This window comes from Scomber scombrus, chromosome 21 (genome assembly GCF_963691925.1).
Source record: "Scomber scombrus chromosome 21, fScoSco1.1, whole genome shotgun sequence".
Lineage (NCBI taxonomy): Eukaryota > Metazoa > Chordata > Actinopteri > Scombriformes > Scombridae > Scomber > Scomber scombrus.
In genome coordinates, this window is record NC_084990.1 from 12,350,327 (window position 1) to 12,585,817 (window position 235,491).

The 235,491-nt window shown below is 40.7% G+C and overlaps 18 protein-coding genes across 27 annotated transcripts; 9 read left to right on the forward strand and 9 right to left on the reverse strand.

Moving 5' to 3' along the window:
- Positions 1-4,244: 4,244 nt before the first annotated feature.
- On the forward strand, positions 4,245-34,566 carry taok2b (TAO kinase 2b). Of its 2 annotated transcripts, XM_062441996.1 has the most exons (21): positions 4,245-4,778; positions 8,350-8,490; positions 10,164-10,235; positions 10,320-10,421; positions 11,270-11,315; positions 11,449-11,545; positions 11,850-11,963; positions 13,136-13,227; positions 13,391-13,484; positions 14,282-14,363; positions 15,989-16,156; positions 16,742-16,948; positions 17,512-17,587; positions 17,630-17,753; positions 17,849-18,026; positions 18,132-18,260; positions 19,143-19,346; positions 20,129-20,368; positions 25,470-25,682; positions 32,367-32,549; positions 33,608-34,566. In XM_062441996.1, the coding sequence occupies exons 2-21, from the start codon at positions 8,359-8,361 to the stop codon at positions 34,547-34,549; spliced, it is 3,495 nt and encodes a 1,164-aa protein (XP_062297980.1). In that variant the 5' UTR covers positions 4,245-4,778; positions 8,350-8,358; the 3' UTR covers positions 34,550-34,566. The 2 variants fall into 2 exon arrangements, with proteins under 2 accessions (XP_062297980.1, XP_062297979.1); XM_062441995.1 differs by lacking the exons at positions 25,470-25,682; positions 32,367-32,549; positions 33,608-34,566 and having other exon boundaries at positions 17,512-17,753; positions 20,129-24,066.
- A 3,723-nt stretch (positions 34,567-38,289) lies between these two features.
- On the forward strand, positions 38,290-44,917 carry mazb (MYC-associated zinc finger protein b (purine-binding transcription factor)). Of its 3 annotated transcripts, none has more exons than XM_062442007.1 (7): positions 38,290-39,384; positions 39,551-39,701; positions 40,901-41,007; positions 41,917-42,164; positions 42,455-42,518; positions 42,977-43,148; positions 43,364-44,917. In XM_062442007.1, exons 1-7 carry the CDS (start codon positions 39,343-39,345, stop codon positions 43,705-43,707), a joined length of 1,128 nt encoding a protein of 375 aa, XP_062297991.1. In that variant the 5' UTR covers positions 38,290-39,342; the 3' UTR covers positions 43,708-44,917. The 3 variants fall into 3 exon arrangements, with proteins under 3 accessions (XP_062297991.1, XP_062297992.1, XP_062297993.1); XM_062442008.1 differs by having other exon boundaries at positions 38,291-39,375; XM_062442009.1 differs by lacking the exons at positions 38,290-39,384; positions 39,551-39,701; positions 40,901-41,007 and adding an exon at positions 41,022-41,331.
- A 3,024-nt stretch (positions 44,918-47,941) lies between these two features.
- Positions 47,942-54,974, forward strand: tlcd3bb (TLC domain containing 3Bb). 2 transcript variants are annotated; one of them, XR_009927619.1, is made up of 7 exons: positions 47,942-48,523; positions 49,740-49,942; positions 50,157-50,240; positions 50,721-50,946; positions 51,568-51,884; positions 52,630-52,739; positions 52,891-52,921. XR_009927619.1 is itself a non-coding variant. In XM_062442013.1 (7 exons), the coding sequence occupies exons 2-7, from the start codon at positions 49,818-49,820 to the stop codon at positions 53,156-53,158; spliced, it is 909 nt and encodes a 302-aa protein (XP_062297997.1). In that variant the 5' UTR covers positions 47,942-48,523; positions 49,740-49,817; the 3' UTR covers positions 53,159-54,974. The 2 variants fall into 2 exon arrangements, 1 of the variants encoding a protein (XP_062297997.1); XM_062442013.1 differs by having other exon boundaries at positions 51,568-51,663; positions 52,891-54,974.
- Positions 54,975-56,151: 1,177 nt separating this feature from the next.
- Positions 56,152-58,306, reverse strand: pagr1 (PAXIP1 associated glutamate-rich protein 1). The gene is made up of 4 exons (XM_062442014.1): positions 58,138-58,306; positions 56,862-57,195; positions 56,671-56,759; positions 56,152-56,526 (listed from the first exon to the last, which is right to left on the reverse strand). Exons 1-4 carry the CDS (start codon positions 58,304-58,306, stop codon positions 56,291-56,293), a joined length of 828 nt encoding a protein of 275 aa, XP_062297998.1. The 3' UTR covers positions 56,152-56,290.
- kif22 (kinesin family member 22) lies at positions 58,222-68,824 on the forward strand. 3 transcript variants are annotated; one of them, XM_062442012.1, is made up of 13 exons: positions 58,222-58,351; positions 61,005-61,219; positions 61,947-62,074; positions 62,337-62,488; positions 63,424-63,633; positions 64,205-64,595; positions 65,100-65,220; positions 65,425-65,545; positions 66,051-66,231; positions 66,854-66,933; positions 67,480-67,680; positions 67,827-67,886; positions 68,611-68,824. In XM_062442012.1, the coding sequence occupies exons 2-13, from the start codon at positions 61,032-61,034 to the stop codon at positions 68,638-68,640; spliced, it is 1,863 nt and encodes a 620-aa protein (XP_062297996.1). In that variant the 5' UTR covers positions 58,222-58,351; positions 61,005-61,031; the 3' UTR covers positions 68,641-68,824. The 3 variants fall into 3 exon arrangements, with proteins under 3 accessions (XP_062297996.1, XP_062297994.1, XP_062297995.1); XM_062442010.1 differs by lacking the exon at positions 58,222-58,351 and adding an exon at positions 60,195-60,713; XM_062442011.1 differs by lacking the exon at positions 58,222-58,351 and adding an exon at positions 60,727-60,905.
- Positions 68,825-70,219: 1,395 nt separating this feature from the next.
- prrt2 (proline-rich transmembrane protein 2) lies at positions 70,220-72,578 on the forward strand. The gene is made up of 4 exons (XM_062443225.1): positions 70,220-70,445; positions 70,675-70,970; positions 71,056-71,185; positions 72,463-72,578. The coding sequence occupies exons 1-4, from the start codon at positions 70,220-70,222 to the stop codon at positions 72,576-72,578; spliced, it is 768 nt and encodes a 255-aa protein (XP_062299209.1).
- A 9,296-nt stretch (positions 72,579-81,874) lies between these two features.
- On the reverse strand, positions 81,875-104,797 carry LOC134003593 (double C2-like domain-containing protein alpha). Its single transcript, XM_062442835.1, has 10 exons — positions 104,445-104,797; positions 101,599-101,678; positions 100,387-100,461; positions 100,026-100,135; positions 95,250-95,376; positions 92,726-92,785; positions 88,131-88,330; positions 84,097-84,178; positions 83,690-83,786; positions 81,875-82,011 (listed from the first exon to the last, which is right to left on the reverse strand). The coding sequence occupies exons 1-10, from the start codon at positions 104,791-104,793 to the stop codon at positions 81,875-81,877; spliced, it is 1,317 nt and encodes a 438-aa protein (XP_062298819.1). The 5' UTR covers positions 104,794-104,797.
- A 30,673-nt stretch (positions 104,798-135,470) lies between these two features.
- On the reverse strand, positions 135,471-146,317 carry LOC134002975 (uncharacterized). The gene is made up of 5 exons (XM_062442049.1): positions 146,041-146,317; positions 144,787-144,875; positions 137,416-137,460; positions 137,193-137,231; positions 135,471-137,070 (listed from the first exon to the last, which is right to left on the reverse strand). Exons 3-5 carry the CDS (start codon positions 137,453-137,455, stop codon positions 136,454-136,456), a joined length of 696 nt encoding a protein of 231 aa, XP_062298033.1. The 5' UTR covers positions 137,456-137,460; positions 144,787-144,875; positions 146,041-146,317; the 3' UTR covers positions 135,471-136,453.
- Positions 146,318-146,408: 91 nt separating this feature from the next.
- adprh (ADP-ribosylarginine hydrolase) lies at positions 146,409-154,192 on the forward strand. Its single transcript, XM_062442048.1, has 8 exons — positions 146,409-146,713; positions 147,594-147,711; positions 147,903-148,011; positions 148,383-148,481; positions 148,568-148,673; positions 150,819-151,085; positions 152,122-152,336; positions 153,466-154,192. The coding sequence occupies exons 1-8, from the start codon at positions 146,706-146,708 to the stop codon at positions 153,612-153,614; spliced, it is 1,071 nt and encodes a 356-aa protein (XP_062298032.1). The 5' UTR covers positions 146,409-146,705; the 3' UTR covers positions 153,615-154,192.
- Positions 154,193-154,215: 23 nt separating this feature from the next.
- On the reverse strand, positions 154,216-165,496 carry LOC134002973 (ataxin-2-like protein). Of its 3 annotated transcripts, none has more exons than XM_062442047.1 (23): positions 164,859-165,496; positions 163,774-163,813; positions 163,375-163,431; positions 162,934-163,005; positions 162,567-162,726; positions 161,990-162,111; positions 161,699-161,790; positions 160,742-160,990; positions 159,576-160,027; positions 159,405-159,491; positions 159,203-159,316; positions 158,944-159,021; positions 158,705-158,766; positions 157,957-158,309; positions 157,798-157,867; positions 157,504-157,635; positions 156,743-156,806; positions 156,370-156,551; positions 156,052-156,193; positions 155,850-155,959; positions 155,304-155,483; positions 155,039-155,207; positions 154,216-154,839 (listed from the first exon to the last, which is right to left on the reverse strand). In XM_062442047.1, the coding sequence occupies exons 1-23, from the start codon at positions 164,981-164,983 to the stop codon at positions 154,802-154,804; spliced, it is 3,150 nt and encodes a 1,049-aa protein (XP_062298031.1). In that variant the 5' UTR covers positions 164,984-165,496; the 3' UTR covers positions 154,216-154,801. The 3 variants fall into 3 exon arrangements, with proteins under 3 accessions (XP_062298031.1, XP_062298029.1, XP_062298030.1); XM_062442046.1 differs by having other exon boundaries at positions 154,218-154,936; positions 164,859-165,494; XM_062442045.1 differs by having other exon boundaries at positions 154,216-155,207.
- Positions 165,497-167,258: 1,762 nt separating this feature from the next.
- Positions 167,259-172,760, forward strand: mto1 (mitochondrial tRNA translation optimization 1). Its single transcript, XM_062443250.1, has 13 exons — positions 167,259-167,383; positions 168,065-168,267; positions 168,408-168,607; positions 168,703-168,820; positions 169,059-169,357; positions 169,477-169,589; positions 169,690-169,880; positions 170,082-170,212; positions 171,183-171,387; positions 171,490-171,661; positions 171,810-171,919; positions 172,183-172,340; positions 172,481-172,760. The coding sequence occupies exons 2-13, from the start codon at positions 168,078-168,080 to the stop codon at positions 172,637-172,639; spliced, it is 2,046 nt and encodes a 681-aa protein (XP_062299234.1). The 5' UTR covers positions 167,259-167,383; positions 168,065-168,077; the 3' UTR covers positions 172,640-172,760.
- On the reverse strand, positions 172,703-178,947 carry LOC134003895 (tectonic-3-like). The gene is made up of 14 exons (XM_062443251.1): positions 178,476-178,947; positions 177,851-177,965; positions 177,670-177,767; positions 177,468-177,580; positions 176,620-176,728; positions 176,218-176,330; positions 176,066-176,104; positions 175,178-175,252; positions 174,965-175,084; positions 174,793-174,891; positions 174,577-174,680; positions 173,523-173,670; positions 173,211-173,345; positions 172,703-173,099 (listed from the first exon to the last, which is right to left on the reverse strand). The coding sequence occupies exons 1-14, from the start codon at positions 178,789-178,791 to the stop codon at positions 172,854-172,856; spliced, it is 1,830 nt and encodes a 609-aa protein (XP_062299235.1). The 5' UTR covers positions 178,792-178,947; the 3' UTR covers positions 172,703-172,853.
- Positions 178,948-180,086: 1,139 nt separating this feature from the next.
- On the reverse strand, positions 180,087-195,498 carry LOC134003908 (uncharacterized). The gene is made up of 2 exons (XM_062443267.1): positions 194,041-195,498; positions 180,087-180,657 (listed from the first exon to the last, which is right to left on the reverse strand). Exons 1-2 carry the CDS (start codon positions 194,281-194,283, stop codon positions 180,370-180,372), a joined length of 531 nt encoding a protein of 176 aa, XP_062299251.1. The 5' UTR covers positions 194,284-195,498; the 3' UTR covers positions 180,087-180,369.
- On the forward strand, positions 191,483-198,712 carry sult1st6 (sulfotransferase family 1, cytosolic sulfotransferase 6). 2 transcript variants are annotated; one of them, XM_062443262.1, is made up of 8 exons: positions 191,483-191,608; positions 192,283-192,792; positions 193,295-193,423; positions 195,516-195,613; positions 195,788-195,914; positions 197,765-197,859; positions 197,954-198,134; positions 198,477-198,712. In XM_062443262.1, exons 2-8 carry the CDS (start codon positions 192,615-192,617, stop codon positions 198,587-198,589), a joined length of 921 nt encoding a protein of 306 aa, XP_062299246.1. In that variant the 5' UTR covers positions 191,483-191,608; positions 192,283-192,614; the 3' UTR covers positions 198,590-198,712. The 2 variants fall into 2 exon arrangements, with proteins under 2 accessions (XP_062299246.1, XP_062299247.1); XM_062443263.1 differs by having other exon boundaries at positions 191,571-191,612.
- A 427-nt stretch (positions 198,713-199,139) lies between these two features.
- atp2a1l (ATPase sarcoplasmic/endoplasmic reticulum Ca2+ transporting 1, like) lies at positions 199,140-210,369 on the reverse strand. The gene is made up of 24 exons (XM_062443249.1): positions 210,125-210,369; positions 209,161-209,178; positions 208,666-208,748; positions 207,578-207,682; positions 206,406-206,544; positions 205,501-205,581; positions 205,311-205,396; positions 204,901-205,198; positions 204,623-204,789; positions 204,407-204,495; positions 204,198-204,300; positions 203,935-204,066; positions 203,720-203,836; positions 203,412-203,630; positions 203,185-203,296; positions 202,602-202,825; positions 202,290-202,510; positions 201,942-202,144; positions 201,739-201,824; positions 201,521-201,654; positions 201,069-201,186; positions 200,790-200,907; positions 200,420-200,464; positions 199,140-199,453 (listed from the first exon to the last, which is right to left on the reverse strand). Exons 1-23 carry the CDS (start codon positions 210,240-210,242, stop codon positions 200,460-200,462), a joined length of 2,976 nt encoding a protein of 991 aa, XP_062299233.1. The 5' UTR covers positions 210,243-210,369; the 3' UTR covers positions 199,140-199,453; positions 200,420-200,459.
- Positions 210,370-218,155: 7,786 nt separating this feature from the next.
- On the reverse strand, positions 218,156-225,301 carry LOC134003903 (serine/threonine-protein phosphatase alpha-2 isoform-like). Its single transcript, XM_062443261.1, has 7 exons — positions 224,922-225,301; positions 222,963-223,094; positions 222,051-222,281; positions 221,241-221,345; positions 220,030-220,253; positions 219,146-219,280; positions 218,156-219,015 (listed from the first exon to the last, which is right to left on the reverse strand). Exons 1-7 carry the CDS (start codon positions 224,974-224,976, stop codon positions 218,920-218,922), a joined length of 978 nt encoding a protein of 325 aa, XP_062299245.1. The 5' UTR covers positions 224,977-225,301; the 3' UTR covers positions 218,156-218,919.
- A 332-nt stretch (positions 225,302-225,633) lies between these two features.
- Positions 225,634-232,589, forward strand: pelo (pelota mRNA surveillance and ribosome rescue factor). Its single transcript, XM_062443256.1, has 13 exons — positions 225,634-225,837; positions 226,368-226,460; positions 227,734-227,884; positions 228,327-228,417; positions 229,419-229,582; positions 229,834-229,894; positions 230,175-230,336; positions 230,417-230,463; positions 230,571-230,644; positions 230,746-230,817; positions 231,018-231,092; positions 231,222-231,253; positions 232,063-232,589. Exons 1-13 carry the CDS (start codon positions 225,797-225,799, stop codon positions 232,155-232,157), a joined length of 1,158 nt encoding a protein of 385 aa, XP_062299240.1. The 5' UTR covers positions 225,634-225,796; the 3' UTR covers positions 232,158-232,589.
- A 419-nt stretch (positions 232,590-233,008) lies between these two features.
- paqr4b (progestin and adipoQ receptor family member IVb) lies at positions 233,009-235,261 on the reverse strand. The gene is made up of 3 exons (XM_062443266.1): positions 235,096-235,261; positions 233,896-234,114; positions 233,009-233,442 (listed from the first exon to the last, which is right to left on the reverse strand). The coding sequence occupies exons 1-3, from the start codon at positions 235,259-235,261 to the stop codon at positions 233,009-233,011; spliced, it is 819 nt and encodes a 272-aa protein (XP_062299250.1).
- Between the last annotated feature and the right edge of the window lie 230 nt (positions 235,262-235,491).

Below are 235,491 nucleotides of genomic sequence, written 5' to 3' on the forward strand. Positions count from 1 at the left end.
AAAAGCAGAAAAAGTGGCAACATTTTTCAATTTGAGGAACTGAAACCTTTTGCTTGACAGATTATTTAAATAACTAATTATCAAAATAGATGTCAGTTACATTTCTGTCACTCAGTTCTTTGTTTAAGCACCAAAAAGCACAACATCTTGCAGAATTAATGTCATTTATCAATTTTTACACCAAAATCAATTTTGTGTTGCATTTCATCTTGCCATCTAGTTAGTTTTTGCTTTCAAACAACATCTAAAATCTCTATGTCTTGTCCAGAATTTTCTCACTTTCTGCATCACCTGACAACTACTTTATAAATGCAAAAATGCCCCACATAAAATATTTTTTGACCAACCATATAAAATAACCAACATGTTTTACTTTCACACTTCCTGAAATGTCAGATGTTCCACTTCAGAAGTAAATTTTCCTAAAGATTATATAAAAAAATCTTTAAAGTCTTGATAAAAATTCCACTTAATGTATCTTTTTATAGAGGCACATATGCAAGAGAAATACAAGCATATGTTTTGACAATATATTTACCCATAAAACGGATGTGTTTCTTGCAGCAGGCAACAGTTATATCCTGTTAAAGGTTTCTGGATGAGGAAACTCTTATAGATTCTTACAGGGTCAACTTAATGACACCTACTGGGAAAAGCAAGAGTGTACTTGAGCATACTGTTACAGTTAAAATAATATTGAGAATTGAAATTGAACACTCCAAATAGAAAATCAGATAAAAAGTAACCCTACAAAAGTGTCCTTATTGTTATCAAAGGCATGACAATAAAAACATATCTTGGATGTATTAAAGAGTCACAGGCCGATTACAGCTAATATCCCAGTGTGTGATAATCTGCATGAGTATTGGTTACATTTGTCTGGAAAAAAAAGGATTATAGCTTCCATGAAATAACCTGATGACAACGTCCGGGATTAAGCCTCGGGTGGGTCAATCTATACACTGTAGGTCCTGCAATAAGGATGTAAATGTGAAGTCTGAATTAACTGGCTGAACTGAAACACTTAAGCGCTCGGGTCATGATAGTATGATGATTGTCGTCTGCTCTGAACTTTTCCCCTCTGCCTGTTATGTAAATTCATCAAAAATCTGTTTGCATAAGAAGCATAATCCGCTAGGCTAGGCAATGTGAACTTGTAACAATTTTATTATCCTTTTTTTCCTTCCCATTTGTAAAAGGATAAAGATTCTATTTTTTATTTTCTTCAACAAGTTCAACATTAACCGAGGATGATGCAGAAAGGTGCAGAGGAAACATGTTGCCATCTTTTCGTTGTATCATCATTGTTATGTGTGTGTGGCGCATCAGCTAAAAGTGCACACCATAGAGATTACACTGAGTGGATTATAAGAGCAAAGGCCGGGCCAAACAAGACATATGTGCGATTGTGATGCCATGTATGTGTGTGTGCCACCAAACCAACCTGACATGAAGGCATAAAACAACTTCAAAAATCCATTTACATTATAAGCATATGGCAAAATAAGAACAGTAGGGTTGCAACTCATTTTCATTATGGATTATTCTGCAGATTAGTTTTTGTTCTGGGCTTTAAAATGTCAGAAATAGTGATAACATTTTCCATAAAAATGTCCCATAGGCCAAGATGATGTTTTTTAATGTCTTTTTTTGTCCAACCAACAGTCCATAATCCAAATATCTTCCATTTTCTAAGCTGGTAAACAGCAGCAAATCCTGCAGCTGCAACAGTTGCTGTTATTTTAGGTTTGTTATTATTTTCTGAGGCATCATGAAATAGTTAACATAGCCTTTTTATTTCTGAGCAAGGATTACATGATAATCTGTCATCCCAAACATCATTAAAACAGATGGGTGCCTGCCTGGTATGAGTTGTATGAGTTTATATTTGTTAAGATATTTTCCATTACTTCCACTACACAAATGATACATTTCTTTATCTGACAGCTTCAGTGACTTGTTATTTTGCAGATGCAGTTTTTACATACAAAACATATGACCATCATATCAAACATGATGCCAAACCACCCAACAGAATATAAATCAGTTAAATAGCTCACATGTGGCCGGTTTTCTCCTTGAGTATTTCTATTCAAGTCAAAAGTTAAGTGAAAATGACATACAATGAAACAAAGCATGGATAGCTATAGTGATAAACAGCTTTCTGTCAAATTGTACTCTGCTAAAGATATGGCCTTAACTTTTTGAACGAATATGCACATATATTCATCGCAAAGTTTAACTGTTGGACACAAAATGTTTCCTACATCACTGTGAAATGTATTCTCAGTGTTTGTGCACTGGAGGCTTCAAGTTTCCACATCATACCCGTCTAAATAGGATATTGGACCAGGATTGTCTTTCAAACTACTTGTGGTGTTAACAATCATGCTCTTAGGCCCACTCATAAAGAATGGATTGTCAATTAGTATTTATATAGTATATTATAGTATTTTATTTTATTTTATCACTGTCACCCTAACAGTGGTACTTTTTTCCACTGTACTGCTGTGTCAATTTGAATTTCTCCCAAGGGGATCAATAAAGATACATCTTATCTTATCTTGTCTTATCTTATTTTATCTTATTTTATCTTATCTTATTTTATCTTGTCTTATCTTATCTTATCTTATCTTATCTTGTCTTATCTTAATGTGAAAACAGCCTTTTAGTGTCAGACTGTGCACATACATCATTCTGCACAGTGAAGCTCAAACATCCAACTGTAGGAACAATAAGGAAAACATATTCACATTATATTAACATGGTACACTTGCTCTCTTTATAAGAGAAGACAAGCTGAATATAGTATATTTTTGTGTGGCATTTGCTTGGAAATAGTCTACTCAGATTAATATGATTGACCCATTTGTGTTGTCTTATTCTTAAAATCACATGCTCAGCTCGTAGTTTCCACTCTCCACATTGCATCTACATTGTTAATTAGTTGTGGGATTTATTAGTCTTAAAACAATTTGAATCTGCTGTTTCAGTGACAAAGTGTTTTTACTTTTGGGAATGTGTTTGGTTTGTTCTTTTGAAGTCTGGCCTTACTGATCTGTTTTCCAGTATGTGGCACTGTTCCACTGAACGAGGCGGTGAAGATGCTCCAGCTGGACGTTGGCCCTGGCAGGCTAGTCTGCAACTCTGCACATACATCATTCTGCACAGTGAACCTCAAACATTTAACTGTGGGAATAATAAACTCAACACATTTTTAGTGCAGGGGGACTTTTTTTTCTCTCTCCACTTTATTGAGTGCATGAATGAACATGAGGTGCATTTTTGGGAAAAATGCTAGGGAGGTTCACAAACAACACACAGGAAATAGAAAGAAAATTAAATAAATGATCATATAAATAATAAAGAATAAAAATCATAATGAAATACAATAAATATAATAGCAGAAAAATAGACAAAACAAAACTCAACCCAATAACGTTTTTTTTAACAGCCTTCTTATTAGATTTATTTCTGTAAGTACTGCACATATTCTTTATTAACTGAGAAGAGTTTTTTTATTGGAAAATTACACTCATAAAAAAATATGAAATATTTACCTTAGCTGAGATACGGGTTGAGGTTAAGATAACTTTGCAAAGTATGAAAATTGCAAAAAACCTTATTCAAAATGCTCAATAAAAGACACTGCTAAAGACACTTATTTTTGCTCGACATTCACAGTCAAGGCTTCTGATCTTCCTGTGGACGTCCAACTTAAGATAATTGATTTGAAGGACAAATTTGCCTCGGTCAGCTTGGACACATTTTTATCAGACCTATCTCTTATTAGGGTAACCCCAAATCTACAAAACCTGGCTGCAAAAATGTGTGCACGTTTGGGACGACTTATCTTTGTGAACAAGCTTTTTAAGTGATGAGCATCAATGAAACAAAACTGTGTTACAGATTGACACATAATATTGTTGAATTTGCACACATTTTTTTTAATGAAGACATATCAGGCTGTTAATCTGTTTTGTGAATAGATGGTTTGTTATAGTAAAGTTATAATATAGTATGTTATGTATTATTTGTAGGTTATTATGCAATGATTTTACTGGTCTTGAATATTATTCATAATCTTTTATTGTACGTATTTCAGTTTGTTGGGGTTTTCTGTTGTATTATTATTATTTTCTGCAGCAGTACTGTGAGCAGCGTGGCGCGCTGTTGATGTTCGCCTGCCCATTTTTGAAGCGTCGAAGAAGAGCATTTCCGTTTTCCTTTCGGCTCCCCGCCCCGCTCCGCCATGATGAAGTCCTGAACAAAAAAACGGACGAGAGTCGAGCAAAAATGGGGGATAAGATGAACTGGAGATGAAATACGCCGACAACACTAACGTAATGACAGCGCAAAGTGGAGCACGGAGCGGACCAGTTGAGATTAATGAACCAGTTCCCTGCTGAAAACGTCGCAAGCAGCTCCTGGCGTGACGTTATTTAGTTAGCGGTGTTGCTAACAGCAGCTAAAGCCAGCCTGTGGGTTTCTGTGGGAGACTCTCTGCTGGCTGGCTGGCAGGCAGGCGGCAGTCAGCTAGCTGTCACTTTAATTGACTGGCACTTTACTCGTGTCATGTCGTGCAGACGTGCAAGCTGTCCAATCTAACCGGGAGCGTCAGGATGGAGAGGAGTCCGAGTAAAAACATCGACAGACACAATGTGGTTTGTTCGTGTTGAATAGACACCAGAGCCGAGGAAAGAGGAGTGAGACCAATAATTTCCAGCCAGGCCAGTCAGCTAGCTCTAAGCTAGCTACAGTGGATCCCAAAAGCCACGGTAAGACATGTTATAAATCATTCAGTGTGCTAAAGCAGACGAGTGCGCCTCTCTTATCCTCATCTGCAGGCGAAAGCACAGCTGCAATAATGGACTGCATCATTGCAGATGTTGGAGAGGTTGACATTGTCATTGGCCTGCACCCTGAACCCCCAGCCAGCCTTGGGAGTTGTTGTTGACTACTGTTGAATGCATTTCTTTGGTGAGCCAGAGCAAAGATTAGCCTAATTGACCAGCCAAGTGCAAAAGCAATCCAGCTTGCTCAGCTGAGATGCACACTGTATATAATACTCGCAGAAAAACACACATCTAGACAAGATTCAGCTTCCCCCCAGCTTTTATTCACATGCACATGCACAGCAGCACAGCAACATCGAAGGCAGTGAAATGTGGCTTCTTTTAGCTCCAGATCCAATCACAGTAGAGTGTATAGTAAGAGAAAAAGATTACAATTAAAATATGTACAGTACACATCATATACCACATTATGTACCAATATAAATTAAATAGCACATTGGTAAAAACTGTAAATATTACTCCTCTGTCTCACCAGCTAAAGACAATATGCATTTTTTTTTGTCTTATTGTGTCCTGCAAAATATAGAGAGATAATATATTGGCGAAAACTACATAACTGCACTGTTTGTTGCTTGTTTTGAGTATGGCGTGAATCAGGTCCCTGTAATAAGTGGATTGAAAGCTTGCTTTAGGCTTGGTTGCGATATTTAAAGAACTTCTCATTTTTCAAAGGGAACCACATTGCTTCCTCTTTAAAAAGCAGTAAAACTGGCCATGAAAGAAGTGCTTCATCTCATCCATTAAGGACATGAATGCCAAACTGTGTAGATACAGGCCTCTTTAAGATATGAAGCATGTGTTGCATTTCTACATTAACCCATTTTATTCAAAATTCCAATGACTCCATGATGTACTGATATCACCTGCCAGGCTGGTCAGTGCATCACAGAAATAAGCATGTTACTACTACTCTGCAGTACAGCTACACTTACAACCTTTCAGTATGTATGATGAATATACTTATATTTTGGAGTAGTTTGAGTATCTGTTTCCTCCTTTAAAATGGGAGGCTATGATGGTAATCTACTCAATTTAACTAACATATATATTTTGATTGCAAATGAATATTTTCTTAATGTTGCTGATTGGATCTGCATTTAAAATAATATAAAATGGGGTTTAAAAATCTCTGTCTATGACTAAAATTGGATGTTTTCCATACAGGCCTTTGATGATAGCACACATATTGTGGTCTTCACAAGACAATAATTTGATAATCCCAAATAATGTCTGTGCTGTATTTAATTAGGATTTTTAATGGGAATGAAATGGAAAGTGTCATAAACCACTTTAGAAACAAAATATAGAAACAAATCTTAGTTGTCTCACGGAATGGATCATATGTCTCAACCTTGTACGCCGCAAAACAAAACACTGCATGAAACCATTAAAGCCACAGCTGTGATGCAGGTTATATGTTCTTTCTGCAGAGATGATCTCTAGTCAGTCAGTCAGTCATTTTATAAATATGCTGGCTCTACTAATTTGAAGGAAGATCTGATTACAGATGTGTACTTTGCAAGTGTATCATGTTAGAAAATAACAGACCAGATGTGACATTAAGTGGATAGTAAATATTAAATAATCCTCACTGGGTGGGGAACATCATTATTTAGATATTAGATTGAGTGATGAGCCTGATATGAGTTTCCACTAACCGCAAATTTGTCAAAGTAGTATTTAAGTATTTAAGTTAGGCTTCATTTCTCCATCCTATTACAAACGCCATTCATCGTTTTTCTGCTCAACTTGTTTGCAGTTTACTTTTATGTTGTGAATTTGTCCTGCTGTTTTCTGCTGCTTTTCACAGGGAAGTCTGTCTTTATGTCTGTAGTGCTGGATTCATGATTTCTCCTGATGACAACGGTCTAAAGTTTCATCTACACATTTCTTATGAACTGAACAATGTTTTGTTTTATCATCAACACGGACTGCAGCTAACAATTATTTTGATTATACTAATCTGCTGATTATTTTCTCAATCAGTTAATAATTTAGTCTATAAAACTCAGACAACTGTGAAAAATCTTCATCACAGTTTCTAAAACCCCAAAATATTCCATTTACTGTAATGAAAACAACATGAAAAGCAGAGAAGCACCACAATCTGACATTAGATAACTTGGAGCCATCACATGTTTCGTGTTTTGCTTGAAAAAATGACCAATTGCCAATTAATCAACTTTATCATCAACATAAAAAAAAACCTGAATATTTTGGGGTTTTGGATTATTGGCCAGACAAAGAAAGATATTTGAAGAAAATCATCTTTGTGAGAAATACAACTTTTTTTTTTTTTTTTACTATTTACTGTCATTTTATAGACAATTGATTGATCAATAAAATAATGGTCAGTTCAGACAATCATGACAAAAATCGTTAGTTGCAGCCCTAATGATGATGTAAAGAGTTTGTGGGGAATTTTGAAATCTTACTTTAAAATGAGGAAGATGAAAGAAAGCATCAAAAAGAAGAATTACGGGAGGAAAGAAAGCTACAGAAAAAATGTTATTCAAAAGCAGCTCCTCCTTTTCATTTTATTTTCCATCTTATGTTACATTCATGTTTTCTACATGCTTTTATGTCCTTTTCATGTGAAGCTCTTGGTGCATGTAACAGCTTTAGTTTTAAAGCACTTTGAGCTGCATTTCTTGTATGAAAGCTGCCATACAAATGAAGTTATTCTTATTCTTATTAGGAGCTATAGAAGAAGTATATACTGTATCTGGTTGACCTTTTTAGATTTAGAGAAGTTATTTTTTGCTGGTATTCTTCTTCCGGCCTATATGTCTGTTAGAGAGACAGATGGATGGATGGATGGATGAATGGGTGGGTGGATGGATGGATGAATGGGTGGGTGGGTGGGTGGCCATTTGAAGCTGATATTTTCCATCTACATCTGCCAAATACATTTGCATTTTTTGTGTTCTTACAGTTTAAATGCCTTAAATGTCTTTTTACACATGAACCGAAGTTGTTGGACGGTATGGGCTGGAAAAGCGAGCACTGCATTGAGCTGCAGATCAATGTGTTGATTTCTGGTGAGATCAGCACTACAAGCAGCCCTCTGACATTACAGCGAGTAACTCTGTTAAATATCTAAATAATATATCAGGGATGTTAGAAAAGTCTTCTCTGATTTGTCAGAGAGATGCCGGGCCTGCGCTATGTGACAGACTAGACCAGTGGTCTCCAACCCTGCTCCTGGAGAGCTACTGCCCTGCATGTTTTAGGTATCTCCTCACTCTAACACACCTGATTCTAATAATCAACTCGTTATCAAGCCCTTTGACGAGCCTCAGCTGCTTGATAACGAGTTAGAGTGAGGAGATACCTAAAACATGCAGGGCAGTAGCTCTCCAGGAGCAGGGTTGGAGACCACTGGACTAGACCATATTTCCTGGGCAGCTCGTGTTTCCAGCACAACATGAACGTTGGTAATCCTTCCAAATAACAGGCGCTCACACAGTGTGTCCCTTTCCCTGTTCTCCAGGCGCTGGCCATGCCGTCGAGTGTGCGGGCCGGGAGCCTGAAGGACCCGGAGGTGGCTGAGCTGTTCTGCAGGGAGGATCCTGAGAAGCTCTTCACAGACCTGAGGGAGATTGGACATGGGAGCTTCGGAGCAGTCTACTTTGTGAGTCTTTCTCCTTGGTCTTAGCCTCTAACTTAAATTAAGATACTGGTTGTCTCCTGTTGGTCTGAATTATATGTCTTTCATCAACATTTGAAAATTAAAATGTTAATATTTATCATTGAAATTTGGTGACTGAGAAATGCTGATAATAATACATGTTAATATGTATGTGGATGTGTAATTATGGGCTAACTGAAAGGTCTGTCAACTATGTCTTAATACACCACCACAGACTGTACGGGCTGTAACTACTGCAGCAGCAGACCAATCACACGTTGCATTAAACTTAAGGACTCTTGTGATGTTTGGCTGCAAGCAAAACCAAATAAATAGTCACTTTTTCTAAATCTGGACACTAAAAGAATAAAAGGCAGGTGTTATTTGACTGGAGAGGTTTCAATACTACTTGGTGTTGAGTTATTTTGCTCAATACCTGTATTGATACCGAGCCCTATTGACTGATTATTAACTCTGCTGAAAATGTGTTCTTGAATTCTGGAGTAAGTAATAGATAATGGTTGTTGTTCAGTGACATACATTTGCACACAAGCTCTTGAAAATGATCTGTTCAGAAAGATTTTCTCTGAATTTTGGTGCTTTGTACTCGTTGGTAATTTCAGATTTTTACTGTATTGATTTTCGTTCATATTCCACAGCACCGCTCCTCGAGGGGCTGCTGTAAGGCAAACACTCAGGCTTAACCTTGTTCAGCTGCTCTAAGACTGAATTGTTTTTTTTTAAATTTGGCTTAATTCATGAAACACATAATGCAAATAAAGTGAATGAAACTAATAATATAAATTTGGTGCTAAACTGATTTGTCTGTTCCTCTATATATCTTGTCAAATCTGTTGATTTACACTGTTGACTGACACAATATGACACAAGTTGATATTTTATAGACAAAAAAATCAACAGATCTGATTAATTGAAAACATAATCAATGATGTAAATAGTTGTTTATTGCAGCCCTGATCATGATGATAGTTGTAGCAGCTATAATGCTATCAGATTTATGTCACAATACTCTTCTGATGTGGGAAAAACATCTTCAGTATAATGAATGTCACTTTCTACAAGAAAAAGCTGCCGTTTCACATTTAATATGAGATCCCATCAATGAAATGTGCTCGCTGTAGTAAGTATAGCCAGAGTCAAGGTAAGCACAGCAAAGGGAAAAAGCCTGACAAATGAGGGAAAGAGTGATGATGTGTCTGATGGACAGGAGGGAAGATGATGATGATGATGATGATGATGATGATGATGATGATGGTGATGATGGTGGTACCACCAATAAGAACACAAGGTGGATTAACCCATCAGCTGAGGAGGAAATATGGCAGGAAAGAGGAAGAAACATGGACAAAGGACAACTCACAAGTGGTGGATGAAAAGCCCTGTTTAATGAAGGGTGAACAGGAGCTAGTCATGGTTGAAGGGACTGGAGGAGGGCAGGAGCGGAAGGAGGCTCAGCACAAATCTTTGTTTATGTAACAGTGATACGTAATGTTAAAATGGCTGATAAAGCTCAGTTCCACAAGGATCTTTTGAAAAGATGTGGCATTGGATAGCGGTCAGTGATACTTAAACTTAACCGGAATGGTTTTTTTCAGTAGTGCAAATAATAGTATAATAAATGTAATCATCTGTTCTCTTCAACTTGTCCACATTAGGCCCACGACATCCGCACCAATGAAGTGGTGGCCATCAAGAAGATGTCCTATAGTGGCAAACAGTCCAATGAGGTAGGAGCTGGCACCTTTTTAATGCCTCGTCTATTGATCGTCATGTTTGTTCATTAATCATTGCGAACCCTGCTTGTGTTTCAGAAATGGCAGGATATCATCAAGGAAGTGAAGTTCCTCCAGAAACTGCGCCACCCCAACACTGTCGAGTACCATGGCTGCTACCTGAGAGAGCACACGGCATGGGTGAGAGTGTTTCCAGACATGGTTCACATCCTAAATGGATTGTGCAGTAAACATCTGCAGCAGCTATGCAGGCTATTTATGTCACATTTGCAAAAAAAATGCATTGTTCTGTAAGCAAAGAAGATGCTTCTCATTGTGTTGATGTTGCTACTTTGTTCCTAATAGTACACTTTCTTTTTTAAGTCTTAACTAGGAGTGTACTTCCGTACTTAATCCTCCTTGTCCGCTGTGGACGCAGGCTACAATAAGCTCCCTCTATCAACTGTTAGGCAACCAGTTAAGTTAATCATGGCTAGCTTGTTCATCACGTCCCTGTGTCGGGTCATTTTTAGTCCACCAGGTTTTCTTCTGTCTGCAGGCGTCCATCTCAGCATGAGCACATTCAAACTATGTGCATTACTTGTTTGAAAGGATTCATGATAAGATGGACAGACCAGAGCTTGCATTCACACTACAATGACTACAGTGATCTCTCCAATCAGTGTGTTTTAAGTGTTTATACCAGTACATACAGTATTTTTATTGATGACAGATGACGCTAACAGGACATATATTTATCTAGTCATGTTGATCAGCTCGTAGTTTGTGGAGGACTGCTGCAGACTCCCAGAGATGCTCCGCTGCATCTTGGAGAACATGAGAACACTTTTCTGTGCTGCACCTCTTTTTGAAAAGTTTTCACACTTACATAAATGTACTGAACTCTCAGGGAGAACTGCCTCTGGTCCCAAAAAAATTGTTTCTCCATTCGGGTCGAGTGTGAAAAAGTCCTTAACGGTGTGTGTGCTCTTGGGTTAGGGTTCCCTAAAATAGCATGCAGCTGAACACTCACTGTATCTCTCTCCTAGCTGGTGATGGAGTACTGCTTGGGCTCAGCTTCTGACCTTTTAGAAGGTAAGCATTCATCAAAATTAGACATGTTTAAATAAGAAACACCAGTGAGTTACCTGTCTTGATCATTTGTTTACGTAGATGTTGTCATCTAACACCCAACGCCTGACGTCCTCTCATATCTGTTTTCACCCAGTCCACAAGAAACCCCTCCAGGAAGTGGAAATAGCTGCCATAACCCATGGTGCATTGCAGGGACTGGTGTATCTTCACTCTCACAACATGATTCACAGGTAACCGCCCCCCCCCCATTCCTTATCTCGCTTTCTGTTCGACTCTCCTCCCCCACACTTCAGACAACAGAAAAAATGAATACAGTGGAGAAAAGCACAAACTGTGCTGCTGAAGATACAGTAAGCTTATGCAATGATGTTTGTGCTCACTTACTGTGCAGCAACACATTTAGAGTTCATCTTGCTGCTCCCAGGCCTCTAACAATACATTTATCTCAACTTGTTTATGCCATCCTCACAATATTCCTGACTTGTCATTTTTCTCTCATCTGATTCTAATCGGACTTCTCACTGTCTCTCTCAGGGATGTGAAGGCAGGAAACATCTTACTAACAGAGCCAGGCCAGGTCAAACTGGGAGACTTTGGCTCTGCCTCCATTGTTGCACCAGCCAACTCCTTCGTGGGAACGCCTTATTGGTAAGACATCAATGTTTTCAACCATGACAGGATCATCATCCTCATAAGATTAAGACCCATGAATCCATAGGTATTACACCAAACTGTGATGCCTACTTCCTATCTGTTATTCATCCGCTACAAATAAAAAACTTAATCAGTACATAATTATATATTCATAAGATGCACCAAAACCATTTTAAAGTATAATCTGACTGTATATATCATGGTATTCTTAAGCTAGGAGCTTTTTTAATTCACATTGAAAGGAAAAACAGCTCAACAGTTTTTTTTTTCTTCATATTTCTTAGTTTAAAACATCTTTTATTTCCATTGTATTTCCTCATAATTTTTATCAATACCTTTACTCCCCAGGAAAACCATGTTATTGATTACCTTTTAAAAACGAATCACAAATCCTGTCATAACATTAATGGTATGAGAGTATGAAGCGGGGTTTTTTGCCAAGATTTAGCAATTTTGACCACTGAGACGTTTGCTAGCACCCCAACATATTGCAGGTAAATGTTTATGATGCTCAAAGCATCTAAAAAAGTTCAAATCAATGTACTCTTGACGTGGGATAATCCATATACCTTGTTATGAAACGCCTCTTCGATCAGCATCATCACATGAGGCTCCTTAACCAGAATTCAGAGGGTTCCTGAAGAGCCAGCTGCTGACTAAATATCAAACTACTTGCCTCTGTGTGTCCGAGCTTAATTTATTTTCACCCATGTGAGGTGAAAGAAGAAGAGAATCAAATTCATTTAAAGCATGCAGAGTGGAGTTCAAGTTATAACTGGATAGACCTGCAGGTTACCTGAGCATTTCATTTAATTTAATAGAACCCAAAGTAACGTTTCAATTGACACACTGATATTTATTTACAAATATAGAAAACAGAAAAATCTTCAGCAAATCCTCTCATGGTTGAAGCTGGAACCAGTAAATGTTCATTATTTTACTGCCAACCAGCTAATAATTTCAGCATCCCTCTGATGATGTCAGGTGTGGGACTATCAGCAGCTGCAGGTTGCTGTTGTACATGAGGCAGCCAACCCTCGTAACATTCACGACTATTCATGCAGCTTAGACGTTGGAAATGAGCCAGAGGTGGTGTTCTCTGTTGGTCCTGCATCAAAGGAAAGGAGCTTGAAATGGCTGAATGCTTTGTTGTTTCCTCTGTGCAGGATGGCCCCCGAGGTGATCCTGGCCATGGACGAGGGCCAGTACGACGGGAAGGTGGATGTGTGGTCACTTGGCATTACCTGCATAGAGCTGGGTAAGATATGGTGGTAAAAATGCTCCACAAGTGCGTTTTCGTGTTCACAAAGCTGAAAGAATCCAACCCCTTTGTTTGCTCTCCCTCTTCTCCTTCTTCTTTTTTTTCTTGCTCTTTATCTGACACTCTCTGTCACGCTATGTTGTGGTTCGTCACTGTCTAGCGGAAAGGAAGCCTCCTCTGTTCAACATGAATGCTATGAGTGCCTTATACCACATCGCCCAGAATGAGAGCCCTGTGTTGCAGTCTAATCACTGGTGAGAGATACTTGCTAAACGCTTTTTTTTCTAATAAGACTTTTGTTGGACTCTGATTTTGCAGTTTAGTTTCTCTTCAGATTTTTGTGTAGCTTTAGAATGTTGTTTTTTCTTATAAAAGTGCTTATTATACCACTGAGTCTCTCTCTATGTAATGTTTGTGAAAGAATAGAGAACTGATTTTATGATTTTTACATACTATTACCAAGGAGTTTACGTGGCGTGACACGTGAATTTTGTGTTTTTACTAAAAAATGTGGCTTTCAAATTCAGAAACTCTGGGAAATTAAGATAAGGGTTTGCAGCCGTATATTGAATCAAGAAGCAGGGTTCAAAATTAACTTTTTTTCCACCAACCAAATGGCTAGTGAATAGATTACCACTGTTTCTTTGGCTAGTGAGGAAAGACAATATGCCACCCACTTGCATTCGGCTGGTGGTCTGTGCTAATTTTGAGGCCTGTTAAGAAGGCCATGCCGAATAGTAACAACATTGGTTTTATAATTTCAGTTAATTATAAATAAAAGCCACAACACTTCCTGGTTGCACTAATGTTTTGTACCACTGTTATCTAGTACACCCTGAATTAGAGTAGGCAGTGCTGAAGGGTCTTAAGTTGAGCTAAATGCTTTGACATCCTGTAATAAACTACAACAGCAGTAAAATGTAATATTCTATCATGAAACAGTCATGAGAAGATAAAAAAACAAACAAATTAATACTATAATCTTTGTTGCAAGTGAACAGCCCTGACAGTATCAGTGACGCCTTTATAAAGACATTTTTATCATTTTCAGGTCGGATTATTTCCGCAATTTTGTGGACTCCTGTTTGCAGAAGATCGCCCAGGACAGACCTACCTCTGATGTGCTGCTCAAGGTACAAGCACGTCTAAGGAAATGTTTGATGTTGTAGATTGTAAGAGAAGAGTTGTGAAATTAGTTTAAAATGCTCATATATATATATATATATTCTATATATATATATATATTCTATATATATATATATATATATTCTATATATATATATATATATATATTCTATATATATATATATATATATATTCTATATATATATATATATATATATATATATATATATATATATATATATATATATATATATATATATATATATATATATATATATATATATATATATATATATATATACAATTTATATATATATATAGAATATATATATATATATATATATATATATATATATATATATTCTATATATATATATATATATATATATATATATTCTATATATATATATATATATTCTATATATATATATATATTCTATATATATATTCTATATATATATATATATATATATATATATATATATATATATATATATATATATATATATATATATATATATATATATATATATATATATATATATATATATATATATATATATTCTATATATATATATATATATATATATATATTCTATATATATATATATATATATTCTATATATATATATATATATATATATATATATTCTATATATATATATATATATATATATATTCTATATATATATATAAATTGTATGTTCTAATAAGATCATATAATGTAGATTTATTGTTGGGCACAAACAGTGTTCTCATATGTGGGTTTGAGCCCATGATTTTTATGTAATTACAATTTACACGGCTGCACACACAGTCATGTATTGTCGTATAGTTTTCATTACCTATAATCACATTCAAACATTTTCAAACACAAAATTGAATTCCGTTTCATACACCAGATGTTCTAAATTAAATCAGTTTTTAAATCAGGAGCTCCCTTTTCTCACCAGCTACAATCAGCTGTTGGATGTTTGAATCCTCTATAAAGTCTCTGTTTATATTTTTCTTTTGGCTCAAACACACGGGCATAACAAGCAGATCAGCTGGTTGTTGTTGGGGGAAACAAATAATTTTCCTGCACTTAAACTTTAAAGCAGCTTTTCCTGCTTTGATACAGGAAATTAGTCAGTGGTGGTGTGTGAGTAATAAACAGTCATCATCATCATCAGCAAGCAGCTTTTCAAAGTCAAACAAGGCAAATGATTCAGTCACTGCTATGATTTGTCACTTTGTATTTGAAAAGCCAGGATAAGCATCTGAAGCTACCAATAATCACCATATGCATCATGGGAACTAAAGGCTCTAATATATTCTGCTTTTGAAAGTAAAAACACAAATAAAGATATTTGTATTATCTTACCGAGGTCTGATTTGTAAAGCCAGCTACTGTAGTGGTCTTTAGTGTGTTTTTGTTGTGCTTCCCTGCAGCTGAGTTCACATCAGACCAGGGACACCTCTATCATCTCAACCAAATACAAAATTCTTAATAAACCTCAACTCCCATGTAGGTTTCATGATTGTTAATGTTAACATACAGGGACATTGAGCTCAGACTTTCACAGTCTTGTCATGATTTAATTGTTCACTCTCTCTTTCTCTTCTCCTTCTCTTAACCAATCCATCCTCCCAGCACCATTTCCTATGCAGAGAGCGTCCCGTGACAGCTGTGATGGATCTCATTGCACGAACCAAGGACGCTGTCCGTGAGCTGGACAACCTTCAGTATCGAAAGATGAAGAAAATCCTCTTCCATGAGGCCCACAACGGTCCCGCACCAGAAGGAGGCGATGAGGAAGAGGTAAGAATGGAACGGAGGAGGAGGAGGAAGAAGAAGACGCTAACGGAGCCGCAGGGAGACATGATCAAAGACATCAAAGTTGTGCAATGTGTCGCCATCTATTGCATTTCCTGCAACAAGACACAAGCATGAAACAAGAAACATTTTGCATCAATGAAATCAAATGTATATAGTTGTGCTTTTATCATTACTCAACACTTTTCTTGTAGAAGTGAAATTAGAAATTGAGGAAAACCTTCAGCAGCTCAGCACTTATCAGATTCTATAATGGAAAAAACAGCTGGTATTTTCATCCATCCTGCCTTTGTATTGTATTTCTTGATATATATTGTGAATGTGGGACCTCTTCCTCTTCATACAAAGGGCTTTGTTCCCATCAACAACTAATACCAGTTGGCTGTTCCTCCCCAAAAGGAAATGAAGGAATGTAGGGAATGTTTGGCTGAGTGTACAGTATGTCTGCTTAGAGAGATGTTTTGTACTTGCAAACTGAACTAAAAGACATTAAACCCTCAATCACCATATTTCTCTATAACTGTTTAAACCATTTGACTTACATGCCCTTTTTTCTTTCTTCTCAACCAGGATGTGGAGCAGTATATGTTGCGCACAGGCACAGTCAACAGCATGGAAAGCTCCCACTCTCTGCCATCCATGTCAATCAGCGCCAGCTCCCAGAGCAGCTCGGTCAACAGCCTGGCAGACGGCTCTGACGACAGCGGGGAGATGGCAATGATGCAGGAGGGAGAGCACACCGTCACCTCCAACAGCTCCGTCCTGCACAAGCCCCTGGTCAGTCCAGATGTTAAACTGTCTCACCCAGACACCTCTTTGACACTTCCAGCTTTATTTCCCAAAGACTTATATGCGCTACCTTCTGACTGGAGGAACTTAATGGAGATATTATTATGTTAATAAATGTAATGATGTCTGCGTCCTTTGTTTCAGTGTGCTGTAGCTTTAATCTTTTCTCTTTATTTTAAGCCGTTTTTACAACTTAATTAAATTGTGAAGTTATTTTACTACATATTGGCTGCAGGTGGTCCACAGGGGGTCCAAGTGGTTTTGTCATTGTCAGAACAGCTCTAAACATGCACATCTGTGCCACCTATAGGAAAAGCAAAGTAATAGCAGCAGCAGTTTAGACTTGCAGATGAGCAGTAGACATTAGTGTTGCCACCTGCAGAGTAACAGAAAATCACCATAAAGCATGTTAACTCACATACACCACAGCTGACAGAAGTGTCATAACTTCATTTTTTGTACTTTATGAGTGTGTTTGAAGCAAAACTTTGCTAGTTAGTTATCTGAAAAATCTCATTCTTTCTTCTATTTCTCCTCCACTTTTTCTACAGAGCCATGACAACATCTATGATGACCCCTATCAGCCAGAGGTCGACTTACAACGGGAAGCCTCATCCGCTGGTGGCGGTGGCGGTGGAGGTGGTGGTGGTGGAGGAGGAGGTGGAGGAGGAGGAGGAGGAGGGAGGCGGCGTCGAGGCCGAGACCACTTTGCTACTATCAGGACCGCCTCGCTCGTCACTCGTCAGATCCAGGAACATGAGCAGGGCTCGGCCCTAAGAGAACAAATGTCTGGGTGAGACTACAATGCCACTTTATGTTCAGAGTCAGAAGAAATCGCTTTGCCAGTGTCTTCATTCTGTTAACATTCTGCCCTGCGTGTCTTCACAGGTATAAGCGCATGCGGCGGCAGCACCAGAAGCAGCTGATGGGTCTGGAGAACAAGCTCAAGTCAGAGATGGACGAGCACCAGCTGAGACTGGACAAAGAGCTGGAGAATCAGAGGAACAGCTTCTCTATGGAGGGAGAAAAGCTCAATAAGAAGCACCAGGCTATCCTGGAGAAGGAGGTGAGCAGTTGGAGGAAGAATGAGGAGTACGAGGTATGAATGAAAAAGAAATATGGATATTAAACAGGAATATATGTGAAATGTGTCTTTTGTTTTTCTTTCCAGACTAAAGCAGTCCTGACTGAAGAGAAGAAGTTCCAGCAGCACATACTGGCCCAGCAAAAGAAGGAGTTGACCAGTCTGCTGGAGTCCCAGAAACGACAGTATCGACAGCGCAAAGAGCAGCTCAAAGAGGTGCTTCTATGCTCCTGGTTTCCATCTCTGCTGTATTACTCTTAACAGTGTTGCTCTTTTAGCTTGATGTAATATCAGTAGGGATGCACCGAAATGAAAATTCTTGGCCGAAACCGAAAACCGAAAATGAGGAAACCAAGACCGAAAACCGAAACACCGAAAGAAATTATTATGCCAATTATTAGTACCATTGCATTTATGGATATGACTGTGTACTAACCTCACTAAAATCAAGGCATTGCAATTCAAAGAATAAATCAATTACAAAAGTATGATAATATTTATTTAGTAATGACATTACAACAATGCACAATATAAAATTAAATTAAGTTAAAAATAACACTTAGTGTTACACTTGGTGGAGGGTTGCGATTGGTATCGGTCTAATAAGCAGCAACACAGAGCTATAAGCACGCTTTACACTCACACGCGCTGCATTTATAGTCACACAAACACACACACCGTCTACTGTGCTGTGCGCTTCTCCGTCTCTAAGCGGGTTCTCTGCATCCATCGCGGCCCGGATCATTTCTCGTGCGCGCTGCTTTAATCCCACATCCAAGTAATGATCTTTATAACGCGGATCAAGTACAGTCGCAATGAAGTGCAGAGGATCCAAATAGATCTCAGTGAAACGTGTGCTCACAGACTCTAAGAGTGTACTACACTTTAGTGCTGCAATTAAAGGAATAACGTCTGCTACAGATGCATCAGAGGAGCTGATCTCTTTAGTTAGCTGTTTCGGCCGTGTTGTTTCGGTGATAAAAGTATTTCGGCCATTTTTGGCCGAATATTTTCGGTGGCCGAATTTTCGGTGCATCCCTATATATCAGTTCATCTAATATTACTGTGCATATATTTTCACATTTCCTCTCACTCAAGGAACTGAATGAGAACCAGTCAACGCCAAAGCGGGAGAAACAGGAGTGGTTGGTGCACCAGAAGGAGTGTCTGCAGCAGCTGCAGGCGGAGGAAGAGTCAGGCCTGCTGCGGAGGCAGAGGCAGTATTACGAGCTGCAGTGTCGCCAGTACAAGAGGAAGATGTTGCTGGCACGCCACAACCTGGAGCAGGATCTGCTCCGAGAGGTATCATTCTTTTATGTTGATGGATATATCTGCATTGGATCATCAGATTGATTTTCCTAAAATGCATTTTAAGCAGCCAAAAGGTCAATAGGAATCAATGAAGCTGGGCTCAATGTTGTACAGTACATAAAAATGTGTAGCCAAACTTCTGGGGGCCACTCTATGTCAAGTTTCCATCTTTATGATGTAAACCATAGAGAGTCTTAAGTAATTTGAGTAATGTTTATTTATTTTAGCAATGTGGAGTTTGACATGTGATAGGCAATTTGATAGGCCTCACACTTTTGGTCTCAGAGTTAATAATATTATCACATTAAAATACAGATCTATGTCCCTGTTATATGAGTAAGACCTGCTTCATTTTGTCATAAATACTGAATGTTTTTATTTATAGCTGTGCTGCCTGCGTCATCAGAAGGATACAGATTCGGTCAGTTTGGTGATCCCTGATTTTTTTTTTTTCTGTAGCGTCACCACAAGGTTGACATAAAATTTGGTTCAGAAATTCTTTCATTCTTCTTTTTGGGAACTGCAAAAAATGATTAACATCTTTCAATTTAATGCACTCTAATGCAACAACACTGCTAACTACATCCTCAAAAATGACCACAGACTTTATTAACTCTTCTTTTTATTTTTTGGCTGGCACTCATGTACAGTCTGTGTGGGAAAACCTCACATTTATATTTAAGTTATATTAGTTCTGTGATATGTTTCCTGTCCTCACATTATTACGGCATGCTTTCTGCCTCTTTCTCATTTGCTTTTCTTTTCTAAACCAGGAACTGAACAAGAAGCAGACTCTGAAGGACTTGGAGTGTGCCATGCTGCTGCGCCACCACGAGTCCACTCAGGAGCTGGAGTTCCGCCAGCTAGGTTTGGTGCAGCACACGCGGGCTGAGCTGATCCGCACGCAGCACCAGACAGAGCTCACCAACCAGATGGAGTATAACAAGAGGCGTGAGCAGGAGCTGCGTCAGAAACATGCCGTGGAGGTCCGCCAACAGCCTAAGAGCCTCAAAGTGAGTGAGAGCACCAGCACCCAGAGTCAGGGGTCTCCTGAAGAGGGAGAGAGCCAGACAACAGAGGGGCCGAATGCCGGCTGGGTGGGAGACACAGGGGTGCTAGGAGAAGAGTTGGAGGATGAGGTGGACGGCGAATTAGAAGAGCAGAGGAAGGCTAAAGAGATATTTGCGGATGAGCTTGATAGAGGAGCAGAAGTTTTAGAAAAGGAAGAGGGTGTGAGTGTCCCAGCGGATGAGAGGAAAGATGAGGAAGATGAGGTTGATAGTAAACTGAAGGGAAAAGATGACAGGGAAGATGAGCAGTGGAAAATCAGGGAAGGGGGGACAGAGGTTAGGGAAGTAGAGGGAGTTCAGTGGGAGTACGATGATGATCACGGTAAAACTGAACAGCTAGACACCGATGATGAAGAAGAAGAGGGCAGGGGTATCGCCGACGGCTGCCCGTCAGAGCTCTTCTCCTCTCTGTCTCCAGAAAAAAGACGACACCGCGAGCGAGACATCGATGAGTTGTCTGAGTTTTACTTCCCTGAGGCTCCCGAGGAGCTGGATGCCATACCTGCCCCACCGACACCGACCCCTCCCCCTCCCCAAACGTCTTTCCCGTCACTCTTCTCTCACGCCATCTGCCTCCTCCTTTCCCTCTCAGCTGCTGCTCAGCCCTCCAACTTCACTTTGCTGCTGCTCTGCATCTTCCTCCTCTCCCTCCGTCGCTCACCTCCCCTGCCCTCAGTGGCTTCTGTCGTTCTCTCTGCTGAACTCGCCCTCTTGGCGCTCTTCTTCTCCTACCTCTTCCTCCGCTCTTGCTGCTCTCTGTCGCTCTCCACCTACCTGTCGCTCAGCCTCTGGGCCAGCTGCCTCTTCAGTCTGGGACTCTCCCTCAGTCTGGGGATTTATTATATCCCCATGATTTTGATCTCAGCTTCTTTCCTCAGCTCTCCCTCCCTCTTCCTCTCCCTGTATTTGGTTGTGGTGCTGATAGTCAGGCCGGCCCGTGACTTCCTCCAGCTCGCACCCCGCAAAGTCAACCGTCTGTGCATGCGCTTCCTTTTCCGCCTGCCCCGACCGCTCTTTGCCATGTGCCAGTCAGTCCTGGGTGGTATGGCTGAGCGTAACCTTTATGAGATGTTTCCCAAGGCAGGGCGCAACTGGGGTGTACGCCAGTCCAAAATCCCTGTGGCCCTTAAGAGCTTGCCTTTAGAGCATCAGGCTCGCTGCCATTACGTCTCCCCCCTTGCCAAGGGCCTCCTCTGGGTGAGGCGTTTCAGTCGACGCCCCCTTGGGGTCCTGGCAGACCTGGCTAACACCATCGTATTAAAACTAGCTAGACAGGTGGTAAAAAAGCTGCCCCCCAGTGCCCGAATCAAACTAAGAACTCTGGGCCTCTTGAAGAAGGAGATTCCGAGCAGGCTGCCCCGACTGCTGCCGAGGGAGGTAAGAGAGAGGAGGCAGAGGGAGAGGAGGAGGAGAGAGAGGGAGAGGCAGAGGAGGGAAGAGAGGGAGAGGATGTTTCGTGAAGAGGGGAGGTGGGAGTGCGGTTTGAGGCGAACTTCATCTGGAAGGTTTGTCAGGGGGAAAATTCGGCCATGGAGATAGTAAGAGTGTGAGACAAATTGAAAGAGTGAGAAAAGTGTGCTGGCGGTTTGTGTGTGAGCGAGCGAAATCACTCTCACACTTTGTTCCATTTGTCAACCATTTGTTTGTGTGTCTGTTTGATTTGGGCCCACGTGTCTCGTGTTATATAATTCCCAAACTGGTTTTTGGTCACATTTTTTGAAGATGAGGCGTATTTTTCCCTGCACACGTACCTCTGTACATGTGTGTGCGCTGGCTGAAAGTGATTTTGGCTGTTGAAGCTTTTCCAAAAAATACTGTTGAATCAGTGGGAGTCTGCAGATGTAAACATGCAGCTGAACCCACGGTTACTGTACCAAACCCAGTGAAGCTTTAACATTTTATTATTGTGCTTTTTGTAAAAGTTCCTTAAAGTTTCTTTAATTTTATTATTTTACTCTTAATTTGTAAGACAAATATTTTTTATGGTTATTTTTGAGACCATGTTTGTGCAATCGTTTTTGTTTTTTCTGTTCTTATTTCATAGGGTGCACTGTGATATCAGTGCTGAGAACAAATATTACAGTGTTGTGTAGTTTCACGGCTATAATTTCACTCCCCAATGTTCAATACTGTGAAAAAACCCAATAATTTCACTAACATCACCCTGAACACTAGCTTTCAGTCAGTTCAAAAGTGCAATAAGCAGCTGTGCATAAATATTTGGGACCATTTTAGGACTTGCAATATTGGTTAGTAAAGCTTTCTATGTTTAGAAGTGGGAGTTGAAAAAAAGGCCTTACTTTATAGGACTCAAATGAATAAAGTTTGGGACCATTTAGGTCGAACATGAAGCCTATCCAGATAAACTTATGATACCTGCTGTAAATGTTCCCTTTTTTACATACAGCTGGGAAAATCATTTTCATAATCTAGCTAGAAAAAACTATTTTTATCGCACTTTATGCGATAATTTAGTTATGATTTACAATGTAAACATTTAGATATTTTCCTATTAATGATCATATAAATCTACAGCCAGTTAAGTGCCTAGTTACAACAACCTTTTGCACAAATGTTAGTAATCAGTTGTGTTGTGACATTTATAGTAGAAACATTAGAAAACAGGATATGCTTTGAATAGTAAAAGTATAATATAATAAACCTATTTAATATTTCATAGTAATTTATATGAAGCCATAAAGACAATCTTTTGAGACAATTCTAAAATGCATAAAGTCCAAAGATTGACAAAACTACTGAATGTGAAAGTTAAGATTTGAACGGAAGATTCACAATCAAATGAAGAAAATACAGCTTTAATAGGGGAAGTCTGTTTAATTTTGCACTGTCACAAAGAGACAACCATAAATATGGGAGAACAGATCAGTCGGGACCAAAATATAAAAGAAACTTGACATTTCATAGATGCAGGTTGAGAACTGCAGTATCTCAAGTTGTTGCAGATTAAATGACTGAAAACAAACATAAATGAGGTCAAATGAAGGTAAAGATTGCAGCTGTGACCTGCGTAGATTTAAAAATGAGTAAATCTGTGAGGGAAGTCTGGTTAAACTGAATGCTGATTATACATAAAGAGCCCTGCATGTCACAGAAGGACATTTGAGCCATCAACGTTAAAGAGGATTACAGAGAGGGCTGAGATGCAGTGAGAGGAGAGGAAAACACAATCCTTACTGTATTTTTGACCCAGGGGGAGAGTAGAGCACTGCTTTTTAAAAATGTTTTTATTGTGACTTGCATTTGGGAAGTTTAGCTTTAAAAGAAACATTTCACAACATTTATTGTTTTATTTGAATGTAACTTATTTGCCAATGATTTACATTTGTGTTGCAGTTATTTCCTGTTCCTCTGTGTATGTTTACATGTTTGTATTCTGTTGTTGTTTTTTTTGACACCGTCTTGAGTGTTTCCACAGAGTTATATCACTTCGAGTTTTATATTTAATTTATGCAGTATTTATAAGAGTAGTACTGCATTCTGTTTGGTGGCCATTTTGTTGTCCTTTTATTCTCATTTTAGCTGCATGAGTGTTGCCATACTGTACGGCTGCGTGCTCCACAAGCATAGAAACATACTTTGTCTTACTTCCAGATATTTCTCTACACAGAAATAAATTCTTTTGTGTTAAAATCATTGTCTTGTTTGTTTTTATGATTTCAGTTTCCATTATTACCATGTCTTCATTTGTTTACTTTCTCCCCAGTTTATTTATTTACAGAAAGTCTTACAGTGTTGTAGAGAAAATCCATTCAGAAAATCCTCTATTTCATCATCATTCCTCCTGCGTCATCACAGTTTTTTGTCTGTCGTGCCCCTCCCTCGTCTAACATCCACCAGAAGTAAAGCCGGCTGCTCCTGTGAATTTGTTTGGCGCTACGGTGCATTTGAATATCTGAGGTGGAAGCACGTATTAGGGTGTGAACTGATGGGTTTGTAGTGTTTCACAGGCCTCACAGGTGGGCTGGGTTATTTAAATCCTGCTTCTATTCACCAAATCATAAGCTTAATGTTGAGTTCATTAAAATAAGAAAAAGGAATATTTGATCATCCCTGCATTTTCCTATCGGCGCAAGTTTTTGTTTCAAGCTTTTTAAAGTTGAAAAGTTTACTCCTCATTACACAGAACTGTTTGGATTTGTTTAAAGAAAAGTACTTAAAATGTGCAAAATCAGTATCAGTAATGCTTGTTAAACAGAACTCTTATTTCAGAAGTTATCACCTGATCAATGCTTTTTTTAAAAAATGCTTTAAAATCATCCTCTTAAATTTGAAGTCAAAGTTTGAGTCAAAAGTAGTACTTTTGACTCAAAGTTTGAGTCAAAAGTAGTTGCATGACCTCCTATATGTTATATATCAACTCGTGAATCTATACACTTAAAAAATTGTCTTTAAGGGACTTTTTAAAAAATAAATTGCATTGCAATAAAATCAATAATTGGGATTTTACTGCAGAGTTAAAAACACTTGTTACAGAAATCGACAATAATCAGACACATTGAATCATCAGACATTTTAGAATTGGTTCCAATTCAATTAAAATTGATTTTAATTGAATTAAAATCAAGTACTAGGTATGATTTATTAGGCATGGATACTAAGATCCTGTGAATTACATGATTTTCAGAACTAATAAGTAGAGCTAAATTATAAATAGAAACACCGAAGCATTATTGTTGCAACTTAAAGCTTTATACTCTGTAAAATGTGCCACAAGGCAATACAAATATGCATTTTAAACAAAATGATTTGTGTATAAAGAAGTGAAATTATACTGATTAAAATCACAACTAACAAAACTGATAACGGATCATTACAACATTTCTAAAAACAATGTTAATTAATTACATTTAATATTGAATTTACTATCATTTGTTTAAGTTTGAGTCATTACTATAAAATGCACGATGTGTAAAAAGTCAGCTTTTTCTTGATTTTCATTCTTCAGCACATCCATCACCACATTCACATATTCAACCACCGGAGCTCTTTAGCCCAGCTGGTTCATCTCTTCTCTCTCCTCCAGTCCAAAGAGCTACAGATTAAGCGTCAGTTCCAGGACACCTGTAAGATCCAAACCCGTCAGTACAAGGCTCTGCGCAACCACCTGCTGGAGAACACGCCAAAGTCGGACCACAAGGCCGTGCTGAAGAGACTGAAGGATGAGCAGACTCGTAAGCTGGCCATCCTGGCAGAGCAGTATGACCACTCCATCAATGATATGCTGTCAACACAGGCTGTGAGTAAGGCAAGGAGAAGTCGTTCACTTCACACTCGCACCACACCACCACTGACCGCCGTGCCTGGCCCGGAGTCCTCCTGCCTGCCCACCAACCAGCCACCTCCTGGTCCCTCAGTGTTAATGTCCACCTTCACCCACATTTCCCAGTTTTGACCAAAGTCCTCTTCCAAAACACCCCTTTCCCCTTAAACCTGGGAGAAATGATCATTATTTGATCTGAAGAAGAAAAACTAAGCAGTGATGACAGCTTTGATAAAAATCAACATCTTAGTTGAGATCTGTTAAAATACCAAAAAGAAAGAAACCATGTTTATACTGCCCTCGCAAGGAGAAGTCCAATTCCACTGCTAGACAGTTAGCGAACAGATTATTGCAGTCCTCCAATAACCACAAGGCTTAACTTTTCTTGAAGGTTTATTAAGGAGCCACAATTATTTCTAACTGTAAAACTGTAAAAACACAAAATACAAACATAAATCAATATTTAAGCAGTACTGTCACACTATCACACAACACAGTGTACATAACATAAAACATGCTGCATCACAGTGAGCTAGCTACTACTACTACAGCTATGCTAGCAATCAATTAAGCCATTACTTAAACAAAACATAGATAAAACGAATGCAAAGCAAATATATAATAACTATACCATTGAACAATGCATAAATGAATAATACTTACGGACAAATAGTGTCCAAGGCAACAATTGTAAATTATAACAACAGGAGTAGCAGCAGGCACATGTGCTCTCTGTCTTAGCTTGTTATAAACTAAAGGAAATTCCCTGCTCTGCAACTGCTGCCACCAAAACAACCAAAAGGGGGCACTGAAGCGCATGAAAATATGCCAATCGCCAAACAAAAGGCAGAACACTCCCCGCCTGGCACAATACAATTGTACCACTAAAAGACAATAAATCAGATACAACTTAAAAATGGAAAATTGTCCATTTTCTATTGTCTGTCAGACAAAAGAACAACCATATCTGAGATTGGTCTCAGAAACACTTTTACAGTCCCTTCTTTGGCTGTCTTTACTTCTGCTTTGCGAACCTTGTCATCATTGCTGAGATATATCTTAATAACAAGTCCTACAGGCCAGTCGTTTCTGTGAGCTTGGTTATCCTTGAGCAAAACAACATCTCCAGCTTTAATGTTGGGCTTGTCGACTGTCCATTTTCTTCGATTTTGAAGAGTGGCAAGGTATTCCACTCTCCACCTCTTCCAGAAAGTGTCTGCAAGACACTGAACCTGTTTCCATTGTTTTGTGTGAAGCTCAGCCGGGTCAAAGGTGCCAGAAGGTGCTGACAAAGCACTTGTCTTCTGAGTCAAGATCATCGCTGGTGTGAGAACAGTAGGAATGTCAGGGTCGGTATACAATGGCACCAACGGCCTTGCATGTGGACTTTGTTTTGGCAATGCTTGCTTCATTTCAAAACATTTATATTCTTCATGGAAGATCTCATGCTGCACAGTAAGAAGAATCACAGATTTTGCTCTGAGAAGCTCACTTACAGTGCTCGATTCACGGTAACACTTCCATCCACAGCATTTGCTTTGATCAGAGGTTTTCTTAAATGATGCTGCAACACGGATTAGTGATGCTATGGTGCGACACAAGGTCATCCAGCGAGAAAACCTTTCAAATCGATGTGACTTTAACTGAGACTCAGAGGTATTAGTAACCAGAGATGTGACATCCGGCCGTATCTCTTCATCCTTTTCTGGGTCTACCAGAGAGAAGATGTCTGACTGTGATGGCTTTGGGTTGACTTGTGTCAAGAATGATGGTCCAGAAACCCAGTTTGTGTGTTGAAGTTGGGAAGCTTGAATGGGCCTTGTCGCATGATCTGCTGGATTGTTCTCCGATACAGCCATTTTCTGCATGAAGTCAATGTACTGACGCTTCATGATAAGTTTTCTGTCCAGTGTTCTCCTGAGAGAGAGTAAACGTTTCACTGCTTGGTCTCGGTTGCTTGGAAGTCTCTGTCTGGGGGAGCGAAATGGTAACGGTGCCACCCAGCTATTTCCCTCATCCTGATAAACCTCTCTCTCCATTATATCAAGAAAAACTTGATCATCTATTGAGAGCGCTGGCTTGTCATCATCCCTCGTCCTCTTGAAGACTGCCGATCCCAGCTTCTCTACGTTACCTGTGTAGTACTCTTCCTCCGAACAGAAAGAGGGAGAACAGCTGAGATGGGATGGGATGTAATTGAGATTCTCCTTCACCAGGATTTTATTTGGACATGGGCTGAGGAGGGATGTACGACCACTACTGAGCATATGCGTTTTCAGCACATTAACAGTTGTTGGTTTATGAGTTGCTCCCAAGCAGGCTTCACCCACGATGACCCACCCCAGATCTAAACGCTGTGCATAAGGAGCACTGTTAGGTCCATTTATCTGCTCCCTCACCTTGTGTAGTTGCAGTATATCTCGACCCAAGAGCAGGAGGATAGGAGCCTCTGAATCCACAGGTGGAATCTTGTCTGCAACTCGTTGTAGGTGTGGGTGATGACGTGCCACCGCAGGAGATGGAATCTCTCCATGGTCATCAGGAATCATGTCACATTCAATTAAGTTTGGAAGAGGAAGTCGTATTTTGCCATCTTGAGATTCAATCATGAAGTTGGTAGCTCTTCGGCCCATAGCTACAGTTACACCAGAGCATGTTTTTAGAGTGTATGGGTCTGCTGAGGTTGTGATGTTAAAAAGATGGAAAAACTCTGATTTGGCAAGTGACTTATTACTCTGCTCATCAAGCACTGCATACATTTTCTCTGCTTTCTCTCTTTTCCCTGCAGGATACACTATCACAGGGCTGATTTTGGAGCATGAGCATGGGCTCTCTGCATTACCACAAATCTCAGTGCATTTGGATGTAACTGGAGTGACTTGATGTTCACTCACCTCCCCGCCATCGTCTGTTTCGGCTTCACTGGTTTCTTTTGGATTAGGAGGAGGGCCAGGATGTAGTGCTGAAATGTGTCTTTCACTGCCACACTCAAAACACTTAACTGTCTCTCTGCAATTTTTTGCCACATGCTGAGTTGAACCACAGCACCTGTAACAAATCCAATTCTCCTTCAGGAATAACTTCCTCTCTTCAACAGGTTTTGCCCTGAAACTCCGACATCTTTTCAATGGATGGGGCTTTTAATGTATGGGGCATTGCTTATCAGGACTTTCTACTTTCCTTCCAGAAGAGTTATCGTGGATAGTCAAGGACTCTTGTGGAACATCTGTTCTGTGGACATTTACAGAATCTCCGTAGCTGCTTTTCATATATTTCTCAGGTCTTGAGCTCTGGTTGCTAGGGGATGTAAAAGCAAAACTGGGGTCATTTCTCACTTTTGCCTTCTGTCTTACAAACCTGGAGAAAAAACTGAAAGGGGGGAATGCAACTCCATATTCCTCCTTGTACTTGGATCCTGCAGCAATCCATTTCTCTTGTAGACCGTAAGGTAGCTTGTCCACAATGGGATTTACTCCACGAGCTGTGTCCATGTAAGACAAGCCTGGCAGATATCCACCGTCTTTGGCACACTCTATCTCCTGAAGAACATCACCCAACTCTCTTAGCTTGACATTATCTTTGTTGGTCAGTTTAGGAAAATCCTCCACCTTTTTTAGGAGTGCATGTTCAACTACCTCTGGTGACCCATAACATTCTTCTAGTCGTTGCCAGATTAAGTGGAGAGCTGCTGTAGGGTTGAACACATGCACAGAGCGAATTCTTTTCGCCTGCTCTGAAGACTGTGGACCAAGCCATTTTATCATTAAATCTAGTTCTTCTCTGGGTGAAAGGTTGAGGTCTTGAGTAGCACTTTGAAATGATGCTTTCCATGACCAGTAATTCTCGGGATAGTCATCAAATCTGATAAGACCTGCACTCAACATTTCCCGTCGAATGAGGTACCTTGTTATGTCCTGCACACCTTGAGGCTCGGATGTGGATTCTCTTAGAGGGTAAAAAGACTGTCCTGTAGGTCCTGGGGAATACGTTTTACCTTGTAATTCCTCCCTTTGTGGTTCTTGTTTGACATTAGGTTGTCTTTTATCATCACCTCTGCTTTTCTCACCATGTTGAGTAGCTGTTTCATTTGTGGCCACTTTACATTGCTCAAGCGCCCTCTTCTGGCTGCCCTGAGGAACAACCTTGACTGGGATTTCACCAGAATATTCCTCTGAATGCTGCTGGACATATTCTGAGGTACGCTGGGCTGAACTGATACGTAACTCCAATAAGCTTTGATTCAGTTCACCCACACTACATTTGTCATCTTCGTCATAAACAGCAGCTTCAGCTGTGGCAGCAGCAAGAAGTTTTTGACTTTGTAAAACATGAAGACTTGCTTCAAGGTCGGCTTTCTGTTTCATGATGCTTGCCTCCTTTTCTGCATAATCAAGCTGAGCACGGGCAGCCTCTACTCTGGCACGAGCTTTCAATGCTGAAGAACTGGATGAGGAAGATCTACTTGACAGCCTTGATGACTGTGAACGTACTGACTTTGGAAGGGCATCAGCACATTGAGTAGCTTCTTGCTGCTTCCCCACTCCCTGATCCTGTGGCTGAGGAGCTGGCTGATACTCTTTGCCTGACCGTAGACTCATCGTTGCTGCTTGCTGTATTATCTTGTTTAATTGCGCCCGCTGTGCCGTTGTCCTTTTACTATACTGCCCTCGCAAGGAGAAGTCCAATTCCACTGCTAGACAGTTAGCGAACAGATTATTGCAGTCCTCCAATAACCACAAGGCTTAACTTTTCTTGAAGGTTTATTAAGGAGCCACAATTATTTCTAACTGTAAAACTGTAAAAACACAAAATACAAACATAAATCAATATTTAAGCAGTACTGTCACACTATCACACAACACAGTGTACATAACATAAAACATGCTGCATCACAGTGAGCTAGCTACTACTACTACTGCTATGCTATCAATCAATTAAGCCATTACTTAAACAAAACATAGATAAAACGAATGCAAAGCAAATATATAATAACTATACCATTGAACAATGCATAAATGAATAATACTTACGGACAAATAGTGTCCAAGGAAACAATTGTAAATTATAACAACAGGAGTAGCAGCAGGCACATGTGCTCTCTGTCTTAGCTTGTTATAAACTAAAGGAAATTCCCTGCTCTGCAACTGCTGCCACCAAAACAACCAAAAGGGGGCACTGAAGCGCATGAAAATATGCCAATCGCCAAACAAAAGGCAGAACAATATCTGAGGTTCATAAGACTACAAACAGTCTCTTTTATCTTTTAATAGCACAAAGATTATCTCTCAAATTATTGATGTCATGTCACACGACCTACAGTTTGTTTATTTGTCACAGTTTCATAAGAAGGTGGCCGCAACCTAAGATGAGCCTAATTTTTTTCCTTTTAGGGACTGTACACACATTATTAGCAGGGGAGGTGGTGTCACAAAAAGGAGAGTTACTTTTTATTTTTTATTTTTGTGTAAGACACAACAGAGCAGCAAAAAAGACTGTTAAGAGTAGAAAACAAGTGCTGTTAAAGAGAATTGAATGTTTGACAGCGATAATAACTAAGCAAAAAGTTATTATCGCTGGGGGTTTTACACTCTACATGACCAATGTAAAGATGGATTGTAGTTTACAGTTTAGCAGGTGTAAAGCTTCCTAACAGCACACACATTTGTTATGTTTCTCATAATTTTGGCAATTGCTAATGATTCCATTTCTAATGTACAATCTGAGCAATGTAAAACATATTAAGCTTGAAATTAGAGTTTTGTTTTTAACTAGCCAACCAGCCTCCAATCATTTCCATATAGTCCCTGAGGCTGAAAATCATCCCCATTAACACGTGATTCATACATACACACACAAATCCCAGGCTTTTAAATGAATGAATTATAGTAGGAAGAGGCTAGGACATAACAAAATCTCTTGTTCCCTTCAATGACATAACGCCCTGTGCTACTTTAATTACCACACATGGTAGCGTGCTACGTAAGCCTGGTAAGCCAAATCCCTGTTGCCCTTGTTTGCCCGCACATCTACTCATGCTGCAGTTAAAGTCTCTTTGGGAAGGTTTCCCAGGTACTGATTAAACTTCTAAAGTCCAGAGGCCAAAGAAAAAATAATAGAAATAACATTTAAATGAAGAATGGCTTTTGAAATAAGATTTAATCTGTTCCCTGTGTGTGATAAGTGTTAAGACATTTATCACACACACACACACGCACACAGGTCAAAGAGTAGTTTAACTGCTATGCAACGTTATGCAATATTACATTGATTTATCCAGACTTATTCAATATATCTTAGTTATTTGTTTCTCTCATATCCTGTTGTACCATTTACAGAATATGCACTAAAGCTGACAATTTTGCACACAAGTTTATTTTTCACTTAACTTAATCTTCTGGAATATAACATACAATAAAAGCAGGCACAGGCTGATCAAACTTTCATTATCCAGACAAAACACTGCACCCTGATTTAACCAAACTCTGACCAGTCTGCAGCTCTCCGTCCTGATCCTCACCCTCTCTCTCTTTTCTTTGTCAAACTCTCCAAACTTCTCCTCTTCTGTCTTTGTCAACACAACAGCAGAAATTCCAGCCTACTGTATACATTTGTGCCACATTTATTTTTGAATCATACTTCCTCCTTTTTTCCATCTCTTAGCTGCGGTTGGATGAGACCCAGGAAGCGGAGTACAAGGTGTTGCGGATGCAGCTGCAGCAGGAGCTGGAGTTGCTCAACGCCTATCAGAGCAAGATCAAGATCCACACCGACACACAGCATGAGAGGGAGGTCAAGGATCTGGAGCAGAGGGTGTCCATCCGCCGTGCCCTGCTGGAGCAGAGGGTTAGAGTCCTTTGGCAATCGCCTCTATAAAAGCAAATCTCTTGTAGGGTGTACTGAAAGCATTTGGTGAGTTTTAAGAATCCATTTAAGCTTACAAAGAAGCAAAATAAAGAAATCATTTTCAAAGCAAGGTAGCAGTCAACGAACTTTTTGCTGTCCGAGGCCACTAGATGTTGATCCTTCAGCAATTTATTTTAAATTTCTTCATGACCTGCTGCTACTTCGCTGATAATTTGCAGTAGTTGACTAAAACAAAAAATCACTAGGTCCACTCAGTAGCTTATGATCATATTACTTGATCTTCATCAGCAGATGGCATTGCACTTACAGGCCTTCTCGTCCATGTTAGCTTAAAAGGAACACATGCTTGTTGCATTTTGCTGTCATTTATATACTGTTATAATGTTGAATGTCTGTTACACATGGTCAAAAGTCCTAAACCTGAGGTGAACATATGTAATAATGCTCTCTGCAAGTCAAAAGCCCAGAATTCAGCCTACTCTGAACACTTCATTTACAATGTTACCTCTACTTCCCCGTTGACATCAGCTGACATCAGATTGTTCGTGCATGATTTACTGCAAATCATGCAAACCATTGGTGACCCAGAATATATAAATATGGACCTGTAAATGTGCTTATGCCTTCATTGTAAGTTGGACCTGAAAGTTCATCATCTATCTCGGAGACAACCGCTAGCAATGGGATTCCAAAACAAGTTCCGCTCTAGCTCTGAACTAGAGTGAACTTTCAATTTCATGATTTACAGTCAATTAAACGAGTTACTGAATGAGTTTGTAACCTCGTTTGAAGGTTTAAAGAATACTGACCACAATGGATTTAAATGTAAAATGTTTTTTAATGGGTTGTCATAGTTGTTTCGTGGATAAGACATTTAGTGCAGAAACCGCAACATCCTCAGGGCCTTTGTTGTTCATCATCCCTTCCTCTCTCCCAATATTTCCTTTCCAACATTTGATTATATACTACCGTTGAAACACAGAAATTCCCAAAACTAAAAAGATGTGTTTTAATGTGAATTATTGTGTTTGTCCTAGATTGAAGAGGAGATGCTGTCCCTGCAGAACGAGCGCTCAGAACGCATCCGCACCCTCCTGGAGCGGCAGGCCAGCGAGATTGAGTCCTTTGACTCGGAGAGCATGCGTCTTGGCTTCAGCAACATGGCGCTGACAGGCATCCCCAGTGAGGCCTACCCTAAGCAGGGCTACTCCAACGCCCCACCCTCCAGTTCCCGCTCTGCCGGTCACTGGAGCCACGGCATCCACCCACAGAACGTCCCGTCGCAGCCACACTCCCGCCGCAGCCACAACAGCAGCAGCAGCAGTGGCATCAGTAGTGGCAGTGGGGCAGGGGAGCGCAGGAGTGACTCCTCCACTTCCTCCCACGCCCTGGGATTGGCCCTGGGGCTGGGGCGGGACGGGAGGGAGGTGCACCACTCGTCCCGCTCTTCCGCCTCCTCTTCCTCCTCCTCCTCGTCCTCGTCTTCCTCCCACCACCAACGCCACCACCTGCCCCACAACTACCACCACCAGAGCACGCCGCAGCTCTACCGCGAGCGGGAGAGGGATAGAGATAGGGAGCGGGAGAAGGAGAGGGAGCGGGAGTGGGCTGGAGTGCGAGGCTCCGGCGGCGACCTGGCCCACCCACACCCCCTGCCCTTCTCCCATCACCTGCCCTCTCGCTCCTCCTCTCAGTCCCTGGCCATGCTACCTCCCCCACCCCCTGCCCCTCCCACTATCTCTGGCCCATCCTCCTCTTCCTCCTCCTCATCCTCTTCGCAGGGCGGGATATACGGTGGAAGCGGGCTGGCTGTGCGTGGTGCCCCGAGCCTGATGGCCCTGAGAAACAGCCCCCAGCCTCTGAGGAGGACGGCGTCCGGCGGGGGGCCCGGGGGGGCCGGAGGCAGCGACGGTGTCCTGAGCCGAAGCACCTCTGTCACTTCACACATCTCTAACGGCTCCCACCTCTCCTACTCTTAGATGGCAGGAGGAATAGAGCGGACTGGGTGGTAGCAGGAGGGGTGGGAGTGTTTTAGGAAGGTAGCTATCACAGGTTGCATCTCAATTCTCTCAGCTTGTCACCTTTCCTTGTGTCCTTTCTTGGACTGATAATGATCTCAACTCTCAGAGTAGCTGAAATGCAGGGGATTTAGGGATATCACCCTTTCCTCTTAATGCGCAGAAAGTCAGATATCAGTCGACATCAAAGGCAAAGAGAGGACAAACTGACACATTATTGAGTTGCACCCTGCTTCTTTAGACTCAGGGTGGGTAGAGAGGTTTTCTCCCATTCTCACAGGTATAAAATAGGAGGGAGGAATGTAACCACCTGTAATACCACTGGATTAAGGTGAGCTTAGATTTAAAAAAGGAAGAGCTTTGTGTTTAATGTTTTATCTTTGTTACCGCTTGTATAAAAGTGAGATAGGAAGCGTGAAAGGGAGGGACATTTTGCCTTTTTTTCCTCCGGCAACCATGTCTTCTTCTATGATGTTCTATGCTGGAATGGAGAAAGAGAGAGGATAGGGGGAGGAAAAAAGGAAAATTCCGTTTTTTTGCATTGTGTATGTACTTGTATGTAGTCTGTACTGTCCAGATATATCTAGCAAGCACTCGTAACTTGGGCCCAAGAGAGGGAAAAGAGGGGGAAGAATCACAAAAGATGGTTTACTTTAGTCTCTGGCCTGCCGGAACACTTTTTATTGATTTACAACTGATATTTGTTGATGTTTTGTTGATATTTTTTTGTATTAAGTGTATGAAAAAAACCAACACAAAAACAAGTTGCTTGGAGTGTCACCAATGCCTTTAAGGGGTTCTTAAAGGGATGTCGTGCCATCAAATACTTTTTAATTTGATGACTGCAAGATAATTTAAACCAAGTATGAATACACAGAATGTTTGTAAAGACGAGAGACTCTGTTCGGAAATGCAGCTGGGATGAGGAAACACATTATTTGAGTGGACGTGTACAAATCAAAAAAAAAAAAAAAAAAAAGCTTTCTGGCATCCATGACATATTGAGTATCTAAACAACATAGGTGTCTACGGGAGTCACTCCAATGCATGAGATAGAAGCATTTGTAAACATGACCAAACACATTTGAAATGTACCGTACCTGTCCAAGTTTCACTGGCATCTAAGGTCACTCGTCCCACGTTTTTGATCTTTATTGTACATATTTATGGGAATATTAAAAACAAAACGAGTCATTGGTTTTATAGAGTAACAAAGATAACGATAGTAATTTTGATATATTCAAATGAGTATTGAATTCAAGATTTAGAGCAACAACTCCGACTGCATTTTCTATAGGTGTCAATATTACCATAACTAATCCTGATGTAATTGTTGTTGTAATCATGTTCACATTTTTCTTGCGAGAAGGAAGAAAAGGGCCCACTTTTGACCGCGGGAAAGGGGGAGGGAGGGTTGGCAAGCTGTAAAAAAAAAAAGAAAAGGAAAAAAAAAGAATTGTTAATGATTTATGTATGTGTGTGTCGAGTGGTAAAGTCTAGTTATATTGCCACTTTATTTTATTTTTTAGACAACAAAATAATTGAATTTTAAAAGACACTTCTAAAACAGCAACACCCCACTGAAGAGGGAAGGGGGGGAAACAAAGAAAAAACACTGATTCATGTGAACTCTGACCTCCACCTCTGGACTCGTATTGTAGAAAAAAAAAAGAAAAAAAAACTTTGATTTTTAAAATTGGCCACTGGAATGTAAATGCTGTTTTTTTTTTTTTTCCTTTTTACTTCTTTGTTTTCAGTTCAGGAATATGTTTCCACAAAGAAAAACAAACAAACAAAAAAGAAGCGAGACGCGCACAATCCTGATAATCGTACTGCTGATGGTGTGCCACAAGCTGGAGGTGTGTGATGAAACACAAGAAGAAGAAGTAGAAGAAGAAGTAAGAGGATAGGCCTCGACTGAGCTGCTGTGATCGTGCACCCTCTTGTGCCGGCACAGCAGCAGTGACCGGAGCAGCCCGTCCTCACAGACTGAGAGACCAATCAGTGTTTCATGAGCATTGGTGCACATGTTGCTGCTGAGGCCCAAAGCTTCTGTCTCCCTTCTTGTGGGCTGTCGATTACTTGAAGGAGATCAGACTGGACTTTTTTTTCTGGTTGTTGTTGTTGTTGTTTTTATTATTTTACTAAAAAGGAAAAAAAAAAAAAGAAAAACGATAATCACCCTGCTGTTTGTATGACTCAGAAACACCAGCTCAAGCCAATTCCCTGTATAACCTACTACTTTATGCTTGGTTGGAATCTCAGTGCATGCATAAAACTCCTTATATAAACTATGACTGGTGGGTTTCGGGACGGGCCTCACCATGGCAACATGCTCGTTTTGTGTTGGGGAAATCAGTGTGGTAGTATTTGTAGACGGGTCATTGTCAGTGTCAGAGGTCAGCGAAGATCGAGGGAGTCTCAATCCCTGCATCATGCCCGGATGAAGAATGAAGAAGAAGAAGAAGAAGAAGAACAAGAAGAAGAAGAAGAAGAACAAGAACAAGAAGAAGAAGAAGAAGAAGAAGAAGCAAAACAGGCCCATCAGTGTTTTGCAGAGTTTTTTGTGGTGGTGGGTGGAAGGGTGTGGGGTGGGGTGTTGAAATCCTTATTAAATATTCAAATCAAGCAATTACAAGCTTGAGGAGGAGACGGACGAAGGGTCTTAACACATGTATTTGAAAAGAAATGGGGTGCTTTAAAAAGTAATTTAAAAAAAGATAATAAATTGATATTAACACATTAACTCGTCTTGATGTGATGTACTTTACTCAGATGTCATTTTTTATCATTTATATGATGTTTATTATCGACAGAAAAACTAGTTTGATTTCGTCATTTTGGAGCAAAAATTGACATAATGCCAAACATTTTCTTGTTTCATTCTCTCAAATCAGGCAATTTGCTGCTTTTTAAAAAATATATATTTATCATCCTAAATTTTGTTTTTGGACTATAGATTGGAAAAAATAAGACTTTTACATTTTTTGGCTTTAAGGGGCATTTTTTATTCTATTCGTTGATATTTCACAAAATGATAAATTGTAGGAATGATCTACAGATTCCCAAAGACCAAAGTGACACATTAAAATGTCTTTATTTGTCTGACAAATAGTCATAAACCCGAAAATATTCAGTTTATAATTATAGAATACTTACAAATATTCACCACGAGAAGCTGGAAACAGTACATTTTATGTATTTTTGCTGTAAAATAAGTATTTATATGATTAATTGAATATGAAAAAAGCTGCCAATTAATTTTAAGTCAATTGACTCATCAATTAATTGACATTAATTCTCACAACTTGGAGGTATTAATAGGTTAAAAACACTAGTATATATATATATATATATATATATATATATATATATATATATATATATATATATATATATATATATATATATATATATATATATTATAATGTGTTTGGGTCTGTCATAGGTTAGTTGTGGTTACAGCTAGTATTAGAGAAAATATTCAGGAATTGAATGTAAGTCTAAAAAGTGAGCTAGGTTTGTTTGAATTTACATGTTTGTTGTTTGTTTTTAAAACGGCACATATGCAATGCCAACAACTGTTCTCATCTATTTCTCATGTGCATCCTGAGCTGCTATCCGTCCTGTGTACTATATCTGACTCTGACATCATGATTAGAGGCTGACAGGGAGGATCTGTGCGCACTGCCCTTTAAGAATCGTCTGTCATTTCTCCGTTAATAGAAAGTCATTCTGGCTGTTTTATGCGGTGCAGGAGATCTGTTCCAGCTGGCCTGGAGAGAAAAGGGGGGAAAAAACACATTCACATACACACACTGCGTTTTGCATTTTTTGTCGGCCGAAACGCCCAGGAAGGAAGGGGAGAGGATAGGCTCCGCCGAGGGAGACGGAAATGAGAGGGGGGTGTCCAAAGAGGAAACCCTATCCCTTTAAGAGCAAGTGGGACATAGCGGTGCGAGAAAAGGAGAGGAGGGGGAGAAGAAAGAGGAATTAAAAAAGAAAAGGAAGAAAGAGACAGGGAGGGAGGAGGGAGAGCGGGCGATAAAAAAAGAAAGATGACATCCTCGCAGCTGAGCGGCCGAGGTGGAGCGATAGGCTGCGGCCCGGCGAGAGCGCCGCTCGCCGGGGTCAGGGCTTGAATCCAACAACGAGGCTTCGACAAACACCCGATTGGCCTATTGGGGGAAATCGGAAAAATAGATTCACAAATTAAAAACAAAGCATGACCTGCTGGGCTATCAGATACGCGTATTATAACCCATATTTGTTCTGGTGCGTAAAAACGCATTTATTTCACGTAGAATGGTGAATGTTTATTGCTAAAGTGTAATACTGTAATATGCGTTTTTTTGAGGTTTTTAAAAAAAAAAGCAGTTTGTTGTGTGATGTTGGGTTTTAGTTAGATGAGTGTTTAAGTAATTAAACTTAGAAACCAAAGTCAAAGAGAAACAGGCCATTATTGGAGCTGGCCTGCTCCACTCCTGCCTGTGTGCCGCAGCCTGCGTTAGTCAACAGCTGCGTGCATTTTAATTGACAGCATTATGCTACCTCAATGAGAAGAAAAAAAGCGTTTTTGCAGCCGACTTTGTTCGCGTTTTTTTCAAGAATATCCAGACGCCCGTCGTTTCTGCTGCAGGACAGGCGACTGTGTGCGCCTCGATCATCGGTGTTCCGATCCAAACCATGCAAAGGTTGCTCTCCTCGATCTCAATCAGCAGCTGACTTTATAATCTCCATCGTTGTGGTGCAAAATGGATGCTGCTTGGAGCAATTTTCTCTTCCAGGTAGGCTTGGTGAGCAGCCCCTTATTTTCTGCCCTCATATTAACTGCGCGCATTGTCTCACACACACAGGCCTCTCATGTGTGTCCAGTCACACCTTGTGTTACAACGTTGCACCTCAAGATAATGCTGTGACTTGTGTTTACATTTGGTGATGGCCTTCTACTTGCTTCTCCAGAATACTCCCACCCAAAACCAAGTGGAGGGGAGCCTCCAATCAGAGCTCATGCCAGTGCATACGAGTTCTCCCCAAACCCCACCCACAGAGCACATAGCACAGCCTCCTTCAACTGTGGACACTGCTGCTCTCAGTGAGGAACCCCTGCCTGGTGAGAGACACTGCACTGCACTCATCACACTCACCTGTGGAGGTGATTAAATAACACATAGCTCTAATTTAGATGATCCAGTGACCTACACTGAACTCAGTCAGGTGATACTAACCAAGTGGAAACTTGGATGTTTTGGGTCATTTGCAAATGTAACAATTGTTCAACAGCATCTCAACATCGCTGAGCAGTTACATCTTTAATAAATAAGGTGTAATTACCTTTTATTAGTCCTTAATCATGATAATGTGACCAGTTTTCTTTCGCCACAATCAGAACTCACTTTTTAAGTGATTTAAAAAACAAAGTTACATATAACATCATTAACTCAACCAAACTGGTTGATCCATGCTGCCTAGTGGAGCTATATTCAGGATAAAATCTGATTAGTCAATAAAATAATCAACAGGAAATAAATGAGCAACAATTTTAATAATCAATCAATTGATTTGAATAATTTTTAAAATAAAAATGTCAAAAGTTTTTTATTGCTTTCAGCCTCTTAGATGTGAATATTAGCTGGTTTTCTCAGCCTTTGACGACAATGAACTGAATATATTTGGGTTTGTAAGGGTTTTTCAGACAAAAGCAGCAAAATGAAGAAGACGCCCCCTTATCCTCTAGGAAATTATAATGGACATTTGTCACTTTTTACATTTTATAAACCAAAATCCATAGATGAATCATGAAAATAATCTTCAGATAAACCAATAATGAGAATAATCATTAGTTGCAGCCCTCCTTGTGTTTATGTCTGATTATTTAGCGATTCATTAGTTAGTGCTTAATCTATTAAATGTTCAAAAAAAGTTCCACATCTGCAAATTGCTTGTTTTGTCTGACTGAAAGATATTTGATTCACAGTGATACAAAGCAGGCAGAAGCAGCAACTTTTTGAGAAGCTGAACACAGTAAATCGTTGGTATTTTTGCTTGATAATTGTTAATCAGAAATGCTGAAATAATTGTATGTTGATCAACTAATCTTTCACCAAAAACAAGTTGACTGGTAGAAAGATCTCTTGACCATCTCAGACAAGTACCAATAACCGAATGACCAAATATTTAGTATGTAAACCTCTTTTTGTAATCATGTGTCATATTATAAGTTCTTATTATAAAACGATGTATTTAACATGACCTAGGTTGAGACTAAAATTTCTCTCTCTCTGTCTGTTCTCCTGCCTCGCTCTGGTCCAGTGAAGCCAGTGTCTCGGCCGGCCCGCGTGCCCCACATCTGTGCCATCTGCAACAAGCAGTTCAAGAACAACTACAACCTGCGGCGGCACCAGTCGGTCCACACTGGGGTACGCATGAAGGACAGGGCCAGAGAGCAGGCGGAGGGGGCAAAGGAGGGAGCAGCCGGCCAGGTGGCGATGGCGGTGGCGGCCCCGTCGGTGATGGCGGTGGGGGCTGGAGGGAGGGTGGAGAGGCCCACAGTTCCCCTCTCCCTGCTACACCTCTCTGCACCTCCCCCTCTCGCCCCTCCCGGCGTGCTGGCGGGGGCCCAGCAGCCTCACCTGGGTAGTCAGGATGGTGAAGGGGTAGCCATGCCAAACGTAATGGCGAGTGTTAACCCCCATGCTCCGCCTCCTGCTGCTGTCGTCATGGCCACAGGGGCGACAGTACAGGTGGGTCAGGGCCGTGTGGAGATGGCTGTCGTCAACCCCAAACCTTCAAGCATGTTGTTTCTTAAGCTGCCTGGCCACAGGGATGGTTGAGCCATCTTCTTTTACTGTTTGGGACTAAGAAGCAGTTACTGTACATCACCTGCTTCCTATTTGTGTTAAATGACTAAATGTCCATGTACAGTCGTCATCTCAGGGACCAGTTAAATTCATCCCAGTGTTTGGCGCTGGTCCCCCTGACTTAAGTTTGAGAAACACGTGCTAGAAGCCCCCCCCCACGCTCCCCTGCATGTTCTCTGTAACACAAGCACTGCAAGAGCAGTTAAAAACTTTAGTGCAAAGTAGTTCATCTAACATGCAAAAAAAACTATTAGAGATATTTGGCAACAAGGGACGAAATGCAACTTTGTGGTACAAATCACGTATTTAATTGGTAAAAATGTTTGTGTGGTTATGGCATGTTTTCAACAAAAGATTCTGAGATAGTCGTCGATGAGTGTCGTCCCTCTGTGTGTGTGATCCCGTGTTGAAACTAATTCCCGTCTAAACTCTGTAGTGTGTTTTATCCGCTCGTCTGTTTTTCCTCAGCGGCCCGCGAACCCCAACCCAAACCCGGTGAGGAAGAACCACGCCTGCGAGACGTGCGGGAAGGCCTTCCGCGATGTCTACCATCTCAACCGCCACCGCCTATCCCACTCAGACGAGAAGCCGTTCTCCTGTCCCATCTGCCAGCAGCGCTTCAAGAGGAAGGACCGCATGAGCCACCACGTGCGATCCCACCAGGGCGGTGTGGAGAAACCCTACGTCTGCCCCCACTGTGGCAAGGCTTTCTCAAGGTGATGCTACGGAAAGGTTTAACCCTTTATTACTGTCATAACATAAGTGCTGCCACGTTCCCAACAATCAGACAGCGGCTTTTAATGAACAGTTGACATCGTTTTGTGTGTGAAAGCTTAAAGCATTGCCTGGTCTCAAGTCAAGTCACAATGAGGCTTTTTACAATCTGTACAGCAATACAACATCCTCTATCCTTAGACCCTCGATTCACACAAGGAAAAACTCTCTAAAATCTATGCATTTATGCTGTACTTATTTTCTAATATGTTTATTCTCTTTCTTTCCCAAGACCTGACCATCTCAACAGTCACGTCAGACAGGTGCACTCCTCGGAGCGACCCTTTAAATGCCCGGTACCTCATGTTTACTCTGTGTAATATCTTCACTTAGCAGCTCCGCACAGCTTCTGTTTTCAGTCCATTCATGTTAACAATGACCATGTTTACATGCACACAGTGTTCCCGATGACTCAAGGTTACCATCTTATACATTACGGTACTCATATCTGTATATTCACCTGCTTCAGGCAAATATCTGTTCACATGAATAAATGAACAGCAAGGATATTACCATAGAAACTGATATGGATAATAAAGTACATGGAGGCATCTTGTTCTTATTATGTTGACATGATTTAACAAAGCCTGATATTTGTCATATTGTAGCCATTACAAGATAAATATGACATTTATCTAATACAATTTTTAGCTTTTCAAACTGTAAAAGTTAAAGAACACATACAGTACACGTGCAGAGGATTTTTGTTTTATACATTTCTCCATAATCACACATTGATTCCCTCTTCTTTCAGACCTGTGAGTCCAGCTTTGCTACGAAGGATCGTTTGCGTGCGCACATGATTCGCCATGAGGAAAAGGTCCCGTGTCACATCTGTGGCAAGCTCCTGTCAGCTGCTTACATCACAGATCACATGAGGGTGCACAACCAGTCGCAACACCATGCCTGCCACCTCTGTAACCGCAGTGAGTACTGATGCTTTGCTTTACTAGTTTACATTGAATGCATATACAGCATATGATGAACTCAGAACGCATTGTGATCAGAATGTGATATCATATTAGTTTGAATCTTGCATTGTTTTAGGGCTGAATGAACATATGTTATGAAATCTCTCGCTCAAATAACTCAAGTGTCATTTGCACTCTTTTTTTCTTCCTGCCCTCCTTTCATCCATCAGGTTTCACCACACTGACGTACCTCCGTGTCCACGCCCAGAAGCACCACGGCCAGGAGTGGAAGGACAGCCCGGGAGGTTTTGGCGGCACAGCCTCCGGTGGCATACTCGTCTGCCACTTATGCGGCGTCCACTGCAAGACACCTACCCAGCTCCAGGGGCACATGGGCACCCACACCAACAGTCAGGGTGCCCCGAACCCCGTCACCTCTAACGTGGGTGCCAGCAGCTCTGTCTCCCTTAGCAACATGGTGACAGCGCCCACTGTCTACGTCGCCGGTAATACGGTGGTGGACCTACTTGTCACAGACTGCTCTAGCATCGCAGCGCCACAGTCCCACAGTTAGCATAAGAGAGCTCAGCAATAATAACCTCAGTCCCTTAACAGAGGGCAAGGTTAGAGAAGGTTGAAGGTACGTGTAGATGCTGCTCTGGTTTCAGTTTTCAGTTATGTTAGGATTGGTGGTGGTGGTGGTTGGGGGGGAGGGGGGGGGGGTTAACACCAGTCAGCACTCAAGGGCAGTTATCACCTCAGAGCTACAGAGCTGGAGCATTAGAGAAGAAAAAAAAGGAGAAAAAGGAAGTGCAATGACTTGATGCTTGGTGACATTCAAGTCATGGAAAGAGGGGCTACTGTGGCTGCAGCAGGTTCATTTGACGCTAGCGACAAATGGATGTGTCGTCTCAATATTCCTGAACGCTCTTGCGCATTTAAGACTCTAATGAAACTGTGGTATTGTGAGCATCTACTGTATTACTCTCCCCTCTCTGCCCTATCTCTCTACCCCTCCCCTTTTCCCTGGCATTGGCTGCTCTCTGCAAGTGCACCAAGTACTGTATATCTCACACCAGCTCTGATCTTACCTCCATTTTGCAGCTCACTTACTAAGAATCCTAATGGCTTGCGTTAAGAAGTAGTAAGGTTGAGAATAACTCTCTTAGAAAACCTAACAAAGGGGGTATAAAAACTAAAATACATTAGAAGGGACGTTGTGTGTTTGGGTGTGCGCAAGTCAGGGCTTCTTTAGCATGTTAGCTTGTTTGTTCACAAAGGTAAAATCAACATTTGATTTTGCAAGGCTGTAATGCTAGATTATTACGTTTTTAGAGGGCTGTTTCTAGATCAGGATGGACGTATGGAGTTGTGGGATGTACTTGTTCATTTATTTCCTAAAAGGTACAGAGATAAGATAAGGATAGAGTTGTGTTCAGGAGTGTCAAGCACCTTAAAAATGTTTGATTCAGTGAGGATCAAAATGGAAATCAAAATGGGTTTGAAATTTCTTGGATTTTCTTGCTCTGGGTCTGGCCATTTAAAAAAAAACACACACAAAAAAAACAACATACAGATAACAGCTAATCAACACTTCAGCTTCTGACATGGCGATTCTTGCACCTGAAAAACTACCTTTTGCATGAAAACAAGCTAGCTCAGTCATGCTTATTGTTAGGGAGCTGTCACGTCAAAAGAAACTTTAAGCGGTTCCACTTAAGTTAGTTGGCTGTAAACGATAATATTTATAAAAGTGTTGATTTTATTCAAAGAAAAAAAAAGAATTTAACATTGTTGGCCATTCATTTGATTGTAACTGTCATTGCCATAGTCCTTTTTTGTTTTTCTCTACGTACCAGTCCAATGAGTGAGACTTATGCATTAGATTTAGTCATTTAACAATCTGTATAGCACATAAAATGTTCTGAACGCAAGTCATTATCGTTCTACATTTATCACGTGAAGAATGGTCACTTGTCCGTTGGATATTTTTGGTTGCTTTGAGTTATATTGTGAGTGACGTGGTGTCGAAAGGGCTTATCATGTCATAAGTCGGGCTAATAAGTACAATAAGAGATTGACTGCACCACTTAGTATGCTGTAAAACAAATCTGTACTGGAGTGCTTTTTCGGTTTTGTGTTAATATGTTACCTTGAAATCTGTAGAGTTGTTTCTTTCTTCCTTTTGTTTTTCTTTTTTTTCCGTTGGAAATGTGTTCTTCCTGTTGAGAAAAAGTAGTGATTATTAAAAGTTAATTTTAAGTTTCCTCCATTACACTAAGAAAAAAATAATACCTCTCTACTCTAGGATTCTGTACAGCTCTTGTGATACATCTTAATGCCTTATCGTACTCAACTGCATTTTAATTCTTTTATGATGAAATATTTCAAATCTTAGTCATGGATTCATTAACAATATTAATGGGATGTATTTATATTTATATTTTTATATTTCTCAACAGTATGCATGTCCAAAAGGTTGTTAAAGCAACAAAAAAAAAAAAAAAAAATCAATGATGCTTACTACAGTCATAAATATTATGTTATTTTGTAGATGAAGTAGAGATCATGTTATTATTTTGTAATTTGGACAATTTAAAGTAAAATGGGTAAACAGGAATTGTGTCATGTGCTGATTTGTTCACTTACATTTGCCCCTTAGCTTCATTATTGACACGTCCACAGCTCCAGGTGATTGGTATGGACACCGACAGTTGTTTGTTCAGGATGTAATGTTGCCCGGCCAGATGTTTGACCTGCATGTAGTGATTCGGTTATACATGTCATTTTTGTCTCAAGTGCCCTCTGGACTGGACAAAAGATGAAAACCAAATCAATCCTTAAACACATAATGCAACTTCACATCAAGAAAAATTCAGACACAGCTGAAAGAGAAGTAACTAGAAAGTTTTCTAACAATTAAACAAGGTTTAAGGTTTTAATGTCAGCCTGAGAAAAAAATCAGATCCTGCAGTCAACACTTTTGATAAATGTATTCAATAGCTGGTAAATTAATTGAATACTTATGTTTCCGTCAAGAAATGCCTGAAATTTTATTTAAATCCAATGAAATATTCAGTAATTTTACCATGTATTAACAGTGTGCAGGATCAGCTTTTTCTTATGTTGACTCATTACCTATTCCGCTTAAAGCAACCGTCTGCATATAGGTGTTCAAAGATCACTTCTCCTTTATGTTTCCGAGTGTTTAACAATCATACAAGGAAAAACTAATTCTCTCTAACAACAGTAGCCTAAATACTGAAATAGAGTAGAAACACATGATAAGTGTTAGGTAACGAGCACAACTCTTACTGTCTTTCCTTGACAGATGAATTATCTTGTTCTCATTATATAAGACATTTAAACATAAAAGGTTCAGCCATATTTTCTACAGATTATTGAAAGTAATGTTTGGAAATACTAAATAGGGAACACAAGTCATGGGGTGGACTAAACCCCAGCAGGGCAGATTGTTCCTTTTACATCGACACTCCATCTTTTAGGGACAAAATGTTCTTTTCAGTTGTGGTAAACATCTTTCATAAGTCTTGTAATTTATTGCAAATGTGTCATTCATTCGATCTTACAGTCCAAAGACAAGGCTGCTCCTTTTTTCACCCCCTGAGCTGCATGTCTGGTGACCAAAACTGGAAAATTGTACTTAATTAATTTGTCTTACTGAAATGTAGTTTGACTTCTATACTGCACTCACTGAATTTTAAATGACGTCATTAAAAGTTAATAATTTTTTTAGGAAGTTAATCAACATTGCTGAGCAGTCATAAATGGACCAATGTCGAAACCTTGGCTTTGTTTCAATATATCTTTTTTATTAGTGCTACATCTCTTCAATATATAACTTAAAAGGGTATATCTCACACTATGAAGCTCACTCACTTACTCAAGTTTATGTAGGCCTACTTCTTTTTCTACTTTTGCTTTTTCAAAAAAAAATCTTTTGCATGCACTCATTTATGTTCTTACTACTTCCCTGCGCAAGGTTTGAATAAACTACTAAATATGAACATATATGCTCCACAAAAGGAGATCCATGTTCTATTTTTAAGATGCAAAATAATTAAACCATTTTCACAAACTAACTAGCTCAGGCACTGAAATGTGCAATACATTTCATTCGTTACTGAATATTTGAACAGGCTGTATATACTGAACATAACCAGCTACTATATGTATATAAAGTAACGTCTTTTTTAAACCATTTAATATTTATCTCAGCACTCTTTACATCCCGTTTATAGTTGATGTAAATGGTTACACCTGTAGTCATTCCTTGTGTATATTTCTGCTGATTTTATTTTGTGTTAGTACATTGAGAGCCACTAAACTGGAGTCAAATCCCTTTTATGTGTAAACATAGGCTACTTGACCAATAAAGATGATTCTGATTCTGAAAACAGGAAAGTTACAGTGCAAACAGTTACTCCTGTCATGTCTTAAGCTTCAAAGGACAAAACTGGGTAATCACTGCAAAGCATGGTCAGTGTTGCATTGATTGGTCTGTAATTTGAAATCCGCCGATCATGTCAAGATTTGCAAGACAGCAATATATCCGCACCATGATCCCACTAGTATCTCTGATAAGGGCTGATAATTGGTCACTATATGTGCAAATGTTGCTCCATTCAAAGGTCAAATGAGCAATCTATCAAAGATAACCACCCTTTTAAGTCTTCACAAGCACAAATACATGAATGATTAGGCAACTATCTAGCTGTGTTTAGTTCTTGAAACAGCAATCATTTTCTAATAAAATACATATATGCGATATCCATTTGCTTGCATGAGTGAATATTGCAAAGTATGAATGCAGCTGGAATAGATGGCCTCCATTCAACGTTTCCCTGCATGGAAAATAAGCAGGAAAAAAATCCAATTTACAAAATGCAGTGCAGTGACTGGTGCAAATTTCTCGTCATGACACTAGCTGCTGCCTGGACCTGTAGGAAGTAGCTGGCGCAGCAGTGCACAGTGTTGAGTCAATGTTGCATCTGCGAGGCTGAAGCATCTCTGCTGTAGCGAGACAGATGCGATGACATAGCAGCTGGCCGGCTCCTGCTAACACTACCTTCACTCCCCGGATCAGTTATTGTCTTGTCGTCGGCTTACCGCGTTTATAGTTATACGGCTGCTTATAAGCTGGGTACATCGCAATTTAGTCACAAATGCTTTTTTTGAGCTGCCCTCACACAGATTTCGATCTAAGTTTCTGCAAGCTAGCGTTAGCTCGCTGCTGCTCCCCTCCAGACATTGAAGTGGCCCCATAAACATGCGGATCATCGAGGCGGAGACCCCCGGGACACCTCTCTACGCTTCCTGCAGGACACCAGCTTCAACCAGCCGCTGACTGGACTTCGCAAAGTCTCTGTGTAAATGTTATTTTCAGATTATTATTTTTGCCCTTCGTTTTGTTCTACTAAACATTGTGTAAACTCTACAAATGTGTTAGCCCGGTGAGTTAGCAACGGGTGTCGGGTTTAGTTGCTAACTGTGCTACAAACAAATAACAAGCTGCCAAAACAGGCGAACGACATCGTAACGTTGTCGTGAATGATTGGCAAAACACGGACAATGGGACTTTGAGTAATGAGCTGTGGTATATTGTGTGTCATTGCTGTGCTAGCTGTCTTTATTTCACTGTGGTCCAGACGACACGGCTGCTAACTAAAAGCTAACCCGGCGGTGACTCCCAGAGATAAGCTAGCATCTCTAGCGTCATTGTTAAGGGCGCAGACAGCTGCTCATGCTCACTAAGGCGAGGGGTTATATTTAATGTTAGCAGTCTTGTCTCTGTTCACTTAAAGGCTTCCTGTGTGTGTTTTTTGAACCTGTTAACAAGGTGACTACCTGGTTACCTGCAAGCAACCTACTGTCACTGTTGGCTCAACTAGTTAGCTCTAAATTAGCGTGAATTTGACATTACGGATTTAACGTTTGCACAAACTTTAGCCCGCGTTAATGGTTGACAGTTGTAGTCAGTGTAGTCTGTATGTTAACCATGTCTATTTGGTGCCTGCCAAAGCGTTTACCACTAGCAGGTAACATCAGCCTACCGGTGTCGCCAGGAGCTATGAGCCGCCAACAGCAAACCTCTCTTATATTGATATTAGCAGGATTTTTTTTTTTTTAAATAGCGCAATGCGTATTTTTTCCTAATGGACTTCAACTTTTTAATGAGTCAGCTAGTCTAGTGTAAGCAAACTGCAAAACCGCATGTAGCTACCACATGGTTGCCCCCAGGAATAAATGGGAACGTGAATAAGGCTTACAGCATGCTGCACAAAGGGGCCTCCTATCTGATATTCTGCACCCTGTATTCAGCATTTATGTGGTCTCCCTCTGCCTTTGATCCCATACACTGTCCTCTTTCACCTTTTTTCCCCACATTGTGTGTGGACTGTTTGATACCCCCCTCCCTCCATCTTTATTGTGATCGTTGCAAGCCTTTAAACAGGCCACATATGTTGGACTTTGACGGTGTTATCTTTAGCAAATGCAGCTAAATACATAAACATAGGAGTTGCTACAGATGGGATCAATATTAACTGTTTATTCACTGTTTTGATTTGTGTGTGTGTTTTTCAGAGAGGGGAAAGAGCGACAAATCTCAAGGACCAGATTGCCCGCTGAACTTTTTGCCTCTCAGACACATTGCAAGGGACCATGCTGACCATCCTAGCTGCTGGGTCTGTGTTCTTTCCAGGCCTTTTTCTTCTGTCCAAACAATGCCTCAAGTCCATCCCAGCACTGAGGTGGAGCGAAGGAGATGCAGTCATCGTATCTGCCAGGTCGGGCCTTATTAAACTTGGTTTTTGGTTTCTGTTTGGTCTGTCATGTGAACACCTTTTGGATACAAAGATATTGTGCGCCCTCCAGAAAATTCTAGTACTTTTAATGGTGCTACTGTCTTACTGTGTGTTACCTATACAGTCGAAAGCCTTTCATCACATTAGCTTATGAGACTGCGTCAGCCTCTGTTTACTTTCCACTCTCTGTTCCCAGGTTGGTGTCGTCAGTTCAGGCAGTCATGGCTTCTTCAGCTGGCTACATTATTGCTTCTTCCTGCGATGACATCCTCGAGGACCAGTGAGTCAAGAAATACTCATCAGAATATTTTTTATCTCGTGTGATTAGCCAATACTGTCTTGATGTTACAGACATCTTAACACAGTGTACTGGATATTTTAACCCCAACTAATTAAATGTAAACCAGAAATTAAGCTTCCACTCACTGCCTTGATACTTCGACACAAATGTCAGGTGCTGTGCAAGTGTGTATGAACAGCTTTTATTAAAGCTGTTCCTGTAGGGTTTTCTTTTTATAAAACGCTGCAAGCATTTATTAATCTTTTTAAATAGCTCTAAATTCAGGTGAGATTGTTTCCATTGAGATATTTCTACAAAAGGGGAGAAATGCTGTTCTTTTCTTTACTTTTGATAGTCACTACACTGGCTATTATAGATTTATCATATTTAGTTTTCTCAACAGAAAAAAACATATCAAAAAGTTTGTTTGTGGTCATCCTTTCTGTATTTAATAACCAGCTTCTCTTCCTCTGCACACAGGCACTGGCTGACCAGCTCTTACATCATGTTTGCCGTTCCCTACTTTGTGTATGACATCTACGCCATGTTCATGTGCTACTGGTACAAGCTACGGGTCAAAGGGCACGAGGAGGCCTCGGCAGCACCCAAGCACATGGGCACAGCGCTGATCAGCTACTTGCGCCGCGAGTTCCTCATGGTGCTGCACCACGTTGTCATGGTCACCGTCTGCTTCCCTGTTTCTGTGGTAACTGTCACACATTGCTCTTTTTGTTGAGCTAAGATTGGACTCAGATTAGGGCAAAACACTGCTTTATGTAATAGTCACTGTTATATTTTTGTTGTGTTTAAAGGGACAATGTGTTCATGAGGGAGTTGTACCAGTTTTTTCCCCTTTTTTCTCATGATGAGACAAACTAAATAATCATATTTATATCTCAATGTGCAGCATGAAGGTATATTAAGCTATGCAATTAACCTTGCCTGAAAGCCTCTTTTTAGAAGCAAGGAAATTAACTTTATTTTAAACTGAGAGTGAAACTTCATACACTGTGTGTGAAGTTTAGTGTACATGTTTTGCAAGTATACGCAAAGTCTTAAAAAGTATAGTTGGGATTATTATTTCCAAAATAACTGTATAGCTATTTATCTGCGGTGTCAGTGCATTATAGCTGTATGTGCATGGAAAGTTGGAAACAGCAAGTGGATCAGAAAGCCTGATATAACTTCCACATCAAACCAAAAGTTTGTCTGACTCTGAGCAGGAATTTAGCTTTTGAAATCCTTTATTTGTTGACTCCAGCTAGATTTACAGTGCAGTAATTGTTTTCTAGACAAATAATCAACCTGTTTTTTTTTCTCTCTGCAGTTTTGGCGACAAGGAAAGGGAGATTATTTCCAGGGTATAATGTTCATGGCTGAGCTCAGCACTCCATCTGTCTGCTTAGGAAAAATACTCATCCAGGTGAGAACCTCTATTCACCCTCAAAGAAGATTTGTGTGCGTTGTTGCATGTGCACGTGTCACACTAAAGTTCTTCTGCGCTCTTCACTTCCTTTTTTTCTCCCCCCACTTTTCATTCCATGGAGAATACATTTCCGGTCATTCCCAGCACGCAGCTTGTTCTCGCACATCGGCTCCCGTCGACTGTGTCTTAACATGAACAGAAGCATCAGTCGTTAATTGGTAACCGTTTGCTTGAATACACATTGTAGGAGCTGCATCCCCCCACGCCTACAACCATATTTGTTTTAGGTCTGTGTGAATGTGCACATAACGCATTCCCTCCATTGCTTTCTGCCTGTCCCCCCATCTGAGGCTCCCACAGCTGTTAGCCTCTGAATATAGACCCTAGTATTTAGACTGGATGTTCAGCAGATACAATATCAGCTTGTCCCTCCACCCTCTATCACTCAGCACCCCTGCCCCTCCCGTCCCTGACAACAGTGCATGTGGTAAACATCAGCGGGCTAAAAGCTGTGGCCCTCTTTTACCTATAGAATAAAAACAACTGAGTTATATGATATGAAACAAGTGAATGGGTAAGAGGCAAACCCTTTCAGGGAAACGCTTGTAAGCTCCTCCTCAGTGTTATCTCACTAAAGCAGGTTGACAGTTCAGATAAAGGTTCATACAGCCTGTAAGAAAATGAGACACACACACTCTGTCCCACTGCCTCCTGTAGAAATCAAGCAGTGTCCAACCAGCAGCATGGCTCTCCATCGCCACTTGTTCAGTTCATGCAGATAGTAATAATAAATATAACAGTATTAACGGTATAACAATGGCAAACAAGATTAACCCCGTCAGCTTTCACCCAACTGTACTGCTTGCTTTTCTTCTCCCCTCTCTTTCTTTCTCTCTCTCTCTCTCTCTCTCTCTCTCTCTCTCTCTCGACCTCTCCCTCTGTTTTTTTTCTCCCCGCTCACAGTACAAACAGCAACACACTCTCCTGCACAAAGTGAATGGGGCTCTTATGCTGATCACTTTTTTCATCTGTCGAGTCCTCCTCTTCCCTTACCTCTACTACGCCTATGGAAGGTATGTCTTTCTTTTCCCATCTCTGTTTTTCTCATGTTCTGAAGTCTTGCTGAGCTTGGGCCGGTAACTTGTGCTGCCACGTGATGAAATAAGGTCCTGAACTTGTGTTTACAATGCTACAATCTTTTATGTCTGCTTCGTTTCGATCCAGGTACGCGTCCATTCCGTTCCACATGGTTCCCCTGTCGGTGCCCTGGCAATGTAACCTCGGAGCCGCTCTGCTCATGGCTCCCCAACTCTATTGGTTCTCCCTAATTTGCAGGGGTGCCCTACGACTATTCACAGGCTCCTCCCGATCTCAGAGGCCATGCACGCCCTCATCGGCCGCCAAGGAGCGTCAGACGGATGACAACGCGCTGCCCCAGCCCTCCAACGGCTACAGCACGCGCTCCACAGAGCCCGAGCTGGCCACTCACTGAGAGGAGTGGTGGGGAAGGGTGGGGAGGGAAGGAAGGCGAATGTACCAATGAGTATGTAAACGGAAAGGAAAGTTATGAGGGAAAAGTGGAACTCGTAGCGAAATGAAGAAAGCTACAAACGATGGCCTCAAATAGCGCTTAAGTCTTTGGGGCCAGCAGTCAAACTCTTCACAGCTAAAAACGATTTGCTTGCTGGCCTTCAAGCACTTTAGCTTCTCAGTTTGTAGGACACAAGACGAGTGTTAGAGCACTCAGTATTTAAAGATGTCATCGGGCACTGTGACAGATAGAAACATGCACTGACCTGAGAGGAATTTGCCTGGATGTATAGCAAGCATAGGTGGCCATTTCCCTCATGTAGATCAAATGATGTCCTCTCTGCCTCGTGATTATAGGAAGAGCAGGATAATAGGAATGTATTATATTGTATGTTAGTACATTTGCTGTAGATGAAAGGCCTAATTCAGTTTAGTAATGACGAAGCCTTCAAAAAAGAAAAAAATCCCGGCTAAGCAGTATTTTGACTTGTTAGTGTTTATTATCTGTATCCTCTATGTAGTCACTGTCACTCTAACAAAATGTAACCAACCTGCAGACTGACTCATCTTTTAGAAGGGAGATAATCTCATTAGACTGTATTCTGCTGCCTTATCCCTTTTCCCCATTCTTTGCAGTTTCTTTCAGCTTTTATTTTTTATCCTGTGAGGAGAATGAAAAGGCTTTCCTCAGACAGCAAAATGTGACGGGTGTACATAGCCGATGTAAAATTGTCCTTATTTCCATGTCAGTATTAGGTCAGTGTTGATTTTTGTTCTTTTTTCCTCATTTCTGCAACTAATGTTTCTACAAACGTTTTGAACAATGACATTTCAGCATTAACACAAAACATTTCACCGTTTTCCAGCTAAGTGTATGCAAACTCCCCCACCCCACACCCCCTTAAACGTTACGGCAGTGCTCCTCATTTCAGTGTAGATATGACTTCATTCCATTTACTGGTATCACAGTGTTTTTTGCATACAAGGAAGTGATGCACCGTAGCGGTCACTTTTAAAACTGAATTTACATGTGTTTTGTTTTTTAGTTTGGTGCAGATTTAAATCTCAAAATATCCATTTGATTGGCTGGTATATTTCACTGAAGGATCTATGAGGCTTGAGTATTTTTTGTTTTTTAACATCGTTAGGGGATTTGCAATGTTTGAAGGGAAACAAAAGACAGTATTGTAGGGAAGCATTCCCCTGTGATTGACATGCAGCACATTTTTCCATGGCAAATTAGTTTCATTTGTCTCATTAATTGTTTTTAACCATAACTTGAGTCTATTGGTTAAGTATTTTACATTGTATGAATTGTTCATTGAGCCATTAATTTAAGCCGCTGGTTCTATGAACCTTCAGTGAACAAACTGGCTTGTTTTTATCATTTTATGTTTGTTTTGAAAGCAGCTACACTGTCCTGGAAATGGGTCAAGGTAAAAAAACAAATAAAACAAAAGCTCAGAAACCATCCAGTCAGGGCAGCGAGTGTCAAAAACATCTGGACAACTGTGGGCATGTTGAACACAATATCCATTTCCCTGCTCCGTGAACTCATAAGGTACTGCTTCTTGACAATACAAAAAACATTTCAACCGATGTACTGTATATTCCACAAAAATGCTCGTTATTTATTTGTAAGTATTTATTTATTTATTTATTTGGTTTGTGGTTTTGAATGCATATTTATGCATACATATTATACTCTATGCTTCTGAGCCTCATGTGAAGGCTGTATTGTTACTCAAACTTAGCTAAAATATACTTCTCTGTCCTGAGCCTGTCTTGAGTGTGTGTGTGTGCGTGTGTTTTTTTTTTTTTTTTTTGTCTTAAGTTTCATAAATGTTGGAAATTATGTTTCATTAAAAATGCCTCTTATCCATCCGAAACTCAATTCAAATTGAGCCACTAGAGGGAGCTGGAGTTAATGATTATAAATGTTGAATCTTACATTTCAGGCATTGGGGAGAGGACTTGTCTCTGCTCCTGTAGTGCATTAGCTGCAAATTGAAAAGGCTTTTAACTGGAATTCTTATTAAGGAAGTTTAACATATTGTTAAAAAAAGAAAATGGACAAAAGTTGGCCCAAGGAACACCATTCCTGCCCACTTGGGGTTGCAAAAAAATTATTCTACATATATGAGACGATATAAAGTTGTCTACTATCAAGATTGTACCGTACCATTCATAGTGCAGTTAATCCTTTAATATCCCTAGCTATATTAGGCCATTGTTGGCAAAACTACATACAATGAACAGTACTTCTTTAAAAGTTTTTTAAATGAACTTTTTGCACCAGTGTAAGGATTTAAGTTTATTCATCAGGGTATTTAATTCATTGCATTAGCTAAAAAGTTATTCCTGTCTTGATATTATACACATGAAGCTTTAGTATACCATTATATACACCAACCAAAAACTTTATTGGGAACATCTGCTCAATCTAATGCAATCAAATACAGTAGCTCCTAATGTTTGCTCCTATTTTGCCTCCTTTTCAATATATTGCATTTCTGTACACAACGTAAAAAATAAACCCTTCCCTACAATAACATAAACAGAAAATATACACGTTTTGTAAAAGATTAATTTATAGTAGAGCCATTGTATTTGATTTCACAGATGTATGGATATCTTTGTTTTAAATACAGAAGCAGCCAAAAGTTTGAACATACTTTCTTATTCAAGCGTGTCAAAACTTTTGACTGGTACTGTGTATCAGTGGTTCTCAAACTTTTCATGTCAAGAATCCCTAAAACTGACACCAACTAGACCACAGACCCTAATTTGATCAGATTTGTGCTTGTAAATGTTTGGGTTACTTATGGATGGAATTAAAGTGAAAAAAATGAATCCCCTTTTCGCTTTGGACCCCACTTTGAGAACCACTTATGTGCACAGAGGATTCATCCATACTGCACTCTTACTACACACCAACAGCAAAAATCAGTCCTCCAGGGTTAAAATGTTTATTGCCATCATACAAAACACACATAGAAAACATACAAAACTCGTTACATAAAAAATTCAAGTTTTGAGAAAGCGTCGGAAAGCTCTTTTTGCCTCTGGGCAAGTCCTCATTTCTTTTAATACTTCAGTATCTCCTCTGTCTTGGGGAGAAGATAGTATTGGGGTTGCTGTCTCGTTCCCTCTCCTTCTCCCGCTCCTTCTGACTGTTAGGAGACAGGGCCTCCTCCAGCTTCTTCTCGCTCTTGAAGAGATCTCGCCCTGTGCGCATGATGTGCTCCTCAATTTTGCGGTGTCGCTTCATGTCCGAGAGTACTTTATCCAGCCGGGCTTCCCGTTTGACAGAAGCGCGAGCCGAGGATCCTGTGAGAGAGAAGGGAAAACTCATTACACAAAAACCACCACACAATCAGGTTTTGTTGATAAAAGATGAAAACCAATGATTTAATTTAGCTTGTGAAGTGAGTCAGCCAATTTCAAAACTCAAGTCTCAGTAGTTGAACACACCTGGTGTTCTGCGTCTGTTGATGAAGGAATTTTTTGGAGTGGCTTGCGTTTGCTCCTCATCAAAGTCAAACTCAGTTGGAGATAGAGGCCTGCAAGAAAAAGACAAAAGTCATGAGTGTTAAACTTTTCATATCCAGAACACAAACCAAAATCTTAGGGATGTAATGACTGAAAGATATCGTAATACTGACTTGTGCTCCCTGTCCTTCCTCTCCCTTTCCTCCGTCTCATCGTCCTCGTCATCTCTTTCGGGTGAGGGGGTATGTTCAGGTGTGGGCGGCCTCCTTGGAAGGGGCAAAAAGTTCAATTCCAGCATCTCCCCTTTAGCAAGGATCTCATATAGTCTTTTGATCTCAGCAGGAGGAGGCATCCAGTTTTTGGGGTCCTCCATTTCTTCGTCGCTGTATGCCAGCTCCCATTCGCCGTCCACTTCTGTTGCCTGCTTTCCCTCCTCGCAGCCGATAACCGCATCCGCCTTAGGTTCCTCTTTGTGTTCATCTCCTTCCACTGCATCTGTGTCTCCATCTGAAAACATGGAAAGAAGATGTCAGTTTAACAAAAGCTATCGAGCAATAGAAAGAAGGAAAATAAGAATAAACTTATTTTATTACACATTATAAAGAATTATAACACTCCAATGGGCTGGGCGATATGGATTAAATCAAATGTCACAATATTTTTCACCAAATACCTCAATATCAATATTGTAGGGATGACTATTGGTGCTTTCACAAAATATTTACATAATGAGATTTTTGATAAATATTTATCAGTAATATGGATGTAATAACTAAGTAGGTACAGCTAGATCAGTCTGGCAAATTCAGAGAATTACATTATTTTACTGTAATGCAGTCTTTAAAACCAGGTAAGACAACACTTATGCCACATCACAATATACTATATATACACTAGTATATATGTAAATGTATACACACAGACACACAATTGTATACAGATCAAGTAATGTCTTAACAATTTGGACATTTATTTAAACCATTAAGCTACAAAACTAAATCATCATATCATCACAGGAAATCCAGACCATCTTCTCTGTAAGGAATGTGACATCCTCCCATCTGGTCAGATATGCAGGTTTTTGAAAGTTAGTTGCAACAGGTTCCAGTTTTCAAATATCCCTAGATGATTTTAATTTTAATAAGCCATAAAATGCCTATCAGTTCCCTGCACAGCTTAGAGCTCGATACTTGCCCTATTCCTGATGTTGCAGCTTTTCTGGATTTATCAGGTAAACCTTTTGTTGTGTACTGCATTGCATATGTACTGGCCCTCTTCATTTCTTCAGTTGTATTTAATATGTTCATGTGTTACACATTTATACTTCCTTGCTGCAAAAACAATCATTTTATGAGACGATGAAGATCTGAACTGATCATTTTCATGCAGTTGTGCCCTGTTTTTACCTTTGGGTTTTTTTTGTCTATCTATGCATCTTTATGGAGTTACCTTTGTCCTCCTTGTTTGCTGATTCTTCCTCAGTTTCAGCTGTCATCTCAGTGTCCTGTATTTCTGTGTTGCCCTCTTCCTCAGTGCCAGCAGCAGGTTTTTCTGTGTCCTTCACACCCAGAGCCTCTATGCCCTCTCTCAGGGTCGAGTCAGTGGCTTCAGTCTGCATCCTCCCTCCTGCGTTTGTAGCAACAGATCTTCTACAAATAAACATGTATGAACAATTAAAAACACTAAGAGGTCATTGAGAGAGATAGCCAAGGCTAACGTCATGCCTATAACTTTTAACAGGAAGTCTCAGTAAATGTCAAGTGAATTAAACTGATAAAGCAAACAACATGAAGGAAAACACAATATAATCCTTGACCAAACTAGCTGGCTAACATCAGGCCTAGCCGTAAACTCTTTCTAAACAGCAAATTGCAATGAATATACGTAAGTAAATTGTCATTACCGAATATCCGGTTTATCCACACAAGGATAAGTGTTGCTATAGCTAAATGTTAGCTCAAATTATCCTCCCCGCTGGATAAAATCACCGAAACTCTCCATGAGGCTTGCTAGGGATAATAAACGGTTATGCAGAGACGTAAACATAGCGCCATTTTGGACTCAGCGCGCCGTGTGACGATCTGCTCGTCTGCTCGGGTCTCATTTCCGCTGATTTAAACAACATGTGGATAATCCATCGATAACGCCGCTAATCTTTTTATTTATTTATTTAGTTTAATTATTTATTGAACAGAATATTCAATGGAAAAGACAAAAAATACACAAGCAACTGATAATTCCAGTTCATAAATAAAAAATAAATAAAAAGAGATGTAAAGAAGATAAAATAATTTCGATAGAAATAAAGGAAAATAAATAAAAAGCAAAGGTATAAGTGACAGACGTCTTCAATTAAAATTTCTGAATAGATTTTGATAACAGATGTACTTTTCTTATTTTTTATACAATGTAAAGCCTCAAAATAATATTTATTTCAATTAAAAATAACTTTTATTTTTTTATATTTTTATAATGTTACAAATATTGATAATTATGATACACCAAACAGGAAATAACATTTGTTTGTCAATACAAATCTTGTGTCAAGTTTTAGTAAAAAGAAAAAAAACCTCTCTAAATCTTTCCAAAATACAACACAAAATTAGCAATTACAAAATAAATGAATAACATCCTCTTTTCAGTTTTGCTAAAAGAAAATTTGTCATCTGTTTCTAAAAATCTAGAGAGGTAGCCTAAACATTTGTTGGATAGATGTTGTGTAGTATTTTTAGATGAATGTTCTCTAATTGTGTCTGATATTAAACACTTTTAAAGGAACAAGCCACACTCTATGCCAATTTATGTCTTTAAAGTGAGAATCCCAGAATAATTTCCATGTGGTGTTCCTTTCATAGTGTTGTAAAAACATGTTTTGATATGTTGTTGGCAGTGTTGGGGAGTAGGCCTAACTAGTTTCACGTAATGGAGTTACGTAATTTAATTACAAAATAAATGTGACTGTAAACAGTTACTATGTGTAATTAAATTAGTTATTTATGAAAATGTTGATGATTACAAAGGGGGTTACACCTGCAAAAAATGAAGTGTTTTTCGCTCTTTTTTAATATTTAACTTGTTACTAAATATATAGCTATAGGCTATTGCTGTTTTAATGATTTGAATATCAATATTATTTTTATATTTTGTAAATTAATAATGACTTGGGCTTATTTGGAGTAGGCTACACATGGGCTTAGATGGTGTCATGGTACGCCCATGCCAGACTTTTGACTTTTTTTTATCATATATCTTTATTTTATATTCCAAAATCTACATGAAATAATGAATAGGCCTACATTTTCAAATGAGAGATAAATCTGGCTTTATAAGAAATGATCTCCCTTATAAATCATGCCAGTATCCATGAAAAACACCTGAACTTAGATTTTGGTGGGTTTAATGGGTACACTTTGAAAACATTCGTTGGTCAAAAAGTAACCGAATGTAATAAGTGACATTACTTTAAGTAATTAAAATTGCTACATTACTTATTTCATTTTAAATAAGGTAACAAGTAATTTGTAACCTATTACATTTCCAAAGTAAGCTTCCCAACCCTGTTTGTTGTTACTTTTATTACTCAGACTCAATGCCATCATTTATTTAAAGCGTCCATTGAGAACTAGGCAGCAGTGTCGTCATGACGTTCAGCACGTCTTCCTGCGCGGTACGTACGTTGCTGACTGAGCGGATTTTAATACACAATTCTTTTCCCCCCATTATTCACGATAATGATTTATTTTATTAAAAGTGTACACACATGTTTATACACAATAATGTTGACTATTACATAAGCAGGCTACACATTTTAAATAAGGGCTTTAGACGGTAAATAGGCGCCAGCTTGTGCTCGCCTTGTGATTGGTGGATGGTCGTTTCCGGTTGCGGCGCTACTATTTGAAAAGTTTCAGTTAGAAAAAAAGGTCTGGTCGCCATTGTTTAAAGATTTACCTCTGCAATGTCGCTAAAGGTGATATTTGATAAATAACAAGAGTTTCTGTAGCAGGAGTCCACACATAATAAAGGTAAGCGATAACGAAACATTTGGTTATAACCTCGGTAAAAGAGTAACTTTAACTTGGCTGTTCCTTTAAGAATCAGTAAGGAAACGGTTGCTAGCTCGCTAACGTTATCAGTCGATTGAAACAACCGGTTATATTTTTGTTGTGGTTATCATCGTAATACTTTATTTAAATGAAATCACAATTTAACGACAAGTAAGCCACTTTGTTATTAATACGCATATTGAATCTACCATTTCACCCAGATTAAAAATCAGTGTATACGTGGCTAACTTGGCTCATGTTGTTGTGCAGGCCTTTCGCTGTTTTGAGAGCTCAAACATGGCCCAGCGAGTAGGGCTATCAGATGGAGGGAGCAAGAAGACGTCCAGGGTTCGGGTTGCTGTTCGTCTACGACCCTACATGGGCAAAGAAGATGAGAAAGGCGAGGGATCGTGTGTGAAAGGCCTGGACTCCCAGAACCTGGAGATAATCAACTGGAGAAATGCTACAGAGACCGTAAAATACCAGTCAGTGTCATCAGTACAACTACACTCCTTTCTTAAAGTTCATCAGTATAGTTTTAATAATTGTCCAGCAATAATTTACATGTCTGTCCATCCTGGGAGATGGATCCCTCATTTACGGTCCTTCCTGGGGTTTCTTAAACATGTTTAAAAGTTTTTAGGGAATTTTTTCCTTATTTGAAGATGCTTTGTACCAGGTTTAGCTACTAGCTAAAACAGAGTAAAGCCTAACATCGCCACTACAGATAAGCCAACTTACTATTCATACACACAAACGCACACACACGCACAAAAGACCCTGTAAAGACATCTGGGTCAAATGTGTGATATTAGGCTACACAATTACAATCAAAGCCTCAACCTAACTGAACCAACGCTCCATTCGCATAACAACTTTGGGAATGGAGTACTCTTTTTTTGTTCATTTATTTCATGTTTTTGAGTTTTCTTTCACTGAGCTGGTGTGTGCTTGGGTAGCCAGCAGATGGTGGAACAGCATCATAACAGGTCGTGGCCTTTGAGCAGTAGGCCAGGATTTGGTAGCTGGTGCTAAAATCAATTCTCTCTCGCAACACTCCCGCTAGCAACCTCTGGGCTTTCTGGGACTTCACTGGGAGAGATACAAACTGGTGTCTGCCATCCTCTTCCTACACTGTTCCCAATTTTGTGATTTTGGGCTACAAAAATTCAATTGACTTCATTTCTAATAGTGTCATGTATGTTTTTTCAGTTTTGATGCTTTTCACGGTGAGCAAACAACACAGCAAGAGGTTTTCCTCTCATCAGTGAAGCCTGTTCTACCGCACATACTGAATGGACAAAATGCCAGCGTCTTTGCTTACGGACCAACAGGAGCTGGTATGTTGCAGTACTGCATATGCTAACTTGTACTTTTGTTTAATTGGTTGCATATTAAAGACCCTAGTTATGGCATACCCAGTCTTACACATTTCTCTTAATTGTGTAAATGACTATGATTATAAACAGTGGGATTTGTGTGATTGTTGAAATGTAAACATATAACCCACAGGAGTTTTAGTTCTTGAGATCTAAACCTTACAGGTCCAGGTTTGTATTTACTGTGTGTGTGTGTTTGTAATCACCACAACCTTTTTTCTAGGCAAGACACACACCATGTTGGGCAGCTCAGAGCAGGCAGGCGTGATCCCCCGAGCTGTTCGTGAGGTCTTCGATCTGGTCAGAGCTAGGGATGAAGAGGAGGGATGGGACTACAGTATTGGCATGTCTTATTTGGAAATTTACAATGAGAAGGTATGATATTTTGATTTTTGGCTATTACCGTTTGACCAAGACAGTTATTTAATGCTTTCTGTATAATTTGACATTTTTGCATTCATATTCCAACTAGGGTATTGGCTTACATATGCAATTGTTGAGACATCTCTGCAGCATATATAAGCATTTTGTCTTTTTAGTATGAAACAGGACATTTCATGTTCAATGAAAGGTTCAGTGTCTAGAATTTTTTAGTGGCAGCTAGCAGAACAGATGTGTGGCAGAAATTGAATCAAATTAAGTATGTTTTAATTGGTATCCCCTGAAAAAGTGTGTGAAATTAACTTATTCACTGATCTGCTAAGGGGACTGGTGCTACTCAAATGTAAAGAATATAATTTGCAACTATTCTTAAAGAACCTGTGTGGTCTTTTTTTTTATTATTATTATTTTTTTTATAAATAATAGTTGCAAATTATATTTATTATTATTTTTCTGTCAGTAGCTGTTGTACATTTCCAGTGTCAAATTTGTGATATTAGGCTACACAATTACAATAAAAGCCTCAACCAAACTGAACCAACGCTCCAGTCGCATAACAACTTTGGGAGTGGAGTTCTCTTTTTGTTCATTTATTTCATGTTTCTGAGTTTTCTTTCACTGAGCTGGTGTGTGCATGGGTAGCTAGCAGATGGTGGAACAGCATCATAACAGGTCGTGGCCTTTGAGCAGTAGGCCAGGATTTGGTAGCTGGTGCTAAAATCAATTCTCTCTCGCAACACTCCCGCTAGCAACCTCTGCGCTTTCTGGGACTTCACTGGGAGAGATACAAACTGGAGTCTGCCATCCTCTTTCTACACTGTTCCCAATTTTGTCCATATTCAGTATCTTTCAATAGTTGGCAAAATGTTACATTATGTTTGACAGACACTGTGCAATCCATCATTGTCTCCTTTCTTTCTCTCATTCAGGTGCTTGATCTTCTATCGCCAAACTCCCATGACCTGCCAATCCGAGAGGACAAGGATAAGAACATCCTTATCCCCGGCCTCACTCACACAACCATCTCGTCATTCTCAGATTTTGACAAACACTTTGTCCCTGCCAGTCTCAATCGTACTACAGCCTCAACCAAACTGAACCAGCGCTCCAGCCGCAGCCATGCTATACTCCTCATCAAGGTTTGATATGTAATCTGAACAACTTTGGGAATGGAGTGCTTCTTTTGTTCATTTATTTCATGTTTTTGAGTTTTCATTCACTGAGCTGGTGTGTGCATGGGTAGCTAGCAGATGGTGGAACAGCATCATAACAGGTCGTGGCCTTTGAGCAGTAGGCCAGGATTTGGTAGCTGGTGCTAAAATCAATTCTCTCTCGCAACACTCCCGCTAGCAAACTCCGGGCTTTCTGGGACTTCACTGGGAGAGATACAAATTGGTGTCTGCCATCCTGTTTCTACATTGTTTCTAAAGCTGCAACTAACAATTATTTTCATTGTCAATTCATTTTTCTTTTTTTTCTCAACTAAATTATTAGTTTTTCGTCTTTTAAAATGTCAATTGTTATTTTCTTTTTTGTTTGTTAAACATTCAGTTTACTCAAGACTAAAGAAACAAAAGATTAACTTTCAAGAAATTGCAACCAGAGAATTTTTACCTTTTTTGTTTCTCTTTCGTTCTCCTTCCCCTGTATTTCCTGTCCGACTTTGGTGTCTTTGCCCCTTTTCAAATCTGGACCTTTTTCATACTCTAGGTTGTGCGGACGCGACGCGCTCTGCCCAACCGACAACAGATAGGCAAACTGTATTTGGTAGACCTGGCAGGCTCTGAGGACAACCGCCGCACCGGGAACCAGGGCATCCGCCTGAAAGAAAGCGGCGCCATCAACCTTTCTCTCTTCACTCTCAGCAAAGTGGTGGACTCTCTTAACTCCGGCACCGCCATCCGTGTGCCATACAGAGACAGTAAACTCACACGGTTGCTACAGGACTCTCTGGGTGGCTCCGCACACTCTGTCATGATCACCAATATTGCACCAGAGTACAAATACTATTTTGATACATTTACCGCACTCAACTTTGCCGCCAAATCCAAGCTGATTGTGAACAAGCCCTTCACCCGAGAAACTGTGGCTGTGATGCCAGGTGAGTTAAGAGAGGTGTGCTGTAAGATCTACAGTTAACAATGAATCAGATTTGTTTTACAGGTGGACATATTCTTTCATTTTTGAAAGTGAGTGAGGAAAAACTCTCACTTTTTCCTTCACAGGGTTTGCAAATGTAGAAAGAAATTGAATAGGCAGATAAGAGGAAACTGACTCTTTGATCAAAGGCCAATAGGGGGCACCCGTGTCATGTCCCAGAGTGTGATGACTAGGAGTAAACAGCCAGCTGTTTCTGTGCATGCTGGGTATAATCTCTTATATTTTGTTATTTTCTAACACCACTGTTTTTGATGCATTGTCTGAAACACATTCCTGATGGTTAGATTTTGCTCCTCTTTTGGATTGAATTCAGGCACTGCAATGCAGCCTCAACTGATGCTGTGCCATTTTTGAATTGCTTTGCACTCCAGAGAAGCTCACAAACACTGTTGCTTGAGTGCTCTGAATACCAAGCTTCTAATTTCCCTTATGCCTTCGTCTCCAGTGAAGCGGTCTAGAGAGGGCCATGAGGCAGGGGGGTCTGGTACTGAGCCACATAAGAAGAAGCAGAAGGAGGACAAGAAAGCGGAACAGGATGGTTCCTCACCCTCTACTCATTTGCACAGGTTAAAGACCACACCCATGCAGACCTATTGATTAATTGTTTCACTAAGTAGATGTAGGAACTGCAATGTTTGTGAAGAAAATGTATTTGCATCTGCCAGAAGCTACCAAATGAAATTCAGTTTCCTCTGCTGTTCCCCGACCATTAAGATAGAACTTCAACTACAACAATCTGTTTCTTGATCTTTTTTTCTTGTCTCCTTCAGTCGTTCAGAACCATCAGTGTTGGACAGACTAATCGCTCTGGAGAAACAGATGATGAGCTGCAAGGACAAAGACAGAATTAGCATGCTGAAAGATATGGCCCAGTATCGCAAGGAGATCCAGGTGAAAACACATGCCTACATCAGAGCTAGAGTTTCTTCATCTCAGTTACTGATAGAATCACAATCGATAATTGTTTTGTCTGTAAGATGTCAGAATATAGTTGGGAAAATTAGGATTGGCAAGAGTCAAAAGTTACGTTTGTAAGTCACATTTTATCTGAACAACAGTCCAAAGATATTCAGTTTACAATAATGTAGTACAAAGAAAAGCTTTAAATCATCCCACATGAGAAGCTCAATGCAGCAGATTTTGGCATATTTGATTTTTTAAAAAGATGAAAAAAATAGTGATAAATAGTTAATGTTTTAATGTGTTTTATCGAGCAATTGTTGCAGCTTTATTACATAATCCATTGATATGCGTGTCTGGTTCAACCATCTGTATCTCCTGTTTGTCTGAGTAGTTCTGCAGATGCTGATGCTGTCAGATCTTTGTACTGATCTTTTTCTTCTTTATGGATATTTGTTAGCCAACTTTCACGCTGTTATTTTTTTCAACTTCACAGGACCTCAAAGAGAAGCAGAGGGAGTTTGAGAACAAGGCCAAGCTGTTAAATCGGCTGGCGGGAGAAAAGTCCGGTACCAGTCAAACACCCAACTTCAAGAACAACATAGCTCCTCTGGAAAGAAAGCAGTCGACTGCCACAAAAGCTAAAAAGCAGCAGGCTGTGGTCCAACCCCTCCAAGGTCAGTTTGGAAGTACATGTATTACAGTAATAGCCTAAATTTAGGTTATAGATGAAAATGAGTGCAGGGTTGGGATTTAAACTGACACTGTCTAATCCTAAAAGCAGAAAATCACCATGTTGAGACTACAGAAAGAATATATTACTGTCACTATTTAACTTCCTATTTGATACTCATTGACTAAGGAAATGCTATGTAAAAGTATTACCTTGACTTTTTTTTTGTGTGTCTGTCATTTGTTGTTTACGCCTCACTAAAGAGTAGTCACTCACTAATTCAGTCATGTTGAATCACTGGAGATATCTATGAGCTGCAATGTGATACAAGAGCTCTGTCTACAATATAGGAGCCAGAAAATGTATCCAATGACGATGAGGAGGAATTATTTTTACACCCCTCAGCAGCTCGGAGAGTTAGCCAGACAGCTTTCCGTAATACCTGTGTCATGACTTTGTCTCTAAAATAGCACCATACTGATGCGTCCCAAACAAAACAGACTGGTGACGATTTCAGAGCAAAATCTCAGTGTTTCCCCCCCCCCCCTTCCTCTGTGTGAATATGTGCTTTGTTAATTTAATTCATTTAACAACAATTTAATGTTTGTTTGTTTTTTCCCAAACAGTGACGCAGCAGGTTGTAGTCGTCAAGAAACAGTCCGTCTGCGTCAAGAAGAAGGAGAGCAAGCTTCCAGACCAGGTTGAGGTCAGCATCAGAGTCTCGGCTGTGCTGAGCTCGACACATCTGCAGAGTTGCAAGCATCAGATACAAGCTGACGTAGCACATTAGCTTCCAATTTGTTTTTTGACTTGACAGACACTGCAAGACCTCAAATTTATTGGGTCAAAATTAACCTCTTTCTAATATGGGTAAATATGTCATGCATATGACTGAAAATACATTTTTAATCTTAACTGCACGCTATATTTTTGGGGCTGCAACTGATTATTTTTATTAATAATTCTGTCAATTATTAATGTTTTTGTCTATAAAATGTTGGAAAATTCTTGAAATGCACAATCATGACAATTTCCCTTAATTTAAAGTGACGTCTTCAAACAAGAGTCCAAAATTATTTTCACATTGGAAACAGAAAAGCAGAAAATTGTCACATTGTAGAAACTGGAAACAGAAAATAATTTGCTTGAAAATATACTCAAATCATGACTTAAATATCAAAACAGTTGCACATTGATTTTATTTAAATCAACTAATCATTTCTTCTGTACTGTATTTATTTGTCTCTCTCAGCCTCCAGATGGTAAAGAGAACATGATGCAGGATAGCTGGGAGTCCCAGATTGACACATCAGTGCTGGAGCATTCCAGGCAGAAGATCCTGCAGATCCTCAACAGCGGCTCACTCAAAGAGCTGAAAGGCCTGCAGCAGATTGGGGTCAAGAAGGCCAAACTCATCCTGGGCTGGAGGGAGATCCATGGCGACTTCACAAAGGTTGGTAGAGAACATAAAACCCACACCTAGTTTTATTGTCTAACTCAACCATCAGAAACACCTGACTTGTGGTTTTCTGACACATTTGATAGCTTTAGATTTTAATGAATCTATGTTGACTTAATGTGATATTTGTTGTTTTGCAGGTGGAAGATCTGACTAAAGTTGAGGGTATGACAGAAAAGAGATTTTCCACCTTCATGAAGGTAAGTCCTCAGTAAAATGGCAATGTTTTTCCACCACTTTGATTCAGGCTGAAATTTCTCAACTATATGGCGACATTTATTGCATCCATGAAATGTATTTAGTTGATCCCAATGAATTTGGTCTTCTAGCATCACCATGAGTTGTTTTTTAGTTAAACGTCTTAAATCAATTTCATACCAAGCTCCCTGAACAGCGCTGGGCTTTGAGACTGTGCAATTATGTCTCAAGATGGGCCAAAAAATACTTTTTTCCCTGCCCATAGTCTTACATTGTGAAAGAAACCTATCCTGTAAATCATTAGATACATATTTTTGCATCACAACCCCACGAAATGACTCAGAATTTCATCTATCCACTCTGATTATATTATATAAGTCTAGAGGAGCTGCTCAGTTGAATTACCCCATTCAAGTTAGATGAAGGCTAAACCTGAAGGTATTGTTCTCGGCAGATAGGAGTCTTTATTCAGTCCATAAGAGCGTACACAGTGTTTTTCTATCTGAATATTTCTTCACAGTAGGAAGTGGCAGTCCAATTCTTCAGTTTATTACAAAATACCTACCACTAAAACACATTTTGTCTTTAGTGCTAATTAGCAAACGTCTTCATGCTAAACTGAGATGGTCAACATTAAAGATAACTGCTGAACAGCATGTTGGATGTAAATGATGATCTTGCTTTCATTCAGTGCTAATATATATTTCTTTCTTTTTCTCTTTTCAGGCAAACATCCTGAGCAACATGGGAAAATAATCTCCTTTCCCCTCTAAATCATACCTATATCTAATGTGTATATATTTCCTATCTAAGAAGCTTTATTCTCCTTTTTCTTTTTTTTTGCTTTGTTTTGATTTTGCTTCATGATTTTTATTGTTTTTTGTAGTTACCACTGTGCTCCAGCTGATGGCGCACCACTGTTTTTTTTTTTTTTTTTAAATAAAAGACACTCGTGTCACTGAACGTTTGTGTTTATTTCATGAGGATAAATAAAACTGATAGCCACTTTCACATATGAATCGGATGTCACACCACACTGACTGATCTCAGGTTATTAACCACTGTCTCTTTGAGCGGTTATCGCATATTTCTGTTTTAAAGGCCTAATCGGGCTCATTTATGAACTGCCACCTTTGAGATAAAAACAGGAAGACACCTTTTTATTCTGATGCTGCATCAGTGAATACATATTCAGTGTGGGGAGGTGGTATGAGGAGAGGAGGATGCTACCCGTCCAGCTCCCTCCTCTTCTTCCTCCCACAGCACGTAGTCTGGCAGATTTCACTTTTCATTTCACACACACCCCTCCTCCTGCCATCCAGGAGACTCCCCATCCCAACACTGCACTGGAAAAGGCGCTACTCCCACCCTTCTGCACCTCCGCTGCTCACATGTGATAAAAGGATATTATCCGATTTTAGACAAAACTGCATGTTTGCAACCAGATTGTGGCTGCAGGAGCGATGTTTATTCGCGTTTGATGTCGATATATTTTTGTTCCTTCACCTGAGATCACCGCGATGTTAAAAGCAGAGACGCTCCCGCTGGATTAAAAAGGTCAGTTTGATTTATTTTTACTGCCACCTTTTTTTTTTCCTTCTCCCTCTCCCTGTAGTGTTGATTGATTAAAAGAACTGAAGTGGTTGTCATTCAAAATCGCATGTCTGCTTTAAATGCGAGAATCCAATGAAGCGGCATGTGTTTGTTTTTCTGCTTATCGTTGCAATTTATCCACTGAATTCAAATCAGCTAATTAACGAGCAGCACTCATATATCCGACTACCCCCCCCCCCCCCCCCCCCCCCTTTGTTTTTATCCTTTTGACTGCTCTGCTCTATTGTTCTGCGCCTACCAACCGGCCCGTTAACGCTTGTGTACACATGATGAAATAATGGTATGTACACACCTGCACGGAGACTATGGCTGCTACCATCCTTTCAAAGGAACCTGCCTCCATCTGCCATGCCTTTGTACTCCTCGTGTCATTGTGACCTGCTTTCTCTCATTTGAGGAAGCACATCTGCTGTTTAAATAAGATCTCTGAGCACAGTTGAGGCCTGATATCCAGTGGATCATGATCTGTTTACCTTGAGCCTGTTAACTGTTCAATGTGGCTTTAAGAGTGATTGAGCCTTGTTTATTTACTATTAAGAGGGGGAAATGAGGATGTCAAAGTGGATTATAAAGAGGATTTGAGCTACACATTTTGAATTGGCTCAAAATGGGTGGGAGAGAGCAGCCTCTGTTTACAAATCCATTTTCTGGCCCTCAGGTGTAACAATAGGAAACACATACAGGACCGGACCACAAGCAGAGGCTTCATTTTGCTGTCAGCATGGCTGGGAACATGATGCCAGCTCCCGCCATTTGGCCCGGGGAGGAACAACCATCACTGCTGGATCAGGAGGGTTCTCTGTCAAGCCAAGCCCCCCTCACTGTGCCATGCCCCGAAGTCAGAGGTGAACAACTCATCCACAGCAGCAGCCCGGCCAACACAAGGCCCCCCCGCAGCAAATCCAAAGGGGAGCTAGTCATAGTCATCAACGAGAAACTGAAGAACAGTAAGTGACTGAGTTTGACCTTGTATTAAAGCAGCGGATGGTTGGCGGAGAGGGAGAGAGGGAGGGATGGAGAGATGGAGGGGGAGGGGGTGACACAGATGCTTTGTCAGCTTGCTTAGGCAAAGTCAACTTCCAGCTCACTAAAAAAGACCACACGCACACACACATCTGTTTACTTCTTCCAGTGTTTCAAACATTTGCTCGCCCCTTTTTCCACCCTCATGTGTAGGTAACGGGATCCACTCAGCGCCCATAGACAGCACCTCTCCTGTCATCTCCTCTCCACCCAGAAGACAACACTCCATCTCCTACCCCCATCACGGCAAGACCAGGAAGGGCAGCAGGGCGAGCTCCATCGGCTACACAGCCTTCTCGCCCAGGCCGTCGATCTCTCGCCACTCCAGCATCGCCACCAACCCGCCCTTGGACCGGACCAAGGTGAAAGACTACCTCCTCCTGTCCGTGCTGGCCTGCTTCTGCCCCGTCTGGCCCATCAACATCGTGGGATTTGTCTACTCGATCATGGTGAGAGGCAGATCTTTTTATCCGAAACTCTTACATGTATGTGCACGACATCAAAGCTAACAGATGGTTTGATCTCCTCCCACAGTCCAAGAACAGTCTCGAGCAGGGAAACCTGGATGGCGCAGTGCGTCTGGGACGTGTGGCCAAGATGCTCTCCGTGGTGTCACTAGTAGGAGGGACGGTCATTATCATCGCTTGCATTGTCAACCTGGCCAGTGAGTGTCCCAAATCTGACCTATAACCCATAACCTCACCTTTTTACCCCGTGTGTATTTGTGCACAGACGATCCGTTCCCCTTGAACTCCTCCATTTTTGCCTGTGAATACTGAATTGACAACTAAGGATTCTCTGGATTCCTACAGAGACCCTGGCCCACCAAAAAAACCCTGCTCTTTAACCCATCAGGATATAACAGTTTAGCTCTGTTCGCACAATCGGACTGACTGTAGTATTATTATTTTTACCATGTTTTTTCACAATATTTCACTAGCTACAAACCCTTCACGAGTCTTCTCACACTGCGGCACTGTAGGAACTATGTCAACGCTACGCAAAGATCAGAACATATTAATCACATTTGCATCAGATTCAATTTTCTGTCTCCATTTGCACGGGTGGCCTCCAGCTGTAACTGACTGCATGCCAGAGAGCTGCGTGTGTTTCTGTAGAGTGATATATGGTCTGTCTGTTGTATACCTTGCACTGTTTGCTTGTACAAAATGACAAGTCTTGTTGTGCTTGTACCATATATGTATACCATGTAGGTCGGTATGTTTGTTGAGTTGTTGACGTGCTCAAGAGACAAATATCTGTACATTTATTGTACCTGGCAAATAAAAACGGATTCTGATAACAGATCAGTGATGATTTCCGTGACTTGTAAAGAATGGAGCTAAGTGATACTTAGCGTTTTCGCTACAAGCAATACTTATCTGTGCTGCTTTTGAATGCACACAGTGGCAGCCTGTTGGGTATCATTAAGCCAAGAGATGTCCTAATTAACTTAATGTCTGGAAGAGCAATTGAACGCACAACTTGAGTTTAAGGGCTCTGGGACTCAGCAACCCTTGTTTTTCTCATTATATAACTGTCTTATGTGGTTTGTGAAAGTTTATACATCCATATTACGTTGCAGAATATATAGCTCTTCAACTAATATACTTCCTCTTCTTTTTTTAGTAAATGTGAAAACCTGAGTTTCATCCCAGGATGAAACTGGATAAGGCAACTGACCGTCTGGCCCGTACCTGCACCACCGTCTTTACCGCCTAGTCATTACCTGGATGTTTGACAAAAATGCACCCGATATTCAGTGCTTACTTATATTTCTGTAATCTATATAAATCCCTTTTTGCTAATGGAAGAAAATAAAATATGCAAATACAGCTGCTCTGAGTCGAGGGGGGGGGGGTTGTCCGTCTAAAGTTAGATGGAGAAGGGAGTAGACAGTAACACTAATCAGTCCCTTCGTATTCTGGTCAACATACTCAGAGCGATACTCGGGGGAAAAGACACGACTCCTCAAGAATGCTAGTCACTCGCAGAACCGACTGAGACAAGGTGGACTAGAAAACTGGGAGACCAGTGGAGGTGGTTACGGAACGTGAGACAGGAAGGATTGCCTCCCAGCTTCAGCGCCACATGCAAGTCCCAACAAAATGCCCATCCATCCAAAAAGTCCATTGTTCACCGCACCGACGACAGGATGCATCAGAGTTTCAGTTTGCTGTTAAATCCCCTCGGACACGCGGAGAGGCTCTGGGATTAGTGTTGCAGAAATTCATCTGTTTCCCTCACGGACAAGAAACACTTTCAATCACTACATGTCCTTGTTTCAGACTCTCTCTGTGATTCTTATGACTCCCGCCATACATCTTGTGTTAGAGAGTTGAGCGTACGGGTGGCAAAAGAGGCTTACCAAGAAGGACTAGCTATGGGTGCTAAAATGGAAAGGATTATGGAAAGTCTTGCACAGGCGGCACACTTTATCACTGCAAGGAAAAAGAAATGTGCCAAAAAAAAAATGTAGAGGGAAAGTTTCTTGCTTTGTGAAGTCCCAACTGATGGCAGAATTGTTGCAGAGAGGAACATCAAACGTGTTTTTAACCTCCTGCAACCTCAAACCCTTTCAACACCACTAACCACTGTGAGACAGGGAAAAAAGGGTTCATGTTCACAAGAAAGAAACAGCAAGATACTAAAAACATTCATTTTACAGTGAAGCTAATTATGCTACGTCATTGATAATCTTTTGATAATGTTTGTAAAAGAGCATTTTGGAGAAAAAAAAAGAAATTTTGAACCACTAATTTCATAAATGTGATGCTGCTTGAAGTTCTGTGCCACAGCTGACAGATGGTGGTAGTATCGTATTCATATGGGCATCACTATTTGGTTAACAAATTAAATAGCTTGTGATTGCAGTCTGAGTTGCGTACTTGCAACCCACAGGTCCTGTCAAACCAGACTGATTCCTTTTAAAGATGTATTCAAGTAACAGTTGATTCTTACCTTACAAATCTTACACTCCCATTTTGTTGTCACATAGAGTCAGATGCTGTCTTTTGCTGGATTATTTGTAAAAACTGGTTTATGGGTGTGAAATATGAGTAGCAGCGTTGGTAGCTTTACTGTTCAAAACTCATTTCTAAATCTGGTTTATTATTGTATCCTCAGCTAACCTCTAATCTTTACCCGTGAGTCGCACTGTGATCTGAAACTACTTGTTTTTTATATAAAACTCTCCTTTATTTACTGTATGCTGGATTTCAAAATGTGTACAGAAATGGCTCAAACTTCTGAGCCTCATCAGTCCACTCCTGCAGCCAGTTTTTCTGTAATGATTATTAATATGGCATTTTCCCTCTGTTACTACTTAATATGTAAATTTAATTGTAATCACCAGTTGGTGTGCTCTGCTGATATAAACCTCAATATTGTGATAATTCTCTAGTTATGAGTTAGCTTTAAGTAGTCATGATCTATCGGAGGCACAGAAGCTGTCGACTTGCCATTGTATTACCACCACGCTACTATAATCTTTGTGGTTATTGGCATGCTGTGGCATTTTTATTCATGTATGACAATGATAGAAGTTGAAAATGACAAGATTATCTGGCACTTGGAATATTATATTTCTGCAGCACATTCATAATAAAGACACAATGCATGTGAAAGTGTTTTCAGTGTTGTTTTGAAAAGTTAAAAAGCAGCAGGAGAGGAGATTAAAGCAATAGTGTTTTTGTGTGAGGGGGAGAATGAATGATGTAAATGAGAGATGTTCAGAGAGCTTTAGCCATCGAGGAGATTGTTTTTTTTGCAATTTAACAGATGAGAGCAGGGGGAAAAATGGAAGTATTAATGTAGTTCTCCATACTTTGATGGCCTGTAAGCTGCAGGGATGGAAAGAGCCTGCTGTTGTCAGGGAGTACAGAGGAGACAGCAGGAAGAGCATAAATGCTGAAGGGAGCGGCCCGCAGCCAAGGAAACACACTGTAGGAGGTTATAATGAGAGCTAAACCTCAGATGACTTCAGAGGAATCAAAGCAAAACATCACTCATTATTTTCTTTTTGGAGTTTTTAACCTCTTAGTGGTTGCACAAACTTGTATAACAAGAACAGTGATTTTGCAAAACAGCTTTTTTTAAATGAAGAATAAGAAACATCTGTTTTAAAAAGTGGATTCTTGCATCCAAATTGGCCATTTAAAAGCTGTGCTGTACTAACAACAACAACAGCCAACAGTTACATAAGCAATATCATACCAGTCACTTCAACTGCAGCTGTAACACTTAATCCATAAATTGATTAGTTGATGGTAAGAAAATGATTATGACTATTTTGATCATCAATTTTCAGTCATTTTCAAGAAAAACATGGCAACAATTACAAAGTCCCAGCTTCCCAAATATGAAAATGTGCACTCACTCACCTTACATTACAATAAATGTAATACTGGACTTATTGATTAGAAAAAATAAGCTATTTGCAGATGTAAACTCAGCCTATAGGAAGTTGTGATGGGCACCTTTCAAAGTTTTCTGATGTTTTAAAGACCAAATGATTCATCGATTCATTGAGAAAATAATTGTCAGGTTAATTAATAATGATAGAAATCTTTAGTTTCAGTATTTTTGGCGTCACAGAAATCATGACTGCAGTATGATTAGAGTTATTGAAAAGATCTGAGGAATCTAAGAGGGTAATACATTTTTTAAAAACTTTCATATTTAATGTATTTAATTTATAATATTTGATATTGAATTTAACATTAATGGCTTTTGTAATGTATTACCCTCTGAGTGCCTCATATCTTTTTCAATAAACTAGGGTTAGGGTTATTGTAGAGCAGCAGATGAATACCTTTATACACCCAAACATCACTCCATAAAATTGCAATATTATTTGCTTGTTTAAATATGTTCCATTGAAATATATGAAGAGAAGCTGTGAAGTGACTGCTCTGTTGCAATAATGAACACAGGAAATAATGGTGAATAAAGCACTATTGTAAATGGCTATATTCAGCATATAAATATAACTATGTCACAATTTTCCTTAAAAAAAAAGAGAAAGAAAGTCTTTGCATGGGAGCATCCAGAGTTTGCAGGAGGGGAAACCTACTGCATTAGCAAAAAAATCCAAAAGCGCTCACAACATCTGAGACCAGCAGAAATCTCCCTGACCAATGTTAACATTTTTGACAGCGGGAGATATTTTTCTTTATACTCAGCTAATTTAACAGTAGGTATACAGTAAAGTGAGGTTCGCAATGGGATCAGTATACCAGCCAGAGTCACATCCAGATGAAGTAAGTGGGTCAGGGATTATCCAGCTGGGTCACATAAACACAGAGGATGTGAGTCAGCTTGGCAGTGTTCGGATGCATCATGATCATCCTGTCAGTGTGCATAGGAAATCACAGCATAATGAGATATACTGACCCGTGGCGATGCTCTTCTATTAGCGCCTGATTAATTTGCAAAGAGAACTGAGGCTGAAAAAAAATCTGTGTGAATTAACGCGTCTGGTTATTGCAGCAGCTGTTGTGGGGTTTCCAGCTGTTTTTGAGGGTCAAAAGGTGAAAAAAAATGAAAGTTGATTTTAAAAAATTGAATCACATGCTTGGGGTAGTTTACACATCAAACAATCAGTCTGTGTTATTGACTCACTTTTCTCAAACTCCATCCTGTTACAGCCGCCTGCGGTTAACAGTCGAGAGAGTTTCACAGCTGCTGTCAACACAACGATTTAACCAGTCAACTTTCCATGATGGCAGATTTTTTTAAAATGACAATTACTTTATCTAAAAATGGATGATTGTCTTAACTGTGTAGCTAAATTAACAATTTAACCTTTTCACAGCAGACTTTCTGACTTGTCATAGCAGGAGACAGGTTTTACTGATAGTTTTAATCACAGCTTTCCCCCTTTTATGTGCTTCAGTGACAACTCACACTGAGCCAGCGTGCATCATTAGCTTTATTATTTATTCATGTGTTTTAAAAAGTCTTTGTATTGTTTTTGAGTTTCGGATTTTAAATGAACTATTATGACTTTGCAGTGTACATGAAGAGAGGTTATCATCACATTTCTCTCATTCAGATATTTTCAAACATTATTCACATTTGGGTTTTCTTCTCTACTGACAATCAATAATTAATGCAGCCTGTCATCAGTGAATAATTTGCTGTAAAGCGCCATATGTTTGGCATCTTCAGAGGCTTATTAATTGCAACAAGGTTCAAAGTCAGTCTGACCAAAAGGTCCATTTAGCAGCTTTTCTGCAGTCGTGGAAAGTGACTTGAGTACAGTTTGGAAGTGATTGTATTTTACATGAATATTGTATATATTGTATTTTACAGGAATATTACACTTTGACACCTTTTCAAGGAAAATATTCTCTTTTTTCTCAACAGCTATAATTATGTGTCAATTTAAGATTGATTTTAGAAGATACAGTACACTGCCTTGTGATTAAAACAACAGTGTGTAGTTGTGGTTCCCTGTCAAGTTCAATTGTGTGTGAGTTGTTTGCAGTTTCACCAAAGACACATTTCCCCTCTAAACTGGTTTCATCTAAATAATGATCAAAGGCACAAAAACGTATAACTCTCCAATGAATCAGTCACAGGGGACATTTGCCTGCAGAACAAGGATTTGAACGTGTGGTGCTTTAAAAACAGTTTTTTTCAGTCACTTTGGTACATTTCTTGAATTATCCATAATATTTGCAAAACATTATGTGAATTTCTTTAAACAATTCATACAAACAGCACCACACAATGGATTACCTGCAAAAGCCTGTAACTCGCTCAAAACCCTCCAGTATATGTCTGTTTTGCATCTTTTCTTCATACAGCCTCACTCCTCCCCTGCTTGTAGCTCTGCTGTTGACCGTGTTCATTTCCTTGTTGTTCTTCCACTGTCAGAAATTGTAACACTGTATTTTGCTCAGTCTATATATGCTTGTCAGCTGAAGGTTCATGAGATGCAGCTTTGAGTTATGATGAGAACTGACTGATCATTGATTGATCATTGGATCAGAATTTCATTTCTGATCTGAGAAATGTGCCTGAAAAAAACTAAACACATTTTATGATGAGATTTTCTTGACACATTAATTATGAGTTATTTATTTTCATGTGTATTCTTAATTTAATGCACCTTTTGCCAGGTATATTACCTCAAATATCCCACACTAATAATCATGTTAGAAGAGCAGGACATTTCTGGATTTCATTCAAACTCCACAAATGGGGTTATCAGTGAGTACCTTTTTAATACACACACATAATTATACTTTAATTGAAAGCCTCAGGCTCATATTTGACCCGCTATCTGTGCACAGCACTGCTGCCACACTTCCTCTGCTGGCTGCAACCTTGAACTTTTCATCACAATCCCAGCTAGGTGGCAGTAATGTGTTCATTATTGTCTCTATAATGAAAACTCCTCATCATCGCAGTGTGGATTCACAGCTCTGTGCCTCTTTGGTGAAACATGACTGCAATATTTCGATCTTAGTATGTTGCCACCAGCTTTATTGTTATGAGATGACCAAGCAAACACCTACTTCAGCTGCAGTGAATATTTTAAGTTTTAATAGAGATACAAACAGCTGCTCGGTACATTTTGTGATTACATAATGACATTATTAAGTAACCAAATTGTGAAGGGAAAGTCAGAACCCTTTCAGAGCAACGGACAGCCAGATGGTTGCAGCTGAGCTACTGCACGCTAGTAACTCTCATCATTGTCCTTTATTTTTTCTCAATCGGCAGATGTTAGTGTTGGTCCCTGCTGAGAGGGTTTAAATAATTGTTTGTGGTTTCACAGAAATCTCCTGGTTTAATCCTCCCTGAGCAAACATAAGTGCTATTATTCTACACTATGACATTTCATTTCTTTTCCATGAGCTATACCTTTTAGATTTAATTGCACATTTTGATTTTTAATTAAAGATGTTTATCACTAGGTGAGCATCAGAGTTGTTAACTGAATGTTTAATGTCCTCCAGTGTACCTTGTCATGATTAATTTACAATACACTTTTAATCTTTGCACAACATCAACAGTCCTACCCCTTAATACTGCAGCTTCATAATGTATAAGATAAGATATTTTTAGACTTATCTGTGCTTTGATTCAATTTTACCTGGTCTCAATCCGTGTTATAAACATTTTCATCACAACACCACAAACTTCTCACTAGTTTTAACATGAGAATGTGTGTAACCCCTGTTTTACCACTATCTTTTGCTTTTTAAGTTATAATAACATCAGTATTTCTGTTCTATCTCCAACGTGTTTGACAGGATCTGCAGAGGTCAGAGAAAGGGCACCGAGAGGCACAAACTGAGATGAAACATTAGCAGCCATCTTTGATTTCGGTGCCACTCAGGATGCAGAAGGAAATGCACAATAAATAGCCTCTTTGCTGACGTTCATGAATCTGCTTCTGCGTCAGACAGTCGGTCAGCTCGGGGTGACCCTTAAAGCATGACGCTCCATCCAGGCGTACACTGTACAGCAGCATGTTTACCACAAATGTCCTGATTTCCTGATGCTGACCTCTGACCTCACTGTCAAACTGAAAAAGTGAAAAGTGCAGGATTGAAACCAACAGAATATTACAGTTTGGTTAAAAAGAAAGGTATAAATGGGCGAATCTGGCTTAATACATCAGCCTTTGCACCCAGAGGAGAAACTGTACTTATGTATTTTGTGATAGATGTATACTGTATATATGTGATTCTAATGATGGATATTAAATATCAGTAATAAAATTGTGCCTTTATTTAATCAGGTGAGTCCCACTGAGATCAAGGGAGACCTGAGCACATGTACGTAAAGCAAACTTCTCAGTGTCAATGCTCTTTTTGTGCATTAATGTGGAATCATGTGGAAGCAAATCAGAGAAATTATTATTTGATTATTACAAGCAGCTAAACAGCTAAGTGTGAAATTCAATCACTGCTTAATGTTGACAGCTACATACCATGACATCTACATGACTTTATGGCATTAAATTTGTTTATTTTCCAAACCATCTTTCTGAATTCATGTGGTGAATTCACCACATAATTACAAGTGGAGAAAAAAAAAAGATTTTGAGATTTTTGTGTCAAAAAAGTGTCCAACATTTTTTTTAAACAATTCTTCAAATTGCTGAAATACAGTTCAAATTTGGTGAATTAATTAATCATTTGTTTGACTTGACCTTTTAGGTGAAAACTTACTTTGACAATTTAAATTTTAGTGTCCTGAATTTCATTTTTCTTCTGACTTTTTAAATCCTAAAAAATACTTTAAACCCTATTACAATACTAAAGAGTACTTTTAGATTGTGCCTTTACAATACTCACTTTTTTTTGCACTATAACTTGCACATTATGTTTATTTTGCACATATGTAAAACTTGTGGGGATATTCTGTATGATGTATATGTAACTTTGTTTTCCTGTCAACATATTATAGTTTTTCCACTTTAATTTCCTCTTTAGTGCTATTTTTATGTACACATTATATATACAAATTGATTATTTTATGCTATTTTGACATATTTGGTAAATACATGTATTTAAAAATATGTAAACACAGTGAGCATGTTCCAAAAATATGAAAAGATGGCACATCTCAAATTTCCATGTCAAGAAGGACAACATACTAACATCATTGTTATTATTATAATTATTATTATCAGTAGTGGTGGTGGTAGTTGTAGTAGTCGTAGGCTAGTAATAGAGGCAGTAGTAGTATGTGCTTGGCTTGTAAATTTGAGATGTGCCACCTTTTCATATTCAATACACTCACTGGATTGTGGGTTTAGCACTCAGCTGGGAATCATATTGTTGAGGCACGACCTCCTTCTCCCAATATATAAATAACTGTGCTCTGTGCGCCTCTGTGCTCTCTGGACACATCTGCGGCATGACTATTGTTGAAACCACTGTCAGAGCTGTGGCTGCAGTGGCGAATCCTGGCCGCTGTGGAAGTATTGGCTTTATTGGAGGGCCACTGGGCTGAGCTGCTTTGGGATCTTGGAGCAAATAAAACAGAATCAGGGATACACACAATGAATCAATATGAATGTTTTATGAAAAAGAAACATCATGCACACTTTCAAAAGTTACACAGCCAATGCAATACACAATACATATTTACATATGCACACCACTGGTATTTTTCAGCATGCCTCTTTTACCACACGGGACCGAGCACAGATAAAACCTGCAGTCCATAAATAAAGCAGCAGCTATGGAGAGTTAACAGACAACACTGCACTCTGTACACCATTCATATTTGTAATTCAGGAACAAAGAAAGTTAAATCGTTCAATTTACGGTGTGTCAGAGTACGACCATGCACGGCTCTCCTGAAAACAATCTGCTCTGAAACTTTTCTCTGCTCCCGTCTGCACGAATTAGGGAGCAAAATTAGGATTACATCAACGTGTCTTCAACAAGAAACCGGCACAGTGATATTTGAGCTGAAACATCAAACAACTGTGAACAACATAACAAAAAATAAAAATATATATCTTTAGTTAATCAGAGCTTCACATCTCAGGGGCATTGGGAACAACACAATGATAAACACTTCATCCTGCAGCAGAGCCTGGCACATATTTGAATTTTAGTTTGCTCCAACAACACCAAACATGCAAATCACTGACACAAACCATTAACATGGAAGAACCAATTATCTTATTAGGTTGTGCTGTCTGCAGGCAATCCAGTGGCAATCAGATCAATAGATTCAAAATGTCTGACGGTATTAAGACCACTTGGAAATCTTCGGAAGCATTAGGCAAAACATTATTGCAACAGGGAGAGGTATGTGCGCGGTGAGAGTGATGGTTGTAACAGTGGATCTTTAATGTCAGCTGTTAATTAAAATAACAGGCCAAATTTAATAAACGCAAGCAAACCTGACATGAGGGATGACATGAGAGGTGAACTGCAGGATAATTCAACTTTCTCCCTCATTATATTTTCTTGCATGACTTCAATTCTTGTTGATTGAGATTTGACCAGTTTGAAGCTGTGCAGAGGAGCATTTAGATTGACATTAAATCCACAAAAGGGACATGGATCCCTATGAATATGATTATGAAAATTCTTACATTGTTAGCTTTGTGGCAGGGAAGGATTCCCAGATTTGCATCAGGCCTATTTAGATCCAACATTACTGTATTGATCTCTGAGTGTGACCCCTTTGGGTATTATTATGAATTATGAACTCATTTATGACACAAAGTAATTAGGATATGAATCCTTCATAGTCATGCAGAAAATCCTCAGAGCATGCGATGAAGTGTCTCCTGTCTCGAGTCTTCAGGCTGTCCCTCTCTCTCTCTCTCTCTCTCTCTCCTGTGTCAGTACAGTGGCAGAGGTGCAGTTCATTCCTGCAGCGTGGATCCAGGCAGCTCATTGGTCAGCGTGTGCCAGCGCTCCACCTTCTTGCCTTTGTTCTTCAGACAGTCTATCCAGTGCTGCAGAGTCTCTCCCTGTGAGTGACACCCTAAAGATACACCTCCTGACCGGTGCAGACACAGAAAATCAGTGAATATGACCTGAGAGGAATAAACATGTTTAAAAAACAAAGAGTTAATGTAAGAAAAAAAAGTTAATTGTGTTTCAATTAAAGTGGTGAATGTATGGAGCAGTAGTGAAGAGGAGCTTAATTGCAGGAACTCAGCAAGTTAAAAAATGTTTAAAGAACCACTTGAACACATTAAAAACGTATTATCTGAACGTCTAATTGACACTAATCTGCAAGAATATTGCAAGTTTTTGTCTGATGATGGAAGTCTGCCTTGTTTTTTGGCTCTAATGTTGTTTTCTGATAACTTACAGACCAAAATACATTTCAATTTGAAAATAAATCAAGACCCGTTGTGAGACCCAAAAAGTTGAATATAAATGTTCCTAATTATGCTGCAGAGCAAAAATAAAAGATGGTTTGTTTTTATGCAAACGAAAGGAACTAGTCCTATTTTTGAAGTGTTAATGATGAAGTGTTATTAAGTCTTAATTACTTTGCCAACTTTTTGCAACAAATTTATTGCAGAGTTCAGTTTTCATTTGATTATCTTTGATTGTGTCTCTAAGCTGCCAACGTTCCCCACATGGAAAACTCATGAAAACTCCTATGTATTTTCAACTACTTGATCGCACCAATTAAGAGAGCATAGACACCATCACCATAAGAAGACCATTACCTGATGTCAAACAGTGGCAAAAGAACTGAAAGTCCTGAAGCAGACCAGCGGTAACATCCAAAAGTTTGCCCTAAACAGACAGGAGTGGAGATCCTTTGTGCTCGTTTGACTATCAGGTATAGCAGAGCAGTGTTTAAAAGCATGTCTGTACTCTATCAGAAATCGATTTGAGTGATAATAATTAGAATCTTAAAATCTAATTGCAATAAATGTGATTACCATCACTGCATATGACCTTTTCAGCCTCAGAAAGCTGAGATCAAACTGGATTAAAGTTGAAAATGTGGAAATTAAAAAACAAAATGAACACAATTAAGTCAGGTTTCGCTTCTTGTCGTCACCAACTGGCCGTCCATTGTCTTTGACTACCATTAACATAAATACAAATAGTCGCCAGGGCACCAAACATGTGTTAATACACTGTAGAAATAGTCCCCCAACAAATGCACTACTTACTCTTGTTCAAAGCTACAAAGAAAATTATTTTACTTTTTTTTAACCTCTTTTAAAAAAAATGAAATTATACATTTTGTGTTCCATTAATATCATTCAGCAGAAACAAACAGGCTTGCGTTTCAGCCCCAGACAGGCAGAGGAAGTCGGTAAAATATAAATATGTTAAAAAAAACAGACTTGACCTTTAAGAACTGTATTCTAAACCCCTGCGACAAAGAAGTAGACAAAAAGTTATTCAAATTGTGGAACAGTAATTAAGTACACCTATCCCTGGAGAGAGAGTAGTATAAATCTCATTTTCAGCCAAAATGTCACAAAGACACCCTTTTGGCAGTAAATCCTGCAAATTACACACAGAACTGCACTCGGAGGACAGCAGAGAATAGAGAACATCTTAAAAATATCCTTGGAGACATCTGCCATAGCTACAGCGTTATTAGCTAATAAAACCAACCAGATAATCAGTAATCCACAAATTCACACGAGATCACTGGCAGGAAATGATTAGCTCCTGGTATGCTTGTGACGTTAGCTTACCAATGAAGTCATTGGACTTGCCCAGGTCGTAGTCCCACACCGTGACCTCTAGCGTCTTGGTGGCTAATTCTGAGAAGGAGATTTCATAGAAGAACTCCTAGGTGAAAACAGAGGGAAAAGGGAGCAGTGGGCGAGAGCAAAGGGTCAAATGATCACATCAAATATACATGTTGCATCTCTTCTATAAATCTCTAAAATACTCACTAATGAGGCAGTGGGTAAAAATATGCAAACTGTAATTGGCTGTCTTACTAAAAGGTTGCAGAAACTTTGTATGCAGTGTTGTGTCTCTGAGGACTATATGAGTCTAAATGAGCTGTCTTTTTACATTCAACAGTTAAGCTCCTGCAGACACGCACATGCACACGCACACACACACACACATGAATCGACTAATTGTTGTCTACCTCATTAAACTCTGGGTTCAGAGTCTTTTTTATGACCGCTGTTTTGTGCTTGGATTTCTTGTGAACGTCTGGCTTGAGGTACCTGAGACAGAAGAACGTGAAACCATCACACAAGAGTTGGGTCATTATCATTCACATGTCATAGCACTGCTGGAAGGAATAGTGAGGATGACTGCAAATGCCAGTAATGACTGCATAAGGGTCAGTTATTTCAGCATGTAGAAAATCATCATGACCACTCAGGAATTACTGAAAATGAAGAGAGAGTCAGTGGGTTTCCTTTTCATATCACTGTTTTACTTCTTTGTAAATGACATTTTCACTGTAGGTCATTTAGTGAAAGATTTAAATGACTTAAATTAACACTTAGATACTCATTTGCTTGCCGTGAGTTAGATGAGAAGATCCATAACACTCAAATGATCGTCCAGCTCATTTGTTTGATCCATACAAAAACTGTGTACAGAGTAAAAATGACATGTTGTGGGATTGTGTGCCAGACTGTTTCTTGGCTATTTTCAGTTTACAGTTTTCATTTTCCAGGAACAAATTGTAATGTGTTAATTAGTGAGCATCCGAGGTGCTGGTAGGCGGATTTTGTTATCCAGGCTAGCTGTGTCCCCCCATTTCCAGTCTTTATGCTAAACTACGCTAACCAACTGCTGGCTGTGGCTAAACAGACAGGCTAAACTCCTCATACAAAAAGTGACCCAAAAATTCCCAGAAACCAGATATAGCATGACTATGTTTGCAGCTCGGTGAAACGAAAAATGGGGATGAAAAGGATAAGATTCACCATCGTGGAAGAAATCCAAGAGGAAACACAGGAAGCTCTAAACCCAAAAGTTAAATGTTTCCAGGAATGGGAGAAATGTATCACATCTCACTTTGAAAGGGAGTAGAAAGATACTGCTGAAAAATGTATAATGAATTTATGGGTCTCTCCCTCATGTAACTCTCAGCAGGAAAGCGAAGAAAGGCATGTTGAACTATTCCTGTAAATGTTTGATGTTTTATTTGTGAAACTAGCCCAGTGTGAGTGTAAGGACTGATAAGTAATTTCTTCACCAACACAGCACAGATTGAAAAAGCTCAGCATCCCCTCCGCAAGCTGTCATTAAATTCTCAAGATATTTTTAAGCCAGCTGGAAGGAGCACAACTAAATCTCTATTCACATTTGCTTTCCACCCACCACCCACAGCTCTGAGAGCGTATGTTCCCACACGCTCTTAGACACAACAAAGCATCTGGGAAAAATCTGCCGCCAAAGGGCAAAGATGTGAGCACGCATCCCAAATTAAACAAGGTGCACAATGTGTTACTGTGGATGTGTGAGCGATGTACGCGTAGGTTCGGTCGATGTAAAGAAGCAGGGAGAAAACATGAGCTTGACGCATGACGGGTAAGAGGAAGAGAGGCTGGTGTGTGCAAGCATGGTGGCATGCCTATCTGTGTGTGTGTGTGTGTGTGTGTGTGTGTGTGTGTGTGTGTGTGTGTGTGTGTGTGTGTGTGTGTGTGTGTGTTTTATGATTTACACACTCCAGAAACAATCTAAAAGAGAGAACAAGCACTCGGGAGAACACCGAGTGAAGAAGAGGAGGAATTTTAAAGCTCATTTGTCCAGCTTCTGTCAGAGTGCATCATTCAACCCAGAGACCTTCCTGCCCTCTCTGGCACTGACACAAACACACACACAGTGACACACACAGTATTGCTTTTCTTTCCTCAGTGAGTAATGAAACTCAGAAGACCTCCATGACACCAACAATAGCACCCGACTCTTGTTTCCTCTGTCTCCTCCGTTATAAAGTACGCCAATAACATTAGATCATGTCACTGCCTTTCAATCTATTTTGAAGGCTGTCAATAGAGACACACTGTCATCATTATCTTGACGAATGAGTAACATATTTCACAATGACTTCCAGTTGTGCGAAAGCCGGCCTCATCTGTCAGTATTACCTTATGCAGTGTCAACTCGAGCCATCTGTCACTCGTGATTGGCAACAATAGATGATTCATGCGATCAATATGAGCCAACGGCCAGTTAAGACCAAACATACAGGTATTAAAGTGGAGAGGGAGACTGGTGCATAGGCCATGTGGAAATTGTTCTGAAATGAGGGCTGTGAAATGTCAATCCATTCGTCTAAGATGGGTTTGTGCGCTAGTATTGATGTCATTTGTTATTATAATACATTTCTAAGCATTTGTTTTTCATTCAGGTATTGTCTATTTCATTTAAAGAGGATGTGTCATGCATATTTCCGGGTCTACATTATATTTATATTCTGGGGCTCTACTGGAATATCTTTGCATGATTTGCGTAAGCCCCTGATTTATCTTATATTATGTAGCACCTCAGTTCAACATCTGTCTGCTACAGCCTGTTTTAGCCCCCCTCTTGATGAGCCCACTCTGTTCTGATTTGTCAGCTGCTGGAAGCTGCCTCTCTGCTGATGTCTGGTGGCTCAGGAGGCTACTAACAGTAGTAGAAGGATTTCACTTCATTTTTGATAATTCTTTACCAAAAACAGAAACTTCACAAATACATCTGTTCATGTTCAAGCTCGAAACAGATCAAAAAATATGCGAGTGGGAAACACAAACAACACATGGAACAGCCTTAGTGAAGGCTATATAACAGATGGCCATTTGTGGGAAAGCATGATCAATCTGACATCATCACAAGTAGGAAGTGGAGGTAACATTGCAAACGAAGCGATCAGAGCAGACTGAAGCCCTGGATTTGAACTTGCAGGCACCGTTTTAACATATATTCAGTCTAGAATGCGGGTGGGAAAAAAATAACGCAGCTTTGATTGTACCCAATTTGAAAAAGAGCCTTTCTCAATACCAAGTACGCCATGTTCAGACTTGCATTCTTATTAGTTCGGACATGGCAAGTTTGACTTGGGAGTACAGCAGCTCAGCTTCAACACAACTACCTGACTGTACTGTGACAAAATAATCTCAACTCAAACCCTGTTTTTCTCACAAAAATAACCTCATTGGCAGATTATTCAGTCTATAATGTAGCTGTAATAAAAATCCAAGCTGTTATATAGCTTAATAAAATAAAATGAAATTTTATATAGATTGATCTGTTCACTTGAATGCATTTGTATTGATTGAAATGTGCTGATGTCTGTAAATATGGAGGCTCCAGAGGCAGCACTGTCCTGTCCAACAAAAACATGAAGCTTCACTTTACATTCAGAAAAACTAAAGTGGCAGCTACAATTTCACGAGACCAACATTTATCTCCCAAAAGGAATTATATGATCTATCAAAATGCTACAGAGACATTAGAGCCAGGAGTTATTCGATTTTTTTTTCTCCAATACCCCGTTGCTGTGTGTATTACAGAGAGAGAAAGTACCAAAACTGGGGGAAATGTAACATATATAATATATATAATAGTAATAAGTGAATTAGCTGCTAAGACCTGCTGTGCACCAGTGGGTTGCTGCCAGAGAACATCTACTCTGCACCCATGGTTTCTCAACTGTGACGACAAGGCAGTCAAGTCACAGTGCCAACTTTCACCACAGTGACTGTCTTTCCTCTCTGTTATTTTGAGCTTTTCCAGTTTTTACAAAACCAAAATAGAACCCCCAGTTACAGCATCTCCGGACACAGAGGCGCTGACAGCGTACTGAGCTGTGGGCAACTACAGTCTGTCTGTAATTAGGGGCTGTGATGGCCCTCTTCTTCTTACATTTTGAATTTAATTTCATCAATTCATTTTGTATTGCAGAGAGTCATATTTACAGGGGGTATTTTACAGACAATATCACTTAAAAGCAAAAAGATCAAATTCCTTCATCAGATTGTCACAAAAACATTAAAAGGTTCTAGCAGTGTGGTAGTTTTGGTGCTTTTTGAGCAAATGCCGAGTTGGATTATGCCAAACAAAGAGACTAGAAGTAAAGATATCAGCAATTTTTAAATGAACTTGTCTTGTAGCTCATAGTCAAATACACCACTACACAGAAATCACTTTCAGTCAGTGGTTTGGTGTCATCCTTACGTTTTAACGTAGGGGTCGGAGTAGCCATTTACATCCATTGCTGCCAGGTGGGCACATCTTTTGACGCCCACGCACAGCCCACCACGAGCCCTCTCCTTGCTCTCGCCCTTCGTAACACCATCAGCGGCCGGGGGGAGATACTCCAGACAGAGCAGCAAACGGCCTCTTTCCTCTAGACTTCTCTGCTGCTCGCTCTCCCACTGAAGAAGAGAGAGAGAGAGAGAGAGAGAGAGAGAGAGAGAGAGAGAGAGAGAGAGAGAGAGAGAGAGAGAAAAGAGAGAGAGAGAGAGAGAGAGAGAGAGAGAGAGAGAGAGAGAGAGAGAGAGAGAGAGAGAGAGAGAGAGAGAGAGAGAGAGAGAGAGAAAGAGAGAGAGAGAGAGGGTTAGGGTTAGACATCAGGAAAAGGGTGTAGCCACTACATTAGTAACTTTAGGTCCCAAAGGTCAGGAGTTAAAAGGCCTCGGATAAAATGATGCATCAGGGAATCATAACCTGCTGCTGAAAACCTCACTGTTTTGGTTCACTCATTTCATTTTCATTTTCAGTTGCAGCAAGGAGTTGTTTTCCACATAAAAGCTCTGATAACCCACAGTATGCTCAGCAACAAACGGCAGTCAGGCAAATTTAGCCACTAGCTGGTGAAGACTGCTGAGCATTTAGAAACCAGCGAGCCATATATATTTCCCTCAGGAGTTGTGTGATAATGTTGCTCTGTGCCTGTTTAAATAAGCCACTGTTTGCTAACATAGTCCCCATATTAACAGTAAACAGAGATCATTATAGTTTATTGAGCTGCCCCCTAGTGGTAAAAAAAATCAATGCAGGTTTAATCCTGCATTGAAAATAGACCAGAGATGATTGGCACAGTTATTATTTTATACTTAATTATATACTGTTAAAGTCGGGCAAAAACCTGGTAACTCCATATTTTATCTTTTTTTTTTTTTTTAATAAATGCTATAGGTCACCATACACATTAACCAATGAAAACTGATAAAAAGAGCTACTCCATTTGCTCCATTGGATTTTTTCATTTCTGGTTTTGGACATACAAAGTTTGCGCCCAAAAGTGATGGTAGGAAAATGATATTGAATAATACAATGTACATATATCTACATACAAATATAGAATAAATAACATAAAATCTAAATATATTGTAAAAACCCAATCTGATCCCAAAGCTTTATGAAACAAACAACCAAAACCTGACCTGAAACCTGATACCTTGTTGGGACATGTTTGTTTGATTCAGGTAGCATAACAGTAGAGTCATAAAGTCAGTGAAATTATTATACAGCTAAAGTCTAAATATCAGCTGACTTAACCATCATGAACAACCAGTCGTACCAGACCAAATAAGGCTGCATCTTTGAGTTTATTGAATTTTGTTGCTCATGAATTTAATGTGATTTGTGTTTTTCAAAACAACTTTTAAATGTACTCTGTGTCCTTCACTGCGATGTAGTTCAATGTTCTTCTTTTTCTCATAAGCAGACTCAACCAATGAGCTCAGTGACTTTTATCTAACATCTGAGCTCATCTGCCACAGCTCAGAGACAAACCCGACTATCACTGCTGCATTGCAAACAAATAATAAACAGGAGTGAAATCGGATCCGATGGCAAAGAGCTGTCTTCAACAAACTAAAGCATCAACCTTTAAGTCACATTAATGCCGCTGGGTTGTTCCTGCCTTGAGTATTTTCCGTGGACAACATCAAACTGTTATCAAAGCATTTGACAACAAGCAGAACAACAGAGTAGATTCGAAGTGACAGACGAAAGAAAGAGAAGAGGCAGCAACAGAGGGTAAAGAAGGGAAAGACGATGTTCTCAGAGGACTGTGACTCACACTCATGGCCAACAGCACCAATAGGCCTACATTTAAGGTATTTATAGGAAAGACACATTCGCTATTTCAAGATTTTCATCACTGAAGGTGTGTTATTTTTTTCAAGTTATCTGAAAAAATACTCCGCTTTAGTGCCTGTAATGTAATTTGTAAACGTAAAAAGGATACCAATACTCCACAACTGTATTTTCCAACAAATCTCTTCTCCTTTGTATCTCTCCATCTCTCATTAAGTCTTATCTTCAGGCGAAAGGTGGACACAGCCCAGGCGATCAATATGCCACACTCCTCCCTGCCTCTCTTTAATTGTCTCAACAGCTTGCCCCCCCTCCTTCCCTTTCTTTTACCTAATTCTCTCTTTCCTCTCTTTCCCCTCTCTCTGTCTCTGTTTTTCTTTGGGAATCGTCATTGCTGCCAACAGCCACTTCACCATCTGCTGTGAATGAGTAATAGACTTTAAAACTTGCAATTAATGAGGATCATTTCCAACAGGTATCTGGTAATAAAATAGCTCAGACCTTCACAGATCGATAGAGAGCAACTCATTAGGCAGGTGGAAATAAACAGGCATCAGTGTGTAGCCAGCCACAACTACATATACACACGCAGACAGACGAATGGGAAACAGATAGATTTGTGGGCGGATTTGCAAGGTGAGAAGAGACGGAGAGCAGACGGGATGACACATTAAACAGCCTCGAGTATGGTGAGAATCACAGAGGAAGCTGTTTTACTCACAATGACATTACTATAGCAGCCCTTTAGTTTGACCCTCATTCACTTTACACAATATGTGATGAGCGGGTTGCCTCTAAAATTATCTCTGTGTCTAAAATAACACATTAAAAGAGCAGTGCGTAAGATTTAGTGGCATCTAAAGGCGAGGCGGATTGCAAGCCTCCCAAACTTCTAGGACAATTTATGGAGGCCATGAAACTCATGTGAAACGTTAAAGGCCCTCTCCAGAGCCAGTGTTTGGTTTGTCCATTCTGGGCTACTGTAGAAACATGGCAGCGCAACATGATGGGCTCTGTGGAAGAGGACCAGCTCCCTATGTAGATATATACACAATGATTCTTATTTTCAGGTGATTATACACTAATGAAAACATACGAATATTATATTCCATTTCTAAGTCCGTTCTACTTGATGCCAAGGCATACCAGGCAACCACTGATTGATTTAAATTCATTTCAAAATCATATAAAACCAAACTCAATTATGCAGTTTAATTGATTTCAAATGTACTCTACAGTACCTCACTACAGAGCCTGAAAGGTGCCACAGAGAAAATAAACCAAATTCACGCTCCCAATTTAATAATCTGCACTCTTAATTAATTATCTCTTAATTTATCTATTTGCCTGTTCTCTTCTTGTAGAATGCAACAAACACAGTCAGTCAAGCTGAGGTTTGGAGAAAGCAACGAAGAATACATTTCCCAACATAACTTCAGTTACTACTTGATGTGCTGATACGTATGTGATGAATGAAGGGTGGGTGAAACTGGTTTGATTTACTTCAGGTTAACACAGTGTCGTTCTTACAAGCCAAAACCCAAAGTATATCCACATATCTTAGTCCAAGATCAAAGTAAAACCTTGTTAAATCCAAGCAAACCAGAGTGAGGGTGTACACAGGAAGACACAAATTATTAAATTGAGTGCACAAATTAGTTCTTTTTTGTCTCCATGGCCTCTCGCAGGCTGTGCACCTCTAAACAATAACTGTGGAGAATTTTTTGTAAACAAAGTTTTACATTCCACTTTTCTCTGCAAATACTAACAAAAGTCTAACAAACGTGTTGAATGCATTTCTTTCCCCATGAAACATCTGTGAAGATTCTTTAAAAATATTTTCAGTCTTACATGGTAAAATTTGATCTTTACAAGCTAGCAGACTTTTTCTTCACTGCCATCGTTGGAACATTTCTATACTTTTTTTTGCATTTCACCATTACCAACTGTGAGTCAGCGGGACAGCATGAAACCATCAGCAGGAATGTGTATAGCATCGCCTACATGCTTGTTTGAGTCCTCGTGCATGTATGTGATACAAGCAAAAAGAGAACCCTCTCATAAAAACATTTCACTGTAGCGAGTGAATACAAACTCCACAGGACAATGCAGGATTGATCGATTACAGGACTCGAGCTTCAGAAGCCTGCTCATTGTACGTCCTCTCATACACAAAAGACTGGAAGCCGATGGATGCCTCAGCAGGAAAAAAACATTCAAGTTCGTAAAACACAGCAGCATGGTTTACAAAATGATACACACAATTGCTACTTTGATGGCCCACATCTTCACCAGCAGGTCTTGGTAACATTAAGCATAAAAGTCAACAAAAAGTTAGATTATTTTGTCTGATTATTTAAAAAACTGTTGAATTGTTATCCAGTGTCATAAAATAATGCAAAATACTTTTGCTTTCTGGAGCTTAAGGTGAGATCTTCACCAAAACAGAGAGAAGAATCAAAATTGTTGCTAAGTCTGCTAATTAATTCAGTTAATCTGTTTTTATAGGGAAAAGTAACAGTAGATGTAAACAGGCGATTAATAAATGACTGATGAAGAATAAGATTAGAATGTTTTTTGTTCCAGTGCTGTGTCATGCCCACAGAGCAGTGAGACTTTTGTGATGGTGATCATTTTGCACCACACACACATCTTTAAGACAGTTGAAAGATGGACAGACAGGAGGAGGGTCATGAAAAGACAGATAGAGGAGTCATGGGGGTCACCTCTCTCAGGTAGCAGGATATTCCTCTCAGCGCTGTGCTCATCGCAGTGGGTGAAGGCAGCTGGAGGCAGAGAGGGCAAAAAGAGGAGAAAGAGACACAATAAGAGGCAGTGACTGACAGCAGGATAAAGGATAGAGAGAAAAGAATAGATGTACTGTAGAGTCCAGGGTGAAGCCACTTTGAAAATTACAGGCCTGACACAGTGACTGGTTGGCAGGATGACAGGGGAGGTTTAGCGTTTGATCGCAGAGTGGCCACCGGCCCCTAGGGGCCAATCTAATACAGACAACAACCTTTCTGACTTATAAAGAACAAAAACCCAGCACGCACATGCCCCCTGCTCTCCATCACTTTTATATTTTAATCCATTTGTTTCTCATCTCTCTCACCTGCTCTCTCTGTCTATTGACGCTCCACTGGGCCTCCCTCGCTTTCTTTTGTCCCTTTATTCTTCCAATCTCTGTGTACCCTTTTCCCATGTGTGACCCAGCTGACATTTAGCCTGCACAAAAAGCTATTTGTGGGCTGTAAGAATAGTTAAGATACTCTGTCGTCTGTTTACCTAATATTTGTATTTCTGAGGCAAAAATTGTATGAATTAGAACACAAAGTCAGTATCATTGGCTGATATTTGCTTAATTCAAACTACACTTCACGGCCAAATGTATGTGGACACCCCTGATATTTCTTTCCAATAAAGAGGAAACTTTAGTGTTATAGCACTATTATATTTAAGACAATAGTTTGGAGAATTCCCGTTCCTGTTTCAACATGACAGAAGCCAAAAGGCGAGGTGAATAAAGAAATGTTTTTTGAGTTTAACCAGACTGCTCAAAGCGCTGAACTCTATCACACACCTGTTGGATGAATTTAAATGCTGACTATGAGCCAAGCCTTATCAGCCAACATTCTCACAAATGCTCTTGTGGCTGAATGAAGGCAAATTGCTTCAGCCAGGTACCAACATTTTGTAGAGAGGCCTCTTAGAAGAGTGAATGCTGTTGTAGCAGCATGTTAGTGTGCATAGATTCGGAATAATCGCAGATGGATGCAATGTGTTGTGTCCACATGCTTAGTAGGACTGTCCAAATACATTTGGCCATGAAAAGTATCTGCATAGGCAATTTTGGGTACACTAGACTGTGATTTTTCTAAATTCACTTTCTAGTAAAGCACCCTTTGTTAAAAGTTGTAACCTCTAGCCCTATTAATGGGTGAATCAGTTTTACACCATCAATAGGAACAAGTTTTGGGATGCCAGGTTGTATAAAATGATTGTCCAGAAAAGGACGGCAGAGGATATGGACCAAATCCATTTCTTGAGAATGTACTAAGCATTTATTGATGATTACCATAATTGTAACAGCATTATCCCTAAATAGAAAGACCAGGCATTTTTCACAACCAGAAAATTCAGTTTTGTTTTGATTAATGACATACATTTATAAATGTTATAATATATATTTTAGTTTATTTATTAACCCTTAAAAACTAATAATGAATTAAAACCTCATAAAGGGTTGCACATCAGAAAGTGGTACTAAGTCTTTTACTTTTGAGCCTCTACTGTCATCTTCATCTGTCATATTTTACATTTATTTTTAAACTATAAAATGCTCTGCCTCAGAATGTCTTTGTTACAAAAAACATATGGCATCCTTGTTTTAAATGCTTATGATTGTGTGTTTATGTAACAGGAAAACCAGCCAGTTCACTGTTTATCCTAAAATATATGTGAATCTTGTGAATCTACGCTTGAGTCGAATCAGTCTGCACTTCATTGCTCTTCCTCAACAACCAGATGTGAGCCTCAGGAAACTGGATTTGAATTGCAAGCATGTAGTATGAATTTTCAGTGAGTTTCAGAGCAACTGAATTAAATTTCATATTCTTACATTCAGTTTCAAACTAGTACATTTAATTTAAAATGATCCTATTCAGATTCACTTTTTAAATCGAATTATTCACGTTAAATAATTCAAATTCAAATTCAGTTATTTTAATGAAGTTGAGCAATTCAAATATAGTTGATTCAAATTTGGTTTCTAGTAACATATTTCTACCCATAAAGCAGCTTTGGAAAGGATCTGTGCAGCAAATCCTCTTTTTTAAACAATGCTACAGAGTCCTTGCAGACACTTTAGCCTTTTATATATATATATATGAGACACATATGAGACCCAGGCGTTTGGTCAACGGAGCAGTGGATTGGTATATCTAGTAAATATTGACATTTTAACGCCTCCCTGTTGGTGAGTAAATAATGTCATGCTTTTTTTCTTCTTCCCACACACACACACACACACACACATACACACGCCCACACACTCACACATACATCTTTTCCTATTTTAAAAGAAGATGAGGCTGTGAGTCACACAGTAAGCCATAATAAATTGAGAATTACTATACCATCCAGTCATTTATCTCTCTCATACACATTTTCCTCTCTCCTCCCTTTTACTGTCTTTCTTATCCTTCCCCATATTCTTTCTGCCCTCCCCCCTTCTCTCTTTCGTCTCACAGGAGGTGGATGCTCCAGACAGATGTTGAAGTGTTTGGTCTGGTCAGGCTTCACACGGCGCAGGGCCACCCGCGACTCTCCAATGAACTCATTATGTGTCAGCTTGTCTTCGTCACACACAGACACCCTACGGGTGAGAGACAGAAGAATGGGGTACATTTAATTTGTACTGCACTTTTCATTCATGGTGAAACTTAAAGTGCAACCTTATTAATAACATAGAACACACAACATAAAGATAATAGTAGATTTAAGATGAAAAAAGCATTCTTGAATAGAAAGGATTTTAAAAAGAGACGAGTACGCTGCCCTCAGCTAGTGAGGAAGGCTGCTCCACAAGTGTGGTGCAGCAGAGCAGAAAGCTTGATCCCCCATGGTGCGGAGCTTAGTACTGAGCGCCCAGAGGAGCAAGCTTCTGGCAGGTGGAGGTTTGAGGTAAGATCAGTTCCTGTTGGTAGGGAGGCACATCGGTGTTGATGGATTTGTATGTGTGTAGCAGGATTTTATAGTCAATCATGAAGGAGACAGGGAGCCAGTGCAATGACAACTGGATTACATTTGTCATATGTCTGTATTTTGACACTCTCATCAGGATCCTCGCAGCACTGTTCTGAATGTACTTGGGCTTCTGGATGCTCCTGCCAGGGATCACTGTGAGGAGCACACTGCAGTAGTCCAGTCTTGAGGAGATTAAGGCATGGACAGGTTTCTCTGCCTCTGATGGGGTTAGAGAGGGGTTAGAGATTAGAGATATCCTAGAGATGGTAGAAAGAGGTTTTGCATAGATGTCTATATGGAAACTAGAGTCAGCTGAGGGTCAAACTGAACACCCAGATTAGTGACTGAGGAGGAAAGGGGGATGTCCGGGCCTGCAAAGGTGAGAGGAGGTATGGAGAATGACTGAATCTGGTGTGGAGTACCAACAAGGACAGCTGCTGTTTAAGCAGAGGAAGTTTATACTCATCAGTCCTTCATCTCCTCAAGACAGGTACTGAGGTTTGACATGGCTGCAGAAGAGCTTGGGGCAGTTTTGATGTACACCTGCATATCATCAGCATAGCAAGAAAACATGTCTGCTGATGACACGTCCAACGGGGAGCATGTAGAGGGTAAACAGGATAGATTTGAGAACCGATCACTGCGAAACACTACAGGTGACAGACAGCGATCTATACCTTAATCCTCCCAGTGTGACATGCTCAGTCCTGCCAGAAAGGTAGGATTGAAACCACTGAAGTGTAGAGTCTGACAGTCCATTGGTGGTGTGCAGGGGCTCTAAGAGGATAGCGTGATCCACAGTGTCAAATGCAGTTCTCAGGTCAAGGACAATCAGGAGAGAAGGGGGCCCTGCATCAGCTGCTATGAGCAGGTCACTCACAACACTGAGAAGCGCTATTTCCTGACTGAAATGTGACTGTTCCTGACACCAGTAAAATGAAGTAGAGACGTCACGTTCCCAGACAGAGTGTCAATGACAGGAGGAGGCAGAGTGGAAGAGCTGGACATCAGAGAGCAGATGTTGTTGACCTATTTGAAAACAAAAAGCTGTTACATCGCTCTTCTGTGGCCTCGGTTGGGTTGGTCTGGTGGAAAAAAGATGCTTTAGGTTGCCATTAGCTTGGAGTACAACTGTGACAAAATATCTTAAAGGTCCTTTGATGTTAAGGGAAGGCCAGTTTATTGACAGCGAGCCCAGAACGTCTGAAGCATCATTCCTGGACATGTTCAGATGTCTTATTATTTTTTACCATTAATTTTATTATATACACAGGTCATGAGTGAACCAGGCAACAGAGCATGAAAAAAAATTGTCTTCATGCGTCTTGAGAGATAGAAAAAGAAAATGATGGAGAATAAAAATAAGAGAAGCTGATTATAATGAGGCAGAGACAGAAAACACACAATTTAGACAGATGAAGTGTGCTTTGTGAGGAAGCGAGGGTGGAGTTGGTCCAACAGCAGTGCATATTATGACTCATCTAATTATTCCTAATGTTTTGGTAACATTACAATGAGGGAGGGATGTTGTTGACATAAACCGACCTGAGCTAAAGAGCACATACACAGAAAATCACCTACGTATAAATCCAGCATCTGTATACGAGCATTGCACATAATTACCATTTTCTTTCCTGTGGGAATTTAAATAATGTGAAAGTGCATCATGCAAGGTGAAGTCGATCCATATTTATGGAGCTATCAAACTTTTATACCTGGCACAACGTCACACAAAATGCATAAATGAGTAGGAGTGGGCGAGAGGAGGGAAGCTGTGTTTGTGAAATCCAAAGCCACAGAGCGAGGAATGGAGTGACGTGGGTGAGAAGGAGAGATATAAACTGAAGAATTTATTTAAATCTGTCTGTGTATGTGTGTGTGTTTGTGTGTGTGTGTGTTTGTGTGTGTGTGAGAGAGAGAGAGAGAATCAGTATGCAATGGGCTAACTGAGAGCCAGCATGACTGCCTTTTTCTTTGCTTTATGTAAATTTGAATGAAAGACATGAGAGTGAGACGATAAAATTAAGGAAGCAATCTGTCAGGAGAAAATGTGCTGCCTCTTGGTTTTATTTGACTCCGAACTAAATTCATAAACCACAGGAATTAAACATTGCAGTCACCTGCTGCCTTCGGTTTCCAGTAATAAAACGGCGCATTGAAGGAATGTGAAAGGTGCAATGGGGCAGTTGCCTGGGGACACCGGATATGTGTTGACACCTCCAGAGGTAATTTCTAGTCTAGTAGCTTATTAGCAAAAAGAAGAACTGAACCCTTCAGAATCGAAGAGCAGCGGGAATAAGAAAGAATGAAGATGGAAGAAAGAGGAGGATGGAAACTGACTAGGGAACAAAAAGAGGAGAGCAGAGGAGAATATACAGGGAGAGAATAAGTCAGTTGGTGGTGAGAGGCACAAGAGGGTGTGATAGATAGCATTAGTGAAGGATGGCTGTGATCAAACGCTTGAGGAGGGAGTGGCGAGTCAGAGTACGATGGGTCAAACAGTCAAGCTTGAAGAAAAAACAGTTATTGACGTGAGAAGGATGTAAGTTACACATACACACATTTTACCATTACAGCTCCTGCTCCTTGAAAAGATGCCATAATGTAAACGCAGCTCAAGAGTTATGAATAAATAATATACATAAATAAATGCAACGCAGCTAATGACAGACTATTGATATAGCTGACGATTTCTTGATCAATCAATGAATTGTTTTGTCTAGAAAATGACGTTTTCAAATATACTGTTTTCTCTGATCAATGGTCAAAACTCCAAAGATATCAGTTTACTATCATGTTTGATAGTTTCAAATTCTCATATTTGAGAGGCTGCAACCACTGAATATTTGGCATATTTGATTACATTTATTTGCACACATAAAACACTACAGACACATTACAGCAATACAGGTTTTTTAATAAAGTGGCTGTGCAGGTGAGGTAGGGAATGTGTCTATGGCTTATGTTAAAACCCCTCTATAGCTAAAAGATTTAAATCATAAAGAGGGAAAACAATTATTTAATTGAACCAATTACCAAGAAATACAAAAGGAATTAAAGTAAAAATAAACACAATTAGTCTACCCTGTTTCCCACCTGGGTGCTTATTAATGCCTCTTTTCCTCATCTACTTTTTTTCTCTCTTTGCAGAAATGTACTTCCGTAGGTGCTGGGCCTTATTGCACCAAAGCTAACGGGCCAGTAGCCAACACGCATTGTGAAATAAATGAAAATTGTGTCATTTTTATGTTTATAACTCTCAGAGAATACGCCTGAGTTTGCTGCCTGCTGCTGCAGTATTTAAACATGTAAGTGTGGCTGCAGTCTTTCTAGTTTAGGCTTATCATTGTGATTGAACGAGGCTGCTGTCTGTGTTAAAATCGTAAACACTCCTTTTTCTGTGATGGATCTCTTTCTGTATTATTGCTGAAATTCAGTTGAGTTCAGTTAAATTATGTGTGGCAAACACCCCACTGTGACTGTTTAGATGTTTACTGCTGTTTATCTTTGTAGAGAGGAACCTAGTGTTTGACCATTATTTGTTTTTTCTCTGCTTCTACTTAAAATGTGTGTAAATGCACATCATGATGACAATATCTTGGATGACACATCAGTTCACTGCAGTAAGTGATGTCAACATGTTTACATGTTTCAATAGTTTATACTGTCTGTTTTCTGATCCTAAAACGCCTCTGCTGAATTAACTCAGTGTCGTAGGCCGGTGGTAGGTCAGTTTCTCTAATTTCCCCCGAGAGATCAGCCGTCGATCCTATTTAAATCCCACTCCCACGTGGGCTGTAGCAAAGTTTTAGTCACAGACAGAGACAATTCACAGCTTTTGTCACCTCTTGAGGGGGTCAATGAAATTAAAAAACCCTGCGGTGCTTAGTGTGACCTCAATCTGTCATTGCAAGTTGGAAGGAGACAGAGGCGGGAAGACAGATGTTAAGAAAGACGAAGAGAAGGGGACGGTTCAGCATGTGCGGTGCAGATCTTTCCTGAGCCTTGTGGACAGGAGAGATGTGGGGACAGAGAGGGACGAAGGGTGAGGTGACAGTGGAGGATCAAAGGATCAGTGGAGATAGAGGGAGAGAGGCAACACATTGAAACAGAGACAGGATAAAGGCCTGTGAACAGAGAGCAAAAGACTGTGATTGAGATAGGTGATAAGAAATCCTTTGTAAGCAACAGTCAGCTTTGTGATGGGTGAGAGAGAACAGAGAGGCAAGAAGAGAAGGGGACAGAAATAGCAAGAAAGCTTTTACAGCAAACACTCACCGGAGTGTTTTGCGGTACATGTCTTCCTCAGTGATTCCACAGTAGGTGAGCGTCTCATTCCACACAGGGTTCAGTGTGTTACGAACAGTCTTGGTTTTCAGTTTATTGGCCTTTACATCACACCAGAGAGGAGAGGGAAAACAACAAAAGCTTTTTTCTCAGAGCTGCAAACAACCTCAGCAGGAAAATAACTCTTACTGGCTACAAGGTCAGTTTGTTTTGTTGGAGAGTTTCTAGTCTATACTTGCATTTTTATTATATAACTTTAAAGTACACAAAGAATTGAGGGTGCATTTAAATAAAGTACTGGGTAACAGGTTACAGTTGGTAAAAATTCAGGGACAAAATGATGTTACAAGACCTTGCAGGCTCCTGGCAGTAGGTGCAGCTTGACGTAAGGATCAGCCAAACCGTTGAAATCCATCGGCTTCAGACCCTTATAGAGACACAGAGAGAAGATATAAGGGAGGAATGTGAAACGAGCGGCAAAGGACATTGTGCAAGCTGCCTCCCACAATAATGAATTGTTAAACAACTACCAGACTGAAGGGTGATGGGTTCATTTACAAATAGAAACCAAAGCACAGAGGTAGAGAGCAGGAAGGAAGTTTTAATTTGACACATAGTTCCAGTTCACCAGAGTACTGAAGCCTATTAGCCTGTTTTAAAACGATATAAAAAATGAAGGATGAAAATCTTCTGTACACACTAATGGGACAATGGAATACATTTACAGATAGTCTCCACACATTCATATCAGTAATTTCTCTCTTAAATCAGTTAAACAAAAAAGCTGCTCAGCTCTATTTCTATATTTCTAAAGTCTTCATGTAAAGACTACCAACCATACTAACAGGTGCCCAACATGAAGGATAAATTCTTCATTTTCTATGTTGTTAGCATGATTTTGGATGTGCAAGTTGAGACATGAAATACAAAAAAAGAAAAAAGTCCAGTTTGAGAGACAGATGTGTGAATTTGAAGGCTTATCGGGTGCAAAAAACACGGCATAGCTGTTATCAAGGGGGCAATTATTCATTTTTAGTTGCTATGATCATAAAGTAACAGGTGCCAGCGCTTCATGCTGACTGCATCACTGGACTGGCTTCATTAAGATGAATGATAAGACCATGTTTTCTGAACACGGCCTTGGACATAATGTCTACCATGTTCACTGTCTCAGTTTGGCATGTTAACATACTAACGTTAGCTAATTAGCACTAAATAGAATGTACACCTGATGCTGTTGTGAATGTCTTTAGTTTTGCATGTATTTAGTCATAAAATAAAGTATTGGAGTCATATTAAGTCAAGTTAGCACAAAAACCAAACTAGGTGTCATCCTCTGGGGAACCAGATTTCATGACAATCGATCCAATTTGTTGAGATATATTAAGTTGTGGACCAACCTACTGACATTACCACTCTTATAGAGCCTAGCTTTAGCATTACTGAAAATTAAAAAACAAAAACAAAACTGTTTTGTGTCACTGGTTTAAACACAAACATAGGACTGAGATATAGGTTTCTGCTTGTGGAGGCTCTTGTGGAGTTTTCAGAGGACAGTGTTTACCTTTGCTCTCAGGACTGTGCAGTGTAAGGAGCTTGTGGCTTTCTCGTACAGTAGGTCAAACGCTAACGTCCCCAAGGAGGCTGGAAGCAGACACAAAAAATATGTGTCAGTTACTTTGTATTACTTGGAACAGAGCTGGAGAATGATGACAGGAAACTTACATATTATTTAAGAATATTACATTATAACAGTAAAAATCTTGCTAGCCTTGCATCAGTGTGAACACTCAAAAAGACATTCACAAAACCACATTTTGTTAGTTTAACAATGATTTTCAGTCATTTGTTTGGCAAATGTCTTCTATATTTTTTTAGATAAATATCATTAAATCAATCATTCTCTGTAGTAAAGATGACCCTCTGCAATGCTGTCAAGGACCCCTAAAGGTCCCCGGACCCCAGCTTGACAGCTCTGATGTGGAAGGTCAAAAGCTTATTGCTGGTATGGAGAGGATGCACTGAGGTTGGTGGTGTTATCTGTTCATGCAGCAGCATACACAACTGATTTATGTTGTTGGCACAGTAGTGATCACTAGTCATTATGCTTACAGAGAAGTCCCTGACCTGAACTCTGTCTCTAATCATCTTGGCACAGAAGGCCTGCCAAACACTGGAAACAGTGTGTATTGGACTTTAATAAGAGCAATAGCTGACATCTGGCTAACAAGCTTACTAATTACAATAGTAGGGAAGGGAAAAGGATATATAATGAGCTAATATGTTACTAAGGACTGGACCCGCCACTACGAGAGATTGGAGTAACAGCTCTGATCTGTCCTATTTATTTGGTTTGGGAAATTTTCGGAATGTTGCACTCAATGGGCCAGATGCAAGAACCACTCGTACGCACAGATTCGTTCTTGAACCATGCGTACGAGTGATTTACGAGGATTTGACGCATTCACCAATTTCCTCGTATTTTGGATTTTCTCTTAGGTACGAACAAAATTTACGAGTGATGCAGACCTGTCGTACCTCTCACGCACAACCAACCTGCAGTCCTCCAAAGCAATAAAACACGACTGTTACTGTCTAATTGTCTAATGGATATCATGTCTTTTGGGGGAACTCAATTTTTTTCCGGGGGGGGGGGGGGGGGGTTGACATCATATACTATAAGCAAGATATGATAATCACTTAATGAACACATAACACCTCCACACAGGTACCCTCATCTTCAACTTCTTCTGCCGGCTTGCCCTGCGTTGTCATCCCGGGTGTTAGCAGGTCTGTGCTGACAGCAGTCCGGCAGCAGGTGTAACATCAGCAGTTGAGCTTCAGAATCAATTGACTTGGATTTTCTTTTTAACATCACTGTATGCTGACTACCACTTAACAGAGAAATGAATAATGTCGATCCGCAGGCTGAGCGATTATTATATTGTCAGTATTTTAGAGACCCCTGAGTAATGGGTGTGAACTACAGGGGATGTAGAGAAGGGGGGGAAGTGTGTACTATGTCCCGTTCATTAAATTGCACTTCTGAATCCATAATCATGATGACATTACTCTGTTTGTAAAATAATTAGGCTATTTAGTATAAAGAAGTAGGCTATTTAACAATTTAGGTAGATATATCAGTCATTTGAATTGACAATTGAAACTATGATATAATGCAAGCGTACAATATAAATATTAGCGGCCGAGACTACAAAGCTACTTTTATACAATATAAACTGACTATTTATTAATAACTTTTATTCATTTAATTGAAATATTGCTTATCGAAGTAATAGTTTAACTCCCTGGCTGATGACATCCTCTGGCATAATTCATGCTCAGTCATTTTTGTTTTTATTTCTGTGATGCTGCGCGCAACAGCAGAGACAGCGTTCACAGCACGGGTCATTTTTCCTCATTCTTTGTCTTTCTCAGGACCTTTAATTCCACCACTTACACACTAAATAATAATATGTGTTTCTGTTGATCTATTTGTGAGAGCGGGACCTCAGTCTGAGAGCTCGTAAAGTTCTTATTCTTAGTCTTTAGTGCCATTTTCATGAATGGAGCTTCTCCACAACCTGATAGATGTCTGACCGTATATGGTATTTTTGGGGGCGTCATTCATGTTAATTTACTATTCTCGGGAACGCACGTTCATTTAGAACAGGTGGGATTCATCATGTTTACGAAGGTCATTTACGACTGTTTCCTGGTGATACGAGTGTTTGGTGAATCCGACGTGGCACACTCGTAAATTCCACCTCACGAAAAAAGTATGACAGATTTAAGAAGAAAAATACGAACATATTCTTGCATCTGGCCCATTGTTTAGCATACTCAAATCTTTTTTCTCCTGTAAAAGTGATATTTGAAAATACAAATAATAAAGCATCTAGCTATTGTGTTGCACTTCCAGGTATGTTTTCCATAGTTGTGCTCTTCTACGTGGATCATCACCCAGTGAGACTTTTAGCCTGGTTCAGGTAGCGTTAGCTGTAGCCTCATTTTTTTAAGACGCTGTATATAGTCACAAAAATGACTATATACGAAAATGAATCTGTTGGAGTTTAATCCCTTCAGCATGATTAGAGCTTGCTTAAAAAGTCAACACAGTCCATGGCTGTTTGCTAGAAACGAGAAGCTGCTTTTGTTAGCTTTACACAGAGACAAGACTGACAAAAAAACTACAAACATTTACAAATGCTAAATGTGACATTTTATTGTAAACTGTATGTGATGTGCAGTAACATAAAGATATGGTAGCTAAAGTAAAGTGAGCTGGGCTTGTTAAATAGTTAATGTTAATTTGTTTTAAAGTATTTTATCAAATGTTGAGTTCATTTATATTGTTTATAGTCTTTAACTCAAGAAGCTCAAGAAGGTCGTCACTTTCAGGTGACTTACTGTTGTCATCACTGTCACAGCTGTCGATCTCAATGGATGTATCCATGCTGCTCATAGCTGACAGTGAGCCCCCTCCACCTGATGCTCCTGGTAACAGTGGTGTCAATAGACTGCTGCTCCCTCCTCCTCCCCCAATGGGCCCTCCACCTTGGCCTGTGCTGCTAGGGCTGAGTGCAGTGGGAGCCCCCGGATGACTGGGCGAGAGTGGCTCTGAGAAGGAGGAAGTGGGCGAGAGGCGAGGGAAGTAGGCAGAGATTTGACGGATGGGGCGGATGGGGCCCGGACAGACGTCGATGGCCATGTGCTCCTGAATGGAGATGCCTAGACGTTTTCCTTTTCGCACAGTCATGGGGCTAGAGGCAAAGACACAGACAGAGAGGGAGGGAGAGGACGAGTTAGAACGTTAAAATGTATTACTTCTCAGCGAAACAGCAACAGAATTTCTTGAGTGCATTCAGCCAAAGCAAGAGTGAAGACATTGATCTACAGATATGGGCTGCTGTTCTCCATTTCTGCTCCCCATTAACAAACAAAACAAGGTGAACTTAAGGTATTTGTGATAAATAGGATCGTTTCCTGTGTCTGGCCATGACATTACACATAATAGCAGTTTCTCATTTGCCATATAGATGAGAAGAAGGACTTGTGATAGGAAGCTTTTATCCCAAACTCCTCTCACACTGAAAACTCCTTCAACATAATTAGAACTCTTTTTAAAAGAAAGCCATTACTCATAAGAAGACAAAATACAGCAAAGAGGATGTGCACAAATTTGCATTTCAATTGAATACATCTGAATAAACGCAAGCTTATCAGGGAGGATAAAGGATAATGGACAATAGGGGTCTCCAGCTAATCCCAATCATTCTTGATGAAACTGTAGAGTGTGTGAGCCGCCCAAGCACGCATGTTATCTAAAGTACTTAACAATCCTCCATAGACAGACAGGTAATTATGGGATGAAGTCTTTACAGGGTGGAACGCTCTGCAGTACATTCGTACGGAGAGAAGAGCCCTGATGATTATATAAAGTAGTGGTAGCAGAGAATGGAGTTGACCACAAGGCTGATGTGTCTGCTCTTTTCCCAAAATAAAACAGAGGGAGTTGGATTACAAATATATTTATACACAAAAATATATATATTCACAGCTTTTGTTTTCTGAAGACAGCTGGCCTTGAGGGGGTGTTGTGTCCTCAGTACTGAACAAATTACCCTTCTGGACTTCCTACTGTTCTCTTTGCATTAATCGTCAAAAAAAGTGTGAAGTTTAAGTGAGGTTTAGAGATGTCGAAATGAAAGGAGCCTCACATCTCAGAAAGGGAGGTTTAATGTGGTTGCAGGTTTAAGTTCATACTCTTTTCTCTTATGCAGTGCATTTGTTACATTTCTGGTTTCATCTCCTAACTTCCAGTTTCTATTCCTGACAACAGAAAATACTGGTCAAAAGTCGTGGTCCACATCAGTACGCACAGGTTACTACATATTTTTCTATATTTGGAACAAACGTCCACATTACTGAGGAGGTTATGTGACTTAACACCAGCGCATCCACCACAAATATCAGATTAAAAAGATGATCTGTGGGGTAAAATTATGCTCAGCATTAACTAATCTTTACTTATAACTAGCTCAAGTAGCAACAGTGCTGCAGATATTGCTTGAAGGTCCTATGGGGAAAATATAAGCTCTTCTTATTTATGGTTTATTTGATAAGGACAGATACAGTGTACATAGACAGGCTGAGAATAGCTATCTGATGAAAGTCTAATAGTGTTTGCAGCGGATGTGAATTTGTAACACCCATATCTAAAAGGGCTTTTGTGAAAATAAGAGATTAAAACCGTGAGGTAAAAAGAGGGTAAAGTGAGTACAGCAAGATACAATAAAGCACAAGCTAATGCTTAATTTACCAGCATGACGATGCAGGTATTTGCATATAAACACCTCATTTTTGCTTTGTTGGTCTGTACAGACACACGCACACACACAAGCACACGCACATGCACACACACACAGACACACACACACACACACACACACACACACACACACAAAACTAACCAGATGAGTCTCCACTTTGCACTCTGTGTTTTAAATGAAGAAATATGATAGTAACATGTGTTTTGAATAGCCACAACTTCTGTTACCTCACATTGTTATGAATGTTATGACCATGATATTATAACAGTAACATGACATGCGGAGACAACTGACGGAGATAAATTAATACCACAATGTAAATTTCAGATGATTGTCAGAAGAAGAAAGTCTCTCATTTTCTTCAATCTCTGTCAGTCGTTCACGCTGTATTTGCTACTGTGAAACTGGTGAGATATTTACTAAAACGTCAGACCACATTCTTGTTGTTGAAATGCATATGGATCATCAAAACTACAGCTATTACAGATTCTCCACTGCTTGCTTGCAAGTCTGCTTGTTTGGTCTGTACTGCACCATTAAACAGATTCATTTAAGACCCTTCAGTCACCAGGAGCGCGGTCAATATGAGCAATGACTCCCTGGCAGAAACTGGCTCTGAAATCGTTGCCTCTGAATGTTGACCTTCAGCAGAATTGCAGGGAGCGAGGGTCATTTGTCATGTATGGTCCGGTCTCTCTGCTGTGAGCAGAACATTGGGTGATGCGCACCACAGTTCATCCAGCTTTTCCTTGGCTGGAGATGAAACAAACCCATGAAACACGCTTCAGTATGCCAGCCGGCAAACTTCCTCGACTCGTTTCGCTGAAAGGATTGTGACACTCCACTGGCTCTGGAATGTAAAATGATGCACATATTGCCAAGCAGCAGCAGCCATTTTGGTGTCTCTATAAACCATAATAACACAATTGATGACTTCTGACAGCCAGAGCAACAGGCCAAAGTTCGTCACTGCTCAATTAAGTCGCAGAGCAAAGTCTGAGATAAAGCTCAGCCTCCTGCGCTTGAAGACAAAACGCTGAGTTTCTCGTTAAAACCACCATTTTGCAAAAAATAAGCTGGACAAGTGTAGCGAGAAGATAAACTATGCAAGAGATTAAGGAGAAGGTCAAACAAGTAAATGAAACTTCCAGTTATGATGATGGCTATGGATGGAATTGAATGAAAGACCAATTAACTTGGATGAATAGATAATGATAATGGTCTTTATGAGTAATATATAATCCCTTGTAGCAAGTCACACACACTCCTACAAATATATCAGTATGTTCACACAAACATACTTCCATCACTTCATTAATTAATCTCTCTGTGAACACACATGCACCACACACACACACACACACACACACACTCACACTCACACTCACACTCACACACACACACAATATGCAGCTGTTGCTGGCTTGTGAGCGGGTGTCTGTTGATATAATGTGTGCAGTCAATCGCCTCCCAGTCCTGGCAGATGTGGTTGTAAGCTGGAGCAGCCCGAGCACTAGCAGCAACGGCAGCAGCAGCAGCGCACATACAGCCGTGGGGCCTGGTGGCTTACAGCTTGTGGGGAAGCAGAAGCTCGCAGGGAGTTCATGATTGATCTCTCTCATGATGCCAGCTGGAATCTCTCTCTCATCTTCTCTTTCCATCATTGTCTTGCTGCTGAGGAGTTTGACAATGCCTACTCCAAATAATGAGGTGCAGATTGCCTCTCACACTTGACAGGTTTTAATGCGCTAAAGCTCGTTTCCATACATGACTCTTAGCATAAGAACACATGTAGGGACTACTTTACATAATTCCCGTACGCCTATAAGATCATGGTCCATCTTGCTACATATAACAGAAACCCTGTGGATGTTAGTTATGCAACCACATACAGTGGTATATGTCATTTATGGCACCGTCAGATATATATTCGTGAGGTTATATAGGTTTTCCAGCTATGAGAGGAGGGTATGGAAGCTGCCATTAGTCAGGCATATCTTTGAGAACTGCAACATGCGACCTCCCTCCTCCTCTTTTAGCTCCTTCACTTTAAATTAGACTCATATCACAGGCATGGACGCTCTCTTCCTCCACCCCTCTCCTTTACCTTATTATGTCCACCTTTAAAATCCACCTCTCTCCATCTACCCCCCATTTTATCCCTCTGCATCAGACACCATTATTCCACCTGTAGGTATGTGAGGATCTCTCCGTCTCTTCCCTCAGCTGGTTTGCCTTCTTCTTCTCTTGTGTCCTACATACAATGGGCTCCTGCGGCGGGCTCTGTTCACCTTTAAATAACAAGCTGCTGGCTGACAGGCAGATGGTATAATACAGCGCTGCACACTGTAGCTACTCATTAGAGCTTGATAGTCACCACATCATTTATAGCTAACCACAGTGACAGTGAGCTCTTGTCAATTAGAGCCACGTTATTTTCAGACAGTCAGGGATGAGTAAACTTCAATGTGTGTGTGTGTGTGTGTGAGAGAGTGTGCCCTTATGTTTCTGTGCGTGTTGGAAGGTGTGATGGAAAAGTGAAAGAGCAGGCGAAAAAATACAAGCACAGACTGCCACATGTTGCACCTGTCTGCAGTGTTAGAATAATGCACAATGAATGCGTCTTTGTTTCTCAATAAAGAAAAAGCACACATACAATAACATAACAGACATACAAGTAAATTGAAGATATAGATGTAGAATGGCAGATGAGAAAAGAAAAAAAAGTGCATTTAAACTAAAATGAACATTTCCAGCCTCAGCAGCAGATTCAACCTGGTTGTATTTATGAATAAAATATTAAATATGTGTACTTACCTGGGTGCTAGCGCAAGTGTGAAACTCCTCATAAAAAAAGAGGGGATTCCAGTGCGGAGAGGAGAGGGAGACTAACAGGTGGCGAAGAGAGGAGCAGCGAGAGAGAGAGAGAGAGAGAGAGAAAGGACTGAACGAGCTCCACGTTTATCATTAAAAATTAAATGCACGGATAGTTCAAGTTGAGATGAAAATGAGGAGCAGAGGGGAGACAGGAGAGCGGCATGCTGGAGGAGGAGGAGGAGAGTGGAGGGAGGGAGTGAAGAGGAAGCTGGGGGTTGGGTGGTGGGGGGGACGGGAGTTATTCCTTGACAGTCTGTTGTGCATGTGACTGTTTCGCCTCACTCCCTCCTGCATCCCCCCGCATCACCACACACACTCAGACTTGTTTTTGTCACTTGGGAGGACATTCTATTGACTTGCATCCACTCCATAAAGACTTGACTTAACCTTAAAAACACTACTTCACCAATTTAGCATTTCTCTCCAATAACATTAATGGGCTCACGATGAGTCAGATCAATGTTTCAAAACCAGAGATATCTTTATTATTCTATGTATTCTTCTTCCTTGTCAAAACCCGGTGCCTACTTTACCCACAATGCAATTTGACGGGCAAGAGTTCAATCAGAGATTCAGGTAGGTGGTGTTGACTTCAGACTGACATTAGCTTTGTGTTAAAAAAAACAACCCAAAAACCCACAGCCCTCTCATTCATTTGAATGGGGGCAGTGCATTGAAAGAGCGAGGCGTCTGTGCCATATGTTCACATTATATTGTTTAGACTCCAATTACAAGCAGCCAAGTGGGAAAAACAGTTCAATTCAGCCTCCTACACAGTTTAATTCTGAGTTGAAGATATTGACTACCATAGTCTCCACTTGGCAAGAAGAACTACAGATGTGTCAATAAACTTGTGGCAAGATAGCAGCAAACCACCATTTCTTTCAGTTACATCTTAATTCAATTCAATGTAACTCTAATATAATTGTTTAGGCTAGTTTAAAATGAGCTATAGCATAATACTACATGCTATTTAAATGGTGTGACTAACCTCTAGTGCTGGGGTAATCATCTTGAAATAATGTGAACACTCCGAATAAGAATAACAGAAAGTTTCCCTGTGCTTTCTATTCCAGACACTTCATGAATGCAGCATACCCCAAACGTTATCCTAAAACTACTTAAAAGAACACAAATTCCCCTCAATTTTAAGAGTGGTTATGAATTATTCCATGGCAAAACAAAAGCCAGGTACAATGAGCTTCTCAAAACTTGATCGTCACAGTGAGACTTTAGGTTTGGTGGCCACCAAACCTAAAACCAGAGCTCATCAACTTTATCTGGACACCTGTGCTGTACATGGAGATGATTGTTATTCATCAACAAAAAATTGGGGAACTAACTCTAACTAACTCTTTAGAACCAGAATTTGTCATTTTTACATTTCTCTTTTTGTACAGATTAAACAAAAACAAAAATAAAGTTTTTATTTAGTGAACCTGTTAGATGTTGTGAAACATATGTTTGTCTCCATCTGCTCCCAGTCTTTATGGTAAGCTAGAACTCGGCTAATAACCTCTTGGCTTCATTTCTGTACTTTATGCACAGTCATGTGAATGGTTACATGCCTAAACAAGGATTTAAAAGTATTAACCCTAAAATGTAATTGTTTACCTTGCAGGGAACTGTTTTTCTAATCATTTAGAGCTTGGTCCCCATAATGTGACTGTGTGGACTAATTCATGTCCCCACAATGTAAGTGAAGTAGCCACACATGCACTTACACATAGCATCTCTTGTCAAATGTAGGCTTTTCTGTTTGAGAAAAAACATGAGTCTAAAACATAATTCATCTCATTAAATATCTCTCAGTCTCTCTGGTAATTCTGAACTAATACATAGAAGCTAAATCTCTCTGTCACACACACACACACACACAAACACACATACACACACACACACACACACACCGACACACATACACACACACACACACATGCAGTCTCTTCAGTAACAGTTCCTCCATATAATTAAGCTAATGGTTCTTGAGTCACTGATAGACAAGGGGAAACATGCTATTTCCCCTTTGCGTCTACTGAAGGGACAAAATTGGTGTTCTCTATCTCTCTCTCTGATTTTTTTTTTTACCCTCCTTTTCTTTTCTCAGTTTCAAGTCCACACTATCTGAAACTCTCTGTCCATCAAAAAGAGGAGCCAAGAAGCTGTCACACGGCACAGACTGTTGAATAGACTTACTGGGGCTTTTTTGTGTTATCTTCAAAAATTGCTTGATGGCTTTCTTCAGTGGTGTTCTTCATGTCTTCTGCTTTCGTATGCCCCCTCTCCAGCTCCCGCTCTCTTTTCTGTCACACAAAGACTCTCTCTCACACACGGACGCACACACACACACACACACACACACACACACACACACACACACACACACACACACACACACACACACACACACACACACACACACACACACACACACACTTATGTATGTTCTGTTTCCATTAAATGGAAACTGTGGTACAGACATGCATGAATGCATTAACACAGCAATATAACGCACACAAGCCTCCAGAGAAGATGACTCCCACGTCTTCATACAAAAAGCTTATGCCACACACACACATACACAAATACACACTATAATTTTGAGCCTCAACTCTGTCAAAGAACCCTTCAATCCTCATATCACCTTTCTGGGCTTTGTTCCACTTCCCTCCCTCTTTGTCATATCTCTGGTCCTCTGCCTCGACATCCTCCGGTTTATGAGGACTGAAAATCACCTCATTATAAATGCATAGTCGTTATGTGCTCTCTCCACACCAATTATGTTGGTGCTGGGTGCTAGTGCTTTGGTGAAAACAGCTGACCACAACAGAGTCCACAATAGCTCTGACGAGAACAAATGGACATCAGCGAACCAGTCGGCCTTGCTACACACAGATGACAAACACGGACAGAAGTGGTCTCTCAAACAAATTATAAAATGAGTAAGTCACTTACACTGAACAACTACACAATTATGCATACTGTATATAGACATAGACAATTATGACCAATTTTAAACTGATTTTTTATAAATGTTCCTATCATTGCACTTTTTTATATCATATTTTTACATTTACATATTATACATTATACTTTTAATATTTTCCTTTCATTATTATTTTACTCTTTGTTTTCACTTTGTTAGTTTAGCACCTTATATATTTTTGTTATATTTAATGACAACACACATTACTGTAAATGACATTTCTTCAAATGTGCCTTTTGGGAAGATATTTTCCAAAGAAATGACATTTAAAGACATAAAAACACAGGCGCAGACAACACAACAGCACCAACAAAAGAAACAGCATGCCCAAGCAAGAGGAGGCAGCAAAACATTGATTCAATAATATAATAACACTATTCACTATAAAACAGTGTGATACAACACAACACTAATTAGCAACACTGTTAAACCATTTTCACACATTAGCCATGCAGAGCACCCTGAAGCAATAAGACATCAAAATAAAACGGTAGTATTACTGTTAAAAGAAATAATATAAAAGTTATTTAAATGGTACTATCACACAGATGCAATGTGCCCTCTGAAATATTTGAGATTGGATGGCTTCAGAAACAGTTTGGTCGGAATAAATGAAAGATGCATTTTAACCCTTTTAAACCACATTCCCAGTCATATTGTGCACCCATTTAACAATATAGGCCAAAAAAAAACCTAAAGAAAAAAAAAAAAAATTTCTTTGTATTATATAAAAATCCAATCATGTTTTCTTCCTGTAAAACAAAATATGACGAGCGTATATAGGCTTGAACCAACAATTTTTTGACCAATCATATCATGACATCCACGTGTCATCTGTATCTTCAATTTTTTAGCAGCACAGAATTAATATTCATTATGACACGCCCACTTTTCAATGTTTTGTCCCACCTATCCTATCTATCTTTTAGTTATGCTCAGGTTTAAACTGGAAAAAGTAAATGGGTCAATTTACTCCCAGGTGGCCACTGATTCAGATCAGTTTACCCCAAAGTTGGTGCAAGTTGAGTCATAAGAGCCATTTAGTTGAGCCATTTAGATGTATGTATATGTGGTAAATAAGTATATTGTAGTATAAACTTTATGTATAAAAGCAGTCATATTCATGTAAGACAAAATATAACACTATGTTCTTATACAGAGCTGGATATTTATGATTCCTTCTGATTTTCTAAAGGATAAATTGGCAAGTGCACTTGACTAATACCGAAATAATGCCAAGCAAGAAACAATCTGAGAACCCCAAGGTCCTCTTTTCTTTGACTAGCAGCCATGTAACTGAAGGTTGTTGTGTACCGAGCGCATAGAAAGGGCTCGAGCTTCTCATTGCACTGTGGTAGACCCCCTCTTCAGTATTATCACTCTTTGAGATGAGCTCCCGTGATGTACTGCACGATTCACTGGCCCATAATTGTGTGAAATTGAAATGTTAGCACCCTAAATGTGCTTCTATGTTAGAAATGAAAAGTGAAGTCTGATACAGCAGCTGTCATGATGCCAGGAGTGCAACAGATAGTGATGGAGAGTGGCAAACAGGAGAGGAAACTGCATTCAAATGAAGATTTTAGTTGGAGAAGAAGGAGAAATGTCTGAAAAAGCATAAAAAACACATTCATGGCTCTATATCTGCTGTTTATTCAGTCTATGGCCCTGTTCATACCTAGTATTAACATGCATCTTGAGTGATTGGATCACAAGTAGACAGCCCTAGCAACATCAGTTCACATCTAGCATTAGAATGTATCTCCACATGCATCTCGAGTGACCATTTTTTGCAAAGACTAAATGCATTGTTGTTTTTAACCCTTAGAAACGCCTTGGCATAGGAACATAATTTAAACTCTTCAGCCCTAATGGAAATCAGACAGTGTGCTACATTAAAACTCTTATTGGCTATTACCCCTATTGACTTTATAGTTGTTGCTGTCTGTCTCTCCTCTGCTCTGCTTCTCATTTCTGTGGAGAGGAGAGGCTGTGCCCTGCTCTTCGAAGAAACACAGAGAGCTGAGAAGAAGAGAGAAGCCTAGCGCAACCATCAATGACAGAAAAGCGCAGTCGAGAATCTCACGCTGAGCCCCAAATGCAACGAGTGCACATAAAATAGGTAAACAACATATATAAAGTAAGTCTCTACTGCATTGTGTTGTCATTTATGGTCATGCAAGATTTCACTCCTCTTCTGTACTCCCTGTGGTTCACTGAGGGCGGGGCTCAGCCTCTCCAGCTACACACACACACACACACACACACATTGAATAGCAGAGGAGAGACAGACACCAGGACTACACTCATTACATTACTCTAAGTGCAATAAAGGCTTTACAAGTAAAAAGCCAATAAGAGTTATTTATTAATATAATCTGTGCAAAAAGATGGACAGATGATGAGGGGGTGGGGGAAGCGGGGGTTGACGCATTTTAATGCCAGGTGTGACGCCTTTTTGTCTGCTGAGTTCTAATACGTTATTAATAAGCCAAATAAAAGTGGACTGCTGACATTTTCCTAAAAATGAAATTATATTAGTTAGAGGGTGATTATCAGCAGCAACAGCGTAGTGACTTAATTTAGGTGATTGATACCATTAAACAAAATTTTCACACAATTTATTTATCACTTGAGACGACCCAGTCAATATGTAATAAGATGATTTGCATGAAGGACAAACACCAAAGTATTCAGAAAGAAGTCTGGCCTAACTAAGGAGCAGCGTTTGCTCCTTTCATCTAATGACTTAATAATCCACAAAGATCAAGAGGAAGAAAAGTCTTGAGGCAAAACATATACACCCTTTAATTGTATTACATCATAAGTCAAGTCAAGTTATTGTGAAACAATGAATGAAAAGTTTTAGCCCAGAGCAAGCATATCTCTGAAATGATCTAAATGAGCTTCATATAGTGCCTTTATGCACTATAAATCATCCCGGGTGCTGTCCCAGTTACCTTTTCTATTTTTCACAACTCATCCCCTATGGAGCTTTGCATCAAGAGACAAAAGAGTCTCTGAGTGAGGGAGACATTATTAGACGTCCACTGATGCAGGTGCAAATTAAACCTGGAAGGTAAAGCGTTTCTCATCTAAGTCTATTTGAAGGAGTTATTTTTCTTCTCAGGGAAAACATGTTTGCGTGGTGATAAGCAGACAGACAGTGAAGAGATTTCTGACGGCGGACGAGTGGCCTTGGTTGCCATATGGAGACGAGCCGCTGGAACAGTCACGGAGGGCTGAAAACAAGTTTACATGAGTGCATGACCGACTGTGACGTGTGCAGATTAGTGTACAGCAGCTTATGAACCCTGCAGCCTAATGTGCACATGCACATAACAGGCATGTTTGTGTATCTGTGTGCTAATTTGCTCATTGTAAAGGGACATGAATGTGTGTAGTATGTTCATGCATGTAGTCAGCAGCCTCCTCTGCCGGTTCTCTGCAGGCGACGAAGGAGACAGCTTACACAATCATGTACAGTAATATCTTATCTGCAGAAAAAGAAATCTCCATTTTTATCTTATTAGATAAAGTGTTACATTGAAAAAGAACATCATAGAGATCTGTAATATACACACGCCCTTCAGCTGTAACACATAACAAACTTTGTGGAAAAAGTAGAAATGAGCATAACTTTAAATGTTGTTTCAGCTCACTAATTGCCTTTGTAAACTAAACAGGGAAATTATAGAGGAGAGACAGGCATAATTGCATTATTACCATTGCCCACGCTTAGTGGACAGCAACAGTTTCTTACCTACTCCAAATGACTTAGTCAGAAGGGTCTATCACCATAACTGTGTGTTCGATGGTGTAAAACACTATTTGGAAACCGGATTTTGGTGTGTCATCATAAGATAAACCTGGAGGGTCACAATTAAAGTTAAAATTAAATTTGAATTTTCCTCCTTTATTGTGTAAGGAGCTATAAACTATAATGATACTGCAGATATTATGCATATTACATTGAACTGAAGATAAAACTTCTTAAGACATATTTGTGGTCACAGCGTCTGAATTTAGAGCCTTTGTGGGGGTGGGGGGTGGGTCATCAAGGAGCAACTACAACGGCTTGAGACTAAAGCTGATGAAGAAGTACCAAATAGTGATGCTGGCTTCAAAAAAATCCCTGGCTCCAATAAATTAATATTTGAAAAGCATCAATATCTCTGAAGACATGCGTCAATAATTTTCTCAAATGAGTCAGCCGCTAAAGTCAGACACTCTAATAAGTGTGCTGGTGGTCATTTTGGACATTATTGCTTCGATGTCTGCTGTGTGGGTGTTGATTGACAGCTGTGATTGACAGTTTGCTCTCCTGCTGCTCTCCCCGGCTTCAGGATACGCACTGAGTCAGGCTATTGCCGCAATATTTCATTAAGTTTAATGCTACCTGATTATGATACCTGCCCGGGTGATGTCACACCTCGCTATGTCCATCTTTATATGCAGGCTATGGGGGCGTCTCCCATGGCATTTGAGTTGCTAGGAGACAGACTGTTAACTTCCTTAGTGCTGATTGGAGCTCTCTATTGCTGTAATGACTTCTATTTAAGATGGTTGTTTCCCCCTTTTTCAACAAGGCCAGTGTTAAGGCTAAGGTTAAGGATTTATGGAAAGTCATTCAACAATTTTGATAAGTGTGGCTCAACAGAAGTTATGTATTTTTGAAAGAACTGTTGTGAAATGTTTACACTTTCCTTTCATGTTGTGCACCTGGTGAATTTTTGTTATGTTGTGGACACCATCATATTTTGTAGGGCAAGTGATTGGATCGTGTTACTAATGTTGCTTTAGATAACTTGTATCATCCTTGTTTAATAAGTGTAGCTAGTTTTAGTAGTAGTTAGCTTAGTTTTAGTTAAGCTGAGTGACCTACCATAAATCATTATGAACCTTTAGCAATACAAGACATCTGGTCCCATGAAACATTAAATTTTGTGGAGGAAACATCATGAACTCCCACACAGCTTGAGTTGTGGTGAGTGCCCCCTGCACAATTTATTATATTAAAACAAATGTTCTTCTTTCTGAAAATTACAATTTTAACCAAGTAAGTACACACATCAATACCACAATGTTACTGTATCTTCTCAGCAAAACTATGTTGTTGTTTTTTCTGACCCTTTTTTAAAAAAACATGTCCTTTTTCTTGTTAAATATTAGTTTTTCTCTGACAGGCTTCTTAAAAAATTGATACACTGAACAACTTGAGACATGAAAATCTCTTTGGTTGAACTGCTTACAACTGAAAATGAAACCTGTGATAAGGGTCACAAAGACAAATTGCTTCATTTTATTGAGACACAAGCTGAAAGTGGTGGAATCCAGTAATTTATATCAAAGTAGATGCCAGTAAATGATGATTGTCAGCTTCAACAAGTGAGTTCCCGCTCAGTCATATGTAAACAAACAGTTCAGTGAGTTGACAGCATTATGTAATGGTTGATTGACAAGAAAAAAGGCAAAAGAGCAAATGTGGTGAACACATTACTGTATTTTCATACTGGAGTGCTGTGAAACCAAAACAATTCATTGATAAAACCATAATGGTTCAAAGCAAACATGGTGGGTAAAAATTATGATGTAATCAAGATCTTTTTCAATCACCAAGATACATTTAAAAAATATATACAGTGCTCCTGTTGGTAGCTGATTTCATACAAAGATTATATTTCCCACCAAATAATGTATTTTTCATTACAGATGGTCTCAAACTGCAGCCATCAGTGCCATGCTCTGTTAAGATTCAACAAAATCTCTGATGGTGAAATAAAAGTACTATAAAATGAGAATATATACAGCACTTTGTGTCATTGTTTCTATTCCTATGTCTCTTTAATCTCACACAGCTTTTTATATATTCAGTTACAAAAATGCAAGCTGACAAGCTGTTATGTCAGCAATGTCTAAATCTGAGCTTGCTGAAATGTTCTCTTAAAATGGGAGCATGGCATTGACTTGCTTTTTCCCCCCTCTTAAAAGTACACAAATAAAGCCTCAGGTGATATGCACTCCACCACATTCAAAACTCAATTCTATTAAAAGTCCATTGATATGGAGAAATGCTTGAAAGGGCATTTGGAAAAGAAGACTTCCAGTGTAGTGTTGCTTTGCAGTAGGCTTACCCCCCCCCCCCCCCCCAAAAAAAAAAAAACAAACAAACAAAAAAAACTACTGCTTTATTGGATATTTTTTTTGAAATGTGGCTTCCTGCCATGGCCAAAGCAGCTCTAAAATGGAGACGGTCTGTGCTTCAAGTTGCACCATTTCACAGCAAAGTCATGAGTGAAAATTGATTTAAAACTCTAAGTCAAATGTTGGCCACGTCATTAAAAGTTTTTAGCATTTTGACACTTGATTTCTTATGTTTTAAATGACATTCACATGGCAGGTTTCAGGTTCTGTAATTTGGACTTAATGAATGAATTATTTCAACAAAACAAATCGTAGTGCAAAACACCAGCAATAGCTTTAATCTGAAGAACTTGCAATTTTTATCCTGGGACATATTAACATATTAACAACATATTAAGCTCTATGTGTATGACTTGAAAAAAGAAAAGACACAGATTTTAAAGGGCCAATATGTAATATATTTACTGTACTAACTCATAAAATGACCATGTTATATGCTAAATTGAAAACAGATTTTTGTGACTATAATACTACAGTCAGTATGTTCTCTGAAAAATCCTTTCTAGTGTGAAACATCTGTTTTTGTTTTGGCCACTGCCCATTCAACCTGAACATTGTGCTGGCATGTCATTTTAATACATTATTATTATGACCACGTAATGCAGAGGTTGTGATCATTTGACGTATTTCTGTGAGATCAGGTTGCCAGATATGCAACAATAGCACACAAACACAGCGTGCTGCAGCCATAGAGGCAACCAAACAAACTGGATTCTCAATTTTGACTGCAGTACCCATTTTAAACGACTGCTGTCATTGTTACATATGTCTCCTTTAACTGGTTTCCGCTTGAAGATCTAATCAAAGGGTGTCCTCTAATGAGATGAATTTCATATGGAAATATTAGATACACGCTAATTTTAGAGTAAGGAGGTGACAGACAGTGTGTTGTATAAAATAACACCCTAAATGTGTGAAACTTGATTAATAATAATTCTGTTTTGACATGTGATTTTTTTTTTAAATTATCATTATTATTTGGCTGCTTTACCACATGACATAAGTTTGAGGCTGTAATCAGCAAGTGTGTTAAAGTGTTTCAAAGTGCAGCATAAATGAATTATAAATCTGAGCAAGAGAAAGAAACGGAGAATGGAAAATGGGGGAGACAGGGAGGGAAAAGAAGAAACCGCAAGAAGACGGCCGAGCATGAAGGGATGAGAAGAAGAAAAGATGGGCTGTCATGATCAACATTTCTGAACCGGGAGTTGCTGAGCTCATTTCACAGAATTTAAAGTCTTTTTTCTAATCTCCTGAAATCTCTGAAACACAAGATTAAAGTGGCATTTTACGAGAAAAATAGTCAAATAATCCAATCATCTAGAATATGCATGATTGAGGAGATTGAAGTTATTCCGGCTCTGTTGAGATATTGATTTTACATATCAGGGACACCTCCTTCACTCTCACAGTTATGAATTACCTTGGGGATGTAGGATTTATTGGAGAAAAAATATCAGAAAGCTGTGCCTTTGTTGAGAAGACACGTCATTAATTCTAGGCAGTGTACTGTGAGATATTTAACCATGGATACAATAACACATGAATATGCTAAAAAGCCTTACAAAAAGCATTCACAAACCCATTTACGTGCAAGGATCACCTTACAAATTGCTCAGTATTTCTTTCCATTTACATCTCACCCTCATCTATTATTATTCAGCTGTTAAATGTTAAACAACACTTTAAGTGTCTCATTTTAGGGTGAGCAAACAAGACAAATGAGGAGAATAAGATCAGAGAAAAGTTCAGTGAAGCAATCCAATCTGAATTTTTCAGTTCAGGAGTAATGGCTCTTAACAAAACAACTGAATTAGTGCTGTCAGATGACAAACAAGTCATAGGATGCCCTGAACATTAGCTTCAAGAGTGACCTTTCATTATCCAGGAGTGCACTTGTGCTTTCATAGAGAAGCTCACCACAGGACAAATCTCAGATCCAGACTGACATAAAGGGCTGTGCTTTAATAAATTAAGATTTATAAGGATTTGAAAGAAGTTTGAAGAGCTGATGACATTTTGTTGTTGTTGTTGTGTAAGTAGCAGAAAGAACTTGTGGAAGAAAGAAAACAAATACATTTAAATGAGAAGATTCATAACACTCTGGCTGTCTGTTAAATATAAGGCTACAGCCACCTTGGCTCCTAAGCATAGAGCTCCTAAGGTAACAAAATCCATACAAGCACCTCAAAGCTTACTAATTAACAGTGGTGAGCAAGTTACTTGAAAATTGTTCCTCATTGAAAATATCATTACATTATTTGTTATTTTACTTCCGTTTACCTCCGTTGCCTTTAAACAACTCGAAATCCTCACATCCACACACTACATTTTTTGCATGTAGAAAAAAAAAATTGCATTGTGGTTTAACAAGCAAGTAAGAAACAGTTTGGAAGGATTTACTGACCATCAACATGTAGATTTACACACCCTCCAATTCTGATCTAGCATCAAGTGACTCCTGAATGTAGGTGGAACAGAGGCTAAAGTTTCCTTCAGGTGATAAGAAATTTGATCTTCACTCACTGTGAGGGCACAGAACACAGTGCAGACAGTTGGTGCATACAAAGTAATGCATTATTCCGCTGGTTGCCTGACCACTGCTCCCAGCCAAGATATAGTTTGCAGTAAAATGGCAAACTTTTGTGCAGATCACACAGAAGCTTCATTTGATGGTATATCTATTCATCTGACTATTGGGCAGAAAGCGACTAAGTATATTGCCTAAACTGTTGTTTAAAAGCTCCACAACTGTGAAATGAACCTGCAGTGGCAGATATAGTGGAACTGAGTATGTCCACAGGTTTACAAGGCAGACACTTGGTGATCTATTTTGTGTTTATCACCGCTGTGAAGCCAAGTTTACACTATATTGCCTGGAAGCTGCAGGGAAAACCATAAACACACACTCATGTCAGTCATTACGGATGCTCGTATGCGCGCGCGCGCACACACACACACTATTCACTTAAACACCAGTTCCCTCTCCAGCACACACACATAAATGCATGCACACACACGCACGTATACACAGGCTGACACCCCCATGAACAGTGTTAAATCTCCACCATGTTCAGCCCCAATTGTAATCTGCCAGCCAGTTGCTAGGCAACGCTGGAACTTGTAATAGCACTCGGGTATCATGGCCCGCCACAGATGGGGGTGAGAGTGTGCATGGGGGTGCCGGGTGAGGAGGTTGTGAGGGTATTTTTAAGAGGAAGCCCCCAGGGGGAGAATGACAACGGTTGCTCTGACTGCCGCCCTAATGGAGACAGACTTGTTAGCTCCTCCTCCAACCAACCAACCATCTCTTTAACCACCATGGGACACAACAGTCAACTCTAATGCCATTTCTGACAAGAGCAACTCTACAAGAGGGGTTATGATGTTAGATGAGGAGCACAACAACAGGGAGATATTCTGTTTCTTGTTCCTGCGTGCTTAGACTGGAGTAGTTTATTTGGAGCAGTCTGCTTCTGATGTGAAGAGTGAAATTCAGAGTTCAGTGATGAATTCTTTCTTTGAGGAGTCTGCTACATCTTTTGGAGTAGAGATGGGTAATATGAAGGATTAAACATCACAATATGTTGTATGTATTGTCATTATTGGTTATTCACATTATGTTCTCAATTACTTGATCAGTAATCTTTTAATAAAATGCCTAGTATGTTTCATTCTGAGTCAATGTCTTCAAATGTCTTGCTTTACCCAAAACTCAAAGATATTTACCCAATTTTTAACCAAACCCCTCTACATTAATAATTTGATGATGTTTTAGGAATAAATCAGGCTGGTAAGGAAAGACCTGTAGAAAAAGATGCTTTCCAATCAGAAATAGGGAGTTGGAGTTGCTTTCAAAGCTGCATTCCCATCTTCCTCTCAGGCAATCAAGGCTTCCAGCACCCCAACACACGTGATGCTCTTCCACTCTATCCTTCATGCCCAAGAGGCGACCTGGGAGCAAGTTTGTGAGAATTAGTCAAGCTTACTGTACCTTCCCCCTGTCTCCAAGCAGAACTTAACTAACCACCTTGGTGAAGAAGCATTGTTGCTTATTGTGCCAAATGGGGGCAATTTAAAAAACATAAGCACAAGAGAAATTACTCTGGCTTTATAATTAGCAGAGGCAAGTATATATCTTTGAAGCTGTTTGGTTTGGCTGCAGTGCAACTACATAATGATCTTCTTCATTATCCTGTTTCTGAGGCACTTTCATGAGAAGGGAAAAACATACAGTACATTCATAATTCATGCAGGTCTAGGGTAAAGATGTGATAGTAAAAAGTGCTGTTTTTGTCAAAACAAAATGTTCCATATCTCCATATAACCAAAACTAAACCAATATATGATATAAATGAAAAACTTTGAGGAATAGTTGGACATTTTGAGTTAAATGAGTAGGTCAGTTTCTTATCAGTCTTTCATGTACACAGCTACACCTAGCAGTCAGTTAGCTTAGCATAAAGACAGGGTATTCAGTAGTATACAGTATTTCCTAAGCTCACTAATCAGTCCCTCCTGGAAATGCTTAGTATTATTTGTGGGAGCATTTAGTAAATTACAGAAACTTTTCAACATGAAATGGTGATATCAGCAGACTGCTGTGCTTTGGACAATACTGTGCACACTCAGCAAAGATTCAGGCGCGCATTTCAGTGGAAGATTAACAGCTCAGCTCTATGTTCCCACAGCCCTATGTTCCCACAGCTCTATGTTCCCACATTACTTAGACTTTTTTTTTCTCCCCCAAAATTAGGCTCTTATGTTCCCATAGCTCTATGTTCCCACAGCCCGATGTTCCCACATTTCTAACTTTTTTTCCAAAATTAGGCCCTATGTTCCCACAGGATTAGGGTTAGGGTTATATTTTACAACTGCATCCATTACATTCACCCCCCCAACATTTTACCCAGTGTCACACGTTAATCTTTTCGACCCAAACCCCAGTCTCCAGCACGATAGTGAGGCATCAGCAGATTGGATAGAACTTCAACATTTAAATGTTTTAAATCTGTGAAATTTTAAAATTTGGCTCAATAAGTCCCTGGTTATGCCAATGCTCAAAGCCCATGTGCCGTGCTGTGCCGTATCAGATGGATTGGTCAACCCAATGAGGAGAAAAGCCTGGTCTACCTGATCTTGCGAGAGCAAAAAGACGGCCCAATCAGGACAGCATTGTGCTGTGCTTGATTTAAAAATTATTGCTCATGAGGGACTTTCACTCGTAGCCTCACAGAGGTACCAGGACACCCCACTTGTCTGTGGGACGGAGGGCTTTGGGAACATAGGGCCTAAATTTGAATAATTTCTTAGAAACTTGGGAACATAGAGCTGTGGGAACATAGGTGCTGTGGGAACATAAGGCTGTGGGAACATAAAGCTGTGAGAACATAGACATGCTCCCAAACTCTGCTAGTTGCACAGCAGCCTCAAGGTGACGACAAGAAGTAGCCTGGCACATAACCCTCCATGAAACCATAACATAGCAGTGTATGTGGTGTTTGTAAATTTAAGAAACAAGATATAACGTGTAAAAGCCACTTAGGTAAATATTAATATTTGGTCGGTTGTTTTTGTTGTGATCATATGCTACACATATTCTACGTTAATTAAGTTCATGCAACTGTAAATCCACAGTATATGTACAGTTCAAGTATATTTTGACGAGTATTATATGTGTAAATACTTATTTTTATTTTTGTGCTCTTGGGTGCTAGCATGCAAGAACATATTTTTGTTGTTTGTGACAGTGGATTGGGCTGTAGGCCTAAGGCTGTTTCATTTTGCAATATTGCCCTTAACATGCCGCTAAGACGCAGATGTACCTGCAAATTAGTTTGAAACAAGTTTTTTTTAGATTGAAACAAGTTTTTGACTGCATACAACATGATTAATGTATAAATGTGTAATACATTTTAGCTCTAGGTTTCCCTGCCTTTTTATGGACCACTTGAGTACCTTGGGTTTCAAAAGAAAAGTAAAACAAAAGTCAAATATATATGAGTAATACTTGCATATTAAGTGCCATGGGAACTTGGAACATGGTAATGACCACTATGAAGCGTTCATTAGCTTTAAAAGGTGCTGTTAGACAGTTAGCCAGGAGACCGTTAGCTTAATTATAGGCTAACGGTCTCCAGACTGTAGCCTCATTTAACCCAGACACACATGAATGGTATCGTTCTCATTTATTGTACACCTAGCAAGCAAGAAAACAAAACAAAGCAAATGAAAAAAACTAAATGTTGAATTATTATATTAAGTTAGAGTGTTGTGTGCAGCTGAAAAAGATGTATATAACCTGGTTTGAGATATTGCAGTAGCCAAAAAAATCTCTGACTGAATGGATAGATGTGATAAGGAGTGATAGATGTTCACTCCTGTCTAGAACACTTAGTACTGAAACCCACAGTCTTCCACAGAAGGTCCCTCTGCAAAAGTAATACCGTGACAATGTCTGAAACTGTAGGTACCACCACTGGCTGCCCAGGCATATTAGCACATGGACCATTTGTTCTTATTTCACCTCTGTGCCTCTCTCTAGCTCTGCTCACCAGCGTGCTTTATGGTCCCTGACATCTCATGTGACAAATTGCCACCTCTCTCCTGATACGCCAGCTCCTTCCACAATCTTTTCTTTCCTTTTGATAATAATCATTTGGTAGTGAACACTCGCTGTGTGCATCACCCATGGGATTCACTGTCTGGTATCAGGATTCACCAGCTGCCAGCGTCAATCATAGAGTCTGTTTCAAAGCCGCTGTTTGTGTGTTGTAGTGAAACCATGCCACCCTGTGGAGGGAAGAGCATTGAGCACATTACATTGATAAGCAGATCACAGGTTTTGCAGGCTGAGTCTACAGCCGAATTTAAGAGCAGAAACCTGATTTTAATATGATGTAATGCTTTATTGATCCCTGGAGGAAAATTTTCTTTTCACTTTCCCCCTTCACCTTAAGGGCAGAGCAATGGGTCAGATTCAAAACAGTCACGTCTCGCTCAAGGACGTCTGAATGGATCCTTGCTGACACTACAGCTCAGAGCCAAGACCTTTGGTGGAACGATGGTCTTCAAGATCACATTGCCAGCGTGCTGTGAGAACTGCGATCCATATCTGAGTTTCTGTGTCAGATATGCAAAGATCAGATGGTGACCCTAAAGGAATACAAAGCAGATGCTGTCTTTCTGTGCAAATACAACCTGCACTGTGCGTCAAATTAAAGATGTAGTTTTAGGTAACATAAATCAGTGATTGTGGGCAAGACTACAACAAATTTTAATTTGTCATTTATTTTAATACAATATCCTGTATGTGTCAGTGAGATACTACAACAGTTTACACCATGAAACTCCCACTTCAAATTTTGTGTCAGCATAAAAATGTAGATAAACTATACCACAACATCCATGTGTGAGGTCTTTTTCTTGTTTAATTTACTTAATGTATCAGTCTTTTACAGTGGAACTGTTAAATAAGCTAAATTCCCTCAGGACTCTGCTCATATATGGCGCTTTTCCACTACACAGTTCCAGCACGACTCGCCTCGTCTCGTCTCGGTACGGTTCCAGAACAGACCTTTTCCATTACAAAAAAGTACCTACTCAACGTGGGCGGGGTCATCATAGCACAGCTCCGCGAACTGCCGTGACTTTGTTTTATACGCGTCACAAAACACATAAACAATGGAGGACATTGAGGCAGTGGTGTACTTGCTGCTGTATGTGGCTTTTTGACACACACAAAGCAAGAAAATTGAGCCGTATAGCTCTAACGCTGCTGCCGGTATTTAAAAATGCTAGGTTTGATTCTTGTGTGGGACGGCTCATGACTCTTCCAGCGACAATTCTTCTGACCAATCAGCGGCCAGCAGTGTGTCGACGTCACATTTTAGTACCGGCTTGGCTCGCTTGGAACCTCACCAGAGCAGGTACTAAAAAAGTACCAGGTACTTTCATTAGTGGAAACGCAAAAAGAACCAAGGCGAGTCGTGCTGGAACTGTGTAGTGGAAAAGCGCCAGTACTGTATTTGTCGATCTGACCTAATCTGTGTAACAGCTAGTAACGGAGGAAAAGCCTGTTGGACTCTGGTTTTACTGTTAATTAATAAGCTTTGAACCCCATTGACCTGCAGTCGGATCAGTCATTACAGACATACTTCAACCCCACACAACTTTTTAAAATGATAGTATGAAGCCTATACTTTTAGACTTTTCTTAAACCTTTTGTTTCTCTACAAGAACCAATTGAGGAGGCAAATGGACATATTAGTAAGTGTGATCAGTAACACTTAAGGGACCGGTTTTCTCTGTCAGACATGCTTGTCAGATGGTCAAACAGCTTTTGAAACAACCCTATCTTTCCTAGGTCATGTTAGGGAAGGCAGTGCAGGGTTGTAACCTCCCAAAACAGACAATCCGACATTTATACCTACTTAAAGCAGCAGAGTGGAGGTGACAAAATCATTAGGCTTTTAACTTCTCTCTGGCTCTATTTTCACATTACTGACCATAGTCATTATAATATATAGTCAATGTTCACAGTAGCATGCTGCAACAATACCTTCCAAGAGACTCTTTAAAATTGTGAGCTGTTATCCCTCAAATGAAAATCAGTTCATATCCTGTAGTTTTTTTTAAAGACCACACATCGGAGATGTCTGTGTGAAATAAAAAACAAGATACTTAGGATTTCGACCATTGTGGGGTCCCGTCTCCTCCTCCAACTGGGACTAAAAGGATCAGACAATTTGGTGTTTTAGGTTGGACTACTGTCTTACTTTTTTTTCTCGCATTTTTGCAGTCATACCACTCTTCGTTTTTCAGTCTCTGTTTAGATGTAGAGCTGTTCTTAGACCTGAGGCCTGTACTACGAAGCTGGATTAACATATCCGGGATATCTCTCCGTTATATCTGGGTTGATTTACCCAGACATTCGCAATCCTGATAAATGGTACTACGAAGCTGGTTATCAACTCTGTAATTTAACCCAGGGTTTTCCAATCTTGATCACTGCGCGCTCACATAAAAGGGGTGGTGTTTGCAGCATCTGACCAATCGCAAACATGGAGAAACCCTGCAGAGCAGCCTACTTTACCATGGAGGAGCAGACAATTATTCTTCAAAAATATGAAGAATTCAAACACATCATCCAGGCCAAAAGCAACACTGTTGCCGCAGCAAAAGCCAGGAAGGAACGCTGGCAGAAAATTGCAGACTCTGTTAATTCGTGAGATTATATTATATTATTATTATATTAATTCATCTGACAATATAAACGGACAGCACTCTGATCACTCAATTTCACTTTATTATGGCACAGACGTTTCGGGCAGAGCGCTTCCTCAGTGCCCTTCCTTTCGTTGCGACATTAAGTTAGTTTAATATTCAACATTCATTTGACATTCAAAATACAAACCTATTATGCGCTTCAACCATTTGAGTGAATGATGTCAAACCAACTGTATAACATGCAGACTAATATCCCTCATGTGCCTCAAGGCTTATTTTACAAATATATATTTTCGTCAATTTTTTACAATTACAATAAATAAATAAAGTTATTATGCTCCCTGACCCTTTGATCTCAGGAAGTCAAACCAACTGTATAACATACAGAATAATATCCCTCATGTGCCTCAAGGATTATTTTTTAAATATATGTTTTGGTCAATTAAAAAATATGAATAAAATTCTGCTTTTCTGCACTTTTGCAGCGATTACTCTCAAGATGTTCTTATTGAGACTTTTTGTCAGGTTTCCTGACACAAGTTCTGAAACTGGAGTGGTGGTACGGTATTTATTTTAATTGTAAAAAAAAAATTGACGAAAAGACATATTTGAAAAATAAGCATGAGGCACATGAGGGATATTAGTCTGTATGTTGGTTTGACATCATTCACTCCAATGGTTGAAGCGCATAATAGTTTATACTTTGAATGTCAAATGAATGTTGAATATTAAACTGTCGCTTGAAAATCTGTACCTTTCGTATAGGATGTCATCCCTATCCCTAAAAACTTTCTCTCCTAATCGCTCCTCTCACGATCCGCGCACCAATGTCGACAGGATCTTCTAAGAATGGGCAGGCTATTTTCCAAGAGAACTGATTGGTCAGGAGGTGGTGCTATTAAAACTTGTTGATCTCTTACCCAGAACATAACCTGCTCCGGAGAAGGTTAGCCGTTCAGCATAAGTTACGATGGCGATTTACCCCGGTAAGAAGTGAACTAACGTCATGGACGGAAAACCCAGGGTTAACCCTGAAGTTACCTCGATAAGAGAAAATTCAGCTTCGTAGTACAGGCCTCTGCTTTGCTGGATGATTTATGATAAATATTATTTATTTTTATAACTGCAATGTTTAATTAGTTTATTTGAAACTATAGAGGAATGTGTTAAAGCTACCCTTACTTTTGTTACATTTTTACACATTTTTTTGTTTAGGTTAAAATGCTATTAATAAGGTAATGGCACTCTAAAATGTTAGAGAGATCCACCAGGCATAGAAACTAATCATTATTCCATTCTCATAATATTCTGTGAAAACTCTGCCTGTTTTCCCCTTCCGCATAACGTAATCGCGCACGCACACCCCCACCCGGAAGAGAGTCTGTTATGGATCCACGGAGATAGCGTAAACAGACAGTAGCGACTGACAATGGTCTTCACTATTGTAGTGCGTCAATGTCAGTGATGGCATAGTGGACTAAATTAATCCCAAGATCTGAATTATATGTGAACCTTCCCAAAGAGTCCCCTTTCATCCTGCCATTAAGCCACAAAGACCTAATAGTCCGTGAGCCAGGGCCTCAAAATATGGAAACCGTTACCGAAAAAGTGGCAAAGGCTACCATACCTTTTCTGAAAGCCTGGAATCTCAGCTTTTCAATGATGTATGATGGCCATCTGACAAGAGTAGCTGTTTTGAGTTATCACACATAATGTAAACTAAGGTTGAGAAAAATAATGCGTATAAATCAAGCAGAACACTGACAGCTGAAAATCTATATTGGACATATTGGAATATTTTATTTTGTTATGTTTGGTATCATTTTAAAGGGGAGACTCTGGGCTTTCATTTAAATCCTTTTGTGAACATTTTGGATAAGTACAGCCAACCCTGGAGCTCTTCAAACTTTTAATCACACACATTTTCCTGCCATTTCCGCCTAAGTCATCTTTTGTCTTTTAATCCTGTGGCACCAGGGAGCATCAGAGAAACAAAATCCAAACACTGAAATACTGGCATGACCCTAAAGATTCAGAAAATGTATCATTTACCCATATTATCTGATTTGGAGGGGGTGATTTTCAGTGTTATATCAGACATGGCGTTTTCAAAGACAGAAACATGTAGTGTACTATTACCCCTATGCTAATTTGTTGAAGTCTGAGGTAAATATTTTTTAGAGAAAGTTGTTATTCAGCATTTTAAGCATTTTTAGATAGTTCAAAAGGTCCTTAATACATATCCACCAAATATAATTTATATCAGGTCCCCAATTTCATGGAATTTACATTAAAAAATGAATGCCTTGTTCTCGGGCGACTCTGGTAAATAAGAAAACTTTTATACATAACCACAAAACTTTCCCAGTTTATCACATAAATTAAGACAAGTATTGCTTGTATAGCAGGTTTTCTCAAAAGTAATGGCTAAATATACAAATGAGGCTTCATTTACTAAAATAGGCGCTAATTTGGAGAAATGTTCAAACTTGACATGTATATATTGGATGAGGTCACCTTAAAAGTTATCATTGCGGTTTAAGCAGTTTAAACATATAATAATAGCCAGTCAGAAATAAAATGTATAAATAATGAGCTTGTAATGTATAAATAAAAACAAAAAGTGAATAAAAACAGAATGCAACGATGGCAGAAAATGTTTTCGATTATTTTTTTTGGAACATCCCATAGGGTCAATGGTATAGCAGTGCAGCCTCGGATGTTCGGTCCTGAACTGCCTAGACCAGCTTGTGATGTGCCCAACAGCACTGTCTCTGTATCTTTGCCAGCTCTGCCAGTGTATGCTGTGGGAACTAGGTGTGGTCCTCCAACTAGATCCTATGTTGAGGTCAAGACAGATATCTGTGCTGATGCTTTGAAGAAGAACTTCTTATGGTTGGTATGCAGACTGCACTCTGCCACAAATCAAAGTGTCCCTAGCTGGACAGGTTACAACATCTTAGCAGCAAACTCTGTTAATGTTATTCCCAGTGTTGTCAGCTATCTGCCAACCATCAATGCCCCGGCCACCCAGATGGCAACTGTTCATGAGATTCTCCTTCAAAGTAAAAACATCATGACTTCCTTACACATCAGCAACATGTCAGTTGCCTTTGATCAGGCTCTCTACTGTAAAGTTATAGAAATTCTGTGGGCACATAGAGACAGGTTTCCCAACATTGTGCCAAGACTTGGAGTCTTTCACACTATCTGTATGTTATTGGGTGTGATTGGGAAGCGCTTCCAGGCTGCAGGCCTAAGGGACATATGCATTGAATCTGGAGCTGTGGCTGAGGGATCTGTCAGTGGTGTTTTGGATGGCCATAAGTACAATAGATCTCTGAGATTCCACAAAATCATGTATGAAGCCCTCCTGAGGCTAGTCTGGAATCAGTTTCCCCAGTGGCTCACAGAGAACCATCCTGATGCCCACGATCTCCGATCTCTAGATATCCGGCCCCTAGTCTTGAGTGTCTTTTCTGAGGGTATATCATCAACCACTGTAGAAGAATCACTTGACCGTACAGTTTTCAGAAAGGTCCATCAGTACTTCTGTGAATTCATGCAGCATCTCAGGTCTCAGCAAGGTCCACTGGCCCGCTTCTGGATGTCATATTTTGACATGGTGGAGGTTGTACTAAACCTTGTGAGGGCATCACGTGAAGGAAACTGGGCATTGCACATGGCTAGCATTCGATCAATCATCCCCTGGACCTTTGCCTATGATAATCTGAATTATGCAAGGTCACTCACTGCTTACTACTCAGAGATGAGCAGCATTGAACATGAGAAACCAGGTCTGTACATGTTTCTCTGTGAAGGTGGCTTTTCGGCCCAGCTGAGTGCAACAAACACATTTGCAGGGTTCCGATTGACCAGACCCTAGAGGAAACTGTCAATCGGGACACTCAGACAGCTGGAGGCACAAAAGGGTTCAGCTTGAACCCAGCAGCTGTCTCAAGATATTACCTTACTGCTGAGTACAAAAGCACTTACCTGTCTATATTGAAAAGCTCCCTGGGACCCCAACAAAGTGACTGTTCTCACAAGGACCTTGGGCAAAGCAGAATTGCCAAAGATGAAGAACACATTACAAGCACTGTGGATCTGTTGGATTCTAGTTGGATAAATCCATTTGCAGGTGGTGAGTCCCTTGTTTCTCTGTCTACTGGAAGTACAGCACCGGCAGATGTTGCTGAAGACCTTCTGAAAGCACACACCATTGGCGAGAATGCCTACAGAACCTTCTCTGCTGAGCGTGTTGAGAGTAATCTTCCTGCAAAGCAGTTCCATGCACCACTCTCCAAGAAGAAACTGAAAACATTCTCCTCAATGCAGGGAAAAGCAAAGATATGCAAAACTAGGAATAAAGAAGTTATCCTCAAAGCTGATAATCGAATATTTGCCCACATGGTACTGATTGCACAGAGTAGACAGCTCAACCTGAAGGAAGTGTTATCTCATCCCCTTGGACCACTTCCGTGGGCTCTTGCTTGTGAGGAAGACTTGCAAATCCTCACTTGCCAAGCAACTGCTCAAGTTCCCATGTGTTGCTGAATCATTGCCATTAAATTCAAGCTGCGTAATAGATGGCATGGCACTTGTTCAGAAGCTGAACGGTGATGGCAAGACATTTGCTGATATTGCAGACTATGTCTTGTCCACTGTGCTAGCTGAAGCAAGTCACAGCACCCGTGTTGACATTGTTTTTGATGTATATAATGAGGCTTCTATCAAACACATGGAGAGAGTGGCCAGAGGTGCAGACTCAGGCACAGAGGTCAGACAGATCACTGCAGGGCACAGAGTTCAGCAATGGAAGAAGTTCCTACAAAGCAACAACAACAAAACAAATCTTGCTACCTTCTTGCTCAAAGAGTGGGGCAAAGAACAGTCTAGAACAAGAATCTGTGAAAAGGTTCTGTACACTACAACCAAAGATCAGTGTTACAAGCTGACCCAACAGGGAGTGCACAAGGTAGCAGACCTGTCGTCCACTCAGGAAGAGGCTGACACCCGTATGCTACTCCATGCTTGCCATGCTTCAAGGACTGGTCACAAATCTGTCATCCTTGTGTCTGATGACACTGATGTCTTGGTGATAAGCCTGGCTACCAGTGATGCACTCACATGTGACCTGTTCCTGAAGTCAGGGACAAAGAATCGCACTAGTTACGTAAACATCTCACAACTCGCTCGTGGTCTGGGTTCACAGTTGTGTCAGGCTTTGCCTGGTTTACACGCATACACAGGCTGCGACACTGTAAGTGCATTTGCAGGTCGTGGTAAAGTGTCAGCCCTAAAACTTCTTCAGAAGAATGAAAACTTCTGTTCAGAAGGTTGGGGCAGACTCGACAATGACACCTTAGTTGTATGCAGTCTTACAGGAGTTCACATGTCAAATGTACAGCTCCAAGTCCAGAATCACCAACATCAATGAAATGAGGTATGCACTTTTTTGTGCAAAGAAAGGTGTAGAATCCTGGCAGTTACCTCCATGCTCAGATTCTCTCAGGAAGCACTGTCTCAGAGCTAACTATCAAGGTGCTATCTGGAGAAGATGCCTCGAGAACAACCCTGAAGTTCCTTCCCCAGTTGAGCATGGGTGGTCTAGAGTGGACCAAGATGGTGACTTGCAGCTCTCCATAGACTGGTTCAATGTCTCCATTGGTCCACAAGCAGTACTTGAGTTTCTGTCCTGCTCATGCAAGAGGGACTGTGTCACTCCATCATGTCAGTGTGTTGCCAAAAACTTGCCCTGCACTGACCTATGCCATGCAAGACAGTGCAAAAACCAGAAGGATGACTTTGCTGATGAGAAACAATCCTATTCCTCTGATGAGGATTCCGAAGAGGAGTTTGATTAGTGTCGTGGCCTTGAATGATGCAATCTGTACGAAAATGTCATAAAATGTCATTGACCATGCCTAAAAGTCATGACCTTGACCTTTTACAGTAATGGCAATGTCATAATTGGGTTTACCACACCTTAAAACATAGGAATCCATGTCTCATTTGTTATTTGTTATACCGTTTTTTAGATTTTCAGCTATGTCAGTGTTCTGCTTAATTTATAGGCATTATTTTCTCAAACGCCATGTCTGATATAACACTGAAAATCACCCCCTCCAAATCAGATAATATGGGTAAATGATACATTTTCTGAATCTTTAGGGTCATGCCAGTATTTCAGTGTTTGGATTTTGTTTCTCTGATGCTCCCTGGTGCCACAGGATTAAAAGACAAAAGATGACTTAGGCGGAAATGGCAGGAAAATGTGTGTGATTAAAAGTTTGAAGAGCTCCAGGGTTGGCTGTACTTATCCAAAATGTTCACAAAAGGATTTAAATGAAAGCCCAGAGTCTCCCCTTTAAAATGATACCAAACATAACAAAATAAAATATTCCAATATGTCCAATATAGATTTTCAGCTGTCAGTGTTCTGCTTGATTTATACGCATTATTTTTCTCAACCTTAGTTTACATTATGTGTGATAACTCAAAACAGCTACTCTTGTCAGATGGCCATCATACATCATTGAAAAGCTGAGATTCCAGGCTTTCAGAAAAGGTATGGTAGCCTTTGCCACTTTTTCGGTAACGACCAACCCCTCTGGCTCACGGACTATAAGGAGTGAGAGAGATTTGGTGATTTTCACAACAGGGTCTTGATTGTGTCTGTGGCTGGTGGTGGGGCTGAGGTGTAGAGATGACTGTCAAGCTTCATTTATACTTCTGCGTCACGTTGACTGCGTAGCTACGTGTAGCCCTCTGCGTCGATGCGGACCCCTATGCCGTAGCCTGACGTGCACCTCCAAAAAATCCTAAGTACGTGTCACGGCAACGCGGACCACAAGGGCTGTGATTGGTCCACTCAATACGTCATTTCCTCCGGCAGTTGCCTTTCCGTTTAAGTTTCTACAGACCACCTCCACTAACGTCTTTTCTGCCACCTGCGCCTCAACATTTGCAATAAAATCATTTGTTCTTCAATATCGATGAGCTCCAACTCCAAACACACCCGCTCTACCTCGGTTGCCATTGTCTACTGTGACTGCAAGATAAACAAGGATACGGATACCACACACACACACACACACAGTCACACCCCCTAGCAGAATGGCGGTGAATTGCAGAGACGATGTAGTTCTGGCATTTAAATATTGAGAAAAAAAAGTTGTTGTTTGCTATTTCTTATTAGGTCACGAGTAACTTCAATTAATATGTCACCACAACTATTTTTAGTTCACTTATACTTTATGCTTTACTTATTTTTTTTCTACTCTTAGGGTATTTCAAAGAGAAGTTGGGAGTATACCCTGACAGACTTTGTGAAGGTTTTACTGGGCGCAAAATTATCCACAGACATCTCGTCCTCCCAAAAACAAATGGTCCCAGTGATTAACAGTGGTAAAACACTGAATATAAACCAGCTTAATGTTAAAAATCAGTGTTTCTCCCACACTGTCCAACAGATATATGATGTCTGGAAGAGCCGCAAGCCAAGCTGCTGCTCACATTCGCTCAGCTTCTATCTCTGATCATTTAGATGTACAATTACTAAAATCTGGTGTAAAGATATAGTTAAAAACAACCAAGATCTAAAAGGTATATCATCAAAATGTGGCTTAAAAGCGGATAAAAAGGCAACCAAATTAAACATTGAATCAGTTATGGTCTTGAAACATAGTCTCACAAATATCTCAGTTGAAACTATTAGATACTATGCCTACATTTAGAAAGATTTGTTCTTTACACCAAGCATCTTTTAATTTTTTTTTAAAACAACCTACTTATTACACAGGGGACTATTACAGTATATTTCATCTTGAATATTACATCTCTCTCACGAACATGAAGAGGTGCCTGCAAATTGTGGGTGTGCAGTTAAGTGTTCATTAGTGACTTTGCTGCAGTATGAGGTCTTTGATGTATTCATTGTTGGAAATGTTTATTTTACAAATATCTTGCTGGAAGTTTGATATGATGACTTAAGGGTTCAGTGTTGTGGTTCTCTTCTGGAGAAGTTCTTTAAATTTGATTAAGTTTGGCGTCATGGTGGCGTTATAGTTTGCCACTCTTCACTATGGTAAGTTTCATTGCAAACCAAGGAACATTCAATTCCGTTCATTTCAATTTTATTTACATTGTGTCAAATCACAGCATAAGTTATCTTAGGGCAGTTTTCACATAGAGCAGATCTAGACTGTACTCTCTATTTTACAGGGACCCAAAATTTCCACCATGAGCAAGCACTTGGCAACAGTGGCAAGGAAAAACTCCCCTTTAATGGGAAGAAACCTTGAGCAGAACCGGGCTCTAGGTGGTTGGCCATCTGCCTTGACCGGTTGGGTTGGATTGGTGTCTGTCATCATTGTCATCAAATTCAACTCAACATTTGTGTCATTTCCTGCCTGTCCTATCCTCTTTTTCATTGTCTTACCTTGTCTACTTCCTAGATCCTGTAGGCATAAGGTCTTCCTTTCTTACCTGCTAGTTGACTTACTTGGATTTGGGAGTTTTACCATGGAGCTAAGCTCTTTTGTTTAATTATTGTAATTTTTAAAAGAGTGATGGAGTCTAGTGTCATTTGCACATATTTCTCAGTCAAACCTATGTAGATGGGGAGTTACAGTCACTGTTTGTGTCAGTCATAATTGTTTGTATCAAAAAAAGGTATCTCAACTTTAGAATAATTTCCTGCCCAAACTCCTGATTCATTGCCCTAACGTGACCTTTTGCTGGATCCACTAGGCAGTGGGTCAACAATCTCAGCTGCTTAGGTGATGACTTCAACGACAATATTTGACAATATTTTCGTCAATATTGTCATAGTCATCGTCAGAGCTGCTGTCTGCAAACTCGTCCCACCACCGGACGCATTTGCTGCTTCTTTCTTCATCTTCTTCGGGATCCTCTTCCCTTGATCTTTTTCGGGATCCACTTTGCATCGGGTCGTCATCCTCCGCAGCTGCATCATCAGTGTCAAAGTCATCATCGTCCATGTCATCGTCATCGTCACTGTCATAGTCAGAGTCAGAGAAGCAGTCAGAGGCACTGTCAAAGCTGCTGTCAGCAAACTCGTCCCACCACCGGTAGCGTTTGCTGCTTCTCTCCTCTGATTCGTCTTCGTCCTCCTCTCTTGGCCTCCTCCTAGATCCTCCAGGCAGTGGGTCCTCTTGCTCTAAACCCAGGTTGACTTCAACGCCAACTTGAATCAGAGCACCAGCATCTTCTATGTTGTCAACATTGTCAATAACATTGTCGATATTGTCATTGTTGACAATGATTCCAAAATCCATCTCTGGCCAATGGTTTAAAAGGAGTTCCCTCCAGTCCATCATCACCATGTGGAACGGGCGTATTTCTGGCTGATCTCCACCTGGATAATCAGGAAGTGTTCTTGGCCCTGTAAGATCATTTAGACATTTATGTTTTACCATTACCATTCATAAAATTAAAACGGCTTGTAGCTTTTAGAGAGACCACATATTAGAGATGTCTGTGTGAAATAAAGAACCAACTACTTACGATTTTGACCCATGTGGCCTCTGTCTCCTCCTCCATCCACTAGGATTAAAAGGATCAGGCAATGAAACCAATCGTTATATTACAATATCACAATGATGTCTATCCTACATTTGGATTTTACCATTACAATTCAGAAATTAAGATGAAAATCTATTTATATCTTGTAGCTTTTTGACTGACTGCACATCAGAGATGTCTGTGAAATAAAGAACTAAATACTTACAATTTTGACCATGGCGGGGTCCATCTCCTCTTCCATCCATTGTAACTAAAATAATCAGACAATGAAACTAATGGTTATATTACAATATCACAATGCTGTTGACCCTAACTTAAATATATTCAATTTTGTGATTGTATCTTATATGACTTCATGCGACAAATAAACTTGATTGATGGATAAATTATAGGCTACATTACTCAGAATTATAATATTGAGAGGCTTAAAGACTTACCTCAAAACAAGGGAACTGGTCTGTGAAACTGTAAATTACAGAGCAGCTATAAGCTGATGATTGTCTCTCACTGAAATATGTATTTCTAACAAAAAACTGTTTGTCTTCAAGGAAAAACTGCAGTCACTGCAATGTTTGTTTTAACAAATGAGTTCAGAATTCTTTTATCAAGGCAAACTACTCAATTATGTTGTGATGACATCAAGTCAGTTAAAACATTCTAAATTTTAATAAATTCTTAAATTCTATGACATCATAATTACACTGGGACCAGCTACGACACAGATTGCATCAGGAAATAAATACGGCACCATTAAAGTGTGTATATATGAAAAGATCTATGTTGACATATTGCTTAAAGACAACTTTAAGATTTTTTTAAGTTTGCCTATAATATTTCAGTTCCTGTGGAAAAAAAATATAAATTGATCTTAATCAAAAATTGCCTGTGAAAGTTTATAGTTTTATTTTTCTGTGCCATTGACTTCAACTGGGGTCCAAAAACTATTAAAAATACATCAGTGAACCTGTTTTACAACGTGACATGTTCTTTCATTACCACGAACTTGGGCAGGTTTATTTTGTGTCAATCCCAACTACGTCATCCTGCTGTGCATAATCCCTCAATACAGCACCAAATCCATAGCTGAAAATAGTCCCCAACAAATACTCTGTTTATTCAGGTTTGCTCAAAACTTCTATGAACAGGAGGAACAACTACAGTGACCGTGGGGTTACAGTGTAACCCCGGTTCTCTGAGAATAGAGAATATCTCTCCACCACATATAGAATATATGTTATGGGATTTACTGACATTCTAGCAGCTGACGTGAAAACTTCTTTAAGACACACCACGCCTACCGTGGCTTCCCCTGCGCCCTATAAATGGACCCAGCTGCGCAGGGGTCAGCTGATTCACTCTGATTTGAACGGGTCCCGAGCGGCCTCGATGTGGAGAGATATTCTCTATTCTCAGAGAACCGGGGTTACACTGTAACCCCACGTTCTCTATCGTATGAGAATATCTCTCCACCACATATAGAATATATGTTATGGGCTCTGTAAGACACACCGTGAGGGTCCCAAGGAGACAGAGCAGACACCGCCCCCATAGTAACCCCATGAGGTAGTTTCGAATGAGACGTCCCCACCCCGGGTGCACTAAATTTACAGTGTGTACAAAATCACCCCAAACTATATACAAATGGATGTACTCAAGGCGGCGACACCGCAAGACGCTACGTGCCACCACCCCCTGTACATGATCCCCGCATAACCAACCCCGCCAGACGCAAGGGCTGGGTGCAAGGAAGAGGCCACTCAGATGGCCGGCACTCTGCCAGTCCACTGACAAGGATCTTGACATCACCCTGGCCAGGCCCGAGGCCAACTGGCCCAGGGGCACAGTGAATCAATCTTCAGGTCGACCTGGCCCCCAGCACACGCTCCCCAAAGGAGGTACTGGTGGCCACGTTCAAACTATAAAACCTGGTAAAAGTATTTTGCGTTGCCCATGTGGCGGCTGCACACACCTCTGGAGCCGAGCATGACAACGCGTCAAACTGGTTGGCCTTGCACCATGACACAAAGAGCTCCCACCGATAAGAGTACGCTGCCCTTGTCGACGGGGCCCGAGCGCTCTGCAGGGTACGAACCACCGAACCTGATAGCCCCATATCTAATAAGCCGGCCCTCTCAGTGGCCAGGCCCAGAGATTCAGCCCCTGCGGGAAGGGGTGGAACAGGGTCCCCTGCGCCTGACTCAGCAGGTCCCGGCGAACCGGGAGCTTCCATGGTGACCCCTGCACCAGTGGTGTCACCCATGAAAACCACGTCATGTGTGGCCAGCCCGGCGCCACCAGAATCACCTGGACGTCCTCCTGACTGATCCTCTGCAGCAGGTTGGGCAGGAGGCTGAATGGGGGAAACGCATAAAGCAGCCCCTGAGGCCACTGGTGTGCCATGGCATCGCAACCCAGTGGCGGTGAATCCCTCCCGATGGAGTAAAACAGTGGGCAGTGAGCATTCTCGCTCGAGGCGAACAGGTCGGCCACGGCCACTCCAAAGCGGCGCCAGATCTGCTCCACCACTGCTGGATGCAGCCTCCAGTTCCCTGGATGCGGCCCCCTCCTGGAAAGGAGGTCCGCCGCCACATTCACCACTCCAGGCACATGCATTGCCCTGAGTGAAAGGAACCGTTTGTATGCCCATGTCCACAGTCTGTGTGCTATCTTGCACAGGTGTAGAGAGCCCATGCCTCCCTGCCTGTTGACGTACGCAGCTGCTGTGGTGCTGTCGGTTCTTATAAGCACGTGGCAGCCCTGCAGTACTGGCAGGAAATGCACCAGGGCCAGGTGGATTGCCCTCAACTCCAAGGCGTTGATATGGCGGCCCTGCCATAGGGCTCCCCAACGCCCACTGGTCCCCCTGCCTTCGTGGATAGCACCCCACCCATCGAGGGATGCATCCACCGAGACCACCTGGCGGCGCAGCACTGGGCCCAGCCTGCTGCCTCTCGCCAAGTTCTCTGGGACCTTCCACCACCTGAGAGCTGTGCACAGCTCCCCGGTAATGAGCACCGACGCCCGCAGATTCCTCTGTGGGCAGAGCCCCAAACCGTACAGGTACCTCTGTACAGGCCGCATGTGCAGGAGAGCTAGCGGCACCACCTGTACAGCAGCGGCCATAAGACCTAGAAGGCGAAGACACAGCTTCCATGTGACCCCGGCCCCCAGGTGAAACCTCTCCAGACAATCCTTGAGGGAATCCTGTCTGACCTGAGTCAACGTGACCAACCCAGTCCTGGCATCCAGCCACATGCCCAGGAACTGGGTGGCCTGAGATGGTTGCAAACTGCATTTCTTTTCGTTGATGCGCAGACCCAGGTACTGGATGTGCACCAACAACATCTGGACATGACGGCGACACTGCTCCTCTGTCTGAGCGCATATGAGCCAATCGTCCAGGTAATTCAATATCCTGAGGCCCTGCACCCGCAGAGGCCCCAAGGTCGCATCCATGCACCTGGTAAAGGTGCGGGGAGCCAGCGATATCCCAAAGGGGAGGACACAGAATTCGAAGATTTTGCCGTAGAAGGCAAACCTGAGGAATCTTCTGTGGCCCTCCCAGATTGGAATCTGGAAATATGCGTCCTTGAGGTCGACTGTTGCGAACCAGTCTCCCACAAGAACCGCCTGCTTCACCCGTGGAATGGACAACATCTTGCACTTCAGGGGTCGAAGAAACTTGTTCAGACCCCTGAGGTCCAAAATAGGCCGGAGTGTCCCATCGCGTTTTGGGGTCAGAAAATAACGTGAATAGAACCCTGCCCGCCTGTCGCCGTGATCCACTTCTCTGATGGCCCTCTTGTCCAGGAGAGTGGAAACCTCTGAGCGCAAGATCTCTCTGCGCTGGTGATCTGCAACCATGGTAAAAGCAGGCACTGAAGTCACAGGAGGGGCGCTCAAAAACTGAAGGCGATAGCCCTGGGTCATTGTTGAGACGACCCAGGGGTCCACCCCTAAGGACTCCCATGCTTCTGCATGAGGCCCCTGAGGGTTTGGGCCGACAGGGGAAAAATTGGCGTCAGGACTGGGACTTGGGGCCCTGGGGCGCTTTGCCCCCGCGCCCTCTCGGTCCTCTCCTGCCACGCCGCGCTGCATCCAGCCGGACCCTCAGATCTGGCTGGGCCTGACTGGCTTGTTGCTGCTGTTGGTGCCCTTGCTGTGGCCTACGCACCTCCTGCCAGCCTGTGGTCTGCCTCAGGGCATTTGCCATCTCTCGAGCCGCACGACGGGCCTCCTGCGCCTGCTGGATCATGGCTGTCGCATCCGGCCCAAACATAGCTGTCGGTTCCACAGGCAGCCTGAGAAGACATGCCCTGTCTTCCGGCTGCAACTGGGACTGTGACAACCACAGATGACGACGTGCTTGCCAGAGACCTGACAAGGCCTTGCCAGCTGCCTCCCCTTGCTCTCTCATGAGCTTGGGGAGAAGTGAGGAGACCTGCTGCAGTTCCTCTACTAGCTGCCCCCCACACTCCTCTGAAAGCTGCTGGACTAAGTGCCGCTGATACAGGGACAATATGGCCGCCGTGTTGGCCAGTTTCGTCTGAACTGCCATAGCCCCATGCATCCTCTCTAGCAACCCATCCATCGCGTTGCAGTTTGTGCTCCGGCTCTTCCCTTTCCCCAGAACTGACGTTGAGGGAGCCACCAGAGCTACCAAAGCTGCGTCCACAGAGGGTGGCGGCCCACAACCAATCCTCTCTGGAGCGTGAACCGTAGTCATGGCCCGACAGAGGCCGGACCAGTGACCCATTGCCCGTGGCGTTTTAAATTGCTTCCTGACCACCTCCTCAAAGTCTGAGAGGAGGGGCACCAAGAAGCGCGTTGAAGGTTGAGACCCCCCTTTGTCATCATCAAATCGTGAAGGGCCGAGACCCTGTATAGTCGGCATCTCCACACCAAGAGCAGTTGCTGCCCTACTAATAAGACCTTGCAGGAGAGGCGACCGCTTCTCCTCAAGCTCCCCCTCCTCTTGCTGGTCAGCAGCAAACACATCCTCCTCATCTGAAGGAAACAGGGAAACACTTGCATCCTCGTCATCACCCTCCACATCAATGAAGGGGGATGCGGGGCGTTCCTCATATGAGGGCCCTGGGGGCGAATGCACCACCTCGGCTGGGCCAGCCCTGCACACAGACCGCACCCCCCCCACTGTTCGCACAGTGAAGGGGCCTGGAGCGGAAACCATGCCAGCCTGCCCCATTTCTGCAGCTGCAGGCTTGAACCGCTTGGTGGCCTGCAAGCCTACACTAGGGGTCTCCCTTATTATGCCCTGTTTCTGAAACAACCGGCAGCGTGCTTCCCTTTGCCTTGCTGACATGCAAAAGCAACTCATACATGCAGCCGGATCCTCCCGTGCTGCCCATGCATGCTCCCCCCCCAAGCAATAAACACACAAGTCATGGGAATCATCTATGGGGATCTTCCCCCCACAGCCCAGGCATAATGGACTCTCCCGGCTCGTCATGGCGGTGACGTCACCGTCACGTGACCCGGAAAAGTTTATGGTGGAAAAGTTTGTTATTGTTTCACTTCTTGTTCGTTGTTGTGTATTATATGCTACCCACAAGAATGAACTTGGATATAGGGAGGGAACGGACGCTTTTGCCGCTGTTGTGCCGCTCCCCGACACAACACAATGCGCGGAAGCGTTTTTTTTTTTTTTTTTTTATATGGCAAGAAAGCCGCCCAGGAAGAAAGTGCTGGCCGTGCCCGCGACTTGTCGCTTCTCCGGCCAGCTGTACCTACACGGCACAATCCTCCTAATGGACAACTTCCCCACACAAAAGGGAAAAAGGAGATATGAGAGAGGACGCTGGCTGCACCCGCGACTTCGTCGCTTCCTCAGACCAACTGTACGCTCAGTACCCCCAGCTCAACTCCTCTTCCCCAAGAAATGCAAGGGAGCAAAGGCGACTTTTCACCCTGAGAGGAGTCCAACACAGACCAGCTCTCTACCCGAAGGTATGTGGATGCACAAAAAGCCACCGATCAACTCCCTCTCCTGTCTCTTTCTGTCTCTTTCGCTCTCACGCCGTCTGATCTGCAGTGAAAATCAGAGGATCAGCTGACCCCTGCGCAGCTGGGTCCATTTATAGGGCGCAGGGGAAGCCACGGTAGGCGTGGTGTGTCTTAAAGAAGTTTTCACGTCAGCTGGTAGAATGTCAGTAAATCCCATAACATATATTCTATATGTGGTGGAGAGATATTCTCATACGATAGAGAACAGTTATTCTTTCAACATGTGTATGGGCACACAGGTATTACTGTATATCAAGATATAATCAAAAATATATTAGTTTGTTCTGTAATATTAAACCTTCCTTTTATATTATGTTATATTTTGACTTTTCAAACACAGGTTTAGCTAATAATATTATAAATAGCTGGATTATACTTAGGTGTGTCACTATCAGGGCTCTGCTATTATGCATACAGGCATTTGCATGATTTAAATGACAAAGGTAATGGTTGTGAATAATAGTGTAATGAAAGCTCTCAGATACACTTTTAATTCAGGTTTTATTAAATACAGCTCCACTGGACAGGTAAACTAGTTAATCCTGTACACTGGCTGTATGTTAAGACCAACAATTCTTAGCATTAATTGTAAGATTAATGTACAGTTGTCTGCTATAGCTGATAGATCAGTATTTAATTATATTCATTGCTGATTAGACCTCAAGTAATTTTCATCAAACACTACTGCAATTATTTCTTAGTTCGCTTATTCTTTACTTACATTGTTTTACTTTTAAGGAAGGATTGACGAGTAGTTTAAACATCGGGAGTTTACCCTGATATTGGGCTAGACAATTATGGCAAAAATCTTAATCACAATTATTTTGAACGATATGAAATCGTGATTATAAAACACACTAATTTATAGGGGGCGCTGTTGCCCCCGCTGGCGGGGTAGTAATCTTTAAGAAAGTAACTATATTCTGAATACACAAATTTAAACTGTAACTATAACGGAATACAGTTACTCATATTTTGTATTTTAAATATTTTTAAATATAACTCCCCAACCCTGGTCATAGACCACTTTATGATTGATCTTCAGATGATTAAATAAATTGGTCGTGTTGCCGTGGGATGCAGACACGATAGTGCGACATAGTTTGCACACTATTTCTTTATGTTCGACGTCCGACAACTCAAAGCCAAAATGTTTCCAGACCACTAAAGATGTCCAAGTCCTACCTTTCTTCTTGTCAACCAAAGGCTGCCCTTCTGCCCATTTTAAATCTCCCCAGATCTGCGCAGAAACCACACCGTTCCTCCAGCGGGTCTAACATAAGGGCCGGGACACAGAACTTGCTGGAAAAGACAGGGACGTTGGATTTATGTCACAGGTGTGCCGCGCTGGGCGAAACAATAATCGTTTTAAGCCGATTATTACGTTTTTATAATCGTGGGAGGCCAAAATCGATATCCATATATTAAAATTCAATAAATCGTCCAGCCCTACCTGATATTGCATTTTCTGTGTCCATGCTGTCATGACAACTGACTGTTGGATGTTAAACTTTATTCAGAAGTGATTGGACTAAAAGAGTATTCATCCCACCTGGGTGTAGAGGTGATGGTGCCAGCAGGAAATGAGCAGAGGAGGGTCTGTCGGCATCATCCAGCCATGGGTTACACAGTGTTCAACATCTGGTCGGAAAGACAACAAAGATAGAGTCACTTTTCCGTGACAGCAAGAAGAGGAGCATGAGAGATAGAGAGGGAATAGACGACTATTTTTTGCTAATTATAGTGTGTCGAAAAGAATGGCAAATAACCAGAGGCCTGGGGATTTGGCCAATTCTGTCTCAAATGAACACTGCTCGGAGCAGCCCTCTGCTACTTTCATCAAATAGTTTTGTTTCCCGGTCCAAGAAGCTAAAATAATGCCAGACCATTTAAAATCATGAGCACAGTGACTTGTTAAACCAGTGCCAAACCGGTACCAGTGAGTATTGGACGTACAAAACATGACTAAAATTCTTATCCTATCCTAACCTCACCAGCACCAAACACATGCCTAACCCCAACAGTAATGGGGGACACGTTTAAATTTGGCATAAAACCTTTTTTTATGCCAAAGCCATGTTGCTCCAGGGATGGCAATATCAGTTGGTCGGTTGGTAGACCACTTAAGTCCAGCATTCACTTATCCAGTGAAATAGGCTATCTCAATGTTTACTACATGGATTGACACAAAAGTTTAAGACATTCATGTTTCCCTGGCAATATACCCTAACGACTTTCGTGAGTCCCTGTCTCTTTCTCTTACAATACTAGGGTTGTGTCAGTGGTTTTCAGTGAAATTTAACAACAGCTGTTGAATGGATTGCCTGTACAGACATTCATGAATCCCTTGAGGGTGAAGCATAAATTGGATGATCCACTGACTTCTCATGCAGGTCAACCTCAAGTCATTACATCAATCAAATACCTTCAAAAGTTAGCTGCTAATTTTTTAGCGTTAAGCTAAGAACATGCAACGTATACCCTGTTGCATTATCATTAGCATTGTCACATTAGCATTAAACCAAAATAATCTTCTAGTCTGTCTTTTTAAAGCTATTAGTTGCAGCGAATATGACCAAATGTTGTGGCATAACAGGTTAATTTCAGATTGAATATAGTAAGGAAGGTTGCTAATTTACTAACTATTCAAGGCCCACAGCTTGCTAGCTAGCTGAAATATTAATACTTGCATTGCCAGCCAATGCATAATGTGAATGAATAATGTGTATTCATTATAATAAATTGGACACTGAAATTTAATATTAAATATATCATTTAATACACTAATGACAAAATATTAACTTACCCAAAAAATAAGGAGGAGACATCCTGATCCTTTTGGGGGCTATAATGTCGATTTCGATGTTATGAGTAAAAAAAAAGATTGATATTTAAGCCGATAATGTTTTGCAAAAACTAAAACAAATAACGTTCAAAGACTATTAAAGATAGATACATATTTACTGGTTTTGATAAAGCCAATAAAGTCAGTAATTGGTGGTTAAATTCAGTTGTATTATTGTAGTTATAGAAGTTGATGCATTTAGGTTTTAACAGAGAAGCACTCAGATGAATGCAAATGAAACCAGTGTGGTGCAGCTGCATGTGAATAGTGAGTACATGGGAACAAGTCAATGATTATCCTGGCGAAAACATTTGCCATTTGTTTTGTAATGTGTCCATCTTGCCAACTGGAGTGCAGGCTTCTAAAGTTGCTTTGCCTGCGTCTTTTTTTAGCCTGCACGCCTTCAAGCTGCTGGTTCGGTGTTGCAAGTCATTTGCAGTAGTTTTGGTGAATGAACGCTGGTGTGTTTGCAGGCTTTGTCTGATCTTGAGATTGCGCTAATACTTGCAACAAACAGCAGCAGAGAGTATCAGACCTGAGTGTACTACTTCAGCTTGCAGCCCCGGTGTCAACTTAAGTGTGTGACCGTCTGCTGAAGCCTGATTTCGGGGGAGAGACACGCTGCAATGGATCGGTGAGGCTGCTGTTGCATGGAGAAAGGATTCAGTGCAGCAAGTGCAACATTTTACCTCTGTGTTTGTCGAGATTGAGCCAGAAATATTTTTGTTTAAGCCGATTCGTTTATGTTGTATTATGCATTTATGATAATACATTGACAGTTCGATGACTTAACTAAAATCTATAAAAACTGAGCAAAAACGTTCTTTGTGTTTAATATAAGTGTATAAATGTGTATGTCTATTTACTTGTGCACCAATTTTTTCCATGTTGCCTATAGCCTGCAAAAATGGGGTCACAGCTGCAGATATGAAAAAAAAAAGGATAAATATTTTCTCACACACCAGGACAGTATTATTTTATTATACATATTTTAAATAACTCTGTTATAGGCTATTGGAAGAATTTTAATTATTTTGAGCCCATCTCAAAACATCTTATTGTAGTGTATTGATCTTTTTTCCACTGTGAAACCTTTCCAAAAATACTACAAATCATACTTTGCTTCAGTGCAGCACCAAACCAGCCTTTTGGAAGCTGTATTACCACAAAGTATGCTTAGTAGTCTTTGTAAAGGAAACATAATGTTAGTGATGTTACAGTTGTTCTTTTAATCCAAAACGAAACCTTTTACAGTTTTATAATGACATTTATTAAAAGTGTGTGAAATACCTAAGAATGAAAGAACATATCTATGGGAGTACTTTTACAAGCATGTCTTCAGTTCTGTCCCTTTTTATTTAGTTTAAAAAATTAAAAAATACCATAATAATAATACTAGAATTGAGGATTTTACAATAATAATTTGCTGATTTAAAGGTTCCTCATGACTTCTAGCAGCATAGGTTTGTTAACAGAGTGGCAGTAGTAACATGTCTCTGTGCTTTTTATCCCAGTGGAAGTTCGACACTGGAGCACTACAAGGCAGCCATGTTGCTGAGTGGTGTTGGTGATGCTCTGGGCTACAGGAACCAGCTGTGGGAGTACAATGAGTCGGGACCAGCTATTCACCAGGTTAGTGTAGGACCATCATCGATTGGTTTCCAGGGGCCCGGTACAACGATGAGGAGTTTAATGTTACTGTTATTTCATTTACAAGCAGAACGTCATCATTTTCAGCTCTGTACTGAATCATAACTTATTGAGATAAGGTCAGCTGTTGCTGAAGGAATATTTCACCTAAAATGTCTATCCTGTCCTTGCAGGAGCTGAAGGAGCTCGGCGGTCTGAAGAACATCAAGGCCGAGCTCCCCGACTGGCCAGTGAGTGATGACACAGTTCTGCATCTGGCAACGGCTGAAGGACTAGCAACTGGTGAGGTCAACATCACATTGGGCCAATTTTCTCTCTCCAGTTTCTGTCTCTGTTCCCTCATTCTGTTTCAATCGAGGAGTTGATTGGATTGATCTGATAGTCTGTGTCGTTCTGATGAGGCCTCATCAGGACACACACCACACCCTCCTCCTCAAGAGCCCCAACTAAAGGTTAAATCTAATTTCCAGTCTTGCCTTGATTTGCTGCTTTATTACGGCTCTATACAAGTGGAGGGGAAATGGTAGAAATTCAACTTGACCTTTCCTGTGATAAGGCAAACAAGCAGCCTTGTTAAAAGATCTGATACATCTTTAAAAATGTTAAAATGGACAGGGTCTGCAGTTTGAGCAAGTTAACTTTCACCCTCACAGGGAAGGGCGGGGAAGAGCTCCTGCATGAGGTGGCTGTTCGCTATGTTGAGGGGATGAAAGACATGGAGGGGAGGAAACCAGGGCCTTCAAGCATTCTGGGTGAGAAGACGCCTTCATTTTTCAATAATATCACAGTCATGGGTACCGAAGCAGAGATTCTATCCACTCACATTTGACCTTTTTAGGAGTCTCCCAGCTGAGGCCTGGGCAGGAAGGGGGCTTCAGAGTGCCCTATAACCCTGAGGGGACAGGCTGTGGAGCAGCCATGAGGTCCATGTGCATTGGTCTGAGGTAACTTAGTATAATCTGAATGCATCCAATTCACTGTCTGCCCTTTGTGGGTTAGGTTATATTTTTTAATCATTAATGCAGTAATGCTTTCTTGAGCTGGTATAGGGCATCTTGACAATCAACTGAGTTGAACTGACTGAAAGCCTCTTTTTGAACGTTTTTTAGGTGCAATAATTAAAGTTTATGGATTAGTAGAGAAAAAGAATAACCTTGAAAACTGATTATGACTGTGAAAATAATTAAGGTGGGAGAGGGCATCAGAGTCGGAAGAGGGTATTGTGATTTATGTTTTGGCTGAAAGCAGGATAGTCTGACCTTATGAGAGTGCACAGGAGGGTCTTTTTATATTTTCTTATGCTGTTTTCTGTCACCGTTTCTTAGCAGTATAGTTTATAGTTACATAAATAGACAAAAAGAATCAAAAAGACAGCTTTCACTTGTACTTTGTCACATGCAGATGGCAACTGTTGTGTCTGTGTATCAGACATTTTATTCACGTGTGCATTGGTGGCGCACATTAGAAGTTTCACTGGGATAATAAGGTTTAAATTGGAGTACACAATTAAAGAAGTTGTACCAATTTAACACAGTTATATTCTTTTGACATGTGCTACACACCTTTCCCAAAAGACCAAAAATCATGCTGGATTTTGACAATTGCAAAATTGCAGGGACATGAAACAGCATAATTCACCCATAAAACTTGGGATGAAACTGTAAAAATATTGCAACAGTCTTTTCATTGATGGTTTTAAATAAAATGAACGAAAGAAAGTAAACAAACTTTGATCAAACAATATATCCTCGGTACAGTTTACTTGCACATTTTCACACCCACAGACCCAAAGATAGAAAAGAATCAGTTTCTATCCGTTAAACATGAACCACAGACACACACACACAGCTGTTATAGAAAGAGCTGGAATCATCAGGGTGCAAAGACAACTTCACAGCACTCCAGCCTGGTTCAGATGAATGAACAGGGTTTCATGTTGTATGAATAATATGCAAATCCTCTAACTTCTAACATGTTATTCAAATGTTAAAGAGCCACCCTACTTATGTTACTGACATGACTTTCATAAGTTAAGGTCAGAGTCCAAAATAACTCGCTGCATTCCAGAGACAGTGACTAAAGTGTGAAAAAAGTTCCTGACTCAATAAACTGACAGGTCTTATTGCATGAAGAAGTTAGCACACTCATCAGTCAAGTATTTTCATTAATAATCTTTCTTAAATCTGCAAGTTAATTTCTGAATCAACAGTTTAGTCTGTAAAATGTAAGAGACTATGGAAAGCTGCAATGCAGTTGCAGTTTCCCAGATCCCCAGCAGGCGTCTACAAAATCCAATAGACTGTATATAAAAGAAAATCCAAAAGATTCAATCTACAATGATAGAGAAAACAATTGTGGGAGAATCTGGAGCCAAAGAAAGTTTGACATTTGAGTTTAAAAGTTATTTGAACAACTAATAGGTTATTGATATAATTACTGATTATAAATAGAGAAATTAGTTAATTGTTTCAGCTCTTAACTCGTTAGATTTGGTTGTAGAGAGGAATCCATCAGGAACTGGTTTGATGGGATTAATCAGTTTGTCATTAGTAGAAAAAAGAAACTTTCCGTAAGGTCACAATAGCATTAAAATGCAATTTTAATCATCTTCATTAGGAAAAAAAGGTGTGCGTCTGATAGAAAAGTAAATGTAGGTGTGAAGTGGAATTATTACATCGTTTAGGCACTATATATAAGTCGGTTTAGAAAGCCAACGGTGTGTATAAGACTTGACACTGAACATTTCACATTTACGTTAACAGTCGGTGTACACAGCTGCTGCTCTACCGCTATATATCCAAAGTAATTTATAATGAATGCAATTGTGAACTTTGATCACCAAGCAGACAATAAAAAATAAATCACAGAGGTCCAAGGTTAAAACATTGGCCACAACCAGTAAATATGTAATATGGAGTCAATTAAAACATGAAGAGAAGTAATTACAGTGTACATAATTTGTATTTGCAGCATGCTTAAACACATCTCTAAACTGTGTGATGGACCTCATTATGATTGTGGAGAGAACTTCAGCAAAATATCCTCCCTAACAAAGGCTGATAAGGACTTCAAAACTTTGTCCCCACCAGGTATCCAAAGCCTGATCAGCTGTTGTCCTTGGTGGCAGTTGCCGTGGAGACAGGCAGGATGACCCATCCTCACCCCACTGGTTTCCTGGGAGCTGTAGCGTCTGCACTTTTCACAGCGTACGCGGTCCAGCACAGGCCCATCACAACTTGGGGTTTAGGCCTGATCAATGAGGCCTGTCCGATAGCAAAGATGTTTGTTCAGGGTCGGGGCTTCGCCGTAGAAGAGACGGAGAGAGACTGGAACTACTTCTGTGACAAGTGGCAGTGGTATGAGCGGCTGAAATCCGGCTTAGTTAGGCTGTCATGTTGCATTCAAATTCAGGTTTACAATGTCAGCAACTTCTATGAACCTATTTTAATCTCAAGGTTAACAGAGGATGGCATGAGATTTGTACTAAAATGACTTCAGTGGTTGACCTTAAGCTTATTTTTATTCTTATCTATGGCTTCTGATAATTAGATCGATACACAAATTGATTACTTACTTTTCTACCTAAATTTTAAAAAATCAACATTCAAATGCCATCTCATTTCCTTCATTTGACACATAAATATTAGCTGAAAGGGGACATATCATGCTTTGTGATTTTCTGCTAATTTTATAGTGAAAATGTTGGATGACGTTAAACATGGTCAAAGATCCTAAACTTAAGATGAATTTATGTTGAAATGCAAGTCCAAAACCAGGGCTTCAGCCTGCCATGAAATACACATCTGTAATATTACCTCTACTTCGTCCTCACTATGACATCAGATTGTGTCTCTTTGTTGCTAAGGTTGTTAAGTTGTTCCATGTGATGTTTGCGTTGTCCATTCGGATTAGTTTCTGGCAGGGCTCAAAATGAGACCAAGCTGCTGAGCATTTTGAACCCTGGATTCAGGCTTGAAGTTTTAACTTTAAATCATGTAGAAATATTCCAGTACAGAGCCATGGTATAACCTATACACTAACAATAACAATACAAATCTGGAAATGTGTAGAATATGTCACCTTTATGTTTTGTGCATTTCTGCTAACATCTATAATCTGTGATGTCCAGGAGGAGATATCAGAGCCTACAAAACACTCAATAATTACTATTTACAATAAAGGAAGAGTTCGACATTTATTGATATTCTTGCTGCGACTTAGATGAGAAAACTCAATCAACTCGTAGCAAGAAACTAAATAAGCATATTTCCAAGTAAATAATGACAAATAATACAATGTCAGGGTGTCTGTGAACCTCTTTCACATCTGCAGACTTGTGGTTGAATGGAGTAGTGTGCAGATGTCAGGATGACCTCTTACCTCTGTCTCCAGGTATCTGGATATGAGGGGGATCTCCACTGGGGTGGGGCCTGTGCGTTTTCCAGACTCCTACGGCCCAGCTGAGAGGGATGAAGCCTACAAGAGCTTCAGCCTTTTGGGATGGGCGGGCCGCAGCGGTCACGACGCTCCGATGATAGCGTATGACTCCCTGCTGGGAGCGGGCTCAGACTGGGAGGAGCTGATGAGCCGAGCAGGTTTCCACGGAGGTCAGAGGTTTTAACAGGAAAATGTCTGTTAGCTAGTTTTATGGATCTTGTGGGCAGAGAGAGTAGGCTTGGAACATCTTTAGATTTATCCTAAACCTATTTTCTATTTTATGTCTAAACTTCACCATACCAAACCTTACCCCTAAACATTTTAGTCTAAATGGTTTAGTTCATTGAGCACAGCACATCTTCTCCTGCTCTATGAGACTTCGTGGCTTCTCATATTTCAGCATTTTTGCCACAAATATTTGTCCTGTCCTGTTTTAAGAGAGATGTGTTTCCTAACATAAAGTGCACATTTGCTCAGACATATCACGCATATAGAAGGACAGTCTAAACTCTAATTGGTCCTCATGTGTTGAGGACAGAAGAAGTTTTGACAAAGCTGGATAAATGAAACCTGAAGCATATGGCGATTAACTGAACAAGCAGTTATTACAGTTATTGACAGCATGGGCAGGTGGCATCAAACAGGTGGGAAGAGTTTAGGTGCAACATGTTGTTTTGTTGAGTTTCATCTTTTAATTTTGGCTTTTTAGGGGGTTATTTTATTGAGAGATCATATGTTGAACATGTTAGCAAACAGTTGCCTATTCACATATGCAGCAGATGCAGAACCAATATTGATTGAGCTCCTCTGAGCTGTCTTTGGTCTTCTCTAACGCGTGAAGGAAATATTTGTCCCTTTAGCTGCTAAATGTTCCCCTTAGTTCTCCAGGTTGTCACTAATATTGTCTGTTTACCAGTTTCGTAATTGGCAGGTAGGATTTTAAAGCTGCTTTACTGAAAACAGCTGAGTAATGTGGCAGAAAATGCTACGAGGCTGAACCAAGACACTGAAGCTACGGGCCAGAAAAATCAGCTAAAACACTGTTAACTCAGTAGAGCTGAGTAGTACTGCTGTCTCGTGATAATTCTGTTGGTTCATCACTACAATCGATCCTTTTGATATAAAAGCAGTCATGTGATTAATTGTTAACACAAGAAAATATTGACTGCCAACATATAGCAGCTTTAAAGGTCTGTAAAAGCCAATAAGATTGATTTCAATTAAATCATACAATTCAGCTTCATCACAGGACTTATGCTCATGCTGCTGTCTCTTTGCTTTTTTTCTCTTCCTGCCCAGGTGACAGTGACAGCACTGCAGTGATTGCCTGCTGCTGCTGGGGTCTTCTCTACGGCACCAATGGGGTCCCAGAAGGCAACTACTCCAATCTGGAGTACCGGGACCGACTGGAGCGCAGTGCCGATCAACTTTACACCCTGTCGCACTGAGAAGGCCACCGCAGCTGTCCTCTCTGACCGTGTGTGTGCTGACAGGACACAGCTAGGGGAAAAACTAGGCCACACACTGACACATTGATGTAGGACTTGCTGGTGCCCTCAGCGGTACATTGATCTTGAGTGCTGTCACTGAGCCACAAAGTGTGGTGTCATACTTGCCTGAAGGGGAAGCAGAGTGTCCCACTAACCTAAAGAAGAGTCATTTCTGCCACAACAAGGGTGCCTCATGATGTCGGCACAGGGGCTGGGGAATGAAGAGGGGTCCCTCTAGTGACCACTTTAAATTACCATGCAGAGCTGTATCATGGACAAATTCAAACTAATGAGCATATGAATAAAAAAGTCCCCTAGGAGGCAATTACTTCATTTTGTCAGCGTAACAGCAAATGCTTAGCAAACCTCAAATTTAATGTGTTCTTGTTATTGACTAATGAATGATACATTTGTGCATCTCGTTATGGTTAACTGTTACTTCACACAGTGCAGGGCAAACTGCAACACTGTAGGCAAGCACAACTAATGACAATAAATTAAAACAAACAAACTTTGAAGTAGAGTTGAAAACTTTATTTTTTGGTCATTGTTGTTTTTATATTTTTTTTGTCTTGTCCATTTTTTTATTAATTATATTTTCCTAAGGAAGAGAAGAAGGGGCAAAGGGGTGGTTTTAACTACTGGATCGAGTTTAAAAAAAAAAAAAAAAGATTTGCTAAAAATCCCCTCTCCTCTTCAAATCCCTCTTTTCGTGGAGTATTCATGAGAATCCCGCGACATTCTGTGTTCCCCCATTTGTGTCATGGTACTGACGAAAAAAAGAAAAAAACCCACAAACCCTACAAGGCTAAAACACATTGCTGGAAGATAAAGTGTCTGCTGCTGTTTTTCATCTGTGATTTCCTCTCTGGCTGGTTCAACCCAGCAAGGTGCCTCATGTCTCTGAAAAGGGAAGAAGTTGGAGAGAAGAGCAGAATGGCAGCAGGGGGGGTCAGACGCTGCTGCTGTCGTCTGCCACCTTCATCATTAACATTAACAAGGTCCTCCTGGTCTCGGGCCGACCCCGAGGTCGTACTGATGAAGAACATTAGAGCAGAAGAATAAGGTGCTGAGACTTTTTATCCTATTCTCTCCTCTACTATCCTGCCAGTCTTGTTTTGTATGAGTCGCGTTCAGTCTGGGCCTCACATCCAGCAGGCGGCGGGGATGTTGGGGCTCATTCCTGGGGACAGTTTTAAGAGGTTTTAGGGGGGTGGGACAAGATGGGTTTTAGTTTCCAGGCGGATGGAAGGAAGCAGGGTGTGTTTGAACCTGCATCGCTGTGGAAGTTGTACAGAAAACACTTTGTAAATGTTACACGAATCCACAAAGGATCACTTTTAAATGATCAAAGAAGACATTGTTCTTCTGTTGGCTCTTACCTTGTGGATGTCCGATGTAAAAGTGTTGGTGTCCTCCTTGCTGTGGTCCGTGCTGTGGGTGCTGGGGCACTGAGCCGGGGCCCTGCTGAGGAGGCTGTAACATCAATAACTGGGGCTGACCGTGGCTCCCTGAATGGTGGGGACCTGACATGGCTCCCTGTACGTGGGCCTGGAATACCAAGAAGAGATTTGTCAAACGAAACATTTTCATACTGAATTTGAGTTTTTTGTCCAAAATGTTTTATCGCAGACAAAAGATCCATACCTGTGCTATCTGTCCCAGGGGGTATGAGGGTGGGATGCCCTGGTGGCTGTGAATGCTGTAGCCCTGAATGGGGTAAGAGCCTTGTGGAGACGTGTGGCCTGGCGGCATGTTAGGTGGGGTGGGTGCAGACAGGGGACCTGAGTGGTACAAGGACTGCGGCTGTGGACCTGACTGGGCATTCTGAGGGGAGAAATTATACCATTAAAATGTTAATTATAATAGCTGCGTTCGATGAACTGGATCCTTCAGAGGATGCAAACTGTGAAAGTGAGTCAGACTGAACCCGTTCCTCTTTCCCAAATAACACCATAAATAGGCGCGTTTTTATGCTTGTCATCTACATTTTCGAGTTTATCCCCAAAACCATTACCATAAAATCTAAGCATTATGCAAGAGGCTTTTAAAATGAATCCGCCATGTCTATCCATTATAGTGTGTTTAGACTAGACATGCAGACCCTGGAAGATTTAACCCCTGATTTGGGACATTGTCAACATCTCCTGGTATATTTGGAGAAATCCAAGCAGACCTTAAGGGGCATCTCACCTGTCCAGGGCTTGGTGCAGCATGCTGGGGTGGGGGCTGGTTGCCTGTTGGGGTACTGGAGGGCTGGGGCTGATGCACTGCACCCGAGTGGTGGGAGAATGACTGTGGGGCTGCAGGGGAAAAAGATTAAGTCAGCATTGTGATACGCCACATCCATTGTTGTTTGACTGTAACAGGTGGTGAGACTCTTGTTGTTGCTCACCATAGATGCCCTGCTGTGGTCCCTGTTGCCCGTCTCCCTGTGTAGGGAACTGGGGGCCTCCTGGGGGTCCAAGGGCTTGTGGGTGGGGGCCCCCGCCTTGCCCTATCATCCTGGCTCCACCCTGCAGCATGGGGTACATGGGCTGCAGAGAGAGAGAAAAGAGGGGAATAAATAAGCTACCACATAATTGTTATAAAACATCAGCTTTAAATGTGGAGGCAAAATACAAGCAGCGAACTTAATTGAGAAACATCTACACCTGAATTTTACTCATCACTGTGAAGTGTAATGTTTTTGTATTGGACTCAGAGGTCCTACCTGTCCAGGGTAGGGCGTCATGGTCTGAATGACCTGCTGCTGGCCGTACTGCTGCGGGTTGTACTGAAGGTAAGACTGAGGGTAGGGGGACGCTACAAGAGGAGCCCCGGCTGCTGATGCTGCAGCTTGCAGCATGGGGGGTGCTGAATTACCGTGGTCAGAGCGCTGAGCCACAACTGAGCCTGGAGAGAGTAAAGAATCATCAAGACAATGGATAGTGGTTTTTCAAGAGAAAGGCTGCTGGGTCAGGACTCAGTTCAGGTGTGGTTCATGATCGATGAGCCTTCGACAATTCTTAATTGAGCACTTTATGACAAAATGTTTTTAAAAATTAAACTATGAATTACAACAACCTTAGGTACAGTGGATTTACCTTTGGTCCTTTGGTATTTTCCCTGGCTAACTGTAGACATGGAGTACTGGAACATTGGTGGGGGCTGTGAGACAGAAATGATCAGTAGGTCAACACAAGAAAAAAAGCAGATGCACCACCAAAATTAAATCATTAGATAAGCTGAACTGAGTAGTCAGTCAAAAAAAGTCAATCACAAATCATCAGATTACATAAGAGGAAATGAAATCAAGGCAAGGCTGAAGGTTGGGTTTACTTAATCGCCTGGATTATCTGGATAGTTTTAGAACAGTTCATCAGTGTCAACTTCAGCTGCCTTGATTCTAGCAGTGGACCTTTTTAGATAAACATCAGGAAAAAAGGTGAGCCAGGTTCCCTTCTTCAAAATTCTGAATTTTTTAGTCTATGATAGTAAATGGAGAATCTTTCATGTTTAACTGGTTATCAGGCAAAATGAGACATCTGAAAACGTCACCTTTGGCTCCTGGAAACTGAGCCCAACATTTTCTGACTTTTTACAGACTAAATTATTAATAGAATCATGGAGAAAATAATTTGCTGATTATTTAATTTCAACCCTAAATAATTGTTTTAAAACAGATGCTTTCTCATCACTCCAGATTTTTCGAAGTCTTAAAATTACACTGGAGGGCAATATCAATGTGCATGTCTCTTTTTTTTTTTTTTTTAAACAAGGAGTTCATGGCACTTTCAAACAATACAGGATAAATAATAAAGCACAGAAACACAGTGGCTCTTGTGAGGGTTTTTTGCTTATGTACCTGCACAGAATGGATCTGCGAGACGTAGGAGAGGTAGGGGGTGTTGTAGAGGGGTCCTTGTCCACCTGGGTGCGGAAGGACCACTGCATTTGGAGTGGGTCGAGGTGGGGTGGGTGCAGTGTTGGGTTTTGTCTGCATGAAAAAACAACATGACCGGTAAATAAATCTGTTGCTTAGAAAAACCACCAGGGTGTAAACACAACCAATACAAGAATGTTTTCTATATTAATAATATTGTGCTAACAGGTTTTTGATTGTAAAATAGATTTTGATTATAGAGGTAAATTAGCTTACCATAGGCATCTGAGGCTTGATAGGGTTGAATTCTTTAGCGTTAGGATTTAAGGTTGATTTCTTTACTTGACTGGAATAAGGAAACAAAAAAACATTTGTTAATAAACATTGCACATCACAATGAACTTTGACCAACCCTCAATCCTTTCCGACACTCACTCTGCTACGCCCTCTGTCCGCTCTGCTGTGTCAGACCTAGCGTCCTCACTTCCTGGAGTCCTGGCAGGCTGAGGGACGGCCGGTGACTGCCTGTCTGAAACTGGTGCTGTGGTGCTGGCGGCTGTCGGGGCTCCAGGTGTGGATGCAGTTTCCTTAGCGGGGTCCTCCGCAGGAGCTGGTGAAGGCTGAGGTTGGGGCTGGGAAGGGCTGGGAGCTGGAGGCAGAGGTTTGGCCTCAGCAGAAGCGTCTGACGAGGGTTTGGCTGCGTTGGGTTGGTCGACCTCGCTGACTGCAGGAGGGGTCGCTGCTGCTGGAGAGCTGGGGGAGCTGGAGCTGCCTCCACTCGCCTGAAGCTTGAAGAAAAACCAAAATCAGGAAGGATGTAGGTGATAGCAAAACAAGAAAGGATGGAATAAAGACTTCACAAACAGATGAATGTAATCATGAACTAACAACTATTTTAAATATAGAAACACGAGTCCCTAATGTACAGCTGAGCTTTAAGTTAAAGACTGCTTCATGAAAAGTGAGAACACATTTCCCTAAATGAGCACCCTAAAGATTGAGGGAGCCAACAAGTATTCACTGTCATGTGATACATGTTAATGGTCACAACTAAATGAATAAGACATGAGTGATGTTTAAAAAAAAGAGACGTCAAACATCAGTGATGTCTCAGGACGTGGCCTCTTGATTGGTGACAGATTTTCTCATTTCACGCTTCACAGAAAGGCGACTCAACTCTTACCCTGAATTCCTTGCCAAATTTCCGCAGCTCCTCAATCTGTGTCCTTTGCTGAACTGAGGGAACTTGGTGGAGAAGAGAGGAGACGAAAGGTTAATTAATGAAAATGTGGTCTTTTAAAAACACTGAAAACTATATACTGTCAAACACACGGGAAACTAGGCACGAGTGGATTGTGTATTCCTCTAATTTATGTGCCCATTAAGTTGAGACTTGTTCCGTGTAGTCTGTCTTGTACACACCTTTATTGCTCTTGCTGTCCTCTGTGCTGCTGGGGCTCTCAGCTGAGCGTTTTGCAGCTGCGCCAAGGATCTCATTCACTGTAAACACAAAGAGACATACGGCGAGCTAATTAGTCGTAGCGGTTCATTAGATTCCACCTTTGATACTTGTCCCCTACTGTTACGAGGTGACTGTCTCATTCTGGCAGATGAAGCTCAGATCATTACAGAATAAAAATGGTTCTGACTTTGATTTCTGGAGGCGCTAGGTGGGACTTACCATCGACCATGAAGAGAGGGGTGGGGCCCGACGTCTTCCCGGCAGGCAGAGAGACAGATGATGTGTCCAAGTAAGGTGTATCCTGGGAAGTGGCTGATTTAGGAGAGCGAGTGGCTGCAAGAACATGAAGGATATTATATTATGTGGTTGGTCAAAATCCATCTATAATAAAAAAGGAGAAGTTGGCTAAATGTGACTGTACCTGTAGACTGATTGTGAGTGTTTGCTGTGCGGACTGTTCTGCTGGACTGTGGAGGTCTTTGGGCTTTGGGAGATGTTCTGGCAGAGACTGAAAGGCACAAAAAGAAATTATAGTTTTCCTTCATTCATACTGCATGAGCAACATGTCCACATACGCTTCAAACACACTTACCTCCATTAACAGGCCTGCCAGCATCTGACAGCGAGTGTGGAAGTGAGTGGGAATGTGGGACTGTGTGTCCGTGCGGGGCAGGAGGACTGGCTGGGGATTGAGCAGCCGAAGCGGAGGTTCCTGTGGCTGCTGGTCCCGCTGGAGAGGCGGGTGTGTAGGGGCTCGCAGGGCCAGAGGCCGGGCCTGGGCTGGGGCTCCCCTGGGGGTGGTGGGGAGTGTAGGCCCCGCCTCGGCCTGACAGGGGGCTGCTTCTCTCGGAGGTGGAGGCGCCAGGTTGGGGCCCGGCAGCAGATGGCAGTGGGGGTCTTGGGGAAGAGGAAGAGGAGGATGGAGGGGTGGAGCGGTAACCACCACTTAGACGATTGTGAGGTGGAGGCCCGCCAGAACCTCTCTCGGCTCGCTCCCGGTTCATCTCTCTCTGACGCTGAGGTAATGGAATGTACTTGCCCTCCCTGACAGGAGATTGAACATCACACAGGGACGAAGTGTATAGGTGAGATAATATCCAACAAATCTGACCGGCGCATAGAAACATGAAGAAAACATCTTAAAGCCAAAGGTTCTCCTTTTTTCTACTTTACTCTGCTGGTTTCAGCCTCCACCACTTCAGGAATGCACAAAACTGCCAGATTTCAAAAATAAGCTGATGGTTTTAACTGTGTGACTATGCAATAATATAATCGATTCATATTTATTAAGGAGTGCAACTAACAATTTGTTCTTATCGATTAAGAAGCAGAGTATATTTCAAATTAGCCCAAAGTGACGTCATCAAATGTATTATTTTGTCCCGCTAACTGTCCAAAAGTTCAAATGATCAATTTATTGTAATATTATGATTAAGACTCTCAAACTTTAAGAGGCTGGAAGCATCAAATGTTTGCTTTTCTGCTTGAAAATATCTGAAAAATTAAACAGTTATCAAAATAGTATCTGGTTAATTTTCTTCCCATTGACTAATCAGTTAATCAACTAATTATTGCAGCTGTTATATGTATAGAAATGGATCAAAACTCAGCTTTTGCGGTCAATATAGCAAGCACTGATTAACTTTTTGCTTCAAATAACTACATTACCATCAGCACTATTTGAACAATGCAAATAAAACATGACAAAATTTCCCTTTAAGTAAGACCATCACTACCCTCCTCTGAGCAGCCTCTCACCTGTTGTTGGCTCCAGGGCTGTCTCTGCCCCGTTCTCGCTCTCTGTCGCGGGGGCTCTCGCGTCCCCTCTCCCGATCGTTGCCATCACGCACCACGGCACTGTACTTTTCCTCCTCAGATTTGCCATCATCGTTTTCCAGGTTGACGCGATGGCGGTACTGGGGACTAGACTCGATCTCACTGGCCAGGCGAGCAGCGCGTGCCTCCCTCTGTCGATAGTTGTCATTGTTGCCTCTCTCCAGCGGCACACTGAGCAGCGAGGAAAAAGGCGGGACAAAAAACAAAACGTAAAGAGGGGATAGAAACCTTTAAAACTGCTAATAAAGCCACTCCACAGGGAGAGAACTGGTAGATATCCAGTATCTTAACATGATGCTTCCTTTTGAATTAACTACACTGGACATTCCTCTTCATATTAAACTTCAACATTTTTAAATTTGATACGCTGTTAAGACAGAATACTTTTAACTTTAAGAAAACTTTTGCAGGTTTGATTTAAGTGAATGTTTTCCTCCCTCTCTAGTTCAACTTGTATTGACTAGTGAGATCAGCTGGAATAAAGTATTTGGTTTAAATTAAATCCTGGCCAACAATGCCAAAAATAAAAAGGGAGCCATTGCCATAATACTTTCAACAGTTTGTCACTTTCAATTTGAAATCATACCTGAGACGCAACCAAAAGAAGTTTTACGTCAAATATATCACTGTTAGCTTGATAAAAGATATGTATGATAGATACACAGTATAGAGAACGCATTTTAGGCCAATATACTTTATGTCAAATTACATTCTGACAACCTACAATTGCTTGTTTGATTATCTTGGAAACCCCCCCCCCCCAAAAATATATAAAAAATAAAATGGTTTAACTAGTAAATATTTCTATAGCTGTTGGTTTATCAGTAATAATTATTCATCAGGGATTCCTGAAGGCAACACATCTGAATGGAAACTTACGTGTACATGGAGAGGCTGGAATCATATGTAGATGTGACTCCATATTTCACTTCATTGTACCGAAACATCTCATTGGCATCCCAGCCGTTGGACTGAGGAAGGAAAAGTGGAGATAAGTGGGTTAGTAAAATAACAGGCTGGCAGCTATCATTTCCTGGATTTATCTTGTATTAACTTGATTAATGAACATGATTATTCAATTAGCTTTGTCTATAAAATAGGTTCTTAGTGCTCAATGCTGCTTACTCAAATTGGTTGTTTATTTAAGAGAGATAAGAGACAGCGACTCACTGCATCGTTTTCCAGATTATAACTCTCGCCGTTGCTGTCTCCTCCCTCCCATCTCTGCAACACTTTCTCCTTGTGTTCTCCGTTGACGCGGGTGGAACTGATGGCGGTGTCTGTGAAGGTGTCTAAAAAACAAAGACAGGAGAAGATGAAACGAAAAAATGTTTCCTTTGACAAGATTTGCCTGCAGCCTGCATTTAGTCCTGAATCAAACAACAAATGATGTAATTATATGTTATTTGCTTCTTTAAAAAAAAAAACTTAAAATTGGGTTGCTTGACTTCTAAAAATGATTTTCTCTCCTTTTCCACTAATTATATCAGCTAACACAGTCCAACAACTGAGATACTTCACTTCTTGTTACTTGACTTTTTCACGTTCAAACTTTATCATAGTTTGCAGCAGTCAGTGAACTGCTGACAATAATTCAATGATGATCTCAGCATAGACTCTTCATACTAATTTCCACACACAGCCCTCTTTTTCAGGGGAACTATGTGTCTTTGCAATGTAAATGAATAGGGTGTTTGTTATGTTCTTGTGCCTGTACCTCAAAACCCAAGCATGTGTGTGTTTGTACCTTTGGTGGCGTAGTTGAGGTCAACGTCTCTGCAGATCATTGTCACCAAGTCGGAGGGACTGAAGATCATGGTGTCAGTGATGTCCTCCCACCGTGGCTGGGCTGATGTTGAGCTCTCGTCCTCACTGCGTTTGTGTACAGCATCCACGGCCAACTCACACTAATGACCACACATTAGGAAAACAGTAGACACGTGAGGACTTTGTGAACTTGCAATGCAGAATTTAAACAACTAAAAAAAGGCCACGTTTTACATTGACAGGAGATGACTATAATATAGACTACTACTACAACAGGATTATTTGCGGCGCATCATTTGAACTTGCAGAGGGAAGCAATGCCTGTGTGCACATCATGTGATTCTTACCCGAGAACTAAGGGTCTTGAATACGCCTTCAAACATGCTGCCATTCTTTACTCTTATATCACAAGTGGAACCCTGGGAGGGAGGGAGAGAGACAGAGAGAGAGAGAAAAAGGGGGAGAGAGAGATTGTATTAAAACCTGTTTAACCAGGAGGAGTGAGTCGGAAAAAATTACAATTTAAATCCAAAGTTGCACGTCTACTGTATGTTGCATGGTGTAAATATTTCATAGAGACACATCAGAGGTAGCCTTGACACAAAATGTACAGTCTGCCTTTTCATAAACAAAACTGATATTTATTGTTGCTACTTTTACAGTGATATAGTTTACATCTTACTCATGACTCATATTTGTCACCGATGCAATCCATTAATTCTCTAGATTAACGAGCAATAAATCACCCTGTTCTGAGAAGGACACTGATAACAAGTCAGATGACTTACCACAACAGCTGTGAGAAAATGAAGCATTCTGGCATTGTTGTAGACACCCTCAAACACCTGCAGGTGGGAAAAGGTATGAAGTATTCATGGAGACAAATTTTCAGGAAGACATGTTGAAAACATGCCAAATGTTGGATTTAAAAGAAAGTGGTTTGACACTAAATACTTCCTAATGTCCTTTTATACAGGAGACCCACTTAGACTATTTTCTGTTGTACTAATTGAGTGTTATCACTGATGACTGTGAACACAGCAGTAAACCAGCCATATATTTTGAATTATGATCACTAGAGAAAGACACAAAATACTGATTTCCCAAGTATGATGTTAAAAAATGTCTAAAGGTCTTTCTCTATTGTGTGTGTTTGCCGCCCAACGTCTCTGGAACAAAATACTCACAGGAGATGACTGGAATGATGGCTTTGCAGAGCTACGATTCCTGTGAGAAACGGCACAGTTATAACATGTGTCAGTTTAGAAAGCAAAAGAGGTAAAACTTGTTTTCAAGTCTGTCAAGTCAGTGTCACATTCCACATTACACACATACAGTACATTGCTAGCTGGAGAAAGGTTGACAGGTTCAGTAAGAGGTCTGAAAAGTTCCCAAATCAATAATCCTACTGCACTGACAATCTCCATGTACAGTGCATAATGGCTCATCTGGTGTCACTGGTAATCAACTTTGCAGATAGTGACAACCTGTCTTGTTTTGAGTGCTGCTGACCAGAGCCAAGAACGGCTTCGACCTTTGTGGTTGGGTGATCATCACACATCTTGATAAAGGCACTTTTCAATATCAGTAAACATCTCAAAAACATCCTGTTTTAATTGTACTGACCCCTTTAAGATTTATCTGACCTTTTTGAAAATGTAGCTCTTCAAGAACAAAAGCGAAAGTAAAAGCTATAACATCACAATAATATTACTACTGTAATCTTCACACATTCAATAAACCCATTACAAGCCATGTGAAAAATAAATGCACACTCCATATAAAATTTACATATGAAATACAGTTACAAAACAAAGACTGACAGGAGCTCGGTAAACACATACTCATCTAAGAGATAAAGACCACATGTGACCTTGTGCTGGCCTTAAACCTCTTCAATGTTTATTATAATGTGTCTACTGCAGCGTTTACTTAAATAAAAAGAAGTATTGGTGTAAAAAATAACATTTTTCGATCATGAACGTCCTCTCTCAGGCTTTAGTAGGCCAGATAAACTTTGTATCTGCTAGTATATATATATGTTTTGCTTCACATTGCTTTCACCAAACTTCAACCCCACCTCACTTATTTGTCTTCTGTTCATTTTGAGCACTCTGATTGCCCCACATCAACTGTCAATCAAACACAGACTAATCTGATTGGCCAGGAGAGAAGCTCTACTCATGGGACACGCCCACAGCTTTAACCGGTAGGCCTGAGTCTCAGCCGGATCCCCGGACTGTCCTGACAAGAGCCTCCCCACCCCGCTCACCTCCCGGCCGGGGTCCTGTTGCCGCTGTTCATGCCGCTGACCGAGGAAGACACACCGGCGGGGCCCGTGGTGCCGTTAGACGCTTTCCTCCCGCCGGAGCCGGGTTGCTGCGGTTGTTTCAGCATCGTGAAGCACAAGGCTCAGACAGTACAAAGTGTACGCTAACTTATAAAACTAACACCGCCCGATGTGAAGTTGTTTTGGACGCTATCTTCAGTAAATATCAGCTGTCCCGAGGAGCCGGTGTAGCCTCAGTAAGACCGGCTATTGTAGCTAATCTTGCTAAGAGAAAACCAGTCGCGTGTGGCCTAAATTGTAACGACAAAAACACTTCTGCTACTTAAATCCAACGCAGTGTATAACTTAACGAAATACCCCGTCTATCTGCTTTATAACCGCGGTGGTTATGTCAAAGCAAGCGGGTGATAAAAGTCGAGTTTCCGTTTGATTATTTAGCAGCGGCTAGCTCAGTTAGCATTAGCTCCGCTGCTCAAGCTCACTTCGGCGCTTTCCTCCTCTCCGGGATTTACTTTCCTCTCTCGGTCTCGTCACCGTCACTCCGGCACTGCTGAGCCTTCTTGTAAAAAAATATAAGGTCTCGGCGTTACTGTCAGTTGCCTTAGAAAGTTGGATTTGTTCAGGTTTCTGACGGAAAACCTGCTGCGGTCGGTCAACACCACCTCTCGGTAGGTTCACTTGACTCAGTCCGCGCGCGGCTGACTGGAAACCGGCTGAAGGGGGAGGGGCGCGCACGTCGAGCGAGTGTGAGAGAGTGTGTGTGTGCTGAATCGATCATTGATTGATCCTGATTTATCTCTGTTATTAATCACAATCAGATTTATTTATTACCAAGTACAATGTATTCAGAGTTCTCCAGATGTCAACAGAAAAAAACAATAAAACATGAACATTAAAGACTCCCCTTCAGTCACGTGGGAAGATGTATGTTAAATAATCTACTTGGGATAAAAATGTTTGTCTGATGTGTTTTTCCACAAAAAAGGTCAAATTATCTTCTTATCAAAACTAGAGCTTGACGGATATATTGGTCAGCCGGCATTGGCCTATCATAGATATATCGGTATTTGTGTAGGCCTATATGTTGTCCCATTTGTACCAATATTTTTTAAAGTTATATAGGGAGCATTTAATGTACATTTTATCCTTTTTCTTAATTCAAGTTAAATATGTATGTCATTGTTTTTGTGTTTGTTATTTAGTTAGTTATAGTTATTTATAATTATTCTATTCCCAGTGTACTTTACTGTTTCAATGCTTTGATTTTATTTTGTACCATAAAGCTGATTGTTATACTGTAAAATGTCATCCCTTGATTACATATCTTCACACACACAATAATTAACCTCAATGTCGGTATCGGCATTAACCCCAAAAATCCGGTATCCGTTGGGCCCTAATCAGAAGCCTTGAAATAACATCTAGTCCTTCTCCCTCATTAAAAATACAGACATTTCAGAAGTTTAGCTGCTCGACACAAGATGTCTCCTGCTTCATTGTGAAGTTCCAGCACTGGGGGAGTGGTTCTCATACAGGGGTCCGGGGAGCCTGAGGGATTCCCCAGAAAAATAAGGGATAGTAGCCTACATTTTCACTATTTCATTCCAATGTGAGAAAGAGTCATAAGATTTACTCTGATCATAGGTTTCACCCCCTCTGTTGTTATCTCGTCAACAACTATTGAATTTTGAGTAGAGGGGGACTTCAAAAGCAGAACAGTGTATGAAAGGAGATAAAAGGAGTTAATTACATTACTGTGTAGTGGGGCTGTACTATTTGCATGCATATTGACAAGATACGTATGTGTGAAAACAAGCAGTATATAAATAGATGTAAATTCATATGCATCCACATTATCATGATTAATTATGGATGCATATGTGTTTGTGCAAATAAGGCAGAATATAAATAATAGTATGAATTCCAACGTGAATATAAATACACATTTGAGTGTAAATAAACGTTGTATGTATTTACAGTTAACAATTAAAAGATCCATATATATTTACACAGTGCAGGACAGACAGAGACACAGTATACAATATGAATTAGAAAGATATGGAGGTGAAGTGAAGTTTCGATCCCACTGCCACCTTTACAATAATATATTGTTTTTACTGTACACGTGGCAGCCATCAAACAATATTATTTTATCTATAAACTATCATCACATCAACATATTTTACAATCACACCATCACATATCAGCTTTCTATTGTTGCTAATTTCCTATGTTGCAATTTATTTAATCAATCAATAATTTATAAGCGCAGGCAATACACAGGCAGACTGACTTGACCGAGCCCACAGATTTGCCAGTGCGTCTATACAACAGTCATTACGGTTGTAAACTGCAGACAGCATGGCAGCCTCCATGGAGAGCGTTTGTGTTACATAGCAGCTGTTTTTATTTTCTCAAGGATTTTAATCTCTCCTTAAATCTCACTCTCTTCAGCCAGCAACCTGGAATTAAACAAAATACATCCTTAGTCTTCTGTCAAAGAAATTGTAAGTAGCCTACCTTCGGGCAATTTATTAGTAAACGTATGTTCAAATACTAAAGGTTGGTGTAGGAGCTCTACTGATCCATGAACTGTAAAGATCTTTATATTATATACATATATCCTTTATATTCTAGTGTCGATGTATGATATATGTACAAAAACTTCTCACATGGTTTCATTTCAATAAATGTCCAATTGATCCAATATTTCACAGAAAATCAAAGATTAGAGAAAAAGTCCAAAAACTGAAAACAGATTTGTGTATCAGAACTTTGTTTTTCTTCTTTCCTCTCTCATTAATCATCTCACCACCCCTAACATTTATCTGCTGACCCTTCGGAGGGGCCCAACCCCTAGTTTGGGAAACACATCACTTAACTAACTGTATATAAAGTAGATGAAACAAGCTCCACTTCCAGCAGATACGACAGTAACATGCTGCTCTAACACTGATGCTTCAGTATTAGTAATCTAATAATGTCATATATAATAATAAATCAGTCAGAAGGACATTAAATGCATTTTGAGACTAATACTTATGTACTTTTATTCAAGTAGTATTTTTCATGTAGTACTTTTACTTGTACTTGCAGCTCTAGCTTAAATATTATAGATAACATAGTTTTACTGCGCCTGTGGAAAAAGTCATGTCTACACTTCTGACCATCTAACCTTCACTCCGCAGGTCAGCATCTCACATGTTGACAACCAAGCTCCCCCCCCTGCAGAGGTGTCTGTTACTGGTCTCCAGGCGTGCCAGCCACCTTGCCAGACAGCAGTATGATGTCATCGTTGTGGGTGGGGGACACGCAGGGACCGAGGCGGCAGCGGCTGCAGCTAGAGTTGGAGCCGAGACTCTGCTGGTCACACAGAAAATACACACTATTGGTGAGAGAATGGGCATTGTTAGAGGGATAGTTAACTTTAAAAAAAATGCTGGTTTTCCTCAGTCTGTCTGTGCAGGTAGTTTTGATGCTTGATGATATTAGTGTGAACAATTTTCTACCAATTATCTATTTTCTCCCCAGGCGCCCTCTCTTGTAACCCATCTCTGGGAGGAGTAGGGAAGGGCCAGCTTGTGAAGGAGGTGGATGCTCTAGATGGACTGTGCGGTCGAGCAGGAGACTGGGCCGGGATTCATTTTTCCATCCTGAATCGTAGAAAAGGCCCTGCTGTTTGGGGCCCGAGGGCTCAGCTGGACCGCCAGCGCTACCGCCAGTTCATTCAGGTATCACATGTGCAGATGTGTTGAGTAGAATATGAGTTTTTCTTTATGTGACTGAAATTAAAAATTGTAAATGTGTGTGTCTGTCTTTCATTCAGTCTGAGCTACTGTCCACTCCCAGGCTGACTGTGTTGGAGGGCTCAGTGGAGGAGCTGCTGATAACAGAGCCGGACCCGGAGAAACCCGGACACCATAGAGTCACTGGAATACACTTGGGTAGGCAACAAAAGAGAGTGCCATTGTTTACCTCAGTTGTTTTTTTTATCTCACCATTACAAATAAGATATTAAATGAAAACTTGTAGCCAGCTAATAGTAATAAATCATGGTTTCACTTGTTTATTAGTCAGCTTAGAAGGAAACCAAACTGATCTTTACCATTAAAATACACTTTCAACATTTTCCCAAAATACTCCTATAATCATTTTATCATGCCTCATTTGTCTTCTTCCTAGCAAACGGAAGCCACCCGATCTCCGCCAGCTCTGTGGTTCTCACGACTGGTACTTTCTTGTCCGGCTCCCTCTTCATGGGCCAGACCACTTCCCCTGGGGGTCGAATAGGAGATGCTCCGTCAAGTGCTGGGATATCCCACACGCTGAGGGAGAGGTTGGGGCTGAGGATTGGCAGACTCAGGACTGGTACCCCTCCCAGGATTGTGAAGAAGTCAGTAGATTTTTCCCAGGCTGAGCTTCACCTCCCTGACAGTCAGCCAACCCCGTTCAGCTTCCTTAACACCCGCACATGCTGCAAGGTAAAGTTTAGCCAAAGTACAAATGTTCAGCATAGGTATTTGATAGATGATGTAAAGGATCATTTTTTTCATTATTTAATACATGTCATGTTACATTTTTGATATTGAACACCCTGTAGCCTGAGGAGCAGCTGCCGTGCCACCTGACCTTAACTACTGAAGGTGTAGAGAGAGTGGTGCAGGAGAGTCTTCATCTCAACTGTCACATACATCAAGACACCAAAGGTCCCAGGTACACACATGTACCCACGTATATATTTGTATGTTAGACATTGTGGTCAGCATGTTCTGAAACTCAAATGAAATATAACTCTGGTCCTTGTCTCTCACAGATACTGCCCCTCCATTGAGTCACGAGTGCTACGCTTTCCAGGCCGAAAGCACCAGGTGTGGCTGGAGCCTGAGGGGGTGAACTCTGAACTTGTGTACCCTCAGGGTCTGTCCATGACAATGCCCCCTGATATGCAGCTCCGCCTCATCAGAGAAATCCCTGCTTTGCACCAAGCTGAGATCCACACACCTGGTACACTGCCCACATCTCTTCTATCTACATAGTAACAACTGATTAATGCTGAGCTGTCTCAGTAACCTCTACCAGTTACAATTAAACAACTCTCAACTCTGAATTAAAGGCCGCAGCTTTCCATAATTTTTTGTTGATGTAAAATTTTTCAAGACAGAAATGTGCTGCCAATGCCTTAATGTTTTTTTTGGGCTTCTCCAGGTTATGGCGTGCAGTATGACTTTGTGTGTCCCACTCAGCTGAGTCCTGCCCTGCAGGTGAAAAGCGCTCAAGGTCTCTTTCTGGCCGGGCAAATCAACGGAACTACAGGATACGAGGAGGCGGCTGCACAGGTATCTGCATTTCATACTTTATATTTAGCAATTAAGAGTTCATTACCGTGCAGGACACATATAATAAACAAATCAATCATTCAATCAATCAATCATTAACTTATTGCGGGTCATAAAAAAAAAAGAGCTTTGTGACCATTTATCCTCCTCGTGCATGCATTACATGTATTGCTGCGAGTGAGATGAGAAGGTCAATATTACTCTCATATCTCTGCAGTTATTATGTAGCAAGAACCAGCAGCTGCTTAGGACTGGAACCAGTCAGAGTGAAACAGTCAGCCTGGCTCTGCCCACTGGATTATTTCTGGGCCAGGAGCAGGAATTTGCTGCTCCTGGCCAAGAAATAGTCTAATACATAACCCCCAAAAATGTTGTTACACTTGGACACAGCCAGGCTAGCTGTTTCCCCTTGTTTCCAGTCTTAATGCTAAGCCATGCTAACTGTCTGCTAGCTTTAGCTTCACATGTACTGTACAGACATGGGTTGAATCGATACTCTCATGTAATTCTTGGCAAGAAAGCAAATAAGTGCATTCCCCAAAATGCTGAGCTATTCCTTTAACATTTCTGCATATGTAGGAGCAGATAAGTATGTTTTAAAACAAATATATCCAGAGAAGGGATTTCTGGGTGAACTTCACCTACTTCCAAGGTGCATGGAGGCGTAAAAGAAACTGAAGATGCCAAAAATCCAGAAAGAACTTTATTGTTAGACCAACATGTTTCAGGTAGTGGCCTTCATTTGGACCCTGATAACAGAAAATAAAGACACTACACTACCCAATTTTGCATTGTGTAGATTATTAAAGTATCAATATTTATCGAATTGATCTCATTTGCACTATAAAACCACATCCAACGGAAATGTAAATGAATTGTGTTTGCTAATGTACGAATAACATTGAAACTGATCCCCATCTTCACAGAAAATAATGAAAGCTCAGAAAAATGTGTTTGTCTCTGTGTGCAGGGTCTGTGGGCTGGGGTCAACGCTGCTCGGTGGGCACTCCACATGCCTTCGGTGGCACTGTCTCGGACAGAGAGCTATATTGGGGTTCTCATTGATGATCTGGTGAGTCGAGGCGTTACAGAGCCCTACCGTATGTTCACCAGTCGAGCTGAGTTTCGCACGTCTCTAAGGCCCGACAATGCTGACCTCCGCCTCACACTGAAAGGTAAGCGTGGACCCTCTCAGACACGTCGTATGTACAACCTGTACCAGCAGTTCAACATTTTGTCTTTTAGTTTCTCTTCTCACATAAACTTTCTCCTGTCAGGGTTTGAGGAGGTAGGATGTGTGTCCTCCATCCGCTACCAGGAGGCAGTGAGAGTGAGGGACACTCTCCATGAAGGACTGGCAGCTCTTCAGGCTCTTGTTCTGTCCACCCCAACCTGGAGGAAAAAGTTGCCCGACATGGGAATGAGCGAGGCAAAGAGCACCGTTCTGACGTGAGTGACAAACATCTGGAATCAGCAGTGTGATGTCACCACATCTGCCCAGCTGAACATGTCTGACTTTTCATCTCAGGATTCAGACAAAAAAGTGTGGTCAGTTTGTAGGCCCTGACTGTTTCTATGTGGTTCCTTCTCTCTTTAGTGGAATGGATGTGCTGCAGTACAAAGATATGTCCTTTGAAATGTTGGCATCTGTCTTCCCGGAAAGCCTTTCACATTACATGGAGTTCTCACAAAGACTCAAGATCGAAGGTAACAAGACGAAGCATCTACAGCCATGGTAGCAGGATTTTAGAGAGGGCCAACCAGCATGGCAAAAAACGCATTTTAATATTTTGAGGGATTAGGGGAATCTTGCCTTTATAAAATGTAGGAATTAACACCTGTGACAAACTGATTCAGATTACAGAAAAATCTGTAGCACAGGCCTCCCCCTGCATTGCTTTAAATGTTTCTTTGGTATTGTGACTTTTTAAGGTCTTGTAACAGTTTAAACTTTCTCCTCTGTCATGTAGCTGTTTACAGACCTCACTGTGATCGGCAGAAGAAAGAGATCGAGAGAATTCAGAAGGAAGAAAACATGTCTCTCCCACAGGACATAGACTATTTCTCTCTGCCGGTGTCTCTGTCTCAGGAAGTCAGAGAGATTTTGGACAGAGTTCGACCCAGCACTGTGAGTTTTTCATATTTTCAAAGAAAACCTGCCAAACCACCAGAGCTGCCTATAATACAGTTAATACTTCCCTGATGTCAGTGAACACTTTCGCTGTTCAAAAAAATCGTAACAAAGTAATTCTGTGATTTATCTTCCAGCTGGGTGCTGCTACACGTTTGCAAGGAATGACTCCTGCTGCAATAGTTCACCTCCTCAACTATGTGCGTCACTCAGGGCAAAAGGACAGAACGCACAGTAACCAAAAGGAGGAGACAGAAGAGGAGCTGTGTGCACAAAACGCATCGTTACCTCAGTGAAATGATGACTCGTATAATGTCTTGTAAAAATGTTTATTTATGGAAATGTACAAAAAATAAATTAAAGTATTTTAGGGTATGTATCACTTTTGTTTCACTTTTACATGATTCTTGCATTGTAAAAATTGAATTACACAGCAAACAATCATTCATATACTACTTTTCTTCAGATTAAAAAGCCTTTTGAAACTAACTGCTGTTACCTATAATCCATCTACCTACTGAAGAATTCTAATCCTGTTAGCAACATTACTGTGAACAGCATTAAACTCCATGTGACCTTCTCAGTGTCACTGCCGTTGATAACAGTGTGCCCGTCCAGCTCAACAGTGCCTCTAGTGAAGAAATCAAATGGAAACTTCCAGCGAGGCTGAGGCAAACCCCTGGGGGGTTCTGGGTAAACTGTAGTCTCGACGAACGTCACTTCGGTGGTTAGAGCGAGAGAGGACGCTAGAGGACACTGGAAAAGATACAACAGGAGAGTGTTTGGGGTTTTTCATAGAGGTGAAACAAAGTGTATTGCATAGAAAAGGAGTGATTTCTCATGTCTGACACAACACATGGCGCCTACCTTAAAACTACGACACTGGAAAAGGTATTTGGCCCCCAGGATGTAGCTCTGGGGAAGGTCCAGGGAACCCTGGCGAGCCCATATCAGTTGGATAGAGAGAGAGTGAGGGACAACGCAGCCTGAGTCACATGTTTCCTAAGAGAGGGGGCAAAACAAAACATGATCTTTTAATACAATTCCATCCAATTCATACCCAACAGCACTAAATGTGATGTTTAAGATCAGTGGTCACTATGTTAATATTCAGAGAGTCCATTCACTGTTCCTCATTCTCTCTAGCTTAAATATTTTAGATTCCTGATTCAGTTGAACCTGAAAGCTGACAGGACACTCCTGGGTGATGACTCTCGTCCAATCCGGTTGGGAGCCTGAGTTCATGGCGATTGAATCGGGAGTAGCAAATTCCTGCAGCATCCAGTACATCTGGGAACGCAGCTCTGAACAGTCACTAGAGGGGGAACTAGACAGACAGATGTGGAGACACATGGACACAGCTTTAAATACTATTTTTCTTTGACCCCAACACTACTCTTTGGGCCTGATTTACTTAGATCCCAAATAAAGGGTACTAAATTGCGTGCACAGTGCAATAGATTGCACGTTAGTTTGCGTGCATTTTGCAGGTGACCTACTAAGAATAACTGTAAATGAAAACAGGTGCAACAGGGTGGAGACAGCAGTTTTTAAATGAAGGTTTTGCGTGTCTTAATGGAGGGTTTGGATGAGCAGAAAGCCCTCAAGCGCAAAATGAAATTTGATCAGGTTCTAGTGGAAGAGGTTAACAATTATATTGAGTTATAACAACAACAAAATTACCAGAAAAACTGACATATGGGAGAGTATTTGTGACAAAGTCAATGCTGTTAGTAAAACCAAAAATCTTCCACTCCAAAATTATTAACACGGGTGGAAAAAATCCGTCCTGTGTGTATTCTATCATTGTACCTCCGTCTCCTCCTCTCCACAGTGACAGAAGTCATCTGTGGGCAGCTGGATAACTGCTGCCCTTCAAAAGGTATTATTTATAGACACAGTTACCATCAGCTAAATTACCTTCAGGTTTGGTTAATCACAATGCGTGTGCTAAATAACATATTTGCATTTTCTCCTCCCTGTATTTTGCACACTGGGGTTGAAACACCCCATATTACATATTCATTATGGCAAACGTACTAAATGGACAGCACGTATTATTTTGCACATTTGAAAGACGCAAACCTCAGTGCGCTGCGTTAGATCAGCTTGCACATTTTTTGCAGGTAATGTCAAGTTTGCACACATTTTTACACACGCAAAACTTTAGTAAATCAGGCCCTAAGTGTAGGAGGAGTGGCAGTATTACTTCCTCTAAATAGCGAAGGCTCACCTGAACGTGCAGCCAGTGACGGTATTGTGTGTGAAGAGGATGGGAGCTCGTGCGCTGGGGTCAGAGGAACACTCGCCGCCCTGTGAGACCCCCAGTGTGGTCAGCTGAATCAGTGTAAAGGAACTTTGATGTCTGATTGACTCATAACTAGCTGGAAAACTGAAAATATAACTTAAAAACCTCAAGAGAAATTCACGATGTGCTTAGTGAGGATACTGGCTTCATTGTTTCAACAAAGTGACCGATGACAGGAGATCCCGCTCTTAGTCCTACTGCAGGGCTCGGCCCTCCTGGAGTAGGGCTTGGTGTTGCTAGCTAGAAGAGAGAAGCTCAGTGTTTCAATCCACAGATTATTTAGTGATGAAATCTGTGACTTTTATGAGGCTACCTGGAATTGTACAGAATGCGTCTGCAACAGCATCTGATTCGGATCCACACCAGCTAAGACGACATCTACTGTTGCATACGAGATTTCCCCTCTGCCTGTGTAACCTATGACAAAATTCACCTGTAAGAGAATGAGGGAGGAGAACTGAGTTTAATATTTCATTATAAACTCAACTACATGTGATATAAAAAAGGTACAAATATTACAAATCACCTTCTTCGCCACATTAACACAGGAGTTGTTTTTTAGACTTGGTGCAGGCCATTCAGACAGAGCAGTGACTGCGATCTGAAATATGAAGTACAGTATCTTACTTTGGAAGTCAAAAGTATGTTTAAATTTTAAAATCCCTCCATGCACTTTACATAAACTAATACCATGTTGACAATTCCAACCACCAAATCTACACTCAGGAAATCCACAAAAAGCAACAAAAGGCCCTACTTGTTAGGTGTTAATAAAAATGAAAATGACACCCACTTCAAACTGAAGCAAGGCCTTTTTTTTCAGGGATGTATTGAAATAATAACATGAAATGCCATTGTTGTCATTGACTGTTTATGAATATGGACGTCATGACAGTTCCCCAAAAGTGAAGCTAAAACATCTAAAATGCCCCCTGGTGACTGGCTGCAGTATAGGTCATAAGTCCCGTCCCCTACATGTTAGCGAACAGGACATGGGCCAAACCTAAAAAAAATTCAAACGACAGGTCAAATAAATATTTCCCAAAGTTGGTTTCTGTCCTTTTAGGTTGTTCTTATCATGCTGGTGTTTTTCCAAGTGCTCATTTTTCAGATGAGTTTTTTTTAAAAAGGGAGTTTGACGTCATGATTAACAGCTGTGGCAGCCACTCTCAAGCCTCCATCAGGCCGCTGTCCCACGCTACTGCGCAGACACTGGCTCCAAACTACATCACACAAACAAAGATGGTGGCTCGCAGAAACAAGATTATTTTAGCTTTGCTTTTGCACAGCAGTAGAAAGAGGAGATGTGTTGTCCATATTTATATAGAGGCAATGCTACATGCCAGTGTTGACAGATGATGACTGTATGAAGTACTTTCTTGGCTTTGACTTGCATGCTCCATCAGTGACTTACCAGATATTCTGACACTTCTGCAATCTCACCTATTGGAATCTGCAATGACAATATTGATGTCAGCTTATCTGCTGTGAGATTTCTTACTAGTAACTTTCTACATGGGAACATGGAACAGGACAGGAAGTGATTGGTGCACACGACTTGCTGACCTTGATCAAACTCAGGTCAGAGAAGTAGGAGCGGGCGTTGAGGTTTGGGTCTGTGGTGCATGACTGAGGAGTCAACATGCGGGTACAAGAGTGAGACACCGACCTCATGAACTCTGCAAGCAGGAGAAAACAGGATTTGTTGGGAGGAAAAGTGTTATAGTGGTAGACTATAATATACAGAAAAAGACCAAAGAAATGTCTTGCAGATTCAGTATTGTGGCAAAATTATATTAGTCATTTTGCTATTGCTCACACATACAAAACTTTACCAATATCAGTTTTGTGTTTACCTCAATGACAGGTCTGGATTTGAAAAAGGTCTGTGGAAACTCTGCTACACTGTGATATTTAACAGATTAACGTTGCTTTATGTGCTTTATGCTTTATGTGGTGTGAACTCACTTGCAGGGTTGCGGTTGACACAGAAGGCAGCCGCAGTCCCTGGAGACGGCTGACTAAGGAGGCCCTGCACAGACGAGCTGGAGAAAAATGTCAGGATGACATCATCAACCTGCAAAAAACAGAGTCTTATTTGCATTTCATTGTTTAAGTAATTGATTTTGATTTTCTTTAGTACTGTAGTACCAGAAAATTCTAAAATATCTCCCAGATCAATGAAAACCAACAGTGTTCAGTTGAGCTTAACAATACCAACAATGACCTGATCAGTATTTTCATATTTAGTTGACTTTTTTTCGGTCATATTTTTCTATTTAGTGCTGTTACACTGAATATGAGTATTTGTCTCTAGTGCCAATATTTTTGGAAAGAAGCTGCTAATATTTCTTTATGTTTGCTGATATCCAGTTGATTAAAAGCATAAAAATATTCTGAACAGAATTTTACTAGAAAGATTGGAAGCCTCTGATATAATATTTATTTGACTTTATAAATATTATAGTTGTAGAAGCTATAAAAAAATTAGTACATACATACATTTAGTTAATATATCAAAATGTGAGCAAATAGTATCATATCCATTTTATCAGAGGCAGACTGTAATTCAGAGCAAACAAATACAGAATATGATCGAGCGAGAAATAAAAACATTAATTTTCAAGTTGAAGTTATTTTTGATATCAGTTATTCTTGTATCATTCTTGTTTTTGGTATTGTTTTAATGTTTTATATAAAAGCTTCATTAGCAATTTTTTTTTAAACAAAACTGAATATAAATGAAAACTCAATATGATTCAATAGCTCAGATACAATATTGAGAGTGGAAGTCTTTAAACACTAAATATCTGTACCCTGTAAAAATCTCTGCTGTAACTTGTGCTTGTAGGTTTCGGAGGTGAGAAGTGGTACGAGTCCCCTAAGGCCGGATACGAAGGTAGAGCTGGTAGAGAATGAGGTGCATTGTCTGTTGATGCAGATTTTTGACAGGTTTAGCAGGAAATAGTCAAGTGTTGTTCATTCATGTGCTCTTGTGAAACTGAATAATCTATTTACCTTTAGTCTGAACACAAAACAACGAGTCATTCACAGTAATAAGAGATGAATCCACGTTGGCTCTGAATATCAGCCACTTCTCGATGCAAACTCCTGATCTGTAAAATAAAGCAGTTCTATTAAATGCTAAAAATGTGCACTTTGTGTGCGAGAACCTTATGATCATGTGCAGGAGACTTACATAGCTTTCTGTGGACATCCGATGAAGACAGTGCTCAGGTTACCAATGACACAATCATCTGTGTCACAACAGCAGCCAATGTCACAGAAATCAGGGGTTAAATCACAGAGACAACCTGGATATCAACAGAAAATACCTGTATTAGTCAGGGTTTAGTCAAATTAAGGGAGAAAAAAACAACATATTTCAAAATGAACATGTTTTAAAGTTATACAAAAGTGACCACAAAAGACTTAGAAGTGAGTAGTGAATACTTGAAATCATTTTCACAAGCAGCCCACAAATAGAGTCTCCCATCATCGTATCTGGTGATACATATGTTGTTTTTTCTGACTTTATGTGAATGAAAATGTGTAAATTCACATGTTTACCAATTAGAAATGGGTAATTTTCAAAAATATCACCGTCCTGGTAACAAAACCAAAGTGTGAAGAGAATAATAGCCTTTTTCTATAGTTTTTTGTTAACGCAATATAACATGTGATACCCAGGAAAAGCAAGTAAATATTAGCTAAATGGTGTTAGCAATGGAACAAAGTTTGATGGATCAGCTCGGAGACATTTAACAAATAAAGCTGGACTGAGATTTTTCAGCTCAGTATTTTAACAGGCAGGTGTAAGTTACCCTCTGGAGTCAGCACAGGTTGGACGGTGGTTGCAGACGGAGCTTCAGTGACCGCGGTTGGAGCTTCAGTGACCGCGGTTGGAGCCTCAGTGACCGCGGTCTGAGCCTCCGTCAGCGCGGTGCTTTCAGCCTCAGTGGTACCGACGTCAGTGAAGCCTGTGGCTGCCTCCGTGATTCCAGGAGCAGGGGTTGGTGTGCTGAGAGGTGTTTCAGTTGTTGTACTGTCACTGACGGCTGAGTCTGTGGCTGCTTGAGCCAAATGTCCACACAAAACAATAAGTATCTGAACTGAAATGCGCCACTGGTGGGAATTCATCTCCTCATAGAGACATGGCGTCGCAAACAGTTCGCCTAAAGTCCAACGTTACACTTTTCAACCTCATGTAAGAACACTAAACTGTAAATAAGTACTTTAGAAACTCAATGAAATATTATTAAAGTGGCTTAACATGAAACACATCCTGCATAAACTGTAGCGCAAGCTTCTTGTTACCAAGGAAGTTGTCACGGCAACATCCGTTTAAGACAGGCGATTACCGTAAAACCTGTAAAACAGAAGAAAGACGTTTTTAAGAAACGTCTAATCAGCAGATCTACCACAAGCAGAAACACAAGTGGATTAAAAAAATGAAACGGGGGGGATAGAAAAAAGAAACAGGGGTAAGCCAACACAGTCAACAAAACCTGCCTATTTTGATTTCGTAAATCTGATTCATTCTGAATTATTAATAAATTATTTGTCATTGTTTACAGATTAGGATAACGCTTTATTATAAGTCCTCCTATTTAATGCAGTATATAAATATTTCATAAATGGTTTCCAACAATGGTTCTCAAAGTTTTTTCACACCATGGACCCCTAAACTGACACAAATCAGACCACGGACCCCCATTTGATAAGATTTTGTCCCAGGGTACCCCATCTGATGAGGTTTTTGCTTTTAAATGTTTTACAGAATGTATATGAAACCTGTGACCAAAATAGTCATATATTCTGTCATTGTGTTACTTATGAATGGAATTATAGTGAAACTAAATTATTCCTGTTTTTGCTGGGGACCCCGAGAAACCCCCTCAAGGACGTTAACCTGGTGAGCTACCATCACTTCAACTGCAGGCATGACTCTGACCCAGCCTGAGCCCATGCCATGGCTCTTTTTGGCCATAACTGATACCTTTACCTACTACTTGAGGCTCTTCTGTATAATACAAATCAAAGTATGAAACCATGGCAGTATGGATGAATAAACTGGTTTCCAGGCCTGTTTTCTCTCATGAGACACTTAATATGCATCAGTGGCCATGATGAGATTAGCAGCTCCCTGCAAAACTGTGGAGTGCAGCTACTGCCAATCAGAGCTGAACAAAATGTTCCATCAGATCTAAAGCAGACAGCAAAATAATTTTAACTGGTTCATTCATATTCTTCAGTTTTTTTGATATTCATTCATGATGTTGGAGGAATTTTTCACTAGAAGTTTCTCTGAAGAATCACAGACAACGGAGTGATAAATATTTTTCTTTTACTCATGTCAGCAAGGAGAAGGACACACAGCCGTTCGACTGAACAACAAACAGTTTCAGCTTTATACTGTAACTCCTAGTGGAAATTTGAATAAGAAAGTAATGAAGTTACAGAAACCAACCAAGGAATACTGATAACCTTTGCTGACCCCCTACTAGATCAGTTTTACTACCAGGTGTCAGGTGGCACACAAAAAATTCCTGACATTCCCCCCTTTTGACACAAAGTGTCAACCAAATATTTACATAATAATATCATGCCATCGCACTGTACAGAGGCAAAATCAAATGTTTCTGTGTGGCAATTATGTTGTCATCTACTTCTGGAGTCCCCTGGCTCTGTGTTGGTAACATACTCTTTCCCAGATCTTCATACTCCATCGATGTTCCCTGTACCCCACGACCAGGATACAACTCCTACAAGCCGCTGTTTTGTTGATAAGTCCATCATGGGGAATGCTTTGCACTGTGATGCATGGATCCACGTGTCCCTCTCAGCTATCCGGATGGCGGTTGGAGTTGTCAGCAGCACCTGGTATGGTCCTGTCCACCGAGGCTGGTGCCAGTGTTTCCTTCTAAGGTCTTTCACCACCACCCAGTCTCCAGGCTGGATGTTGTGGAGTTGCACTGCTGTTGATTCAGGAAGGGCAGCCTTCACCTTAGGGAAGATAACTTTCAATGTGTTATTAAGGGCACAACAATAACTTATCATGTCATCATCCATGCCTATTAAAGTTAGTCTGTTTTGGGGGACAGGGGTATTAATCATCTGCATATGGCGCCCAGTGAGTATTTCATAAGGTGAGAGTCTTGTTGTCTTATGGGGGCGCCCTCTCATAAACATTAATGCCAGAGGCAACCCATGATAGGTTTGTTTAAGCCATCAATTTTGTTAGTTTTGTCTCTAGGGTCTGATTTAGCTCTTTTCACTGCGCCCGCACTGGCAGCATGATAGGCACAGTGTGTTTTTAGATTGATCTGGAGGCTCTCTGAAAGGCTTTGGATTACATTATTTACAAAATGGGTGGGTGCCATTATCACTAGTCAAGCCTCAAGAAAGCTTTTGCTACCGATGCAGCATTTGCATGCCTACATGGAAAGTATTCAATCCATTTGGAAAACATGTCCACAACTACAAGGCAGTATTTGTACCCCCTACATGGAGTGAGTTCAATGAAATCCATCATTAAACGTTCAAAAGGACCTTCAGGTTTTGGATAGGCTGACAATGGCATTTGGACATCTTTACCAACATTGTTGGTGGCACAAATTTCCCAAAAATGTTCAGCAAAGGTTGAAAATCCTGGTGCATAACACAATCTATTTACAATATCCACCATCACCCCTTTTGACACATGGTCTGACCCATGCATCAATTTCACCAAAAAGGGAAAGATGGATTTTGGGAGTACTGTGAGTCCTTTTGCATTTACCCAGACACTAGTTTGAAGTTGAGTACAGCCTTTCTTTCTCCATGCTGCTCTTTCCCTATTATCAGCTCCCTGTGGCACTGGATTGGCAGAACCTGTATGAGCCTGATATTTGCATACTGCAACAGAAACTGGCACTTTTCACTACATCGTGCTCAGTACATATGGCATATGCAACACAAGGAGAACCGTTAGCTGGGTTTCTCATGGCACACCCATCTACGAAAAACACCAGATCAGGGTTAGAGAGGGGTGTGTCATATAGGGCATCACGTGGTTTTGATACCATTTCCACAACTTCCAAACAGGAATGTGGTTCTCCATCCATGACACATTTGTTCCGAGCAACGCACCCCTGTAGTACCATAGTACTAGACACTGAATTGAGTTACTACAAAAGCTTATTCTTTTATCTTATTGTTGTAGACGTCACTTATACACCCGTTTTATGTCAGTGGGACATGCTCCTCCGGGTAGTCATACAACACACATTACTCTAATAATAATAAAATACGGTGTAATATTCTTAATCATATGATATCATATTTAGGTTTAAGAGAGACAGGTTCCTGCTATTGCTCAAGTTTAAGGGGACGTCTGAATACTTACACACTTTAGCCTATAGAAGCTGTTTTCATTTCTGTTTTTTAATACTGCATACACATTTGCTGTATTTGTTGGTCATCATCTGAGCTGCCAATCTAAGAACAGGCTCTCTAAGATAGTAGTCTTAGCCAGTAAAATAGTTGGTTCACCTCAAACCTCTTTGAACCAGGTGTTCATTGAGAGGACAATGAAGAAAGCGAGGAACATTGTTACTGACATCTCTCATCCTCTCTCTGACCAGTTTGAGCTTTTGAGCTCTGGGAGGCGCTAAAGAGTTCCTTTGGCAATCAGGAATATTTATAAGAAGTCTTTCATCCCAAATGCAATTAATATTTTAAACACCTCCAAATGATCAATACGCATACAGGAATTGTTATGCACTTGTATTTCTATACCTCACATTTTTAAATTTATTTTATGTATTTTAAGAAACACTTTTATGTAATGTTATGGATTCTATGATATTTATGTAATTTCTGTATACTGTTTGTCTGTTATTGGTGAGCCAAAGACAATTTTCCACCATCGTGGACAACAAAGTTTTATTCTATTCTATTCTATTCTATTCTATTCTATTCTAATAAAGAGACTGAAAAATAATTATATATGGTCATTATAGCATTGCTAAAACAAGAAATCTAATGTCGGCCTAAGACATTCAGCCCTCATTATCTGTAAATAGCAGGAAAATCTGTCAAATTCAGTTAAAATCTGACATTTCCACGTCATCTTTTTCAGCTGACACAGCTCAAAGTCCCTCATCACTTTGCTTATAGTCCGCAGATATACAGTACTGTGCAAAAGTCTTAGGCCATCATTAGATTTGTTGTTTTAGCAATGCTATAATGACCATATATAATGATTTATGAGTCTCTTTATTAGAATACAAATATATATATTATAATATATATTTTAAACTCCTTCACCCTCTTGCAAATTTCACACAAAATGTAATCCCTAATAATATGAATATACCGATAATAATATAACATGTGTATATGGTATAGTGTGTGCACACTTCTGATAGAACTACATCTAATTTTATTTTTAAGGCGTATATTTAAACTAGTTTGTCTTTACCACACAGGAATTACATGACTGTCAATATCACACAGGAATTACATGACTCTGGGACCCAAACCAGCCAATGCCACACAGGAATTATATGCGCTGGCTACCTATAGGTATAGTTGTAAGCTTGTAGAGACCAAAATATGACACACATACAGCTAGAAAGTTTGTTGGACTTGAGTTCAGGGAACTGTTTGCTCAGTTTAGTCTTTTCAGTCTGCAGCAGCTGCTCTGAATTAGCAGTCCATGATTTCCATTCCCAATTTCCCACCGCAGGCAGAAACAATATTTTCATTGGAAATAAACTCAGCTTGACAGTTCACTTAAACATTTAACAATGGACAGAGTGTAGTTTACCATTTAAAAGTGCAGAAACATTCATCTTTAAACTTTAACCCTTTATTTAATCAGGTTATTCAAGAGAAACATGTACAATAAACCAGTGGGAAGAAACATATACAGGACAGAGGACAGATCCACAAAATATAGACACGTTAGACATTAGTTTCAGATAAGAAAAGCAATTACAAGAAAATGCTTGAATTCTGAGTTTTTCCAGTATACTCATACCGTTAGATCTGATTAAAACTGAGATTAGAGGCTCCACAGTGTCCCCATGTGGATGTAGGATCTTTAAACTCTGCACTAGCGATCAGGCCAGACAGAGCTGTGACTGAAGAAACAAGGACAGGATGTTTTTGTTTCTGAATTCATGTCTCAGCCTATGTGTAAACACACACAGTGTGTTAGATGTTACAGTACAAAAGGCAGGTCCCAACAATGCCTCAATATGTTCATACTAGCTATTGTGTAGTATAACCCTTTATATAATGTTTTAAACCCCCTGTATAGATAGGCAAGACTGGAGTTATTGCATTTTCACCACTTTACAGCACAACAAATAAAACAGTAACCCTAGTAAAAGCTGGTTTATAGATAGTTGAAAAATAGTGTTGGGGTGTGGGTGGTGGGAGAGTATGGATCGCTGTGGAGAGTCCGGTCAGGGCTCTGGTGGGTCTCAATAACCAGACCGTGGAGTGCAAAAAGAGTTCTTTATTTCTGCCAGATTCTTACAGAGACTTGGAGGTGTGTGGTTTCTAGAATGTACAACAATAACAGAAAAGACCACACTCAGGTAAAACATCCTCATTATACAACAAAAGGAGTAATGTGTTAACAAATATTAGCTCAAAGGTTAACCACATTAACACTCTGTTTACTACTGTAACTCAAACCAATTATATTTCACAATATCAAACTGAAACCTACTTACAGTACAAATGGACGCACACAATCCTCTTGAACAAAAAAACTAGACTTAGGACATCAAAAAACCCAACTGAAACCTCTGAAAAGCAGGTCTAATCTCTAAAACTCCCTTCTTTCTTGCTGCTAGCAAAACCGGTTCAGACTGGCTTTGTTGCAGGCAGAACAGCGACAGTGCGCCCTCTACTGGTTGGTGGTTAGCCACTCTCTGCTCAGCCCTAGACAGCCTTTTCAACAGCCGCCCCCGAATTCAAGGAGTGAATTCGAACATCTGTAAAGGACCTTATCCTTCTTCAGGAAGAGCGGGGAGACTAATAAGTCTCGCCACAGGCCGGGTGTACGTCCTGTCCTTCACCAACACTTCAGCAGATCGAACACGATGATCAGCTCCAGGGAAGACCTCAGTAACCTTTCCCACAGGCCAGAGGGCCCGGGGCAACTGGTTGTCAACAATCATAACAATATCTCCCACTTGCAAGTCCACGGCCTCGGTCCGCCATTTCTGTCGCGTCTGGAGTCCAGGAAGGTAATGTTTAAGGAAATGCTTCCAGAATTGGTCAGCCAGTATCTGGCTATGTCGCCATCTTCGTCGACCTAAGATCTCAGGGCCCTCATAGACAACTTGGGGCAGGGAACCATCACGCCGCCCCATGAGGAGACAGTTGGGGGTGATGGGATCGGGGTCTGCAATGTCAGATGAGACGTAACCAAGGGGTTTGGAATTTAGGATTCCTTCAATCTCAATAAGAACAGTGCGCAACACCTCCTCTGTGACTGTCTGGGCCCCGATGGTTACTTGAAGTGCTGCTTTGAGAGAACGAATCTCTCTCTCCCAGCATCCTCCAAAGTGCGGTGATCCTGGAGGGTTGAAAGCAAATCTGATCTGCTGGCTGGCGAGTTGGGCTTGGAGCTCAGGTAGGAGGGCTTGAAAAGACTGCCACAGTTCTCTTTCTCCCCCTCTGAAATTTGTGCCTTGGTCACACAGGAGCTCCTGGGGCCTTCCACGTCGGGCGATGAAGCGTCTCAGAGCCATCAGGAATGCATCAGTGTCTATACTGCTGAGAAGATCTACGTGAACTGCTCGGGTTGTCATACACTTAAACAGTATCCCCCACCTCTTCTCATTTCTCCGACCAACCTTGATGACATATGGCCCAAAGCAGTCGACACCGGTGGAGTAGAAGGCAGGCTGAAATATGCGCTGCCTAGCTGAGGGGAGGTCAGCCATCTTGGGTGGATCTGGTTTCCCTCTCCACTTTCTACACTCCGTGCACTTCCTTTGGTGTCGACGCACTGCTTCACGCCCCCGCAGTATCCAATACCTCCTCCTGATTTCAGCAAACACTCTCTCCGGCCCCGGATGAGACAGCTTGACATCATAATCCTGTATGATCAGTCTGGTGAGAGGATGCTGGGGATCGAGGACGATGGGGTGAATCGTGTCTGATGTGAGGTCACTGCAGCGACGAAGACGGCCTCCCACTCTGATGAGTCCTGTTGCCTTGTCGAGTTCTGGTGCCAGTGACATGAGACGGCTGGATTTTGCTACAGGTTTGCCCGCAGTTAGCAGAGCAGACTCCTCTGGGAAAGAGTCTCTCTGCCCTTGTCTCAAAGCTTCCAGTTCAGCAGCAGCATAGTCATTGGCGGTCACAGGGGCTGAAAGGTCAGCTGTCTCATGCACCTGGTGGGCGATGACCTCCAGATAGTCACTCAGGGTTTGGTACTGCTGTGGATCTGAACGGGAGCACCTGCCACTCATACACACTTGGTGAGCTTTCTGGCTCCAGGTCTCTCCACAGGAACCGCAGCAGTGGCCTGTCTGTCTGGAGCAGCCGCACTTGGTGGAACATTCCTCGGATGTCACTACTAAATGCGAGGGAATGCTCTCGGAAGCGGAGAAGCACAGCAAGTAATGAGGGGCTTAAGGGAGGGCCGGGTAATAGGAGCTCATTCAGATTGTGTCCTTGATACTGAAAAGAGCAGTTATATACCACCCGGTTCTTTCCATTGTGTTGGACTATATGGTGCGGTATATACCAGGACTCTTCAGTAGTTTCCACCTGATCTGGCTCCACCTTCACAACATAACCTGCATCTACCAGTTTGTGGATCTCTGCTTGATAGACAGTGGCTTTCTCTGTGTCTTTCAGTAATTTCCTCTCAATGCTTCTGAGCTGCGGCAAGACAGCTTCGGGTGGGGCATGTAGCTGAGGCATGTTCTTAACCCTCAGGAGAGGTGTGGCGTAGCGCTTGATGCCATCGACATTCACTCTGACAGTCTGTTCCTGAAGGAGGTGAATGGCTTCATGGTCTTGCCGGGATCTTGTGGCCAACTTCTCACTGCGATAAGGAAGTACATCCATCTGCCACAATTTCTCCACATGAGAAAATAGGTCAAGTGGGGACAATGTGGTGGTGAAGAGACATTGTTGTGCATTAGGGGTGAGCTTGATGTCTTGAGCTGGGCCTTGTAGAGTCCATCCCAAGAGAGTCCTCACAGCAGCTGGTCCACCTGGGGGGCCCAACCGAACAGGCTCTATTGGTGTGATGAGGTGAGTACAGTCCGAGCCGATCAGTAACACTGGACGAACTCTGTCCAGAGTCTGAAGAGGCAACCCAGCTAAGTGTCTGTACTTCTTCTGCAGTGTACGGGTGGGATGGGTGTGCTCTGCCAGGCCCAGCTGCTTAGCGGTGAATGCACTCTGGATTTTAAACTGCTTCTCGGGATCATCAATTGGAGATATGGTGAAGGTCACGGCCGCCCCATGAAGCACCTGCTGCTCCTGTCTGACTGTGCGCAGAGCTAGTTCTTCCGGCTTGCCTTTCAAGCCTAACTTCTTGGCTGCAGCATGTAGCAGGATGGTTCGCTCTGATCCATCATCTAGAACAGCATACACTTCCAGTGACCGGTTGCCACTCCTTATGATCACCTTGCTGATCTTTAGGAGCACCTTGCAATTATAGGTGGGGCGGTCAACATACAGAACTCTGCTGGCAGTGTTCACGAGACAGTTCTCTGCTGTGGCTGTCTCTGGTGCTTCAACCCCTGCTCTATCATTCACCTCATGCAGCACGAGCAGATGTTTCCGATTGCATGTCCTGCAGGGGGCTTTCAGGGTGCACTTAGCTGCCTGGTGGCCACGACCACAACGCCAGCACTTGTTGTTGCTTCTGATCCACACCTCCTTCTGCTCCCTATTCAGCTGCTTGAAGTTGGTGCAGTTGTTCAGATAGTGGCTGCTGTTATCACAGTATGGACAGTAAGCTGTCCCCTTCTCCTTCTTGCTGAGGCTGTAGACTGGAGGTGCTGGTACTGATGGGGGTGTGGGAGTGCTTGGCTCTGCTGCATTACCAGTGCCAAGGAGGATGGTGGTGGGTTTGCTGGCGGGCTTTGAGTCTCTCCGGATTTCTTTCTTTCTGGTGAAGGACTCCTCTCTTCTATAGCTGGTACCCTTCACGCTGTCCTCCTGCACTTCAAGCTCATATTCCAGCCATTCAGCCAAGTCAGTGAGTGTGGGAATTGCTACTCTCATGGGGTGGATGAATCTCTTGAAGCTGGTGGTGAGGTCATGGGGTAGCTTGCCGAGTAGCCTGGAAACATGAGATCCACACTGCAGCTCCATGTGGCCTCTTGACCCTTGCTGCTCTAGCATGCCCACTAGAGAGCGTACACGAAGAGCAAACAAGCGAAAAGCTTTCACATCACCGCTACGGACTTCTGGACCATCCATTAACTCTGTGATGCGTTGCACAGCTAACTTGTGTGGCTGACCGTACATCTTAGTGAGGGCCACCATCGTGTCTGTATAAGGCTGTCTGGAGTTGCTATACGAGTCGGCCACAAGCGAGGCCTCTTCACACCTGAGGTGATCTGTTAAGATTTGAAACTTGAATCGCTCTGTGGCATCACTCGGGAGGATATTATCCAGCGCAATCTTCATCCTTGAGAATTCTCTGGGGTCTGGTGACGTCAGAGGTGGGATAGATGGCTTAGGCCCTCGGTAATTATGTTCTTGAGTGAATGACCGGTCTGCATAGGGTCGATACGGGGAGTAGCCTTCATCTGCTCTGTATGCATTACTATATTGTGGATCATAAAGGTTATAGGCTGGCCGCAGCGGGGTTCTCTGGCCGTACTGATCTGCCCTGGGGTAGCGTGCTTGAGGAGGGACAGAAGAGTATGGTGGGTAGGAGGGGTCCCCTGGCACCTGGTGTGAAACTTGAAGGTGGGAGAGATCGTCTGCTAACGTATCACTAAGCCTGGTAGGTGGGTAGTATGCCTCTCTGTGGTCAGCAGGATGTCTTCTATTTTGCATATAGACTGGTGTTGGATGACCACTCTCCTGCCTACGGGTGTCTGAGCCTGGTGGTAGGCGTGGGTGCAAAGGTGCATGTGGTGTGGCTACTCTGGATGGGTTTCTGATCTCACTCACCAGATCATCCACTTGTTGACGGAGGTCGGTATTGGCTTGCTTCATTTCCTTTAATGCTACAATGAGCTCAGGTACCTGGCTGGCCTGGTGTCTCAGAGTTGCATTCTCATGGCTGAGCTGCTGCCACCTGATGGGTGGATCTGGGAATTGGTTGGGTGGGGGATGCTGATCATCCTGCATCTTCTTCGACATCTGTTCCCATTCCTCATCCACCACTTTCAGATGTGGTGCGGAGATTTGGCTGATAGGCGTTGTGGTACCAGAGCGCACCTCTGCTCCCAAAAGCTCACACTCATCTTCTCTTGTGTCGTGGGGAACTCGGTTCCTGATCCACTGCTGGGATCCTGGTCCAGTTAAATCATAATCCAACAGGTAGGAGGGAACTGCTCTCTGCCTTGGTGGTTGAGGTACCACATCGTCCGGGTCAGGGTTAGGCATCTTCCCACAGTAATCCATCTATCCGGCTCGAAGGACCAATGAAAAATAGTGTTGGGGTGTGGGTGGTGGGAGAGTATGGATCGCTGTGGAGAGTCCGGTCAGGGCTCTGGTGGGTCTCAATAACCAGACCGTGGAGTGCAAAAAGAGTTCTTTATTTCTGCCAGATTCTTACAGAGACTTGGAGGTGTGTGGTTTCTAGAATGTACAACAATAACAGAAAAGACCACACTCAGGTAAAACATCCTCATTATACAACAAAAGGAGTAATGTGTTAACAAATATTAGCTCAAAGGTTAACCACATTAACACTCTGTTTACTACTGTAACTCAAACCAATTATATTTCACAATATCAAACTGAAACCTACTTACAGTACAAATGGACGCACACAATCCTCTTGAACAAAAAAACTAGACTTAGGACATCAAAAAACCCAACTGAAACCTCTGAAAAGCAGGTCTAATCTCTAAAACTCCCTTCTTTCTTGCTGCTAGCAAAACCGGTTCAGACTGGCTTTGTTGCAGGCAGAACAGCGACAGTGCGCCCTCTACTGGTTGGTGGTTAGCCACTCTCTGCTCAGCCCTAGACAGCCTTTTCAACAATAGTTGTTGATTAACCGTAAAAGCAGACCCACTCCTTCAACTGACATGCAACTTTTTCTGAAACATTTACAGTGTCACAGCACACTTTTCTTTTCTAAGCAATACCTACAGACCTGAGAGGATAACACACAGATAGATAGACTGCACATGCACATGGACTGAGATGATCAAAGTAATATCAAAGATTTAGTTGCATCTTTATTTCTTTTAATCATGCTCTGTACTTTGAGACAAATGGTCAAATCTTAAAGTAAACCTTTAATAAAAATTTCAATGAGTAACTCAAAATCTAAATCTTCATCTCACTCTACCTAACAAAGGTTTAGTTAGTCACACAAGTTAGTCACGCCTACAGCTTCCTGATCCAGATCTGTGCAGTTCCATGTGCATGTTCACATCCAAGATCTGTCCAATATGATCTTTTTTTTTTTTTTTTTTTTTTTTAAACTTAAATGAGATCCATTGATCCAATGTGGAACAGAGCCAAACAGTGAGGATGCAGGCCAGCAGTTCACTGTTTATAATAGACTGAAGACCTGCATCATATACTGGGAGCATTATAACTGGCAGGGAATGTCTAATGAATTGTTATTATTATGTCTTTCATTATGTATTAATATTGATTTGCATAATGGGAAGTGTAGGAAGCAGCATTTTTTTAAAGTTTGATTCATAGAGACTCAAAGTCAGTTTAACTGCCCCTGCTGCTTTGAATGTGACCACTGACCGCGACTTTATGGGAGTAAAATGTTAAACCCCTTTAATACATATTTAAGTGAAGTCATATTGCATTCAACATCCTATAGTCAAACATGTCTAACATTTGACCTCGGGTTGATTTGTAAAAAATAGTTTAAATGTTGTTCAATTTAATTTGTCACATGGGTAATGGCTTATTTGCTTCCATTGTTGATCAAATCAAAATCCTTTCCTGCTTTGATTGAACCATTTTCTCTTTACTGGTGTCAGAAGCTAAATAAAGATGGTATGATAGATGTAAAAGGAAAGGATGTGAGACAGCCAATAGAAGAAAGAGGAGAAAAAGCACGACAGCCTTTGCAAAAATACAAGTACAATAAAGTGTTGATCACAAACTCATGTACTTGTTCTGTGTACATCTTCATTCATCATTATAAAACACATTTGGAGGTTTTTCTCTGTATTTACAAATCGTGAGGTGTACTGATTAGAATCCTGAATGTTTGACTTTCAATTTTTTTACACCTGAAAATTGTAAATGTAGTCACTATCACTAATTATGATGTGTTAGCAGTATCAATATGTGCAGTATAATTCAGAATAGATTTGATTTGAATATTGTATAAAATGTTCCACCACCTTTCCCCCTTTTCCTTTTTGCATTTATCATTTATTCGTCATGACCAATGACGTGTGGTCGTGTACTTTATGACTTTGTTACTTTATTGCCTTCTCGTTATTCAGATTTCCACTAGGAGTTACAGTATAAAAGCTGTTGTTCAGTAGAACGACTGTGTGTCCTTCTCCGTGCTGGCATGAGTAAAAGAGAAAGATGCATCACTCCGTCGTCTGTGATTCTTCAGAGAAACTTCTAGTGAAAAATTCCTCCTACTATTTGGCGTTGTCGGCATGATGGACGCTCGCTCGCTCATTAACATCTGGGTCTCCAATGGTGGGGGTCTGCTGAAAGACTCAGGGAAACTTCCTCTCCGACAAACGGTGGACAGCATCCCGACTGACGCCAGGCACGGGCGGTGTCAGACAAGCTCCATCTACTTTGATAAGTGAGTACGGGGTTATGGATCTTTGCTCTATAGTAAGTGTTTGATTAAGTTAAAATTAGAAGAAATTTTGTTAAATGATTATTTACTGCAAAAATGTCTTTAAAAAGTTTGGGTCCTGAGGTGTTTTTCAGCTGGAGAGTGTCTACAAATGTTGTCTTTCACAAAAAACAAAATCAGAGTCCCACCACTGTTTTCTTTGGTAAAACTATCAAAGCAGCAGGAAGCTTTTAATCACACAGCGGCATTCTGAAATAGTCAGTTTGAATATTATCCTTTGTTAATGTTTTATCCACTACAACAATCAATCTACCTCCGTTGGTGCTCTTTATGCCTCTCCGTGGTTGGTGGAGACAACGGCCCCCTCCCACCTTGTCCTTTTGTCAAATTTCAGGGAAAGCAGTTGAGATGTTGTGAGCATTGTTGGAATTCATACGTAACCGGGTTGAAAGTTACATAAGGGCACTTTACTGTAGTTCTGCTGGTGCAAGATCCAGTGACTGCAGACAGATAAGAACCTGGTACAAGCACTCAGACAGCCAGGTTACAAAGATAGAAAGAGGGCAAAAGAAACATGTTTTAGAGTGTCTGAAGGAAGCACTTAGGCTTCAGCTGGGAGTTAAGGGTAGACTGTTTTCTGGGAGAGCCTGCTGAGAGATTCTTGCTTTTGGTTGCAGATGTTGGAGAGGATTTAGGCTGAAAACAGCAGCAAAACAAGAGGATTTCTAAAAAGCAGAAACATTTTTTCCTGGACAGCAGACAAGGACATAGAGGAGGAAATAATGCAATCATGAAGAGGAAGTGGGCCTGACGAATGAGCAGGAAGAAACTCAGCTGGAATTTATGGTGAACAAAAGCAAACCAACAGTGACTGTTTGAAAAAGCCTGCTGAGAGAGGAGCTGCTGGGGACAGGACTTCAGGAAAAAACACCTCACTGGCTTTGTTTCACCGTCTAATTTTGGCTTCAGGTTCTTGAGTTTCTCAAGTAAACTTTCGTCAGTGTCAGTCATGTCAGAGTTAACCTACAGCGAAGCCATTCAGAAGGCTGGCAATTCCATCACTCGCTTCCCTCTCATCCCAGTCAGAGGGATTCCTCTCATGAACCACATCGCCAACAACTGGGACTCCATTTGGGATTTCCGTCCTGATCCCTCAGACCTCCTCATCGCCACCTACCCCAAAGCAGGTAAGACAGCTGGTTTGATCACTGATAGTACATCTCTAAATGAGTTTTGGACAAGACATTTCTTTGTATATTTGAATTAAAGCTCTTTTTTTTAAGTGCTTTTTTTCTTTTTCTTTTTACAGTTGTGCTTTAGTTTTCCATGAAAAAAAGTCAGTAAAATCCTTGATGCAAGTGAGATTTATTATTTAAAAGCACTGAAGGAGAACCACATTTTCAGGAAAAAAAAGTTAAAGGTGGAGAGCATCCAGCAAGTCATTTAGCCAGTGTGGTTGTACTGTTTGTCAGTGTTGCAGGAGCATTTTCTTTGCCACTATAAGAGGACTAACCTTTGTGTTCAGGACATCTCTAATTTCTGTAAAATTGTCACAGCCTGGGAAAGGAGTGATTTTAGAACTAGATCCAATTTGTTGGTTATTTTGTTGTGGGTGTAAGATGAGATTAATTACACAGAAATGATCCTATCAATTCAGCTCAAGGTTAATTTGTGTTTTGGGGATATAAGGAACAACATGGACCCAGGAGATAGTTGACCTGCTCTTTCACAATGGAGATGCAGAAGTCTGCAAACGAGCCCCCACACCTATGCGCAGTCCTTTCCTTGAAATCTGCTCCCCACCACCCATCCCCTCAGGTGTGTATCTCCTTCGTGTGTTTTCTGTTTTCAATAATGTTTTAGACTTAATTTGATTTGCTTCTACGTAGCTTTCTATTTTCCTCAGCACCATCTGTCCTAAATATTCACAGTGTGTGCTCCTCTTTTGCTGAAACTCAAGATATTTTTCTCTGCCTCTCAAACCAAATAGAGGTCTGACTGTGCCATGTCAGAACTCACAAATCCAATTCCTGGAAGAATGTTTTTACTGCTCATTTCGTGCGCCTTAATCATGGTCAATGAGCTATTAACCCATAAACATTTCCCTCAGCAACCAAGTGCCCAGACTGCAATTTCTGCTAGTAACAAAAAAAAAAAAACAAGTCAATATAGTTGCTCAGTGAAGTGAAAACCTGAATTTCTGAATTAGTGAAGCCAGATTCAGCAGGGGTGCCATGTTGCCTCCAGCTGCCTTTAATTATTTATTTTTGTCAATTAAATTTTAAAGCTGCAGAACTACATTTTTGGCCACTATTAAAAATAGTTAATATATCAAACTAAGGAAACAAAGACTTACAAGTGTGCGGCTTGTTAGCAATTTATTACCATCTACATTTCTGGTTTCATGATGCACAAACCACCATCAGGTCGCTTACCTTTCTAGATGCAGTGGAGGAGGGTGTGAGCGTCTGGTTCAAACATAGTTTCAGCACCAGAGCTAAGAGCATAGAAACAGCAAGCAGAAACAAGTTTCTCTGCCCTCTGATTTCATCTCCTTTCTCTATTTCCACCACAGTAAGTCTTTGGTGATAGCTCAGCGTACAACGATGTAGAAAAAAAGATAGAAGATTTTGACTCATGGCGATTATTTGACTCATCAATATTGAGGTCAGCCCCATAGTGAACAATTTTGCAATCAGTTATTTTGCTAGAAATAGGTTAAACATTATGGAAAAGAGTTAAATGAGAAGATACAACTCTCATATTCTTAGTCGTGTTGTCAGTGAGGTAGGTTAATGCTAAACCTGTCCATTTCAACCATTTTTGTCCTGTCACCTTATCCTTAATGGATGTTAAGTGTGGTATTAATCCTCTGTTGTTATTTTTTATTTATCACTGTCACTTTAATATGCTGCTGGGACCTGAGCACAAATTGTGTTCTGTTCATGTGAAAGCATGTTTTGAAAGACAATAAACAAACCTTGAACCTTGAACCTTATCTAAATCTGGAAAAAAAGCAAATAAGCGTAGTTCCAAAAATGTCTAACCATTCCATTTAACTGATGATTGCCGAAATACGAGGGTTAAAGCAGACTTTGAATACTCTTTGATTACGACTCTGAGTATGACAGATGAATATCAAAAAGACGCAAATTTAAGTTTAAACATTAATTTCCAGAATTCAAATTTCCCTATAGCCAAATAATATTATTTGCATGTATCTTTAACACAATTTTAATTACTTAGCCTTTGTTTAGCCAGTAAGGTAAAAATTGTTCTCATGTCATGGCCAACTATTTTGCATCAAGACACTTAAATGATATTGCTCTGCTTGCTCTTGCTATTTGTTCTAAAGTTAAAAAGCAACTGTGATGGTGCTAAAATTGTAAAGGCCTCTTTGCTGACATTCTTCTTTTAAGAAGTTGGCTGCCATAATGCTGAGGCAGCTAATTCCTGTGTTTACTTTAACTGTTAGACCTTTATAATAACAGTCTGGACCTTTCACTGGCAAAAACTGGCACTTTTAGTGGACATACTTTGTGCAAAGTATTCCCCAAAGATTACATTGCAGAGGTATGCTCAGAAAACTTTGATAATATTGTATGTAACTATTGTTAGTGTCCAAAATCATTACGTTTTGCAGCTGCTGGCAGAAGTTATCTTGCTCAATACTGGACCAATTCCAAAAAATGTTGTCCCCATTGTCACTTAGACCCAAAATGAGGGGAAAATAAGGTTGAAAAATACTAGAATTACCCTTTAATCTTAATCTGGTGAACAAAAACTATTTTAAGTTCATAAAGGCAGCTGCAGGATATTTATCCATAACATAAACAAACATGGAATATGAGTTAGTGTGGACAGGAGTGTTTCATATGCACACATCCTTTTCCCTGAATTCATATCTCAGGTCTTGACCTTTTGAAGAAAATGGATCCTCCGAGAGTTATCAAGACACATCTTCCTTTTCAGCTGGTGCCAACTGGGTTTTGGGAAAACAAGTGCAAGGTAAGACTTGATCTGACATTTGACAGAGAGCAAATCCCGCAGCGAATTCTGTATTGTGATAATGGGGTGAGAAGTTAACAATACAAAGCCATACAACCACAGCCTCATCAAGTGACTATTCTCTGCTTTGTTATTTTAAATCTCTTTGTTTTCTGTCCTGATTGTGTGGTAAAGGCTATCTACGTGGCTCGCAATGCCAAAGACAATCTTGTGAGCTACTACCACTTTGACTGTATGAATCTGACCCAGCCTGAGCCCGGGCCCTGGGAGGGCTACATCCACAAGTTCATGAAAGGGGAATGTAAGTAGATTAAAACACATTCCTGAGTGTCATCTTACCTTCCGTCAAACTGGTTATTTCTGTCTGCACAAAGCGGTTGGTGACTGATAATTTTCCTTTAGGTTTTTGTGCAATTCAAAAAAATGTAAGTATGTAGAGGTGGTTTTGAATCCATGGCAACTTAGAAGAACAAGTTAGTTTTTTTAGTTTTTCCCCCCATGAGAAACTTAACACGCCTCACTGGCCGTGACGAAATTAGCAGCACCCTGCGAGGCTGCTAAGTGCAGTGAATGCCAATCAGAAGAAAAGTGCCCCACAGATCGACAAGAACATTTCAACATGTTTCTTTTTGTTTTGTTCCTATTCATTTGTGAGATGAGGTCTATCTTAGTCTAAATGCTGTTATGTTCTTTCTCTTTTAGACAGGTTATTTTTGCCATCAATAAACAAGCTCATACTTTGTTGTCACAGGTGTGTTTTCAAATAGGGTTTTTGGAAATACCGTGAAGATGATCGAACTGCTAATATCCAATTAAGTGGTACCACTTTTTGACAAGGTTTCTAAGCTGTAACAAAAGACTTCAGTTATTGTTGTTAAAGATTTATATATCCATTCTAAGCCAAAATAACTTTTTAGTTGCCAGGTTGGTGTTTATTCCTCCAATTCACAAAGAAGATCTCTCCAATAGAGTGTTTAGCCACTTACCTCCTGAAAAATGGTGAACAGAGGAGCATTAAGAAGCCAAAGAGCCTGATATTTCCCTCGGGAGTTAGTGAAAACATAACAGACCTGAAAGGAGAGTGAATATTCTATTTGTCTGTTCGTCAGAAACTTGACTCCAAATGAATGCTGATGTTGCCCTATTTTAGCTGAACATGTAAATAAGACACCGTTTGCTATCAAGTTTGCCTTATAAAAGTGTCCAAAAAGTGTCCAATAATTAATCCTATAATTCTACAATTACAAATGGTAACAAAGTCATTAAGATAGGGTTGTGTGTTTCTCACTTTCGAATCTAAAACAGCCAAAAAAAAAAACGTATACATTTGTGATTATAAATGTTATTAGGTGATAAATGATTATTACAATGATATATGAAGTCTGCAGTTGTGAATAGTTAAAAGTTGTTGATTTTGGTACCGATGCCCTGATAGTTACAACTTGTTAACCTTGTATAAAGACTTGCCGTATTGGAAAGTGGCACCTAACTATTTTAACCAACTAACCAATGATAGATAAAAATTTATTTTAAGGGGTATTTTTGTGTGAATTTTCCTTTATTGGACTGTCGCCTTGTTATGTCTCGTCAAATTTGTTAATGTCTTGTTTTGTGCCATGTGCTGGTCCTTTATGTTTTCATTTAGTCAAGTCACTCATGTCCCGTCCTGTCATGCACTTCCTGTTTTATTTTGTACTCACCTTTTCCCTCTTGTTTCAGATCTTGACTTCCTCCCTTTGTGTGCCTTCCCTCCACTGTGATTGTCAACCCCGCCCCTGATTGGTTCCACCTGTGTCCCCTTACCTCATGTTCAAATAGTCCTTGTCTCCCTTGTCTTGTGTCAGTTCGTTTTGTCTTGTCAGCGTCACCGTCATGCAGCCCGAGAAGCCTTGTTTCATTCTGTCCTCCAAGTGAGCGTTTTTTGTTCCCCTTTTTCATCCTCCTTGAGAGCGTTTTTTGTTTAATAAATTCCCTTCGAGTTAAGCGTTTGAGTCCTCCTTCCTGTCTGAGGTCGTTACACGCCTCTGATTGTATTAGATACAACATGTATGATTCATGCTTAATTAAGTTAATAGTCACAGTTGACATAAACTTTTAACTGGTCCGGGATGTATATTTCAATGGAAGTCACTCAGTCCATTTTGTTTCCAGTGTCGTGGGGCTCCTGGTATGACCATGTGAAAGGTTACTGGATGGAGAGAGAGAAGAGGAACATCCTTTACCTCTTCTATGAAGACATGAAAGAAGTAACGATGCTCAACATTTTGACACTAACCACAATTACATTTAATATTATCAAAGCTTGCTTAGCACACCCCTACAATATTTTAATTTTTGCAGAATCCTCGTCGAGAAGTTGAACGCATCATGAGGTACCTGGAGTTATCACTTCCTGATGAGGTCATCACTCGTATTGTGGAGCTGACGTCCTTTAAGAATATGAAGGAGAACCCGATGGCCAACTACTCCTGCATCCCAGCACCTGTTTTTGATCAAACCATCTCTCCCTTCATGAGAAAAGGTGCATGAATGTGGTCTTAGTAAGATATTGATCCAAATAATCAACAATGAACAGGGGAGGGCATGTAATGATCTCAGAAGCCCTGAGTTTCAAAATGAATAAGTGGGTGAATATAATATCATGTTTTCGCCCCATTACTTCACATTGTATAGTACAATAGTGCCCCCTGGTGGTTTCTGGATTTACTGCCTTTGTTTCTGGTTTATAATAAACTTTCAGTTGAACAATAGTTTTGGGGGGGAAATTATTTAACAGCTTCCTTCTGAAGTTTTTTTCTGCTTACAGCATATTGTTATATAGCTATCTAACACTAACTATCTAACATTATCGTATTCCCTTCAGGTGAGGTTGGGGATTGGACAAACCATTTCACACCTGAGCAGTCCAAGGTGTTTGATGAAGATTATGAAAAGCAAATGAAGGATATCAATATACCATTCAGGACCCTTATCTAATGAATTTTCTGGGTATTCCAAACTGATGCAGCTCTGCAAACCAAAGACTGATGAACTGACACTGTGCTGCACTCAAACAGCAGAAATGTAACACTGGCTGATACCAAAAATGATGAAAGAAAATGTTTAACTCACAAGCTTGTATGTTAAACACTGAATCTTTCAATATGTAGATGCAGAGGAAATATATGTAATAAAAATGTGCTCCACAATACAAGTATATAAGTTTGTAATCATCATTTTATTGCATGTTATCACGTAAACAATATATAAGACCAAAAGTGTTGTGACTGTGTGGACATGCCTATTTTATGTCAAGAGTCCACTGACTGCATGGAGCCTATAGAGAGCGCTGGCAGCTGGAGGCTGGTGGTTTTTTTTGCCCATATGAAGTCATTTTGCAACCCTACACCACACTGTACAGAGCCCAGCCAAAGCAGGGAGGCTGCACGAGACACGAGCAACAAAGACTAGAATAAAAGTAATGAGCTGGAAAGTCATTCATATGAAAATGGACAGAGGACACAAAAACACAACAGCGGACAATATCCAAGTTTAACAAAAAATCACTTTTAATACATACTTTATTTCTTAGAATAAAATCTTAAATATTTGAATACTTTATTGTAAGGGACACCTCCCTTTATTTTAATCCAATCTCCTTCCTTATATAGAGGCTATTTTTATGTAGATTTTTTGACAGGTTTTGTTGGTTTTTTTGTACGTTTTCCTGTGTTTTCTCCTCTCTCTTCTATTGGTTGGCTCACTAGGGCTTCCCCTTAATTGGTTATGATTCTCCTCTCACTCTTCTCAGCCTCTTTTTCTCCAACCCTTATGATCTCCTTCTTCAACATCTCTATTTACCTGGAAATGGAGGAAAAAAAGAAAGAGAAAATGAATAAATCAGAGGGGGAAGGATGTGTGAGACAGTTAATTCAGTCAACAATGGAAACAGACAAACAAGAACAACTTTGCAAATAAGCCAGAGTGTTGTGGAAGTTGTTGAAACCCCCCCTCCCCCAAGATTGTGTGATCGCTAAGATCACCGTTCTCTGAATTCAGTGGCTGAAATCAAATCTAATGAAAGTAGCAAAAAGTTAGCGTAATTTTGAAAAAGGTCAGTGGCGAGACACTGAGCTTAAGAGGTTTTGCTCTCATATGCAGACCCAAAATTCTTGAATTTGTTGAGGAACAATTTCAAATCTCATCTCAAAGTTGAAACTCCAGGAAGGCTGTATTTACACTAACTTTTTTTGGTATAAAAATACCAAAAATCTAGTTTGATTGAGGCGTGAATGACAGAACAGAAAAACATACAGAAAACATGTATTGCTCAACAAAACTGCATCTATTCGAGAACTAGTTGACTAATTAAGGCCAGTTTTGTATCTCAAAGCTTTTGTGGGACACAGACAACATCAGGCATGTTTACAAAAACAATACCACTACTATTGTTCTCTTACTGCAGACGGAAACAAAACAACAAACACGCTGTAGCACTGACACTGACAGCATCTCAGAGGTGGTGGACTCACCTGCTGAGGCATCTAACTGAGCTCGTGTGACATCAGATAATAATAAATAATTAACAAGCAAGCTCAAAGGACGACTTCAAATACAGAGCGCAGCGCTAAGGGGTCCTGTACATTCCCCAATTATGCCATTTGATAAAAGGGAGACCCTGGACTTTTGTGACAACATGAGACTCACAATATATACACTAGACACTACAGAAAATAGATCTGCATAAGAGCAGGAGCGTAGCCATAAGCAAGCACATAAATGATAGCTACACAGTGACAGCCACTAGCGGTGCAAGCTGTGGAGTACCTTGGTATAGTTACAGGCTAATGGTGGTAGGTTGAGTGAATTAATCTGGAAATCAACAGAATGGGTTAAATGAGTTAATGATGAATGGAGAGAAGGGGGAATGATGAGAATGACAGGGATTATAGAATTTATAATGGATTGGTAGATAGATAGCACAGCAGTATCAGGATGATTAAATAAAATGAAATGACAATACAAGATGGAGAGGGATTACACTTTGTTAAAATATTAATGAAAATTAATTTAAAAGGTGATATAATTAATCACAATAAAGGATAATAAATATTTTCAAGAGGAATCAGAGGTGTTATCTTAGGAATTATGGTAAATCTTCTTTCATGATGTTAGAGTGAAATGCAGGGATACTTACACTCGACGTAGTTGCGGGCAACGAACTTCAGCACCTCATCAATCAGGATGACAGGGAAGGAAAGCTTCAGAACCATCAACCACTGCTCGACGGACAGATGGGTCAACTTGAAGATCATCTGAGGGGCAAAAGAGTGGAGTGGAGTCAGTGCCACTGGGAAAGCAACTACATGTCACAAAAACGTAAAGACAATATTCCTGTCCAAAACCTGCAGATTTACACTGGATTGGTCCCATAGTTTTTAAAGCATAGTGTAGAGAGCACTGATGGCTGACTTACGGGCAGAGGGTCGACATAGATGATCATGAAGTGGAGGGACATTGACAGGGTCATGGCAGCTGCCAGCCAGAGGTTGCTCCATGGGGGCATGCGGACCAGAGACTGGTTCTCAGACAAGCTTGAAAGGGTTAAAAAAAGAAAGAAAAGGGTAACCGTGAATTAAGAGAACAAACATCTTCAGAATTGTTTGAAATAGATTTTTGGGACTTTTTTGCGTTCACTGGTCAGTTAATGGCAAATATGCTGACAGGAAACAAGGAGAGAGAGATGGGTATGACATGCAACAATTTGAACGAGGGACATTGTGGATATGTGGCATGCACAGTAATCATTCAGCTACCAGGACTCTTTTTAAGTTTGCATTGTTAAAAAAAAGAGTTTCATTATACTGGCTATGAGTACAAGCTGGAAAGGTAACATGACACAAATAATATTCAAACACATTTTAGTACCTGTTGAGAGCGTTGCACATCTCAATGGTGACCAGCACAGACAGGGCCATGGTCATGGGAGGGGAAGCCTCAAAGATGCTGCATTCAACGCCGGTGAAGTCCTCGTTCTCATCGTGGCACTTCATGAAGTGGGACTGTGGAGAAGAGCGCCAGGGGTTATTGTGTGTCTACTGGAGAGAGTTTGTGAAAGATAACAAGACAGGGAGACAAACACCTACCAGCTGGTGGTAGGTGACACCTGGGCCAGTAGCATCGTAGAGGAACCACCAGGCAGCACCACCAACAGTGGCAGCACCGACGTATCCTGTCAGAGGAAAGATAATAATGTTGGTGTAGGTAAGGCCGAGTGTTTCTCCTGCATAACAAGAATAGCCATAACATTTAAACAAAATCCAAAGACAACATCCACAGTCCTACGTACCACCAATAGCCATGTATCTGAAGAACAACCAGCCAGAGATCAGGGGCTCCTTGGGGGAACGTGGGGGCTTGCCCATGATGTCCAGATCAGGGGGGTTGAAGCCAAGAGCAGTGGCGGGCAGACCGTCAGTCACCAGGTTGACCCACAGCAGCTGGACGGGGATCAGAGCCTCAGGCAGACCCAGGGCAGCAGTCAGGAAGATACTAGAATAAAGGAAAAAATGTGGAGAAGAATGGGAAGGTGAGTGAGAGACAGAGAGATACATGGCTTAAACATGTCAATTAGGAGTGCATAAAAATGTGTTTCATAATTTATTGCTCCTCTCTGTGTTGTGCTGAGACCACTCACCAGACGACCTCACCGACGTTGGAGGAGATGAGGTAGCGGATGAACTGCTTCATGTTGTTGTAGATAGCTCTGCCCTCCTCAACAGCAGCCACAATGGAAGAGAAGTTGTCGTCAGCCAGGACCATCTCAGAGGCAGACTTGGCAACGGCAGTGCCAGAGCCCATGGCGATGCCGATCTCGGCCTTCTTCAGGGCAGGGGCATCGTTCACACCATCACCAGTCTATAGTGGGAGGCGAGGAAGCAAGTTACTCTCGAAGCACACACACATAACTTCAGGCTTGGGTTGTATCATACGCTGATCATAATCTCACCATAGCAGTAATGTCATCATGAGACTGCAGGAACTCAACAATCTTGGACTTGTGGGATGGCTCCACACGGGCAAAGCAGCAAGCTCTGCACACAGCCAGGGGCTGTTCATGAGAGGGCAGGTCATCAAACTCGCGTCCGGTGTAGGCTTTGCCAGTAACATCCTCATCCTCCTTGAAGATACCAATACGACGGCAGATAGCAATAGCAGTTCCCTTGTTGTCACCTGAAATATGGAGAAGGAGATTTTTTGTTGGAGAGTAACCAGACAGTCAGGGTTTTTCTAATTCAAGAAGTTGCTTACGGCAGTGAGGACAGCCACTAACGAACATACACCCCTTACATTTTGTCTTATTGGATATGATCCAATCCCCCCATTCTCTTTCCTTATTGAGCCACCTGTCAATGCCCCAATATGAATATAATATGAAAACAGGCACATATCTAACAAACTACACGACATGGTGCCTTTAAAATCTAAATATATCATCTATAAAATTTACAAATGATTGCCAAAAAACAAATAACTAATAATCCAGTATTAATAAAACAGTATTGATTATTTATCCCAGACATAATACTGACCAGTGATCATGATCACACGGATTCCAGCATCTCTGCACAGCTCAATGGAGCCCATGACCTCCTTACGAGGGGGATCCAGCATACCCACACAGCCAACAAAGGTCAGGTCAGTCTGAGGAGAGAGTTGAGAGAAGGGGTCATTCATCTCAAGTTTTTACATTAAGTCACATTTGCATCCAGACAGCCTCTTTGTTTATATTAAAACCATCAGGTTGTTCAGTTTTTACCTCATAGTCAACAAACTTGGTGGAGTCCTCAAGGTTCATCTCATCCATCTTCAGTGGGGAGTCACGGGTGGCCAGGGCCAGACAACGCAGGGTGTCACGGCCGGTACCCCATTCCTTGATGACAGCCAGGATCTTCTCCTTAATGGCACTGGTCAGGGGAACACGGGTGGTGCCAACACGCACATATGTGCACCTATCAATCACACCCTCAGGGGCACCCTGTGGAGCAAACATGTTGTTTATTTTGAGGTCTGCCACTCAGTGGTACAGAACATACATTCAGCATAAAGTGCATGTATATGACAGACCTTCACAAACATCTTAGCGCCACCATCACCCTTGGTGGGAGTGCAGTACACAGACATGGACTTCCTGTCACGGGAGAACTCCAGGGTGACGTTCTTCTTCATGAGGTGCTTGACGACCTGTTGGAAGAGACATAGATTTGATTTTTATTAGATAGGCACAGCAGTCACCCTAACTCTAAAGAATATAAATCACACAATCGCAAGATGAAACTTACAGAGCAGCAAGCATTGGCTCTATCAACGTTGGACAGGTTCTTCACGCTGGTGTTGAACACATTCATCTTCTCAACCAGGCAGGACAGGGCAGTCTCAGTGGCCTCACCAACCTTCTCATAGATCTTCTTGGACTGGAGAGAAAAAAGGTGATGGAGAGAGGGGGTCAAAGTCTAACCATGAGGTAATGAGGTCTAAGTGCAGCAAATATACTGTATATTAAGAATAAGGTTGTGGATGCTTTTTTTCAAAAGACAGACTTTACCTCGTTGTAGTCCAGAGAGGAGTCGTTGCACAGGGCGCAGATGGTAGCCAGCTCAACAAGGCCGTCGTATTTGCTGCAGTTGGTATGGGAACCTGCCTGGGAACTGGAAGACAAAGAAATAAATGAGAAATGCTTCATGTGCACTTCATTGTGCAGTATGAATGACATTGACTTTGAATGGTGATACAGGGCATTGAAAATCAACTTACACATCGCCCTCAGGGGTGTACTTGGAGCCAGAGATGTCGAAGGCATCAAGGTCAACATGGTCACCATCAACATTCTTGACAATGAACATCTGTGGAGCAGGAATCCAAGAGAGTTGTTATTATATATATGTATTTATATACTTCAAACTGTATTCACATGACTTTGTTTCCCTTTTTTGAGTACACTGAGGAAAATGTTGCATCCGCGGTACTCACCTTGGTCACACACATCTGGTTGGTGGTGAGGGTGCCGGTCTTGTCGGAGCAGATGACAGAGGTGCAGCCCAGGGTCTCCACAGAGGGCAGGCTTCTGACAATGGCGTTCTTCTTGGCCATACGGCGGGTACCAAGGGCCAGGCAGGTGGTGATGACAGCGGGCAGACCTGAGAGACATTGGAAAAATCTATGAGTGTGATGTGTTGAAGATGAACACATTCAGAAATATATTTTGTTCCTCTGACTATCACTCTGGTTATTTGACCAGCTTCCCTCACCCTCAGGGATGGCAGCCACAGCCAGGGCAACAGCAATCTTGAAGTAGTAGACAGCACCGCGGATCCAGGAACCACCGTGGACGGGGTCGTTGAAGTGGCCGATGTTGATAGCCCAGACAGCAATGCAGATCAGAGTGATAACCTTGGACAGCTGCTCGCCGAACTCGTCAAGCTTGGCCTGCAGAGGGGTCTTCTCCTGCTCTGTGGCAGCCATCTGGTCGCGGATCTTGCCGATCTCAGTGGAGACTCCGGTGGCCACAGCCACACCGACGGCCCTGCCAGCAGCGATGTTGGTGCCCTTTGGAAAAGAGAGGGACAGGCAGGTAAGGAAACAGGTAACGGTACAGAAATAAACTCAAAAAGCGTGAAACATGGCTGCAACCATGAATATAAGAAAATAGGATGCTTACAGAGAAAAGCATGTTCTTCTTGTCCTGGTTGACAGCTCTGGGGTCAGGAACAGACTCAGTATGCTTGATCACACTGACGGACTCACCTGAGAGAGAAAACAGACAATTTAACTCAAAACTGCCAATGGACAAAAGGCAGAAATACACATATTGGCAAGCTTTGGCATTGGCAGGTTTCTTGTAAGCTTACCAGTAAGGATGGACTGGTCAACACGCAGGGTGGTGGACTTGATGGAAATAATTCTGATGTCAGCTGGGACTTTGTCACCAACTGTGGGAATCACAGAAAAACCATCATTAACATGTTATCTTTATCAAAATGTTATAGATATGTTGATTTTGTATTTAGAAAGAAAATAAATACAGGCATGGGGACTTCTATTTATGAACTTCTTATTGTCAGAAAACTCTGTAAACCCTGTAACCTACAGGTGATTGCAATAGTTGCTAATAGCGCAACTATTCTCATCCATCTATGGAAACCCTAACTATAAAATAATGTATTTTCAATATATTTCCAAAGCAGGGGTAGAAATTATTCCCAATATTGGAGCCTATCTTCCTATACTTAATCCATGGATTTCATAATGTGACAGAGCATAAACTGGCAAATGCATGGCCCGATTAGAATGAGCTACACATGGACGGGGGGGCGGGGATAGCCAGCTGGAGAAGCAACAGGTGTGCACTGACAAATGAACAGAAGCGGGCAGTGGCAGAGAGGGGGAGAAGAGGTGTGGCAGGTGCTGGTGTGGGTATTTATACTCCTGATTTTGTTTTCATTCAGTCAGCATGTTTTCACAGCAGTGTGGCTCTGTCTTCCCTCGTTGCCTTAAAAAGACATGACGCTTTGCTGTCTGCCTTAACCAGACACATATGTCCTAAATTTGCAACTGCCTTGCTGGTAAACAAAGCTCTTTTCTTTATCCCTCAACATAAATGTACGCAGGTTAATGGAATTTGTATTTGGACAATGAAAGGACTGTGACTATTCATCTGACACCATTGTTTACATGTTAGACTGACAGACTAAGCTACTAAGCTTAGAAAATAAACTCATCCAGCAACCAATAAAGCAATGTTGACATGTCTTACCAGACACCTCCACCATGTCACCAGGGACAATTTCTCTGGCCTTAATCATCTGCACACTCTTTCTGTCAGAACGGTAAACCTTGCCCATCTCAGGCTCGTACTCCTTGAGAGCCTCGATGGCATCCTCAGCATTACGCTCCTGTAGTATACACAGATGAAAACACACCACTTGGTCATTGACGAGTGGAAATCAGGTCAGCAAAAACAACAACAATGTGGACAAACCTAGTACACACTGACAGTTATTACTAAAGGGATGTCAACACGCTAGTTTTTCCTTGTTTGCGACGAAGCCCAAGCCAAAGACACTTGTTGTGTCCTTGGGCTAGACCATGTCCTCTAGCAAGCTTTTACTTATTACACACAGCAATTATGCACTGATACACAATCCACTAGCTGATGATATATGAGTAGGTCAAATCTATGATCTGACATAAATTAAAACTATTAAACAGTATTATCTTAGTTTTTTCATCATCTTTTGTTGAGCTTCTGCAGCAACAGGGTGTATTCAGTGCTGCATTCATATATTATATAAGTTGTAACATTTGATGTCGAACACACAACTGGCCAGTTTCAGTTAGAAACAGTTGATTCCGACATTTGGCAGGGACGTGATAACGATAATGTCCCTCATTGACTAATGCCTGACAGCAATGCCAAGTAATTAATGGCATGCATGTAGTAGAGCATGACTTGTATTATGTGACTCATCCCTTGCCTGCAGTCAAATTTCTGTCAAAACATAAAATGGGCATGAGGACTGCAAAAATGACTCTTAATAACTAAAATACTACCTACATAAAAAATGTAATATTCCTGTCATAATTGAACTCTTTCTCAATCAATTCAGTTTTTCTCTTCCTCTCTGTATAGTATGAGGTATTTTTTATTAGCTGTGTTGTCTGTAAAATGCTGTATAAATAAAGTTATGGTTTGAATTGATCTGTAAAATAGAGCGAATAATGTTGTTAATATAAGATTTGCTCAATGTTGTTACAGCAACATCAGAGCAAACTATTTTGAGCTTCAAAGCCATAAAAGCGATAGTGTTCCAATTGGGCAACCACCTCTGGGTACAAAACATGGCAGTAACCGGAACCTGTGTACTTTCTGTCATCACTGAAATGGATATGTCTTGTTGCTCAATGTGCTGGGCCCAAGTCACTGACCTGCCACACTCCGACAACGGCATTAGCGATGAGGATAAGAAGGATGACCAGGGGTTCCACGAAGGCAGTGACAGTCTCCTCACCTTCCTCAAACCAGGCCAGAACCTGAGTTGGTAAAAAAGAAGAAATCGGTCAATCATGACTCCTTATGGGCTGAAAACCCTTGTAAGATTGAAACATTAGCATGGTTAATTTATATGGTACAACATGAGAATAGCAGTATAAAAATTTGACAGAATTTTATGAGCTTAATTATAAAGGCCATGTCCGTATTTAAGGAACATCTAGATTTACATTTCATTTATTTATTTTAATTAGTTCTCTTTTCCAGTTATTTTGATAATAGTTTTGAAAATCATAATTTGATTACTTAATTGTTTTTTAATTTGATTTCAGTGTCCCTTAAGTCCTTGCTCCTTCTGACGTTGAACCTCTTTCTGTGGAAGCTCTTCGTTCCTTCCTTCAGTCCTGACCTTTCCCGAAGGATTCAGTTTCTCTCCTCAGCTTGGGGCTTTCTTAAAATAAACCCTTACCCCTTTAGCCCCCCTATACTTTCCTGACCCCCGTCTCTCACTCGCTCCTCAATATTCGCCTTCTAAGGCCATCGTGACAGCTGCCCGAAGGGGTGAAAGCTGTGCATAGGAATTAATGCACCTCCTACAAGCCCCTTGCAATCTGTCTCCCTCCTCTCAAGTGTGTCATCCTCATGGGGTGGAGGGGCTTGGAGGGGAGATAAGAATTTGTCTTGACGAAGTGATCAGACATACAATAAATAATCATTTACAGTGGGTGTGACAGGTTTTCCACTGGACGGTTTTAAAGTTCAGTGTATTACCTGTTCCAAGATGGCTTTTAAGGATATAATAATAATTATGCATCAAAAAATGAAACTAGAAGAAGAGAGAGTGTTTATTCTTTGGTGAATAACTGTCTGATCCCACATGTTGTCTTGTGGAATTTGCCGCTACTATTCTGGCTACTTCAAATCCTACTACTGTTACTTGAGTTTAAGATGCCCCCGACAGGAATAACCACAGTTTAAAATGACTGATGTAATTAAAGCAATACACTAGACTTTGTTAACTTACAAAAGAAATGCAGGCAGCCAGCAGCAGGATCCTGACAAGCAGGTCCTCAAACTGCTCACCAATCAGCTCCCAGATGCTCTTACCTGAAAGAGATGAGAGACACAAAGGAAGAAAAATAAGAAAATCAGGTGCTATTAATCATAAAATATGAATATAATAACTGTATTGGGTGTACTTTAATGAGAATGTATTTGTATGCAAAGGGCAGTTTTTTACAGTCTATAGTGTTGATTTGTGGCCTCTGTTGCAAAAGATGATGGTTAAAGTACAATATGCATTGCTGGTTATGGACTAATGATGTTCAATGACAAGTGGGGTTAAGTTAGAGTGTGAGCATCACACAATCAAAATGCTGCCTGTCTGTTTTTATTATAGCCCCTCAGTGGATGAGGGTTAATTCAGATTAGTAATGACAGATCCAATCAGATGACCGGAATTTCTTAACCTTCTGTGCGAATGTGAACATCTTTTAAATGCGGCTGCATAAACACTCACCCTCCTCAGCTGGCAGCTCTGGAGATGGGTGAAGGAACCGGAGAGAAAGAGACAAGAAAAAAATATGTTTAGTAAAAATGATGTACAGTATGATGAATTAATGTACAACTACAAACAACAAAACTAAACCCCTGGTATAAGATGATAAATGTGGCCTATCAAAACTCTTTAACCTTTTCAAAATCTCTTGTGTGCTTTCTAAAAATAAAAGGCTGTTATATCATTTTATCTTATTTGAAATTTGAGTCAACGTTATTTGCTTAATTGCAAACTGTGATTCCCTGGCCTGCAGTCACTTTGAGCCCTTGATCTATAAAACAAAGTAAAACCTTGCTGTCCACGACATCAATGTTTAATGGCAGTTCACTTAAATGTTCCAAGGCAACATGAAGACCAGAGTGAAAACAAGAATGTTGTTACACATTACAAAGCCTTTGCTATCTAATTTGCCATTCCACTGGTTATTGATCAGCAATTGTATTACAGATCGTTTAGCCATGAGCCATCTAAGGACCTCCTCCTTTAACCCTGCCTAAATTTATCCACCTCTCCCGTTAACGCCCGCCCCATATATCACCCAGGAAGCTTCTTGAGCCATCACCTGTCTCTCTCGCTCTTCAGCCATCTTCTTTGGCTATCTTTAAATAGCTCTTCAAAGCCCTCAAAGTCTCTGCTTCTCAATGTCTCTGTTTTTCTACCAGCTGTTGCAACTCCTCTTTAAAAAAACAAAATTTGCATGCAAAATCTCAACCCAGCCGAACTCAACAGTATCTCTGGTGTTGACTCCTCTGGAGACAATCAAAGTAAAAGTTACTTTGCTACATGGAATATTTTGAATACAAACACTCAAACTATTCTGTCACTGTGATGTGAGAAGTTTCTCCATGTGGCCTAGTTACCAAACAGTTACTATGTCCTTCAGTCAGTAGGCCTCCCACCCCATCCCTGAAGCCCATGCTCTCACCATTGTGGCCATACTTGTCCAGGTTCTTCTTGAACTGGTCGGGAGTGAGACCGGAGTGCTCATTCACCCCAAAGTAAGCCAGGCATTCTGCCGGGATCTTGGTGTGTGCGTTCTCCATCCTTTCTTGATAGACAAATGATTGTCCGTGTAAACGTGCCTATCCGCGCTCTTCTATTTCTTTGTTGTTCTCTTGGTCCACCACCCTAACCTAGAAGTGTGGCACCCTCCAATTCAGGAGTGCTGATCTGACAGAAAGAGCGATTTAGCAAATACATTCTCAGGGTTTTATACCACCAAGGGGCTCAGGATTGGTGGACACCTCACTGACACACGCCCCCAAATTCCAGCATGGGAGACATTGTGGGGAGAGTTGGGGGGAGGGGGGGGGGGTGCTTGAGGTGGAGCAATGGGGAGGTGAGATGGTAGACTTGGACAGGAACTCAGGACAAGGCTTGGATTTAGAAAGGAGATAATGCACGAGATTGGTGGTGCAAGGGTTGGAGAGGAGGAGGGATGGGGGGGGGGGGGGGTGTCGTCTGTGGATGAAAATGAGATCTGTTTTTGGAACATGCATGGTCAGTGGAATAAGACGAAGGGAGAAGGTGAGAGAGTGAGACAGGAGATCATCCAGGGGGGGGGGGGGGTGGGCATTGAGTGACGGCTCAACTGGTTTCTGCTGAGGAAGGTGGCCGAGCCAGAGAGAGCGGAGTGAACTAAACACAGAGTGACGCACTGAAGAAGGTAGAGATTGTAGACGGATAATTTTTACATGGTGAATGCAAGTTTGACATGCACAAATTGACACATGTGGTTCGAGAACTTGGTGCAGCAGAACTGCATCATCTAATGTCATCAACAGGCCTTTGTAGTGCCAATAACCATTCATTATAACAGACATACCAAACCTGACAATAAACTGAGTTAGGTAAAACACAGGAATGATAGAGGAAAGAAGAAAGTGAGTGTGTACTAAAGGAATGATTGCATGGGGACAGGAATGCCAAGAGGACAGCCAACCAGTGTCATACTATCGCACTGCAGAGCAGAAGCCTCGGCTGCAGATACAGGAGGATCAAGTTTTATATCTCTTTTTTTATGAGGAAGGGAAGGCGATGGGGAGATATAGCATGACTTAAGTAGATGTGCAACAGATGAACCGGCCACAAATTGCCATTCAGCAAGGTGCAGTGGCCTGTTGTAGTGGATTCAGAGCACTGAATGTGTTATTGAGTCTGCATGATTTAACAGAGCAAATGACTGAATGACTGAACTTGCATGATTCATTTTTGTAAACTGGGGGTTTTGGGGTTTTCTGGCTCTTTTTCATTTTTATACCTAAATTGGTCGAGTAACACAGGATTTGATCATTTCTTTCGCTTGTTTTGTTAAAAAAAAAAAAAATTCCTGACAGCTACACCACTAGAGAACTCCACCTAATGAAAATATATACACTACCTTGAAAATTCATCACAATATGTGTGGTTGAGCGCAGTGTCTCTTGATTTACTGTTTGTTTTAACAGCAGTAATAAACAGGCAGCTTGGTGGTGCAGAGACCTCTGTGGACAGGAATTCAAGTTGCTGTTGCTAATCAATATACTGACAGGTGTTCCTGTAAGAGCAGCAGTGGTCACTGCTCAGCACGTTTGACAGCTACAGGACACATTTTTGCCGCAATCTATTTTCTGCATTATTTTGTCACTAAGTCTCACTTGTCCCATACAGACTTAAAGGTCAGTTTGTTTTCAGTGCAAAATACATTTAACTTTCAAAATGCACTTTTTTGACAGATAGTGCATAACAAATTACATTCAGTAAAGTTTGTCTTTAGTCAAATTGCACAGATAAAAAAGTTTAACTGCTTTCAGTTTCTGCTGTGACTAGTGTTATGTGTTGTGTGATTTATTTTACTGTGTCATATTTCATTTGAGTGTCAGAGTAGGCATCAAGCACAGACATGAGATACAGTTTATTCCCCTTTCACAGTCATGATATGCAGCTGGGACATGATGTTGTGTAATTTGTATGACTGGAAATGTACTTCAGTGTGAATGAAAACAACAATGTTTTTGTCAGATCTGCAACAGAGAGTTTTGACAGAATCACACCCACAGCATGATTACTGTATTTTAGTATAATATCAACACGGTGTCTGCCCTAACATTGATGTCCTTTATATCTAACACACATTCATTTCACTCTTCTATGATCCATCTTTGTATTTCATAGTTGGGATTTATTTAGACTTCACGACAGTGTTTGCACTAGGTCTCGTGATGACTCTTGTGATTGACCAACATTTATATAGTAACTTATATTATGATGTGAACGACCACATTGTCAGACAACAGAACTGATAAAGCCTGTTCAGTAAAAAGTGATACATCTTCAATTGTTGAACAGTCCATTGAACAATTTGATTATCAAAAAAAAAAGGGCTGTTTAGTATGGTGATTAATATTGTATGTTTAAAAGAAAGAAACTCAACAAAATGAAAAATAAAATCTCAAATACACTTCAGTGAGCTGGATTCTTTTAGTAATGACAGCTTGAACTTAAAACTCAATTATGTTTAAGTTAAAGAGAAACATCTCTTCATTCATTGAGTTCAATAGTAAGAACAGTATTGTATAGTGTTGTTTCACAGCACTATGAGTGTAATTTGTACATTGATATTGTGAGTAAATGAGCAATTTGTAGTTAATACACAATATAAATAGGAGTTTACAGTATATACAGTATTTGCCTATTTATAATACAAACATGAGCTTCTTCTTCTCCTCCACAGTGAATGTCTAAAATAGGAAGCTGTTTTTGTAGTAGCTTTCAAGTTTCCGTTCAGCTGCTGGAGAACAACTGACCCTTCCCTCTGGCCTGCGGGTGAGGGGCAATGCCTTTACCAAAAGTTACAGTAAATTTACCATGATGTAGAAGATTTAATGTATGTTTAATGTAATGTACATTTAAATTGGTAGCAACATTTTCTTCAGTAAAACACTAAAAATACCAAATCTAAACATTCCTTCCCTTCTAAAAAAACAAACAAAAATGTTATAGCGTGCGTAATGTACAATGTATAATGTATAAGTAAGATATCCACACACCATCAAAATGTGCACTCTACATGCTGAACTTTCAAAACCTCAAGTGGTGAATTTGATCATGCTCAACTTTTAAAAGTAAAAAGGGACAAACAACTGGTGTGAGCTTTACGTTGAATGTACGTTTTGGTTCTCAGACATGTTGCTAAAACATTTTATTCTTTTTCTGTTCTGCCAATGTCCCCATCTCTGTTTCACCCACCCGCTCCCCAGGCCTCAGCTGTTGTACAGCCGTTTTGACCTCTGAGATTTGGGGGCTGTGATAGGGGTCGGCCTGTCAGTGTCTCCCTCAGGGCAGAGCAGTGACATTTAACTCAATATCCCAGAAGGATAAGGTTTCTCCCTCGCCTCCCCTTCCATCTTCCGCCTCTGTCTATCGGTGAGGTGTCAGTAGCCTGTGTGTGTGCGGAGCCTACTACAGTGTAAACCCCTGCAAGCTGGGACACCCATCACCTCCGGCTCCCTCCGTGGTGCTAACACGCCACGCCCTCTTGCCAGGCTGAGGGATCACCATGTGCCGCCTTAACCCATCAAGCCCTCCCTCCGTCATTTGTGAACTCAATACGTGTTCCCAGTACTGCACAAGTGTTAAGTACTGCGGTGGTGCAGCTGTACGCACGGCTATGTTATGCAACTAAGTCTGTCTCTGCTGACTTGCACGGCACAAGCAAAGTGAGAGGGGACAAACCAACATTTATCACTTAAAGATGTGGAGCCAGGAGTGACTGACGTATTTCCTAAAGAAGGTTATTGTCATTAACAGTACGTTCTGTGGGCTGCACATATGCTACCCAGCTGATCAATATCATCCATTTGTGGATGTGTAGTGAAGTGAAAAAAACAGAAACCCTCTTTAATTGATCTAGTTTTATGATACAAACCCAAATTAATGTGTCAGCCGGGCAGTGTAATATGTAAAAGCTGCATCTTAAAGGATAGGTTCACATTTTTTCCAGCTGCCCAAATGAACACTGAAATATGTTTTTTTTTTCTGTAATCATTCATTCTGTCCATATTTGCAATTAAAAGATGCCTTCATTATGTGTATTCAATGTAATTGATGGTGTACAAATTCTTTATGTGTGCAAAAAGCAAATATGGCACTTCAGGCTGCCAAATTAGTCCAATTAAGTGAATAACTTTAAAGTTTATATTCATTTTAGTATAAATGTCCCTCTTTTTGTTTCTATCCCTTCACTGCTGCTCAACAGGGAAACACAAAGAAGGAATTTTGGACTTTAACTGTGGAATATGTCCACTTGATTTGACTGATTTGGATGTGTGAACCTTCAAATAAACTTTAGATACATTTTTGATAACATTTTTGTACAAAACTGTGGATTTGGTCCCTCATCACTTACACTGAAAGTTCATTAGGAAAAGATTTTCTTATGGTCAGTATGAACATGAGGAGTGATCACAGTGAACTGTTTCAATGTTCATTCGGGCATCTGACTATTGCATTAGAACAGACTTGAAAAATCGTGAACATATCCTTTAACTGCACACAGACCTGTAACTGATCCAAAAGTTATGGACCAACAACACAAATATAATAACATCGGACATGTGAGGTATTGACCGAGAGGACATAATTAGTGCTGAGCAATAAGGCAATGGATAAAGGAGCTACAGCGTCGGAGTTAGCTGGGTACTTGTTACAGCATTAGCTAATAGTAATAATAGAAGTGGCAGCTGAGTGTCTGAATCCAGAATTCCTCACAAGATATAAATAGAGCAGGTGACACTGTGCTGCTGGGCATGGCACCACGACAGCTTTGCAGCTTTTTTATTTCAGAATGCTGGACCTTTATTTCTGCCTCGTAAGTACAACTTTCATGTATTGAGAGAAAATGACATAGGATGTTGCAGGACACAGTGGACTCCGCCGTGTCATCGGTATCCACGTGATGCATTGGGCCTGAGGGTTCCTGGTTGTTCACACCATTCCACACACTTATAGCTGTACTATATAAGCCCACAGGGGAGCCAGCAGGAAAGTGAGCCTGTTGATCAAAAATGGACTTCATTTTACTGCTGAAGTGTCATTTACTCCGCTGGCTCTGCATTTTTAGAGGTGACTTGTTAATTACTGGCAGGATGGAGCATAGCATCCTGTTAGCTTTATAAACGGAGATTTTGAGTTTGCTGCCCTGAATTGGTCAATTTTTGTTATTTAGAGAATATACACAAAAACTTATTACAATTTCTTTATTATACATTACAAAACATTTGATTTAGCTGCTTAATAAATGAACAGTGACCAAGTTACGTTATTATGTAGACCAGCCTTACAAATAAAGTCACTAACACAGCTCCAACTATCAAACCTTAATGCACATGTGTGGCAGATCATATTCAAAACATTCAAGTATGTTTCCCTAACAACAGGTTTCAGCTTTTTTGGAGGGATGCCTGCATATAAACAAAATCACAGTTCTCATAAATTAAACAGCTTAGTATTCAGGCCAGCATAGCTGTGTGAATGACTATGTTCAGTATCTGTTATCATCTGAAAGATGAACTCCTGGAAATATACTACAACTTTAATGACTTGTCTATTTTGAGTGCTCTTATTAAATCAAGACACTACTTGAGGGCTTACCGCAAGGACTGACGGGAATGTTGCAGCCACAAAAATTCACTGGATTTATTTACACCATCCAACATTTTTAATTTTACTAATATTTAATGTGGTGCACTCTTAACTCAACAGCAAGGTCACATGTGAGTCAAGGCACATTGACCAACACAACATGAAGACCGTGAGTGACTGAGAGTCTCTAAGGCTTTTGTCTTGCTTAAAGTGTGCAGAGGACTGTAAGTCTGACGCAGGAGTCTCAATAAAAGACAGTGTGGTTTCTATCAGATGTGATCTATCAGAGACAATGCAGTTACAAAGGACTTTCTCCAGCCTCATAAACATGTTAAGGTTTAACCATTTTATGAGCACATAGGTTGAAAGTTTCTATATCAGGATATTATGGCATAAGTGGGTCAGTCTTTTTTTTGTCATTTCTGAACGCTTATGAAATGATTTTCTGTACATCGTGCAGTATGCTTCTCTTCTCACCTTACTGCACTTATTAAAGTTTGAACATTTATTTATTTCAAGGCACAGGAAAAAGAAGTTATTCTTTTTTAAATCTAAGCTCAACCCCCTTTAGCAGTACCCTTCACCTCTCACCTCATTGGTCCTGTAAAAGGAAGGCAAAATGATGGACAGAGCGTCTTGAAGAAGGGTGGTGTTGACAGGAAGATGGATGAATGCAAAAAGAGCCCGAGAAATGCCGAAGAAAGAAACGGGATCCTCTTTTGATAAAAATAGATTGAGAAACGTAAAAGAGAGATCCAGGAGTTTTCAACAGAGGCCCGACGCAGCAGCAGAAGGTGAATATTACGCTCACATAAAAAAGTAATGATTAAAGTTTGTTGTACTTGTGAACTCGTTAATGGCAACAGGAATTTACACAAAATGTTCCAACTTCTCCAACATAAGACCAGAAAAGTAAATTTTCTGGCAACACACAGCAGTTATAGTTTAATGTTAACCCTGCTTGTGGTGATCAAAATTGGTCATCAATAAGTATTTTTAAACCAACGTGTTACGCTATTAATTACGTTATTTGTCTAATACAGTATGTGGCTTTTATGACTGGAGGAGTCAAAGGAGCTCATCAGCACCACCCTGTGGATAACCAGACACATTGTACATTAACATGACAGCAAGTAGTGACTGTTCTTTTTGTTTTTTTGTTTTTAAAAATTGTGTTTAGAAAGAATATTGATTGAATATTAATCTGTTTGGTTTCTGTAAAGTTTGATTTAGTTTTGCCTAAATATAACCTTTGTGCATTATAGGCCCGTGTAGTTAATTGCTGGGAATATCTGTCATTAGGATCCTGGTATCTCTTTTTTAAAATAGAGAATGAGCCATTTTTCAGAAATACAGCAAGTGCACAACTACTTAAAGCTGGATCTCTGAAGATGGAAGATGTCTGGAGTAAATTAAATGCAGCATTGGACAAGCAGAAATAGAAGATTTATGTCAAATGAAATGGCAGAAGAAAATGGGTATTTTATGAAGATTGAAGAAGTTTGAGTTTGTGGGGCGCATTTTAGGGGGGGTGGGGTCCGGTGGGAGGATGATGATGACGAGGGTTTCGGGAGGGATGACAACAGCGAGACAAGTGGGAGGATAACACAATGTGGTTTGATGACATACATAAAGGGAGCGGAAAAGTTATAAACAACTTAAGAGAAAGGCAGACAGGTGAAACTGATGGAGGACGATAAAAGCCAACCTTCAGATTGAAGACAGGACAAATGATTGATTAATGAGCTACTAGCAAAACTTCCACTGAAAATGTCTCCAAAAAGCAAAATTACATTTTTCAATTGTGACCAGTGATCACAAATAAACCCAAATAACAAATCTACTTAAGTACACACCTCAGGCATTTAAAGCCAATGTTAAAAAAAACCCTAATATAACCATGAAATGTGAAATTACATTTTTAAACTAAGCCTAATATTAGGGCATTATTTAATCTTGCTGCCTTCTATAATTAATATTTACTTTATTCCAGCAGTTTTTATATTACAAAACTAATGAAATAAAAAATTGCAATAAACTGTGAATAGGCAGAATGAAAAACACATTTTTGATAATTTGATCCTATAAATTGTTTGACCTTAAACATATACATAAATTCATGAATAGAAATTCAAATTTAATGGAGGTAGTTTAACTACTCAGTATTGAAAACGTTGCATGTCCATACTTTCGGCGTATTCAGTAGGTAAAGTGAGGAACAGCACTGACGACTACTTTTACAGCGATTAACTGGTAAATAATAGAATCATATAAAACATGAGGATTTTTAATTAAACAAACATACAGGATTACAAAAAGTGTCCAATACACAAGGTAACTCAGATTCTCGCTTTATTGGTCAACTTGATGAAAGACTACAAAACGAATTCACAAAAAATCTCTTTCAAGTAATCAAATCTGTACAAACCTAAACTGTATGGGTTTTTTACAGCTCTGGCTCATATGAATCTGAAGAGTAATGTGCATGTGTGAGTGTGTGTGAGTAAGCATGTGTCTGCTCTCATGAAACCACGTGACAAACTCATTCCTGTTTAAAGGATACTGAGCCACACTTGACATGGGCGAGACGATGCACGCACACGCACACATGCACACACCTGTGTTTGAGATTTTACAGTACAGAGGACAGGGAAAACAAAATACTTCCCCCCTCCATAAGTACACACACCACCTGCTGGCAGGGGTTTGCTGCTAAATTTATCATGCCAGCAATCTCCCACTTTCTCCCAAACCCTACTTTTTCAGTCAAAATTACTGTACAGACAGACACTGTGGTTTCAACCTTTCCACGGGAAGAGTGGCAAAAGAGAGGGGAAAGTATAAATCTCTAATACTCTCACACAAAATGTACATGTGCACACATGATTTTAATGCTCACTGGCAGACTGGACACATTTGTCATCTGCGCACGCACGCACCCACTCAGACATAACATTAAATGTTTTAAGAAGTACAGATAAAAAAGGAAAAAAGCCCTGGGTATAGGTTTGATTTCTGGCTGTTTGGTGAAAGAAAGGAGAAGAGAGGTAGAGAGGGCAGGAGGGATGGGTCGAGGAGGTCGAGGGCAAACTACTGGTGTCATTTCTTAGCTTTCCTTGGAGGAGTGACTGGGCGGCCAGAGCCCATGCCCCCTCCACCGCCGTAGAACAGCTTCTTGTCTGCAGGTTTGAGAATCTGTTAAAAAGGGAAACAATAAAATAATACAACAAAAACAATGTCATGTTACCATTTAAAATGTTGATTTGAGAGAAAAGTTTCATCACATCAAACATTTTCTTAGAGGTGTTATTAGTCTCTTGCTTACCTGGAATGAGCACATGAGGGTCTCATCTACGCTCATCATGGCTCCGGCGTTGTCAAACTCACCGCAGTAGTTTGGGGCTGAGAACAGAGTCACCAGCTGCCTCTTTGCAAAGAACTCATAGCCGTCCTCAACCACCTGAAAACAGACAGGGCATATTAATTATATTAGTTTTAGATTCCTTTCAGATTCACTTCATTTTGAGGAATGAAGATAATTTCAAACATTTGCTTCTCATCAGTATAAAATAAATCAGGCAGAAAACAGGACCATAAGATCGTAATTCATTTACAGCATTATATTTATAAATAACTTATATGGCATGTAGGTACATCATAAATGCAGGTCTATTACTCTCACTGGCGTCATGGTTATCAGTCAGACTGCTGAAATTCAACTGAGCTGAAGTGATCGGGTGGTTTGCAAATCCTCCTGCAGTTCCCCCTGACTTTTCTTCACTAAAACAGCTGGGCGAAGTGCAAACTTAACGTACACTTTAAAAAGTGCCAGTTCAAACAGGAGGACAAGAATACAGATCTTACCTTTTAATTTATTCACTTGCTTAACTTAATTTAACTGCTTTGCATTTCCGCTGAAACCTGAACAGGTGTGTTCAGTTATTGTATCTAATTAGACGTCTACTCAGGTTGAAGGTGGATTAAGCTTTGCTGGAATTGCATAAGGTCACAAGACTTGAAAAACATAATAAAGGTGTAATCTATCCTGCCCAAACAGGTGGAGCAACCCTGACAGGAGCGTTGAGCAGAGGTTGATCAAACACAGACTGTTCACACCAACCTGAGAAGACGTCTGATCAGATCTATTATTAAAACAATCACCTGTGAGCCTTTAAATGTATAACATCAGAGTCAAAGTGATGCACTGACCTGATGGGCCCGACAAATGAGGTCCATGTCGTGTTTGTGGAGGAACTTTGTGACCACGTCAGCGCCAAAAGTGAAGGAAACACCACGGTCATTCTCCCCCCAGCCCAGCACGTCCTTGTCCGGGTCGGCCCACAGCAGGTCGCAGAGGAGACCCTGGTCAGGCACATCAGTGGGGCGCATAACCCTTCGGACCTGCTCCATAGACTGGAGGTCTGGAGATAGGCCTGGAGAAGAAAACAAAAGTCAAGACAGGAAGAAAAACTAACCTGGTGTCTGTGTCTTTTTTCCAAATAACAATCGCTCCAACTTGATAAGTAAAAGAATCACTCGTTGAGTTTTTGTGTAACATTAGGAATATCATTTTAAATAGAAAAAAAGAATGCAAACAACCAAACATGTGATCAAATTAACTTATGGGACTTTTTTCAGCAGATGAATAACTCAACTCATAGCATATATACAATATCCATCCTGTTCTGTGTTATGTAACTTAATAGCATTGAAGAGGGAGGTGGCGTTCACCCTCATGGTTATCAGTGCCTGTTTACATATTTTGCAGAGTGGGTCTCGCTGGTTAAGACAAACATGAGATAGCTGTGACTGGCTGTTAGTATCAAGTTTGAACCCTAAAGCCCACTTTATCGCTCCGTTATCTGTATCACAAGTACTGCAGAACTACTCACAATCGGTGCAAAAATAGTTGAGGTCAAGAAAAAGAAACATGCCTCTCTTATTTATAAATGTTTTAAATCGCTGGGAATGCAGCTATGATACTTTCCACTTTTTCAGATCAATATTTTGAGAATAGCTGACTTTTTTTTATGTTTAAGAACAGTGCCAGCTCACATACAGTATGTTCATTTGTACGACTTGAACTGTGTTATAGCTTATATGATTAGAAACCAATTAATATACTGAGTGGAAGGTATTGGCTATTGTAACTTTCTACACATTTAATCCAGCAGTGCCACAATCTTTTAAAAAGGAGCTTTCATTTTAATTATCTACCTGATTAAAATAAGCAATTAAAAGTGATCTGCAGCCATATGTGCTGACAGAGGGCACCGATATATAAATATACTCAAACATGAAATTAAGATGGCACACGGCCCGCAGGTCTTTGACCATTATGTTGACAGTAAAAACAGAGCGGAGGCGAGTTTGTGTGTGCACTCTGCATAGACGCCAAATGAACTGTTTGATGAGGCTACCTCCATGGCAACAGAAGATCTTCTCATCAACAATGGCTGCGACAGGCAAACAGTTGAAGCAGTCGGTGAAGGTCTTCCACAGCTTTATGTTGTACCGCCTCTTACCTGTTAGTGGGAAGAAAACAATTATTTGGCCGCATTCATAATATTGAGATCTGTAAAATTCTCAGCTGCTTTGCCTGATGCATCACATCCGAAAAGGAGCATAATCTAGGCTGTAAATAGCAAAGAAAAGCATGTGATTTTATGCCAGCACTGCTCGATCATGCTCCTTAGCCCGAAGCCTGGTGTACTGAGAGGTTATCTGTGTGGCTGTTTAAAAAGAGTAAATCCAACTCAGATTCATGACTTATTCAATTTTCCCACATTTTCTCTCTGCAGTTTGCTTAAGTAGTGTGTAGATGAATTTCTGCATTAAATCCTAAGTTTTACTTGTTGATGCCAATGGTGTCTAACAGGCTGAAAACAGAGCTAATGCATATAGGGAAGGATATGAAGTTAGGAGCTGGCCATGTCTTAAGATGAACAGCAACTTCCCAATCCAATCAGTCTTTAGATGTACACTCACTTATGAGATTATCAAGTACAAGATAAAAACGGCCCTGCAATAAAATTCTATGATGCTCAGTTTTCATTGAATCTGTTTTAGACGAGGTTAACCCTAATTAATATAAACGGTATGGACAAAAATACTAGAAACACCTCTCAGTTTAATCCAAAACAGGTCAACAGTACCACAAATGACCGCTTCTAAAAATAAATCAACATTTCTCTGAAACGCATTGAGAGGATGCGTGCTGCGTGACTTACACTCATCATAGAAGCCATATATTCTGTTAATGGAGGCGCACTCGTGGTTTCCTCTCAGCAGAAAGAAGTTTTCTGGGTATTTGATCTTGTACGCCAGCAGCAGGCAGATGGTCTCCAGAGACTGCTTGCCTCTGTCTACGTAGTCCCCCAGGAACAGGTAGTTGCTCTCTGGTGGAAAGCCCCCATATTCAAACAGCCTCAGCAGATCATAGTACTGCCCGTGAACATCACCTGGTGAAACAAAACAGTGTAAGAGTGGAAACGGCAATGCTGGTCAAAAGGTGTGATTATGATCCTGTGTGTATGTGCACAACAAAAAAGTAAGGGACTCGGATAGAGGTACAACAACACTTGGCAGTGGCGCCCAGCAGCTTAACGACGACACTTCAACCATGACTTATTGTTGTCCCACTTAGTTTTTTTTATGATGAGACAAATGATCAAATGTGCAAAGCTTGCATGAGTACTGGTGATTGTTACAGCAATGCAAACGTGGCCGGGTCCTGAAAACTCGCAGACTGTTCCTTTAAGCCGGCATTGTTCATTAAGTGGCATCAGCGCTTTGACACAGGAGGCCAAATCCAGTGAGACGAAGTGCAAAACAGCACTGTGCTGGCAAGCCACCATTATCAGTTTATCCCTCCAGTTCTGTAATTATGTGGCAAGGACACAGCCAAGTGCTTTTATAGTCCTGAGCTTTTCAACTGTTTTTAAATACAATTTCTTTAATTAACTGTCATCTGAAACTCATCAGCATCAGACAAATGAGACTGCATAGCGTAACTCCAGTGTAATCCGTCTCATAATAGTCCAGCACTAAGCTTCTACAGCCATTTCACAGTGTTTGTAAATACTATGGCTGACCACACTTGAGAATTCCCTCGACGCTAAAAGAACACAACTAAGCCTCACCACAAATCTTGAGGGGCGCCTCAAGTTCGAGCAGGATTGGCTGGCTGAGGAAGATCTCCCTGGATTTGAGGCAGAGACCACGGATTTCATTCTCTGTCAGCTGAACATTTTTGCCAGGTCTGGAGCCTTTCACTGCAAGGGAAAGGAGAACAGGAGTGAGAAATGTTAGACTGGGAACAGCGGAGTTTACCGTTCACACTTATTTAACAGGCAGTGGAGAGTAAAGTTAGACTATTTAAAAATATTCAATAATGTGCAAAACATGTATCAGCGTCTTTGAAAGAAGCGTCAAATGAGACACACACCTTACTACTGCAGCAACTGTACTGATGACCTCCGTTTTATTTTATTTTTATTTATATTTTATGTTACTTTGTTTTGTTTAGTAATTGTATAAAATCTAACATTTAATTGTATTTGTTTAGGTGATCTAACATTTTAACTTATAATAAAGATTTAATAAAGTATCTGTTCAGTATTCAATCATGAACTCTGTCATGTTTATATAAAATGTTTGATTCAAACATTGAGGTCTGGAAGAAAAGGCCAATTAATTCTACCACTCAGTCTAAAACCTTTAATCTGCAACAGAAATCTGAATTATGTAAAAGTCAGATATTAAAAGTCATGATGCTCGGTTTCTTTTTAGCAGTAAGGACTTCTCAAATATTTTAATTGTCCCATAAACAGACTCCAGTTTCGTCATTTATAGACAACCCTCAAACCTATCCCATGACTGGTGAATATTGGTGCAGATGATACGGGTGTTTCACTGGGATATGGATCATTTTATCAATTCAACTTCAGAGCATTCAAACAAAACTTGCTTGAATATAATTATGAAGGAAAATCCTACTGAACATAGATCATTTTAGTGTTTTAGGGACAAACTAAAAATAATGTACAGTAATACGTTTAAGCTGAAATGTTTTCCATTTCCACATTACGGAGTTGTGTTTGGACGTTTTAATCTTACTGTCCATAAGCTGTTGGCCAGCAACAAAAGTACATTGTCATTTAAAATTTGCAAAAAAAGATGCAAAAAAATTATCTAAAAGTGAAGACAGACTGCTCACCTGGACTTATTTCATCATGTATTACATCATCCATCACATCTGATGTATTTCAGATTCATATTTTAGAGATAAACTGCTGTTATCATATGTATATACTATGTGAAGATTACTCCGGTAAAAATATGTAGTACTCTTAATCCATACACCTTTCTGTAGTAGCAATATCCACTTGACCTTTATATTCTGTTGTGTTCCTGTTTTGAGTTTGTTTAGTTATTGTGTATGATTATGGCTTTAATTGTATTTGTTTAGGTGCTGGAACATTTTAACTTCCCTTTAGGATTTAATAAAGTATCTATCTTTAGTCTTCTGTTTAAAGGCCAAGTAGTTTTAGCTCTCAGCACAAGAAAAGTGGCCACAGTTGTTAAACTTGGTCTGTAACTGGACAAAATATTGTAAATACAGCATTTATTATTATCAGTGTACATATGTTTAAAATGTAACAGTATCTTTTAAAGAACAGTCAAATTAGATGTTTTTAGACCAGTAGTCGCAGTTAATTGACTCCAAACTTGCCTTGTAACCGGACAAAATATAAATATTATATTTATAAAACAAATGTTGTACATTTATCAATGCATTTCAATCTTTTTAAAGTGATAATTAAAGGGTTAAACACACCAACTCCCATCATTTCAAATGTGTGGACAAAGTATCACATAAATACATAACATGCACTAAACTAAGCATTAAAAGCACTCAAAGTTGAGGTTTAATTTGCTCTGAGGGTGATGCTACCAAACAAACATGAACTGTGGGTAAAGGCACAGGACGAGTTAAACCGGCTGACTGAGCTGGGTATCGTTGTCTAGCCTCTTTTAGCGGAGTTAGCTAAAATGGCTACCTCGGTGAATAAATATCGAGCGAAAAGCGGGAGTCTTACCTTCCAGCAGACGCTGTATAATGGAGTCGATGTTCAGCTTGTCGGCTTCTGCCATGCTATTCTTCTTTTTTCTGGTCGGGTTCTAACAACTCCTACGAGCCAGAGGCGTAGTAACGATGTAATGGCTGCTGAGTTAGTGACCGTTAGCTGTTAATCGGCTAGCTAGCTCACCTTGGGACAGAACTGGAAACCTCAAAATTTGACTGATTGGTTCAAGATACAACGGCTAACGTGTGCTTAAAAAAATCCGCATCAGTCAACTAATTTCCATCAGGTGTCCGAATTCACTTAATAATCGTTTTACCTCGTCAACGCCGTTTCTTGCCGAAGCTACTAGCACCATGCCATCGACACAAAAAAGAGCCAAGATGAACGTTAGCTTAAAGCGAGGCTTGGACGGAAGTGATGCCATTGGTTAGTTCAGACCGTGGGCGGGGCTTTATCAGATTCAAACTCCACGTTGATTGGCTGCTTTTCAACGTCGTTCAGCATTTTGCTTATCTCAAACCAGAATGTGAAAAAGGGGCAATCATTCTACTATATATCTTACGTTTTTTACTCGGTTTAATTGGAAGAGTTTATCAAACGATGTTTGATACACCGTGTATATCATCTACACGCACCCAAATGTTCGTGTTTGTGTCACTTTTTTGTTTTTTGTTGTGCAGCAAAGCGACACCCACGGAAGTGACAAAATATGTGATTACGTCATTGCGTATGTTGGCACGTCCCAGCACCTGGCAACACGCAGCGACTGATTCATTCAGAAGCTAATGCACTATAATATAAACATGACTCTAATAACTTGGAAAAAACTTCAACCTGTCTAGTTTAATCGATTAATACTCTTGTTAGTATCATACGACCGTCCGACCATGAAGCTACTCCACAAAGACATAGAAAAAGATAATGCCGGGTGAGTGACTGATGTTAGCAGGCTAACCAGCATGCTAAATTCCAGCTGACTGTACTTGTGTCAACTTTAGCCGTGGTAATACATGTCCATATGGGATTTACATTCACCTGCACCAGCACAGACGTGGGGAGTTTGGGGGATTAGTACAAAAATATTCACTGTTGTAGTTAATGTGTAATAAGTTATTACACATTAACAGTGAATTACTAATAACACAGGATATGGATATGTGTAATAAGTTATTACACATTAACAGTGAATTACTAATAACACAGGATATGACAGGATATGTACACAGACTATAGCACTTTGTAGATGTGGTTATAGCTTTATTGACTTAGTACAAAACACTTTATAGTTACTGTAGCAGCATAGATTCTCCTGCAACATTGCCCTCAATAATGTCTTGACATCTTCAAAGTAAAATCGTGTCCACAGTTTGATTGATTGATGACGTGAATCATACCTCTTCAATAACATGACTGGCTTAGACTCAGGAGGTGGCTTAATGATTGCATACACTTCTTCAGTCAGGTGACTCTGATGCCAGAGGAGGCAGAGGACATGTGGCACACCTACAATCTGCTGCAAGTGGGGGACAGCTTGAGAGCCTCCACTATCAGGTAAGAGGAAACTTATTTACTTTCCTCTTGAATTTTCCTCGTTTATCCTGGTCTGCGTTTCACAAGATCTACAGGCCTGCCTGGATTGCACAGACTGGGACATAACCAGGGATGTTGAAGCTGACCTTTATGACTACATGGATACTGTTACGTCATACATAGGTTTTTAGAGGATTTATGTATCCACGCTAAAACTACACTGAAATTCAAAAATGACAAGCCCCTTGTTTCAGCTGAACTCAGGCAGCTTAGCAAAATCAAAGATTTACCACTTGGACAATCATCAACTTGAAAACAACCTCAATTATTTTACAGGAGATTCAACACCTATCGGTCTGACTCTTAGCCTGCCCCTCCATCACCCTACCCCCCCCACTGTTGAGTGGACTTTAGAAAAGGCAACCTCACACTAAACAACACAGCAAATCAATCAGTTGAATCATTTCGATTCCCGGGTACCGCCATCAGCCAAGACATCACATGGCAGAACAATAAAGTTTCCATCCATAAATAGGCTCAACAGAGGCTCTACTTTTTGATGCTACTCAAAAAAGTCAATCTGCCACAGGGAATGCTGGTGTGGTTTTACACCACCGCCATCCAGTCCATCCTGACCTCCTCCTGGTCTGGATCTCCTCTAACCATCCAGAGAGAGAGAGAGGGAGAGACAGGCTGCAGTGTGTTGTACTCTCAGCGGAGAAAGTCACTGGCTGTAGTTTGACCTCCCTCCGTGACACCTCCAGGGCCAGGAAACAGGCCGGGTGCATCCTGGCTGACCCTTCACACCCCGTCCACCACATATTCCAGCCCTTCCCCTTGGGAGGAGATACCAGACAATTAAAACTAGTACCAACAGACACAAGAACACTTTTTTCTCCAGCACCAGAAAACTTATTAACTCTTAAGCTCCCCCCTTGGCCTACAAACCTGTTATCTGCCCCTGCACTTGCCACTTTTTTATTTAGATAAAACAACCTAAAGATTTTGGCTTTGCAGTCCTGCAGTATTGCAGAATTTGCCTTTTTTGAGCCAGTTAACAGTTGAGCTCAACCTTGATTCTTTGCTGCAACGCAAATGCAATATAGTTATGTAAAGTTTCCAGCTCTTAGGTCAGTATCCAGTTTGGCTTTACATTATTGAAGTTTTCTTCGCTCACTCTCCTGTGCTCTTTCTATCTGTGTCTTTGTGTATCATGCTGTGTTTTGGTCTCAAATACACACAGGCAACTTGTCATCACAGTCACAAAGTAAAATCCTTTCCCCTGGTCCCACAGGAAGGTGCAGACAGAGTCCGCTACTGGAAGTGTGGGCAGCTCCAGAGTTCGAACTACTCTCACTTTATGCGTGGAGACTATCGACTTTGACTCCCAGGCCTGCCAGCTGAGAGTAAAGGGCACAAACCTAGAGGAGAACCAGTATGTTAAGGTCTGAGATCTACAAGCAGCTTGACGGTTGCAACCTTGTAACATTGAGTTTTAATGTGGTGTAGAGTGGTGGAGCAGGCAAGTCAAGGCAAGGCTTTAAATGACAAGTTTAATAGCAGTTAAGGTCATTGCACATGTTCATTATATAATATGTTTCTACTGTTTTGTAGGTAAAACATGCACACGTTTATTTTAATGTAATTTTTAGTTGGGCTGGTTGTTCCACTAATGAATCAGCAACTCAATCATATGTATCTGTATTTACTAACACAAGCAGAATCACATTAAAGAATACTGAAGTACTTTCTACAGTCAGAAGACTCTCCATCACTTTTATTGCAGCTTTATTGTCATCTCCCAGCTTTACTTTTATTGGTCTCTTATGTTAACTCCTGTTTGAAATGAGAAGTAGTTGTAATTATGTTCTCTTCTTCACCAATCAGATGGGGGCTTACCACACTATTGAGCTGGAGCTCAACAGGAAGTTCACTCTTGCCAAAAAGAGCTGGGACAGTGTTGTGCTGGATAGAATCGGTAAGCAGATGATACCGTAATCACAACTTCAGTTTGTTTTGTTCAATATCAACCACAGACTCAGACTCTGTGTCATTTTTGTGGTTTGTTTAAGCACACACTTGCACGTCATGCCAGTGTTTGCACTTTTGCCTCTTTCTGTCAAGTAAATAATTAAGTGAGCCCATATGTTTAAAATGACACAGGGAGTCTAAAAGTCAAAAACTGCTTACAAATGTATGGACAGCAGCACTGATTTAAAAAAAAAAAATGAAGTTCTCTCCTTCATTGAGTGAGGGAAGTCCATTGATGCAGTGGCGGAACCAATGCAGAGGGCACCGGCAAAATAACACAGGGTTGTCTGGCTTAAAAAGTTGAACCAGACTCAACTTTTGCCACAAAGTAACATGATGTCATCCAGCGAGGTGCAGCATTGGCCAATAACATACATGCAAGCGCACAGTCCTGGTGGATAACTTTGCATGAAGGCCCTATTTCTGCTTTTTACATCATGATTGTCTTGACAAAAAATGAAGTTGTTGCCTCTGTGACTACTTTGTAAATCTCTTTCACTGGCTGTAAATAGGCTGCTGGACTCTATAAAGCAATTAATGCTTTTATTGAGCTCTTTTTATGTCAGCTAACTGTCGCACACATGCTATTATTCCTATAGCCATGAAAACTTGTTCCAGACAGAAGTGATCACAAATGAGTTAAATATATCAAAATCTAATCTAACTCTGACTGTATCGCCTGATTGACAGGGTGAAATTATAGCAGGTTTTCTTTTAAATAAATTCGCCAAAGAGAGAGCATTGCCATGTGAACAGAATAGGAAAAAGAGGAGGAAAGTTCCTAGCTGACAGATGGGGTTCATACATTTGCAAGAATGAAGGTCCGTTATTACACATGCCTGTCTCTTCTGTAATTTTCAACATTAAAACTTACATTTAAAAGGAATCACAGGCATTAAATAAGAAATACAATAATCAACATGAATTTATAATTTTTCTACCCTTCAGATCAGGCCTGTGATGCAACCCAGAAGGCAGACGTGGCAGCTGTGGTGATGCAGGAGGGTCTGGCCAACCTGGTGCTGGTGACCCCTGCCATGACGCTGCTTCGTGCAAAAGTGGAAGTCACTATTCCTCGCAAGAGAAGGGGAAGCTGCACCCAGCATGAAAAGGTAGGTCAGCTTTCGCTAAGAGCAAAGAGGAGGAAAGAAAATATGGGTTTTAAATACTAAAGAAGATTAAAAGTTGAAGACGGACAGGTGAATGGATTGTGGATAGGCTAATGGAAGAGTCAGCAGGTTAACTGTAGGTGACACCCTTGTAGGTAATACTCACTCCAAATGAAGCAATTTAGGCAGATCTATTTAACCTGTTATATTTGTCATGTATTGTGTTTGATTTCTGTCCATCTCTCTGTGTGCAGGCGCTAGAGAGGTTCTACGAGGCTGTGATGCAGGCAATTCTTCGCCACATCAATTTTGATGGTAAGGCTGCTTTGTAGACATTTACACATACACACTCATAAACGTACACAACTGTGTTCCTTTTTTGTGTCACACACTTCTCCTTTTTTGATTTGTTGTTCCTACCACATTTGTTTTTTTTTGCTGATTGCTTCTCGTCTATTGTACTGTACTTGATTTTTATGATTCTATTATGGTTTATTTTGATGCTGCTTTTTTGTGGTTGTTTTTTTTTTTGGTTTCTGATTCAAGAAATTAAACATTAGAAATGTTTTGATTTCCCCTCCCTGCCATGGACAAGTGGTGAAGTGCATGTTGGTGGCCAGTCCAGGGTTTGTGAAGGACCAGTTCATCGCATACATCTATAAAGAGGCGGTGCGACAGGACAACAAGATCCTACTGGAGAATCGGCCCAAATTCATGCTGGTCCACTCGTCATCGGGTCATAAGTACTCCCTCAAAGGTAGTAGCTGGTTGGTTATGAGAATAAAACAATCAAATCTTAATACAGGGTGAAATCTTACTGAAATGTTTGTTTCGCAGAAATCCTCTCTGATCCCACTGTGACAAACAGGCTGTCTGACACCAAGGTGAAAATGCATCTGTGCTTTGTTTGTTTGTTTTACATAAATTAAGAAAAGCTGACTATATAAAAGACAAATCAATGTGTTTACTGGTATTTATTTATAACTTCCAGGCAGCAGGAGAGGTGAAAGCCCTGGAAGACTTCTATAAGATGCTGCAGCATGAGCCTGACAGAGCTTTCTATGGGTGAGCAATGAGACCAGAACAGTAAACAGGCTGTGGCCCACAGAGTCCTCATTCAGATGCTGCAGATTATCAACAACATTTGTATCTTTGAATTGTCACAGACTGGCCCATGTGGAGAAAGCTGCTGAAGCCCTCGGCATTGACACCTTGTTGATAAGTGATAACCTGTTCAGGTATGTACTGAGAGACATGTTGTTTCTGCAACAAACAAAACCATGCGTCATCAGAATAATTAGAAAAATACTATAATCACATGAAAATTCCACACATATTGCTTCACCTATTCCTGCATCATTATTGGTTTTAAACACAGAACAATCTAACTTTTTCTGTGTATCAATATAATATTTTATGTGTCTCCTTGTGTGTTTAGGCATCAGGAAGTCCCTACGAGGGCTCGTTATGTTCGGTTGGTGGACAACGTGAGAGACAATGGAGGCAACGTCAGGTACAAGGTTATCTTTGAAAATCCTGTGCACAGTTGTTTATGTTTACATCCACCAAGAATTGGCAGGATTGGACATCCCTTTCCCAGCATCTAGCTAATAACAGCCTCCTGTCTCTTTTTTTTATGCAGAATATTTTCAAGCCTTCACGTGTCCGGTGAACGTAAGTTATAAAACCATTCAGATTTTTATGAAGTAAAGATGTTTTTTTATAAACATATCTGTGGCATAATTTAATCAAGCATAATCTAATGTGTTATTGCGTAAAGGTGCCCAGTAGAATTTACATGTAAACAAACAAAATCATGTTTTTATTCAGTGCTCCCCACCAAAACTCATTATGAGAATCCTTGAGGCCTAACATCCCTTTCCCGGCATCCAGCTAACAAACATGTTGGATGTATTTTGTTCCTCAGAAAACATCTGCAGAGCAGATATTTTTGGATAATTTGAAACCAATTTGTTTGCATCCATATTTGCTAGTTTGCAGTCTTCTTTTTTTATTGACTTTTTTGGTGCATTGCTACTTTTCTTGCCACATTACTTTCTGTTTATCAGCAGAAAAATGTACTTTGTCTTGCATGCATACGTGTGTGCACGATACAAACAAAATGGGAACCCACACTTAAAAGCATTGCTCCGCAGCGCTACTTGTAGTCAAAAAATTCTGAAGGTACCTTTAATTGAGTACAACTCAATGAGATGGTTTTTGTTACAGCAGCATAACATATACTGACCAGTATGTTTAAAATAACTGCAACATATTCTAAGATCTATACTGATGTATACTGATTTTTTGACTTGCTCTTTATTGATAAAGTTAAAGAACTCAAGAATGGACACAAATATTTGCTTAACAAAGAATGCGCTCCTTTCACTCTTGTACTCAAACATAATCAGCCTACAGCTTGCTAAGAAGCACTGACTGTGTACTGTCAAATATTGATTTATCTTTTCTTTACGTCTCCTCAGAACTGACGCAGCTGAGTGGAGTGGCAGCCATCTTGCGGTTTCCCATCGCTGACCTATCAGAAGCTGAGGACGAAAGCAGCTCAGACGATGACTGATCACACAGAAACTAACCAGAGAGATCTTATTGGTAGCAAAGAAGAAGAAGGTCGTCCAGTGTTGCAGATAAACCAAAGAATGCGTAAACCCAGTGTGTATTTGCAAAAATATAACGCTGCTGTGTAAGGGTTGATGTATTCCACTTCTGCAACATCCACATCTCTTTAAAAATCACATTTACACACGCCTTGCTCCTAGTGGCCATCATTTTACATAATTTGATGCAGTTTTTGGTGCTTTGATGCTTTGGGTTTGAAGGTGACAGTATCTGTAGCTCCTAAGAATGCCAGTTAAGAGGAATGTAACTAATTTTGCCAAGTCCACATGAAAGCAGTTCAAATTTGGAGAGCAAAAATAGATTTTTTTTTCTTGCCAAGTGTATATACAATATATCTTTCTTGCAATTAAACAACAGAAGCATTCAACTGTCATTTCACTTCTCATCATGCATGAATGGAATACACATTGGAACAACATATAAAAAATATATATATTATTACATACAATAATCTCATTTTACATTTAAAAAAAACTATTTTGGTTATGGGCATTATGACCCAAAACTACTGCATTTAAACAAGCTAAAAAAAATCAAGTATGCAGGATTTTCAATTTGATATAAGTGACATTTGAGTTTCACAGTTACAACATTGTTGGTTCCTCTTATTCTTCTCTGGCAATATGTCAAATGATAAAGTGAAGAATTAATCACATTGTCAGCTAGGACTAAAGTGCATTTTAAAACAACTTTTCTCTCATCTCTTCATACTTAACTCAACCTGCCTCATTGAATCCTAAGTCTCGATCCTATAAGCGTAGCCCTGAGTGCCTGTTCTAGATGCACTTGGTATCACTCAACAGTACACTGGTAGTTCTTAATCCAGTCTAAATCCTCCAGTGTGCCCCAGTGGAGGAAGATAATCGAACAAATAACCATGACATGCATAATCTGGTGGCTGTTGCCCCAGTTGTCAAACATGCCCGGGCTGAATCGCTCAGGGATCTGAATGACATTGACCACCCCTCCCAAAACAGCCAAAGAGTCCATGATGACAAAGAGGCGCAGTGATTTTGGGCTGCCCACCCCGCTACCGTACACCCGGAACAGGAAGAGGCTGAAGCGGAACAGGGCTTGCCAGACAAAAGCCCGTAGGCGCAGGACGTTAGTGTGGGCTGTAGTGGCACAGTAGATGCCGTAGGCTGACAAGAGAATGTAGGCCAGCAAGGCAGTCTGTTGCACGGTTGGGTAGCAAAGAAGGGTGATGTAGATGATGGGTAGTGCACCTGGTGACAAGAGGGAAGATGTTGCAGTTAATAAAGGAGGCACCTGAAGGCAAACATTCAAGTCAACAATTTTGACCTTAAACAGAAACAAAATATGATAATCATGCAGGCCTTCTTATCCACATACACAATGAATGCACATCTTAGGTCTCAGCTTTGAAAGGACTTGGTCTTAGACATGTTAACGAGACCTTTCTCGAGCCATGTTCCAAGCTAAATGCATTACACTCAAAATGCATTTTGCTCAACTTTTGAGTCAATGTGCAAATGTCAGAAGGATCATTCAAGTGGACCTTGAGGTAAGATTATTTTGTCATATTGAACAGTGATTAGACTTCAAGCTGTTACACCCACTGAGAAAGATAAGAATGCAGATCATAAACAGCAGAGCCAATTAGCATCAAGACTATTTGAGTAATTTGAGGTGATCTTCGCCCCATGTCAACAACCTACCTAGAGTGTTAACCAGGCAGACCCCAAACATGTCCAGGGACAGCAGGGAATCGTACACATGTTCTCCTCCCACATGGTTCATGAACACATGATAGACCACTGAACCTATGGTGGGGCAGAGGCAGGCCAGGTAGTGGACCACACAGATCCAGACGCTCTCCACCTCCCACCATGGGATACTATAAGGCAGCAGCACCAAAAAAAGGAAGAAAGGGACGCCTGGTGTGACAGGAAGGTGAGGAAAAGGAAAGACATAAAATTAGATAAGATGAGATACAAGGAAGAAATGAAAATGAAAATGGTTTGAAACCTCATTATTGAGGTTTGCAGTGGTTGATGCCTATGTTGTAAGTTAATGGCATTGTTGTTTACAGTGATATTTGAAGCCTGACATTATAATCGCAACAGGTGTGATCAAATATCACCTAATGCAGAACAAAATGAGGAATATAATGGTTTGAGTTGTTCCTCCGTTTGTTTTTAAAGTGAATAATATGAAAGATTTGGTTTTTGGCTAAATGCAAAGAGAGACGTGCAGCAATGCTCTAACACTAATACCCTTCACTTCCCCTCAGTAAGACTGTTAGTCTTAATGAACTTACAGGATAGTCAAGGAGAAAATGGATGATGAGGAAGATGCCTTTGGAAGTTCAAGGCTTTTAACTCGTGCATAGTTGATTTTGTGTCTTCACTTGCACAATTCAAGTCAGGTGTTTAATCAAAAGCACACACATTAGAAAATGTGTTTTGCAACTGCTCCCAAAATGTACAATTGTGTCTTTTTTCCTGGATGCATTGCTTAAGACACATGTAAAATGTTTATATTACAGTTAAAAAGTATCAGCAAACTAAACACCTTTAAAGATCTTGTTAACAGCAGGATATTTCCAGGACAGGGATTCCCAGGACAGATTAAAGTTAATACCCCATATCCTCATTACACACTTGTCAAGTATGCTTCTAACTGGTCATAAGTGAGAGTATTGGACATCTGTGACTTCTTTGTTTGTAAAACCCCTATATGGGTTGAGTGGATACTACGTGAGAAGAGCTTGCTCTATTATTCAACTGTCAAAATGCACAACTTGATAATTAAGATGCACTACAGTTTTACTGTTAGTCCAGAATGACAGTGATTGGAGTAGATGCCTAAGCAAAGAATACCAATACAGCCAATGCACAGCTAATTTAATGACTTACCATGTGTGTAAATGTTCCCCAGCTCATTGTGCATGTAAAAGAGGCTCCTGAGGCACTCCTGAGCACTCGACACAGGCCGGTAACCCGTCAGGACATATTTGTTGAACTGAAGATGTGGAGGGGTCTTTGTAAAGTCCAACAGCCGCGGCCCCTTGTAAAGCACCATGATGACTTCCTGCAGTCAATGCCCTTACATTTAGTTGACAGTGCAGGTTTCTCACCATTTACATCCTAAGCGAGGCCACACACAGAACTCTCAGGCACAATCATGACTGCTTCTGGTCCTTGAGACCCATCGTTCGACAGGTGTAATTCCAGGCATGTAACCTGTTGAGCTGTTCAAGTGGCATGCTTACAGTTGGACCAATCAGCAAAGGGCTCTTATTCCTAGGGATA

What these genes read in the sequence shown, in the direction of transcription:
- kif22 (XM_062442012.1), top strand. Translation starts at nt 61,032, where the DNA reads ATGGCCCAGCGAGTAGGGCTATCAGATGGAGGGAGCAAGAAGACGTCC. An exon ending in ATGCTATACTCCTCATCAAG is followed by an intron (nt 63,634 to 64,204) that starts GTTTGATATGTA and finishes TTCATACTCTAG; the next exon opens with GTTGTGCGGACGCGACGCGC. An exon ending in TGTGGTCCAACCCCTCCAAG is followed by an intron (nt 66,232 to 66,853) that starts GTCAGTTTGGAA and finishes TTTCCCAAACAG; the next exon opens with TGACGCAGCAGGTTGTAGTC.
- LOC134003593 (XM_062442835.1), bottom strand. Translation starts at nt 104,793, where the DNA reads ATGACTGTGCGAAAAGGAAAACGTCTAGGCATCTCCATTCAGGAGCAC. An exon ending in TACTGCCAGGAGCCTGCAAG is followed by an intron (nt 100,136 to 100,386) that starts GTCTTGTAACAT and finishes TGTGATGTAAAG; the next exon opens with GCCAATAAACTGAAAACCAA. An exon ending in CAAGTCCAATGACTTCATTG is followed by an intron (nt 82,012 to 83,689) that starts GTAAGCTAACGT and finishes TGCACCGGTCAG; the next exon opens with GAGGTGTATCTTTAGGGTGT.
- atp2a1l (XM_062443249.1), bottom strand. Translation starts at nt 210,242, where the DNA reads ATGGAGAACGCACACACCAAGATCCCGGCAGAATGCCTGGCTTACTTT. An exon ending in TGTGGCTGCCATCCCTGAGG is followed by an intron (nt 204,790 to 204,900) that starts GTGAGGGAAGCT and finishes AATGTCTCTCAG; the next exon opens with GTCTGCCCGCTGTCATCACC. An exon ending in GAGCCAATGCTTGCTGCTCT is followed by an intron (nt 203,837 to 203,934) that starts GTAAGTTTCATC and finishes CTCTTCCAACAG; the next exon opens with GTCGTCAAGCACCTCATGAA.
- pagr1 (XM_062442014.1), bottom strand. Translation starts at nt 58,306, where the DNA reads ATGCAGACTGAAGCCACTGACTCGACCCTGAGAGAGGGCATAGAGGCT. An exon ending in AGGAAGGACAGGGAGCACAA is followed by an intron (nt 56,760 to 56,861) that starts GTCAGTATTACG and finishes TTTTTCTTGCAG; the next exon opens with GCCTCTATCTCCAACTGAGT. An exon ending in CAACAGACGCAGAACACCAG is followed by an intron (nt 56,527 to 56,670) that starts GTGTGTTCAACT and finishes TCTCTCTCACAG; the next exon opens with GATCCTCGGCTCGCGCTTCT.
- tlcd3bb (XM_062442013.1), top strand. Translation starts at nt 49,818, where the DNA reads ATGCTGACCATCCTAGCTGCTGGGTCTGTGTTCTTTCCAGGCCTTTTT. An exon ending in GCAGTCATCGTATCTGCCAG is followed by an intron (nt 49,943 to 50,156) that starts GTCGGGCCTTAT and finishes CTCTGTTCCCAG; the next exon opens with GTTGGTGTCGTCAGTTCAGG. An exon ending in CTCTACTACGCCTATGGAAG is followed by an intron (nt 52,740 to 52,890) that starts GTATGTCTTTCT and finishes GTTTCGATCCAG; the next exon opens with GTACGCGTCCATTCCGTTCC.
- mto1 (XM_062443250.1), top strand. Translation starts at nt 168,078, where the DNA reads ATGTTGACAACCAAGCTCCCCCCCCTGCAGAGGTGTCTGTTACTGGTC. An exon ending in GCTACCGCCAGTTCATTCAG is followed by an intron (nt 168,608 to 168,702) that starts GTATCACATGTG and finishes TCTTTCATTCAG; the next exon opens with TCTGAGCTACTGTCCACTCC. An exon ending in ACGAGGAGGCGGCTGCACAG is followed by an intron (nt 170,213 to 171,182) that starts GTATCTGCATTT and finishes CTCTGTGTGCAG; the next exon opens with GGTCTGTGGGCTGGGGTCAA.
- paqr4b (XM_062443266.1), bottom strand. Translation starts at nt 235,261, where the DNA reads ATGGTGCTTTACAAGGGGCCGCGGCTGTTGGACTTTACAAAGACCCCT. An exon ending in GGGGAACATTTACACACATG is followed by an intron (nt 234,115 to 235,095) that starts GTAAGTCATTAA and finishes CTGTCACACCAG; the next exon opens with GCGTCCCTTTCTTCCTTTTT. An exon ending in CTGCCTGGTTAACACTCTAG is followed by an intron (nt 233,443 to 233,895) that starts GTAGGTTGTTGA and finishes TCTTGTCACCAG; the next exon opens with GTGCACTACCCATCATCTAC.
- LOC134002973 (XM_062442045.1), bottom strand. Translation starts at nt 164,983, where the DNA reads ATGCTGAAACAACCGCAGCAACCCGGCTCCGGCGGGAGGAAAGCGTCT. An exon ending in AGCCCTGGAGCCAACAACAG is followed by an intron (nt 160,028 to 160,741) that starts GTGAGAGGCTGC and finishes ATCTCCTGTCAG; the next exon opens with GGAGGGCAAGTACATTCCAT. An exon ending in TGACGCCCTACCCTGGACAG is followed by an intron (nt 156,194 to 156,369) that starts GTAGGACCTCTG and finishes CTCTCTCTGCAG; the next exon opens with CCCATGTACCCCATGCTGCA.
- prrt2 (XM_062443225.1), top strand. Translation starts at nt 70,220, where the DNA reads ATGGCTGGGAACATGATGCCAGCTCCCGCCATTTGGCCCGGGGAGGAA. An exon ending in GATTTGTCTACTCGATCATG is followed by an intron (nt 70,971 to 71,055) that starts GTGAGAGGCAGA and finishes CTCCTCCCACAG; the next exon opens with TCCAAGAACAGTCTCGAGCA. An exon ending in TTGCATTGTCAACCTGGCCA is followed by an intron (nt 71,186 to 72,462) that starts GTGAGTGTCCCA and finishes CAACATACTCAG; the next exon opens with AGCGATACTCGGGGGAAAAG.
- adprh (XM_062442048.1), top strand. An exon ending in GGCTGAAGGACTAGCAACTG is followed by an intron (nt 148,012 to 148,382) that starts GTGAGGTCAACA and finishes TCACCCTCACAG; the next exon opens with GGAAGGGCGGGGAAGAGCTC. An exon ending in TCCATGTGCATTGGTCTGAG is followed by an intron (nt 148,674 to 150,818) that starts GTAACTTAGTAT and finishes TGTCCCCACCAG; the next exon opens with GTATCCAAAGCCTGATCAGC.
- LOC134003908 (XM_062443267.1), bottom strand. Translation starts at nt 194,283, where the DNA reads ATGGGGCTGACCTCAATATTGATGAGTCAAATAATCGCCATGAGTCAA. An exon ending in CCTCCACTGCATCTAGAAAG is followed by an intron (nt 180,658 to 194,040) that starts GTAAGCGACCTG and finishes ATCTTCCCTAAG; the next exon opens with GTGAAGGCTGCCCTTCCTGA.
- LOC134002975 (XM_062442049.1), bottom strand. Translation starts at nt 137,455, where the DNA reads ATGGATGGAAGAGGAGATGGACCCCGCCATGGTCAAAATT. An exon ending in ACCCCGCCATGGTCAAAATT is followed by an intron (nt 137,232 to 137,415) that starts GTAAGTATTTAG and finishes TTTTAATCCTAG; the next exon opens with TGGATGGAGGAGGAGACAGA. An exon ending in AGGCCACATGGGTCAAAATC is followed by an intron (nt 137,071 to 137,192) that starts GTAAGTAGTTGG and finishes ATGATCTTACAG; the next exon opens with GGCCAAGAACACTTCCTGAT.
- LOC134003895 (XM_062443251.1), bottom strand. Translation starts at nt 178,791, where the DNA reads ATGAATTCCCACCAGTGGCGCATTTCAGTTCAGATACTTATTGTTTTG. An exon ending in GGATGTCCACAGAAAGCTAT is followed by an intron (nt 177,768 to 177,850) that starts GTAAGTCTCCTG and finishes TTTATTTTACAG; the next exon opens with ATCAGGAGTTTGCATCGAGA. An exon ending in CGCATTCTGTACAATTCCAG is followed by an intron (nt 174,892 to 174,964) that starts GTAGCCTCATAA and finishes TCTCTCTTCTAG; the next exon opens with CTAGCAACACCAAGCCCTAC.
- mazb (XM_062442007.1), top strand. Translation starts at nt 39,343, where the DNA reads ATGGATGCTGCTTGGAGCAATTTTCTCTTCCAGGTAGGCTTG. An exon ending in TTCTCTTCCAGGTAGGCTTG is followed by an intron (nt 39,385 to 39,550) that starts GTGAGCAGCCCC and finishes TTGCTTCTCCAG; the next exon opens with AATACTCCCACCCAAAACCA. An exon ending in ACCAGTCGGTCCACACTGGG is followed by an intron (nt 41,008 to 41,916) that starts GTACGCATGAAG and finishes GTTTTTCCTCAG; the next exon opens with CGGCCCGCGAACCCCAACCC.
- sult1st6 (XM_062443262.1), top strand. Translation starts at nt 192,615, where the DNA reads ATGTCAGAGTTAACCTACAGCGAAGCCATTCAGAAGGCTGGCAATTCC. An exon ending in CAAGTTCATGAAAGGGGAAT is followed by an intron (nt 195,915 to 197,764) that starts GTAAGTAGATTA and finishes TTTTGTTTCCAG; the next exon opens with TGTCGTGGGGCTCCTGGTAT. An exon ending in CTCTCCCTTCATGAGAAAAG is followed by an intron (nt 198,135 to 198,476) that starts GTGCATGAATGT and finishes TATTCCCTTCAG; the next exon opens with GTGAGGTTGGGGATTGGACA.
- pelo (XM_062443256.1), top strand. Translation starts at nt 225,797, where the DNA reads ATGAAGCTACTCCACAAAGACATAGAAAAAGATAATGCCGG. An exon ending in AGGAGAACCAGTATGTTAAG is followed by an intron (nt 227,885 to 228,326) that starts GTCTGAGATCTA and finishes TTCACCAATCAG; the next exon opens with ATGGGGGCTTACCACACTAT. An exon ending in GACAATGGAGGCAACGTCAG is followed by an intron (nt 231,093 to 231,221) that starts GTACAAGGTTAT and finishes TTTTTTATGCAG; the next exon opens with AATATTTTCAAGCCTTCACG.
- LOC134003903 (XM_062443261.1), bottom strand. Translation starts at nt 224,976, where the DNA reads ATGGCAGAAGCCGACAAGCTGAACATCGACTCCATTATACAGCGTCTG. An exon ending in TATACAGCGTCTGCTGGAAG is followed by an intron (nt 223,095 to 224,921) that starts GTAAGACTCCCG and finishes TTTCCCTTGCAG; the next exon opens with TGAAAGGCTCCAGACCTGGC. An exon ending in TCATTTGTCGGGCCCATCAG is followed by an intron (nt 219,281 to 220,029) that starts GTCAGTGCATCA and finishes GTCTGTTTTCAG; the next exon opens with GTGGTTGAGGACGGCTATGA.
- taok2b (XM_062441995.1), top strand. Translation starts at nt 8,359, where the DNA reads ATGCCGTCGAGTGTGCGGGCCGGGAGCCTGAAGGACCCGGAGGTGGCT. An exon ending in CCGTCCTGCACAAGCCCCTG is followed by an intron (nt 16,949 to 17,511) that starts GTCAGTCCAGAT and finishes CTTTTTCTACAG; the next exon opens with AGCCATGACAACATCTATGA. An exon ending in CTAAGAGAACAAATGTCTGG is followed by an intron (nt 17,754 to 17,848) that starts GTGAGACTACAA and finishes GTGTCTTCACAG; the next exon opens with GTATAAGCGCATGCGGCGGC.